General features: G+C 52.9%; 16 protein-coding genes and 1 pseudogene across 51 annotated transcripts in view; 8 read left to right on the top strand and 9 right to left on the bottom strand.

The window, feature by feature from the left end:
- The first annotated feature begins 11,558 nt into the window (after positions 1-11,558).
- Positions 11,559-36,950, top strand: Ptdss2 (phosphatidylserine synthase 2). 3 transcript variants are annotated; one of them, XM_020182312.2, is made up of 12 exons: positions 11,559-11,705; positions 15,420-15,521; positions 25,193-25,275; positions 28,503-28,570; positions 32,973-33,107; positions 33,572-33,622; positions 34,200-34,313; positions 34,408-34,526; positions 35,118-35,232; positions 35,366-35,511; positions 35,613-35,798; positions 36,194-36,950. In XM_020182312.2, exons 1-12 carry the CDS (start codon positions 11,590-11,592, stop codon positions 36,345-36,347), a joined length of 1,389 nt encoding a protein of 462 aa, XP_020037901.1. In that variant the 5' UTR covers positions 11,559-11,589; the 3' UTR covers positions 36,348-36,950. The 3 variants fall into 3 exon arrangements, 2 of the variants coding, with proteins under 2 accessions (XP_020037901.1, XP_073908180.1); XR_012440481.1 differs by lacking the exons at positions 32,973-33,107; positions 33,572-33,622; positions 34,200-34,313; ... (3 more) ...; positions 35,613-35,798; positions 36,194-36,950 and adding exons at positions 30,834-30,940; positions 31,505-32,966; XM_074052079.1 differs by lacking the exons at positions 32,973-33,107; positions 33,572-33,622; positions 34,200-34,313; ... (3 more) ...; positions 35,613-35,798; positions 36,194-36,950 and adding an exon at positions 30,834-32,966.
- Positions 36,951-39,740: 2,790 nt separating this feature from the next.
- On the bottom strand, positions 39,741-39,876 carry LOC141415775 (U1 spliceosomal RNA; annotated as a pseudogene).
- A 1,030-nt stretch (positions 39,877-40,906) lies between these two features.
- Rnh1 (ribonuclease/angiogenin inhibitor 1) lies at positions 40,907-55,548 on the bottom strand. Of its 7 annotated transcripts, none has more exons than XM_020182342.2 (10): positions 55,392-55,548; positions 48,002-48,105; positions 45,373-45,543; positions 44,848-45,018; positions 44,181-44,351; positions 43,925-44,095; positions 43,628-43,798; positions 43,159-43,329; positions 41,285-41,455; positions 40,907-41,171 (listed from the first exon to the last, which is right to left on the bottom strand). In XM_020182342.2, the coding sequence occupies exons 2-10, from the start codon at positions 48,085-48,087 to the stop codon at positions 41,084-41,086; spliced, it is 1,371 nt and encodes a 456-aa protein (XP_020037931.1). In that variant the 5' UTR covers positions 48,088-48,105; positions 55,392-55,548; the 3' UTR covers positions 40,907-41,083. The 7 variants fall into 7 exon arrangements, with proteins under 7 accessions (XP_020037931.1, XP_073908152.1, XP_073908134.1 ...); XM_074052051.1 differs by having other exon boundaries at positions 55,362-55,539; XM_074052033.1 differs by lacking the exon at positions 55,392-55,548 and adding an exon at positions 53,736-53,760.
- A 15,265-nt stretch (positions 55,549-70,813) lies between these two features.
- Positions 70,814-73,895, bottom strand: Hras (HRas proto-oncogene, GTPase). 4 transcript variants are annotated; one of them, XM_020181994.2, is made up of 7 exons: positions 73,784-73,895; positions 72,755-72,915; positions 72,334-72,512; positions 72,019-72,178; positions 71,843-71,924; positions 71,219-71,344; positions 70,814-71,085 (listed from the first exon to the last, which is right to left on the bottom strand). In XM_020181994.2, the coding sequence occupies exons 2-6, from the start codon at positions 72,863-72,865 to the stop codon at positions 71,295-71,297; spliced, it is 582 nt and encodes a 193-aa protein (XP_020037583.1). In that variant the 5' UTR covers positions 72,866-72,915; positions 73,784-73,895; the 3' UTR covers positions 70,814-71,085; positions 71,219-71,294. The 4 variants fall into 4 exon arrangements, with proteins under 4 accessions (XP_020037583.1, XP_073908111.1, XP_073908117.1 ...); XM_074052010.1 differs by having other exon boundaries at positions 73,749-73,845; XM_074052016.1 differs by lacking the exon at positions 73,784-73,895 and adding an exon at positions 73,040-73,058.
- A 1,211-nt stretch (positions 73,896-75,106) lies between these two features.
- On the top strand, positions 75,107-94,517 carry Lrrc56 (leucine rich repeat containing 56). Of its 5 annotated transcripts, XM_020181934.2 has the most exons (13): positions 75,107-75,218; positions 77,179-77,249; positions 77,722-77,909; positions 79,127-79,214; positions 80,680-80,740; positions 89,297-89,393; positions 89,471-89,671; positions 90,048-90,231; positions 90,667-90,828; positions 90,906-90,993; positions 91,792-91,905; positions 92,124-92,257; positions 93,539-94,517. In XM_020181934.2, the coding sequence occupies exons 3-13, from the start codon at positions 77,727-77,729 to the stop codon at positions 93,883-93,885; spliced, it is 1,659 nt and encodes a 552-aa protein (XP_020037523.1). In that variant the 5' UTR covers positions 75,107-75,218; positions 77,179-77,249; positions 77,722-77,726; the 3' UTR covers positions 93,886-94,517. The 5 variants fall into 5 exon arrangements, with proteins under 5 accessions (XP_020037523.1, XP_073908074.1, XP_073908060.1 ...); XM_074051973.1 differs by lacking the exon at positions 91,792-91,905; XM_074051960.1 differs by lacking the exon at positions 91,792-91,905 and having other exon boundaries at positions 75,155-75,218; positions 89,471-89,578.
- Positions 94,475-98,578, bottom strand: Lmntd2 (lamin tail domain containing 2). Its single transcript, XM_074051989.1, is given in 13 exon segments — positions 94,475-94,666; positions 94,749-94,801; positions 94,889-95,261; positions 95,263-95,454; positions 95,538-95,660; positions 95,741-95,921; positions 96,026-96,235; positions 96,238-96,594; positions 96,917-97,005; positions 97,104-97,175; positions 97,436-97,787; positions 98,147-98,322; positions 98,406-98,578. Coding segments are annotated over 13 exon segments (2,445 nt in total). The 5' UTR covers positions 98,541-98,578; the 3' UTR covers positions 94,475-94,534.
- A 1,808-nt stretch (positions 98,579-100,386) lies between these two features.
- Rassf7 (Ras association domain family member 7) lies at positions 100,387-103,154 on the top strand. Of its 6 annotated transcripts, none has more exons than XM_074051942.1 (6): positions 100,387-100,472; positions 101,274-101,404; positions 101,580-102,292; positions 102,444-102,572; positions 102,663-102,728; positions 102,805-103,154. In XM_074051942.1, exons 2-5 carry the CDS (start codon positions 101,281-101,283, stop codon positions 102,717-102,719), a joined length of 1,023 nt encoding a protein of 340 aa, XP_073908043.1. In that variant the 5' UTR covers positions 100,387-100,472; positions 101,274-101,280; the 3' UTR covers positions 102,720-102,728; positions 102,805-103,154. The 6 variants fall into 6 exon arrangements, with proteins under 6 accessions (XP_073908043.1, XP_020037615.1, XP_073908022.1 ...); XM_020182026.2 differs by having other exon boundaries at positions 102,647-102,728; XM_074051921.1 differs by having other exon boundaries at positions 102,647-103,154.
- Positions 103,155-111,326: 8,172 nt separating this feature from the next.
- Positions 111,327-144,911, top strand: Phrf1 (PHD and ring finger domains 1). Of its 10 annotated transcripts, none has more exons than XM_074051835.1 (19): positions 111,327-111,447; positions 115,118-115,230; positions 116,636-116,755; positions 117,242-117,346; positions 120,409-120,614; positions 121,807-121,890; positions 123,790-123,917; positions 129,957-130,054; positions 130,435-130,610; positions 131,652-131,781; positions 136,017-136,138; positions 137,979-138,160; positions 138,519-138,638; positions 139,026-139,180; positions 139,816-142,473; positions 142,715-142,869; positions 143,038-143,301; positions 143,537-143,665; positions 144,054-144,911. In XM_074051835.1, the coding sequence occupies exons 2-19, from the start codon at positions 115,140-115,142 to the stop codon at positions 144,192-144,194; spliced, it is 5,064 nt and encodes a 1,687-aa protein (XP_073907936.1). In that variant the 5' UTR covers positions 111,327-111,447; positions 115,118-115,139; the 3' UTR covers positions 144,195-144,911. The 10 variants fall into 10 exon arrangements, with proteins under 10 accessions (XP_073907936.1, XP_073907944.1, XP_073907926.1 ...); XM_074051843.1 differs by having other exon boundaries at positions 116,633-116,755; positions 138,522-138,638; XM_074051825.1 differs by having other exon boundaries at positions 116,633-116,755.
- Positions 144,912-144,941: 30 nt separating this feature from the next.
- Irf7 (interferon regulatory factor 7) lies at positions 144,942-148,178 on the bottom strand. 2 transcript variants are annotated; one of them, XM_020182033.2, is made up of 10 exons: positions 148,099-148,178; positions 147,400-147,766; positions 147,155-147,317; positions 146,825-147,044; positions 146,505-146,569; positions 146,247-146,427; positions 145,956-146,045; positions 145,410-145,799; positions 145,217-145,335; positions 144,942-145,139 (listed from the first exon to the last, which is right to left on the bottom strand). In XM_020182033.2, the coding sequence occupies exons 2-10, from the start codon at positions 147,417-147,419 to the stop codon at positions 144,984-144,986; spliced, it is 1,404 nt and encodes a 467-aa protein (XP_020037622.1). In that variant the 5' UTR covers positions 147,420-147,766; positions 148,099-148,178; the 3' UTR covers positions 144,942-144,983. The 2 variants fall into 2 exon arrangements, with proteins under 2 accessions (XP_020037622.1, XP_073908015.1); XM_074051914.1 differs by having other exon boundaries at positions 145,223-145,335.
- A 974-nt stretch (positions 148,179-149,152) lies between these two features.
- On the bottom strand, positions 149,153-156,553 carry Cdhr5 (cadherin related family member 5). Of its 3 annotated transcripts, none has more exons than XM_020181954.2 (15): positions 156,369-156,553; positions 156,111-156,286; positions 155,825-155,875; positions 154,255-154,347; positions 153,999-154,100; positions 153,778-153,888; positions 153,517-153,687; positions 152,845-152,935; positions 152,617-152,714; positions 152,301-152,501; positions 152,039-152,152; positions 151,869-151,953; positions 151,304-151,765; positions 149,932-150,110; positions 149,153-149,595 (listed from the first exon to the last, which is right to left on the bottom strand). In XM_020181954.2, exons 1-15 carry the CDS (start codon positions 156,460-156,462, stop codon positions 149,176-149,178), a joined length of 2,448 nt encoding a protein of 815 aa, XP_020037543.2. In that variant the 5' UTR covers positions 156,463-156,553; the 3' UTR covers positions 149,153-149,175. The 3 variants fall into 3 exon arrangements, with proteins under 3 accessions (XP_020037543.2, XP_073907906.1, XP_073907913.1); XM_074051805.1 differs by having other exon boundaries at positions 151,637-151,765; XM_074051812.1 differs by lacking the exon at positions 151,304-151,765.
- Positions 156,554-157,975: 1,422 nt separating this feature from the next.
- Sct (secretin) lies at positions 157,976-159,063 on the bottom strand. Its single transcript, XM_074069779.1, has 4 exons — positions 158,974-159,063; positions 158,485-158,586; positions 158,268-158,360; positions 157,976-158,154 (listed from the first exon to the last, which is right to left on the bottom strand). The coding sequence occupies exons 1-4, from the start codon at positions 159,045-159,047 to the stop codon at positions 158,055-158,057; spliced, it is 369 nt and encodes a 122-aa protein (XP_073925880.1). The 5' UTR covers positions 159,048-159,063; the 3' UTR covers positions 157,976-158,054.
- A 6,205-nt stretch (positions 159,064-165,268) lies between these two features.
- On the top strand, positions 165,269-170,843 carry Drd4 (dopamine receptor D4). The gene is made up of 5 exons (XM_074051756.1): positions 165,269-165,544; positions 166,956-167,068; positions 167,148-167,881; positions 168,015-168,265; positions 170,297-170,843. Exons 1-4 carry the CDS (start codon positions 165,269-165,271, stop codon positions 168,218-168,220), a joined length of 1,329 nt encoding a protein of 442 aa, XP_073907857.1. The 3' UTR covers positions 168,221-168,265; positions 170,297-170,843.
- A 78-nt stretch (positions 170,844-170,921) lies between these two features.
- Deaf1 (DEAF1 transcription factor) lies at positions 170,922-201,059 on the bottom strand. 3 transcript variants are annotated; one of them, XM_020182405.2, is made up of 13 exons: positions 200,626-201,059; positions 198,598-198,695; positions 196,943-197,072; positions 196,549-196,695; positions 195,933-196,072; positions 195,313-195,378; positions 191,597-191,723; positions 189,914-190,042; positions 189,276-189,404; positions 186,157-186,404; positions 175,798-175,887; positions 175,568-175,644; positions 170,922-171,385 (listed from the first exon to the last, which is right to left on the bottom strand). In XM_020182405.2, the coding sequence occupies exons 1-13, from the start codon at positions 200,912-200,914 to the stop codon at positions 171,301-171,303; spliced, it is 1,755 nt and encodes a 584-aa protein (XP_020037994.1). In that variant the 5' UTR covers positions 200,915-201,059; the 3' UTR covers positions 170,922-171,300. The 3 variants fall into 3 exon arrangements, with proteins under 3 accessions (XP_020037994.1, XP_073907832.1, XP_020038002.1); XM_074051731.1 differs by having other exon boundaries at positions 175,572-175,644; XM_020182413.2 differs by lacking the exon at positions 175,568-175,644.
- A 349-nt stretch (positions 201,060-201,408) lies between these two features.
- On the top strand, positions 201,409-209,341 carry Tmem80 (transmembrane protein 80). 2 transcript variants are annotated; one of them, XM_074051770.1, is made up of 5 exons: positions 201,409-201,616; positions 205,184-205,222; positions 205,955-206,048; positions 206,130-206,222; positions 207,812-209,341. In XM_074051770.1, exons 1-5 carry the CDS (start codon positions 201,542-201,544, stop codon positions 208,015-208,017), a joined length of 507 nt encoding a protein of 168 aa, XP_073907871.1. In that variant the 5' UTR covers positions 201,409-201,541; the 3' UTR covers positions 208,018-209,341. The 2 variants fall into 2 exon arrangements, with proteins under 2 accessions (XP_073907871.1, XP_020038016.1); XM_020182427.2 differs by having other exon boundaries at positions 201,478-201,616; positions 205,184-205,203.
- Positions 209,342-211,066: 1,725 nt separating this feature from the next.
- On the top strand, positions 211,067-231,381 carry Eps8l2 (EPS8 signaling adaptor L2). The gene is made up of 21 exons (XM_020182048.2): positions 211,067-211,203; positions 214,154-214,277; positions 214,373-214,437; positions 215,269-215,333; positions 224,242-224,403; positions 224,983-225,132; positions 225,219-225,298; positions 225,432-225,574; positions 225,666-225,736; positions 225,870-225,996; positions 226,226-226,314; positions 226,402-226,476; positions 226,677-226,825; positions 226,922-227,054; positions 227,296-227,390; positions 228,744-228,849; positions 229,469-229,588; positions 229,804-229,876; positions 229,981-230,161; positions 230,259-230,391; positions 230,502-231,381. Exons 2-21 carry the CDS (start codon positions 214,234-214,236, stop codon positions 230,580-230,582), a joined length of 2,142 nt encoding a protein of 713 aa, XP_020037637.1. The 5' UTR covers positions 211,067-211,203; positions 214,154-214,233; the 3' UTR covers positions 230,583-231,381.
- Positions 231,382-243,542: 12,161 nt separating this feature from the next.
- Positions 243,543-252,716, top strand: Taldo1 (transaldolase 1). Its single transcript, XM_020182440.2, has 8 exons — positions 243,543-243,702; positions 247,075-247,198; positions 249,450-249,557; positions 249,907-250,038; positions 251,361-251,536; positions 251,711-251,908; positions 252,113-252,258; positions 252,519-252,716. Exons 1-8 carry the CDS (start codon positions 243,606-243,608, stop codon positions 252,549-252,551), a joined length of 1,014 nt encoding a protein of 337 aa, XP_020038029.1. The 5' UTR covers positions 243,543-243,605; the 3' UTR covers positions 252,552-252,716.
- A 2,161-nt stretch (positions 252,717-254,877) lies between these two features.
- The window catches only part of Gatd1 (glutamine amidotransferase class 1 domain containing 1), a 7,139-nt gene continuing 5,147 nt past the window's right edge, over positions 254,878-256,869 (bottom strand). Inside the window, exons 6-8 of the mRNA XM_020182450.2 lie at positions 256,345-256,438; positions 256,053-256,164; positions 254,878-255,939 (exon numbers count right to left, since the gene is read on the bottom strand). Of these exons, the coding sequence (XP_020038039.1) occupies positions 255,933-255,939; positions 256,053-256,164; positions 256,345-256,438 (213 nt within the window). The 3' untranslated portion in view covers positions 254,878-255,932. The remainder of the gene's footprint in view (positions 255,940-256,052; positions 256,165-256,344; positions 256,439-256,869) is intronic.

Below are 256,869 nucleotides of genomic sequence, written 5' to 3'. Positions count from 1 at the left end.
CCTCTAGAGTCTAATCCTAAGCCCCCCAGCTCTAGTATTGATTCCCATACAGAGGAATTGGTCAAGGAGGAGCCGATGAGACAGACCCCAAAAAAGCTATCTTTTCCTACCCATGCCCAGTGTGGACTCCACTGGGAGCCATGTTGTCTTGGAGTGACTGAAGGGAGATGATGCTCTACATGCCAGGTCTTAAGCCCTGCTCTGAAGCCTGCAGATGGCTCTGAGTGGCCTGAGAGTGACCAACCTGTCCTGAGGACACTGAGGCCTGGGGAGAGTGGACATCCCCATCAGGGAGACAGTCCACCAAGCTGGTGAACTGTGACAAGTGGCCAGTCATCCACCCTGTGGTGAGGAGACCACATCTGAAAGCTGTTGTAAAGCCCAGGACACTGGGCCAGGCTTGGCAGGCAGGACACAAACACTGAATAACATCTTGGGCAGTTGGGGGGTGGAGCATCATTAGTGTCACGGGGTGTCATGGGGGGTGGGACCACCTGTGATGTCACAGGGTGTCCTAAGGAGTGAGGAGCATCTATGTTGTTATGGGGTGTCAGGGGAAGCACCTGAAGCTCACGGGATGTTGGGGGGACACCCCTCCTCCTGGGGGGCCAGAGGGAGCACCTGTAGCATCACAGGGGTTTTGGGAGGAAGGGAGCATCCTGCTGGAGGCCCAGCCATGCATTCCTTTGCTGCAGTCCAGGCTTTGGATCTGCTCGGGTCTTCTCAGAGGGATAACACAGCACTGCCTCTGCTTGGGGGACCTCATGGCAGCCTGTGACAGTACCAAGGGCCAGGACTGAACCACAAGGTGGCAAAGATAAAGGGAGGGACCAGGCAGTGCAGAATTGTGGGACTGTGAGGGAGCAAATCCAGAGGAAGGCAGAGCACCTGCATGATAGAAACCAATTGGTAGTAGCTTAAGCAGCCTGTGTCTTTCTCCTATAAAGGAAGTTTGGAGGCTGGGGATGTCACTCAGCAGTAGAACATGTTCTTAGCATGTGCAAGGTCCTGGGTTCCATCCCCAGATTCAGTGTGCAAGAAGAAAAACACATAAATTAAGGTAGTCTGGAGTTGGCAGTTCAGGATTTGTGTGGCTGATCTATTGGCCATCATGACACAGAATCCCTTCAGCTTGTTACTCTGCTACCTTAGACACCTGGTTCCTCTCCCCCACCACACACACACTGTCCAAGATGGCTGCTAAAACTCTCATCCACATTTCAGCTAGAAAGGAGAGGGTGGAGAGCACTACATCCCTCACATGTTTAGTCACATGACCACACCTTACTGCAAGGAAGCCTGGGAATGTAGTCTCTTTTCCTAAGGAGAAAGTGGGACCCTGGAGCACCCAGCAGCCCCAGCCCTGGGTCATGGGGTCTCATTGCCAGGTGAGACTTCAAAAACAATCAGCTAGGATTGTTGAGCACAGGAGGACCCCAGACTCTGATCCACATTACTAACCAGCACCTGGACTCTCAGTGTCAGGTGTCACCCATTAGTCCCCAGTGCAACCTGCTCATGATATTTTGTTTGAGGAGGGGAGAGGAGGGGAGAGGAGAGAGGGGAGGAGAGGGGAGGAGAGGGGAGGGGAGAGGAGAGAGGGGAGGAGAGGGGAGGAGAGGGGAGGGGAGAGGAGAGAGGGGAGGAGAGGGGAGGGTACACTCAAAGAGTGTATGAGAACATAGGAAAATGCTTTTACTGAAATGAAAAGAGGTAGCTTGTAGACGTGTAAAATTTTATTTCATTTAACTAAAATGCGCTGAAGTGCAGGAACAGCAGATCCATGCTTGATATTCATGTTAACTTGACAACTGAACTGTGGTGGTGGAATATGCTCTTCCTTAGGTTACTCTCCTTTCAAACTTCATACCACAAACACATACCACTCTCATAAACTTTATTATAATATTACGGCCTACTACTATAAACCTTATTTCCTTCAGATTCAGCCTTACTCTGGGACCTGTAGTTTGGAAGGAAGCTAGGGAAGAAGCAACAGTAGGGTGGATAAACCCCTGGTGGGCAGTGTTGGCCCTGCCCTTCTTGGCAGAGAACTTTGCTCCAGATCACATGGGGCTCCTTCTCTTACCAGTGGACTCTGGACCCTGCCACCCTTTCCTTCCTCCTTTGATTCTGGAAGACCTCACCATCCCACCTGTCGTCCTCTTCCAGGGTCAAACTGCATCTTTGCCCACCTGTTGTCTTCCCTGAGGGCCAGAGTGCAGCAAGAAGCTCCTCTCTATTCCCACTATCTCCTTTTAAGGGGGGGAGACACTCTGTGAGGTCAGGATGATAAAAGTCAACAAGGACTCAAGGGTGCCCCAGAGAAATCCTGCCAGCAGGAGTGAGCAATGGCCTGGATGTGACCAAAGATACTGATGCCTTACTCCGGACAGCTCCTCTGGGTTCCTGCCTTCTAAGAGGATCCCGGGCACCCCCTCTCCAGCAGAAGACCCTGCAGGGAACGCACCTCTCCTAGGCTGTCCTCAGGTCTGCCTGAAGTTGTCCTTGCCTCTCTCACACATGGGGTGGAGCCTGCCCTGCAGGGACACTTCTGTCTCCCTGCTCTGCTTCCTGTCCTAGGCGCTCATAGTACTGTATTCTAGGCTCCCTGAGAAAAGTGTCAGGTGGCAGGTGTGCTTGAGTGGAGTTTTTCTGTAATCCACTCACCATTACAGATTTATCACGCCAGTAGTAGTAAGTCATTGTTCCTTTACAAATTCACAGGCTTCCTCTCCTTTCCTTGCAAGGGTATTTTTAGAAAGCATTTCAGCCAGTGTTCTATTTCCCACCGCGAGTGAGACTCCAGGGCCTAAGAAAACCCTGGACTCTGAGGTCAGGCTACGCCCACCTGAGCTTTGGCAGGCTCTGTTCCTGGGTAAGGCCGGAATTAGCTATTCCCTTAAACATTGCCTCCTTCCAGCATCTCTGTTAAGGCTCCCCTTTCCCAGGAGGGATCCCCAAGACCTGCGGCCTCACCTGCCACTCAGAGCTGAGGCACAAACCATTGGTCTTCCGAGACGCGTACCCCAAGTCCTGCGATGGGTCCACAGGTCCACGCATGCCCGGGGGAAAAGGGTGAGCACTTGAGCATCTGGGAGAGGCCAAAGGTTGAGGGGACCAGGTGGAGGTAAGCCATTTTCCCAGGCCCCGGTACACAGCGGCAGGTGGAGGGCTCGTGCAGATTCAGGGGAGAGGCTCTGAGCTCCAGGAGGGGAAGGAGGTGGACTCGGGGGTCACCGACTTGGCTGTGGCTCAGTTGCAACATCTGTAAACGAGACACAAAGTAGAACCCAAGGAATGGTGAAGATGCGCCGGCTACTTGCAAAGCGTTGGGAATTGCCAGTAGCAAGTGACCAGCGCTCCCGTTGATGGTGAACTAGCTGGAGACCTGCTTATGGGAAGCAGTGTGGTAGAGAGGAAGACTGACAGACCACGCCCCTTTCCAGACCACGCCCCCAAACGTTATCCCCGCCCACCTCGCCCACAGGCCCCCCCGGTCACGCCCCAGTCGGTCAGCTTCCGGCCCCGCCCCTGTCCGCTTTGCCCATCCCACAGGTCCCCCCCCGGGTCCCGCCCCACGTCGGCCCCCGCGAGAGGCCCTGCGCTGAGTGGAGTCGGTGTCCTTCCCGGCCCGGCCTCTGTACTCCGGAGAGGCTCCGGCTCTGCCGGGGAGGGAGGACCCTGGGCGGATTTGGGACAGACACCCGGTCCAGGAAACGGACCTACCCCTCCGAGAGCGAGTTCGGAGCCAGCGCCGTCGGCTGGGACCGCAGAAGAGGGCGCTGACGGACGGCTCAGGGCACAGCAGGGGCATCTGTCCGTGCGGCCAGCGCGCGGATAGTGCAAGTCCAGGATCACCCGGAAATCAGGCAGGGTGCCGCCGACCACACGGAGCCCCTCGGCTGCTTCAGAGCTCTTGTAGAACGGAGACCAAGGCTCAGCCTGGCTCTCCGGTCCAGCCCCGTGTCCGCCCACACCTTCCAGAGTGGCCACCGTGCCGTAGGCTGCCCCAAAGGCATGGGGCCACGACCTGGGGAGGGGGTGGCGGAGAACAGCAGTCCTCTCAGGACGCCAGTTTAATTGAAATACGCAGTTCACTCATTCAGAGCAGGAGGGTTCAGTGGGTTTTGGAAATTTGCTAGTACCAACATGGGATCACTCTGTCAGACCCTAACCAAAATGCAGTGGGACAATAAAGGCCTCTCCTGCTACCCTGCATTCCTGCAATGCTTGCACCTCCTGTCCCCTCACTTGCACAGATACCTGAGAACCTCCTTTGAGGTGCAGCTTTTAGATACACCATCTCCACCAGTTCCTACAATTCATGCTTCCTTTCAAAGCTGTTTGCCAGATTATCTGTTTTAGAAAGTTCCCTTTTGTCTCAATTTTTTTTTGTCACTAAAGCAGGGTATCTTGAATTATAACTCCTTTGCCATCCCCATAATGAAACATTTTGTTTTATTATGTTCTAGAAGCTTGTCTGAATTTTCTTTTCATTTTTCACATTAACTGGGACTTTACTTAAAACCTAAACATTGTAGAGAAGAAATCAACTGATGTGTACATTGCTCTTGCTTTTAAATTCTAGAATGGGGAACACATTTTCAAGACTGCTTGAATACCTTTTCCCAGATTGCAATCCTAGTTAGCCCCAAATAAATATAATTTTGTTGAAAAAGCATTCTAGGATGGTTTGTGGGGTTTGTATTGTTGTAATCCTAAGATTTTTTCCCCAATTTTTATTTTATATATACTGGAAATACAGTGCTGATAATTGTAAGGAAATATAGGCCCCAAAAGTGACCACGTGGAGAGGAGTGATCTGGCCAAGAGATTCTTTATTGCCGGGTGGGAGAGGGAGGGAGCAGAGAGAGCCAAGAGAGAGAGGGAGAGAGGGGCAGGGGCTTAAATACCCTTCAGTGGGACTCAGCATGATCTGATTGGTTAGGATCTTAGGGTTCATGCTGATTGGAGGTTGGGGCAGGAGGAGGATTCAAGTTAGACTTAAGGCAGGACTGTGACCCTGGGAGGCAGGACCGCGTGACCCTGGAAAACAGGAGCTTAAGGGTGCAGTAAGAACTGAAACCTATCGGCGCCATTATTGCCAACAATAATTACCTCGGTTCTTGTGTCCAGCAGAATAATAATTTAACCAAGATGGAAAGAATATAGTAAAAGTAATAGTTTTAGTAGGAAAGGAATACACTTTCAACAGACTGAAATCGAGTTGCCTCAAGGGAGGTGGGTCAGGTTCTAAAATCGGAATATTTATTGAGAAGCTTACCTTTGGGTCCTTTTGGCCCCTGGGGTGATTTCCTGAGTTTGGGTCATTGTCTAGTTAAAGCGAATCATTGTATGATCTACTAGTTCCTGCTCTAATTGATAATTTGTTTGAAGTTCCTAACCTTTGCTCTATCTCACTCTTAGGTCTGGGTCTTTATTTTGTTAAATTTACTTTCAAAAAGTTCCCTGCACCAGACCCAGTTGATATTTAGGATGTGGGTTACACTTGGGTAAAGGGTGGATTAAACTCTAGGGTACTGGCTAAATTCAACGCATCCTGTGATAACCCCTGGGTTCTGCCTAGCTGATCTTAGAGATTAGTGGAGCTGGGACGTTGAATTACAATGATTTTTTTTTTCCTCTCTTCCTCTTCCTCTTGTGACCACCTTTTATGTCCACACGGAGAGTGAAATGAGTGGATTTTCTTTCTTAGGTAGCAGTTACCCATGTGATGGGTAAAGGCAGAGTAGATAGGAAACACGGAAATATTATTTTAATAAATATTAAAAGAGCCAGGCTCAGACATTAGAATAAGAAAGTTAAAAATTAAAATGCCAAAGCAGCTATCCTCCTCCCATCTCCTTTTAGATGATGAGGCATCTGCGTTCCTCTTCATTAAAATGCTAATAAGCTGCTGGGCTCCTTGGATGGGTGGAGGGATGGAAAGAATGAAAGGCATGTCTGGCGAGAGGGAGATCCTAAGGCACAACTCTCATCCCTGCAGGGAAGGCCTAGAGTCATCTCCCGTTTTAGCACCCATTTTACCAACTCAGATCCACTATCTTAATAATTAGAGGTTGCTAGACATGTCTACGTGTGTTCCCCCAGCTGAGAAAGACTAGAGATAAGGACCACCATCCTTTACTTCCCTTTCCTGCAGGGGAACAGGAAATTTTTTTTCCTCCATTTTAAAAAATTTATTTGGTGGTACTGGGGTTTGAACTCAGGGCCTCACTCTTGCTAGGCAAGGACTCTACCACTTGAGTCATTCCACCAGCACTTTTTGTGTAGAGTATTTTTTGAGATAGGGTGTTGGGAACTATTTGCCCAGGCTGGCTTTGAACCTTGATCCTCCTGATCTCTGACTCCTGAATAGCTAGGATTACAGACACAACCCACCTGCACACAAGAAAGTATGTTTTTTTGTTGTTTTTTTGGTGGAACTGGGGTTTGAACTCAGGACGTCATGCTTGCTAGGTAGGCACTCTGTTGCTTGAACCACTCTGCCAGCCTTTTCCCCCGTCTTTGATTAAAGGTTGTTAGACATAACTATGAGTACTCCCCCAGGTGGTAAAGTTTAAGACTATTGATAAGGACCACCATTTTGAGTCTTTATTCCATTTCCTATATGAAGAACAGACATTTGTCCTATTTTCCCCACTGCACTCTATTTTTATCCTGCTATACTGTTTCTTTCCTGATAAACATTTTTCCATGTCTTAACTGAATTATCTGCCAGACCAAAGAACAGTAGTAGATAGCTTCACTGACTTAACAGTAACATTTTCAGTTTTGGCAGTCCCTGTTTTTTTTCTTTAAGCTTCATAAAGACCTCACAGCAGGATAAAGCGACCATTGGCTCTGAGTCTGGAATAAGTGATGAACTGGAAAAAGAAAATATATACCCTTTCATCATATGAGCAGTCAATTTAGTGATTAACTTGGTGAGGCTTTCCATAGGGTGGCAAAGAGCAACAGACAAAAAGGTAACATCGTAAGGTTGTGTAGTGTGATCAGAAGTTTTCCAAATTATGTCCCACAGAATTCAGGCAGAACATGTAGATGTAGTAAGGAAGGTAATAAGAGTTTATTAAAGGTAAGGAGAAGGCATCACCAAAAGCATTGGTGTCCCCACCTAGCCAGATAAGCCAAGTGGGATGGAAGTCAGAAGGAGAGGGAGAGCAAGAGAGCCAGAGATTTGATTCAAGGTGTTTTAAATTGAAGATATGCTGGAATGTCAAGAAACAGTGAAACAATGCAAACACTGGAATGTCAAGAAAACAACACACATACCTGCTCACCCCCAATGACCTTTCCACTAATGTGCAGCAACTCCCCCCATCATCCTTCCTAACCATCTTACTTAATGCGCATCCCTCTCCAACCTCCCTTTTCCAGCCACAGGATGTTTAAAAAGTCCCCAGCCTGTAAGAAAGGCGTGCTTTCACCCCCTCAGAGTGCTACTCTGATGGCTCAGGGTCCCTCTCAGGTCTTCTCTGCCTAATAAAGACCTGCTGCTTAAGAAGGTCGCAGATTCTTTCTCAGTATGTCTTTGCAGCTTCTTCACTTTCCTTTCAAGATAACCTGTGGGCTCCAGGGTTAGGGTGTTTTTATCTGAGAGATAACGGACTGCGGAGTCACCCCAAGCCTTTTTGTCCGTCTTCCAATTTGCAACAGCAAAGGATAGCATTGGGCCGAGATAGGAAGTTTAGCTTGAAACGTAAGTTCCCGGAGTCCATGACATCTTTCCCTATTTTTAGTCTGCCTCAGTCACAAAGACTTAAATGTAAACATTTTCTTGAGAGGGAAAGAAGGAAGGGTCCTGGATTTGGGGAGCCTCAGGTTGGTAAAAGAATTTACCAGCGGGCTAAGGGCATGGTTCAAGTGAGAGCACCCGCCCAGCAAGTGTGAGACCCTGAGTTCAAATGCCAGTGCCACCAAAAAAAAAAGAAGAAATTACTGAGACAGAGGGCAGGACAAAGATCTATTAGGACACCATGGAAAGGGGTAGAAAGGCCCACGGCTGTGCAAAGGAGCACAGTGACATGAGACAGGGTTAGGCCACTTTTGATTGGCCAGTTCCATTTTTGTGGACCTTACTGATTAGTTATCTTTTCCTGAGATTATGGTTTGAATTTACTGCTTGGGAACATCTCTGCAAGCTTGGCTTTTACTTCCAAGTTCCAGCTTGGCCAGCCACTGGGCCCAATCTTCTCTCTGTATTTCCACCTGCTTCCTGGTATTCCTTTATACCCACATCTCCTTAAAATGGGGGCCTCCTCCACCAGAAGGAGCATGTTATTTTCAACAAATGGAAAACAGTTCTAAAGCCCACAAGTCTAGGCATACCTGTGAGAAATACGCTTATTCAAAGAATGGACTCAGACACATGGAGTACAGTGAAAGTGAGACTTTAATGGCAGACTTGCAAGATCAGGTGCCTGGCGAAGCAGAGACACTGGAAGCAGTTACCATAAGCATTATATCGTCTAGTTCATCCCCTGGTTCCTCCTTGTCTATGTACTATGGGATGTACATTCTTTTCCCTGCCATCACCTAGATTTCCTATTGGGTTATTTAAAATATGCCTCTGGGGATTGGTCAGATTTTAGAGGTTGAGTGGGCACTGGTGGCTCATGCCTGTAATCCTAACTAGTCAAGCAGAGATCAGGAGAATTGTCGTTCAAAGCCAGCCTGAGCAAATAGTTCGTGAGACCCTATCTTGAAAAAAAACATCACAAAAAAGGGCTGGTAGAGTGGCTCAAGGTGCAGGCCCCGAGTTCAAACATTGGTACCGAAAAAACAAAAAAACAAAAAACAAACTAGAGACCATCTTTAGGTGGTATCGGTCTCCTTTTTGGCAGGAAGGCCTCCCTGTGACGTGTACTTTCTGGAATGTACACAGTTTTTACTCTTTCCTGTAAGGTACTGCCGAATAAAGACCATGCCACGTGTGGAAAAGAAAGATTTATTAGGGACCAGACTTCAGGGCTCCTCGTGCCCCCCCCCCCAGCAGATCAGGGAAACAGCACCTTGGCTGAAATGAGTAGTGGGCTTTATAGGAGGGGCCCAAGCCATGGGGAGGAAGAGTTTCTGGCCTCTGATGATCCGGGATCACCAGATGGAACAGGTCGACATGCCTGACTAGTTGAGTAACTGGAAGTTCCCAAGTTGTTTTGCAAGCTGAGAAACAATCACAGAAACAAGCAGGGGAGTTGGGCAAGCAGTCAGGAATCAGGGGGTCTGGTTTCAGTGCTAGCCTTGGGATCTTCCGCCTGCCCCAAGAATGCCAGGGACCTAACAATTTCCTCACTCTCTTGTGATCTACCCCACCCAGTTTAAATTCCCTTATCAGTTGCCCCTACCTCAAGATCCCCAAGCTGATACACAAGCAAGTGACTAGGGTGAAATGCCTTGCCTTGAAAATGGACCACCACTGACTTCATTTCCAACATACCCAAACCATGTTCTATCTTAAGTAGGATCTTTTCTACCTCCTTTTCTTAAAATCCCTCCCCAGTGCCATCCTCACTTTTAATTCTCCCCACACTGGCAGATGGGGTTTCATCAGCTCTTAACGCCTAGATTTCTCAGGTGGGGCTCATAGACGTTTTTTCTGGAGGGCTCTCCTGTTCCCCATCTTCTTTGGCACAAGGAGCCTTTCCCTTTGATGTCTCTATGACCCTCTTCCCTTAGCCTTACACTAGACTTGGTATCATGGGACTCCTTAGCCTGACTGGATTTTGGGCATCTTGAGGGTTGGACCCCCTCCTCCTCCACGCCAATATACCACCACCACCATCACCACATACACATACCTGCCTGGAGATCAAACTCGGGACCTTGTGCATGGTAGACAAGTGCTTTACCACTGAGCTACATCCCCAGCACTTGGTCTTTTGAGACAGGGTCTTACTATGTAGCCCACGCTGGCCTAGAACCTGGCATCCTTGTGCCTCCACCTCCCAAGTGCGGAGATCACAGGTGTGTACCACCATGACTAGCAAGGTTTGGACTTCTTAGCCATTGTTTTGCGTTCCTTTTTTGGAACTGCCATTGTCACTGTACTAGTCCTTCCATCAAGAAGTTTTCTTCTGGATGGCTCCCATCCTCCTCTGCTCCTCCTCACTGCCCACATCTGGTTGGATGCTGCTTCAGATGCAGCCTGTGCTTGTTGGTGCAGTTAGTTATGTCCTGTTCTTTTTGGTCTTCATGGTCCTCTGCTGAGCAATGATCATCCTTTTGTTGCCACATGTTTTCCTGGGAGGCCTCCCTATCTCCAGAGAGCTCTTTCCAGATCTCTTGTGTTTAGCTTCTGGGGAAGAGGACTGAATTTTCTTAGAGGGTCCAGGTGTGGCAGAGCATGCCTGGCATGCCCAGCACCGGAGAAAAGTCAGCAAGAGGGTCAGAATCTCTTTCCCTAGTCTTCTTCTGCATCAGATGAATAATCAATGCTTTTTCTTTTTTTGCATTGTAAGTTAAATTTTTATTGACATATATTAAATTGCACATAAGGGGTTTCTTCATGATGTTTCCATGCATGCATAAAATTACTTCCCTATTTCTGACAGGCCAAGATGTGTTTGTTGTCCAGAAAGGACCCTCCCCTCCAGTGCTGCCCACCCCCAACCGATCCTGAGCTACCGGCTGGGGACTTTGGCTCAACCCCAACTCCTGGTTCTTTTCCAGGATGATACATGCAAACGCTATTTCAGTCCACTTAGAGCATTTTCATCACCCTAAAAGAAACCTGAGGTGGGGTGGGGTGGCTCACTCCTGTCATACTGGTTACTTGGGAGGTGAAAATTGGGAAGACAATGGTTGGAAGTCAGTCCAGGCAAAAAGTTAGTGAGATCCTACAGGAAAAATAACTAAAGCAAAAAAGGCTGGGGGTATGGCTCAAGTGCTAGGGAGCTTGGGCCTAGCAGGCTAGAGGCTCTGAGCTCTAACCCCAGTACCACCAAAAACCAACGACAAAAAAAGAGCAAGCTGGGCATGGGGGTAACTCCAGTCACTTGGGAGGCATAGGTAGGAGGATCAAGTCCCAGGGTGGACCCAGGCAAAACGTGTGAGACCACATCCAAAAAATAAGAAAAAAAAAAAAAGTCGTACCCCTCGAGCCGCTGAAGGACATGGCCATTTCCACCTGCAGGGTCTCCGCCGCGTGGGCTGTGCCCCCGTCTCCCGCGTGACAACTCCGGTTAACCTTTGAGGAGCTGCCAGGCTGCTTTTCAAATGGTTCAGCCTGAGTTCAAAAAAAAAAAAAAGCAATCAAATGGTTCAGAGTGGTTGGTTGGTTTACCGAGGGTCTGTGAGTGGGCGCCACTAAATCCAGCGCGCGCGCGCCGCGGTAACCCCGTCCCAAGAAGCGCGGGGCCCATCACCTAGCAACCGGCGTTGCCGTCCCGGCACGCCCCGCGCCCTTCGCTGGGGGCCGGCGCCCAGCATGCCCCGCGGCCCGGGCGCGCACTACGTGTCCCACAATGCCCCACAGCCCCGCCCCACTCCGCCGAGACCCCGCCAGGCGGCGCCGCGACCCCTGCCCGCCGCCCGCGGCCAGGCCGGCTGTGCGGGCCGGGCGCCATGCGGAGGGGCGAGCGCAGGGCCGCCGGGGGCTCGCGGCCCGGATCGCCGCTGCTCGAGGGCCGCCGCAGCACCGAGTCCGAGGTCTACGACGACGGCACCAATACTTTCTTCTGGTGAGGACCGGGGGCGGGCAGGAGATGCGCGCCCCCGGGTCGGGTCGGGATTGGGTGCCAGGTCTGGGGCGGGTGGAGCCGGGCGGGACGGAGACTGAGGCCGGGGGTCTGGGGCACAGCGGGGTCGGAGCCGGGGGCGAATGGGGGCTGGACGTCGGTCGGGGCAGGTCGGGCCCGGTGTCCAGCGGCGAGCAGGCCCGGCGGAGCCCCCCCAGGTCGGCTGCGTTTCTGATGGCCCGCGCGGCGCCTTGTTAGGGTTTGGCTGTGGAGCGAGCTCAGGGACGCTTTCCTTGGCCTCGCCGTCGGATGCGCGCGCTCTTCGCTTGCCCACGCTGCTGGGCAGCCGCCGGGGTCCGCTGCTTCTCCCCGTGGCAGTGCGGTGAACCGGCTTAACGGGCATGGCATCTCGCTTTGTGCCAGAGTTTGCTCCGCGCTGGAGCAAAGGCCCCACCACTCTTCAGTGAACCTGCCACGGCGCGGCCAAGCTGCACTGTCTTTTGTGGAGTAGGCGTCCAGGTGTAGCTGGAACTTCGGTGCTCTGTTGCAGGGCTTATGACACCAGCCTGGCTGAGAGATCCCGAGGCGGCTCCTTGACCTTGGGCTAACCCTTGCCCTCCTTTGTGAGAAAGGCAAAAATCCATCAACCACACAGCATAGTTCATGAGAAGGGTTTCGTTCTTCTTTACTGAGGAGGCTCAGTTCCCATGCAGCGGAACAACACTGGAGTCCTAGGATAGACCCTGTAGACAGGTGGAAAGTGCCCCAAGAGTCAGATGCATTACCCCTGTAGAGGGCATGTCGGGTGGAACAGCTGTAAGAGAATGGAGCCACGGCTTTGTTCGAAGCACATCTGATCACAGAGTGAGGGGAGTCTGGTGGGGAAATGATTGGACATTTTAGGGAAAGGTACCACCACGCAGATAGGGAACTTTTGAGTGACCCCATTGTATGGTGTACTGTCTTGCATCGAAGTTGAGGGAGGCTCCAGAGGGACACAAAGTGGCGGGAAAGTGGGTTGGGTGGAGGAGGTGGCCCTGAATCTGGATCTTTTGTCAGTGCCTTCCTGGGGTGCGGACAGCTTCAGCAGGGGGTAGCCAGCCAGTCCTGCTTTGGTAACTGTGTAGCCATTCAGAGGGAGAAAAATGTGGGGTGCCTCAAGTTGGTGGGGCACAACCCCAGAACTGGTGCCACATGGGCTTCTCTGACCTCTGGGCCCTTTGGACATCAGGCCTCTCCATCATGCCTGTAGGACTGGAGGGAGGCAGCAATCCTCTCACAACACAGCTAGTGACCACCTGGAGTGAGTGGCTGGCTCACTCTCCTTGCTTCATACTCACTTGTTTACCATACTGGGTGCCATTATCATCCTGGGAGATGAAGCAGGGAACTGAACAAGATCTTAGACTCAGAACAGTCCTGAAGTTTGAGAAGGCACAGAAAATGTGTCTGAGCAGGTGCTGAATGTGCAGACCCTTGAACTTAAGCATTGTCCTCCCCTGGAGCCATGGAGGCTGCAGCAGCAACAGCAAAGGCAGGTGCTGGTGTGTGGAAGTGAAGACCAGTGACTCTTGAGGCTCTGCCCACAGGAGTGTTTTAGGGGGCAGATACCTGGTCATAGCAGAGCTTACCTGTGAGGAGGCTGAGTCAAGGGGGGCTTTTTCTAGGAGACTGTGCAGGGCTGGCTGTTTTCAGGTGCCTCCTTCCTGGATCTCCTGGGTAGTAGTCTGGCTTTTCCCCAAAACCCTGTGCATACGCAGAAGCACATGGGACAGGTTCTTAATGCATCTGGGGGCAGAGAAGCATGCTTCACCTTTCCTTATGGAGGTGACAGATGCTTTCCTAGTGAGAGTTACTGATGCTACCTGCAGAACTTCGCCATTAAGCTTCTGACCCCACCCACTGACCTGCTGTGCTAAGATTTTAAAGACTTTTAGCTGGACAGGTATATAGCTGTAATCTCATAACTCTGGAAAGCTGAGCCAGGATAGTGAATTCAAGGCCAGACTGGACCACATAGCGAGACCTGATCTGTGATTAATAAAAACACCCTCATATTTTGGAGAATTTTAATAATGAAACGTAAAGTTGGCATAAATGGTCATCTAAAAAGTGTTTATTTGTAGATTCCAAGTTCACCAAAAGGGACTTGTGCATGAACCAAAACGTTTTTAGGCTTTCATTTCCAAAGACAGTTGGGCCTCGCTGGGGCCTGTCCAAAGGCCTTGGACTTAGGTGATAAGGACACCTGCCTCTACCATCTGCGGTGCTCTCCAGTAGGGAGCTTCTGGGAGGAGTGTTTCAGACCACAGACTCAGAAGCACTGCTCAAAGAGGGTCATCTTGTGTCTAAATAAATTGTCTGGAAGAATCTTGGCAGACTGCTACCTAGTAGAGGTACCTCCTGTCAGTGAAAGGTGGTGAAGCACTCATGGATTCCTAACTTAATAACTAACTGCCATCAGGGATGAAATCTGTGACATTTTGAGAATTTGTATTGTGTGCTTGTATCTTAGAACTCAGTTCCTTTAGGGAGCCTTCTCAGTGATTCCCTGCTTCTTAAGTAGCTCTTTAACCCTACAACCTCAGATTTCTGGAAGATGCCCTTCTCAGCTACTGCGGGTTAGGGCTTCCCCAGCTTTGTCCACATCTGGGAAGCATGACTCGCTAGTTGATGCCTTTTTGGCCATCAGTCGATAGGCCAAGAGGGCCAGTGTCACAGCCTGGCCTCTTGCAGACTTTGGGCAGGCCCTGGCCCTTTCTTGGCAATGCCTAGGCGTTTTCCTGGTTTGTCTTGGCAGGTCTGCCTTCCTGCCCTCTTGGCGTGATTAGCATGGTCGTCTCTAGAGAGAGGTGACAACTGGGTATTTTCCACTCCTGGCAGGGAGCAGTCCTCATCCACCCCCTTGCAGAAGACCAGAATTTACATAGGGCAGCTTTCATCCTGTGCCTGATTACGGGACCCAGAGTTTCCCTGTGTCTGCCCACCCAGGGAGGAGCAATGAAGTGCTTCTCTCTGTAAGCCATTGTACAGATCTGGTGTCCTGGGAGGGCAAAGCCACCCACCTCTGGAGCCTGTTCCTTCGATGTATGCTGTAAGGAGAAATAAGATGGGGTCTCCTTTCCAGCAGCAGTTCAGTTCAGCAGACTTCAGTTCTGAAGTCTGTCCTACAGCAAGTCTATTGTGCTTGTGCCCTTCCTCTCTGGGGCTAGGCCCTTTTTTCCTGCTTCAGCTTCCTTAGAGCTAAGGAGGGGTGGGGGGAAGGCTTGAATGACTGTTTGAACAACAGTGTGAACATCTACCTCGAGGGCAAAGGGATATTTTTCAGATGATCTTTGTGTTTTTAGGAAAATGGAAAGATAGTGTTCCCCATCAATGGTGACAAATGATCAGGGCTGCCCTCAACTGGCTGGTCACTTTAAAAACTACAGAGGTAATTGTGTTAGTGAGAAGTAATACTAAAGAAAACAAAGGGCTGAGGTCATTTTTCAGATATGGGGAAAAGGCTTCCAGGTTCTACTTTTAGCTTATGTTAGTAATATCACCATGTATGTGCCTGTGCTGTGGCACTGGGACAAGCATACATAGAGCAGAGATGCTCAGTCGGCTGAGGAGTAAAGGTCAAGCCTGTCCTGTACAGGACCAGTGGGTTACATGTCATGTGAATACCTAGTGATACCATCTGGCTCTGACACTCGTGTGTGATTTTGGATTCAGGCGAGCCCATACCTTAACTGTGCTGTTCATCCTCACCTGTGCACTGGGCTACGTGACTCTCCTGGAAGAAACACCTCAAGATACAGCCTACAACACTAAGAGGTAACTGGTGCCTGGTGTGGAGGGTATGGTGTCCTTCCTGTCCCCCTGACCTCCCCCTCATGTATGTCTGGGGTGCCCTGCTCCCTCAGCCCCCCTGCAAGCTGTGTTACTGGTCACCAGGACCAGTGACCCACAACTTGCACTGCAGAGGCTGGAATGTGCTGCAGCAGCATCTGGGGATGGACTCCCTAGCTGGCATGGTTCTATGGTGGTATTGATACTAATACTTCCCAAATATTTAAACCACTTTGAGAGACTAAGTAGATATTCTATGACCACTTGTGACCTTGCCTCAGGATTCTCCAGAGCAAGCTGGTCACAGGCTTGTCCTAGCCTCTGTTGCAGGACTCCTCTGCCAGTCTCAAGTGTGTAGGGCAAGCTGCTCCAGAGCAGCCTGAGGTTTCTGTGCTTGACAGACTCTCCCATTGCTCAGGCCTGATCCTCAGGCTTGGGTGTCTGCCCAGGGCTGCTTCCTGGCCAGGAAGGCCAGCTGCTGCTGTCAGGACCCAGGTCCCACTTGCTCTGGTGGGAAGGCTGCAGGAGACCAGGGAGAGGTCTGGTGGGGCAGAGGAAGATGGTAGAGGCCAGTCAGGCCTAAAGTCAGCTCTGTTTGGTGGCCTCAGGCTTGTGGAACCTCTGTAGTAATGACAGCTCTAGGCTAGCACTTCATTTTTGACAAATGAGGGTCTTATTGTTTTCTGTGAGAATTAGATGGAGTAAGGGTGGGTGTGATGTGAACATGGTGTGTTTATGCCCCACACATGCCAGCAGGCCCTGATAGGCTGACCAAATCACTTTAAGTGGCTCATCATCACTGTGGTAGGCTTCAGAATACAAGGGTACTCAGCCTGTCTGTCCAGGACATGTTAGAGCCACCCACAGTAACCCTAATAACGGTCTTGTGTCTTTGGGTGCAGCTGGGCACTTCTGATAAGATGTTACTAGTCAGGGCTGCTGGGCCTATGGAGCAGGCTGCTCCTTGGGGGCTTCTGTGTCATTACTGTGCATTGCAGTTGACCTCTCCCTGTCTGTCATTCCCACCTGTTCCTGGCCCTGAACTCTATGGGTTTTTCTTTCTTTTTATGAGCCTAGGGTGCCAGGCCCACCAGCCCTTCTATCCACTGTATCTGGCCCGGCCTGTGCTGAAACCTACCTCTGAATTCCATTTGCAAGCCTGCTTGACCCTTTCTCCTTTTTTTCAGGCAGTCTCCTGCTCCACCCTGAGTCGTAGGCAGGGCCTGCAGGCTTGGTGTGCGCTTTGGGAATAGGAGACCAGTATTAGATGAGAAATTTGTGCTGTCTCGGCCCTCTGCACAGTGCCCACTTCTGTCCTTGCTGACTTGGTACCTGTGTAGGGGCTACCTGGGAGATGCTGGCATTGAGGCTGTGGGCAGGTGCCCGCATCTACTCAGAGGGAAGTTCAGAGTAGAACTGAGTCTTTTTAATTCATCTGTGGGCACCTGGGCATGAAGGGTTTGTAGCATTTGCTGGGTACTGCAGGAAGTCAGTCCTGGAGATAGGACTTGGCTATATCTCAGGAGGTCTTTCCCAGGGGACTGGAGGTGTCACTCAGAGATGAGCAGTTGTGACATCACTAGGTAAGAATTGTTGCAAGGAAGAGTGTGCCACTCCTCCGAAGAGCATGTCCATGTAGAGGTGATTCCTCCTAGAAGTTGTCACACAGGTGAGTTGCAGAGCCACTTGCTGTCCTCCAAGACCTGGGCCCTGTTGTCAGTGCTGGGTGACCTAGAGGCAGTGTGGTCAAGAGCACAGACCCCTAAACTTAAAGTGGGCAATAGGTATAGACCTGTGTGGGCATGGCCCTCCTTCATCCAGCACTGACCTCCTGAGCTGCTTCTGCATAGTGGGGGACATCTAGTCTCACATTCCTGTCCCACTTCAAGAGCACAAGGCAGCTGGTGGGACCTGGAACCTGCTCTCAACTCTTCCCTAGGAAATTCCATTTTCACCCCAGGTCACCTTGTACTGTCCACAGCTCTGCTACCTTATCCAGTGAAGTTGTTCTTGGTGCATCTGTCCCGAGTCTATTCTCACCATCCCCTCTGAGCCACCACACTTCACACCAGGACTTCCGTGTCAGACAAGCTGGTTCAGCCTCCCTGTCTAGGCACCTTAGCACATTCAGGAGACTGCTAAGACTAGTATATTTTCATTTTGTGGGAGTTTTTTTTTTTGGGGGGTGTTTTTTGTTTTTGGAAGCACTGGGATTTCAATTCAGGGTCTTACACTTGCTAGGCAGGTGCTCTTACCCCTTGAACCACTCTGCCAACTCTTTTTGTAATGGGTTTTTTTCAAGATAGGTTCTCTTGAACTGTTTGCCCAGGCTGGCTTCGAACTGTGATCCTCCTGATCTGACTCCCGAGTAGCTAGGATTATACAGGCCTGAGTCCCTGGCACCTGGAGAAAGATTTATTTTATATTTTCTTGTGGTACTGGAGATTGAACACAGGGTCTCCAATATGCTAGGCAAGCACTCAAGTGTTCTACTACTGAGCTACAATCTCAGGCCCCCCTCCTCCTACCTCCAGCCTTCTGAGTAGCTGGGATCATAAGCATACACCAACACGTGGAGGTGCTTGCCACCATGTCTGTCCATCTACTGCCACTTACAGACATGGAATATTTCCTTTGCCCAGGTTGCCTCTGGCCTCAAGCAGCTGCAGGTCTGGTGCCACAAAGTCTGTTTTCATAGGAGTGGGGTTGCTACCATTGCTCCTTTGTCTCTGGCTTCTTCCCCAGAACAGTGGTCAAGTGTCATCACATGTGTGTGCTGGTGATGTTGGTGACCTATGCCTGGTTCATGATCCATCTGTGGTGACCTTGGGGGAGACTAGGTTCTCTTGCATTCACAGTTGATTAGCTGTCCATTCCATGTACAAACTTAGTAAATTAAAACTCTTCACACATTGTAATCATATAAAATACACTAGGTCAATAACATATAAAACGAATATGTTTTGAGACTTTAAATACCTATAGTCACAGTACTGTGGAACAAAATTGGAGAACTGACACTCCCAAGGCCTGCTATAAAGCCAGTTGGTAATCAAGACTAGCATGTGGGCAAAAATCAACATAGATGGTGGACAAAACCAAGAGCCCAGAAATAGATCCTCACACATGGAGTCAACTGCTCCATGACAGAGGAGAAAGGACAGTCTCCCACAGGTGGTTCTTGAAACAACTGGACATGCTCATGCAAAAAAGCCGAATGAATCTAGATGCAGACTGTACATTTTTCTCAAAAATCTTTTCCAAGAGGTTTAGAGACCAACCTAGATACAAAATGCAAAGGAAAACAGGCTGTCTAGTGGCCCTGGGCTTGGTGATGACTGCTTAGGCACAGCACCAGCAGCACCATCATGGAGGGTTCTCGACAAGCTTGACATCATTAAAGTTAGCAACTGTTAGAGGTGAATGGTAAGGCAAGCCACAGGCTGGTCACACATCTGATAAAGAACTTGTATTAAAAGTATGCAGAGAGCTCCAAAGCAGACTACTGAAAAAAAAAAAAAAAAAAAAAGCAACACAATTAAACCTGGGCAAGCTGGGCATGGTATGTGACCTATAGCTCCAGATACTCTGGAGGCTGGAATCGAAGGGTCACTTGAGCCCATGAGTTAGAGACCAGTCTGAGAAACAGCAAGACTCCATCTCAAAAAAAATTAAAAAGCAGGCAAAAGACCTGAACAGACACCTCACAAGCTGGACATAGAGGAGGCAAACACAGCACGTGAGAGGTGCTGTGTGTGACACATCACTAAGGAACTACAGACTTAAAACAGTGAGATGCCACTGCACACACAGGAAGAGCTGAAATTTAAGAAGTGACGCCACCAGACTGGTGAGAGATGCAGAGTGGTGTGGCCACTTTGGAAGACAGAACTCGTAGAACCAAAATTTTTGCCATGTGACTCATCCAATCAAATTAAAAATTTACAGCCACACAGAAACCTGCCTGTGAATGTTTGTAGCAGCTTTATTCACAATTGCCCAAAACTGAAAGCAATAAAGCTCCTTCAATAGTGAATAGATGAGCCTGCCTTATCCACAGATTTAGTACATGTGGTTTTGACCAAGTGCCAGAAAATAAACAGATGATCAAAAGATCTCAAAAACAGTTTTTAATTTCTGCATACATATTATGCAGCTAGTGGATGTGAAGAAGCTCGGTCACTTCCCCATTATCATCTGCTCTGTTTAAATCATTGTGTGATTTGCTAAGTGTTTCCTTGCTCTTAATTTTGTGAAACTATGCCTCCCTAAAAAGCATATGGTACTCAAATAGCAAGGTAAAGGTCATGGTAATCCTCCCAAGTCAGAAGGGCACATAAATGCTTAATTTAAGTGCTAAAGTGAAAATTTTAGCTGTGTTGGAAGGTGGCATGTCTTTAGCAGAAGTTGGGTACATTATGGGAAAAATGAACCCAGCATCTGCAGTACAGCACTGATCTCTATGTACCATGACCATTCACGGTTTTTCCTTAACAGTAGTCTCCATGGAACCATGTACTCGTGTGTACCAAGGGTCTACTGTATTCTATTCAGTAGTAGTAAGAAATGAACCATCAAGCCACAGACAGGAGTCTTAGACACAGGTGCCCAAATGGAAGAAGCCAGTTGAAAAGGCTGTATCTTTAGGGTATGTATTAGGTGGCATTCCAGAAGAGGTGACAGAAGAAGCATAGGTGGAGCTTAGGGCATCTTCATGGCAGTGAAGCTGCTCTATCTGGTGCTGTAATGGTGACCACATTACATGACATGTTTTTCAGACCCGTAGAACAACACAAATGAAAAAATTTACAGGCTAAGAGTGTAGCCTAGTGGAATAGTGCTTGCCTAGTGTGCACAAGACCCTAGGTTCCATCCCCAGCACTGAAAAAAAAAAAAAAGCCAGACAATACTAATTTAGGAGACTAAGACCCCAGAAAGGCAGGCAGACAGACTAAGGAGTGACTTGATTTACAAATGCACCAAGACTTCGCCAAAGCATCAGGAAGGTAGAGTCTGTAAGACTAGAGGTAAAGGAGTTGCATGGAGTATGTGTGCTGGCTGATGAAGCTGTAGTCACGGGCTCTGGGTATAATTGCCACTGCTGTGTGTATGATTGTGTGGGAGTGTGTGTTTAGGTTGGTCAGCAAACTCATGTTTGATTTAATACAGACAAATTTGTTGGGCTGGGTGTGGCTCAAATGGTAGAGCACTTGCCTAGCAAGCTCAAGACCCCGAGTTCAAACCCCAGTACTGGCAAAAAAAAAAAAAAAAAAGTACAAATAGAAATCTTGTACGTTTTGGCCTTCTGATTTTTTGTTTGTTTTGACAGTCTGGGGTTTGAACTCAGAGACTACACCTTGAGCCATTCCATCAGCCCTTTTTTGGTGGTGGATTTTTTTTGAGATAGAATCTCAGGAACTATTTGCCCAAGGCTGTCTTCGAACCCATCATCCTTCTGATCTTTGCCTCCTGAGAAGCTAGGATTACAAATGTAAGCCACTATCATCTGGCCGTTTTGCCCTTATGTGTCCACTGGTTCCACATCTGAGGATTCAACCAACCTTTGACTGAAAACATTTGAAAAAGTTGTACTGAACAGGTACAGACTTTTTCCTTGTCATTATTCCCTGAATAATGCAGTATCACAACTACTTACATAGTATCTACATTGTATTAGATATTAGAAGTAATCTAGGTGATTTAAAGTACGTGTGAGGCATATGTAGGTAAATATGCAAATACCGTTTTATAAGGGACTTGAGTGTCTAGGGATTTTGGTATCTCTGGGGGATCCTGAAAGCAGTGTCCTGCAGAGAGCCTGGGTGATTGTTTTGTTATACAGGATCTCTGTAGGCTAAACTGGCCCAGAACTTTGGGTCCTCTTCCCTTTATCTCCCCAGTGCTGGGATTACAAGCATACACCAGGCAGGATTATTGTGTATGCATGTATATGTGTGTATGCATGTATGTATGCATGCATGTGTGCAGATTTGTGCTCTTCTGTGAACCGAGAGCCTAGAGCCTGCCTCACCCCAGTGGCAACAAGCACATGCAGCACCCAGATCTCAGCATCTAATGTTCTCCAGTGAGGACCAGACTCCTAAAGAGAAGTGGATAATTCCAGGGCTAGGGCAGGAAATGCCCAAAATGAGCCTGGAGCTTCCTGTAGTGTTAATGGCACAGATTCTGTCTGATCAGACTTCCAAATTCTTTGTGTCCCAGGGGGAAGAATACATCATAGGACACGTGGGTTAAATGGAGTTTATTAAGTTAGGGAAGGGAAATACAAAAGGGAGCATGATGGCACCCAGGTGGAATCTGGAGGCAGAGAGATCATGCTTCTCTTTTTATTTTTAAAACTTAGACTAATCTATGGGAAGGGAGAAACCAGATGATTTTCATCCAATAATCAGTGAATGGGGAAGGGAGGGCATGGGTGGTTCCCATCCAGGTGAGGGCCATCCCTGAGCCAAAGCATGGTTAATCTGAGGTATAATATTTGTTCATGAGTCCCAAACTTTCCCTAATTTTAGCCTGCCTCAGTAGTGTCTGAAAGTCAGCAATTCAGAAAAATAAAACAAAGTCAACAATAATGGGTTATGTCAAAGCAATACAGGAGCCAAACAAAAGAGCCCCCTGTGGTCAAAGCTGTAATAGTATAAGCAGCAAAAGCATGATAGTGTTGGAGCATAACCCAAAGTATAAAATAAGTCTCCATAGGGCTGGTGGAGTGGCTCAAGCAGTAAGAGTGCCTTCCCAGAAAGCATGAGGTCCTGAGTTCAAACCTCAGCCCCCAAAACAAAACCAAAAACAACCTAAAGTAAAATGAATAATCATGAGTCCATGCTGATATAAGTAATTAAAACAATCAGTGGGGTAGGAGGGGTGCATCTCCCATGCAGAAGAATTCCAGATAAATTATGTAAGCTATCCACCCTAAGGAGGAAGCGCTAAGTCCCCTTCCCATAGCCATGGCAGTACAGATGGCTTCCCATTCTGTGCTCTCGGGAAAGAACTCCAAGAGTAACCTGACCATTATTACACAAGGGTAGCTTACTCAACACTACTGTGTACATAGTAGACAAACTTAAGTCATCATTTGAAACATCTGGTCTTTCTAGGCATTTAAGTAGCTTTTTTTTTATTTTGTGGTACTAGAGTGAACCCAGGGCCTAGCACTTGCTAAACAGGCATTCTACCACTTGAGCCATGCCCCCAGCTGTTTCTAAATGTTTAGAAGTGCACAAAAGTATGTTAAAAATAGAGGTAGTAAGCTAGGCACTGTGCCTCGTACCTATAATTCTAGATACTGGGGGGATTGGGAGGATCTTGGTTCAAGGCCAGCCCAGACAAAAAGTTAGTGAGACCCCATCTCAACCAATAAAAAGCTGTGTGTGGTGGTACATACCTATCATCCCAGCTATGGGGGAAACAAATAGGAGGATCGCAGTCCAGGCATAAATGCATGACCCTATTCAAAAAGTAATTAAAAGTAAAAAGCTTTCATTTTTGCTGGGGGGTGTTGCTCAAGTGGTAGAGCTCCAGCCTAGCAAACTTCAGGACCCAAGTTCAAACCACTGTACCACCAACCAAAAAAAAAGAAAGAAAAAGGAGAGGTAGTAAATAACACATTTTGTAGGTTCATAATGAAATAATTGTCTTTTGAAAATGGAGTGATAAAGCCACTTCTTAAGTAGTACACATTATGTTTGTGCTGGCTCAGAGAGGGAGGAGAGAAAAGTACAAAGGGTTTAATTACCAGTGTGTTTTGCACAATTGACCATCATCCCTTAAAACAGACAAAAAAAAGAATCAGTTTATGGTAGAGACCAGACAGATGCCCCTCAGCCAGGTGTTTGGGGCCAGCACAGCAGTCCTCACAGTCCAAACCATGTGCACAGTGGGACCCTGATCAGAGGTGGCTGGAGGACCTTTGCCCTGGGGTCTCCCTTCCCAGGCCAACAGCCCAGTCTAACTATGAGGAAAACAGCAGACAGATCTTGGCAGAGGGAAACCACCAACACACAACCAGTCTTGCTCACATCCATCCAGGTCATCAGAAGCAAGGAGGGCCCATGTCCCCATCACAGCCTGAGGACCCCATGGACACGTGATGACTGGATGTCATGTGGGGTCTGGGGTGGGCATCTGGGGCAGAGAAGGACGTTGGGGGAACTGAGTAAGTATGGATAAAGTGTGAGCTTGGGTTTAAAGTGTATTAGAAAAACACAAGATTTTTGTTTCCCTTTTAAGTTACTTCCTGTGCTCAACTGGCCTATTTCCCAAGTATTTAAGTAATTCTTATCATTAGCCTTGTGAAGTCATTATAATGTGGGCTATGTAGTTTTGATCAAGCTCCCATGCCACCTGGTCTAAGCCAGCCCCTGGGCTCTGTGTCTTGTGCCATGGGGTGGCTTCCTTGGCAGGCTGAAGCACCTGATAACATAGCCTTGCCTCAGGTGACCCAAGCAGTGGCCTCACTTGGTTGGGGTTCTCTATCCCTCCACCTAACATTCTAATAGCTCTCTTCCTGGCAGTGGAAGGGCAGCTGAGTTCCGCCTGTGTCTTGCTTGAGGTACCCCTTCAGGGCGCTTCTCCCATCTGCTACTCCTGCCTGGTGCCCATGTGGTAGAGATGGTTCCCACCTGCTGAGCAAATAACAGGGATTCTCATCCTGGCAGCAATGGTGTATGAGCTGGGACTTGGTGTAAACAATGGTCCAGAAACTTATGTGTACCCTTACCGGGGGGTGGGGCATAAATGTTCCACCAAGGTTGGGACCTTCAACTGGGCCAGGAGTTGTTCTCTGGCCCCAGATGATCAGGCTGTGGTCTTTTGAGTTTATGCTAGCCACCCTGACTGGGCTTAGTCTCAAGACCCTATGTCAAACAAGATGGAATGTGAGGGACACTTGACTAGGGCCAGGTATGGCTGGAACTGGTGTTCCTATGGACAGAGCTATCTCCATATCTGCTGGCCTAAGTAGTTTTCAGGCAGAGATAGTTGGTCTGTCAGCTGGGGCTGTCCTGGAAGCTTTGCCGAGGTGGGGCACCTGCCCCAAGCTCCTGCCAGCATAGCCACATGCTCCTTCCTGGGGCCAAGCTTCCACTCCATGCACTATGTTTTATGTGATTGGTGTAGTGGTAGGTAGGGCCCTGACCTTTCCATCTTATGCCCATAGAAGCCAATTGGTATAGAGAAGGTGACCCAACAGGACAGAAGCACTCCCTAGGAGTACCTGCAGGGCCTGTGTGTTGTAGTGTACAGCTATTAGATCTTAACCTCTTAGGGGACTTTAGTGAACTCTGATCATAATAGGTGGAGTTCAGGGTTCTTTAATGTAAAATATGTGTATTAGAGGTGACACTGGCACTGGAAATGACAAGTGGTGCAACACAAGGGCATCCCAAAAGTGGTGTCACATCTGTGGGCCATCAGAGCTGAAGAGGTGGCTGCAGTCAGGAGGTGGAGCGAGTCCAGAGAGGGCCAGCATTCCTGCCGCAGAGTCTCTGGCTCTGCTCAAGCCCCTTCCCGCTTCCTTGCCCTTGGGTGCCAGGGGCTGGCCCACAGTATGTATCCCTGGGTCCCTGCTGCCTACCACTTCTGCCTGAAAGAAGCTTGCACACACTGAGGGGCTGTTTGTTCTTTGTTTACAGAGGTATTGTGGCCAGTATTTTGGTTTTCTTATGTTTTGGAGTCACACAAGCCAAAGATGGGCCATTTTCCAGACCTCATCCAGGTAACTTGCCATTTCTCTCTCCATGTGTGCCACATGGCACTTACGTCCTGAGCGGCCACTCTGTATCTGTGCAGCTGGGTGTTAAGTGTCCTGTCCTCTCCTTGGCCAGCTCTCCCTGCATGGAGAGGCCTGGGGCTCAGCCACTCGTGTTCCTCCTCTTGTAGCTGCAGATGTTTCTCCCACCCTTCCTTTTTTTCTCCTCCTTGTCCTATGGCTCCTCCACTCTCTTCCTGCAGACCAAGGCCATTGGAGGGGATGTGGCTCAGGCTGGGAACCTTGGGGTGGTTGCTGGGTGCTCTCTGCTTTTGTCACCCCCATCCTGACTTCTCACAAATCCCTGGGACTTGAGTGCTCCCTGCTCCCCTGAACCTCAGCTGGAGGACACGGGCTACTCACTGCATGCCTTCCCAGCTGGCACCAGGACTGCAGTCCCTCACAAAGCCTGGCTTAGCGGCAGCAGGGTCGGTTGATCTCCCTCCAAGTCAGAGCACAGCAATTAGAAACATGTTTCTTCTCTCTCAGTAGGGATGTGAATTATGGGAAATACAGAAACTGTTTTTAAATGTTTAAAATGGCCACCATTAAATTTTGTTGTGTATGTGTATCTGTGATAGCATCTCACTGTGTTGCCCAGGCTGGTCTTGAACTCCCAGATTCAAGCAGTACTCTGCCTGAATAGCTGGGACTACAGGTGCATGCCACTGTGACAGGCTTCCCTATTTATTTGGCTGATGGATTTTTTTTTTCCTTGAGTCACTCACTGTGTAGCCCAGGCTATTCTCAAGTTCCTGGAATTAAGGATTCCTCCAGCCTCCGCTTCCTGGGTAGCTGGGATCACAGGCACATGCTACCATGCCCAGCTGGTTTTCAGTTTTTTGATAAATTAGGCAGTGGTGAATTTTTGCACCCATGTTCACATGTTTACCTGATTACTTGTTTGATAAAGCATCGTTCTAGGATTAAGGATGAGCATATTAGCCCTCTAGACGACTCCTGTCTGCCCAGGGCCGGTTACTGCCACAGTTGTGAGCAAGGCTCCCTGTGCACAAGAAACCCGAGCAGGGGACCAAGCAGGCTGCTCTCACAGGCCCTTCTTGCTATGGTTTGATGCCAGGTGGATGCCACTGCTGAATAGCTGGGGGTGGACACAGTGAAAGCTGGACCCCTCCATCTGCTCAGCCTCTGTATTGCCTCAAAAGTTTGGACTGATACCAGACCATGGTTTAAAAACTACCGAGTGACACAGTGAAAACCCAGGTCCATCTGCCTGCTCGTCAGGTTGTTTGGGAAAGAGCTAAAAGCCCAGCCAGTGCCTGCCCTTCCCTAGAGGTGCACCTTGTTCCTCCCAGATACTACATTTCAGTGAGCGGGGTCAGACAGGGGCGTGCCTTGGATCACACTCGTCAGTAGGCAGCAGTTTGCCTGTCCCTGTCCCCTGGGTACCAGGAGCTCCTCCAGCCCAGGAGCATGAGCTACGGTCCCTTGATGCACAGTTTGTGTTGTGCTGTCTGAAAAGAGCTCCCTCCCGGTCTCTGAGCTGTGTGAGCACTGCTCCAGCTCTTGTCCCTGGGGATGAAGCATATGCCCTGTCCTCCAGTTTAGTTTGCTCTGCATAAGCTCTGTGTTTCTTCACCAATCTTCACTTCATTCATGTAGGAAACCTGTTCTAGAGCCACCTTCCTCCTGTGTCTTGTTAACGTGGTGAGCAGGGAACCCTGAAACCCTCCAGTGAGAAGCATGTGAAGTAGATAAGTGAGGAGTGCCTTGTGTGGCACTCTGGGAGGAACAGCGGGAAGGGTTTTCCAGCTCCAGAGAGGTGCTTCCTGCTGAACTCTGCCCACCTTCCCCCACCCCAGGGTCTGGCCTCAGGAATGCCCATCAGGCTGCCCAGCTGTGGCCCTTAGCTACCTGGCCTTGTTAGAGAAGCAGGAATGAGGTTCCCACTGACCTGTCTGGGGAGTTGGTTTATTTGGAAACTTTAATTGACTTTAATACTAAATTAAGCCCCTTGAAGCAAGTCCTGGCCCATTAGAGATGGGCTTCTCCTTTCCTGGTTTGTTTTTGTCTTTGTTTTTTTGTGTATAGGCCAGCGCTGTACCACTGAGCTACTGCCCCAGCCTTCATCCTGGTACTCTGTGCTCTTCCCTCTCTGATTTGATTTGGAGTGATTGTTGGGGTGGGCACTGGAATCAGGACCACTAACACTAGGAACTGCTGGAGTTGTCTGGGGAGATGTGAGGGGAACATAAAAGACTGCTGGGTATTTAGGGTGGGCCTGGAGTGGTGAGGAGTCAGAGATGGCCCAGCTTCCGATTCAGGGCTCTCCCTGGGGAAGGGAATATGGGGCAGACAGGAGGCAATGATAGCAAAAGAGTGGAACTCCGCCTCAGATCGGATGACCCAAGAGGTACCTGCTGGGGATGTGTGATCTCAGGTTTTGGCCTCTCCTCTCAAGGGAGCCCCTAGTAGGACACAATACTTCCAACTCTCAGAAGACTCCTTAATTCCCCTTCTTAGTCTCCCTGCTCTGAGGGTGTGGGTCATCTTGTGACCCTTGTCAGTCAGCTGCCAACAGGTTCCTCCCACCCTCCAGGTGCAAAAAGTGTTTATAACCTTGGGTGTCTATCTTGTGCCCTAGAGCCATTCAGCCAACTTCCTAAGAGCCTCCCAGGGCATGTTTCCTGCCTGTGCAGGGTTGGCCTTCCTTCAGGCAGGTCAGGGCATGAGCCCCGCCCAGAGGGGCCTCTGCAGGTACCAAGCCAGCCCTGAGACCCTGTGCCCGCATGTGCCTTGAAGTAAACTGCGTATGCCATGGTGACATTAGGGATTGAGGGGTGTTTCAACATCAGAAGTCTGCTGATGTGATCCATCACATTAATGTAGATGTCTAGCATGATGAAAGGCCTCCACCAAAGCCTGCTGAACACTTAATGGCACAGATCAAAGCATCACTTGTTTTGATGCAGGGTGTTTGCCCCAACTTCTACCCAACATTACAGGTCTCCTGTGCCACTGTGGTAAGACAAGAAATAAGCCTTAAGGACTGCAGTGGAAGAAAATGAAGAGGAAGCCACTCACATTTCAGAGAGAAAATGCTTGATTCTGACTTAGACCTTGCTGTAAGGGCTCCACCAGGGGCACGTGAGGGCCCTGGACAGACACTGTCTGTGACCAGGAGCCGCATGGAACTTGGCCCCTAACAGTCCTGTGTTGTCTTGTCTTTGTAGCTTATTGGCGGTTTTGGCTCTGCGTTAGTGTGGTTTATGAGCTGTTTCTCATCTTTATCCTCTTCCAGGTAAGTGGCTTTTCCTGATTGATAACCTGTGGGAACAGATAATGGAGGAGGCTTTGCACACTTGCCCTCAGAGTACTGACAGGAAGCCAGGCTGGACCAGCAAAATGGGCATAGACTGCACTTTATCTCCAGAAGGACCTGTGTATGGGAAGTTGTTCTGAGCAACTGTCATGTCCAGATCCAAACAGGGCTAGATGTGGGAGGAGACAACTCATCCCATTTTGAGATAGGGTGTGTCCAAGGACTAGTGGTCTGTGTGGGGCATAGTTGCTGGATGTGTATCTCTGGCCTGAGGCCAACCAGCTCCAGCTTCAGGAGCTTTCTCCTGCCTAGCACCCATCCTGCAAAAGACTGGCAGGGGTAGAAGCCCAATCTTGGGCCAGGAGTGTTGCACAATGTCTGTTTCTCCAACCCTGCTTCACTAGCAAACACATGTTTTGGTGGTGATCTTCAGTTTACAGAGCATTTTCTACTTGTGAACTCAGACTCCATCAATCGTGGCCAGGTTATTTATTCCTTGTCTGGGGCAGATGTACAGTGGTATGGAGCTTTAGCACATGTACCGTGAGCCCACCACCACAGTAAGACACAGACCAGTTCCTCTTTCAGAAATGAAGGGGGCGCCATTTCTCATGCTCCCTCCCTTGCTGGAGCGAGCTTTCTCCCTCACTCCTTGGTTATTATTGAACTTACCTGGGCTTAACTGGGGGCAACTGGAGATTTTAGAAAAGACACAGGACAGACAGATTTGGGGTTAGGTGTGTTGTATGCTTGGCTGGAGACGCACATTGCTTTTTTTCTCTGTCTTGATTCTTCAAGGCTGTACTCCTTGCAGTTCTTTAAAACCTCTTTCCTTAGGCTTACACTGCCCCATGTTTGCTTATCTTTAGCTTAACTGCTCTTAAAGTCTTTTGCCCCCAGACTTGCACTGTCCTATCTCTCTTTAGCCCTCTCAAAGCTTCGGTGCTCAAACTTGCAAACCAGCAGTCTTGCCTACAATCTACATATACATAACTTAAGGTCTCAGTCCTTAGTCTTGGACTGTGCACGGTCCCGTGTTCTCTTTGGCTTTAGATTTCCTAAGGCCTGTGTATGAAGTTCTTTCTCCGCTTTGCTTTCTGAAGCCTATGTTAAAACTCTCAGTGTAGACTTTCTATCAACCCCTCTTTAGCATTTTCCCTTTTCCCTTCCAAAAGCTTCCCACACCAAAAGGCCCAAAGTAGAAGTATCTTCCCAATAGTCAAAGGCAAAAAAAGCCAAAAGTCAAGCAAGCAGAGTCCAAAAGCCCAAAGTAAAGCCCCAAAAGGCAAAAAGCAAATGCCCCCGCCCTGCTTCAGTGGGCCTTTTATAAACAGCAGCAAAACAGGGTGGATCAGAGGGAGGGGCGTGACATTGTAACAGGAAAAACCTGTGTTCCTGCTTCTCTGAACCTTAGGAGACACAGCTGTTCTGCTTTTTTCTGTTTCGTGCTGGGGCTGTGCCTATCTCAGCCTACAGGTAAAAGCAATTAACTGTGTCTCATCTTGCTTGTGTCCAGTTCTCATAGGCTTTAATCTGCTCCCCACACAGAGAGCTCTGAGTCTCCTTGATATTCTGCTACCCTGCCCTGCCCCCCAGTGACCTGCCCTCTGTTACTGCAGATTGTCTCAGAATGGCCTATGAATAGAGCAGCACAGTGGGCAGAGGGCATCCCTGAGAGCCTACACTAGGTTGTAGAGTGTTGTCAGCACTGCACGCCCCATGGCTGAGAAGTGGTCCACTGTATGGATGCACCACAGCCTGTCCACTCGGGCCTGGAAGGGCATTTGGGGCTTCTGTGAATGGACCTGCTCTGAACAGTCCTGTCCGGGTTTTGTGTGTACTTAAGTTTCCAACTCTTTAGTAGATAAGCAACAGCTGGTGAGCCTTCACTGTTGTGAGGCGAACGTGATAACCACTACACTACGGAAACGCCTTCATTGGTCAGAGGAGCTTCCAAGCTGCCTTCCAATACAGCTGTGCTGTCTTGCATCCTACCAGCACTGACTTAGAGTTCTTGCTGTTTCATACAATTGTTTTTAGTTCTTTTGTGTATGTGCTCAAGAGGTGGGATTGCTGGATCCTGTGAGAGTTACCATCCTAATAGGTGTGAGGTGGTGCCTCACTGTTGTTCTGATTTGATGTGATACAACTACAGCCCAAGGCTTGCTCTGATTTCCTTAGTTGATACTTAATGTCTCTTTCCTGCCCTGGATCCCTTTCACCTGTAATTATCACATCTCAGGCTCCTCTGGACTGTGCAGTCCTCAGACCTCTGTTTCTGGTGAACTGGCAGCTCTGAGGAAGGCTGGTTGGATATCTACTAAGTCAGGTGGCATTTGGAATTGGGAGGTATGAGTCCTTCACTTTGTTCTCTATTGGGATTGTCTTGAGTCACCTGGTCTCCCCCACTTTCAAATGGGTATGAGGATCACTTTTCTGGCTGTGTAAAAGAGTTGATGAGATTTTTTTTTTTTCTGCAGTGCTGGGGATAGAACCCAGGGCCTCCTGCATGCTAGGCAAGCACTCTACTATTGAGCAATATCCCCAACCCTAGCCTATCAAGGAAGATGTTAGATATTGGTAGGAATTGCATTGTGTCATCCTAACATTGTTAAGTCTTTGAACCCATGAATGTGGGATATCCTTCCATTTATTTAGGTCCTTAATTTTTTTCCTAGTATGTTTTGTAGCTTTCAGAATGTAAGTTTTGTACTTTCTTTGTTACATTTATTCCCAAGTATTTTATTTATTGTGATGCAATTGCAAGTGGAATTGTTTTCTCAGTTTCATTTTTGGATTGCCCATTACTAGTAAATACAAGTACAGCTAATTTCCATACCGATTCTGTGTCCTGCAGCCTGGCTGAACTTGCTTGTTAGCTCCAGTGGTTCTTTAGGATTTTCTGTTTTCCAGCTCCTGCCCCCTGCACGCAGAGGTGATTTCATACTTCCTTCCCAGCTTCTCTTGCCTGACTGCCCCAGCTGGACCCTCCATCAGGCATTGTCTTGTTCCTGATCCTAGGAGAGCACCCAGCTTTTCTGCACTGAGCGGAGTGCGTGCTTCTCCCAAAAGCCCCTCACCCGGTGGAGGGAGTTCATTTGTATCCCTGTCTGGTTGAGTACTTTTATCAGGGAATCTTGTCGGATATTGTCAGATGTATTTTATGCATCAGGAAGAAGATTATGTGAGTTTCCCTTCATTGATAAGGAGGTATTACGTTGACTGATAGCTTATTTGGAGCCAACTGTGCGGTCCTGGGATCAATCCCACTTGGTCATGGTACATATGATTTGCTTTTCCAAATCTAGGATTTTTGTATCCAAAACAGATGTTGGTCTATAATTTCCTAGAACTGCTTTTTCTGGTTTTGGTGCCAGGATTAATTAGGATTTGCCTGCTGTTTTTTTGTGCCATGTCTTATAGCCTGGCAACTTCCCTCCTGACCTGCCCTCCACAGGAGCACCATGGGGTTAAGAAGCTTCTGGCCTTTGCCAGGAGTTCATCTGGCCTGTCCAAGCAGGGGCCACGGTTGACTCACAGGTGCCCTGGGGGTAGGTGCCCATGCTGGACCTGGAACTCATCTGTTCAGGCCTTGCCTGAGGCTTTGGAGCCTGAGCTGGAAGGTGGCACTCAGGGCCTCAGCATGTCTGACCTTCAGGTCCTGCTGATTACCAGGGCACTTAGTCTTTGTCAGACCTCCAAAACAGCCCTGGAACAGGTAGCCCTGGTTTTGGGGTGGGGAAACCGTGCTGCAGGACTGGGCTGAGAGTGTCTGTGCCCAGCATCATTGCTTGGATCACAACAGGATGCTGTGACTCTAGTGTCAGCTGCATCTTGTCCACCCCTGCCCCAGGCTGAGCTCATCGGCTGGCCAGCCTCCTCCTATTTCCTTTCCTGTCCATGGCATGGCTGTGTCCTACAGCTGGTCACCTGTGTGTTCTCACTTCTGCCATCCCAGCTCCTGAACCTCTGCTGTGTCATTAGAGCCTGCTCAAGAGGGCTTCTTTCTTTGAAGTGGTCCCAAGAGCACACCTTGCACTAAAGCTGAAGGGAGCTTCTGCTAATATCAGCATCTACATGTCTGATGTCATGTGAAGATGGAGTGGTGCCCTCCAGGGTGGCCTCTGTGGGGCATGTGGCCCTGGACAACGTGGGGTGGGGCAGCAGCCACACCTGTGGGACCAGGGATCTGAAGGTGTGGCATGTGAGGCTACCGTCTGTATCTTGTCACCTCTCATGGCTCAGGACTCATCCAGCCCTTGCTGGGGTGGGAGAGCTACTGTCCTTGTGACCTGCTGACTGAGATGTAGGTCACATACCACAGATCCCCCATCCAGGCTGCCCGCCTAGTCCTGGCCCCACTAATGGCCCTGCCTTACAGACAGTCCAGGACGGCCGGCAATTTCTGAAGTATGTCGACCCCAAGCTGGGAGTCCCGCTGCCAGAGAGGGACTATGGGGGGAACTGCCTCGTCTACGATGCGGACAACAAGACCGACCCCTTCCACAACATCTGGGTAGGGCATCCTTTCCACCCTGGGCCTTCACCAGCTTGAGGGCTGACTTTGACTCGTGGGGTTGGGCATGGTGGCCCTTGGCAGGACCATCTACTCTCCTGCTTTGCTCCTTTGGGGCAGTGTGTGGAGAATGAGGGGCTGTCATCCACACATGGAGTTTCCTTCTCACCCAGGCCTGCAGCCCTACTCAGGGTAGAAGAGGGCTCATTGTAAGGGCACCTTGCTCTCTCCTCAGGATGACTGTCCACAGGCACTCACAGCAGCACGTGTGCAGACCTGGTCTTGTTCAGGTCTGGCAGGTGCTGCTCAGGTGGCAAGCATCTAGGCTGAAAAGGAGCTGACCCCAGCCTCTGTGCAGCATGAGGTCTTGTCCTGTTCTGTCCCAAGAGGCCCCTGTGATATAGCAGAGGACAGGGTCGCTGGGGTGGGGGCTGTGCCTGAGGATCACACCCTGTTGCCCACAGGACAAGCTGGACGGCTTTGTTCCTGCACACTTCATTGGCTGGTATCTGAAGGTATAGCAATCTCCTGGCTGACCCAACACCATGGTTCTCGAACCCACCCTGTGCTCTGAGCCATTTCTGGCCACAAGGTTGATCTGAGTGTGGTGGTGTGGTGGGTGGGTGAGCCCTGGTGACAGAAGAAACACTGTGCCATGCCAGAGGGTTCGCAGATCTGGGAGCTCCCAGGCTCCAGCAGGACTCGAGCAGGAGCTCTGACCCTGCTGCTCAGATCCAAGCTGTCTCCAGCATGGCAAATGACTGTTAGGAAAAGGGAGAGAGATGGATGGCAAGGCAGAAAGCTCCAGGCTCTCATTCTGCACCACTCACAGACTGACACCTGTGCCAGCCCGGTCTGGCACTCTGCAACACACAATCCTGGCCGGCCTGGTGGAGGGACCATTAGAGCTTAGTGCTGGATGTGTAGACACTGCCACGTAGGCTGAAAATGTCAAAATGAAGGTGGAGGAAAGGCTGCCCACATGCCATACTAACCTGGGCCCCACCAGGGAGGGGGAGGTTGCATCACTTGTGGGCAGAGCCCGTGGGGAGCGGGTGCGTGTGGGGTGAGGCCTGACGGGGCTTCCTTCAGACCCTCATGATCCGCGACTGGTGGATGTGCATGATCATCAGCGTCATGTTCGAGTTCCTGGAGTACAGCCTGGAGCACCAGCTGCCCAACTTCAGCGAGTGCTGGTGGGACCACGTAGGTGCTGGCGGTGGGGGCCCAGGCCTGGGTGGGCTTTGTGCCCTGGCCCCCAGAGCCCATTTCATCACCTCTCTTTTGGCTCCTGCCATAGTGGATCATGGATGTGCTCGTCTGCAATGGGCTGGGCATATACTGTGGCATGAAGACCCTCGAGTGGCTGTCCCTGAAGACATACAAGTGGCAGGGCCTGTGGAACATTCCGACCTACAAGTACGTCTTGGGAGATGAGGAGCAGGCTGGGGGCCAGGGCCCTGAGTACTATGCCCATCCTCACTGCTCAGGAGGGGTGGTGAGTGGTGGTCCTTGCCCCAGGACCCTCCACTGCTGCCCAGGCTGCACTGTACCTCATTGTGGCTGGAAAGCCTCCCCTGCTGCAGAGGCTCTGGAGTTTCCCCCAGCCCCCTAGCCCCCCTGCTGCTGTTGCCATGAGGCAATTGCTCATGCTATCATTTTTACTTTGGGGTTTAAGAAAAGAAAGAACGTGGTCTGGGGGTGTAGCTCAGTGGTAGAGCGCTTGCCTAGCATGCACAAGGCCCTGGGTTCCACCCCAGCACTGCCAAATAAAAAATAAAGAAGGGGACGGAGGGAGGAAGAAAGAAAGAATGCCAGGAACAGTAGTATTTGACCTGTGGTCCCAGCTACTGATCACTTAAGCCCAGGAATTCAAGGCCAACCCGGGCCTTGCAAAGACGTGGAGGTGGGTCCTCCGCTCCTGTCTGGGTGCCTCCGCCAGCCTGGCTGATGGCAGGTGGGATGGGATGGGATAGGCTGTTCTCCTCAGGCCAGTGACTTGTTTCCCAGGGGCAAAATGAAGAGGATTGCCTTCCAGTTCACGCCCTACAGCTGGGTCCGCTTTGAGTGGAAGCCTGCCTCCAGTCTGCACCGTTGGCTGGCAGTGTGTGGTATCATTCTGGTGGTAAGGCCAGCGGCCCCGCCATGGACAGCCCAGGGTGCTGCACCCTGCTGACCTCCTGCCCCCAGTTCTTGCTGGCTGCCTCGTGATGCATGCAGCCTGGGTCCTACACCACTGACCCTCTCCTGTCCCCTAGTTCTTGCTGGCAGAGCTGAACACATTCTACTTGAAGTTTGTGCTGTGGATGCCCCCTGAGCACTATCTGGTCCTGCTGCGCCTGGTCTTCTTTGTGAATGTGGGCGGAGTGGCCATGCGTGAGATCTACGACTTCATGGATGACCTGTGAGGGCTGCATGTCAGGCCTAGGGTGGCAGGCCAGAGCCTGGGACCCCCAAGGGCCTGGGGGATGCTGGGCGAGCTTGGCAGCTGCTGCCTCTCCACAGGAAGCCCCACAGGAAGCTGGGACAGCAGGCTTGGCTGGTGGCGGCCATCACGGTCACCGAGCTGCTTATTGTGGTGAAGTACGACCCGCACACACTTACCCTGTCCCTCCCCTTCTACATCTCCCAGTGCTGGACCCTCGGCTCTGTCCTGGTGCTCACCTGGACTGTTTGGCGCTTCTTTCTACGGTGAGTAGAGGCAGGCCTCCCGGGCTACTGACTCCCCAGCTTGGGCAGCTGTGGGGGTGGGTGGGCTTAATTGGTGTTTGGCTTCCCAGTGGTGTCTGTCCCCTCTCCTGCTGAGGGTTGGGCAAGACTCTGTTCCTGACTCTGCCATGTCCCTCCAGCCGCCTGTGTGGGGCAGCTGCCTCAGCCCTTCCATCCCCCAGAGTCTTCCTTCCTGAGGCCCATGATGGCTTGCCCTGCCCTGCCTGTGGCTGGCACCCCAGCTCAGCCCCGCCCCCACCACATCAACTCCTTGAATCTCATTTATCCCCATTTATCCCCCTGTGGGACAAAGGTGTCAGGTGTCCATGGGGGCTGGTGCAGGGGTGGGTGCTCATACAGTTTCTGCTGCCCCCTAGAGACATCACCTTGAGGTACAAGGAAACCCGGCGGCAGAAGCAGCAGAGTGACCAGGGCAGAGCTGTCAGCAATGGGGATGGGCTCCCAGGCCCAGATGATGACCTGCTGGGGTCCAGTGCTGTGGAAAAGGAGGGGGCCTTGACCTCCTCGTGAACCCTCTCCCCCAGTCAGGCCTTGCCTCTTCCCCCAGGGCTGTTCCCTTTTCTTCTGTGCTCAGTAGAGGGCAGCCCAAGAGGAGGGGAAGGAGGCCCCAACCCCGTCCATATCCATGTGTACGAGTGTGTGTGTGCTTGCAGGTGAGTGTTTGCACATGTGTGTCAGAGTGTGCTTGGCTCCTGAGGCATCTCCAGGACTGTGAGCTGGTCAGCATGGCTGTGGCTCTTTAGAGCAAGGGTATAGCCTGAGTGCAGCCCAGGAGAGGCATCTCGGTGCCTTTTTCCACTCCCTTTGGGATGGGCAGAGGCCCCAGAAGACCTGCTGCCCTCACTCACCTCTGAGCAGCACAAGTGAAGGACATCGTCTACCAACACCAAGGTGGTTGATGAGAAGCAGCAGCCTTTGTTTAACGCAGACTGTAACCTAGAGGATGTGTAGACAGGGTTGGAGGTCACCAGACTGGCCCCTTGAGGCACATTGAGTCAGAGACTCCAAAACCCAAGGTCCTGTACCCCGACTGCTGAAGTCTTATTTCTGTGACTCCTAAGTTTAGGGTCATCTCCTCGAGCAAACAGAACAAATAAAGTGACCATGAAGGTGCACAGCCTCCAGCCTTGCTTCCTGCCCCCATCTGCTGTCCCATGCTTCCAGGGATTTCATGGAAGAAAGGCGGCGGCTCGAGGTCCCTATCACATCCCATCAGAGCAGGGGGTTCCAGTGGGCACAGCTGCTCACAGGACACATGTTCTGGGTGCCAGTCACCTGGGCTTTCCACAACCACACACTGCCTGCCACATGGTCTCTTACTGGGACATAAAGCCAGTTTCCACTGGGGAGTGGGAGTAGAGATGGAGCAGGATTCCTGGGAAGGAGCGACTATCTTCTTAGGCTGGTATCTTTTAAAACTTTAATAAATGTTTCTGTTACCTGGGAGGCACAAGCCTGCAAGCCCAGCACTCGGGAGGCTGAGGCAGGAAGATTGCAAGTTCATGGCCATTCTGGGCTACGTAATGTGGGTTGCATAGTGGCACCCTGTCTCAGGTGGGGAAAAAGTTTGGGGGACTGTAATCCCAGCCACTTGGAAGGCTGATATTGGGAGAATTACGGTGTTAGGCCAATTCAGGCAAAAAGTTGGTGAGACTTCATCTCAACAAACAAGCTGAGCATGGGGCTTTGTCTATAATCCCAGTTACTCAGATGGCATAGGGTAAGAGTATCAAAGTTGGAGGCCTGGCTCCAGTCAAAAACGTGAAACCCTATCGAAAAATACCTAATGTGGAAAAGGGCTGGGAGGTGTGGCTCGTGCTAGAGCACCTGCTTAGCACGTATGAGGACCCTGAGGCTCCCAGAACCACCCAAAGTTTCTGGTTTTGTTTTTGCATTCCTGGGAATAGAATCAAGAGCCTCTCATGTCCTAGGCAAGCGCTCTGCCAATGAACGTGACTCAACACACCATGGACGTTTCTAGCACAATTGAGAGCTGTACAATGATCTGAGCCCCCGACCTGGACACAAGTGAAACCCTGCTCCTATGGAGGTAGGTTGGACACAGACCTACCTCGGGTAGGGCTGGGACCCCATGGGCCAGAGCTCAAAGACACAAAACTTTTGTTTCTTTACTTTTTAAAAATTGTTCTGGGGAAATTTTCACCCCTTCAGAAGTTGTGGGGCTGGAACATGGAGCACACATTAGACCTCTACCCTAGACGCCTACTCAGGGCAAACCCTTCTCAAGTGGCCCTGCTCCAGCAGCACATTCTTGGGTGATCAGCATGGTTCCTCAGTAAATGTTGCTGCCTATCCTCCTCCTGCAGGGACCCAGGAAGGCCGCCTGGGGAGTCCCACCCACATGTGCCTCCTTCCAATGCCCCCACCCTAGATTTGGTCAGTGGGTGCCCATCAGTGACTCCTCAGCTCTGGACACCCTGCTGCCCCCAGCTCTTTGTTGCTGATGCTCTGCTGGTGCATTGCCCCAGAACTTTACCCATTTCTCCAAGGCGTCCTGGTCCTCTAGGAGGGAAGACAGAATCATCCTGGGGCACTTTAAAGGGCCTGACAGTAACACCCAGAGTAGGTGACCCCTGGGTGGCCCACCAGGCCAATTGGACTTGAGGGTGTCTTCACACCCTCCTTTACTCCTTTCCAGAGGCAGCAGAGAGAACTGGCCTGGGGTACCCAGTTCTGGACAGGGCTTCTGGGGACAGTTTGGAGCCTTCAGTTCCAAGGCCTGAAGCTGCAGGAATGCCAGGCTTGGGGGCAGCTCCCTGTGGGAGCCTCCGAAGGGCAGGTGTGGGCCACAGTCCTGACGCTATAATCACAAATGTTGAAGTCCCAGTAATACAGGTTCCAGAAAAAAAATTGTATCAAAAGATTCTTCAAGGGCTGAAGGTGTGGCTGAAAAAGTAAGAAAGAGTGCCAGCCAGGCACCAGTGGTTCACGCTTGGAATCCTAGCTACTCAGAAGGCAGAGATCAGGAGGATCAGTTTGAAGCCATTTCTCCAGGCAAATAATTCCAGAGGTCCTATCTCAAAAATACCCAACACTACAAAGGACTGGCAGAGTGGCTTACTGCCTTCCTAGCAAGCCTAAGGCCCTGAGTTCAAACCAGTGCCACCAAAAAAAAAAAAAAAAAGTAGAGTGCCTGATTTACAAGTACAAAGCCCTAAGTTCAAGCCCCAGGGATTTATTTGAAAAACAGTAGCCAATGTAGCACCTCCAGCCAATAATGGTGAGCAGTTTTTGAAGGCATAAACACTCAAGTACACTAACAGTACCGTGGGTGTAACAGTTGTAAGCAAACTACTCACCAAAAAGTGCAGTGTGGCCGGCGCTGTGGCCCACACCTGTAATCTTAACAACTTGCCAGGCTGAGATTGGAAGGATCGAGGTTTGAGGCCAGTTTGGGCAAATGTTTACAAGACCCCATCATCTTCAAGATAACCAGAGTAAAATGGACTGGAGGTGTGGCTCAAGTGGTAGAGTTCCTGCTTTGCAAGGGCAAAGCCCTGAATTCAAACCCCACTTCCACCATAAAAAAAGAGGCAGTGAGCGAGCTGATGACACCACTGTGGTCGGTCATCGTGTGTGCTCCCAGTTTTGCAGCTGCAGTCATCTCAAATGAAACAATGACCACCCAAGTCTTCTGGTGAGCTCAGAAGATGTGGGCTTTCAGTTGACCCAAAAAGTGACATCTTGGGAAATTTCTCTTTCAAGTGCAGGTGGATACACTCAGGGTGCTTACAAAGTCAGCATTGTGATGATGCATTTTTGTGGAGTCAAGCTGGAGTGCACTAAAGGAATTAGAGCCCTGAAGTTACACACCTTCTACGGCCAGGGTTGGAATGATGAAATGCACAGCTCAGGGAGTTCTCTTTTTTTTAACGGGAGAGTGTGAACACAAATTATGCAGTCGAATTTCCTGCATTTGGGGAAATCGCAGGGGTCAGAACATCTGGAGTGCAATGGATAAGCTTGCCCTAGGAAAACCACCTTCTTGATCATGGTATCTCCCCTGCCAGGCAAGTATGCACAGGGAGTTTTGAACAATGCTGACAACATGGAGACGAAAGAAAGCCCAGCCTAGCCCAGGAGAGTGGTCGTGTGGACTTGTGAGCAGTTGAGGGAGGTCCAAAATTGGCTTTTTCTTTTTCTCCCAGTACTGGGGTTTGAACTCAGGGCCTTGTGCTGGTTAGGCAGGCACTCTACCACTTGAGCCATGCCCCCAGCCCCACACAACAATCTAAATACAACTCTTAACTCGGGACTGAGACCTCTGCATCAACTGAGAGAGCGTGGGAATTTTTGCTTGCAATTTATTTTCTTTGACCGAACTTGGTCAAAGCCACGTGTAACAAATCTGCAGCAGGCTTACTGTATACACCAATGTGCACTGCCTGTTAGAATTCCCCGTCCTCTGAGCTGTGCTCGTGTCTTTCCGGGTACATGTAAATCTGTCCCACAAACTCATCCACAGACCCCGGGTTAGGCAGAAACCATACTAGTGATGGAGCAGCCGCACCACTCACTGCTCAGATGCCCCTAATTAACCTCGCCAGCTTCTTCAGGCAAACGTGGCTTTCATTAGCTGGAAGGATTGCCACTGCAGACACTGTAGGTTTTAAAAATTCTGTTGACAAACTACGTATTTATGAGGTGCCTGTGATGTCCTGATGCATGTTCACAGAATGTCTAAGGGTGTCTCCTCACATTTTGTCATTTCTGTGTGGCAAAACAGTCACAAACCTTTACATTTTTTTTTTTTTTGAAATGTACATTTTCATTACCTATAGTCACCCTACTGTGCACACCAGAACTTACTTCTCTTGTCTTAACTGTATAACTTACCCGCAGCCTCCACCATTAAGACCCGTCTTGACAGAGCCTGGTCTCCTGGGATCACCTGTGGGGTGCGTGGCCGCCTGCAGCATGTGGATGATGAATGCCCCATTCTAAGCTTCAAAGCCGATACACTTCACTGAGCAAGAGGGCGGTCACACAGCACTGCAGGCCTATACCAGAGCCACTAGGGACCCACAAGGAAGGACAAGGACTCCTGCTGCCAACGATGTGCTTTAATGATTATAAAGTATCTAAAACTGTCTTGCAGGAGTAAGTTGATTACAGCATTTATCTCCAGGCAAAAGCCAGGACACTGGAGCCAGAGCCCAAGGGGGCGGGTTGCCCCAGTGTGGATGAGGGCTATGAACAGGAAGGAGCATGGGTGCAGGGGCCAATCAGGAGATGATTCTCAGGGATGGCTTGTCGTCCTCCAGGGCCTGCAGCTGGTCATCCATCTTCTGGGTCCAGTAAATGTCATACAGGCTGCACAAAAGCAGGAAGGAGTGAGCTGAAGTGTCCACACCCGCCCACTCCCACCATCCTCCCTGATCCACCTGAGGCCACACTTGTGGCCAGCTGCCCACAGGTCCACTTACACCAGCTGCTCAAGGAGGCAATCGGGCTGCCTGAGGCTTTCTATCAGCTGCTGGATTCCGGGGTCTCCCAGAGGGTTGTTGCTGAGGTCCAGTTCCCGCAGGCTGCGGCTGGCCAGCAGGGCTGCAGCAACGCTGCTACAGCCACTGTTTCTCAGTTCACAGTCCCCCAGGCTGGATAGGGAGTAAGCAGAGGTCAGGACAAGGGCGTGCCTGGTGCTGCCACTAACCAGCTGACACCTGGGCACTGTGAGATGGAGATGGAGGCTCACACCCATGACGCCCAGACCTTGAAATCCCCCTGGAGGTAGGGCCCCAGGTGAGGGCTGTTCCCCAAGTCCAGCCTTGGCAGCGTGTCTCACTATCCGTCCATGGCCACCGACAGCCCAACAAAGAAATGGAAGGTGCACACAGCTGGGCATGGGGGATACAAGACCCCAGCTTTCTCCTGGCAAAATCAGGACATCCCTCTGCAGGGTACACCAGGAGGGAGGTGCAACCCTGAGGCACTGTCCACCCAGAGGGCACTGCTTTCTCAGCATGGAGAGCCCAGCTGGACCAGAGAAGAAGCACAGGGGAGACAGGGGAGGATGTCAGGGTAAACAGAGGGTTCCAGACTCTAGAGGAAGATGGGTGCGGGCCAAAGGAAGGAGGATGAGGTAGGACTGGCCTAGCACCCACTCCCATAAGGGGAGGCCCAAGGAAGCCAGGGGTCTGGTGCAGGTCGAGCACAGCCTGACAGGCCAGATGATGCCAAATAGCTGCTCCAGGCTCACCTCTCCAAAGTGGGCTGGGAAAGCTGCAGGACCCTGCCTTGGAGTCTACTGGAGTCTTCATGACCCCAGCTTCTTTCCCACCAGGCTCTCTGGCTGCCAGGACAGGGTCCCCTGAGCAGGAGACTGGGCTACCAGGACCACCCAGGTCAACTGGTGTCCAGCTGAGGATGGCCAGCAGCCAAGGAAAGCCATCCACCCGAGGCAGAGATGGAAACAAATAGCAAAACCCTGAACATCTGAGATCAGACACAAAAGGCTCAGTAGACTTGTTAGAAAATGAGAAGTCTCATGGTGGCCAGGCCTGTAATTCCAGCTAGTTGGAGAGGAGGGAGGAGGGTAAGTTTGAAGTTAGCCAGGGCAAAGTTAGCTGAGACCCTATCTCAAAAACAGAAAGGGCTGGGGTGTGGTCGAGTGTTAGAGCACTTTCAAGTGCAAGGCCCTGTAAGCAGGAAGGAAGGGAGGGAGGAAGGAGACAAAGAAAGAAAAGAAAAACAAATCTCTAGAAGTAAGAACCAAACCTTCAAGATAAAGAAAATAAGGGTTACAGGAAATTGAAGATCCAGCCCTTGAGACCCAAAGGCCGACTGCTGGGCACCCAGAGAACAAGAAAAAGGAGAGAGGAAAGATCACAGGAGCACAGTACTTCTTAGGACCAAAAACCACACAAGGCAAAGCTCACGGAGGGAGCCCCAGGACACAGTGGACAGACCTTCAAAAGATGCTGAAGAGAAAAAGGCAGATCTGCATGACATCAGGGACACAGGGACAGCAGAGTCCTCCCTTGAAGCCAGGAGGAACGTGTGGCCCATAGTTCTACACCTGGCCAAGTGACAGGGGCCAAGCAGGACACACAGGCCTCCAGAAAACACCTTCTACAGAACCCATTCTTGAGAAGCACCGGAATGCGTTAACAAAATGAAAGAGACTGGCAAGACACCCACTAGGGTCTCCTGCACAGGAAGAAGGTGGACGGAGCTTCCAGGACACCAGGTAGCCATTGGGCCTCTGGGTAGTGAGGGCCTCTGATCAAACTGGTGTGAGAACTAGGCCAGTGTGGAGCTGCAGCTGCCTCCCCCAGCACGTGTGTGCAAGCGCACTCACCAGAGCACACGCAGCACACAGCCCGGGTGGCCCAGGCCCTGGCAGAGCTCCTGCACACCCGCATCACCCAGATTATTGTTGCTCATCTGCAACTCCAGGAGAGACTGGCTCTGGGTCAACACTGAGCGGAAGTGGGAGCAGCAGGCGGCCGTGAAGCTGCAGGTCTTCACCCTGTGGGACGGACAGGTTGTAGCCCACGACCGCAACTGTCCCTTCCCCTGAGGATCCCATGTGGACTGGGCAGAAACATCAAGTACCTTCTGTCTTCTGGACAGCTCACCTTCCCCCCTTCTCCCCCATCCCCTCATCTATGTACCTGCACCTTGGCCCCGTGCTGTCCCCATTAGACTACCCCCTCCCTAGGTCCACTGGCATCTCCCTAGTCCTCTCAGCCCCCTGGACCTTCTTTCTGCCTAGGCACCACTCTGTCCTAGGAAGGCCTTGGCCTCTAACCCAGCAGCCCCCTCACCACAGTGACTCCAGCTGGCAGCCAGGTTCCAGCAGGCTCTCACACAGCAGCTGGGCACCCTCATCCTCCAGCTCGTTGCCAGCCAGGCTGAGGGCCTTCAGACTCTGCTTGGCCCTGAGGACACGGCACAGCTCCCTGCAGCCCTCCGTGGTGATGTCACACTCCCAAAGCCTGTAGGACATTGACATATTCCCTGAGGACGTCCCTCACCCACCGCCACCTAGCCTCAGGACCAGGAGAGAATCACAGCTACCCATGGCACCCTCTGTGCTCTCAGGAAGCTGGGAGCCAACTCACCACAGGGTCCTGAGCCCACAGCTGGGGTGCAGCAGCCCTGGACACAGCACTGTGATACCCGCATTACCCAGCTTGTTGCCTCCCAGATCCAACTCCTGCAGCGAGGGCTTGGAAGTCACAAAGTCACACAAATCCTTGCAGTTGGCCGATGTGGCGCCGCAGTTCTCTAGCCTGGAAACACAGGACGTGCCTGGAGGGAGTGCTGGGGCCCTGCCCTGCCCAGTGGCTCCCATGGCCCCTGTGGCCCAGGACATACCTAAGAATCTCCAGCTGGCAGGCAGAGTCCTTTAGGCCCTGACATAGCACATGGACACCATCCTCATTCAGGTCATTGTTGCTCACCGCCAGCTCCTTGAAGTCTGATTTGGCCCTGAGCACTGAGGCCAGGGGCTCACAGCTGGCGGCTGTGAGGTTGCAGTACTCTAGCCTACAGGAACCAAAGTGTCTCATTTCCCATCACCTCCTGAGACTGTCCTCATGGCTACTGGTCAGGAACAGTGGGTGCCCAGAGCCTCCAGGCCATGCAGACACCAGCCTTTCTTCAGGAATCCCTCACTACCCAAGAGACACACCTCAAACTCCAGGGTTCTCCCAGACTCAGCAGAAAGAAACCCACAATGGGGCCATCTGTGGTCACACTCGGTACCTCCCACACTGGGATGCTGAATCACACCAGACACCTCAAGCATCTGTTCCCACTGTCGGGCTAGGTCAGCTGACAGGGAGTCTCCAGCATCCCAGAGGGCCACCATGAGGTCCATGGGACCCCCAGAATTCCCTCCTCATCCCTCCTCCCTGGAGCCATCTTCCTGGTAAGGTGGGGTTTGCTGAGGATGTGTAACCCAGAGATTGGGATGCGCCTATCTGAGCACAAGGACAGGGCAGCAGGGAGCTCAGGGTCCCCAAACAGAGCACACACTCACTGCAGCTTCTCAAGGTGGCACTGGGGATCCAGGAGCCCTTCACAGAGCAGCCGCAGCCCTGCATCCTTCAGGGAGTTGAAATTAAGGTCCAGCTCACGCAGGGTGAGCAGGGAGCTCAGCATGCCAGGCAGGACCTCACAGCCAGCCTCCGTCAGACAGCAGTTCTGGAGACTGAACACATACCGTCAGCAGCTCCCCAAGTAGATGCAGCCCCTGTGCCTGCCAGAGCCAAAGCAGCACCTCTGGGGGTGGGGTACCTGCTTCTTCCCCAGATGGCTCCCGTGTCTCCAGACCACCCAGGCAGCTCAGCCAGACCCTTACTCAGGCTGAGGCCAGGGATGAGGCCAGAGTTTGTCCTGTCCTTATGATGGTGGCCACCTGCCTGTGTGTCTCTGGCTGGAGTCAGGAGGGAAGATCTGCCAACCTGCAGCCTATGAACCCCTGGGCAGCTCTCTATACTCCCACTGCTCGGCTGCCTACCACAAATTCTGGCCCAAGAAGGCCAGGCCAGGGCCCTGGCCTTACCTCAGCTTCTGGATCTTACAGGTGGAGCTCTGCAGGCCCTGCAGCACGAGGTGCACACCAGCATCACCCAGCTCATTGGTACGCAGGCTAAGCTCTGTCAAGGCGGAATTGGTCTTCAGTGCAGAGCTGATGTCCTTGCACCGCACCATAGTAAGGCCACAGTCGTCCAGCCTGCAGATGAGACTCTTAGGTCACCATGGGGGTGGCACTAGGTTCAAGCCCACCAACCACCTCACACAGCAAGCTGTGACCCATCAATGGGCCAACAATTCAGAGTGGGTCATAACCAGGATGTTTAAAAATGAGACAGAACTGGGCACAGTGGCGCACTCCTGTCAAACTAGATCTTGGGATGCTAAAATCAAGATGACAGCGGTTTGAGACCAGCCAGGCAAAAGTTTAGCGAGACCCCATCTCAACCAATAGCTGAGTGTGGTGGCATGCACCTGTCATCCAAACTACATGGGAAGCATAAAATAGGAGGACACAGTTCAGGATGGCCTGAGCAAAAAGCGAGACCCTAGCTCCAAAATGACCAGAGCAAAAAGGACTGAAGATGTGGCTCAAGCAATAGAGTTCCTGCCTCAAAAGCACAAGGCCCTGAATTCAAACCCCCATACAGGGGGGATTAATGGAGGATTGGGAGGAAAAAAGGAGGCAGCTTAGTGGTAGAGCACTTGCTTAGAATGCACAAGGCCATGGGTTCCATCCCCAGCAGTGGAAGAAAAAAAAATATGAGCAGGCGCTCTTGATCTGTTTCTAGGGAAAAGTCAAATCTGTGTGAGGTAATGGCCATGAAGTGCTCAGGGAATGACAGGCAGGTGAAAGTTCACAGGAGCTGACTGAGGGGTTCCCAGTGGTCAGAGCTGCACCCTGCACACAAGATGAACAACACTAGTTGTAACTGAATAATATAAATGCCCTCACATCCATCTCAACTAAATGCCTATTGAGTACAAATAGGTGGGAGGAATGCCAGCTCTTTACAGAAAAATGACAACTGAGAGCCAGGCACTGGTGGATCACGCCTGTAATCCTCACCACTCAGGAGGCAGAAATCAGGAGGATTGAGGTTTGAAACCAGTCCAGGAAGTAGTTCGTGAGACCCTATCTCAAAAGGCCAAGTATAGAAGCTCAAGATGTAGGCCCTGAGTTCAAACGCCAATAACACACACAAAAAAAGAATGACAACTGATAAATGTGGAAGGAGGGAGGAAATGGTAAAATGCACCTGTATAACCAGGTAAGAGCCATCAGCAGAAGCTGAAACCAGGAGCAGAGATCTGAGCAGAGACAGGTTTGAGCAGTCTCAGCTTCACTATAGACCCTGGTCAACTGCAAAGGGGAAACAGCCAGGAGAAAAGCCCAGCAGACACATGGTACCACTGCGCATGTGGGGCACAATGCACCAGGCAGGACCCACAGCCCCTCCGTACTCGCCAAAACTGAGTGAGCACTGTGAGAAGACCTCAGACAAACCCAGAGAGACATGTGGAGGATGTCCACACTCAGAAATCAGGCCACCAGGACAAAGGAACAGAGCGACCCTACAGGTGAACTAAGGAAAGAACTAAATGCCACAGGGTATAACTGGGTGACTTGACTGGGAAAAGGATGCAAGGGCAAAGCTGGTGACTCGGATGTCTGTGGCTGGAAGTGGTGGATAGCATGAGATCTTCCTGTGATGTTGCCGGGGAAAGCTGGTGGGGACTGGGGACGCCTGTACAACCCTCAGAACTATAGAAAGTCTGGATCCATCTCAGACAATAGTTATAGAGGGAACAGTAAAGACCATGCAGGCACCTGTCTCAAGCTTGCAAATGTGAGGCACTGTGGCTTTGTGAGCCTAGAGAACAAAGCTAGTCCTGACTCCCTTTCACAGTCTAGAGCTGGGCAGGATAGGCAGCACCACTGAGGAAGTCATCAAGGAACCCAAGCCTTGTCCTGCTTTGTCTCCAGAGGAGGGACAGAAGCTGGAAGACCAGGGGCAAAGTGGCCTGTGCAGCAGTAAGAGGTGCCACTGCCTTCAGCCTCCACACCAAACTGCCCCCTGCCTGAGCCTGCAGCAGTACACACACACACAGAGGCACATGTTTTGTTTTGTTTTGTTTGGGTTACTGGGAGGGAACCCAGGGCCTTGAGCATGCTAGGCAAGCGCTCTACCACTCAGCTGAACAACATCCCCCAAAACTTTTTTATTTATTTTTATTACTGTTATTTTGGCTTTTGGTTGTGGTGGTGCTGGAGTTTGAACTCAGGGCCTTGTGCTTGCTAGGTAGGCACTCCATTACTTGACCCAGGCCTCCAGCCTTAATTTACTTTTTTTGAGAGTCTTGCTATACAGCCCACACTATCTTTGAACTCATGATCCTTCAGCACCAAGAAGCTGGGATTACAGCTATGTGTCACCATGCCTGGTTAGTTTTACTCTTAAATGGATGAAAAACCCACGAGAATAACATATCACGCCATGAGAAAATTATACAAAATACCATGTCCACGAATAATGTGCTTCCAGACTCCATCGAGCCCCTGTGCACTCAGTGCTAAGCAGGAACCATCCCTGCCACAACGGAAGCTTGGCCCTCCCAGCCTGCCCCACCCCTATGAGGCCCAAGGGCACCAGTACCTGACCACCTGGTACTGCTGGATCAGGGGGAGGAGCTCGGTCCACCTGGCATCACTCAGCTGCTCACACTGGATGCTGAGATTCATGGCACCACACAGTGTTGTCTGAGCAGAAGGCACAAAGAAGAGACCTTTTAGCAAATTCTCATGGTTTGGAAAGACAGAAAATCTGAATGAAAGTGACATCTCCCTGACAAGTGCCTCCATACACTCAGCCTCCAGGAACAGACCCAGAAGCAGGGAAAGGCTATGCCCACTGGCACCCCAGGCAAAGGCCACCACAGGCAGCAGTTTGGAGGTCATAGCTGTGGGACACAGATGCCAGCCTCACCTCCCATTAGGCAGGTGTCCATTAGAACACCTTCTGCCTGAGAGTACAGGAATAGCAAGTGTGGCCTGGGAAGCCCCTGCCTCGAATTTGCCTGAGCAGGGATGGGAGGGGAGGAGACTGTGGCCTGGAGACCCCAGCAGAAGAGCACGAGCCAGCTATGAAAACTTTTCCTGTCCACTCAGCCTGCGTCCTGCTCTGAGAACCGGTGAGGCTGGGAGGCACCACAGCCCACACTGGCAAGCCATCAACAAAGCTAGAGGCTACCCCAGGAAGCCAGGATCCTAGACCCAAGCAGCCCACAGGCAGCTCTAGCCAACCAGTCCTGAAAGATGAGGGACACAGTATCCTGGGCAGGGCGAGGCAGGGGTATGGGACAGCAGACAGTGGTGCATTCATGGACATTCACTCAGGTCACCAGCTTCCATGACCTCCTCTGGGGCTGGGGACTCTAGACCCAGAATACATCCTCTGCCCAGTCCTGGGCCACCTCAGACCCAGCCCACAGAGAAGTCAGGCTGTCCACCAGGCTGGGAAAAATGAGGCCTGCATCCAGCCAGGCGGGGGCAAGAGAAGGTCACGGCCCTGAACACCGCACAGGCACAGACACAGCCTGAATAAACAAGGTAGGCAATGACTGTGAATGAATGTCCCTAATGCCCTGAGACCTGGGCACAGCACCCATCTGCCTGGGAGTCAGCCACCCATGTCCCCACCCATTCCCTGAGCTCCACCAAGCCGGTCAGCTAGAACAGCATATGAGCAATCTGGAGAGTTCCCTGGAAGAAGTGACCCATGCTGTGCTGATAGCACTGAGGTGGGGGAAGCTAGGTTCTTCTGTCAGGAGCAACAGAAAGTCGCGGCAGGCTCACGCCAGAGCTGCTGTTTACAGAAGTCATGACAACAGATGGTACAACCCGGGGTTAGCTTCCTGAAAATGCCCTCACTGTGCTGTTTATACTCAAGCCTGGTGGCCTGGCCTTGTTGAAGGGGGGCCTTCCGGTACTGGCTGAGGGCCCAAGCAAAGAGGACCCAGCTGGGCAGGAGGGAGGAAGCCCCTGAAGCCAACATGGAGGGAAGATTCACTTTACACATCTTGGCACACAGCCCTGCAGCAGGGGAAGCTGAAGCAAGGACATGGATAACTTATGGTCACACAGTCATCACATGGAGGAACTTAGAACCAATTCCACCCCTGCCAGAGCACATGAGCAAAACCAGTCCTCCCCCGGACCCAGGGTGTGTCACCCAAAAGCCAGTCAAGGCCTGAGGCACTGGGAAGGGCTACCTCAGGACCTCTAGTTCCAGCCACAGGGTCTCCCCAACCTAGGCAGACAGTTCTGAACTCTTCTGTACCCCAAACTAGGAGACCCCATGATGTCTTCCTCCTGGGAAGGTACAGAGACGAGGCTCTGGGTCAGCCAGCTCTCCTGCTGGCCCAGAGAGATAGGGAAATGATGTGGTAGCTGAGCTCCACATGAGGGCTTAGTCAACTCCCCAGGCCCCAAGGCCCCCAGGCCCCTATCCCCTTGGCTGGGCCTTGGGACCAAGAGTTCACCCCTTATCCTCTGTGGGTACTGATCCTTTGAAAACCTGTAATGACCCCTGACATACAACCATGTGGCCAAACCAACCTTCTCTATGACTCCAGAAGGTCCACAAGCCCTCAGAGGGAACAATCCAGGCCCCCCAAGACTGGAAATCAGAACCCCAAAAGCCAGACTGCTCCCCAATACATCTGAGCTCAGTCAGTCCAGGCAGGGCCTAGCTGGACTTTGTTAAGTGTGAAAACAGGCTGCGGGCCACCTTAGGAGGGCGACCTGAGACCAGCCCTCCAGCAATGGCTTCCGGCCTTGTGGTCCCAGTCCTGCAGTATGGCCTCTCGGACACCGTCCTGCAGGGGCATGAGGAAGCCAGGGGCATCCCACGCCGCCACCCCGCCCTGCTCCCTCCTTGATTCCCTTGAACCTGCAGGTCTGGACGCTCCGCCACGCATTAAAGGAGCAGGCAGGGGACCCGAGAGAAACACGCAGGGCCAGCCGCTCCCCTGATGCAGCCGCCTGGGCTCAGCCACCGCTGCTCCTTCCGCTCAGGGCGGGGCTCGTCCCATGTCCCGCTTCCCACTTTCCTCTCCCCAGCCTCGCCCTCTGGAGGCTGCCAGCCTGCTCGCGCGGCTGCCCACTCTCCCCTCCCACCCGCGGCCTGCACTATGGGAATTCCCCAGGTCATCGGACTAAGACATACCGGAGTAAGACACCGCCTTTTGCTGCCAAACCGAGAAAGACGGAAAGGATCAAGTATTTATTCCGCTGCTGGGAAGTGGGCGTGACGATGATTAAGGCTTTTGGAGAGCAGTCTGTGAAACAGCACACACCCTCCACTCTTATGTGTCAACCAGAACACTCATGCATGAATTTGGAGAATGCTCAAAATGTCCATTTAAGGGCTAAGGGTGAGTCAGGCCTCGCGGCGCACATCTCTAATCCTAGCTACTGAGGAGGCAGAGATCAAGAGGGTTGAAGTTTGAAGCCAGCCCCATCAAATAGTTCTCCAGAATTTATCTTGAAAAATCATATCACAAATAAAGGGCTGGTGGCCAGGCACTGGTGGCTACCTCTAATCCTAGCTACTCAGGAGGCAGAGATCAGGATTGCGGGCAAACAGTTTGTTAGTTTGTGAGCCTCTATCTGGAAAACCCCATCACAAGGGGCTGGCGGGTGGCTCAAGTGGTGAAGAGCACCCGCCTACCAAGTGTGAGGCCCTGAGATCAAAAAAAAAAAAAAAAAAGACCTGGAGTGGCTCAAAGCAGTAGAAGCTCCTACGTAGCAAACATGCAAGCCCTGAGTTCAAACTCCAGTACCGCAAAAGAGGGGGTGGGAGCGCCTGAGGATGTAGCTCAGTGGTCGTCTGTCTGCCTAGCATGCACTAGACCCTGAGGTGGGGGGACATGGAGAGCAGGGAACCTTTTTAGAGCATTTTCATTTTGTAACTATTCAAACCCAAAACTGTTTATCAGCAGGAAAATTGGTTAATTTGTAACACACTCCCAAACTCTTGCCAGTTAAAAATGATTATGACTGACAGGCAGAGGCCTTTTTTTTTTTTTTTTTCTCCAGCACTGGAGTTTGAACTCAGGGCTTACACCTTGAGCCCTTTATTGTGGTGTTTTTTTCCAAGATAGAGTCTCATGAACTGTTTGCCCAGGCTCACTCCTGATCTCCGTCTCCTGGGTAGCTAGGACTACAGGCATGAACCACTGGCTCCCAGCTTCTTTTTTCTCTCCTTTCTTCCCTCCCTCCCTCCCTCCTTCCCTCCCTTTCTTCCTTTCTAACATGCACAACAAGGATGACATTTGAAAAAGCTGTGGTGGGCCTGGACCTTGCGGAGAGCTGTGTCTCTTCCTCAGGTGCCCAGCATACTAGTTAGAATGTAAGGCATTCATCCATCCAACCTCCCATGGAATGCCTACTGGGTGCCAGGCACTGTTCTAGGTCTCAGCTTTCATGGAGCCTAAATAACACAGGGTAAAGGTGTTGATAAACAGAAAATCCAGATTCTTTCTGTCCCACATGGAAGCGTCCAGGCAGAACATGTGGATGTTTATTAAAGGTTAGAGAAAGGAATTAGAAAAGGCCAGGAATGAGACTGGAAGCCAGGAGGCAGGTCTTGCTAGACAGGTTAGGGAAAGGGGACCCAGTGGACTGTACCTGTGGCCCAGAGGCTTGATAAACAGGGCTCTGAATCTTGAAACCACCTGAGGCACCTTGAAACTGCTGTAGCCTACAGACCACCTCGCGATGTCCCACCAACCAGAGATGGGACAGAAAAGCATACACGGCAGGTGATTCGAATGAGTGAACGGTATTGGGACACAGTGGGCATCCCTTCATCAGGGAAAGAAGAATCTTTATGAAGCCCCAACCAAAGGAGCCATGAGCAGCTCAGCTCTCTGAGACCCCATTGCTTAATTAACCTCTGCTTTTTCAATTTTTATTCATTTATTTTTGCACTACTGGGGTTTGAACTCAGGGTCTACACCTTTAGCCACTCCACCATCCCTTTTTTGTGAAGGACTTTTTTGAGATAGGGTCTCTTGAAATATTTGCTTAGAACCTCAATTCTTCTGATCTCCAACTCCTGAGTAGCTGGTATTATAGGTGTGAGCCACCAACGCCTGGCTAACCTCTGCTCTTTTGTTCACGTCGTCCGTGACTTTCATTTTCTGATTCAGGAGACAAAGTTCCTGATAACTACTACAGGCATATGTCAGACCACCACATCATTGTGAGGTGGAAGAGAGGGAGAGAAAGATGGAGTGTCAGGCAGGGAGGGGTGGGAAAGGCGGTGGATTCCAACTCATTTTCACGAACATTTCACACAGTGCTCACTGCAGGTCTGGCCTATTCTTCATGGCTGCAAGGGGCCAGGAAGACTCAGGAGGTGACCCGTGCACTAGAAAGTCAAGGTTTTTTGTTTTGTTTTGTTTTGTTTTGTTGCTGAGGTTTGAACTCGGGGCCTCATGCTTGCTAGGCAGGTGACTCCACCAGCCCTTTTTTTTTTTTTTTTTTTTTTGAGGTATTGGGGTTTGAACTCAGGGCCTTGTGCTTGCTAGACAGTGCTCTACCACTTGAGCACTCTGCCAGCCCTTTTTTGTATTGGGAATTTTTGAGATAGGGCCTGTCTCCTGAGTAGCTAGGATTCCAGGTGTGAGCCACAAGTACCCAGATGAAAGTCAGCTCTTTTGTGTAATAAGATGAAAGGTGAGGCTAGGCATGGTGGTACATAACTGTAATCCTAGCTACTAGGGAGGCCACAGATAGGAAAATCTTGGTCTGAGACAGGCCCCAAGCAAAAAAACTGGAGAGCCTACCTGAATAGTAACTAAAGCAAAAAAGGATGAGTGTGGTACGGTGTTTGCCCAAATACAAGGGCCTGAGCTCAAACCCTAGTATGGCCAAAAGCAAAAAAAAGGTGAAAAGTGAGCTGGGCATGGAGGCCCAGTGACTCAGCAAAGACCCCATCTCCAAAATACTAGAGCAAAATGGACTGGAGGCTTGACTCAAGTGGCAGACTGCCTGCTTTGCAAGCATGAAGCCCTGAGTTCAAACTCCAGATCCACCAAATAAATAAATAAAAAGGACTGGGGCATAGCTTGTGCAGTAGGGTGCCTGCTAACATGCTTGAGGCCCCTGGGTTCAATTTCCACAAGGGGAAAAAAAAGACTACTCAATTCAGGGGAAAATTTTGGCTAGGACAGCCCTTGCTAGGTACCCACTGACAAGGGGCAAGGGCACCAAATTGGGGCTCAGGGTTCCTGGCAAGCCAGGAGGCTGAGCAGAGGCAAAGGCAGAAGAGCAAGCATGGACAACCCTCCCAGTACCCCCTCCTTACCCCATAGAGCACATACTAGGTGTGTCCAGCCCTCTGCCAGATGCTCAGGATAAGTCATAAAGACACCAAGCAGCTGTCTTCTCACGGGATGAAGGAAAACCAGTTGCTGCCAGCTTTCTGACAGAGAGAACTACAGCTGAAGAAGGGTAAGAACTGAGGGAAAGGGGAAAGCAGGAGGTCTCTGAGTACACCAAGTTCCAATCAACTTTGACATGGATGTTTGAGATAGGAATGTCTCTGAGTAGGCCTAGCAGAATGCTGAGGATCCTAAAAATGAGGTAGCAGAGATAAGGACTTTAAAGATAGAAACTGCCTGTGGACACTGGAAAAGGCAAAGAAACTGATTCTCTTTTGAAGCCTCCACCTCTGTGGACACCTTGATTTGCACACCCAAAGACTCACTTTGAACTTTTTTTAGTCTGCACTGGGGTTTGAATTCAGGGCCTCATGCTTGCTAGGCAAGTAAGTGCTCTACCACCTTGAGCCCATTTTGGTCTTCTGACTTCCAGAACAGTAAAGTAACAGATCGTTGGCAATTTTGTTATACCAGCTAGAAAAGTAGTACTTCTTGCAACTGTTACAGTATCTTTAAGAACATAAAGTATACAGGGCTGGCAGAATGGCTCAAGCGATAAGAGCACCTGACTAACAAGCAGGAAGCACCGAGTTCAAACCATGCCACCAAACAAAAAAAAAAATGTGTGTGTATGTACAATGTAACTTTCAATGACCACAATAAATGCAGTTATCTGCTTACATTCAATTGAACCAACCAATCTCCATGAGGGGAACAGACATGTAGATTGTTTTCACATTTCCAGGATTTTCACTACCCTAGAAGGGGGCCTACCCTGTTCTAAGGTCCTTCCTAGACATCGCCAAACTGACCTCCTGAAATGCTGCAGAACCGCACTAGCCGCCCCCAGCACCCGGATACGCTGCCTGGTGCTACATTCCACGATGCAAAGTGCCTGCAGCCCCCCTACTTCACTTCAGGCCACTCTTGCGACACCCCTGCGACGCAGCCCCATGCCTTTCCCTACAGGAGCTGCCCTCCCAGGTCTCCACGACCCCCGCGGGCCAACGCCGGCCCGCAGCGCCATCCCGGGCCCCGCAGGAGGCAGGAAGGACAAGCAAGCGGTCCTCCCTCTCTGGTCTCGCACTTGTTCCCCCGTATCCTGGTGATGGACCCAGGCAAATCCTCTCTGCCAGGACTGGCCTTCTTGGGGAGGAGAAGGTCGGTTCTTTGAGGGAATAAGGCCAAGAGTTGCTTAATTTGGGGAAGAAAGTTTGGCTGAGCCAAGCCCTCCGTTTCGTAACCTGCCGGAAGCAAGACTACAAAATCCCGACGCGGTCCCGACGCGGGCGCAGGGGCGAGGGCGTGCACCACGCAGGCGCGGGCCAGCCACGTCCCCGACACCCCGCGCCGAGAGTCCCAGCTCGTCCGCCAGGCACGCGCAGAGCGATGACATCATCCCGATGCGCCAACGTGCGGCCGGCGACGTCACCGCCCCGTCCTGACTCCCCCCCCCCCCAGCCCCACTCCGACCCCTCCCGGGAGCGCGCATCTCGCGTGCACAGGAGGCCCGGCAGAGATCGGCGCCGGAAAGGGCTGCCCGGCCCAGTCGGGCATCTGACTAACCACGGGCTGACGCAGCACCGGAGCACTGACCTCGAGGAGACCGGGAGCGTGACTGGGGTGGGCGGGACAGCCGAAGGGGATCAGTGGCGGGGAGGAGCGAGGATGCGTGGACACGAGAGGGCGAGGCCTGGCCGCTAGGGACGGGACCACGAGGAGCAAAGCCTGCGATCGGGGCGGGTCCGGCGTCGAGTAGGGCGTGTCTAGTGGGCGTGGTCTGTTATGGGCGGGGCCTGCCGCGGGTTATGGGGCGGGGCGGGGCCCTCCTCCGTCGGGGATGGGCGGCGTCCCACCCAACCCAGAGCCGAGGGGAGGCGCTGCTAAAATGTTCTAGTCTCACGTCATTTTTTAGCATGCCACGGTGTCCTAGATCTGTTTATTGCAATTCCCACGAGGTGAAGAAAGATTTGCGCTTGTCTTTGAAGCTATCTGGCTCCCTGTGGGAACCCCCTTGGGTAGAGGAGGGTCAGGGGTCTTGCGCCTCCCCAAGACCTCAGCTAAGAGGCCACATGAGATTTCCTGGAAGCTGTCTTTCATTTTGGTCTGTGAGGTTCACCAGTGTAAGGTTTGGAGTAGAGAAGAAGCATCTCACTTCCCTGTTTGTTTTTGGGGAGAGGGGCTTGCTATTCAGGTGCTCTTCCACTTACGCCACCCCTCCAGCCCCGTTTTTTGTCTTCCCAGAGGTGACTACTCTTGCTCACTGTCCTGAGTGAGGTACGTCAGAAACCCAGATGGGCACACTTGTGTCTACAATGTCAGAATTTGAGTAATGATAAATACACAAAGTATGTCAATTTCATTGGCTTTAATTCACCAAATACTTCTGATTACCATGGTCATTGGTAATCACATGCATTTTTAGTCCAGTCTTTTTTTTTTTTTTTTTTCTTTTTAACTGTACTGGGGTCCGAACTCAGGGACTCACACTTGCTAAGCAGGTGCTCTACCACTTGAGTCACTTGGCCACCCCTTTTTTGTGTCAGGTATTTTCAAGATAGGGTCTTTCAAACTATTTGCCCGTGCTGGTTTCCAATTGTGATCCTCTTGATCTCTGCCTCCTGATTTACTAGGATTACAGCACTAGCACCTGGCTTATTCCATTCTTTGTTTTTTTTGTTTTTGCTTTTGTGTGTGTGTGTGTGTGTGGTACTGGGGTTTGAACTCAGGGCCTTCACCTTGAGTCACTCCACCAGCCCTATTTTTGTGATGGGTTTTTTCAAGATAGGGTCTTGCAAACTATTTGCCTGGGCCAGCTTTCAACCAAGATTCTCCTAATCTCTGCCTCCTGAGTAGCTAGGATTACAGGCATGAGCCATCAGTGCCCAACTTACTCCATTCTTAATTACTAATATTAGCTCTTAGATCACACACTTAGGTTACAGAATGACCCTAAGAAAGGGTTAAAGCAGTTGTACAAACTTCCATTTTACAAAATGGAGTCACTTAGAGCAGGGCACAGCCTGGTATCCACACCCATTTCTGATGGGTCCTGGCTGGCTGGAACATGCTCTTCTTACTAACCAATCCCATACAGAACTGAAAGATGTTAATCCTTGCTCCTCCCTCTTCCCACCTGCCCTCTCTCGTAGGTCTCCAAACCCTCAAGCTACATATTTCCTGATATAGAGAACTTTGAGGCTGTTTTTGCCTTGTCCATTTTTTTGGGAGGGGGGGAGTTACTGGGGTTTGAACTCAGGGCTTACACCTTGAGCTACTCCACCAGCCCTTTTTTGTGATGAGTTTTTTGTTTGTTTGTTTTGAGATACGGTCTTGCAAACTATTTTGCCAGAGCTGGCTTCAAACCTCCATCCTCCTGAGTAGTTAGGATTACAGGCATGAGCCACCGGTGCCCGGCTGCCTTGTCCATTCTTATAACCTGACATGGAGAGCTCTTAGTAACAGATAATAGAGAGAGATGCTGAGAATCCCCCAGTGTTTATGACATCTATCCCAAAAAGTCACCCAATTGCTGAAGTCTGACCAATTAGACACAGGAGAGGTGCCACTCCAGGGTGTCTTTGGGTGGGGAATCCGTTTCTATCCTACTTTCACAAATATATTGCTGTGGGGTTTTATTTGGTTTTAGTTTTGTTTTGTTTGACACAGGGTCTCACTATGTAGCCCAGCTGGCCTGGAACTCAAGATCATCCTGCCTCAGACTCCAGAGTGCTCAGATTACAAAGCCTTCACCAACATGCCTGGCTTAGATATATTCTTTTTAAAAATACATTTAAAATTGGAATGTAAGGTGCACATAGTGAGAGTATTGAGCAGGCTGGGTTTTCACAGGCAGCGGGTATGGACCAACAGCTTCAGCTGCCAGGGGATCTAAGATTGTGTTGGGTCTGGGAACCTAAAGGACAGATAAGTGAGTCATTATCCCACCCCCCCATGGAGAGCACTATGAGCCCTGCACCCTGAGAAGAAGATGCATGGTCTCATAAATTTGCCACAGGGCTGATAAACAGATGCTCTCAAGGTTGTTTCCCCCCATAAGGGGCAATCAGATCAGCTCATTGAAGAGAGCCTGTGCGTGCAAATCCATGGCCAATGCAAAGAACCCACCTAACCCTCACCCTAACCCAGAGTTAAAGCATCCATTAAAAAAAGCCCCTGAGCAGGGAGCCACCGGTTTCTGGGCTCTCTGCACCGCTCTAGCTGTAGCCTTTTCTTTCTCTAATAAATCTTACTTTGTATGCCAACCTTGTCTCAAGCATCAATCAGCTGCCTCACGAGCCAATTCTTTGGCCTGTGAAGGCAAGAACTCTTGACACTGGCCCGCAACAATCAGCAGGGCATAAGGAAATCCCAGATACCCCAACATGAGAGGTGAAAGAACTTGACAGGAAAGCATGAGGCCCTAAGTTCAAACCCCAGCACCACCAAAGAAAAGAACTTGACAGAAACTTGCCAGATTGACAAGGATCCTGAAGGCTCAATGCCCTTGCAGTAGCACTTTGAGAAGCTGGAAAAAAATTAATACATTCTCAACCATTTGTTTTTGAAACAGGATCTCACTGTGTAGAACAGTCTGACCTCAATTCGTGATCTTCCTGCCTCAGCTTCTAGAATTCTGGGATTACAATAGATGCTACCATGCCAGGCCTCTCAGGATTTTTTTTTTTTTTAATGCAATCAATCCAGGTTATGTGGTGGCATAGCTACTTGGGAGGCTGAGGTGGTAGGATCACTTGAACACAGGAGTTCTAGAACAATTGAAAATACAGATAAGCACGGACTGGAGGTGTGGCTCAAGTGGTAGAGCACCTACCTAGCAAGTTGAAAGCCCTGAGTTCAAATTCCAGTACTGCCCCCCCTCAAAAAGAAAAGATTTCTCATCCCAGAGTGTGTACCCTTGGGAAGCAAACCAGAGCTCTCTGCATGCTGGGCACTAGTAGCTCATGCCTATAATTCTAGCTACTCAAGAGGCAGAGGTCAGGAGGATTGAAGTTCAAATCCAGCCTGGGCAAATAGTTGGCAAGACCCTATTTCAAAAAAAGCCCCTATCAAAAAAAACCCATTACAAAAAGGGCTGGTGGAGTGACTCAAGGTATAGGCCCTGAATTCAAGCCCCAGCAAAAACAAAAAATTTTAAAAAAAGAAAATACAGATAAGCAAAACAATATTGACATCAATAGCCTGCAACCCTACAATCTGGAGGGAACCCTCATGGGCACTTTGCCATCATTATTATTTTTGAAGTACTAGGGCTTGAATTCAGGGCCTTGCACTTGCTAGGCAGGTGCTCTACCACTTGGGCCACTCCACCAGCTCCAAGTGCTTTATTTTATCTATCTATTTATTTTTTGCAGTACTGGGGTTGGAACCCTGGGCCTACACCTTGAGCCACTCCACCAGCCCTTTTTTGTGAAGGGTTTTTTTTTTTTTGGGGGGGGGGATAGGGTCTCCCCTATCAAACTGCAATCCTCCTGATCTCTGCCTCCAGAGTATCTAGGATTACCAGCATGAACCACTGTGCCCTGCTCCAGGTGCTTTTAAAATTTCTGCTAATCTATGGGAAGGGAAGAACCTAGTGATTCGTCCTAGCTGGGGGGGGGGGGGTGGTCACGGGGGGCTGCATTTGAAGGTTACACCTGGTCCCCAGTCCATTCTTTGCTTCCTGTCCACACCTCCCCTCCACCATACGGACCATGCTGGAACCTTCCCAAACCAGAACCAAAAGAATCTTTCCTCCTTTAAGTTGTTTCTGTCAGATGCTTGGTCACAGCAGTGAAATTCTGGCCAACAATATATATATTTATTTAAGCCAGTATGTCCAAAATTTCATTTCTGCACATAACCAGCGCTTAAAATTACGAGCGTGACACTTTGTGTTATTTTGGTACCAGGTCCTAGAAGTCTGGTGTGTACTTTGCACTCATGGCTCAGCTCAGTTCAGACAGGCCGGTTCTAAACCGGTGCTCAAGGCCAAGTGGCCAGTGGCTGTCTCATGAGACATCACAGCTGTGGACTTTCCCCTGGGGTGGGAGGTGTACACACATCTGCATACGTAGGAAACACTTTTCTTTTTTCTTTTTGCAGTACTGGGGTTTGAATTCAGGGCCTACACCTTGAGTAGCTCTTTTTTGTGATGGATTTTTTTCGAGAAAGGAGTCTCCAGAACTATTTGCTGGGGCTGGCTTTGAACCACCATCCTCTTGATCTCAGCCTCCTGAGTAGCCTGGATTACAGGAGTAAGCCACCAGTCCCCACAAGCACCTGTTTTTCTATTTAGGTAATCCATTACATTCTCACAACTCGGGGGGAGAGGGGAGAGATGTATGTGAGCAGATATCAACAGAATCAGAAATGAAATGAAACTGGCCACCATGACCAGGAGTCTGGTCCTGCGGTCTTCCCCATTCAGGTGAACTGGCCTGGCTCGCTGGCGCCCTCTGATGGACATGGGCTGGCAGCGCGCGAGGAAGACGTCCTCTGGACAGTGCCTCTAGAGCAGTCACTGTGGCGCCTGGGGTCCCCATCCACGCTGTCCAGGGAAGTAGGGATGGTTTATTGGCCATCAGAAAGCACAGTGACCACACATGGCCCAGCAGTGGGTGTACAGAAAACTCATTGACCACATAGCCTAGCAGGATGTGCAGAGGCAAAGGCCCATTGTGAGCAGGTCACTGCTTCACTGCAGGATCCTGACAGCCTGCCCTAGGCGCAGCCTCCCTCCCCCGCCATGTCTGCCTGTGATAAAGTGTCCCTCTATCAGAAGCTACTTCAGATAAGAATGCCACACATTCTACAAGAAATTCTTAGGAAACACAAGACAAGTAAGAAAAGTGAAGAAATCCAAACACCCCATTCCTAAGGTTTTCATGTATGCGCAGATATGCAGTGAGCTGTATTACTGGATGTTTCAAACATACAAAACAGTCTTAAAAACATGATCCATGCCTCTCCAACAGTCCTCTGCAGTCCATCTCCCCCAAAGGTAGGCACTGACCTGAGTCTCCTCTTCATTACTCCTGCATCTCCTTTAGACTTTTTTCTCTGTACTTGAGTTTGTTGGGGTTTTTGCAGGTGCTCCACCACTTGAGCCCCACCCCCAGCCCTCCTTTAGACTTTGTTATAAATGTGTGCATCCTGAAACAACAGCGACTCACTCAAATATTTTGAAGAATTTGTAAGCATATACTGTGTGTACCCTCCTGAGGCTAGTTGTTCTACTCAAAATTTGGAATGAAACCTGTCCATGCTACCATGGTGCTGTTTATTCATTTAAACTGCTCTACAGCATTTCATCCCACAAATATACCAACCTTTTTATTTATTTATGCCCCTGGTGTCTGGTTTATTTGCCACTACAAATATCACCCCTGCAAATACACTTGACATTTCTCTTGTGTCCCTGGGCACCATGGGAGATGCCTTGTTGGTAATGGCACAAGCAGTCTCACCCAGTCATCCCAAGCAGTGTAAGAATTCACCATCCTAATAGCACGTCCTAAGGTCTTCCATTGCTCAGATCTTCACTAACACTTGGCTTGACGGTCTATCTCAAGAATATGAAACAGCGTCTCATTGTGGCCCTAGCTGGTATTTCAACAAGTCCTAATGAGGCTGAGTCTATTTTCTTATGTGTTGGTCATTTCCTTGTGCCTGTTCATGGTCCTTGCTTAATTTTATTGACTCCTTCAGGAAATCTTCACCTACTGAGGGTCAAAAGATACATTGTTCTAATTGTTTTTAAAATCTGATTTGTACCATCAGGATTTTAACCCACCTCCATTTGAGTTTTGTAGGAACTGTCTGCAGTAGATAAGAGATTACAATTCCTAGGGCAACGACTAAAATATTTATACAAAGAGATATTATCGAAAACACAATTTAAATGGAACACCCAAAACATTTCACATAACTCAAGTGAAGACAAAACAGTATGGATCCAGCTTGTGGTAATTGCAGCCATCTTGAGCTGTAACTGCCATGATGCCCTGATTATCTCTGATTTGTTTTCCTAGTGAATTATAGACAAAACCATTAAGGTGATGTTTGGCCCCTGCTCCAGAGGTGCCTGTGACTTTGATATTAGCTTCAGATAAATACGGTACATTCCAGCTAGGAGGGAGTTGCTTTTGTTCCCCTCCTTGATCCAAATCACAGGGATTTAGTGATCTTGCTGCCACCCGGGGCCCATGCTTCTGTCAGGAAGTCCCTGACAATGTGCACCCTGTGCAATCCTGGCTCTGTCTGCCTCTCTGGTTTCATGGCCTCTTGGGGCCAGTCTTCATAACTAGGTGATTTCACAACAAAGGAGAAACAGAAACTAGAAACAGATGGCAGGAATGGAAAAGAATAAAATGATAGAACTAAATGCAAATGTGTCAATGATTACATTAAATGTAAATGGTCTAAGCACTTCAATCAAAGCACAGGTCAGCAGAATGCTTTCAAAACCTCTATTAGTCTGTAAAGCCCAGCCACTCAGGAGACTGAGGCAGGAGCGCCAGCTCAGTGGCATGGGTAGTGGTTAGTGGGGGGCCTCATGGCCCCTGGAAGCAAACCTATCCCCAAGACTGTTCCCAAGGGCTCTTGTATCAAATGTACCCATCCCAGATCTGAGCATGCAGCTCAGGAGTTGCTGCCCACCAGGACTCTACCTTGAGACTGGGTCCTGACTGGATCTTCATGGGCTATGGTCTGAGGAAGGTATGCCCTCTGATTATGAGGCCAGGCCCCCAGGGTGATCTCGGTTAGGGATCTTGGCCATGGTCTACACCTTTCCTGGGTCTTTCCAGCTCCGTCACATCAGAGCCTGCCCAAGCACAAAAATGATACTGTGTCCCAGGGCTGCTCTAGGAAGGCGGCAGCTCAGCCAACACCAGCATTTCTAATTTTCTAGTAAAATTGTTAGGAGTTCAAACACACAGGTAAATGGCTAAAAAATGGCCAAGAGCTTAAGTCAATACAGGAGCAGCTAGAAGGTGAAGTGCAGAGCTGAGGGTCCCTTGGACCACCTGCTACAGTCAGGGTGAACACGGCCCACTTCTGTAGCCTGGCACTGTCTGCCCCTCAGAGGAGGCAGCACCTGTCCTGACCCAGAGGACACAGGCCCTGGTCCCCAGGTTCCTGCTTTCCCTGAAAGGTCACCTCCCTGGGAGAGACCTGATGCCACCCAAGTCAGAGGTAGGGATGCCTTGAAAGGAGGAATCAAAGTTTACATCCCTGACCCCTTGTCCACTCTTTTTTTTTTTAATTTGGCAGTACTATAGTTTGAACTCAAGGCCTCACGCTTGTAGGCAGGCACTCTTACTGCTTCAGCCACTCTGCCAACACCTTGTCCACTCTTTAACTGTGGGAGATGAGGTTTGGTCATGGTTGGACCCACCTCTCCTAAGGATCCATGGAGCCAAAGGCTGGAATCTTCTGAACCCCACCCTCTGGTCACCCTGGGCCTGTCCTACAGAATAATTATTCTCCCCATGGCTGTCTCCACGAGTCTACAGAGGAAGTCCTAGAAGGTGTCAGGACAGGCCTGGTCCCTCCTGCTGGGTATCCAAAAGGCCAAGAATCAAGGAAAATACTGGATAGGACCTTTGTACCCTCGCTGGGAGCAGTGCCAACAGACCAGGCCCAGTCAGGAGCCCAGGTCTCCAGCAAGGGGGGAAGCTGGGCTAGGGCACAGCCATCACACACCCTGGGCACCATCCTGCCTTGTGGGAACAATGCCCACTACAGCCCTACCTGATGTCTCTCCGATGGTCACATTTCTCTCTTTGTGTGAAGTTTGTTCCCAAGACTCAGAAGAACAGGAATTGGACTATACCTTTTCAAGGAAATAGCAGTTAGGTGTATCTTAAGGATTAGAGTTAGGGAAGCCCAGGAACGGGAACTGCAGGATCCCAGGAGGCAACTGTGGGGGAAGAGGCCACCACAGTCCAGCTCCTCACACAGAACTGTGCAGAAAACAGGCCAGCTGTGGGTGCAGCCACTTCCTGGCATGGGTTGCACATGGTCACCCTCTGTGCACATCAGGTAGGAACAGGCCAGGGTAGCCTTGACCTCAGGGAACCCACCAAGCCTCACCTGGATTTTAGGAAGAAGTTTAGAAATGCAAGATGAAATAGAAAACCAAAAGACATAGAAAAGAGAAATGAAACCAAAACTGGTTCTTTGAAAAGGGCAGCATTAGAGCTAAGCTGCTCTCCAGCCTCCTTAAGGGGAGAGAGGATGTGACGTGGGTGATGGGAGAGAAGGGCACTGGCCTGGGCAGGAGAGAATGAAGGGAACAGCCAGGCAAAGCCACCAGCAAAGTGGTGACCAACAGTTGACAATGGGGGAAACCCAGGCTTTGCTGGTAGCCTCACCACAGGACACAAGCAGCAACTGGGCAGAAAGACCAGCCTCAGTGTGGGCTGGGCTGCTGATCACTGCTGCAGCCTGTGCCTAGGCCTTGTGGACTGCACGGAAAGCTCTCAAATAATTCGGTAAAGCCATCAATCAGCCTCAGGCCAAAACTGGTGAGGGAGTGCCAGAAAGGATCACGCAGGAATGCACTCCACTGGAGGCCGTAATGCAGGACTCTAGATATGAGCTTGAGGACTATAATGTACCACAGCACTGAGGAGGGAGCAACAACAGGCAGGATGCACACCAGAAGCCCGAGGAGGTTCATCAGCCTCAGCACCAAACATCAAACCAATGCATTCAAGCCGAACATGGTGGGTGCCATCAGCAGAGTCCAGACAGCTCATGAATGAGAGTCACACCCTTTTACAAATTGCTAAAACACTGTTAGATAGAAATAAACTAAATATTTTAAACTACTTCAGAAAAAAATCAACAGCAAATATCCTAGGGGACCATGAAATGCTGCCACTGTTTCTATTCAAATCAGGAAGAAAAAACTACAGGTATCTGCTGTCCTCACTGTTTTTAGAAATGTAGCCCAATCTCAGATGAGAAAGCAGAGTGAGATGTGATTACTACTTAGATAGAAGAAATGTAGTTTTTATTTTTATTTTTTATTTTTTGCAACAGGATCTCACTAGCTCAGTTTGACCTCAAACTCTCAATCCTCTGGCCTCATCCTCCCAAGTGCTGGGATTACAGGTGTGTACTACCACACCTGGTGAGAAATATAGTTTTTACTAATAGAATTAGATGAGAAAATAAAAGTAACTGTCACACATATGAAAAAGAAACAAAATGATCTTCATTTGCACTAGAGTGCATTTTAAGTACATCATCACATACTTAGAAAACACAACAGATATTACAAAATCTTTTCACCAGAATTCGTAAACTAATCCAGAAGTCTGACAACAAAACAAGGTGAAATCTTTTGCTTCTGTAAATAAAAAAAAAAGTTGCAGAAAATAGGAAACATGAATTTTCTGGAACCCTAAGGATACTCATAACTGGGGACCCAAAAATAGGAGTGTCAAGACATAGGGCTCCAAGCTCCCCTTGACAACTTTCAAGGTCAGGAAGAGGGTACGTCCCCAGGCTCTGCTCTGCCCTGGCTCAGCCCTCCTTCCCTCTGTGGGACTCAGCACCAGGTTGGCACAGGGGTCCACCAGTCTCTCTCTCACATCCTGGGCACCTTCAAGGACCAGAAGCCAGGCACTGGCAGTCCTTTCTACCAACCAAAAGGCCCTGAGATGCAGCTGAGCCACCCCTGGGAGCAGGTCCTGGGAGGAACAGTCCAGAGGGGAGCAAGCTCAGGGCCCAGGGGGTCACCAGCAGTGTTCCCTGAGGACAGGTAAGGGATGTGGCACTAGGCAAGGAGTGGTAGGCAGAGCTAGGAAGGCCTGGTCCCTGTCTATCTAACAAGGGCAGGGGCAGGTGAGAAGTGAGGGGCCTGGGGCCTGGAAGAACCCTGGGACCTGACCACCAGCAGCCGGCAGTCCTGTGCAGCTCCCTTGCCAGGACTGCTGGGCACAGGCCAGACTGTGGGCACCAGAGAGAGGCCAGACATTCTTGTAGGAAGTACAGTACAGGGAGCTGGATGCCCATAGTCCCTTCAGAAGTCACCCTGTGTTCTGGGAGCTAAGGCATCGTCGGGGAAGGAGAGGTTTGAGGGGTGTGTGTGGGTCCCAAGGGTATGGAGGAATCTGGAGAGAGGGAGTCTCAGAGGAAGGGGGGTATATGGGAGACTCAGGGATCCAGGAGGATCCACGGGCTCTCCATGCACAGAGAGCAGCCAGCACTTCTGTACCTACTGGGCACCTACTGGGTACCAAGCCCTGGGCTGGGGGCTGAGGAATGTGAGGCCAGAATCCAGGTGGCTCCAGACAAAAAAAAAAGATAGCAGCAAACAAAATACTACTACATGGTTAAAAGTGCTCTCCATGACAAATACTGACCTGGGATAGGGGCCTGTGGAGAGGGTAGCAAGACAAGAGACTCCTGGACTTCCACATGTAAGCCCAGCTTTACAGAGAACACCAGAGCTGGCCTGGAGGTGAGGGCACAGGATTAGGGAAGGGTGCAAGCTACTTTTTTTTTTTGATGGCACTGAGATTTGAACTCAGGACTTCACATTTGTAAAGGAGGAGCCATGCTTCCTGTTCCTTTATTTTGGCAATACGGTCTAGCAAATTAATTGCCCATGGCTGGCATCAATCTCAATCCTCCCAATCTCAGCTTCCCAAATAGCTAGGATCACAGGCGTAAGCGACTGGCACCAGGCTGTGCCACTTCTTGATGCAGGGGAAAGTGCCGAAATAAAACTGGACCCGGGAGGCGGGGCGTGGGAGGCAAACCAGTGCGGCCTCCTGACAAAACAACCTGCAGTTTTTTTCTTTCTTTCTTTTGGGTGGGGGTACTGGGGTTCAAACTCAGGACCTATACCTTGAGCCACTCCCCAGCCATTTTTTGTGATGGTTAGGATCCTGTGAACTATTTGCCCAAGGCTAGCTTCCAACCGCTATCCCCCTATCTCAAAAAACCACACACACAAACACACACACACACACACACACACACACACACACACACACACACACACACACACACACACACAGGCCAGTGGCTCAAGGTGTAGTTTCTGAGTTCAGCCTCAGTACTGAAATAAATAAATAAAAAAAACTCATCAATTGGTTGGGGATGTGGCTTAAGTGTAGAGCATCTGCCTAGCTACCAAAATTAAAAATGAAGAGTGCCAGCCTAGCAAGCACAAGCCAAGTTCAAACCCAGTGCTGTCAAAACACAAAAGCAAAAAACCTCATCAACTGGACACCTGTGATAGTTGCATTTTACCCCAAAGATAAAGAAATTGAGGTGCCCCGAGGGCATCGCTGCTTACGTGGAAGACAGGCTACCTAAGCACCCAACCAATGTGGCCGGTAGTCAGACAATCTGGGTCCTGAAGATACCACATTGCTACTCAGGAGCTTAGCAGGACAGAAGTTCCTATGAACCTGGACCCGATAGGACAGCAGGAGACTGAGAGGTGGTTCCCAAGATGATTGCTCCCTGTCCTACCCCACCCCACTTTCTAGGTCACTCCTTCTAGGGACTGCTCTCAGCAGGGTCTCAGCCCAGCCATCGTCCTGCAGGGCAGCTGGTCAACCATCCAGGACCCTGCTACTTAGTGTCAGGGATGGGGTGCAGAGGCTGCACTTCCAAGTCCCCCAGGGCCAATGGCAGACCTCCTAAGAGACATCTTTTCATGGTGACTCTAACCCTTGCAAACAGGGGTTACTGCCTGGGCCAGGTCACCACTGTTCTGCTGATGGTCCTCAGTGAGGACCACTGGCTTGGCTGCTGACCAATGAGAGGCACATCTGGCATGGTAAGTGGACAGCTTCCCATGGCCTTGCAAAGCTAGGGTGGGTGATGGCCACACCAGATGGTGACAGGAATTTACATTGCCTTCCCTCCTCAACTTGTTCTAGCCTCAGGACTGTCCCCTACAGAAGGTCCCACAGAATCTGGGGCTGGCCAAGGACCCCACATCCTGACTCAGATACCTGATGTCCCATCAGCAAAGAGCCCTCTGTGCACATCCTTGTCCAGGTGACACTCAGCTCCTCACGGATCCTTCTGACTCACATATGGTCCCTAGGCACCCTTGCTGCCCACAGCCAGAGCCCAGGTAACAGTTTCTTCTCATCTATGTCCCCTCATCTAACCCGGAGCCCAGGAGACAGCCACATATGCCACCTTGTCCCCATTCCCACCAGTCACTGGGTCCCTAAATTGGTTCCTCACACCCTCCTTTCACTATGGTTCTTCCTCTCAGCCTCAAAGACAGTCCTGCTCTTCTAAAACCTGGCCAAGTTGGGCAGTGAGTCCAACCAGAATCCTGCTGGGGCAGGCTCAGGTGGATGGATGTCCCTTTCTACTCCCCTGAGGCTGAGTGCATGGTAGGGTCTTGGTGTGGGAAGAGGGGGAGCCTCTGGTTCCTGGGGGCACCTGTCACCATCCTCAAGCTGCTCAGCTCCATCTCCTAGGAGCAGGCTGTTTCTTGGGGGGCTGGGGACTTCTCAGGGTTCCATAAAGAGGTTTCAACCCTCCTGCAGCTCAAGCCCATCATGAGCAGGGATAAGGAAAGCACTCTCAAAACACATGGAGAGTGCACAGGGGACACCCGAGCTCCTCTGGGCTGGTGAGGGACCACATCCCAGCCAGGGCCTTTCTTTTGCCCGCTGGGGAAGGGGTCTGCAGGAATAGAGAAGTTTGGGGGCCGGTGGAGGAGGCCCTAAGTATCTTTGTCCCTCCATCAAGACAGTGAGGAGACACTCACTATTCAGTGAGTCCTTTACGTGCTTCAGCAACTAGATAAGGATGAGCAGGGAGACCCCAGCCCAGATGTCTTGCACCTCTAGGAGACCAAGGAGGGTCCATGTTGGAAAGACAGCCCAAGTCCTACCTAGTAGCAAAAGCCAGGACTTGGGCCAGCACAAGGGGCAGACCCAGCCAGGACTTCTCCTGGGAGAGCCAGGACTTCTCCTGGGAGAGCTAGGGGAGCTCTGAGCCTTTAAGAGCCCCTTCTTTTGGGAGCTGCATCCCCACTGAGATGAGTTCATCCCAAGAGGAGCTGCAGGGCCTGTCTGACGCAGCCTCATGGAGTCTGCTCCCTATGGACTAAGACCCCAGGGACCATCTCAGATCACTGGTCCCCAGCTTGGACAGGCAGGGTTCTCCCATGTCTGCTGTCCCTGTAGTCCTTCAGGTAACTCTGAGGCTCTGGCATATCTACATCCTGGAGTGCCAGGACCTGGTCCTGACTGCAGGGCACATGGCTCTTAAGATGCAGAGAAGTCAGTCCACTAGTACCCATGGTGACAAAGGACAGACCCAGGCCAGTCCAAGGTAGCAAACTGACTGCATGGCCCATTGCTCTGGCCCCAAGAGAGGTGGTCATGGATGGTGGGCCAGGCCAAGCCTGAAAGGCAGGGGACTGGGCATTGTCCCCAACACTGACCCCCACACCCTACAGACAAAAGCCAGGAGTTGGGGACTCTTCCCTCTCAGGCCATGGTCTCCTGTACACAAGTGAACCCCAGGAGTAGACACAGGAGGATGCAGCAGCCATCCAGTGGAAGGGGCTGGGGCACAAATGGGGCATGGACATTGAACCTTCCCAAGACACCCACTTCCATACCCTGAAGCCACCCTGCACAGCCTGTGGGAGTCTCTGCAGGATATGCTAACCTGGGGTTAAACCCTGGAGGACCACATGCTGTAGAGGTATCTTTAGGCCTCCATGGTGGAGCCCCAGGTGGGCTCTAGCTAGAGGCCCCCTCCCTAGGTAGATGTGTCAGACCCACTAGCCCTGTCCCCACACTACTGCTTCCAGCAGGAACACTGGGCCTCTCCATCTGCCCTGTCCACCCTCAGGACCACAGCACGGGCCCAATGCACACCCCAGTGATGGGGCCAAAGACAGCCCTTTACAAGACAGCCCCTGCATCCAACCCCCTTGGGACACCATGACCAGCATGGCTCCAAAGAAGTCAGGGCAGCACTGGCAAACTGCCCCGCAGCCCCAGGCGGTGCCTCAGGAACCTCAGGTCCATGTGCACAGGGAAGCTGGACACTTGGCTGCTGCAGGGAAGGTTGAGTGTGGTGTCCCCCTGCCTGACTGCCCAGGAGCAGGCCCTGTGTCCTCATGCCTGTGGGACTGAGCCCCTTCATACCACACAAGTCCCAGACTAAGAGGGGTCAGCCAGCTTCAAACTAAACCCTTGAAGGGGAGGGGCACCAGGGATGCTGTAGGCCCCCAGCAGCCAAGATGAGGACAGAGTCTCCTGTGGCTATGACCAGAACTGGAATGTGGTCCAAGGCAGGGTAAGCCCTCTCAGAGCAGTGCACAGCTACCTGGGCCTGCATTAAGTCCCTCAAGCCCACACTGGTGACCTTATGTGGCTTGAGAACCATTCATCTCAGAGAGGGGCAGCTTCCACCCTCTCAAAGGGAGGCAGAGCATCCAGGTTCCAGGGCTGAGTGGTCATCTGGGTAGTGACAGGCACAGGCTGATGGCCACATGGACAGCACTGGAGCCCTACTTCCAGAGTATGAAAATCCCCATGCCAGGTCCCAGCACTGCAGGATGCTGAGCAGGCTGGGTTCCTTGCTCTGCTGACCTTAGGGCTGCATTTCAGAGACACCAAAATGCAAGAAATTGATCCCTAGTTAGAGCAAGAAGGCTCCCAGGTGAAGGCCAGAGCCTTACTCTGGACCCAGAATTCCCTAAAAAGGCCTCCCTCCTGGAGACAAAGGGTGCTCCCTTAGCCTCTAGGACTCCCAAGTTAGTGAAAGGACAATAAATTGCTTTTTGCTACAACCTGCCTGCTCTTGCAGTGCACAGACCTCTCTGCAGGAAGCTGGGCCAGACAGGAGGAAAGGGTGGCACAGCCCAGGCCACCCAGCAGGCCTCTTCAGCCTCCCCTCACAAAGACTACAGCAAAGCCAACAACCGGACACGGCTGAGGTTCCCAGGATCTCCTGTAAGGCCACAGGCACTGGGCCTCCCACCCCCAGTCAGAGGCCAGTCATGACCGTCAAATAATTTACTGTGACTCCACCTGCGCTTGACAGGGGCCCGGAGAGGGCTGGAAGGGGGTGGTCAAGGCTGGGGTGCCAGTGGCATTGGGGACAGTTCATGACAGTCTGTGCAAAGCATCCACATGAGGGTCCTGGTCACCTCTGTCCACCGTCCCTGGGCTGGCTGGGCTCCAGCAGCACTTCCTTCCTTCTTCCTTCCTTCCTTCTGCCTGCACCTCCTCCCCACATCCGGCATCTCCATGTCTTGAGCCTGAGCCTGAGCCTGGGTGGGCACAAAGGACACCACTGACTGTAGGGAGGGGAACTGGAAGGGTCGAGGGAGCCCAGGGACATCAGGGTAGACGTGGAGGCCCATCTGGCCACTGCCCCAGGAACTTGCCTGGCCCCCACCTTACCTGGTGTCAGGACAGCACACACTTGCAGCTCATGCAGCCTGGGCCACTCTCGTCAGGAGGGTTCAGCTTCCGGAGCTTATGCTGCCGAATTTCCCGCACCAGTGTGTAGAAGGCGTCCTCCACACCCTGGGAGTGAGGGACTGGTTCAGGAGGGGACCCCACCAGGGACCTGGCAGGGAAAGAGACCTGGGGACCTGGATGGGGGACTCCCTGCCTTGAACTCAGGCAATGTCCAGCCCTAAAGTCTCCCAGATGCAGCACCCCTTTATTAGCTCTCCCCCCCACACACACAAAAGGGGAGCTTGGCCCTGCTCACCTTGCCCTCAAGGCCACCCTCACCAGGCAAGCTCACCCTTAACGTGACCCTAAAGGTCAGAGTGGCCCAGAACCCTCTAAGACCCCTGATCTGGCTCGGGCTTGAGAGCTCAGGACTAAGAGATGCCCATGGGATGCTCTAAGGACAAATGGGGCTGGGCCCCAGGGTCACCGCTCCGGCCTGGCTCAGGGCAGCTCTCTCCATGGACCCCCACCTCCCCTGCAGCTGTGTCAGCCCAGGACTGCAGGGCATGAGCCCAGACCCTGACCCTCGCCTCCCTCAATGCCCTGCCGTCCAGGGAGACTTACAGCGTGGGGGCCGCTGGGTCACATGGGTCCCGGGAGGGTCCCAGAGGGTCCCGGAGCTGGAGCCAGAGCCAGAGCGGCTGCCCTGTGTTGAGGGAGAGGGGCGATGAGCGCAGATCCCTGGCTGGGGCGGGGCAAGGTGAGTCCCTGGCTAGCTGTGGGGTGGGGAACCGGCTCACCTGCCGGGTCTTGGCTGAAGTCTCGATATAAGGGATGCTGTAGCTTCGGGCAAGGTCCTGGGCCTGCCGAGACTCTACGGTGCGCGCAGCCAGGTCACACTTGTTCCCAACCAGCACCATTGGCACATCGTCCGAGTCCTTCACCCTCTTGATCTGCTCCCTAAGATGGGGGGAGGTGTGAGCCAGCTGGTGGGCTGCAGGCATGGCTGCATCCAGGACATGCAGAGAGGGTCCAGGAGGCCCCAGCCTATATACAGAGAACTTCCCTGCTCTACTTGTGCCATAGGTCTTGGATTGGCCATACAGGTGACTCACCTGTACTGATGGATGTCTTCGAAGGACTTGGTGTTGTTGATGGCAAACACACAGAGGAAGCCTTCCCCAGTGCGCATATACTGGTCCCGCATGGCACTGTACTCCTCCTGGCCTGCTGTGTCCAAGATGTCCAGCAGGCATGTCTCCCCATCAATGACCACCTGCTTCCGGTATGAGTCCTGCAAGAGGACATGGTTCAGGGGCCCCCACTTCTACTCACAAGGAGAGTTCACAGGGCCAGACCCCACCCTTGCACCTCCCATGCCCCTGGTGCCAAACCTCTACAGCAGGTAGGGCCAGGCCCAAGCCACCTGCACAGTAGGGGACCACAGCCAGCCCAGTGCTGTTTGTGTGGACACTCAGCTGCCCTGGGTCTGCAGGGGGCCGCTGCCGGGGCCCAGGCCAAGTGATCTGGGCTCACCTCTATGGTGGGGTCATACTCATCCACAAAGTGGTTCTGGATCAGCTGGATAGTTAGGGCACTTTTCCCCACGCCTCCAGCGCCCACCACCACAAGTTTATACTCCGTCATCGCTCCTCAAGGGGCTGCCACTTTGGGCACTTTGGGGGCTCCTGCCCCACCTGCCGAGGAAGACCATACTCAGTCAGGCCCTGCGCACATGAAGTTGCCTGGGGTAATCCGAGGACAGGCCCCTCCCCAGCATACAGTAGGCGGGCCAGGTAGGACACTGGCCCAGCCACTCACCTGTGGCACCTCCAGCCAGGGGATGGGAGCCCCTCCCTCCCTCAATCGCACTTAATGGCTTGTGAGGAAGCAGGGAGAGGCCCCCAAGGCAGGGCTGACAGCTGAGAGCTTCTCACAACCACGCACCCAAATTAGAAGTCGCTGGGTAGGCAGAAAGCCTCAACTGGAGGCGCCCAAGGGCTGAGGCCACCCCCCCACACACACCCCCAAAACAGGTCCTGCCACAGCGGCCTCAGCGTGCCCAGGCAGGCCGGTACCAGCCGACAGCCAGCCGGGCCCGCCGGCATGTTGGTGCATCCGACAACTATTTACTGAGCGCCTACTGCACGCCAGGCGCTGCCCCGGCGGCGGGGGAAGGGCAGAGAGAGACAGAGCCCCTGCCCTCCGCCAAGGCGGTCCTACCACAAGGGACCAGGGTCCTTCCGCCGGGAAGGTCCGCAGAAAAAGGACCCGGGGTTGGCGGGACGCAGGTGACTGCGGGGAGAGACCCACAGGAGGCGCAAGGGGTAGCTGGGGAGCAGAAGGCCCTGGCCGAGGCCCCAGCGCGAGTGTCCTTGCGGCCCCGAGGCCGGCCCGAGATGGCCGCGGGGCGCAGCGTCCCTGAAGGCCCGGGCGACGCCTCCCCCCAGCGCGCGGCCACAGGCGAGCGGACCCGGCCGCAGAGGAGGGCAACCGGGCACGAAGCACACCGCCGACCCGCCGCGCTCACCTGCGGCCCGCGCCCGCCCGCACGCTCTCACTCACCGCTCACTGGCGCGACTGCCCCCGGGGCCGGGGCCGGGGCGGGGCGGGCGCCGGCTGGGCCCGCGCATGGGCTCCGTCCGCGGCGGGTGCGGCTCAGGCTGCGGGCGCGGGGCGCGGGCCGCGGGGACTCGGCCGGGCCCGCGCTCGCCCCGCCCCACCCCGCCTCGCGCCCGTCCGTCAGCTCAGCGCGGCCGACCATTGGCCACGATATGCTGAGCACCGCCCCAGGGTCTCCTATTTGGCCCTAGGGCCACGCCCTATTGTGGTTGGCTGAGCTACCGGTCTGTCAGGAGCCGCAACCGGGCGGGACTTCCTGGAGCGGCGCGGAGGGGCGGTGTCCCGGCCTCATCCTGAGTTCTGCTTCGGACTCCAGCGTTGAGCGCAGTTCGAGGTTGCGGAAGAAAGCGAAGGAGCCGTTGCCGAAGAGCCTTCCGGGGAGAGGCCGGCACGCGCTCGGGCCAGTCGCCGGGGGCCGCTACGTAGTCCCCACCCCAGAGCCGCCCTCGGGCCCCCCTCAACCCTGGTCTTGAGGCTGGAGGAAAGTGGAGGGTCCGCCGGCACCCCCAAGCGACCCTGCGCCCCTCCCTGAGGACCTGGGCAGCTTCTGCGGGGACCCCGCGCGCCACGCAGCCCTGCCTGGCCTTGGAAAACGCCCCCCAACTTGGGCACATCTTCAGCTCCCCCAGACCCGAGATCCAGCCCTACAGCTTCTCGCATTGCGCCCCATTTGAAAAACTGCCCCTTAAGTCCAGCCCAAAAGTTGCAATGGGGGAAAGAAGTGAAGTCTCCAACCCAAGCACACACGGGCACTTCCTAGCTCTCGAGAGGCAAAAAGACATGTTTTTAACGTTTTTCAAAATTTCAAGGAAATGCATGACCGCCTCAAAAAACCGAGAGGGCCAAGCCTTGTATGCACATATGAATAATAAAACAATAAAAAATAAAATAAAATATAGATAGATAACTAACATTGTCATTCAAAAAAAACAAACCAAGAGGGCTTTATCGAGAGGTGGGTTCCAGCCTGCCCTCGTGCGATACGGGGTGAGGGCCAGGCTCGCGTAGACTCCACTATGAGGCAGATGACCAGGAGCGGATCCGCTCCAGGTCCCGGGGGCGCCTCGGCCCGCGAAGCACTCAGGAGCGGGGGGGGGGGGGGGGGGGACCCTCCCACCTGGACAGTACGTGCTGGTCGCCCGGCCCCTGCCGCGTGCCCGGCAACTGTTGCTAAGGGGCGGGGCTCAGCCTGCCCAGCCTGGGATGCCCGCGACTTAGGAATATTTGGGTTATTCAAATGAGGCCCCGCCCCCGTTGCCATGGCGCCCGGCTCGCAACCCCGCGGCCGGAAAGAGCCGGAAGTCAGAGAGAGCGCCCGCAGCGGCGGAGGGGCCCAGGGCTGCGCCCCAGGGCCGGGGCACCAGGGCCCACCTCTCAGGTGAGAGCTGAGCTCAGCCTCCCCGTGTCCCTCGTGCTAGAGGGAAGCTGGGCAGAGGAGTGGGCGACAAATAGGCAGCCAAGCCAGTGGGGGTGAGCAGAAGACCCAGCCATGGTCCCAGATGTCAAATGTGGCCCCTTCGCCACACTGCCACCGACCCCTGAACCTGCTTGGGGCGGGTCCCCCGTCACTGACATGAGCATCAAGCCTTGCCCATGGAGGAGAGACAGGCAGGGACCTATTCTTTCCTGGGGGGTTCCAAGCCCTGCCTTCAGAGCCCCTCATATAGTTGGGGGGCCAAGTTGTTAAGGAGACCCAGAAGATGAAGGAGCCAGAGACTGGAGGTAGCCTGGAATGTGGAGACAGGTCCCCCAGGTTCCCTACTTGGGTGCATTGGTTAGTTTTCAAAGTAGCAGGGCAGGGTGAGCTCAGGGTCATGACAGATGGGGCAGGTTTCAGACCCAGTGCATGAGTTTGGGAGACAGTGTCTGTGCTGGGAGTCTAATAGCGATTTGAAGTTCACAGCCTTGAATCCCAAGGCCTTTTGGCTCACACCTTGTGGCCTGGCCATGGACAGGACCCTGGGCAGCCGCGTCAGGCATAGAGACAGCAGGTCACCCTGGCTGGCTCACACTCTCCCCGGGCCTGGGGCTGGCAGACCTTGCTGGAGGTGGTAGCATCTTCACAGGGGGTACAGTGGGGGATCCTCCTGGGAGGCTGGGACCTTGCTAGGACTGGAGAAAGGCAGAGGGCAGGGGAGATTCTGGCTAGAAACTATGTGCCTCTTCTTTGGGCTTCAGTGTATGGGTCACTTGCAGTGAGAGCCACTGAGGCCCACAGAGCCTGTGGGCCTCAGCTTGTCCCAAGGATAAGCATACCCTCCCACTGCTTCTGTCAAAGCCCAAATGACCACTCACCTGGCCTGAGATCCACTCTGCAGACATGAGCACAGCATGAAGCTTGAATTTCACAGAAATTTAAGAGATAAAAACATGGCCTACCAGGTACTGGTGGCTCATGCCTGTATTCCTAGCTACTTGTGAGGCTGAGATAGGAAGGATTGTGATTTGAGGCCAGCCTGGCCATCTCGAAAATAACGAGGATGGAAATAGACTGGAGGCATGGTTTGAGCAGTAGAGTGCCTGCTCTGCAAGTGTGAAGCCCTGAAATTCCAACCCTCAGTCCCACCTAAAAAACAAAACAAAAACAAAAAAAACAAGCCATGGCTAAAACATTCTAAGTCTATCATTGTTCAGCAATTCCTTCTGCAGGCATTTTTAGTGTCCTCTCCTGTGCCCTGTGGACAGAGCCAGCAAGTGTCCTTCCCACATGGAACCCATATCTTGTAGGGCAACGAAATAACTGTGAAAGAGGTGTGGAAGGGCATCTGTCTATTCAGAGAAATAAATCTGGGAAGGGTGGGTAGGATGCAGGAATGAGGGGTCAGTCAAAGCCTGGATGGAGCTAGGTGCTGGTAGCTCACACCTGTAGTCCTAGCTACTCAGGAGGCACAGATCAGGAGGATCGAGGTTTGAAGCCAGCCAAGGAGGCTCAGCTGGTAAGCCTGATGCAGGTAGGGGCACTCAGGACAAGATTCTCCGGAGGCCTGCAGAGAGGCTCTGAGGAACAGGGTGCAGGAGAGGCCAGTCTGCAGGAGATGGCTCAGAGCCGCAGACCGGGACCCCCTTCAGGGATAGATGTGGGAATTTGGATGAGATGTAACTCCTCGTTTGCATTAGAGGACATGGAGAGACCTCTGGGCCACCACCTGGATCTGTCTTTCTTCTTGTCAGCTGGACCAGGTCAGAATGGTCAAAGGGAACTCAGGCCCAGGCCCCAGGCTGACCACCACCACCCCCATACCTGCTTGTTTCTAGATGCTCTGACTTTGGCCAACCCAGCCCAGGTGTCACTGGGCACAGTGACCTGGCCAAGAAGCTAAAACATCTCTCTCTTGCAGGTGTCACCTGTGGACATATGCTGCCCCCTTGCCCGAATGTTTGATCCACAGCAGGAGGCAGCTACCTGCAGGTGGGGGCTCAGCCAGTGCTGGAGAGGGTGGAAGGAATATCAGAGACCCTGGTCCTCGATCCAGGCTCAGAGTACATCGGGTGGGGAAGAACCCAAAGCCTAGGGCAGCCCAGGAAGCCTGTCAGCAGTAGCTTGCTGCTGGTCACTGCAGGTGTCTAGTCCAGCAACCCTAGGCACACATCCTTCACGGGGCCCCAGATGGCAAGGCCTGGAGCCAGCACTCAATGTGTAGACACTGAAGGAAACAAAGACAGAAACAAAGGAAGGGCATCAACCCAGGCAGGAGGCTTGAGCCAAGGTTAGGGAAGGGAACTCAGGCTGTCCAAGCAGGCCCACAAGGACCCTAAGGCCAAGCCAGGCTGAGAGTCCTGCTGTGTGCCAGGTCCTGTCAGGATTGTATAGGAGTTTCTGCTGGCTGCAGATGTGAGCTGGAGCAGAAGTAGGAGGCCCTACCTTCTTCCTCTCCTGGCAGGTTGGATGTGGATGGACCCAGCCTGGGGTGGATCCCAGAGGCCTCAGCCAGGCACAGCCAGTGTCCGGGTCCGGGAGCTGAGCTGGCAGGGTCAACACAATCCCTCCCCGAACAGCAAGGGCCTGGGCTGCTGTGGCAGCATCCGAAGGGAGCGGCTGGTGGAGGAACATCTGTCCCCTGCCCGGCTGGTAAGTGTTGGACTCAGGGGCTCTTTGTGGACTGATGTTCTGTGCCCCCTTATTGCTGACGTCCAGCCTGCCCTCAGCCCAGCTCCCACAGCTAGATGCCCTCTATCTTTCCACCCTTGTGGGCCCTATGACACCCCAAAGCACCAGCTACCCCAGGTGACACAGGCAGTGGGGGTCAAAGCTAGGACTGAGTCGGGCTGGGATTCCAAATGCACTTGCTAAGACCACTGTCCTCAGACAAAGAGAAAGCCACTTGCTCAAGCAGCTGATGTCCTGCTGGGGAGACAGGGCAGAACTCTGCAGCACATGCACTGCACAGAGATTCAAAGTGCCAGGGAACAGGAACGCCCCTCAAGACAAGAGCCCTGGTCCCGGGCTTGAGCCCCCCATGGGAATGCTTACCCTGGGAGTCTGGGGATGGCTTAAGGCCCTCCTCCCTGAGCCATGGCTCCTCTACCCCCTCTTAGCTCACTGGGCCCTCAGGCTGTGGTGGGGGCCATCTGTATCTGGGCAGCAGGTGAAGGATTTCCTCAAAATCTGGCTTGGGAGCTCACTGTTGTACCCCGACCCTGAGGCCCAGAAGATTCCACAGAGCCCACCTGCAGCTCCTAGTATCTGGGCCTTATCACCCACCCACCATTGGCTTCCCTAGGGGGAGAGGACCTGTTCAGAAGCAAGTCCAGGCCCTCCCTCAGAATGACCTACCCAGCCAATCCAAAACCCACACACACTCGCCACGGTTCCTGATAATCCCACAACAGGTGGCACTCAGGGTCCTGGGAGACAACACTTGCATTTCACACATGTCCAGGAGATCCAGGACAGCAGATGGACCAGCAAGGCTCCCACCCCGAGGCTTACAGCATGTGTGTGCTTGTTGTTGGTTTTTTTAATTTATTGAACTCAGGGCCTCCTGTTTGCTAGGCAGGCACTCTACCACTTGAGTGACTTTGTGTGCTTGTTGTCCAAGGGTCTCAGGTAGACTGTGGGAGACGCTACTCAGCAGGGTGGGCTCTGGTCTCCAGCTGTGTTGTTGGGTCTGTTTCAAAGGTCTCATCTTGAGACCAGCACCCTGAGGGCAGTGCCCCCAGCCAAGCCATTATGACCGAGGACAGCATGAATAAGCCGGAGACCCCTGTCACCTGCTCCAGTGGGTGTCTTGCATCCAGGAACAGGGAGGAAACTGGGAGGGAGTGACGCCCTGTTGATTTCTGCAGCAGGCCCTGGCCAAGGTCGAAGACCTCCGACTGGTGCGGGTGCTGGAGATGTGTGTGGACACCCGTGAGAACAGCCTGGGGAATTTCGGTGAGAGCTGACTGGCTACACCCAGCCCAGGCCCCTGATATTGTCAAGGCTAGACATTTCCATTAAACAACTGTGTCTTTCTAGTTGTAAAAGCCAAGCCAGCAAACCTTGGACAAGATGTCTCTTTTCTTAGTGTTGACCGCCAGAACTGAGATATGTACCTGGGTCAGGCAGAGGTTTTAGCCCATGGCTCATATTTCCAAACTGCCCACCTCCCCCACCACCACCAAATGACTATGTCTAAACACCCACACCAGTATTGCAAAGTAGCCAAGGGTTAAAATGGGGCCCTGTGTGACACTGCATCCCAGTATTGGGAGCTCCCAAAACTTATTTTGAAATAATTTGTAATTTATGGACACACTGCAGAAATGGTACAAAGACCCCTGATTCCCCATCCTGCATTGCCATCTCACAATTGCCCATCTGCAATTGCCACATGGTTCTCTCTCTCTTTCTCTCTCTCTCTCTCTCTCTCTCTCTCACACACACACACACACTCTGTGGATGTGACATCCTATGTCTATCAATACCTCAGTGTGTATTTCCTAAGGTGGATGTTCTCTTAAATACAGTGCAATGATCAAAATCAGGAAATTGCACTGATACAGGGTGTTGTCTGTGCCACAGACCTATTCAGATTTCACCAGCTGACCCAACAGGAAAGATTCTTGATGTCTATAATCCTTGTGGATTTTGTTTGCATTTCCCTGATTCCAAGGGAGGTTGAGCCTGACCCATCTTGGTTGGTCTTGGTTTTCTGTTTGGCAATCACCTGCTAAGTCCCTGACAGCTCAGTGTAGCCACTCTGTGCACCTATGGTGGCTATTGCCCCACAGGTCCACCCTGTGCTCCTCTTCCCATGATTCAGGGACTCTGTCTTACCCTATCCTAAGAAGCACTCAAAATGTGGGCCTTCCCCTGACTGGGCTGTGCTGGACCCTGGTGGGGCAGCCCTGAGATTTGGTGTTCAGTGCTGCATGCTGACACAGACTGCCATGGGGGCCTGGGGGCCCATGGGCCAATGAGGGCAGGCAGTCGGGGGTTTATCCCATGCTCCCCAGATCAAGTCATGGAGCTCAGTGGCCTCATGGTCCTCCAGGGACAGCCTGTGCAGCCCTACCCCAAGGCCACCTTCTCATCTGCATCATTTGGGGGAGACTGCACAGAGGGAAGGTCATGTACCCGTGATGTGGAGAAAAAGTGGGAGGTTCAGGTAGGCCACAGAGGGCATCTGACCAGAGGTGCCCATGGGCTGAGTGCAGCCCTTCATGGACTGCCTGTCCTTCTTGCTGTGGAAACAGCTGGTGGGCAGCACCATCCCCTTGGTGTGGAGGGACGCTTCTATCCACAGGCTGGCAGGAGCAGTGGACCACTGTTTCATTGTTGGGGGGGCAGGTGTGAGGGTGCAGAAAGGTATGCAGGGGCATAGGGTGAGCTAACCTCTCCCTCCTGTGGTCCATAGCTGTGCATCTCCCAAACCTGAACCAACTGAAGCTGAATGGCAGCCGCCTGGGCTCAATCAGGTGAGTACCTGGCCTTACCTAGGGAGGGCAGGGCTGGAGTTGTCTAAAGGGGCTGGGACTGGGACGAGGCTTGTAGACCTGGAGCTAAGCTCACTGCTGGCTGGCTGTCCCTGAAGTCTGGCCCCACCCTGCTGACAGCGGGAGGGACATTCATTCCAGTATGAGTTCCCTCCTGGATGGCAGTGGGGTCCCTTCTGGGGGATCCCTATGGAGAGGATGAGGCTATGCTCTGGGGCAGACTGGTTCCCAAGAGTCCTGTCCCTGGGGTGTCATAGGGCCTCTAGCTCCCAGCTCTAACACCTTCCTCCTGGGGTCTGACTGTGTACACTTAGCTCTTCAAACCCCTATGGGGAAGGGGTGAGGAACTGCTGCATGTAGGGGATATATGAACCGAGGGCTGTCACACCAGGTCCTGTGGCTTGTGAGCCCCAAAAGTCCTCATTGGTCTCTGGCCAAGTGAGGGGTTTCTGGTAGACACCCCCAAACCAACAAAGGCTCATGGGGTCTCTTGATGCACCCAGGGCATCCATGGTGCCATGAGAGCTGGGAGCTGGAGGGAGGTGGCTACTGACCCCTCGAGAAGGGCAGGTGGGTGTGACCTCCAGCCTGACCATCCCTGTAAGCCGGACCTCACACCAGAGCAACCTATGCATCTGAACCAGGGGCTCCCTGTTGAGAAAGCTCGGGGCTCTCTCCCAAAGCTTCTTCATAGTTAGCTTTCATGAGATTGGAAAGAACAAAACCTAGAGAACAGCAGACTTTTTCCGGGGAGGTTTGAGCCAAGGGGGTTTTGAGGAAACACTGCTGGTTTTATGTGGCCCAAGCCTGGCAGTGTAAGACACAGGAATTCCATTCAGAATTCTAGAAAGTTCTCCAGCTGTTTGAATTGGACTCCAAGTGTCATACCCAGTTATTTCCAGGTGAGGTGATAAAAGTATTTATTACGCAACTTCACATTAAAGAGTTTCTTGATTTTCCTTATTTGTACTGCTGTTTGTCAAGTAAAAATCAAGCAGAATTCAACAAAACACTAAAGACTAAGAAATGGAAATAAAACAGTTGGAAGCTGTTGTCCTATCAGTAGCATCCCCGTCCCACCTCCCCAGCAGAACAGAGGAGCAGGGAGCCATAACTAGGAGGGGCATGGGACAACCTCCTCGCGGTGCACCTCCACACAGGACCCTACAGGTTCTAGCAGAGAAGTCTGCACCGTCCAGACCAACAAGGGAGCTCAAACAGCAATAAAGTATGTGAAAAGCGTGTACATTTAAATAAAGGACAAAAAAACTATAAAAGAGAAGCAAAAGGTATTATAAAACCAAGAAATAAGAAGTATGATATATAATAAGAAAACAAAACCATTCCGAAGGAAAATGGTCAGATCACAAATTTTTGAAAACACTCAGTTGTTTGATAGCAGCAGTGCAAAGTACGGTGAACCTTTGATTTCGCTCCATTATCAAGTACTGAACCTTGGTCAAATGGTGCCTGCTGACCTCCAAAGGCTGAAAATGAACAAAAACTTGTAAAAGGAGCTATCTGGTTAAACGGGATGACCCATAAACTTCTATTGTAAGTTAGCTGGCCACAGAGACACCGAGTGTGTTAAAATCTCAGGCAGTACCGTAAGGGCTGGGAAATAATTTTAATGTGGAGACTGTGAGTTCATCAGAAGCAAGGATCTTCTGCCCTGGAAATGACCAGTGATGCGAAGACAAGTGTTCTCAACGCGTGGGCGGTTGCCAAAGATCAGTGTGCCTCCCTCAGTAGTACCATGTGCAAAGCCACTGGCAGGCTCTGAAGCTCCCCAGGGAATTTGGAAACGGTTAAAAACAGCTGAGTGGACAAGTTTCGTGACCTTAGCTACTTGCGATTCTCTCCTTGCTGGGGATGTCTGGCCTCACTTTGTGTATCCTGTGCTAATTCTCAGGGTGGATTCTATCCTTTTCTTGTTGATTTCTGGGCATTCTTTTTATATTTTGGGTGCATTTAGACTTTCAAGACTCCTGCCTCATGGTGCCCTCCTCCTAAGCAAATGGTTTGCGTGGATTTGTCCCATCTGCCAACTCCAGCCTGTGCTTTGCATGTTATTTGGGAAGTTTGTCTACACGGCAGGCCACTTTTCTTCTACCTGCTTCTTCTACCTGTCTCACTCTTAACTCTGCAGGCTTTCAACCCAGCTTTCCTGCAAAGGTCTCTGGTTGTGGCAGGAGGCTGGGACCCAGCTTTTTTTCTGCTGTACAACCAATCTGTTTTCCTGTTGTCTGCCAAGCAATTTCCTATGGACTGTAGTCCCATCTGTCATTCGTCAGGGCTACAGCGTCTGTGAACATGTCAGGAACTCTGTTTCATTGGCTGGTCTACTTGCACACTGACACCATGCATCTGTCTGTGTGTCTTCACAACACAGGTTAAACCCTGCAGAGTCTGCAGTCCTTTTTCCACACTGACTTCCCTAGTACTGAAAGCTTAGTCATTCTTGCACTTGAATTTTACAATTACATACACATGCACACTTTTCTGGAATTTTTATTGGCATTTAAAAGCATTTATATACTAATTTGGGTTTACTTGTCAGCTCACGTACATGCACTGATGCACTGATGTAATCTTTCCATTCATATGTGCGTGTGTGTATTTAGGGGCAGGACTGGGATTTGAACTCATGACCTTGTGCTTGCTAGGCAGGTGCTCTGTCACTTGAGCCACACCCCCAGCCGACAATCCTCCTCTCAGATTACTGGAGTTATAGATGCATACCACCACACCCAGTTTATTGGTTCTTTTGCTGAGACTGAGGTTTGAACTCAGGGCTTCACACTTGCAAAGCAGGCATTCTGCCACTTGAGCCACACCTCCAGTCCATTTTACTTTGGTTATTTTGGAAATGGGGTCTCCTGAACTGTTTGCTCAGGCTGGGCTCAAACCACAATCCTGTGGATCTCAGCCTCCCAAGTAGCTGGGATTACAGTGCCCAGCCTGACTTTTTTTTTTTTTTTTTTGGTGTGCCAGGATTTGAACTCAGGGCCCACATCTTGAGCCACTCCACCAGCCCTTTTTTTGTGATGGGTTTTTTTTGAGAAATAGCAGAACTATTTGCCCAGGCTGGCTTCGAATGGCTATCCTCCTGATCTCTACCTCTTGAGTAGCTAGGATTATAGGCATGAGCCATTAGTGCCTGGCTGTTTTTATATTTTTAGTAGTTTTTAAGCCTCCTCTATACAGTTTACCTGTTAGGGTGTTCTCAGCTTCAGGTGACATCAGACAATGTCAAATTGGCCTAAATTAGGAGAAGCTGCTCATTCCTCAGGGCCTATTCCAGACCCAGACCTGAGGACACTTCAGCAGATGGACACCAGCTCCTGTCTTCTCTGTGAGGAAGCTGGGATGGGGGGTCCTTCCGGGGTTTGTTCAGTCTCATAGCCAAAGGCCTGGGGCTCCCATATGAGAGAAATGACCTTTGTCACTGTGCTTGTCTCCTCACAGGGCAAGTGGCTTCTGCAGCCACCATGGTCTTAGCACTGGAGGACTAGGAGAGCATATCCACTTTCCAGATGCCGTAACAAAAGACCACAAACTGGGAGGCTTAAACAGCAGACGTTTATCTCTCACATTCCTGAGGCTGGAAGCCGGAGGCTTGGGGTGGGCAGGCTGTCCTTCCAAGGCTTTGAGGGGAATCTGTCCAGGCCTCTCCCCGCTTCTGTGTTGCTGGTGATCCTTAGTGATCCTGGTGTTACAGAAACATCACCCAGCCTCCGCCTCCATCTTCATGGTGTCTTCCCTATGTGTGTCTCTGCTAACTCCTTCCTTGTCCTTGCTGGGTCCCACCCTATTCCCATATGATCTCATCTCAAACAATCATAGCTGCAATGGCCTTGTCACAATCCTAGGTGCTGGGGATCAGGATTTCAACCTGTGACCTGGGGACACCTTCACTCACGAGAGGGGACGCACCCTCCTCAAGTCCCCTGGGAAGAGCAGGCAGTGTCCCCAGAGTCCTTCCTCACACCCTCTAGTAAGAGCTGGGCCACACCACTAGTGAGGGATGGGATTACAACCCGAGTGGACCCACCAGATCCCCTGCCCACCCCACTGCCATGGGACCAGGTGACACCAGCCTCCTCAGAAGCAGTGATTCCCTGAACCAGAACCACATAGGCCCCACCACTGCTCAGAGTGGTGGTCATGAGGAAGGTCTCAGTTCTGTTGTATTTTTTGGTCAATTATTGCAAACTTAGAGCAATGCTATATTAATTTAGAAAAACTTTCACAGACCAGTAAAAACACTACAGTTTTCCTGAGTGGGTCTACTGTCTTCTTGAGTGGGTCTGCCTTGTCTTTGCTGCATGTCTGATGGGCTGTTGAGCATCGTGTTCATGCACTGGGTTAGTTTAGCTGGGTTCTATGTCCACAGCCATGTTATCAGCAGATCGTGACTGTGTCGCCACCTCACCTCCAATCCTTATGCTTTTCTCATCACACTGACCAGCATCTGCCAGCAGGCACTGCTTCCTCGTGAGCTCCACGGGCATGAGTTCTGTTTGCCTGTCCTCAAGGATGATGCTTGTTAGCTAGCCTCACACCTGTAATCCTAGCTACTCTGGAGGCAGAGATCAGAAGGATCCCAGTTAGAAGCCAGCCCGGGCAATAGTTAATGAAACCCTATCTAGAAAATACCCAACAGACACACACACACACACACAAAAGGGGGCTGGTGAAGTAGCTCAAGGTGTAGGCCCAGAGTTCAAACCCCAGCACTGAAAAACAAAAAGGGTAATGCCTGCTGCAGGCCCACATCTGTTACTGAGATCCTAACAGCTTTTCTCCTTTAATGTACCAATGGAACAAACTCCCTCGACAGATTTTGAAGTGTAGGTCATCCTTGCATCCTGATGACAACACTACTGGATGGAAATGAGTCCTTTTAAAATCACTGTGATGTTAAAATAACACTGACTTAGCAGTTTCACATCTATTTCCACAAACACAGCCCTTTGATTTGCTAGTATTATACTTATCTGGTTCTGGAATCAAGAGTCGACTCATAAAGAAGCTCTTTTTCAATTGCCCTAGTCTTTGAAACTTCTGTATAAGAAATTATTGTAGGAGATCCAGCCCAGGGTAGTTAAAACATACTTTTTAAACTGGGTTCTGATCTGGGGAGTCCTAAAGGCCTTTCAGTCAAGCCAAGTTTTCTGTCTCTGTCAGTGCCAGCCATGCCAAGGTTCCCAAGCTTTGTTCAACATGATCTTTTGATAGTTTTCACTGCCACTATGCCATCTCCACGTTTGCATCATTGCACTCTTTATCCTTGATCAGTCTTAGGAGGAGACTCAGCTCTGAATTCTGTTAATCTTCTGATCCTTCTGGTTGTCACTGATTCACCCTAACCTTGAGCACACCCTTCCTTCTGGGGGGTGGAGGGGAGGTGCTTTTCTAGCTCCTTGAACAGAGTGCTCAGCTCCATTATTTTAATTCTTCTTGCCCAAGCTGACCTCAACTTCTGTGTTCAAGTGATCCTCCTGCTTCAGCCTCCTGAGTAGTTCTGGACTACAGGTGTATGCTACCACACCAGGCTATTCTAGCTTTTTTTTTTTTTTCTTTTTGCGGTACTGGGGCTTGAACTCAGGGCCTTCACCTTGAGCCACTCCACCAGCCCTATTTTTGTGAAGGGTTTTTCAAGATAGGGTCTCATGGAACTATTTGCCTGGGCTGGCTTCGAACCACGATCCTCCTGATATCTGCCTCCTGAGTAGTTAGGATTACAGGTGTGAACCACCAGTGCCTGGCCTATTCTAGCTTTTTGATAAATTCATTTATAGATCTACCCATGTCTTGTCTCACATCTCTTTTCTCCTCCTCCTCCTCCTCCTCCTCCTCCTTCTTCTTCTTCTTCTCCTCTCTCTCTCTCTCTCTCTCTCTCTTTTTGTTTCATTTGCTTCTTAAGACAGTGTCTCCCTGTATAGTCCAGGCTGGCCTTCAAACTCACAATCTTCAGCCATGCACCAGTGGCTCATGCCTGTAATCCTAGCTACTCAGGGGGCAGAGATCAGGAGGATCTCAATTGGAAGCCTGCTCAGGCAAATCATTCAAGAGACCCTATCTTGGAAAAAAAAATCACAAAAAAAGGGCTGGTGGAGTGTCTCAAGGTGTAAGCCCTGAGTTCAAGCCCCAGAATTGAAAAAAAACAAAAAAAAAAACAAAAACACCTCACAATCTTCCTACCTCTCAGCTTCCCAAATGCTGGGATTACAGGTGTGTCTAAAACCTAGATTTTCCTTCATGTACAGCTTTACACAGGATTCCACAAATGGTATATGCTTTTTTTGTCATTAGTTCTAGGAATTTCTTAATTTTCCTATTAATTTCCTATTTACTCCAAGCTATAGAAAAGTCTAATTATTCCTGAGAGTTACTCCTCTATAACAACTAGAATCCCTATTTTCAGCTGGGCATGTGGCACCCAAAAGTAACAGGTTTCCTGACTCCCTTGTAGCTAAACCCTGTCATGTGACTCTGCTCTGAGCCACAAGCTACAAGAGGAAAGATGTGGACAAGCTCTGAAAAGAGAGGGAGTAAAACAACACCAGAGGACAGAAGACATATGGCTCATGCATGTAATCATAGCTACCTGGGAAGGAGGTGGGGTCCAGAGGACTGCAGTTCAATGAGAGCCTGGGCCAAAAGTCAAGGCAAGTGGTACACACCTGTAATCACAATTACGTGGGAAGCATAACGAGAAGAATTGAGGTCTAGGCTCAAGTGGCAGAGCACCTGCCTAGCAAGCACAAGGCCCTGAGTTTAAAACCCTAGTACTACCAAAAAAAGAACAAAGTCAGTTGTCCACAAATAGAGTTTAAAAGAATCACAGAGATGGAGGGAGATAGAGGAGGACTAATTTGTGCATTGGAATTTGTAATTGGACTCTCCACAGAAGTAAACTGAAATAGTAGAACAGAAAGAAAAATGTAAAGATTGAAGGAAGCTGGGCGCTTGTGGCTCATGCCTGTAATCCTAGCTACTTGGTAGGCTGAGATCAGGAGGATCAAGTTTCGAGGCCAGCCTGGAAAAATAGTTTGGAAGACCCCATCTCCAAAATAACCAGAGCTGCCAGGCACTGTTACTTCACATCTTTAATCCCAGATACTCAGGAGACAGAAATCAGGAGGATCGTTGTTTGAAGCCAGCCCAGGCAAATAGTTCATGAGACCCTATATTGAAAAAAAAAAGCATCAAAAAAAATGGCTGGTGGAATGGCTCAAGGTGTAGAACCTAAGTTTAAACACCAGTACTGAAAAAAAAAAAATATATATATATATATACATATGTATATAATAACCAGAGCATAATGGACTGGAGGTGTGGCTCAATTTGTAGAGTGCCTGATTTGCAAGCATGAAGCTCAAAGTTCAAACTCCAGTCCCACCAAAAATAAATAAATAAATAAATAGAAATAAAATTAAAGGAAACATCAGAAATAAAAGAAGCCTTTCATGTACAGATGGAAAGGAAGAAGTGAAGGTGAACCTCAGTACTGAAACGCACCTGACTTCCAGGTGAAGGCAAAGATTTGGGTTGCCAAGAGATCATGTTGTGTTTGTAAGAAAGAAAAGTGCAGCGTTCCTCAAATTTCTCCACTGAAACACTTGAACCCTGAAGAGAGCAGGGCAGTGCCCTTGCCCCCGTGGGAAGACAGTATGACCAAGACCGTCACCTCCGGCCTAACAGCCACACAATCAGAGGCAGCAAACATCTGTGAGTGGGAACAGAGGAAGTCTCTGGAATCTCTGTGAGCCCTGCAGAAGTATCCACTAGACACAATTTCCAGCCAGGGAAAGGGAAAAGCCATTTAAGGCAATAGACTGGATAAGCACTGAATCTTTGAAACTGAAAGACAAAGACTAAAGCAAACACGGAGATTAGGGCAGTAGCAGAAAACTTAAAAACCCTCCAGATGGGCTGCAGGGAGCAGAAGACATAATTGAAGGGGAGTCATGAGCTGGAGGTACTGCTGAAGAAATCCCCTCTCTGTGAAGTCATGGTTACTCAGAATCTTAGATGAAGGAAGTTTGCATGAGGAGGAAGGGAACAGCCCAGTGCTACAGGATCTGCAGGAAGAGCCTCCTGGTAGGGAAAAGGGCAGAAGCAAGTTCTCAGGCATGGACATTTATGGTGGGCTGCAGGAATGCATGGAGACTCTCTGGCTGCAGCAGAGATGGATAGGGAGAGACAGCTCCGGAGAGCTGGGAGGGCTGGGCCAAGCCACCCAAGTTGAAGGTTGCTCCCCTGGGCCAGACCTGCAGGTTCTCCCAGGGCTGGAGAAAGTAGAGGACCACCATACCCAAGACCAGGAGACTGCAGTAAAGAGGGAAAGGGGTGTGTGGGGGAGGTCTCTGGAGCCCCCTCCTCAGCTGGAAGTTGCTATAAGCCAGTCACAACCATCTCAGAACCTGTAGCTAGGTATCATGGGTGATGGCTTGACACCAGGCCTCCCCTGGCCAAAGACAGGGCTCTCCACCCGAGGACAGCACTGACCACCCCAACCGCCTTTTGCAGAGACCTGGGCACCTCTCTGGGCCGCCTGCAGGTGCTGTGGCTGGCTCGCTGTGGCCTGACTGACCTGGATGGCATCAGCTCCTTCCCAGCGCTGAAGGTGGGTCTGTAGCACCAGGAATAGGGAAGGGGGACTAGATCAGACCCTGGCTGAAATACCCATGTGGTCCTCCCTAGGAACTCTATGTCTCCTACAACAATATCTCAGACCTGAGCTCTCTGTGCCTGCTAGAGCAACTGGAAGTACTGGACCTTGAGGGCAACTGTGTGGATGACCTGGGTCAGGTGCGGTACCTGCAGCTGTGCCCACGGCTGGTCACGCTAACGCTGGAGGGCAACCTGGTGTGTCTGCGGCCGGCCCCCGGCCCTTCCAACAAGGTGTGGGTGCTGTGGGTCTCAGCCAGCATGTGCTCAGGAGGGGTACCCATAGGCCAGGGACCTATCCACATATTCCCCATGGCTTGTTCTCTATTGCTGGAAGCCTGGAAGCATGCTCTGAGCCAGAGCCCTAAGTTCAGGGCAGCTCCATGGTCCAGAGGAAACCCAGGACTCTGGCTACAGGTCTAGAGAGTAAAGTCACACATCCTGAGTGAGGGAAAGCCCAGTCCCTGCAGTCCACCTGATGGAACAGCATTATGACCCCTGGCTCCTCTGCCCTGTCCCATGGCGGTCTGCAGGAGGGAGCCTCAGGACACAGCTGGCCTAAAAGGCCCACTGGACCCGGGTCTACTGTCCCTCTTCCTCTACCTTGCAGGCACTCCAGGGCTACAACTACAGGGCAGAAGTAAGAAAGCTCATCCCCCAGCTGCACACCCTAGATGAGGTGCCTGCCACACGCACTGACCTGCCCCACTCCCGGAAGCTAAGCCAGGACTGGCTCATGGTGAAGGAGGCCATCAAGGAGAGCAGCCTGCTGGACAGCCTCCTTCCCCGGTTGGGTAGGATGGACACTTCTTACAGACTTTGCCACTGTACCCCACCCCCCAACTTAGAAGAGACCTCCACTGCCCTCTAGGACAGGCCTGCACCAGTTCCTCAGAACAGGCTCCCACCAGCCCCCCTAGGACAGGCCTCTACTGCCCCTAAAACAGGTCTTCACCAGTCCCCAGGCCTCTTAGAGATGGGAGAATGTATGTCACACCCACACCCAGCATTATCTCCTGGTACTAGTGGGCAGTACTAGTGGGTTCCCCATTTGTGTGCAAAGGAAGGGGAGGATCTGAGGCTGAGGCTTTCCCTGAAAGGAAAAGGACCTCAGAGGCAAACTTCAGGTCATACAACTTCTTGAGTGATAGGGCTATGTTCTGTGGTCAGAGACTAGAGCTGGCCAACTGGCATGGGCTGTGGTGACCTCTGATTCTGACCCTGGGCAGATCATTCCCACGGAGCCACTATGCGAAAACTTGACCCAGTGCTATCCTTGCCTGAGACCCAGCCCGGGTCTCTTTCCCTACTGGTCCCTGGGGGACGCCTGCCTGAAGGCCTGCTTCCTGAGGATCCAGTCCCAGAAGACCATGCCAGCAACCTCACCCATGGTAACTGACCCCCTGGCTAGAGCTGACCCTGATGCACCTTAATACCAGACCGAGCCCAGACACATCCTCTTCTTCAGGTGCTGGGCAAGTCCTCTGTGGGAATCCCACAAAAGGCCTGTGGGAGCGTAGACACCAGTGCCAGGTACACCCTCCCTACACCCCAAGGTGAGCCAGGACTCCAGCCTCCCACAGTGGACCATGACCCAGAGCCCCTCCGCCGCAGTGGACCATCACCCAGAGCCCCTCCCCCACAGTGGTCTATCACCCAAAGTCCCTTCCCCCACAGTGGGCCATCACCCAGAGCCCCTCCCCCACAGTGGACCATCACCCAAAGTCCCTTCCCCCACAGTGGACCCATCACCCAGAGCCCCTCCCCCACAGTGGTCTATCACCCAAAGTCCCTTCCCCCACAGTGGGCCATCACCCAGAACCCCTCTCCTCCCCCACAGTGGACCATCACCCAGAGCCCCTCTCCTCCCCCACAGTGGACATTCACCCAGAGCCCCTCTCCTCCCCCACAGTGGACCATCACCCAGAGCCCCTCTCCTCCCCCACAGTGGACCATCACCCAGAGCCCCTCTCCTCCCCCACAGTGGACGTTCACCCAGAGCCCCTCTCCTCCCCCACAGTGGACGTTCACCCAGAGCCCCTCTCCTCCCCCACAGTGGACCATCACCCAGAGCCCCTCTCCTCCCCCACAGTGGACGTTCACCCAGAGCCCCTCTCCTCCCCCACAGTGGACCATCACCCAGAGCCCCTCTCCTCCCCCACAGTGGACGTTCACCCAGAGCCCCTCTCCTCCCCCACAGTGGACCATCACCCAGAGCCCCTCTCCTCCCCCACAGTGGACATTCACCCAGAGCCCCAAACTCCAAGTAGACTAAATCAATATTCTGCCCTGCAGCCACTCTGGGCCAGAGCTTGAGGAAAACAGCCCGTTTCCACCCCAGGCATGGGCACAAGCACGAAGCAGATGACCCCACACAGGCCAGATTTGGCCACCTGTCCCTCCACTCCAGTGTCTGACCCTCTAGACAGCTGTAACCTGGCCATGGCCTGGAGGGAGTTTGGCCTGTGGTTGGTGCCACTCCCTCTGCAAATCCTACTACCATGTGTCCTTTCTGTTTTGGGGGGATCTGGGCTGGAGGCTTCCTTGCCTAACTAGTCACTGGGCCCCATGATACCCAAAGAAGTTGATAAGGGAACCAGAAGCCAGTGGACCATCCCAGTCTCATATCCATTTGGGTTTGGGTCCAAGACCAGCATGGCTACAGCTCTCCCTCTCCCCACCTCAGCCCCCTTCCCCTTAGGCAGTGGGAGTCCCAACAGGAAGGGGCTGCAGCCCCCCTGGACACACGGAGGGTTTCTGAAGAACAAGAGGACCAGGCTGGGCTGAAGACATCCACGAGCCCCCCAGGCCTGGCCTCAGGTACTGTACCATGCCCAAGAATGACCTGACTCCCACCTGGCAAAGGAGCCCCCCCACCCACCCAAGACCAGCACACGGTAGCTCAGCCTCCTCCTCAGCCAGGCTCTGAGAGGCTGGGTAGTCCTCTCTTGGGGTGGGAGGCTTGCAATCTAGGAAGGGTCAATCCCAACCATCCCCCCTGCCCATGGGACCTGGAGGCCAGCTGGGATAGATGCAAGAGAGGCATTCTACAAAAGGAGTGTGTGGGCTGAATCCAGAGGGGTCTAGACCGAAAGAATGAGCCATCTGAGAGGTAGGTAGGGATCAGGGGTGTTCACAACAGCGTGTGCCCAGTTCTTGGGAGAGCAGGCAGGAGGCCAGGAGTGGGGAGGAAACCACCAGGTCTGCCAGGAGACCAAGGCAGGGAAGGATGCCACCGTAGCTTCACCCCAGACAGGACCTGTGCTGGGATGCAGAACTAAGGAGTTGGCATGGAGCTGGAGAGAGGGATTCACTCCAAGGAACACTGGCTTCAAAGTGGACTGCACTCTGAAGCTACAAGGTAGAGGTCCCTCACCCAGCAAGCCTAGAGAGGGATGCTGCAGGCATGGGAAACAGGAGCAAGGGCTCGAAGATCGGAAGATTGACCTTCTTGGTGGGAGGAAAGAGGGCAAAGAAGCCAAAGCTTTGCCTTTCTATGGGCTGGCTGGTTCCTGAGCAGGGGGCAAAGAGAGGGCCTGAGCTAGTCTACAGGGACACCCAGTGGACAAGGATTGCAGAGGTCAAGGAAGAGCAGGAGGGCGGCCAGTGGAAGCAGTGGTGACTGGAGTGGTCACAAGGCAGGGACACTCTAGGAAAAAGGTGCCTGCGCTTCCTGCTCCGGTTCCCAGACCCAGGTAAATACCAGGTGACCCTGGCCGTCTGCTTCACTGTATAGCAGGGACTTAGGAACTGGCCTGAGGCCACCAGCCTGTGACCAGGCCCTCAGGCATGGGACCCAGATGACCTAAAGCCAGAGCCCTGTGGCTTTTTGCCTGCCCCAGAGGAAGGCAGTCCAAGTAATAGAAGTCATGGGGCTGAGGGCCACAGCTTCCCTGGAGAGCAGAGGAAGAGGAGCAGGGTGTGTTAACTGGAAGACAGGGGTGCAGCCACATGTAGGGGCCATGATGGACACTGAAGCCCTCTCTGCCTATGGTGCAGACCTCCCCAGGCTGCTACTATGGGTGAGCAGTGACCTCCCCTGTTGTGATCCCCTGTCTGATGGGGCTTCTCTGACATGTTGTCTCTTTCTTTGCTTTCTAGGGCATTCCAGGACCTTGGGCAGTCACCTGATTCCTTCTCCCCCCAAGTACCCAATGACACCTGATTCAGGCAGCATCTCTCCCCGGGGATCTGTAGACCTGCCCTTCAGAGGGCGTAGGCTCAGAGGCCTGGGCAGCCTAGGGCCTAGCTTGGGTGAGGGACCTGGTCTGGGTGAAAGGTTGGCTGCAGTGACTTCCCTAAGAGCCCTAGAGGTATCCTCAGGCCCCAGCCCTCGAGCTCAGGGGTGTCCAGACACAAAGCCAGCACCGGCTCCAGCAGCCAGACCTCCAGGCCTCCACTGCCTGTGTCACCTGAACCCTATCCCCTCAGCCCATTCCCAGCCTTAGCATACCCCCACACATACACTGCTGTGCTTGCCTCAGTTGGGGCCAAGGGATGCCCTTGAGATCTTCGGTGCCCTTTACAAAATTCTGACCTCACAGACCCCAGAGCATCTGGGTGGGTATATGGGTGGGAGGTGGGCCTGGCACTGGAAAGGGTCCTTCTGGTGGAGGGAAGTCCAGGGTTTGGAGCAGCCAGGGGGCAGCAGAGGTAAGAGCCCAGGTCAGGTCTGAGACAGGGAGGGCCCACCTCCCCACCACTGCCACCTCTTCCATGGGGCCTGGCCTTCCCAGAAGGAATGAAGCCAGGCCAGGAAGTGGCCTTTCCAGAGAGGGTGGAGCCCAAGCCAAGGTGGCTGGAGCTAGGGCTGGGTTCTTCACATGCCCCAGGGCTCTGAGCCGTGGTCTCTGCTGCCCAAGGTCCGAGCTACTGACCCTAGGCCTCTGAGGGCACAGCCAGACCTCCTACCCCTGGTGGATCTGTGGGTTTCCCTGAGGTTGGGGTGGAGGGTAGTTCTCTCCTCTTGGGGCAGGATGCCCCAGAAATCAAACGAATCATTCTCAACTCTCGGGTGTACAGAAATGCGATCTACTTTGTAGGCAAAGTTGGTTCAATAAATTAGGCAACTGGCACTGCCTGCCAGGCTCCACAGCTTTACGCCCGCCGGGACACATCCACGGTGATGGGTGGGCAGCTGAGAAAGCGGAAGCCGAATCTGCTCTCCGCTGTGTTCTGCACTGACAGGGCCACCATGGGGCAGCTTCGGTCCACGGTTTTCCGGCACACCTGCGGAGCGACCCGGGCCTGAGAGTTGAGTTTAGCAGGCAGGCGAAGGCGGACCCCAAAGGAGTGGAGCCAGCGCACTTACCCGGACTTTGCACTCCCTCCTTGCGGGGCAGTCCTCAAGGCACAGCCCAGCCTCTGCGTGGGACCAGACCGAACGGGATGAAGCCAACCGTGTTCCCCCGCCTGTGCGTCCGCCCTCCCTCTGTGCCCCAGTTCGCTCACCCGGAATGGCAGGCAGGAGCTGCGGCTTCTCGGTCTTGGCGCCTTCCGGCTGCGCTGGAACCTCTCCGGGGTGGAAAGGCTTGCGGGTGCTTTGGCGCTGCAAGATGCCCCGCGTCCTGACGGGGTGAGGGGTCATGAGGGCCACAGCGCGCCTGCGAGAGGTGTTCCTGGCAGGGACGGCGCCTGGGAACGTGGAGGGGCTGAGGGGCATCTTGAACAATTCGGGGCGCGAGCCGGCCTGATGCTGAGGAGTACTGGGCAGGGCTGTGGTCCCGCTGGAGGTAGGGCTTAGGAAGGTGGGAGCGGTCCTGGCGAGGGTATGGGGGACGGGTTTTGCTGGGGCGAGATCCAGGAACTTGTAGTGCCCACCCCAACTTTCGGCGTCCAGCTCTGGCCTCCCGCGCTCGGCCCTTGCGTGGCGGTTGAGGCTGGCGCGGCTGCTCCTTGGCGTTCGCTCCAGGCCGGGTCTCTGAGAGCGGGAAACGGTCAATGGACCAGTCGGTGTTGTCAGCATATGTCTTGGAGGCAGGGGTCACACGATGTGGACTTTGGTACTCACTGAGTACCTGAAGAACCAGCAGGGGTGTGTCGGTCACCCCCACCCTGCAAGGCCCGTCCACCCCCTCCCTTGGCTGGGACTGGCACTGACTTGGCCCTCAGGGTTCAGGAGCAGCGTCACACAGCCCTGGCTGAAGTGGATGTGGAAGGGGTCCTGGCGCAAGGACACCGGCCGCCGCTGCTTTTTGGTGCTGCTGGTTCCCTCGCCCCACACCTGGGAAAGGTGGGGGGTGCTGAGTGAGAGGAGGCGCCGGCCGGGTGGGGCCCTTTGGACTCTTGAGCAATGGGGCGCACCGTGATGTGGTGCCCCGGCGGGAGCAGGGTGCTAGGCGGGAAGCGGTACATGCACACCGGGAAGCTGCGCACGACCTGCTGCAGCACGAAACCGCCCAGGTCGACCGTCTGCTCCGAAGACTGGTTGAGGATGCGGATGAACTTCTCCCGGCGGTTCACTGCCGCGATCTTCAGGCAGCAGCTGGGGCGGGGAGGGAGGACTGTGCAGGACCAGAGGGTCCCACCCATCCCAACAGCCGCCCACCGGGTTCTGATGGTGCACTCATGGCCGGGCGGCCCCCTCACCTCAACTGGTGCCCTGGATACCGTTGGCCAGGGTCTGTCTGGGGCTCCAGAGCCGTCTTGCTGGGAGGGTGTTTGTGGATTTTCTGGAGATCTAGAGAAAGGAGCTCTTTGGGGATGGAGGCCCCACATGGAGGGTCCAATGGGGATGTCCCCTGCAAGGCAGGCCAGCCCTGCAGCAAGTGGAGTGTACGTGGGAGGGGAGCAGTGCCAGGGTTCTGATGTTGGACTCGAGGGGACTAAAGGACCTGAAGATAGGGTTGCAGAAGGGTAACAGGGAATCCTGCCCCACTCGACCTTCTGTGTCTTTGCTGAAGCTCCTAGAGCATGTCTGGATCTGCTCGGCAGAAGTCAAGCCTGTCACCTGTGGCGGGTACTCTGTCACCTTTTGCACTTGAGAGTGTAGGACCAGCTGGCAGCTGCTGGAGTCAGAGCCAGCATACCCCGAACTGCTGGTGGCCACCCAGGGCAGGGACCTCCACTGCAGCCTCTTGCCAGGCTTCTTCCGATGCTTGCCAGGGGAATCCGAGTCCCATGTGTCCAATGGTGGGGAAGGATGAGACTGGAGCCCCCTGGGGCCGTGCTCTGATTACTGGCTGCTCTGGCACCCAGACCCCAGCCCTGTCCTCATCCAGCCTCCCCAAGAGAGTGAGTGGGTACCCTGGGTTGTCCTCGGGGTATTCAGGAGTCAGACCTGGCTCATGGTAAGACATTGATGGCCCAGGAGTCCCTTCCCTTCATCCCAAACCCACTCTGCAGACCAGAGTTGAAGCTTGGAGTGGTTAAATGACTTGTCTGGGGACACTTAAGGATAGAATGGGACCTGGTCCACTTCTGCCAAGCCAAGCCCTCCCTTCCCCTGGCCCCTGGGGATTCCCTGCTGAACGCAGTTACTTTTGCTGGGAGTTGAAATTGATGCTGGTGAAGAGACTGGGATACCAGTGGGCAATGCTGTTCCAATCCACATCCTCCAGCCGGAAACCCTGGCCAGGAAGCAACAGACAGGTGGCTGTCCCCTGTAGCAGGGATCTACAGGCCTTGTCAGGCCTGTGAAATGCCTCACGTGGGATGCCTTGCTCACCTCCCCAGCAGAGGGAGCCTGATCATTATCAGATAAGTCGCTGGGGTCCATTAGAGTCTCTGCAGTGACCACCTGCAAGAGACCACAGACCAGCATTGGGGAAAGATACCCCCTCCCCCACCGGACCTCTCCCCTGTGACCTCACCAGTGCTTTGTGTCAGGACTGCAGGTCACACGATTCCTCCTGTGGAGGCAGCCTGAAGAGGGCAGGCTTTCCAGGCAGGCCAGGAACCCCACCCAACAGAGGCACCAGCTAGAGCAGCCTGCTGGTTCCCAAAGAGGGCTGGGGAAGGGCACCCGGGAGACAGGAGGGCTGGGGGGCTCAAGCCCACCTCCACACTGCCAGTCTGTGACCGCACTATGTGGTCCACCCAAGAGGAGCAGGCCAGTTGCAGGAGGCATGACTTTTGGAAGGTCTGCAGCTCAGCCTCCAGCTGCTGCAGCGTGTGAAGGGTCTGTGTCAGCCGATTCTCCAACTGCTCCTTCTCCTGCTCAGAGGAACCAGCCAATGAAGAGCCTCCTTCAACTCCGCCCCCCAAAACCAGCCCCTGTGTACCTGCCAAGGCCCAGCCCAGCTCCCTGATCCCACCCCTCACCAGCTGGGCTTGTTCCTTCTGTGCTTTCAGCTCCAGGGTCAGCTTCTGGACCTGGTTCTGCAGGAACTTATCCTGACTGCAGGAGCTCCTGGGAGGAGGGGCAATCTCAGAAGCCCCCACCTCTGGGTCAGGCAGGGGTTCCTGATGGCAGGTCAACAGCAAAGGAGAGGCCCCACTGCCATCACACCCTGAGGGCACACAGGGTAGCAAGCCAGGGCAGGTTACTCTCTGGCAGGTCTGGGCAGGGGTCGACAGGCTTGGGATTAGGGTTAGGTTTACAGCACAGTAACTCTTATTCAGAGTTAGGGTGGAGAGTTGGGGGTCACATAAGGATTAGGGCTAAAAGCAAGAGTCAGGGTGAGGATTGTTTCATGGTTAGGGTTGGTGTCCAAAACCAGGAGTTAGGGCAGTACAAGAGCTGGGTTGGGCTGGGGTTTCATTGCTGACCTCTCTGGGGGAATCCCTGCCACCTCCTGCAGGATGTGGCACTGCCGGGCATTCTGACCATTCTGGATGGCCCACCGTAATGCCTGGATCTCCAGTTCTCTCTGTTCCCACAGCAGACGCAGGGTGCGGGGATCAAGGGACTCAGGGGCCAACCTGCAATTCCAATGCCCCTGCCACTTGATCAGGCCTGACCCTCTGACCCAGCCCAGGAGGGTTGGGCCACGCTTTCCTCTTGTCCTTACTTCAGGTTGAAAGAGACCACTGGTGTACACTGGGGCTTGGCGTCCTTAGGTGTGCCAACGGGAGACCCCAAGTCATGGCTGGTTGGCTCTCCACCTGCTGGGGCCAGGGGCACCTGCTCCTCTTCAGACTCCTGGAAAGACTTGGGGGCCATGCTCGATGTTGGTCAGGAGCTGGGAGGAGACATAGAGTCTGCCCTTGTGTCCCAGATGTGGGCATCCCGCGGGACTCTCTTTGTGTGTCAGAGAGGCCCGGACAATGCTGCCAATTCATAGGAGGTCACTCGGAGGAGGCTCATATATATGTGTCCAACCCACAGAATGTGGGACTACTGGTGACATGGATGTCCTCGTTTGTGTGTTTCAGGCCAGGGTAGCAGGTCACTCTCTAGGCAGCATGTCCCCAATGTGTCCACACATTCCCTGCTGTCTCCTCTCTGTCCCCCTTACCCTCAACCTACAGCAAAAGTCAGAGATGCTAGGACTTTGCCTGAGATCCTCACTCACGTCCTTCCAGCCCAGGGTCTCGTCTCACCCCCCCAACACTCACCTGTGGCCTAAGCCCTTATAGCAGGCCTGGGGAGGAAAGGGTTCTATACTGTTGCCATGGACACTGCCACCCAGAAGGGGAGGGGCTGTTTGTTACCGGGAGCCTCCAAGGAGACCCAGCCCAGAGCCACTGAGTTCTGGGTCAGCCCAGCCTGGAGGTATGAGGGGCTAGGCTACTGCCCAGCGAAGCTGAGCCAGGGAACCACTCAGGGTCCTGGAGCCCCTCCCTAGCCAGTGGTGATGGGTGGATTTTGGGGTCACTGATGTCCTGTGGTTGAGCCCACCCCTGTGAGTGAGTCTTTTTTGTTTTTTTTTTTAATTTATATGTGCATACTGTGAGTGAGTCTTGAGACCACACACTGACCTAACCTGAAGGGAAGCTGAGGATGGTTGTAAGTTCAGGGAGGGGCAGTGTTGAATACTAACCAGCAGTGGTACACCCACCAGCCTCAAACCTCAGTGCCTAGCACTCACCTACCTAACCCATGTGCTGGAAGCCTCACCTTCCCCATCCCATCTCCACACACCCTGGGCTACCGCCAGTGGTGGTCCAAACCAGGAAGCCCTGGGGACATTGCTTCCACCCTAGGACCAAACTGAGGCCTAGCATGCACCATCCATACCTTCTATCTCATACCTTCAACCTCCTTTTGTGGGTAAGGGAGACAAAGAGGTGCGTCCCCCCACAGCCACCCCAAGTGCAGACAGCCATGAGGCTGAGGGCCTGGCCACCCAGCTGGCTTGGGTTAGCTCACTAGGGCAGCAGGGGAGGGGGTGGAGGAGGGGCTCCAAGCCCGCCTAAGTGTGCAAAGACCTGGGCCTCTGCAGCTCTGGAGGGCTCTGGGCCCCACTGGGGGCGGGATGGAGCCTCAGACAAAGAGCCCGGGCCTTTGTCCCAGGCAGCCTCAGGGCGGGTCCCCTCCCCCATCAAGGCTGCAGGGCTCATCAGCTCTGCCGGGTCCTAAGGGCTCTACCTCTTTTCTATAGGAGGGGGCGGAAATCACCACTTCCCAACCCGTGTCCCTGGCCCTGAAGGGCCAACACCGTGGGGCCGGTCGGGGAAGGAAGGGGCGGCTTTGGGCGCATGCCAGGATGGCATGACTTCAATCCGGCGCCCCCTCCCTGGGCGGGGACCCGTCACAGAGAAAGGCTACGGAGGAAGTGAACCGGGAAGCGTGGCGACACACCTGCGCTGACAGGCACCGCAGCTGCAGGCACGCCGCGTAGTTCGCAGGCAATGAGAAGTCGAGCCTGGGCCCCGCCCCTCTCCCTGCCCCCGCCCCAGGCCCCGCCCACACCTGGGGCCAGGGGCGGGGAGGAACTGCGAGCCAATGGGGCGGGGCGGGATGAGGCAGCCAATGGCGTGGGCGTAGGGCGGGAGGCACGCGCCACGGAGCTAATGGGGGTGCGGTGGGGCGGGGCGTACGGGCCGCCAGCCAATGAGGCGATAGAGTTGGGGCGCGCCGCGGCGCTGGGGCAGCAGGTTGCGGCCGCGACGGAGTCTGAGAACCCAAGTCCGGAGGCCGGTGAGCGCCCAGGTGAGCTGTGCCGGGCCTCCGAGCCTTCCGAGCTCGGGGCGAATCACTAGGGTAGCGGCTCCGAACGATCAGAGTTTCCGTGGGGCTGGACCGAGGGGCACGTGGGAGCCGCGCCGAACCTGCACCCTCCCGCAGAGAAGCGGGGACGTTGGGGTGCCGCGCGGCTGGAAGTCATTGGTGCGCTCTGCCGTGTCCTCGGTGGGCGGGCGGGGTGGGGGGAGGACCTGCCGGACTAGCGCACTGGCTGGAAGGGAAGGACAGCGGGGACGGACAGGGGACTGCCCGTGTTGGCGGGAGTTGATCGGACTTGATGTCGGTCGCGAGATCGGGGGTCTGTCTGAGTTGAGACTCTGTTTCTCCGGGGCCCAAGACACTTCCTTCCCTTGGTTTGGGTGGGGGGAGGGGGGCGTTCCCATGGCAGCGGACGGCGTCGTGTTTACGTGCTGGCGCCCTTGGGTGCCTGGGGACTGCCGCGAGAGGGGCTGTACCCTTTGAGCCAGGTGACTGGGGACAGGAAATCCTGTACCTGGTTAATGATTCGCCTCGTTCCGGGAGTGGGGGCGGGGCAAGAGCAGGCTGGTGAGATGGAGGAAACCTCAAAGTGCTCACCAGGGCCAAACTAGTGCCCGCGCCACTCCAGGAATGCAAGTCCCGAGGGTGGGGCTGGGCACAGGAGGGCAGGGCCCAATGCTGAGGGGCCACAGCCCCTGATGCAGTTGTGGCAAAAGCCAGGAGGAGAAGAGGGCCAGGCTGTGTTGGGGCCAGGCAGGGTCTGACCCCATGATCCTGTCCTCCCCACAGGACAGGTATGGTCTTGGAGCTGGTGGCCATGGAACTGAAAGTATGGGTGGATGGCATCCAGCGGGTGGTCTGTGGGGTCTCAGAGCAGACCACCTGTCAGGAAGTGGTCATAGCACTAGCCCAAGCAATAGGTAAGTAATCTGGGGGCCCAGCAAGAGGGGCTGGGGTGGAGCCTGGTTGTCTAGCCCTATTTTTCACCCAAGTTCGGTAGGGCTGGGTCTTGATCCCTCTTGTCCTTCCTTAACTACTCAAGTCAGGTGGACAAAAAGTCCCGGAACACAGGCTGAACTCTTCTCTCCCCCACAGGCCAGACAGGCCGCTTTGTGCTTGTCCAGCGTCTTAGGGAGAAGGAACGGCAACTGCTGCCACAGGAGTGTCCAGTGGGTGCCCAGGCTACCTGTGGACAGTTTGCCAGCGATGTTCAGTTTGTCCTGAGGCGGACAGGGCCCAGCCTATCTGGAAGGCCCTCCTCAGACAACTGTCCACCCCCGGAGCGATGCCCAGTTCGTGCCAGCCTCCCCCCAAAGCCACGGGCAACACCAGGCCATGAGCCTCGAAAAGCACTGACCTTCAGCCTGGGATGCCCCAGGCTGGCCCCCAGCCCCTTGCCCCCTGAGCCTGAAACCCCCATAGTACCAACACCAGGCTGCTTTGCAGACCTGCAGGGCCTGGAGCTCAGGGTGCAGAGGAATGCCGAGGAGCTGGGCCACGAGGCCTTCTGGGAGCAGGAGCTTCGGAGGGAACAAGCCCGGGAGCGAGAGGGACAGGCACGCCTGCAGGCTTTGAGTGAGGCTACTGCCGAGCATGCTGCCCGGCTGCAGGCCCTGGACGCTCAGGCCTGTGCCCTGGAAGCTGAGCTGCGGTTGGCCACTGAGGCCCCAGGGCCTCCTTCGGCCACAGCGTCTGCTACGGAGCGCCTGCGCCAGGACCTGGCCATCCAGGAACGGCAGAGTGTGGAGGTGCAGGGCAGCCTGGCTCTGGTGAGCCGGGCTCTGGAGGCTGCTGAGCATGCCCTGCAGGTGAGCCCAGGAGACCCAGGCCCCTACCACCTCCTCACCCACTACACAGGCAGATTTTGGGGTCTGACACAGGATCACACTAAGGACCATGTAGGTTACAAGGGCTAGGGAACTCTATGGCCATGCTCCTGAAGGTCCTATGTGCCCCCAGGCCCAGGCTCAGGAGCTTGAGGAATTGAACCGGGAGCTCCGCCAGTGCAATCTGCAGCAATTCATCCAGCAGACGGGGGCTGCACTACCACCACCCCCACGGCTAGACAGAGTGCCCCCTGGCACACAGGTCAGATTGGTTCTTGGGAGAAACAAGATGGTGGGGGCCCAGCCCAGCCCCCAGTTGACACACACTCTTCACAGGACTTTCTGCCTCCAGCCAGAGAAGAGACCCTCCAGGGAGCCCCCCAGAACCGTGTCACAGTGCCCAGCCTGAGTCCTGAGGGTATGTCTGCCCCTTCCCACCTGTGGGATGGACCCTCCTTTGGCCTCAACCTTCTCAGCCCATGTCTTCCCTACAGTTTCCCCCATGTGGCAGAGCTCCTGGAGGTAGCAGCTTCTGCCCCACTGGGGCTTGCTGAGGACAGATGAGCCAGGACAGACGAGATAAGTTGCCTGGATAGTAGGCATCTGTGACCAGAGAGGATTCCTCCCCATGCAGTGGGATTCGTTGGTGTCCTGGTGTTTTTGCCAAGTCCCCTGAAGAAACACAGGACATAGCTCAGAATGCTCCAGGCCCCAAAGGCCACTACACCTTGTTGGGGAGAGGAGAAGTGTGAGCAGCACCTTCAACCTGCCAGTGTGTGCCTGCCTGTGGATACGCAGCCTCCCCGTCCCAACACTTGAACCTCAATAAACTACCCAAAGTGGCTTGAGTGTGTCCTGAGGCTGTGCTGCGCAAGGTCTGTGGGGTCCAGAACTTAAGGTCCATACGGAGACCACTGGCGGGTACTCTCAGCTACCTAGGATGGCCACAGCCCAACTTACAAGAAAGGGATGCTTCAGGGACCAGTGCTCAGTAAGATCCAAGACTGGGGGCTCCCTATATTCCAGCTGCTTTGCCCTGCCTGCCCCTGGGGGCTTTGTGATTTCCCAGCCTGGGGAGGTCTTACCAGCTCATGCATGGCCTGGGTTTTTGTCTGGACCCCTCCCCACCTGGCTTCCTTGTCTGGCCTGCACCTCACCAGCAGCACAAACTGAGAATGCCAGGACTACAAGCTAGACTCGCTGTTCAGGTTTGCTGAGAACTTGTGGGGACGGGTTCCTAGTTCCTGGGTCAGGTCCTGGGCTCCTGGGTCAGCCAGGCCTAGGAAGCTTTCCACAGAGGAGCTTCACCAGCCCCAGGGAGGGTGTGGGCATGGAGTGGGCAGTGGCTATGCCCCTCCTCTCTGGGTGGGTGTGAAGCTCGTTGCGAGCTTCAAGCTTTGAAATTGGGACAGGACTGTTTCCACAGTCCAGTCTAACTGCTACCTGGGTCTTAAGCTGGCTATGGCTTTGCCCAGTCCTAGACCTCAGGTAGGCTACCGGAGGAGTTGAACTGGGAGAACTGGGAGTTGAACCTAGGAGCCATAGCTCCTAGGGCTATGGCTGGGTTGGAGATCTTTGTGATGAGCAGAACCTCATCACAAAGATGCCCTGGGCATCACCAGGTCCTGGTGCAGCCATGGACAATTTTGGTGACAGAATGGGGACACCCTGGATCAACAGAGTCTGTGCTGGATTCAAAGGGAGGGCACATTTGGGATGGCCTTGGCTTCCTCAAGGTGTTTCCTGAGCTGAGTCTGCTGCTCCCCTTTCCTCTGGGGCTGACTTTAGGGGGCACGGAAGTCCTGAGCTGAAGGAGCAAGGAGTGGGAGAAAAGGAGGGCTCCTCAGAGGCCAGGGCCACTAGGAGCCCACCGCTGTGGGGAGCAAATAGGACTCTGTATTTCCTGCTTGGGGCAGGGCACAGGGAATGGGGAGAGGCCAGGCAGCAGAGGGAGGCTCCACATCTGGTATCAGCAGGCTAGAACCCCTATCTGACTACTCCCATCAGACAGGCAGGACCAAGCACAAGGTGACACTGAGTGCAGCCTAGAGTGTAAAGGCCATTAGGGCTGTGCTCCAGGTGGGTCCCAGGACACCACAGCCTGACTCAGGAGTTAGAAGCACCTCTGGGGACCAGCCCTAAGTCCCATCATGGTTCATTTCCCAAGCTAAGGACACAGGCCAGAGGGCTCAGTGCCAGGTGCCCATCCAAAGGCCACCCCACACACAGGGCCAAGCAGAAGTAGGTCACGTCTTTCCTCCATATTCCTTAGCCCAGACAAGAAGCAGGCAGAGCCTGCACACACCACATGCTCCCTGTGTCCAAAGGAGCACCTGTTTCTTCTGAAGCCTCTTCCCAGGCTCAGTCCTGTCTTGTGCTGTTGCTGGCCCTGAAGAAGGTCCCAAAGCTTCATCAGGCAGGTTGCTGTGCCATGGGTGAAGAAGGCTGGGGTGGAGCAGAGCCCTCCTCACCAGCTGTTCAGGGTGGACAGAATCCTACCCGAATCAACCCCTGAAAAGTTGCAAGAGTACTTTGGATCACTAAGCAAAACTTCTGAGTTACTGAAAAGTTCTGAATTTTAAACTTTACTTTGGAGACAATAGTGTGAGCTGTGCTAAAGTGAGGAAGTGCCAAGCACTGCACAAACATCAGATCTCTAGCAAGGCAGAACCTCACCAAGCAGGCCACCTCTCTAAGCAATCTGAGGCAGGACACCACTGGCTATTGGTGTGGGTTAGATAGTCACTGCTACTCTCCTTGCCTGAGCAGTCCATCTGGGAGGCAGAGCCAGGCTGCTCTGGTGAGTGGTGCTTGGGCCCTTCCTAGCCTCAGTGTGCCTGTCATCTCCAGCACAGAAATGAGAAAGATTTCCAGGTCACCTGCTGTCTAGCAATGTCAGCTCTGCAGGTTCTGCACACAGCCTCCCTGCCTGCAGAGACTGCTGAGTAGGAACCTACATTGGTGACGGGACAACATCTCTCCAGAGGCCGGTCTCAGTCCAGAGAAGCCTGGACTAAACCTATCCCTCCTCCAGTGACTTAGCTCTAGCCATCAACTGAGAGGGGACAGGGCCTGCTGTAAGTGCCCTAGCCCTATAGCACCGGGGCAACTCTGGACATGCTCCTTCTCCAGACTTTCAGCAGAAAGGGCCTCTAGGAAGGACTTGTGGCCCCACAAAGAGGTCCATGGTCCTGACTTCCTCACTGAAGTGGCAGGAGCAGGCAGAAGAACCCAAGCTGTTGCTGTCTTCCAGGAAGTCCCAGAGGTGGCCCTCAGGAGGCAGCTCCTGTTGGCGGGAGATCCTAACACCCTCGCCTGCCCAGGGCGGTCCTGGGCTTGGTGATCTGGAGAAGGCTGTCCAGGGGACTCTGCACAACTTGGCACCCTGGGACACACAAGGAGAAGAAAGTTCCCTCCAAGAGGGAATCTGGCCCAACCTCAGCCTCCACCTGTGGCGGGCAGAGAATCTGCCAGTGTCTCCCCATCCCCCAACCCCCAAATCACTACTGGGCTCCGATAGGAGAAGCCCCTCCCAATGTTCATCATCGCCTCTTCGGACCCTGGCTGCGCCCTCCAAACCTGTGCGGCTGCCCGCCTGCCCGCCAGATCCGGGTCACCAAGGAGCCAGGAGTTCGTGCTGCCCAGGGACAGATCAGCCGCTGTCACACGCACAGTGGGTCAGGAGCAACGCAGTGTGCGGTGGGCAGTGGCTGCCCTGCGCCTGGAGGGACGGCCCAGCAGGCGAGCGGGTGGAGGGGTTGCCCCCCCACCCGCGTCCCAGTCCCCTCCAACTTGGGCGTCGGAGCCACACCACCCCAGCTCCACACGACCCCCGCAACCTCCGGGGAAGGGAGGCCTTGGGGGTTCGCTCGCGCCCGCAAGCCTGCTACCCCTCTTGCGTCACCTGCGACCCCGGCGCAGGACCGTCGCCCGCAAGCAGACCAACTTCGGTGGCGGCCGCAGCCACCCTCGCGCCCCCGGCGGGCCCGGGCCGGGTCCCGCTGCCCCGCCCAGTATGCAAATGAGGGGCGAGCCGCCAATGGCTTGGCGAGCCGGGCCCGCCCTGCCGCACCGCAGCCAGTGGGCGCAAGGGGGGAGCGGCGCGCCCCGCCCACCGCCGCGCGGCCCTTCGCGGGCGAGGCCGGCGCGTTCCTTTCTGCACGTCGGCCTGGGGAGGGGCCGCCACCTGCCGGGCGGGGCCTGCCGGGCGCCACGGGGTGGCTTCTCGCGGGCTGCGTCCCCCGCTTTCGGGCGGTGGTACGGCCCTTGGTGGTCCCCTTCCCGAGCGCGGTGGTACGGCTCGGGCTAGCCCGGCGCAGGGGCCCCCGGCCGGGGGCGCGTCCTGGGCCGCCGTCTTCCCGCCTGCCCAGTGCGGTGGGACAGCTGGACGAGGCGGGCCCTTTGCCAGGCAAGCGAGAAGTTGTCCCCGACCCCCAGCTTGGTGGTTCTGCCCGGCCGACTCAGACCCCCCCCCCAACCCCATGGGAGGGCCGCCCCTCCCCAGGAACCCGCTGCACGCCTGGCTCACGTAGCCTGAACTGGCTGGGGCACGGCGCCCCCGGGACGCACGTACGCCCGCGCCACCCCTCGCCAGCTCCCAGGCGCGCGAGGGTCCCCAAGGGCGTGCGGGTCACTCTGGCTTCGAGCAGGGGGTTCCGGCTCTGTCTGATTTGCTGGGCCGGAACTCCAGGGGGCCGGCCCTGGAGACTCTGAGTCCCCTCTGTGTGATCTGCTTCCGCGGAAGCCTGGCGGGGGAGCCGCGCGGGCACTGGACTCTCAATGGGCATGCCCCCCTCCCTCCTGCGGCAAGGCGAGAGCACCCACTGGGCACTCAAAAAGTCTAAGTCGAGGGACCGGAAGTCACTTTCCTTAGGAGGTACCGGGCCAGCTTCATACTTGGAGTTTCAGACTCTTAGGCGGAGCCCCAAGGCGACACTAGGGGAGGCTTTGCCTCAGCTCCCCTGTCTGTACACTCCCTTCTCCCCTCCATGGACAAGGTGGACCCTGAGGCCGTGAAGCGGAATCTTGGAGCATCCTGGTCCCTAATTGGACAGGAAGGTGCCTGCTTCTCCTTTTTGCTTTTGAGGCAGGAGTGCTTGCAAGTGCTTTGTTCTTCCTCCCTTTCCCACCTTCCTCAAATCAACCAGCCTCCCACACCTGCCTCAGAATCTGGTCCTCCCTGGGGAACCCCTGGAGCTCTCCTTGCTCCAGGCAACTCCAACCTTGATTCCCCACGGTCATCCTGGTCCTTGACCCACCAACCAGCTCTCTCAGCCTCAGCCACTTTTGTCTATGGTTGCCTTCCTCCTGCCCTTCAACCCACTGCTCTGCTCTTATTCTCCATGCATCCATGGCCTCCCTGTACAGGCTGGGCTGGAGCCTGGCAGCTGCCACAAATTCAGCCTGGGTAGCTAAGTACTGGGGCCCCAGGGAGGTGTGCTCTGACCCAGCCCAGACTCCAGGAACTTGTAGCCCAGGGACAGAAATTCAAGTGCAGAACATTCTGGGGTGTGGGCATGTATGGATGGGACACAGGAAGGCAGCAGCTGGCTCAGTTCCCTTCAGTCTGAAATTGAAGGGTCAGCAAGGCCTGGATCATATGGGTCTTGAAGGAACCCCTAAGAACTGTTGGAGGCCCACATCTTCAGGACAAGGTATAGGTTCAGAGGAAAGAGTCAGACACTAGGGGACAGGGAGAAGCTGAGCTCCTGCCTTGCCCTGCTGGCATGACCCCCACCTGTGCCCCAGTCCTGCCAATGCCAAATGCACCCCTTTTTACCCTGGGTAGTGTGTTGAATAGTGCCCCCCTCAAAGACATGTCCATGTCCTAATATCCAGGGCCTGTAGATGTAAACATGAACTTATTTGGAAGGTTCTTTGCAGATGATTAAGTGTAGCATCTTGAAATGGAATCTTCTCAAATTGCCAGGCTGGGCCCTAAATCCAAGGACAGTGTTAGGAGAGGACACGGACACAGAGCAGATGGCCACAAGAAGATGAGAAGATAGAGGCAGATATTGGAGTGATGAAGCCACAAGCTAAGAAACACTTGGAACCCTGAATTCGGAAAGACAGGAAGGATCCTCCTCAGAGCTCTGCAGGGAGCATCCCCTGCCAGCCTTGATCTCAGACTTTTGGCTTCCAGGACTATGAGAAAATAAATTTCTGTTGGTTTAAGCCACGGAGTTTCTGGTCAAAGGACACTCATATACCTGCCTTCCCTGGTCTGAGAAAGCAGTCCTGCCTGTTCCCTCCACTAGCTCTGGGAGTTTCTTCTCCCTAGTTCTCACCCTCTCCATTACCTGTGTTTTACCCCCCAACACACACCAGGCTTCCACCTGACTCTGGGGCTTCTATGCTGCTGGGGCTGAGGTAGGGTGGGGTAGAAAGCAACACTTGGGCTCAGAGTTCACCCAGCTCTGTGTGTTGTGTGGCAGGGGAAAAGGATAGGCCTGAACAGAACTAAGGAAACTCCCAGCCTAGTTCTGCCCTCCTGTGTATGACAGGAGTCTGCATGCCATATTTGTGCTCGTCTGTTGCCTGCGTGAGGCAGGAGCAGCATGTACCAGCATAAATGAGGAATCCAGCAGGGCTTCTGGGTAGGTCTGTGTGAGTACACACTGGCAGTAGCATAACAGTTGACAGGTAGTATGTATGGGATGTGACAGTGTTGATGTGGGAGGGTTTATTTATGGGAGGTGCCTCCCACTCACACATGTGAGAACAAGTAAGGAGTCACTTTATATCATCAGGTTGGAGGGGGATCAGTAAATGGGAGGTGTAGATATGTGTCTATACTCTGAAGAAATACTACCTATGTTCAGTTTGGGCCCAAACTGGCCCTGAGCAGCTTCCTGTGGACACCTCTTACACTGTAGCATGAGTTGGCATGGCTGGTATGGCTAGGCAGGTGGTGCCCTGCCCAAAGATGTTCACTGAGGAGGTGTTCTGTTTCATTGTGGGTACATGACAGTTTTCCAGTAGCCCCTGAGAGGCAGCTATATATGGAGCTAGGAGGAGCTGACCTCTGTTCAAGGAGCTCCAGGTTAACCATAGGCTGCTTATCCTTCTTCCTGGAAGGAAGTGTATGTCTGCAGTGTGTATCTACAGGTGCTTCTAAATCTAACAGCCTTCAGTAGATAGACTTGTTTGCACATGCAAAGTTTCAAGCTGAAAGGGAGGAAGAGGTGTTTGATGGATGGTAGGGTGACATCCAGGTGCTTTTTACCAGGTTAAACCCCTGCCTGAAGCTCTCTCCTTGTACTCACCCATCCAGTCCTCAACAATGACCTCAGAGCAGGTATTATGATCAATATCCCCGTTTCACAGCAAAGCACACTAAGGCACGGAGAGGGTGAGAAACTCTCCTGGCACTACATAACTGATATTCAGCACTCCTGGGTTCAGGTTCCTAGCCCCGGTGACATTAAAGTCATGTACCCCATCCAGATCCAACTCCCCGGCCCGTGGAAAAGAGAGGACTTGTTCCGGGGGTCCTCCTCTCTGGCATCATCCTTTCTTCCCTCCTCCTTGACTTGCCACTTCTCAGTCACCTCAACTTTTCCCTCCCTTCATAGCAAACTGACTGCAAAGAGTTGCTGCTAGCTGTGCCTACTCAGTCTTCCCATTATCACTTCCTCCAGTCAGTTCTTGCTCCCAGGATCCCTCCAGCACACGACCCAGGCCCCCTCTTCTTGATGCATGTGCTTGCTTCCTCTCTTCTGTTCTCTTCCAGTCCCTACTCCTGAGTTACTTCTGGTTTCCTTTGCAGATTCTGGACCTCTTAACATTGGCGGCCTGGAGTTCAGGTGCTGGTTCCCCACCACTACTATATTTTACCTCCAGTGCAGCCTCTGGCTCCCTCGGTCTTCCCCTCCTGAGTAGTCTCCCATCTTCCCCTCCTTCCCTCACACTCACATGCAACCCCTCGGCAAATCCACCCTCTCTATCTTCCACACCTATCAGAGGCCATCCTTTCCAAGCCCCGGCCGCTGCACCCTGCTCTCACGAAGCAGCTTGCAGGGTGCAGAGATCCAGCGTTGTCACCTGCACAGGATCCCAGTGCTCTGTGCTGCATCTCACGTCTCCTTTCTGCCATGGGGGTGGACTGTGTGCGGGGGACGCTTCTACGCTGCCTTCCCGGGGATCCGAGGCTCAGCACCTCACTGAGGCTGGTCAGTCCTCCCGGGCTCCTGACCGTGGTCTACCCTGCTCCTCCTCCCCACAGAACAGTACTGGGTACGGAATGGAACCCGGAGCCTGGCAAGCGCTCTACTACTGGGCTACACGCCCAGCCCCATCCCATTCTTTTTTTTTTTCTTTTTTTTGGCGGTACTGGGGTTTGAACTCAGTGCCTACACCTTGAGCCACTCCACCAGCCCTTTTTTTGAGATAGGGTCTCGCGAACTATTTGCCCGGGCTGGCTTTGAACCTCAATCCTCCCCATCTCTGCTTCCTTCTCGCATACCGCGTTGCTGAGTTCTATTTATGGTTTACTGTGTCGTCCTGCGCTAGGCTGGAGGGGACCGAGGAGCCACACAAAGGTGCATCCTGAGCCCTATGCATGCTCCAAGTAGGAAAGGCTGGAGCAAATATGCCCGCTACTGGGGACAGCCAGACGCCCTCCTTCCGGCTTGCTGCTCCCTCACAGCCCGCGGACGCTCAACGCCTCTGCCCCTAGGCCTAACTCAGAAGACCGGTCCCGCTTGGGGGCGGAGCCTTGGGCAGGAGGCCGCTCCCATTCGCTGCGGGTAGTGGGCGGAGAGTCGGACTGTACCACTTGCACCGGGGAGGCGGGCTGGATCAGCACATCGGGGGGAGCCTCAAATAACACGAATTCTTCCAGAACATAGGCTTTATCTGAAGAATACAAGTATTAACCTGTATTTACGAGGAGGGAAGGCCATTTAAACGCCAACATGCAGCAACAGAGGGTTCTTCCCGGCCCTGGTTCCAGTGGTTTCTACCAACGGGCGGGGCAGAAGACCCCGGAAGGTCGCACTGTGCGCTTCCGGGTCGGGGAGCGCGCGGCAGCGGCGGCGGCGGCGGCAGCGGCGGCGGCGGTCGGGCCTAGCTGCGGTCTGTCCCAGGCGGCGGCAGGAACGTCCGGGAGCGCCCGGGAGGCGCAAAGTTCCCGGGTACGTGCGATGGCCGCGCCGACCCTGGATCCGTGCTGTGCCCCGCAGGGCAGGCCTCTCTTGGGCGCCGCGTGCTTTGTCTGAGGCCTGCGGGGCGGGTGAGGCCTGCGCCGCTCTGGCCGCGGGCCGGGAGGGCGGGCGGGCGGGCGGCCGGCCGAGCTGGCCGTCCTCGGGCCTGGGATTGCGGGGACGTGGCGGGGCGGCCCGCGTTGTCTGTGAGAAAGGTGTGACTCTTAGCTGCCTTGGTCTCAGCTCCCGGTCGTCGTCGCCTACATCAGCTTCGTCTGCATTTGCCCGGGCGTGTGGTTGACGGCATGGCCTTCATGTTCGTTAACTTGAGCAGTCCTCGCAGCAAGTTCTCAAGAGTAGGCGATCAGAGCCCAGAGAGGTTAAGTCCCTTGCCAGGGTCACCCAGCTACCGAATGACAGAGCCATCGCTGCCCCCTCGAGTCCTCCCAGCTGTCTTCTGCCCCGCTTTCTCTCGTGTGGCTGCATCCTCGTCTCCTCCGTGGTTCATCTTCTCTTGTTTTTCTGCAACAAAGAATAGCTCCGTGCGGGGCGAACCACATTTTGCCTAGGGGTCACCTGGACAGGCTTTGAGGCTAAGGCGGGGCTTGACATTTCTTTTCAGGCTCTACCACTGAGTTACACCTACAGTCTCATTCCGTCTTTTAGAGCGTGGATCACCTCCCATACCACGTAGCTAGCTGAGCTCTCTGCAGTATTCGTGGACTACTGTATTTTCTTTCTTTGTGGGAAGAATGTTGAGTCAAAACCTTCTGAAAGGTGACATGGCACCTTTCAGCACGGCACTCTTAGTGGCGAGGCACTGGTGCCACCAGCAGAGCTGTAGCATGATGTCCAGCCCAGCAGAGACTTATAGGCTCCTAGCTTCTTGACTTCCACAGTAAGGTTTCGTATGTGTGCCATGTGGCAGACAATGAATGAAGAATGACAAAGTCTGCCTGAATGGAGAAGTTGGACTTGGCTGTAGGCTTGCTCAGCGCTCAGGATGAGCCTCAGGCTCTGGTCCTGGCATAGTTGCACCTACCCACACCAGAGGCCTTTTTGGTTCCTTAGTAACAATTGGAACTGCAATTGCATTGGTTCCGCTGAGGCTGAAGAGAGAAATAACCTCTCTGGTTTTCTTTTCCCCCCTCAATCTCATCAAACTTGGAGGCTGAATAAAGGATCCCCAGCAGCCCTCCACCTCAGAGTTGAAGCAGGGGCAGTGAGTAAACTTTTCCTGAGGGATGGCTTCCTGGCCAGGGGTCTGCCATATGTGACAGAGGTGGGAATGGTGAAACAGGGCAGGCATGCCCAATAGGGGACTGCTAGTGGTCCTTAGCTAGAGGTCCCCAGTAGCTGTATCTGGCTGGGATTCCTGGTAGTCCCATACTGTGTGGTCCCTGCTGCTTGCTCTGTAAGTGCCTCCAAAAGCTTTCTGGATTCTTTAGGTGAGCTGGGCCCAGGTGCTGCCAGCAGTTGTGTGATGGCCTAGGGAGGCTGTTGCTCAGCCCCACAACCTGAACTTTCCACTCCCGTTTTGGAGGGACATCAGGGCCCTCAGAAGGTTCCTCATTGGTGGGTGGAGGCTGCTGAGGCTTCAGGACTTAATGCATAATGCAGGGACTTGTGGAGCTCAGCCTTATTTCTAAACTGTGTTTTTGGCTAGTCCCATGGTTGCCTTCCCTTTCTTTCCTACCAGCCCTCTGAAGCAGGCTGCATCCTTTACCATGGCCCTCAGTCAGTGTATGAAAGAAGAAGCTAGGAGCTGTGTGTTCATATTTTTACTTTGGGTGTGAAATATGTTATCAAATGAGGATTTGCTCTTGAACATCAGACCCTACAATATTCCTCCCCACCCCCCACCCCACCCAGCTCTGTCCTGTTGTCTCCAAGGTAGTCTCAGGGTTCATTTCCTGGTGTCTTTGAAGTATTTTTCTGGTAGGGTCATTAGTGTTTCCCTTCCCCACACTATGTTTCTTCAGAGCAGGGACTATATTCCTCTGGTGTGCACAGTCAGAGCATTGGAGCAGGGGCCACACAGTGGTGTAGGGTTCAATTGGGGGAAGGGTCACAGCTGTGGCCAGAGAGTTACAGGTCTCCTACCTGAGAGTTGTGTTTACTCTAGGTCTCATCCTAGTGTACTCCACAGGAAAGGTGTCATGGGTCATGGCACCATTTTGTCTGTATACTCCCATAATCAGCGTTTCTAGCAGGTGGCCAGGACTTCTTGCTAAATTGCTGAGTTCACCAAGCAGCAGGGTGCAGACTTTTCTTGGAGTGGGGACCATGGCCAGTTATCAACCTTACAGCAGCAGTAGATAAAGGGGAAGTTAATAATTTGTCAGAACCACTTCTCAGTTAACAACTGGCCATTGACAGCTTTCTCAAATTAACATGCCTTCACTGTTCAGAAACATCAGCTAGAACCTGGGACTGGTGGTGCCTTGTTGTCACATGGGAAGAAGGGCAGTCCTGGTCTTTGCCCCATTGGAAAAGGGTTGTTCTCAGGAGGTAGTAGCTCTCCCCAACTGTTGCACTGGGTGTGCAATCTCTGTGGTTGAGGGAGATAAGCAAACCTGTGCCTACGTGATCCAGGAATGAATGAGACCCTGACCTCAAGCACAAACACCCCCCCCCCTCTTGTGGTGCTCTTTCCTCTGACTGAACAATGGGCTTGGTGGGAAGCACACAGTGGCCAGGATGTGCTGCACTTGCTGTACCTTGTTGAGTTCCTGAATGAATTCCCCCAGGAGAAGTGTTCCCAGGAATCACCTGGGCACTGAGGAAAGGACCATGTGTATGGACTGATTCTTTATTTGAAGACCAAAGTTTGAGGCCCTGGTTGAGTAAGAGGATCATGTCCAGCAACATTTCTAAGGTTGTTTATACAGGCATTCCATGTTGTCTTTACAATGGTCTACAGAGTGGGCCTGGCAGGTGTCCCCACTGACAGGTCAGGAGAGGCACAGCCTAGCATCTGTTCCTTCTGCCTCTCAGCTTGGATACCACAGGTACTCCACAGGCCCCAGGAATCTTAGCTGAGCCTTATGGCCAGTGGGCCAGCCTTGGTCAAGACTACATGCCTAGGGAATGACAGGCAGGTGGACTGACTGTTTATCCCTAAGACTATCTGGTGTTCACCTCTCAGTTGAGCAGTGCCTTGCTACTTCAGCTTAGAAGTCCATTCAGGGCCAGGGGCCAGTGATTCACTCCTATAATCCTAGCTACTCAGGAGGCAGAGATGAGGAGGATTGCAGTTTCGAAGTCAGCCTGGGCAAATAGTTTGAGAGACTTTATCTTGAAAAAAACCCATCACAAAACGGGCTTGAGGTGTGGGCCCTGAGTTCAAACCCCAGTACTGGAGGAAAAAAAAGAACTCTATTTGGTTCATTTCTGGCATTGGGACTTCTTAGTACTTGTACAAAAGCATCACTGGTCCGTACAAATTGAGATCCAGTTTGCACAAGGTTCTATAAATAGGAGCCAGTGTCTTTTTGTGAGCAGCTGGGTTTGCTGTGTGTGTATTGGGTCTCATAGCTTGACCTTTTCATGTATGGTAATGTTCATGACACCAGGTGACAGGAAGAGAGTGACTGTCATTCTTTCAGAGGGGCTTTATAACCAGGGTAGTTTGGAATTACCTGACTCTGGTCTCTTTCAGAGCTGAACTCCAATGTGCAGCAATGGATGACGACAGTCTGGATGAGCTTGTAGCCCACAGCCCAGCACCAGATGGACATCGAGTAGGTCCCTCAGAACCGGGCAGTGATGCTGGTAAGCTGCCTGCTGTTGGGAGGGTGACCCTGAAGGAGCAGTGGTACGTGGTGTTTTATTCAGGTTGCTTGTCAGTTTTCAACTTTCAGCCTTTAAAAAAACACATTCTTTCTGGGCACTGGTGGCTCATGCCTATAAGTCTAGCTACTCAGGAGGCAGAGATCAGGAGGATTGGGGTTGGAAAGGGAAGTCAGACCAAATAGTATATGAGACGCTATCTCGAAAATACCCAGCACAAAAAAGGACTGGTTGAGTGGCTCAGATGGTGGAGTGCCTGCCTAAGGCCCTGAGTTGAAATCCCAGTACAGCCAAAAGGGGGTGGGAAGGGAGGATAAAGGAGAATAATGGGGAGTGGTGAATCTAGAAAAATATATTGTAAGCACCTTTATAAATGTTACAGTGTATGCCCAATACAACAGTAAATGCTAATAAAAATAAAATTTAAAAAATATTGTTTGTTTTAAGCTATAGAAGTTTAGTTAATTCTTTTATTTGGTTTTTTGGTTTTTTTGAGACAAGGTCTTACTATATTGCCTAGGCTGGCCCTTGAACTCCTGGGTGCAAGGAATCCTCTGATGTCAGTCTCCTTAGTAGATGGAACCATAGGCATATGTCACTGTGCTTGGCCCTCCTGTTTTTGTTTTGTTTCTTTCTTTTGTGGGGGGGGGGGTTAGGGTTTTTGTTTTGTTTTGTTTTTCAGTACTGAGGTTTGAACTCAGGGCCTATACCTTGAACCATTCCACCAGTCCTTTTTGTGGTAGGTTTTCTCATGATAGGTTCTCATGAACTATTTGCCCAGGCTGGCTTCAAACCGTGATCCTCCTGATCTCTGCCTCCTGAGTAGCTAGGATTATAGATGTGAGTCACCAGTGCCTGGCTTTGGTTTTGAGTTTCTGATAGAAGGTCTTGCCATGTAGCCCAGGCTGGCCTTGAACTCTCAGTCTTCTGCCTCAGATTCTGGAGTAATGGCTTATAGGCTTGTGCCACCACATCCAGCAGTTTTTTCTCTTGTTTTGTTTTGTTTCTATACTTGTAACAAGGGTTCCTATCAAGCTCCATTCACTGGGCCAGAATGGAGTGTTAGCAAAACACTTGCCCCTCCTGTAATGTAGCTTACTACCTACACTTGTTCATCATCCAGGTAGTGACCTCAAATCCAAACTCTAACAATGTATACTTTTGTCTTGTTTTAATGCAAGTAACATAACTGCAGAGTCAGACATCTCCCATTTTCCTTTCATTTGCCTCTATCAGCCCCACCTCCCCAAGTCCAGGGACTCTGGCAGACCTTTGGCAGGTGTCCTTTGAACTCCTCTGTACATTTATAGAGTAGCTCTGGCTCCCTGTTGCCTTGGTTATGACTCTGCCCTCTGGGTTTATGTTTCTACCCCTGGTGGTCTAGAAGAAAGCAGTGATGGTCACAGTGGGGACTCTGAGGGCGACACAGGCAGTGAGCATGAAGATGGCTCAGACATAGAGGACGTGGAGGAGGTGTCTGAAGAGGAAGACCTAGAAGACAGATCAGGTAAGATTGTTGGCATTCAAACCAGCTGCCTTTGTCTCTTGCTGTTGTGGGAACAGCCTTTGGTAAAACATTCACAACTGGCTACATTGCACTCTGGCAGTCGCTCATTGTTGGACTGATGGCTCACTTCTGCGGTTGTTGACTTTGAAATTCGGGGTTGTTGACTTCAAAATTCGGTTTGACACGGTTCCATAGATCTCTCTTCTGGTGGGTGCAGAAAATGAAATGTCCAAGAACATCAAGTAGCACAAGCTGTGGGAAAATGTGACCAGATTGAAATTTCTGATGTGACAAGCAAACAGGGATGTCTTGGCAGCTCCATGTCCTGTCCCCCAAGTGCTAGCTTCCAGGACTGTTTAGCACACTTTGAGGGTTCCTTCTCTGCCTGTTGTATCTAGAACTGAGTGTTGGCAAGGTCCTTGTGTGGTTTTATTAAAGTCCCAGCTCATGTATACTGACAGAGGTTTGTGCTTTGAATTCCTACAGGAGCAGTGCTTCAAAGGGCAGGACTGCTCTGGGCACCCTGGTGTTGTGCCTCCTTCCCCATGCTTCTTGGCCACCCAGGCTGTGGGCAGCCTGGGAGAGCCCCAGGTGGGTTGCCCTTGCCTGGCTCCTGACATGATTCTCAGACCAGGACAGCATGCTCCTAAAGCACCTACCAGGACCTGTATTTCAGTCTTTCAGTGTGACCCTGTGACTGTCCATGTTAGAATGTTCTGAAAAGGTCACCCTTGTGATTGAGACCGTGTTCATGAACGACTAGGATCGACACAGTGTGAGTCGGCAACTTTGCATGTTTACTGCCTATTCTTCCAGGTCTAGTTTCTAAATTCTGAGCTGAATTGGAGAGTCTTTCCCAAATTTAAAGTCACAGAAAAGGCTCTTGTGTATGTTTCCCATCTCATCTTCAGTAGGTCTGCATGGGTGCCAGTGCTGCTAGAGTTGAGGGCAGAGGGAGTCATGTACTGTCAGGTGACTCTGTCATCCCTTCCTGAGATTTTTTTTTTTTCAGTACTGAGGTTTGAACTTTTTTGTGATGGGGTTTTTTTCAAGATAGGGTCTCTCGAACTATTTGCCCGCCCTGACTTTGAACTGCAATCCTCCTGATCCCTGCCTCTTGAGTAGCTAAGATTACAGGTGTGAGCCACTGGCACCGGCTACTTCCTGAGATTTTGAGGGCCTGTTGGATGTTGGAGACTGACTGAGAGCTGGAGTGAAGGTGGCATGGGGCAAGTAGAGGGCAGCCAGAATAAGATGTCTGACATTACAGAGCTCACTGTCCAGCAGAGACCTACTGTGGAGCAGCAGTCAAGGCACGTAGTGCTAGGTGTTTGGAGCAGGCAAGCATCTGGAGGGGAAGGCTCTAGGTCCCTGGAGGTGAGGCGACACTTCCAGAGAGAGACATACCTAAGCTGCAGTCTGAAGGCCTAGAGCTGAAGGCATTGGTGGGCATGGGGCCAGGGGTGGAGTGTTAGCGACAGGTGGTGCAGAGACCCAGAACCTTGACTGTGTGCTGAGAAAGCACTGGGGGACGATGATGACTCCCCCACTTTGTTCCTTCAGTGCCAATGTCTCATCAGCCATTAGGAAATGCAGTAGAAGATAAGGAACCCCTCAAAAGGCTTCCATGTCCTTAGGGGCTGTGAACATGGCAGAGCCCCTTCCTATGGGTACCCTCTGCCTCATGCTTTTCACACCCTGGTGTGTACTACCAAAGACCACTTTACTGTTTGTTGTGTCCCTACTTTATGTAGTATCTCTCCTGTCATGAGAGATGAGAGCTGAGTGCTCTGACTGCTGCTTCATGCCCAGCAAATACTTTTCACAGCTCTCCAAAAAGTGTGGATTATTATTCCATATGTGCATGTTTTTTTTTGTTGTTGTTGTTTTGTATTTGGGTGGTTCTGGGGTTTGAACTCATGGCCTTGTTCTTGCTAGGCAAGTGCTCTACTACTTGAGCCATTGCACCAGCCTTTTTTTGTGTGGGATATTTTCGAGGTAGGGTTTCATAAACTGTCTTGGCTGGTTTTGAATTGCGATCTTCCTGATCTCTGCCTCCTGAGTAGCTGGGATTACAGGCGTGAGCCACTGGTGCCCAGCATGTGCGATGTTTTGAATGCACTATATTATTTATAGCTGCTCCACAACAAAGCTTGCTTGGTTCTCCAAGCCCATCTCCTTTCAAAGGCCTGCCCTTCTTGGGCTTGGGTTCCCAGGTTGGCTGCCCACTGTCCTGCTAGGGCTGACATTCATCTGCTCCTTGCCAGGTGTGGCCCATGGATTGTCAAGAACATTATCCAGTGACCTGAGTGAGGGTAGGATGAGGAAGACTGTGCAGGGCCTTGCTCACCTGTACCTGTCTCTGTCCACTTCATGTTGCTGAGAGTCATTGTCCTTCCAAGCCCTCAAAGGCATTGCTCTGTGGGCTGAGACATTGCGTGGTGCTCAGGCAACCGAGATGGCTAGTTCTCTGCTTACTGTGTTCCATAGAAAGAATCAGACGTCCTGGTATCTGTCTGCTTCTGCTGCCACAGGCCCTTAGCTAAGCAGGAAAACTGAAGTCTTGTCATTCCGCTGCCTACTTAATGACTTGCAGTTTCCAAGGGTTAGAGCCGAGTACAGGTCAGCTGGGTCCTTGGTGTTGGACAGGCCATGGTCCCTTTCTGAACTTGGGGTCCTCTTACAACTCTCGATCTGTTGGTAGAGTCCTCATAGCTGAAGAACTGAAGGCCCATTTTCCAGCTGGGTGTTGGTGTGACTGTTCTCGGCAGTGTTGTGTTTAGCTATTTGTTCCTTCTAGCCCAGCAGGAACAGCCTCTCTGACTTCTCTCTGCAGTAGCTGGAGAACCTCTATGCTTTGGTGGGTTTGAACAGCTAGGGCTAATTCTCTTTTGCCAGGTAGCAACAGCCCCAGGAAGGGCATCCTAGCACCTCTACTGGCTCCACACACAGAAGTGAAGTCCTGAGGCCCAGTGAGAACAGGAGGATGTTGTGTACTGCTAAGTGCGTTGACTGCTATGTTCAATGGAAAGAACTTCTTTGCTGTTCTGTAGTCATGTTCCAGCCCCAAAACTGCTCAGAAATGGACCACATCTGGTGTAGGCGATGGCTACCCAGTTGGGAATCTGCTTTACAGTCTACAAGGAAGAGGAAGGAGAGGCCTGAGAAGGAGGTCTTACCTGAAGGCAGATGGTTCATTGTGCTTAAGAGATGTGCAGCCAGGCAGAGGCTGCTATTCTGAAGAGGCACACTTGGAGGCTCAGCAGTTAGCTCTGTCCTCTCTGAGTCCACAGCTGACCCTAGGGCTCATGGCCTCGTGGGGGCCTGCCTATGCTCTGAGACTTTGAGGAGCTGGTGTGACTGCTCAGCCAGTATCCCTGTCTGCTTGGCTAAGAAGCAGCTGTGGTCAAAGAAGCTTCAGGTGTGGAACCATGGCTGCCACAGCTGACAGGGCTGTAGCGCAGGGCTTCTCAGAGTCATGGCATATTGAGCATGGCTTTTCAGGTGGATGACAGGGTGTGTCCAGTGAGAAGCTAAAGCTGTCACTCGAGGACGGCTTCCTGAGTACAACTTGGACCTGCTCTGGGCCAGTGCTTCTCTCATGCAGCTATTCCTGTATTTCACTAAAGTTGTAATGTTTCCACTTACTTAAGGTTCTGAAGACTCTGAAGATGAAGTAGAAACATTTGTGGCAGCAGCAGATACTCAGGGGAAGCTGGAAGCCAGCAGTGCACTCAATTCTGATGATGACACAGAGAGCTGCCCCATTTGCCTCAATGTGTTCAGAGACCAGGCTGTGGGCACACCAGAGACCTGCACCCACTACTTCTGCCTGGACTGCATCGTTGAGTGGTCCAGGGTAAGTCAGCTCTTGCTGGGCCCCCTCAGATTGACCCCCACCTGCAGTTACTAGGCCTAGTTCTCTGGCAGAAACTGAGCACGGGACTGAGGCATGTTGCCTTCCTCACAGCCTTCAAAAGCATCCCCTCTAAAACTTCTTGTTGTGAAACTTTTCAAAGTAGAATAGGGCAAAGATTGACCAGGGAACATAAGCCAGACTTGGACTGAGGAGACCTGCTCAGACTGGCACCAGGCAGCTTCTGGTGTTGGGAGAAGAGACTTTCCTATCAGTGTGTGTTGGCCAGCTCACACCACATGTACTGACACATGGATCCAGAAGACTTCCAAAAGAAAATACATGTGTCTATTTCACAAGGACAGACAGAACAGAGGTTTAGGACTGACGCGAGTATGAAGAGGTGAAGTAACACAGTCTTGGCCCAGAAGCACTGGCCTGATGAGGATGGCTAGATTCACAGACTTGTAAGGGATGTCACATGTATGACCCTAAAGCTAGTGTACCGCATGTCCACGGGACTCAAATGCAGATGGGCAGGGTGTGATACCATCTGCCCTGTGATAAGGAGGGCAGAGCCCTGTGCTAGCAGTTCACACTATGAGTTGGTCTATAAGAAACCCCAGGGAGATACAGCTCCCACACAACCTACAGGGTGGAATGCAGGGTGGGGTGGGGTGGTAGACCATGTAGACATCAGGACTTAGACTTGTTGAACCCACTGAAATACACAGCTAAAGGGAGTATGTATTATTCTGTACGTATAGTTTACACTGTTGGCAAAAGCAAGGAGAAAATACTTGTAGCATGTGGATGGTTAGAATCCACACAATGAAAACAAATGTAAAAATGTATCGGAGGTGTCCAGGGTCTGTGGGAAGTTGGCAGAGGAGCTGAGCAGAGGTTAACCAGGGGCTTGAAAAATCAATAAATGCAGGCCGATAGGCCGCCCCTCACTCTCCTCCCTTCTCTCTTCTATTTTTCCTCATTAGTAATATGCCACAAATAGAGCGGAGGGGTGGTAGCTCCACAAGGCCGGCATCCATTTTCTTCACTCCAAGTCCCAGCATCTTCACGTGGGGCCCTGTACAGACAGACATTCAGTGAATAATGATGTCAGTGTAAAAAGAACTTTTGACTTCTTGATAGTAAAAGTGAATCTACAGGGTTCTAATGCAGTTTTTATTTCTCACAGAATGCGAATTCCTGTCCAGTTGACCGAACAATATTTAAATGTATTTGTGTTCGTGCTGAGTTTGGTGGTAAAATCTTAAAGAAGGTAAGTGAAGATGCTGCCTGCCCCTGCTTGTGGCTTGTGCTCTTGTCTTATGGGAAAGAGCATGCTTTTTTTGTGTGTGTGTTCATGGTATTGATGTTTAAACTCAGGCTTTCACACTTGGTAGGCGCTCTGCCACTTGAACTACTTTGCTAGTCCAAGAGCATGCTTTAAAAGGTGCTTTGCCCTATGAAATGAGTGGGTATTAGTTAAATGTATTTTAGAAATGCACTAAAGTGCCTTTGTGCCCTGTGCATGAAGCACAGAGCTGTTGCTGCTCGACTGGGTTGTGGTGCCAGGTGGGGGCTGTGGCAGAGATGTTGAAGTTCCTGGGCCTCCACTCCTCACCCTTTCTCACCACAGGGTGTCTTTCTGGATCCTCGACATTGCAGGTAGAGAAGAGGGCAAGCTGGGTATAAGCTGAGGCCCACTCTGGGGCCAGTACTGGGTTATTTACTGTTAGGACTAGAAGGAGGAAGGTGTTTGCTGTCTCACTTGCCTTTGTTTACCTTCTGTCGTGTTTTGTTTTGATTTTTTGCTGTGCTGGGGATGGAACTCAGGGCCTTGCACAAGCACTCTGCCACTGAACTACATCTCCAGCCCTTAATTTTTTGACATAGGGTCTCACTGTGTAGCTCAGGCTGGATTTGAACTTCCTATCCTCCCAAGTACTGGGATTACTGGTATGTACCACTATACTTGGCTTTTTTTTTTTTTTTTAAGTGCTGGGGATGTGTGTACCAGCCAAGCCCCCACCACTGAGCCACTCCTGTTGTTGATGACCAGCACTGAAAGGCCCATAGGGATTTGTCCATCTATCTGAGATCCCGAAATACTAGAAAAGGCTTGGTGTGTTTCCATAATACACACTTAGTTTTTGTTTACAAAGCACAAAAAGCCACAGTTACAGGGAAACTTGGGCTCGCATGTGTAGATTTCTCAAGGCAGGTGGCAACCTCCTCACATTGACGTCTTGGGTCTGTGTTGCTAGTGATCCATTTTGTTGCTCGTTCAGATGTCTCTGTCCCTGGCTACCGCCTGTACCTGGGCAGCTTCAGTTCTGTTACTTAGGTTATTTTCTTTACTTGAAGTAGCTGCTAGTGATGTGTAGGTCTCAAGCTCTCAAGGTAGTCCTGTTGGTGAAAGATTTGGAGTGACTGGATCCAGCAACTAAAGGTATAGGGCTGGCAGGAGACCCTTGCCATAGAGTAAAGGCTGTCACATGTCACTCATAAGGGCTGATATTCTAGAGAGAGAAAAGGGGCTGGTTGTTGGTATAAGGGGCAAGTATCCTATTTGGAGCAAGCGTGTCTACAGACCAGCCTATTTCACACTCAAGTGTCTGGAAACCAGTAGTGCTCCAGAGGGTGAAGTATGGATGTGTGCTCTCAACTCATGGCTGTCATCACCTCAGTTGAGCCGCGTGTGAAGCGTCACGTTTGGCAGGTGTGTTTCTGAGTCTTTGCTATGGAGGCTGTGCTTTAGAGTGGTCCTTTGATTTTACACTTACACCTGTCTCCTGCAGCATTGACCCACCAAGCCTGATATCCCCAGCACCTTGCAGTAACTCTGGGTGGCAAGCCTCTGGCTCCTCTTCACGTGTCTTGCTTGCCTTTTGTTTCTTTCTTCCTGAGACAGAGTCCCATCATGTAGTCCAAGGTCATGATCCTCCTGCTTCCGCTTCCTAGTGCTTGCTTTCTGTTGAGTCAGTTCCTCTGTTACCTACCCTGAAGTAGAGACAACATGAAGGTTCCCATATGCATGTTAATTCAGGACTTCTGGGCCTGTGGAGTCTGAACAGATCTTAGACCAATAGATGTGCTCTAGATAGCCACACATCTTATTATGAATTGACCATGGGGATTCTGGGCTGTGTCTGGTAACCAACAGTTCCGTCTTCAGATTCCAGTGGAGAACACTAGAGCCCGTGAGGAGGAGGAAGTGGAGGAGGAGGACCCGACCTTTTGTGAGGTGTGTGGCAGGAGTGACCGTGAGGACCGGCTCCTGCTCTGTGATGGCTGCGACGCTGGGTAAGGGTGGTATGGCCTTCCTTGTGCCTGAGCAGGCTGTGCGGTTGGGTGCCAAGGCTCCCTATTTTGTCATTGGGTTCCATGGGTGAGGAACGAGCCCCACAAACAGCGGCATGGGGGTCTCCTGGCTCCTGCCACCTGCACTTCCACCAAAAAGCATTCTGGGGCTGCTCAAGAGGTCTTACAATACATCAAGACAAAAGAAAGGCTAGGGAACCCCAAAAGGTTGAGGGCAGCCTCAGGAGGGGTTGATGCAGGCCCAGGCTTTGAGTGAGGCATTCCTGGGACTGCATGGTCCTAGTTGCAGGCTCTTTCACCCCGAGGCCAGTGGGGCCAAGTGTCTGGAATTACCAACGTACGTTATTTGTTGAGATTGGGACTGGGGGAAGTCTTGCTAATTTTTTGCCCAGGGTGGCCTCTAACCTCCATCCTTCTGATCTCTGCCTCTTGAGTAGCTGGGATTATAGGTGTGTACCACCATACCTGGCTCCCTTCCCTTTTCTTAGCTCTGCTTGTCCCCTGTGTTGTCACTCAACTGCAAGAGAGTTGGGGTCTCCTGCTTTGTGTTCCAATGACCCTGGCCTCTGGGAGCTCAGCCTGCTGGTTTCCCTTCCTTTGTTTGGTATCTTTGGTATCCCCCCCACCTAACCTCTTGCCAGGGGCTTTGGCTGTTGTTTGTGAAAAGTTTTTTTTGTTTTTTTCATTTTTTTCTTTCTTTTATCATTTTTACATTTACTCACATGTGTGTACATTGTTTGGGCCATCTCCCCCTCCTACTCCCCCACCCCCTCCAGCTTCTGGGCAGAACCTGTTCACCCTTCTCTTCTCCGATTTTGTTGAAGAGAAAACATAAGAGGTAATAAGAAAGACATACCATTTTTGCTAGTTTGAGATAAAGATAGCTATATAGAGAGATTCCTGGTGTTGCTTCCATGCACTGTGTATTGCAACCCACATTGGTTCATCTCTACCAGAACTCTTCACTACTTCCTAGTCCCCTTCCCATAGTGGCTTCTGCCAGTTTAAGATTACTATATTCGCTCCTCTGTAGTGAGCACATCAACCACATTCAAGTTTTAGGTTTCTTTCCCTTTCCCTATTCCTTCCGTGCATGTTCTCCGCTTAGTGTGTGACCCATGTCCAGTGATGTTACTGCATTTGTTTTAGGTATATAATCCACACATACAGGAGAACATGTGGTTTGTGGCCTTCTGAGCCTGGCTAACTTCACTTAAGATGATGTTTTCTAGTTCCATCCATTTACTTGCAAATGAGAAAATTTCATTGTTCTTTGTGACTGAGTAAAATTCCGTTGTGTATAAGTACCACATTTTCTTCTTTTTTTTTTTTTTCATTTTTCTTTTATTATTCATATGTGCATACAAGGCTTGGTTCATTTCTCCCCCCTGCCCCCACCCCCTCCCTTACCACCCACTCCGCCCCTTCCCTTTCCCCTCACTCAATACCCAGCAGAAACTATTTTGCCCTTATTTCTAATTTTGTTGTAGAGAGAGTATAAGCAATAATAGGAAGGAACAAGGGTTTTTGCTGGTTGAGATAAGGATAGCTATACAGGGCATTGACTCACATTGATTTCCTGTGCGTGTGTGTTACCTTCTAGGTTAATTCTTTTTGATCTCACCTTTTCTCTAGTTCCTGGTCCCCTTTTCCTATTGGCCTCAGTTGCTTTTAAGGTATCTGCTTTAGTTTCTCTGCATTGAGGGAACAAATGCTAGCTAGTTTTTTAGGTGTCTTACCTATCCTCACCCCTCCCTTGTGTGCTCTCGCTTTTATCATGTGCTCATAGTCCAATCCCCTTGTTGTGTTTGCCCTTGATCTAATGTCCACGTATGAGGGAGAACATACGATTTTTGGTTTTTTGAGCCAGGCTAACCTCACTCAGAATGATGTTCTCCAATTCCATCCATTTACCAGTGAATGATAACATTTCGTTCTTCTTCATGGCTGCATAAAATTCCATTGTGTATAGATACCACCTTTTCTTAATCCATTCGTCAGTGGTGGGGCATCTTGGCTGTTTCCATAACTTGGCTATTGTGAATAGTGCCGCAATAAACATGGATGTGCAGGTGCCTCTGGAGTAACAGTCTTTTGGGTATATCCCCAAGAGTAGTACCACATTTTCTTAATCCATTTTTTGAAGAGTTTTTCTGCCATAAAAATGTGGAGGGTTATGGAAACTTCTGCCTTGGGCATGTACCCTAAAAGATATGAAAAGAACCAATGAGGCTGGTAGATATGGAAGGTTCCCTAAGACAGGAGGTAGCAGTTTCAAGGTTTGGGCAAGAAGCCTTGTGCTGTTGTGGCTGAAGACTTGGGGCCAGTCCTGTTCTTGCAGCCCCTGCACTGAGTAGTCCAACACAGTCTACTCACCCTTCTTGTTGCTTGAGCTTTTGTACTTGCTTACCTCCTTCCTTCACTTGTGCTCTTCTGTCCCTGACCTCTGTCATCCATGCTGTTCTGTGCCTGCTCCTCACCCTCCCGTCAAGTACACTCTTGTGTGCCTCACTGTCCCGCTCCTGCTCTTCTGTGCTTGCCCTCGTTTTCTTGTTAGCACCCTTTTGCACTTGCCCTTGCTCATGTTCTGCTCATACCTGCTGTTTGTGCATGAGCCACTGACTGTGCGTTTGTGGGTGGTATGTGTCACACAAGCCCTGCTCATCTTCCCAAGGCGGGCCTGAGCCTCTGGGGGCTCGGTGCCCATGTATGAGCTCCTGTCTGCCTCCCCAGGCTTCTCTAGCCATTGCTTGTTGCTGTCTTCCTTCCAGTAGCGATTATGGCTGCACCTTGGCTCTCACAGGCTTTCAAACTCAGATAGTCTGGTCTGCCTTTCTTTCTTGAGTTTTATCTTGAATCCATATTTTGTTACAATTTATTGAATGCCTCAACCCTGTTGATCTTCACCTCTTCAGGATTCTGTCAGATGTCTTCTGTCTCTTGTCCTGTACTATGTGTTGATTTTTGGTTTTTGTTTTGTTTTGTTTTGTTTTTTTAATGTGGTCTGGCTGTGTTGCCCTAGCTGATCTTGAACTGCTGGGCTCAACTGATATTCTTGCCTCAGCGTCCTGATTAACTGAGACTATTGGTGTGTGCCACTGCACCTGGCTCTAGCATGTGCTGATTTTGTTGGTGAGAGCCAAGAGGATTGGGATACACGTCGGGTGTCCCCAAGATCACTGAACACACTGTTGATGACTTCATTACTAACTTGTCCATTCTGACCATAAGCAGTATCCTCAAAAAAAAAAAAAAAAAAAAGTGTTCTTTGTTGCTTTTCCTTGTTTGTTTTGTTTTTGGCAGCACTGGGGTATGAACTCAGGGTTTTATGCTTCATGCTTGCTAGCAGACACTCTACCACTTGAGCCCACTCTCCCAGCCTTTTTTTATATTGGATATTTTAAAGATTGATTCTCATAAACCATTTGTCTGGGTTGGCTTTGAACCTCTGTCCTCCTGTTCTCTGCCTCCCAAGTAGCTGGGATTACAGTTGTGAGTCACTGGAGCCTAGTAAGAAATAGTATTTCATATGAACTCTGGTAGCTTAGTGCTAGTACATAAAAGTACTGATGGATCTAAAACATTAAAACTAACAAACGTACTGATTCTTGTACTTGTAAGCATCTGTGTACCGTTTTCAGTACTGGGGAATGACATCAGGGCCTCATGCATGCTAGCCAAGTGGCCTACCATTTGAGCCATGCCCCCAGCTGCGTCCATGTACTATTAACATTTTGCAGTTTGCTGAGTTTTCTTACAATTACCTCACACGTCTAAAAATTTCTCATTCATTTTGAAATGAAAGTACAAGGTTATCTACGGGTGAACCAAAGTTATGTGAAATGAAGTATAAATTATTTCTGAATTAAAAAAAATTACAACCCAATTTAAAGGTACCTGATGACAGGGAGAAAGTTCTGAGCCACCCCCCCACCCCCCCGCCTCTGGGTTGTAGGTCAGTTCTTGGCAGCCACCAATGCGTCATACTCATGGGGTTTGGAGCTCCTGGTATAGGCTGAGCTGTGGGTCCCTGCACCATAGTTGCATGGGACTTGGCAACTCACCTTGTCTGTGTGGCTGGATTTGAATCTGCAGCCCATTTCTTCTTCCTTGGAGTGAGTTATGTTAGGTACAGACCTGTCTGTCATGGCGATCAGTAGATGACTTTTCCCTGGCCTCCACTTGGGCTGCTGGGGTACAGTAGCATCTCACTTTGATAGCTGCTAGAGGTCAGCACAGAGAACCCAGTTAAATCTGTTGGATCCTTGGAGTCTTTGCAAGGAGTCACTGGTGATTCTTGATTTCTCTTTCCCCAGGGAATAGTCAGGGGTGATCTTAGGATAGAATTTACTACCTATTTTTCACAACTCCCCAGTCCTTGAGTGCTGTTAGGAGGCGTTGGCCTCCCTTCCTGCTTGTCTGCCTCCCCCTATCTTTGGTAAGGCCCAGTGAGAGCCATATAGCTGGCAGCTTTCCGTGGAGTAGGGTGTGTGTATCGTGGGTTCTCTTGTTCATTCCCGTTATGAGCACAGAGAAGTTAAGTCCTATTGAACCCAGGCTTTGATTTTCCAGGAAAGATCAACTTAGCTTCCTTCCTTTGTATGTTTGTGCCCAGCTCAGGACCACTTGGTCTTTTGCTGCATGGAAGGGCACAAGATTACCCATGCCAGCTAGCACCGCTTTTTGTGAACTTTGTTCTGGGAAGGCTGGATGGAAGCAATTGAAAAATAGAGCCATGGTTAGGCGGTATTCAGTTTAGCTTGGATAAAAAGACCTTCTCTTCATTATTTTAGCATGAGGCACTGACATTTGAAACTCTTGTGACCACTGTGACTGATGGGAGGTGTGGAAGGATGGGCTGACATCTCCTGTCATGGGGGGACAATCTTCTAGAAGGTAGGCATCACGGGCACCTGCCTTGTGAGTTCAGAGCCAAGATGGGAGATTCGCTGATGGCTCTGCTACATTCTGGTCAGCCTGGGGGTGTCAGCTGAGCCTCTGTGGTGTTACCTGCTCAGTCTGGCCACAGGAGCAGAATGCCACAGACTGGACAGTGTAAATGGTAGGCCTTTGTTTCACTAATTTGGAGACTAGAAGGTCAAACTGCCAATGAGGTTGGTTCCCGGTGAGGGCTTTCCTCCTGTGTGCTTGTGGGGCCTTTTATCTATGCAGCTTCTGGTGTCTCTTCTTCCTCTTACAAGGTCGCCAGTCCTGTAGGATCAGGACTTATGACCTCTTAACTTTTGCTACCTCCTTAAAGCCCCATCTCCAAAAACCTGTCACTGGGGTTAGGGTTTTAACTGATGGATTTCAGGATCTGTTGGAAAAACAAAACTCAGACTTTCTCTCACTGAATCACAAGTTTGAGGCCAGTTTGGGCTACATAGCAGGACCCTCTTTTAAAAACATTAAAATAAAAACTGTGCTCAAGCAGCTCACAGAGCTCAGGAAATACCTTGACTGTTTTTATTATAGAGGGTATCACAAAGGGTACAGATGACAGGAAGCACAGGGGGTGAGGTATGGGGACGACACACATCTTCCACACCCTTTCTGGGTGTACTTTCCAGAAACCTTGTATGCCCAGCTGCCCCAACTCTGTGAGCCCTGTCCTTGTGGGTCTTTAAGGAGCCTGCATTGCGTAGGTGTGGCTGAAGCATGGACATCTATGTGGAAATGTGATTGGCCAGGGGAAAGACCAGCACTGATAAACAGCAAGGTTTTGGCTCAGGTTCCACAGCCTGTCCTGTAAGCACAGAGTAGAGCTCCTTCTGAAGTAGGGGTTCCATCATCTGCCATCAGACAGTCAAGCAGGGAATATCAGTTCCTGTGACTTATTTTGGAGAGGGGGTTACAAGGCAGGAGCCATGGGAGACTGTGGCCAGGCCCAGAACATGTGTCCCACCATATAACGTATGCACATTCAGTCTGTAACAAGGTGCACTGAAGGCCAGGGCATATCTGGATGCTGACTCTGCAACTTGCTTCTGCAATCAGTGACTGTACCTCTTGTTCCTATAGGTACCACATGGAGTGTTTAGACCCCCCCCTCCAGGAAGTGCCTGTGGATGAGTGGTTCTGTCCAGAGTGTGCTGTCCCTGGTGCTGCCTCTGCCAGTGGTAATGTACTTACCCCCCTCTCCTGTTAGTGCTTATGTGCTGCCCATCCTGCAGAGGGCTTGAGTCTTATTTTGTCTGCAGTCCCAGAGAGGCAGAGAAGGACCTTGGGTCAGGGTCTAGTGTAGTGGGTAGGGGGAAGACCTTGACTTCTGGTGGGGAAGGGTTTTCTGTCCTGCTCTTGGCTGGGAGCTAGAGGAGCTCACTTTGAGCCTATGGTAGGTCATTGAGTTGGGACTTCTGGTCCTCAAAGTCTAGAGGACCCGGCTCTGGGGAGAAGCTGCTGTCCTGTCACTGGGCCCACCTGGGTAGGCAGCCCACTGGGGTGAGCCTGTGACTTGTAGGGTGTGTGCCCCAGCAGCCCAGGGCTCTCTTCTTCCAAGATACGGCTCCTGTGAGTGAGGAGGAAGTCTCCCTGCTGTTAGCCGATGTAGTACCCACCACCAGCAGGCTGAGGCCTCGCACAGGCAGGACCCGGGCCATTGCCAGGACACGGCAGAGTGAGAGAGTGAGAGCCACTGTGAACCGGAACCGGATCTCCACTGCCAGTAGGGTGCAGGTAAGTGGCCAACACTGGGCCTGTCCTGCCCAGAGCTGGGGGTGCTGGACTCAAGGGGTATCATTGGTAGTGCACAGTCTGTATCACCCCCATGCACCAGGCCGCATACTGTTAGCCTAGTGAGAGGGCACATGAGTACACAGAGGGTACCACACCTCACCTGTTTGCCGTCCAGCCCAGCAGGGACCTCTCTCAGAGTAGGGGAGCCAGGTGCTCAGAACCTGATCCACAATGGATGGGTTAATGGTCTTGTGAAATTCCCTTCTGTGTTCTGGAGGCCCCATGCTGGCTTCTCATCCCATGAGAGCACCTTCCTTGCATATAGCTCCTGGCACTCAGTGTTTGATAGTTGCTTCCTCTGCCCTAGGGTCTGAGGCAGTTGGCAGTTCCTTCTCTGAGGTCAACTGCTCCTGTGGGCAGCACAGTGACCACTTGACCTAAGTTCCAAATGGTTTGGGGAGACTGGGGAGCTGTCCCCCATCCAGTGCTCTGTCCACCTCAGTTTGCTTCCACCTGAGTCTCAGTGGATACTCCAATCTATGGCTTCTCACGCCTTCCCATGTCCACCACCTCCTTGAGGTACTATTTCTCACTCATTTCATAAATCAACCTCTTTTCTCTTCCAACCATCTAGTCCCTGCCAGGGTCCCTTTTACCTGCACACCTGCTTTACTGGGACCTGTGTGAGGGCTCTGCTCTCTGCTCCCACCTGTCCCCTTCCTTCCTCCTCTTGGAATTCTGTTTGCTCATTGATACCTGCCTAACCCTCCCGGACCATTTTCACCCCAAGCTTGCTTCCTGGAAATCCTGTTAGGAACTCTGCTCCTTGTGGCTGTGCTGGCCTCACTCTTCATGAGTGGAGGGAGGTAGAGCTAGCCTGAGAGTGTTCTGGCTTCTCTGGTTGACTTCCCCATTCTAAGGGTTCTGAGCAGGAGTTTGTAATGGCACTGTCCCCTCATATGGTCCTGCTTGGCATGCCTCCTTGGAGAGGGTAGTCTTAAATGTGCTCATTCACTGACCAGCGCTGTCTCTTGTGTGCAGCATGTGCCAAGGTACCTCATGTCTTCTCTGCTGGATGAGACTATCGAAGCTGTTGCAACTGGTCTGAGCACTACTGTGTATCAGCGCCCCCTGACACCTCATGCCCCTGTTAAACGGAAAAGGAAGACAGGTAAGCCTGATACAATGGATGTGCTTCCTACCAGCAACTCTGCCCTCGAGTCCAGGGATACGGTTATGTCTGTTTCCTCATTCTACATGTTTATTTTCTCTGCCAGAAATACTGTCAGCCCTCCATATCATTGTGTTCCACATCAGGGGACTCATCCAACCATGGATTGAAAATACTTGGAGGAAAAAATATCACAGCTATACTTTTAAACCTCAGAACCACCAAAAAAAAAAAAAAAAAAATCATAGCCATACTGGACATGTATAGACTTTTCTTGTCATTATTTCAACAGTGTACTATGCCAGCTGTTTACACAGCATGTATGTTATTATTGCAAATAACCTACAGCTGTTTTAAAGTATAGCAAATACTATCAACTTCTGTGTCATTTTATACAAGAGACTTGAGCATCTGTGGAATTTCACTGTCCTCAGGGGCTCCTGGAATGAATTCTCTTCAGATACAAGGGCAACTGCCCTTCCCTGCTTCCTGCTCTCACCAGCCTCCCCTGCTGCTGACCCCTGATGCGCTTCCTGGGCACACTAGTCAGTGTGGATTTGTGGATTCCTATCTCACTCAGTTAGTTATAATCTGTGGCTTTTTTTTTTTTTTTTGGTGGGAATTGGGTTTGAACTCTGGGCTTCACCCTTGCCAGGTAGGCTCTCTACTGCTTGAGCCACACTTCAAGTCTTTGGGGTTTTTTTGTTTTTGTTTTTAAGTTACTGGGAGTTTGAACTTAAGGCCCCATACTTGCTAGGCAGGCATTCTACCACTTGAACCACTCCGCCAGCCCTCTGTGGTCTCTTAAAAAAACAATGAAATGCATGTGCCCACTTTAAGTATATAGTTTCGGTTTTGACCAATGAAATTTCTACAGATCATCTATCAGAAGTCCCTCCCACCACAGCAGGCAGCCCTGGTGTCATTTTCATCACTATCCATCAGATCCAATTTGGGTCAGCACACAACTTTTGGAACCTGCGTAGTTGGGTATCTGAGTTCGTGTTTTTTCTTTGTTAAGGAAGATTCTGTCCTATGAATGCCCCACAGTTTGTTTATCATTTACCTGTTGATGGGGACTTGAGTTGATTGCAGTTGGAACCCCTTAAGAATAGAGCTGCCACAAATGAGTGTAGCAGATACTTTTGCAAAACAGGCGCTCTGTTGCTTGAGCCAGTTCATTTTGCACTGGTTATTTTGGAGATGGGGACTTGATCAAACTTTGATCCTCTGATCTCAGCCTCCCCGGGAGCTAGGGTTATAGGTGTGAGCCACTGGCGTCAAGCTGGTTAGAAGTCTTAATGTGCTGTACTGGGGTATTGAAATCCAGGGGCTGAGTCCTTGTTGCATGCTGGTGAGGTGGCAGGTTGCTGGTGTTTGTAGGCACCTTTGGTGGCCTTTTCAGTGATAAGCAGAGTTCAGCGGCTGAGCTCTATGTTCTGGGTATGCAGTTGGTCATTGTTTGGGCTTTCTAGTGAACAGGGGACAGCACTCTTAAGATCATACTGGCACTGGCACCTGAGGTTCAAGATTAGAGGGCTTTCACTTCCCATATTTCACCTGTGTGTCTGAACACTAACCATAGTTTTGTTTGTTTATTTTGGTGATACTGGGATTTAATCTCAGGGCTTCACGCTTGCTAAGCAGGAGCTTTACCACTTGAGCCACTCCACCAACCCTTTTTTGTGGTGGATATTTTCAAGATAGGGTCTTGCAAACTATTTGCCCAGGCTGGCCTCAAACTACGATCCTCCTGATCTCTACTACCTCCTGAGTATCTAGGATTTTAGGTGTGAACCCCTGGCACCCAGCTACTAACATTCGTTCATTTATTGATTGATTGATTGATTGATTGGTATGGTGTCTGAGTTTGAACCCCAGCCCTTGCATTATTAGGCAGTTGCTCTACCACTTGAGCCACACCATAGCCCTTTTTGTTTTGTATATTTGTTTCTGAGATAAGGTCTCTCTAACTTAACCTGAGCTAGTCTCCAACTGGCAGTCTATCTTAGCCTCTGGAATTCTAGGATTATAGATGTCCATCACCATACCTGGCAACCAAAACTTTAATGCTATGAAATGTCAGTGTTGAAAGTTCTAGTTGTGTCATAAATGTGAAAAAAGTTTTTAAATAGTTTATTTGGAGCATGGTTGTATGTGCCTGCAGTTCCAGCTACTTGGGAAGACTAAGACAGGAGGATCTCTTGAACTTAGAGGAATTTGAGGCCAGTTTGGGCAACATAGCAAGACAGTCTCTCAGAAAAGTGTTAATTTTATTTATCTGGGTGTCATGCTCATGCATGTAATCCTAGCTACTCAGGAGGCAGACTCTATCTTGACAAAAATCCATCACAAAAATGGGCTGGTAGAGTAGCTTAAGGTATAGACCCTTAGTTCAAGCCCCAGTACGGCAAAAAAAAAGAGAGAGAGAGAGAGAGTGAGAGATCAGAAGGATTTCTGTTCCAGGCCAACCTGGGCAAAAAGGTAGCAAGACACACCCCCACTCCATCTCAGCCAATAAGCTGTGTGGAGTGGGTATGTGTCTGTCATCCCAGCTACACTCAAAGTATAAATAGGAGGATCGTGGTCCAACCAGGACACAAATGCAAGACCTTATTTGAAAAATACCTAAAGCAGGCTGAGGACCAGTGGCTCATACCTGTAATCCTAGCTTCTTAGGAGGTAGAGATCAGGAGAACCTCTGTTCGAAGCCAGCCCTGGGCAAAAAGTTTGTGGGACCCTATCTCAAAAAAAAAAAAATCACAAAAAAGGGCTGACAAAGTGGCTTAATTGGTAAGATCACCTACCTAGCAAGCATGAGGCCCTGAGTTCCAACCCCAGTGCTGCCAATAAATAAATAAATAAATAAATAAATAAATAAAGCAAAATGGGCTGAGGGCATGGCTCAAGTTGTAGAGCACCTGCCTAGCAAGGCAAGGCCCTGAGTTCAACCTTCAGTACCACCAAAAGAAAAATAAATGCTTACTTGAATCAAGATCCAGATCACTTCCATGATGGGCTGACTGCTGTGTGTTAGTCTCCTTCCTCCACTCTTTGCCATGGTGGAGACTGGGTTCTTGGTCCCATAGGTATGTACTCATTGATGTCAGTGGCTCTCTGCCCTTTGCTTCTGTTTACAGACTGTCAGCTGGAGCTTAGAGTCCCGCTGGGGCCCAGGTGTGAGCTCAGTATGTTGGGTGTTTTGTTGCAGGGTGTACTCTGTCAGAAACAGCTTTCATAACAGCAGCAGCCAGTACTCAGATGCATCAGCTTCACACTGCTGTATGGGCATGCCATTACATGCCTTTCTGTCCTTGCAGTCACTTTCCATTATTGAGTGAACCCATTCCAAGATCCCCAGTGGATGGCACCACATACTGCATACACTGTATTTTCCATAAGTGCATGCTTGTGATAACATTTACTTTGTAAACTCAGCGCAGTAGAGATTAGCCGCAATAACTAATAATAACAGAACAGTTACAACAGTACACTGATAAAAGTTAGGTGAATGTGGTCTCTGTCTTTAAAACTATCTTGCTATACTGGGCACCCCTTCTTGTGATGCTGTGAGGTGGTGCAGTGCCTATGAGATGAGGCAGCAAGATGCATGGCTCAGGCACTGATGTAGAACTGGGCTGCTTCATAATGGTCCCTTGAGCACAAGCATTACCAGCTCCCTGGAATTGTTTGATGAATAGAACGGCTACTTAGTAGTAACAAGGGACTTACATTACACACGTGAATGAGTTTCCAGGATTGCCAGGTCCTAGAATGAGGATCCATAGCAGTGCTTTTGCAGGGTGCATTTCTTAAGCAATTGTCTGCCTCAGAGTTCTGGGAGAGCTCCTGTGATTGGACCATCAGTGGTCATATTAGGGTCATGGTTGCCTCTGACTTCTGGTTGTGTGTGTATTTTTTCAATTTATTTTTGTTTAAGAATCACTCAGGGAAGTCAAATCCCATCCTTGCTCGCCAACTGACATGTTATTTTACTTTTTCTTTTTGATGAAAGTAGAGTTTTAACTCAGTGCCTCACTTTTGCTAAGCTGGTGCTCTTACTTTGAGCTGTATCCACATCTGGACACATTATTTCAAAATGTTTATGGTTTATTTCTCCATTTAAAAAGTTCAAGTCCTATTGTGACATGGTTCCTCCCCTGCTTCTTGGGCTCTGTGCTCTTGGGAGGGCTTCACACATGGTACAGCACAGAAATCCAACGTTTTCTTTTTAGGCAGACGGAAGAAAATACAGGGAAGAAAGAAAACCCAGTCCAGGTCATCAGTGAAAAGTAAGAGTCGGAGTGCAAAAGCCAAGAAACGCCGTGTGAAGAAAAGAAAAGGGAAAAAGATAAAGGTAAGAACATGATGGTGGTGTCCAGACATTTGCCAGCATTAACTCCTGTGTGGCTCATTAACAGGGGCCACTAGAATGACTGCTTTTCTGCAGTTACTTGGCAGTTCCCTGAGAGCAGCCAGCACCTAGGGGCCTAGGTCAAAGGTGGGGTGGAGGTGTTTTCACCCTTCTAGAATGGGATGTGCTGAAGGTTGTATCCAGTGACCCCTGGAACTTGTGGGAGTAGAGAGGCAGGGCTCGCTGGGGCCAGAGGATCAAGCCATCTTCTTTGGTCTCTGGCCGGTCAGGGCAGCAGGTTCACAGTGCTCTAGGATGGGAGCAGGCTTGAATCCAAGTCCTCTGGACAGAGGGCTCAGTATCTGAGAACAGCCTGGGGTCCTGCCCACAATGGTACATACCACACTGGTTGTTGACTTGACAGTATGGTGCTCTCTGTCCTGGGGATCCCAGCTCTATGAGCAGCCTACTCCAGTGGGCCCTTGCTTGGGCTGCCATGAAATACATTTCATTTATAAAACACAGGAAGCTGAATCATAACCATTACCCAAGTGTTTGTCATGTCTTTATGTGAATTTATACTCGATTGTTATCTATTTCTTAGTAAATATAAATTTCTGTCATACATACACATTACATACAGATGTGTTTTCATTTTTTATTGATACTATTACTTTTTTGTTTGTTTATTTGTTTTTGGTGGTATTGGGGTTTGAACTCTGGGGCCTTGCACTTGCTAGGTAGGCACTCTACCTCTTGAGCCACACTTCCAGTTCATTTTTCTCTGGTTATTTTGTAAATTGGGGCTTGTAGACTATTTGCCCCGGGCTGCCCTCGAACTGTGATCCTCCTTGCCTGGTGCCTGGCAAGTGTTTTTTTTTTTTTTTGAGACAGGGTCTCTCAGAGCCCAGACTGGCGTCCAACTCAAGGACCTCTTGCTCATCCTCCTGAGTACTGGGATTGTAGGCATGTGCCACCACATCTGACCTTTTTTCTGGGTTTGTTTGGTTTTTTTTTCTGGTGGTACTAGGGCCTCACACTTGCTGGGCAGGTACTCTACCACATGAGCCAAGTTTTCAGTCCCCATTTTAGTTTTAAATAGAGCTTGAACATCTGGTTTGGATATTCCATCATCAAATACCTATAGCTGTGACCAAGTGTGAATGAGTCAGGTGGAGCTCCTGTTTCCAGTTCTACAGTCACCAGGGCTCTTATTGTGTACTAAACCCTTAGGCCTGGTGGTATTGGTGTCTCCTTTCCTCCTGTGCCTAGAATATTCCATCCTGAACTATTTCTTCATCTGCCTATTTCTAACATTCCTTTCCTCAGTGAACAGAGCCATCTGGCATCACTGCTCACAAGTGTGCAGAAGGTGTGGGTAAAGGGTGTGTTCCTTTGGGAGAGATCCCAACTGGGAGAGTTACCCCTTTCCAGCTGTGTCTAGAATCTGGAGGAGGTAGTGTGTAATCCTTCTAATTTTAGTAATTTAGGAATAACTATAATTGAGATGATATTTAAAGCCATATTGGTTCCTCACATGGTGGCTAACTTACAATTGTCAGTCATTGGTTGAATTTTTGCTTGCCTCTTTGTGAGTTTCCATACAAACAAAGTGCTACACGATGACAGTGACACTGCCAACCAGCCATCTGCTTAGTTTATCTTGCAGTGTGCATGTGTCGGTGCACTTGTTAGCGCTGGTTCGGTGAAACTGCCGAGACTTGGTGGTATTCACTTAACCTAGTGCTGGGTGTTACTAATTGTTATGTCTCATGGTGTGTCTGGAGCCTTTAAATTTCATTTTTATATATCCTTACTCTTTTTCCTTGTTACTTTGGTTCAGAATGAAGTCACAGCTCGCTCTCGCATTGCTCGGACGCTGGGCCTCTGCAGGCCTGTCCGAGGCACCTGCATGCCATCAGTGTACAAGCCCGTGGACACCTCTCTGGGGCTGATGCGGGCAGATATTGGAGCAGCTTCTCTGTCACTATTTGGAGACCCCTATGAGCTGGATCCCTTTGACAGGTGACTGCAGGGATGACTGTCTGATGTGGGCACCAGCTCCATCACCCTGGGTTTTGGAGGACTGTGGGCACATGTACACCTCAGGTTTCACGTTTGTAAATGCCTCACATCTGTAATCCTGTGTATTCGGGAGGCAGTGATCAGGAAGATCACGATTCAAAGCCAGCCCAGGCAAATAGTTTGTGAGACCCTATGTCATAAAAACCCTTCACAAAAAAGAGCTGGTGGAGTGGCTCAAGGTGTAGCCCCTGAGTTTAAACCCCAGTACCCCCCGCAAAAAAAGAAAAGAACTTTAGGCCTGTGGGGCCTGGATCCGGTCCCCAGGTCACCTGTTTCCATGGCCTGTGTCCCCCTCTAGTAGTGAAGAACCATCTGCAAACCCCCCTTCCCCTCTGAGTGCCAAGAGGAGGGTGTTGTCCCGCTCAGCTCTACAGTCTCACCAGCCTGTGGCAAGGCCTGTCTCCATGGGGCTCTCCAGGTACGTGGCAGCAGGGGCTTCTGGGAGGGGCAGGGCAGAGGCCCTACTGGGTCATATTGGCCGGCTCTTTGTGGCTCTTGGCAATGTGGCTGAGCATCTCCCCTTGGTTCTGGGATGTTTGAGGTTAGTTTTGAATGTTGCATCAGGGCTGGGGGAACTTGAGGGTTAAGGATCATGGCTGCTGGCCCATGCTCACCCTTGCAGAGCGGAGGGGCCTCCTGGGACAGGGCAATAGCCCTGGTCCATGGTTACCAACAGTGGAGACACTTTCCTGCCATCTCCTGCCTAATAGTGGGCACAGGTGTCATCCACACAACTGGTTTGCCTGTTGTCAGGGCTGTGAGGAAGGGTGGTGATGGCAGGCCCACCTTGGGTCTGTGCCCACAGGAGGCAGCTCCCTGCCGTGGCCCCAGAACCAGGTGTGGAGGAGGCCCCTGTCCCTGACCTTCTGGGAAGCATCTTGTCCAGCCAGAGCTTCCTGATGATGAGCAGCGCTGATGTCATCATCCACCGGGACGGCTCTCTCAGTGCCAAGAGGGCAGGTGAGCACCCGTGGGTCACTGCCGCTTCCTCACGACTTTGGAAATGGAAACCTACTTTCCCCAGAACTTGGCATGTCAGCTGGCTCAGGCTTTACTGTTAGTGTGGATGAGTGTTCAAGGCATGATTGTCCCGACAGTGTCTCACCACTCTCTGAGTAGAGTTAGGCGAGAGTGGCATCTCCAGGCCAGCTCACAGAACCTCCTCACCCACAGGTAAAGTGCCCCCACCTGCCACCCCCATCAGGTATCAACTGGGTGGGGTAAATCTGCCCCACAACCACATCTTTGTATAGCAGAACAGCAAGAACACACACAGGGGTGTTTGCCACCCTACAGAGCAGGGAGCAAATGGCACAGCTGCGTTGGCAGCACTCCTGAGTGTGGAGGTGTGGAGTGGCAGAAAGTGTCTACTCAGTAAGTAGACAGGACAGTTTCATTGCATGGCTCAAAGTGAAGTTTGATAACACTTAAATCCACTGAAAAAAAATCTTTTTTTTGTCACTGGGGTTTGAACTTGGGGCCTCATGCTTGCTAGCAGGTACTCTACCACTTGAGCCACTCCGCCAGCCAAGAAATCATCGAAATTTTTAAAGAAGAGGTTGGAATGATTGCTGTCTGACCTTTTTATTTTTCAGCTCCTGTTTCTCTTCAGCGGAACTCCGTGACTCCGTCCAGAGAAGGGCCTAGGTCCAGAGATGGTCTGCAGCCTGTGGCACCATCCTCAGGGAGCCTGTCTGATGGACCCACAGGAGGCAGAACACAGAGCTCAGGGCTAAGCTGTGGGAATAGGTCAGCCCTGCGCTGTGGCCCTGCCCGTACTGTGGGGGCATCTGTGAGGCTGGACTCCTCAGTCACCCCTGGGTCAGGTCAGGTTCAGAGCCTGTCAAACGGGAGTGGGCTTGGCTTGAGACAGTGTGACAAATCCCGATTTAATGGTGTCAGTGTGCAGGCCTTGCCTCTTGGTTCTGCCTCATCTAACATATCTAGCAGCCATTCTAACTCTCCATCTAGAGGTGTAGCCCTTGGACATGCCCCAAAACCAGCTCCCAGGAGAGCTGACATCTCAGAACTGCCCAGGATACCTAAGATCCAAAGGGATAGCAGTGGCAATAGACGGGACCCGGCACCAGCCCAAGAGCAGAGTGTTGAGCTCCCCAGCACCTGCATCAGCCGCCTGACAGGCAGGGAGGGCCCTGGGCAGCCAGGACGAGGCCGGGCAGAGAACGAACCCAGCAGCAGGGGCCCCCAGGAGCCAGGCTCACACACAGGTGGCTCTCGGCCCCCAGCCCCCAGCTCCCATGGGACCCTGGCCCCACTGGGGCCCTCAAGAGGGAAGGGTGTAGGATCAACCTTTGAGAGCTTCAGAATCAACATCCCAGGAAACACAGCACACTGTAGCCGACTGTCTGGCCCTGGCTTCTGTAACACGTTCCGGCCTGTGGATAGCAAAGTGCAAAGGAAAGAGAACCCTTCACCCCTCTTCTCCATCAAGAAGACAAAGCAGCTAAAAAGTGAGATCTACGACCCATTCGATCCCACTGGCTCCGACTCAAGCCCCCCTAGCAGCAGCCCCGAGAGTCTTGGGCCTGGCCTCCTTCCATCTGAGATCACAAGAACCATCTCCATCAGTAGCCCAAAGGCTCCTGTGTTCCAGGCCGTGCGCTGTGTCACCTCCTACAGGGTGGAAAGTGTCTTTGGAACCGAGCCCGAGCCAGATCCCCCTGGTGAGCCCACATCTGGCATGCTCAAGTTCCGGAATGAGGGCCCTACAGAGGGGGCCTCTGACATGGAACGAGAAGGGTTAGGCAGGGAGGACCCCACAGAGAGCCAGAGTCTCACTGCCCGGACACGGAGGCCATCCCCACCAGACCCCTGGGATGATGAGGATGAAGTGTCCCGTGGCCCCTTCTTTGGCTCGGAGGAACGGACAGTGACTTGTGTGACTGTTGTGGAACCAGATGCCCCACCTAGCCCAGATGTGTCACAGGTGACCACCCACAGGATTGTAGAGCTTCACGCTCCATCCCGCTCCCGCTCCACCTCTAGCTCCCGAGGTAGGAAGAAAGCCAAGAGGAAGAAGACAGCCAGGGAGCACCGAAGGACACGCTCCAGTACTCGCTCTGGCTCCAGGGACAGGACCTCACGCTCAGCATCACCTGTGGTTGAGGAGCACGCCAGGAGGCACCAGGCCAAGGCCAAGGGCCGGAGGTCTTCCAGTGACCACGCCAGTAGCCAGGAAAGAGCAAAGAAGAGAAAGGCCAAGGACAGGGATAAGGAGTGGAGGCGGGGTTCCTGGGGCCGAGGCCGGAGGAAATCCCGGTCACGCTCTGTGAGCCCTGGCAGCTCCTCCTGTGAGCGCTATGAGAGCAGGAGAAGGAAGCGGCGACGCTCAGGGTCCAGGACTCGGGGGAGGGACTGTTCCCCCCACAGCAGCCTGGAGAGGGCCCGGAGACATAGGCACCAGCGGGAGCGGAGCCGGGAATGGCCCGACAAGAAGGACAGGTCCACCCGGTCCCGAGAGAGGAGGAGGAGGAGGTCTCGGTCACCCAGCTCAGAGCACAGGGCAAGGTGGCCACGGTCCCGCGAGAAACGGCCTCGTTCCCCAGAGAGAAAGGGCACTGTGAGGGAGGCTTCCCCAGCCCCTACTCCACGGCAGGATGGAGACCACCCAGAAAGGCTACCAGCTTCTGCAGAAGTGGGTGTCTCACCAGAGGTGGTGATGGATAACTCGAACCCTTCTCGGGCGCCCCCTGTCCTGGAAGTACCAGCTGAGTGCACTCTGGAGGACCTGGACTATGGTGACTCGGTGGAGGCAGGCCACATCTTCGAGGATTTTTCAGACGAAGCTATCTTCATCCAGCTTGATGACATGAGCTCACCTCCCTCTCCTGAAAGTACTGACTCTTCCCCAGAGCGGGACTTCCCGCCAAATCCCATCTTGCCCCTGGCCAGCCTACCACATGACACCACCTTAGCGGCCATCCAAAGGGAGGTGTCATTAATCCATGATGAAGACATCTCACAACCCACACCCCAGGCAAGGGATCCTCCAGAGCAGCACCTGCTCAGGCAGGACATGGCAGAGACCATGGCTACAGATCCCAGTACTCTGGGCGTTGTTCCTGTGGTGAAGGAGAACAGCCCCTCCGGAAGTGAGAGGGTGTGTGAGGCTGCCAGGCCTGAGGAGGCTGTGGCACAGGCCCCCCTGCTGCGGTCTAGAACCCTGGTGAAGAGAGTCACCTGGAACCTGCAGGAGGCCGAGAGCAGCACCCCAACCCTGGACCGAGCCCCAAGTGAGTATGCACGTCTAGAGGCTGTGGGGTTGGGATTGTCCCTGTAGGAGGAGGGGCAGAGCAGATGTCAGGGAAGCAGCCAATCCCAGAGTCTAGTTCCTTAAAAGTGGTCAGATCTGTGGCTTGGTCTGTGGTCCCCACTGATGGGAAGGGTTTTTGGGATTTTTTTCCATCAAGAAGCAGTGTTTTGGCCTCAGTTAGCCACAGGGCACTCACCTCCCCCTATCTGTCCGTCCCTCAGGGACACCACTTCACAGGCCTCAGAGGTCCCAGGAAGGAGCTTGGGATGCAGAAGATGGGCCTCCTGTGGATGTCCAGCAGGCCCTGTTCTCTGAGCTGCCCCCTCCCAGCCATATGCTACTGGAACCTGGATTCCCCGACACAGACCCCTCTCAGGTGGGTGCTGGGCTAGAGGGATGTGAGCTGGGCCTTGTGCTGGACCTGTGGACTACTATGGATGGGACTGAGGCCTTACAGTATCACTTTCTTGTGCTTTGGGAATGGGATTCGGGGTTTAGTGCCGACTTTTGGAACTCTGTGCTCAGCGGGGTTGTTTTTGCCCAGGTTTACAGCCCCAACATGCCTCCCACCCCAGCTCAGCCCTCAAGTATCCTGCTGTACCCACTGGTCAGCAGCCAGCCCTCGGCACAGTACATCCTGCAGGGCAGCCTTCCCCTGGCAGGCTGTGGTGCAGTACAGAGCCTGGCCCCAGTGCCCACTGTGCTAGCCACAGTCTCAGAGCTGGCTGGTCAAGCCACCACTACCACCAGCTCAGAGGAGAGGACTGCCACTCCTAGGCCAGCTGCAGAGAAGACCAAGAAGGAGGAAGTAAGTGCTGCCTATTCCATGGGCTCCCATCTCATTTTGAAGCCAAAGTTCTTGGGCTAAATTCAAAAATAGAAGCCAGCCTTGGGGGTCTTGGTCAGGGTGGTGGAGAGCAGCTGGCATTGCCTTTAGTGCTGCAGGGCTGAAGGGATGTCCTAGAACTATGGCCTCCCCACACAAGGGCCCATAGGCCAATCCTGACATCCTGCGGCAAGGTCATACATGTCCTCATTCCTAGTACATGAAGAAGCTGCACATGCAGGAGCGGGCTGTGGAGGAGGTGAAGCTGGCCATCAAACCCTTCTACCAGAAAAGGGAGGTGACCAAGGAGGAATACAAGGACATCCTGCGCAAAGCTGTGCAGAAGGTGGGCTGCGCAGGCAAGCAGAGCTGTATACACCTCTGCATGTTGGGAATCCTTAGGCTATGGGTGACATGTCACTACCCAGATTGGCCAGACCTGATGTGGCAGATTGCTACCATTTCTCATCTGCAAGGATTCTTGCTCTGAGAAATGGGCAGATCTGCCTATGGTGATAAGTCTCTGGCTTCATTTTGACCTGTGGCACCTGTGATGACCCTCAGCAGCCCTGTAAGGTGGCAGAGCAAGGGGATGCGGGTGCATCATGGAAACAGCACCTAGGGCTGGGTGAGCGGTCTGCACTAAGCTTCGGACCTATCTGGGCTGGGCATGGGCTCTGTCACTGTCAGTACCTGTCTTGAAGGACATCAGGGTAATTGTACTCTTTCTGCAGATCTGCCACAGCAAGAGCGGTCAGATCAACCCTGTGAAGGTGGCTAACCTGGTGAAGGCCTATGTGGACAAGTATAGGCACATGCGCAGGCATAAGAAGACTGAGGCTGGGGAGGAGGCACCTGCCCAGGCTGAGGCCTGAGGACAGGCAGCTGTGGGCAAGACCCCTGGGGACATTTCTGTGTCCTGTGTCCCCAGTTGCAAAGAACTGGGGCCACCAGCACTCCTGCCTTCAAGGCTCCCATGATGATAACAGCACCTGTCTTGCTCACAGTTGAAAACTGGACTTTTTTTTTTATATGTATATTATAGATACACTGTTTTCATTGTGTTCTAATTTATCAAAAATGACTTATCTTTAGAAAGTTTTCTGTTGACTTGGTACTTGGAAAGTGAAGCCTGACTGGACCAGGGCAGGCGAAGCGGACTCCTGGGTCCTGGGTCTTCCAGGGGTGGGGGCAGGTGGGAGAGCTGCCAGCAGCCATTCAAGTACCTGTATCTTTGGTACAGCAGTTTCCTTCCTCTCTTTCTAATTGCTTTGTGTTGCTATCAGTAATTGACAGGTTTGTACTCAGCCAGCTGCTTCCCTGGAGGCAGGGCACAACACTGCAGAACTCAGTGCTGGTACAGGTGTGGGTACAACATGGTACCTCCTCTACACTCCTGGCAGGAGCAGCTTTGTCTTCCAAGGGCTTTGGTGGCTCCAAAGCATGTGGCTTGAGCTCAGTGACGATAAGTGTGTGTTGTGGGGGAGGTGAAAGTCACCTCCCAGTAGCAAGGTGAGGTGCCAACCATGTCCAGCCCCATCAGTCAGTGCTGGCAGCAAGGCTGACCTTTCAGAGAGGAGTGATCCTGACTGTCCCAAGCCCATCCTATGTCAGGACAGCACTGGTACTTGACTCTTTATTGGGGTAAGGGGGAGTGCACTGGTTTAGCCCCACTGCTCCAGCTCCATGAGGAAGTGGTCGATGTCATCATAGAGGCTGTTGGTACTGGACAGGCACAGGCCAAGGCTGCTGCTGTCCAGAGAAGACACACCCTCACGTTGCACACCCTCTAGCTGTGCTCTACACAGCCATGGCTCCAGCTGTCGGGGAGAGTATCTGTCAGGGCACTGATGTCTGTCACCAGGCTGCCCACCTCCACCCGTGACCTGGGCCCCACCTTCACCAGGACGAGGCTCTTCTCTTTGGGTCTCCCGGCTGACAGGTCCTGCCCAAAGCCCAAGTAGATGGTGTAGTGTGGGGAGCCTTTGCGCTGCCGTGCCCGGAACTCTCCCAGCTCTGCAGGAATTGAGCAAGATGGTAGTGCTCCCGGGGGACTGCATGGGACAGCCCCATACAGACGCCTCACTGACCTCGGAAGAAGGTGCCAAAGTCGAAGATAGGGGTGTGGCAGTTACGCTCCAGCAGCTGGGCTGGGGTGGAGGGGCGGGCAGAGCCCAGTGGGCTGCCCACCTCCCAGTACACCTTGCACTTGCCCATGCGCAGGGCCCACAGCACAAGTCCCCGAAGCTCCAGCTGCAGGCCCGGGGCCACATGCCGCAGTAGCTCCTCTGTGTAGCGCAGCTGCTTCTGGTCAGGGAGCTCAGCGGGACTGGGGAAGACTACTGGCTGGGGTTCTGTGGCCAGGGCAGCTGGGCCTGTGGGGCTGTACAGGAACACACAGCTGGGGTGCCCCATCACCGCCTGCAGTACTGTTCTGCCCTTATACATGATGGTCACATCCAGGGCCCCTGGGCCCGGCCCTGTGGACAGACCAAGCTGTGAGCAATGTGAGAATACAATGAGGGGCTCTGCCTTTCAGGTGTTTGGGGACTGCACCCTGGCCTGCACTAGGGAAGGAAGGCTAGAGCTGGCACCTGTTACTGAGGCCATCCCACCCATCTCCCAGCCCCTCTCACCTGTCATCAGTGCTGGGTGCTGAGGCCTGGGGCTGGGGGCAGCCGCCACTGCCCATGCTGCACAAGACTCCTCCAGGGGGTGCTCTGAGCCTGAAGAGCAGTGGGAAAAGCAAAGCTGCCTGGTGGTGGCAAGCACTGACTGTTCCTACTGGTCCTCCTCATGGTGCCCCAGCTACCCACGCCTAGTGCACTCCACATCTTTCCCAAGGGCCAGTCCCAGGCACACTGCCTCCCCCAGGACCTTTGCTGTCTTCCCTGCTCTGCCCTACAGAGCAGAGGCTGGGACCTCACCAGGAGCCAGTGGAGGGACTGGGTCTGCCCCACTTGCAGCATCCAGCAGATGGTCCTCCAGGAGACTCTGCTGCAAAACCTCGGCCAGGAGGTCTCCAGTGTCACCAGCCGGGGTGGGCAGATGGATTGGCACTTGGGTCTCAGTATCTCCTCTTACCAGGAATGGCCCCAGGGGTCCACCCTGCAAGGGGGAGAACAGTCAGGTTAAGCAGCTGCCTAGGCCCCACACCTAGGAAGACAGAGAGGCAGAAACTATACCTGTGTGGGTGGGGCTTCTCTGAGGGCCTCTTCTTCCCCCTGGTGGACAGCTGGGCCTTCTGAGGCTGGCATGAGATCTGGCTGTAAAAGCCTGAGTAGCCAGGCTGGATTTTCCAGTCCCGATACCCCTCCCCTAGAAACAACCTGGGTATCCCAGGGCTCAGACTGGCAGAGAGATGGGGTGGACCTCCAGTAGCTCTGGCCTGCGCCTTGTTCAACCAGGCCGGTTTCTAAAACCGTTAAATCTCACCCCGGAGGCCACAGATGGCAGTGTCCTCTGCCTGCCACCTTGGCCCAGCCCTCCTTGCAGCGTCTCTCACCTCTCCACCCCAGCTCAGCCCCAGAGCTGAGCTTATACACTTTGTGCGGGTCCACATTGTCCCCTGAGTTGTCTTGCAGCATCATGAAACGCCGCGTGCTGTGCAGCGCGCAGCGGAAGTTGGTCTTCCAGCCGGCCCGCTCCGCAGCCTCAGCCTCTGGGGAAGGCTGGTCACCTCCGCTGTGGCTGGGCGGCCACCTGCCTCGGGCCACCGCCCAAGCCTGGTGAGGACAGAGAAGGTGGGTCTGGGGCGGGACCCGCAGGGCCCTGTGGGCAGGTCCTCCGCAGGGCCCTGTGGGCAGGTCCTCCACAGGGCGGGGCTGGGTCCCACCTTGAAGATGCGGGCGTCGGCCTCGCCCAGGTCCTTGCGCGAGAAGTGCTTCCAGGGCACGCGGAAGACGGTGCGGGTGTCGTCCAGCCACCGCAGCCCCTCATACCGGCCACTGCTGACCTCGCCCAGAAGCCACTCTCCGAACAGCACACGCTGGGGTCCCCTGCAGGCAGGGCAGTCACGCTGGGGTTAGGGCCGAGGGCAAGGCACACAGACCAGTATTGGCAGGGCGGACGGGTTCTCACCTCTCAAGAGCCCCTGCCATCTCTCCTTCTGCAGGGACAGTGTGTTCCTTTGTCCTGAGAGAGTTGTGGTCAAGGGAGGTGGTCAGGTTGTCACCACAGGTGATAAGGGTTCCTTGTACGTTACTTTGCTACGGGTGTCAGGTTGTGGCCACAGGTAGCGTGGCCAGGTATCACAGGTGTGACCAGGTGTTATGCTTGTTGGAGATCACAGATGCGGATGGTGGGCTTGTAGCCACCTACGTTGCCTGAGTGTGGATTTCTCGGCCGAGGTGGCTATCAATGTGACTGCAGATGCGGCGAGAGCGCACACGTGAAGTCACAGGTATTGACCCAGCGTCCGGGCCTGCACGGGCTCGCAGGCTGGACCCTGCGGAGACACGATGGCGTGGAGGGGGCGGTCCCGAGGCCAGGAAAGCGAAACCGCGCGTCCCAGGAAAACGAAACCTAAACTGCGGGGCGCGCGCCTCCCACAGTGCGGAACCCTCTCCCGCCGTGTCCTCCATCCCCGACCCCAGTCGGTGTCCAGTCCCCAACCCCACCTCCAGATCCTCAGTTCGGGACCCTCTCCCCCGACCCTCTGCCCGCTGGCTCTCCGACCCTTTACACTACCCCTCCCGAGTTGCTGCTCTGTATGGGGGACAAGGACCTGGCATGGGCCCTAGCTCCCCTCCTGCTCGCATGGGTCAGGACCCCATTTACCTGGTGCCGGAGCCGCCGGGACGGGGAAGCTTTGCTTCCCAAGAGGCAGCCGGCGTTTTTATAGTTCCGGGACAAGGGGCGGGGCGGGTCCGGAGAGCCCGGGTGCCACTCAGGCGTCACGTGCACCGGGGGCGGTTTCTGCAGGCGCTGCGCTGTCTCGGTGGGGAGGGGTGGGGGGTCGGGGGGGTTCCCGACGGCACCTGGGAGTCGCGGATGGGGGGCGGGTCGGCGTGGAGGATCAGCACCTGCAGGGTCCCTCTTCTCAGGGAAGCACGCTCTCTATGCACCGGGAGCAGGAGGCACGGCGGGAAAAGCCGGGAATCCCCCAACGTAGAGGCAAAATCGTACCCCAAGCAAAACCATGTCTTCTTTTTTTTTCCCCCCCATAATCGTGAGTGATGGGAGGTGGTGTGAAAGAGCGGCCGCGATGCGGTTCGCATTTACACTGAGAATTCAGACAGGAATATTCAAACTCTCGAAATGAAAACTTTTGAGGGTATTCGTGGTGCTTTTTCATTAGCAGAAGTGCTGACAGTTTGCTGTGCAGGAGGAAGGCCAACCCGGGGTGCTTCCCCAGGACGCAAGCCGAGGGCGCTCGGAGCCCAGCCATGGCCCGGGGTGCCCCGCATCCCAGCGGCCCCTGGCACCCTGGACGCCGCCTTCTGCCAGCGCCGCGGTGTCGTGCGGGTGTCCGGCAGGGGTCCCTCTGCGCGTTCACCCCCGGGGTGACGGCCCGGAGGCCACTCTCTCTCCAACCAGCCCCGGAGGGGGTCGCGCTGGCTCCACGCCGGGTGGGGAGCGGGAGGTCTGCAGTGAGGGCGCCCGTGCTCCGTGGTTAGCCAGGAGAGGCGCCGCCCGCGGGCGCAGCAGGTGTCGTACGGGAAGCGGCGCTCGGTGGTCCGGGTGGGGGACCAGCGGCCGGACCTCCGCAGGGGGAGATGGGAGAACGGCGTGTGCGGGACCCTCCCCCGCGCCGCCTCGCGCACGCCCGCCTGACGCCTCGGGCTCGGGATTCGAAAGGGTCACTTTATTCTGCCAAGGGAAGGGGAGCGGCTGGGGGAGGGCGGGGGGGCTGCGTTAGATGTCGGTGGAATCGCCGCCCCGCGCCTGGCCGGAGTCCTCGTCGCCGCTGCCCTCGCTGCCCGAGTCGCGGGCGCCGTCAGCGTCCGCGTTGGGCGTGTTGAGGACCACCACGTCGGCCTCGGCCCCGATGTCCTCGCCGAACCACACGGCCTTGTAGCCGCCCTCGGGCCGCCGCTCCTTGGTCAGGATGGACCTCACGGCCGAGGGGCTGTCCCCAGCGCGGGCGGCCGCGGGGGCCTCGGAGGCGCGGCGCAGAGGCTCGGGGCCGGGCCGCGCGGGGTCGGGGGGCGCGGGCGGCGCCTCCGTCGGGGCGGGGTCCGGCCTGGGGCTGGGCGTGGGCGTGGGGGTGGGCTTCCACTTGACCTCGTCGTCTGCGAGGAAGGCCTGGTTGTCAAAGCCGCCGGGCTGGGGTTTCTGGGGGCGCAATGAGGGAGTCAGCCAGCAGGGCGGCGCCGGGGCTCTGACTCCCGCCCGACCGACGGACCGACCGACCGACCGACCGTCCTCTGCGCTCCTCTGCCCCTACCCCACCCTTCCCCCCCTGGTGTCCTCACCTCGGGTCCCCTGCCCCAGCAAGTCCTGCTTTCCATGCCCACCAGTCCCCCATCCTTATCTCCAAGTGTCCATCTCTCCATTTCGCCCCATCCCCCATCTCACCATCCTTTTGTCTCCTCTCCATCTCCATCCTCTCTACTGTCCCCCTTTCTACCCTGCCCGGCCCTCCACTCCTGCTGAAAAGGATGACCTCACCCCAGCTTTGCCAGAGCAGCAATTGAGCCGGTGACCATAGTGCTTGTAGATGAGAACAGCCAGGGCGATGAGGGTCAGCAGCAGCAGCGCTCCCAGCACCCCACCCAGCACTGCCATGTCCACGATGGAGAAGTGCTGACCACCACTTGGCTCCACGCCAGGGCTGTCTTCTGGCATCCCTGCCAAAGACACCGTGGTCACTTACTGTTACAATACCCCAGACCCTTCTCTCAACAACCTGTGCCAGGCCAGGGCAGCCCCTCAACCACACACACACACACACACACACACACACACACACACAGAGCTGAGGGTCCAAAGAGTAGGTGCTACTAACTTCACCAGGGAGACAGTGAGTGTGAGGACACCAAGGCCTGGGGCTCCTGGGAGGCCAGGCTACTTCAGAGAGGGACGGCATGGGGTCAGTGCCATGAACTGCTCTGTAGTGACCTTAACATCCATTTTGAATAGAGCTAGACTTAGTCCAGAAGTGTGGCTCAATCCTTGCATTTCCTGTTCACACCCTCCAGGTGTCTACCTAGTACAACTGACCACCTCCCTGTGGGACAGCTGGTGTCAGTGTGAGACCTCCTGGACCCTGAGCTGGCCATAAATCCTCCAAGACTCCCAGTGGCAAGCCAGTTTGGATAACTCCCAATAGAGGTACTAACTAGCCCACGAGTGCCTCCTCCAGGCACTCCCACGAGCCTCCAGGAGAATGGTACCCCCAGGACCTGTAAGTAATACAGTGGACAGGGTCTGCTATGTTTTCAGGCTGCCCTTGAACTTCTGGACTCCATCAGCCTCCCTAGTAGCTGGGACTATAGGTGCTTGCTGCAGGAACAGGCCTTACGATCTTTTGTCAGTACTGGAGCCTACATCTTGAGCCACTTCACCAGGTTTTTTTTTTTTTTTTTTTTTGTGATGGGTTTTTTCAAGAGAGGGTCTCGCAAACTTTCTGCAGACTGGCTTCAAACCTCAATCCTCCTGACCTCTGCTTCCTGAGTACCTAGGATTACAGGTGTGAGCCATTGGTGCCCAGCTCAGACCTTACAATCTTAATTGCTATTCTGTATTTCCTAATCATCATTGAAGGGCACTCCCCATCTTAAAACCCTAAATTATTAAGAGCTCTGAGAATTGTGGGGCTTCCTGAATCCTAAATCTGGCCTCTGTCCCCATAACTTCCTCAGTTCACCCTCTTGGGGCCCTTGGACCCACCTGTCTCAGACCAGAAAAGGTCTCTTGGGGTTTCATGGTCGGTGAGGTCAGGCCAGGCCAGCCTGGGTGGACCCAGTGGGTACCCCTGGGCTGCCAGGTCCTGAGTTAGGAAGGGTGAAAGCAACTCTAGGGTAAGTGGGGTGGGGACTACCTGAGGGTGAAGGGCTCCTGCTGGGCCCAGGGGTGTTTGCTGGCTTCGGTGTCTGTGTTGAGCCCCCTCCAGGAGTAGCTGGCTGGGGGGAGGTGCTAGTTCCCACAGTGGGGGTCGTAGGCTGAGAGGTTGCTGGTTTGGGGGTCAGTGTTGAGCCCCCTCCAGGAGTAGCTGGCTGGGGGGAGGTGCTAGTTCCCACAGTGGGGGTCGTAGGCTGAGAGGTTCCTGGTTTGGGGGTCGGTGTTGAGCCCCCTCCAGGCTGGGGGGAGGTGCTAGTTCCCACAGTGGGGTCCCCCCCAGATGTGGGTGAAGCAGGTGGCGTCAGAGTCGTGCCTGAGGGTGGGTGAGGGTCAGAGCTGGTTGTGGAATGTCCTTCAGAGGTTCCAGGCGGCCTGGGTGTATCGGAGGTGGTGCTGCTTGAAGATGTAGCTGTCCCTCCAGTCTCTGGGGAGATGGGGGGCTCTGGGGAAATGAGGGACCAGGGACAGCATTGGGCTTGCCTCTGCCCCCAAGCATACATGCCCCAGGGGAAGAGCCACTGTGCATGGGGGACCCCAAGGCTCACCTGTAGAGGGGGGGTCCAGCTCTGACACCCGGATCTCAGCCACGGTGGTCGCTGTGCCAGAGGTCACAGTGTTTTGGGCCTCTACCTGGGGTGGGAAGGGGGCTTGTTCCTCCTGGGCCCCTTTTCACTTCACCCCAGAACACACTGCACCCCCCCCCCAACACACACACCTCAGCATAGAAGACTCCTTCTTGCTCCAGGGCCACCGCTGTCAGCACAAACTCCCCATTCATCTGGAACTCTGAGCAGTTGGTGATTCGATATGTGATGGCTGAGTTGAAGACCTGAGCATGACTGTAGTGAGTCCTGGGCCTGGGCTGACCCCACTGTCCATCCCAGGCCACCCACACAGAGAAGAGACTATGCAGACCGAGGGACCAAGCAGGCAAGGTCATGGGGTTCCTCAATGGGTAGGAGGAGGGGGCTTCATACCGGGAACTCAGAGTCCTGAGCCCAGATCCTCAGAGGCTGAGAGGGAGCAGTTGCATCCTTGACTGCCACACCAACCCCAGAGCCAATCACCACAGTGCCACGGTACAGGCTCTGGGAGAATCTGGGTGGCTCCCCCGTGGCAGCCCGGGCCTCCACAGTCACCTGGGTCACTGAGTAACGGGCCAGATCTGCCTGTTCACCCTGGAATGTTGGGGAGGGTGGCAGCAGTGACCAGCAGGGCCTTGGAGGTGGAGCTGCCACTGCAGCCAGGGCCCAGGTAACCTGTCCCTCCACCCCGTTCTGTGCCAGTACCCACCCTGATCAGCAAGAGGAAGGTCATAGCACTAGGGACAATCTTGGCCATAGTGAGGTTGCCAGAGTCAGCATCGATGACGAATGTGTTATCCTGGTTTCCTGGGGGAAAGCATGGTGGAGTTTGGCTATTGGTCCCCTCCACTGAGGTCCAGGGCCCCTGCTGGCTCTGCTTCAGCCCAAGGCGGGGATGGGGCTGGGGTCCACAGTGTGGGGACTGGTCCTCACTCACCTCCTATGATGCTGTAGATGATACGCTGGTTGATACCCTCATCTCCATCCACAGCATAGATGGGCCCGGGACGCAGGATAAGAGGGGACGGCTATGGAGAAGGGCACATGCTGAAGCTGGTGCCAGTGGCCCCAGCTTTGTCACTCCCGCTGATCCTCAGGGTCATTGAGGAGAGGGGAGGAGTTGGGCAGTGCCTGCCTAGGACAGAACTGCAGGATCCGTCACAATGCAGTGGTTCCCTTGGGACCCCTTACCAGGGAGTCCATCTGGACCCTAAGTCCTGGTGGGAAGGAAAGGTCCTGCCTCTCAACACAGTGGAGGCTCCGGTAGCACCTGGTGGCCTGGCCACACCTGCTCACTGGTGCCTCTGTCACCAGCAGTGACCAGCAATTGGCAGAGAAGCAGTTGTCCCTCAGGATCCCTCCAGTCCCATGTCCTGACTGACCTCCCAAGGTCCACACCCCTCTCCAATTTCTGTCTCATCGCCCCCTGACCATGGCTAGGACGGCTGACTTAGGAAGGAATTTGTTTCAAAATCATAACCAAAATTGCCTGTAAACCCATTAGGGAACCCAAGTCCACCCTCTGGTCCATACTCTGAGCCTCCCTGACCACTGTGCGGGACTCGAACCTGATTCTGAACTGCTCCGCCCCCTGGCGACCCCCCATTACCAGAGTATATCCCGTGGGGATGGCCCCATAGTACTGGGCCTGGAGGCAGACATAGCCATCTGAGTAGGTGCAAGGCAGGAACCAGGGGGGCCGAAGATCGGCTGGCAGCACCTTCAGGACCAGGGTGGCGTTGGTCGTGTGGCTGGGTACTTTGTTCTCATCCCAAGTGTCCTGTAACAGCCACCCCTACCTTGTCAGACCAGGAGTGGCTTGGACAGGACCTTGAGCATCCAGGACTCAGGGTGGGCATGACCTGCTCACCCGCACCAACAGCTGGAAGGTCATGGTCTGCATCTTGTAGAAATCCAGGGATTGGTCCAGCCTCAGAGCGGGGCGGTTTGCTCCCTCCAGGGAGAAGAAGCTGCTGGCACCCTGGGTGGGGGTGGGGAAGGCCCAGCCTGAGACCCTGGGAGATCCACGAACCAAGGCATCAGAGTTGAGGGGTCAGTTCAGTGTTGGGCAGGGGCAGGGTTGGCACTGACTGGGGTCACTTCCTGGAGGGTGTAGATCAAGATGTCATCCTTGTCTCGGTCTGTAGCCTTCAAATCTTCTTCAGGAATGACCACAGAGTTCACTTTGGTGTCCTGAGGATAAAGAGACACCCAAGTGTCTCTTCATTTTGGAGGCCAAGCTGATGGCCTCCATGGATGGGTTCCCATGGTGTGCCCCCCGCCCCCAGCCTAATACCTGTGCCCATCCTGTGCCCAGACAGCACCAGACTGGGCTCCACTGACTCACCTCTGGCACCTCCTGCTCCTTAATGGTAAAACTGAACTCTGGAGCATTGTCATTGACATCCAACACCGACACCAACACCCTCAGCTGTGTCACCTGCAGGGGAGGCATCAGCCTATCCACCTTTGCCCCACAAGCCCCCTCCTGGCTGGCAGCTGTGCTCTGATGCCCATCACACCTACCTCCCTCCCTTCCTCCCTCCCTCCCTTTCCTTCCTCCACTCCTTTGCTCATTCATTCAAACAACATTGGTGACATCAACAGAGTAGTGGCCTGGGGGCTCCTATGCTAGCAGGGACCCAGAAACATAAACAAAGCAGGACGTGTGGCAGATGCTCTGGAGAGAAACAGAAGATTCTGGGATCAGGCACCAGTGGCTCACGCCTGTAACCCTAGCTACTTGGGAGGTTGAGAACAGGATCGCTGTTTAAGGCCAGTCTGGGGAAATAGTTTGTGAGAGCCCATCGCCAAACTAACCACAGCGAGATGGAGTGGAGGTGTGGCTCAAGCTGTAGAATGCCTGCTTTGCAAACCTCAAGCCCTGAGTTTAAACCCCAGTCCCACCAAAAACAAAAACAAAAACAAACCTAGGTACACAACCAACAGAATCTCAAATGAGGAGAACTAAAACAATCTCATGTCTTTAAAAACAGATCTCCGAGAGAAAGGAGGGTGTCTAAAAAGAAAAGGAGGAGCTGTTCAGGGAGCCCTACAGCAGCTAGCTACATCATATGGATTTTGCTTGTGTTCACTTCAAACGAAAAACTGAGAAAGACGCTCCTAGGACCCAGGGAGAGGTGGACACAGGGCACTAGATGACAGGGAAGAGCAACTGCTCTCAGGTGTATAGCAGGTGTCAAGGCCTTGGTTTCTAGTGAGTGTATGTGTGTGGTACTGGGGAGGAAACCCAGGACCTTGCCCGTACTAGGCAAGCTCTCTACCACTGAGTTAAACCCCCAGCCCCCAAGACTATGTTTAAAAAAGAAGGGTCCTTGTCTACTGGACACGCTAGCTGAGATAGCTGTGGGAGACATGCCGTAGTGCAAGGGCAGAGCGTTGGGCGCAGGACTGCTCCTGATGGAGCTAGGGAGTGGGGGGGGGGGCTGCTATTTCTTCAAGTTTTCCTTAGTAAAAGGCAGGCTGGGGACTGAGATGTGTGGACAGGGTCGGGGGGGTGGTCCCCCTGAGGACCCATGTGCTCTTTCCCATGTAGGTGAGTGGGTGAGAGGAATGTGCCCACCAGGCTGGAGTCTCCATGTCTGGTGGGACGTGGAGATGGGAAGGGTGGGTCTGGGGCCTTGAGGAGGGAGGAAGGGTAAGAACAGAGATGGCAAGTGGCCAGCAGGTGAAGGTGCCTCCCATGTGCTGGGGTAAGTGGGTCAGGATTGTCTTAGGGCATCTGTTGGATAAATACCTGGGATGATGAGTCCATATCTCAGGGCAGAGTCTGAGCTGGAGGAAATGTGGGTGTAGTCAATAGGCTGACATTTAGAAACACCCTGGTGAGGTCACCGAGGAGGGGTACTGGGGTACTCTGTCAAGGAGAGCAGGGGTGGGCAGCAGGGAGGACTTACCACCGTGGTCCCTCTCTTGCACTCCAGGTATGCCTGCAGGATCTGGGTTTCCTGGGAAGCAGACAGGCGTTGTGAATCACCCACACAGTGACAGACCACACTGGCAAGGAGAGGGGGACAAAGATGGCAGGGGCTCCCCAGGGTCCCCATCATTGGTGGTATATCCTGAGGGCAGTGGGCACCCAGCAACTTCATCCTGTAGTGGCTGCACCCCACAGAGCCCTCACTCTTCCAGGAATCTTCTAGGGAAGGGGAGTGGGTGTCCACCCAAGCCTGCCACCTGCACCTCATAATCCAGAGTCGCGATGAGAAACAGCTGATCATTTTGGATCTGAAATGCCGAGGGGGTGGATGAGGATCCCAGGATCACCTCCTGGCCCTCCGGGACAGAGATGACTGCCAGAGGCCCGGTAATAATTGTGTTCTCCTCGAACTGGAAGATGGTCTGGTTCACAGAGCAGACTGGAAAGTTGGAGAGGAGAAGTTAGTGCCTCCCAGCCCCCAACCCTGCCGCCCATCCCACCCTCCTCTGTCCAGCATGTACCCTGGCTCTGGGCCAAGACCCCTAAGGGTTGGCCAAGCAGTACTGTGAGCAACGGCAGCAGGAGAGGAAGCCCCAACAGGGCCAGAGCCCCCATTTCGACGGCTGTTGCCAGGCAGGAGGGTCCAGCCTCTCTGGCGTCCAAGGCCAGTGTAGTTCCTGCCTTGGCGAACTTTGCCCCTGCCAGGCGCCGCCCCACTTTATGGTCCTTTACAACTGGCCTCTACCAAGGGGGCTCCCGCTGGCCGGCACAAAGCGGGGAACACGGGGGTCATCATTCAGCCCGAGCTAGAGATTCAGGGGTCAACTAGAGGCTCAACTCACAGACAGAACTGGGAAGGGCTGTGGGTCCAAGCTAGGCAGAGGTGGGTGGTCAGAGCTGGGCAGGGCTGAGGTTCAGAACTAAGCAGGGCTGTGAGGTCAGAGCTGGACAGGGCTGGGGGTAAGGGCTGAGAGTCAGGCAGGGGTTGGGGGGGTCAGAGCTAAACAGGGCTTGGAATCACAGCTGGGCAGAGCTGGGGGGTAGAGCTGGGCAGGCTGAGAGGAGCTGGAAGGGCTGTTGGGGGAGCTTGGCAGGGCCGAGGGGCAGAGCTGAGGCTGGGCTTAACCCTTGGTCTTGGGTTTGCTGTAACCCCTCCCCCTCAGGCTGGACTCTGCTTGGCTCTCCTCTAGAAGGTCCTTTGGGCAAAATCCCTGAAACAACCTCTTGAGGTTTCTTTGTAGACTGACCTCCCATTCACTGTCCTAAAGGGAAAGGCCCTCTGCCTCCTAGGAGCTCTTGCCAGTCCAAGGCAGGGGGCAATGATGAGGTGCAAATGGTGGCTTTCAGGGGCATCTGGGAGCTGGGGCACTAGTGCCTGACAGAAGGTTGGGGATCCTGGTGCCCCTTCAGACTCCTACCTGCCCTCAGGCCCTCCACAACAGGGGAGAGGGCACTGGTGGGCTCAGGAGGGAGGTAGGGCTGCTGTGACAAGAGGGGGCCCAAGCCTTCCCCACTCCAGGCTTTAACGTGAGCTTTTCTGTGTGCCTAAAACACCTTCATGAGTCTCTGGCCTCTCTTTGAGGACCGAGAAATTCAGGCTTCCACCTCCCAGCCATGCAGTGCACCCAAATGCTCCTGTGTGCTCACTTGTGTCCACATCTCTGTCTCCACCACACAGGTTGGGTGAGGGGTGAGACCACATGGACTGTCATCCTGGACACATGCAACCAAGAGGTCCTCTCAGGTCCTCTCGCTCCAGGGGACTCCTGCCTCCTGGATGAGCTCCTTTAACACCCCTCCTGAGCCTCCTCTCCCTCTTGCTGCACACTGACCATGTAACCCCCTTGCACAGAAGTGAAAGGAGGACACCCTGAGTCCCTGAATGTCTGCTAAGTGGATGACAAAGGGTGGGTGGGGCACTGGGGAGTTCAGCTGGAGGGACAGGAGATGACCCTGATGCCAGATAAAGAATGAGTGCCTGGCTGGCCTCTTAGGTTTAAAGGGCAGCTGGGTGTAGTTGCAGTCCTTGCTGGGGCGGACAGGGCCCTCCTTCCACCTGTCAGCCCCACTGAGCAGGGGCTGCCTCGGTTGTATGAGAGGGCGCACACCTTGGGCTCTGAGACCAGGGTCTGAATTCCTTTTATTGGTGCCAAGTACAACCCCTTCCCGCGGGTCTCCCCTTTCCCACTCAGGGTTCTCCTTCCTTCTCATCTGGGCTGCCTCCTTGCTTCAGCCCACTCTGAAGTCATGACCCCAGGAGGCAGCCAGGGAGACCAGGTACGATCCAGGGGGCTCCTCAAGGGCATCCTGCAGAGACAAGCAGGTTAGGGGTTGGGACTTAGAGGCAGAGCTAACCAGAAGCCCCAGGGGAGAAGGAAGGGTGTGGTGGGAGTCTCAGCTAGAGGGCAGCGGGTGCTCACCAGGCCTGCAGAGCAGGTACTTCAGACCACCGCAGGCAGAGCTGACCCTCCGCGGGTTTGGACCAGGTGGTGCCATTCTCCGTGTCCTGCTCACTGCCCCCCCCCATCCCAAGTCAGAATGAGTCCTGGAGTTGAGGAATCCCGCGTGGCTGATGGGGACAACAGGCCAGGCCTGTCCCACCGCGGCACCCTCCCTGTCCCCACCTGCCCTGCCCACCTGCGCTTCCCCACCAGGCCCTGCAGCAGTCGCTGCAACCGCGCGCTGTCCCGCAGGCGGCTGAGCTCGCTCGTGAACGTCCCGTCCGAGTGTCTCGCGGCCCTGGAAAGGGGCGAGGGCGGGGAAGCGGCGTCCTGGTCAAGAGCGCGGGGAGCGCGGGGAGCGCGGGGAGCGCGGGGTGGGCGGGACGGACGCGGCTCACCTGCAGAGTGAGGGAGCGCGGGGAACGACGGGCAAGGTGGGCGGGGACGCGGGGCACGGGGGACGCGGGGGACGCGGCTCACCTGGGGTGCGCGGGGCGGGGGGGACGCGGGGGACGGGGCTCACCTGGGGTGCGTAGGGCGGGGGTGGGCGGGGCCGACGCGGCTCACCTGGGGGGCGCGGGGCACTGGGGACGCGGGACGCGGGGTACGCGGGGAACGCGGCTCACCTGGGGGGTGCGGGGCGCGGGGGACGCGGGACGCGGGGGACGCGGGGGACGCGGCTCACCTGGGGGGCGCGGGCAGCGCGGCGGAGCCCGCGAGCAGCAGCAGCAGCAGCAGCAGCGGGAGCGGCGGGGCCATGTCGGGCGCGGGCCGTGCAGAGTCTGCAGCCGCGCCCAGCCCCGCGCTCCCCTTTATAGCGGCTCGGGGGTGGGGGGCTCCCAGCACCGCCCCGGCTCCGCGCGGCCGGGCCGCACCCCATCGATTGCGGGAAGGTCAGGGCCGCCCCCCCAGCTGTCGTCCGGCCGCCTCCCGTCCCCACCGCCGCGATGGCGCCCCTCGGCCGGCTGGCTAGGGTGAGGGGGGGGACAGCCGGGAGTGTCCGCGCCTGCTGCGGGGGCCGCGGGGCAGCGCCACCAGCTGGGGCGCTGGGGACAGGACGGAGGGAACAGCACTGTGAACCCCTGGCCTGTGTGCCTTGGAGCAGAGCCCAGAGAGTGACCCTCCCGCGAGCGACAGGCGTGGCCCGCAGCGGGGAGGTGGGCTGCGGAGGGGACAGGGGGACGGCTGGAGGAGTGGAGGCTACTCGAAGGTAGTCCTGGGAAGTGGGGGGACCCTGTCCCGAAAGCCCCTGTAAAGGCCAGGGCAGGAGGCCCAGTGCGGAGAAGGGCCCCAGTGACCTCAGGTGGAGCACCATGAGGCAAAGGTCAGAACCTGGTGGTCCCCGGGTTGTGCTTTTGGAGGGAAGAAACCCAGCCTGGTGGCAGGAAGCAGGCAAGCAAGGGAGCAAGAAGAAGGGGGCTACGGATGGAGGTTGACTACAATTAGACTTTTAGAACTTGATCATGGCTGGGGACACAGCTCAGTAGAGTGCTTGCCTAGATGTACCAGGCCCTGGGTTGAACTACTTGCGCCCCAAACAAAACCAAAACAACTCACGGAGATACTGGGGTTTGACCTACACACATAGCAAGCAAATGCTTTACCACTTGAGCCACTGCACCAGCCCTGTTTTGTGATGGGTATTTTCTAGATAGGGTCTTGCAAACTATTTGGTCAGGGCTGGCCTCTAACTGCAATCCTCCTGACCTCTGCCTCCTGAGTAGTTTGGATTACAGGCATGAGCCACTGGAGCCCACTCACAAAATTCTGAAATGCAAATGATAAATTTAACAAAACTGTCATAAACACTTCTTGTGTAAAACTTTGCATGCGTTTTTCTGGATGCGGGTGGTGGCTCATGCCTATAGTCCTACCTACTCGGGAGGCAGAGCTCAGGAGGATTGGACTGGCAGAGTGGTTCAAGAAGAGTGCATGCCTAGCAAGCATAGGCCTTGAGGATCGGGGTTGGAAGCCAGACCCAGGGAAATAGTTCTCCAAACCCTAGCTCAAAAATATCCAAAACAAAAAGTGCTAGTGGAGGTGCTCAAGTGGTAAAGTGCCTGCCTAGCAAGCATGAGGCCCTGAGTTCAAGCCTCAGTACAACAACAACAAAAGTTTGCACGCACTTTAAAACTAAGTACTAACCTTCATGTTTTAGAGTTTTCAGTTTGTGGAAAAATTGAGTTGAAATTACGGTTTTCCCTTTACTGCTCCCTCCAGTCACTTTCCCCTGTACTAAAAAATTCTGGCTCACGATTGTAATCCCAGGGATTCCAGGAACTAGAGGTCAGGAGGCTTGAGGTTGGAGGACAACACAAGCAGAAAGTCAGCAAGAGCCATCATCTCAACCAACGAAAGGCTGGGCATGGCGGCTTCTGCCTGCATCCACTGAGCCATTTCCTGACTTTGAGGGTCTTTTGCTCCTTTTTCTTGCCTATTGCTCTGACTAGAAGGTCCAGGACAAGGCTGAGTAGAAGCAGTAAAATAAGCACACTTGTCTTGTTCCTGCTGTTTGGGGAAAAGCTTTCAGTTTTCACCCCTGTATCTGAGCATGATGTGTGATGCGTTTTTCATTGGGGACCTTTCCTTCTATTCTTAGTTTCTGGGGTTTTTTTTGTCCTTCCTTTCCAGTGCTGGGGACTGAATCCAGAGCACTGCACACGCCAGGCCAAGCACTGCACACGCCAGGCCAAGCACTGCTCTACACTGAGCTACACGTCCACTTCGGTTTTTTTTTTAAATCGTAAAAGGGCATTGGGTTTCTATTAAATGCTTTTTTTGCATCAATTGAGATGACCTTGTGGGATTTTTCTTCACTGTATTAATGTAGTGTGTTACATTTGATTGGGTTTCATCCGTTGAATTACCCTTGCATTCCTGGGATAAATCCCACCGGGTCATGGTGTATAATCCTTTAAAAATGGTACTGGATTTACTGGCATTTTGCTGAGAATTTTTTTAGATTAAAAGGGGATATTATGTTGGAGTCTTCTTTCTTGTGATGTCATTTGTATTGAGTTTTGAGAGTTTTTTCTGTATTTTATAAAGACCTACTATTTATATATATATATATATTTATATATATAAAATATATATATATCACTTGCTGGATACATCACTGGCTAATATTTCCTTGCATTATGTGGCTGGAAGTTTGTTTTTTCTCCTCAAAGTGCTTTGGTTCCTTTTATTGGAGAATGGTAGTAGAAATGAAGACCTAGCTGTTCAGTACAGGCTTGTTGTTGGTTCTTTATCCTTTCAGGTGACACAGCAGGAAACGAGTATGGCTACACATACAGTGCGTGCACACATCTGTATGGTGTGTCTGTGTGTTAACAGGCATTAATGTACTGACCCACTAACTCTGGTAAGTCACTGTGTGACTCTGCCTAACCTCTTCAGCTTGCTGATTTGTCAACCTCCCACCTCATGAGAAGTCTCAATCCCATTGTCTTACTAACTCAAAAGAACCCAGGACACATGAGGTGGGAAGTAGGTTCCCAAAGTTCACAATATATGGGTGGGGCTTTGTTGTCATAGCCAGGAAATCATTCTGAAACTCAGTGCCATGAAGACTTTCCAGTGTTTTCTTCGAGGAGTTTTACAGTTTCCGGTCTTATGTTTAAAACTTTACTCCACTTTCAGTTGATTTTGTGTCGGGTGTGAGATAAAAGTTCAGTTTCTCACCAGGCACCAGTGGCTTATGCCTGTAATCCTAGCTACTTGGGAGGGTGAGGATCAGGATTTGAACCCAGCCCAGGCAACATAAACCAGAGCAAAATGGATGGAGGTGTGACTTAAGCCCTAGAGCGCCTGCTTTGCAAGTGTGAAGCCCTGAGTTCAAATTCCAGTCTTAACAAACAACAACAAAAGAGTTCAGTTTCTTTCCTTTGGGTGTGTACATCCAGCTTTCTGAATATCATTTTGTGGAAGAGACTATTCTTTCATCACGTGTGTTCCTGACACCCTTGTTGAAGATCCGCTGACTCTGAGTGTGGTTTTATTTCTCAGCTGCTGCTGCTGGTAGCTCCAGCAGCTCCTGTTCTTGTTAAGCAGAGATCTCAGCGATGACTGTATTTTTCTCTCTCCAGCTTTTGGGGTGACATTTTTTCTGAAACCTCAGTTCTCTGATGGGTCAAAAAAAGTCACTGGTTTTTCGTTTCCCTCAGATTTTTCTTGTGAAAAGGGAACTGACCAACAGACTCTAGTTTTCTTTTAAATTTGTATGACCAGATGTTTACCCATAGCTATTTAGACAGTTCAGCAAAACACAATCGTTTCGTTTTTGCATTTAGAGCAAATGACCATCTGTGACAGCTAGAATCAATTAAATTATATATGGTCACTATCGGTGGCAGCTTCTAAGTTCATGTAGAAGGTATGTTTTGTTCCTAAGTCTCTGAGAGTGTATATGGTTTAACAGCTATCATAAACATCCAAGTTAAATTGGATATGGCTGTAGTAGGCAGAACCCTGAAATACCCTCCTAACCTGGAAGTTATAAATTTTGACAAAGTCTGTCTTATCTATTTTCACTTGTAGATCATGTCTCAAAACTGAACTGTTTGCCTAATCCCAGGTTACAAAGGTGGGATGTTTTCTTCCATGTTCACTGTTTTTAGTTTTATATTTAAATGGTTCATTTGGAGTTAGGGTTTTTTATTTATTATTTTTTGGCGGTTCTGGGGTTTGAACTCAGGGCCTCACACTTGCTCAGCAGGTGCTCTACCACTTGAGCCACTCCGCCAGCTCCCACTTCCCTGCTGTTAGTTTTTATATAAAGTATGAGGTTTGACAATATAGGCACCATACAACAAGTCCTCACATAACCTGAGGCAAAAAAAATACCCCTGATAAACTGAAAGGAGAAATAGAAAACCCATAGTTGTGCTTGGAGAACTCACTACTCCTCTCAGAAATGAACAGATCAGCAAGGACATAGATGGTCCAAACAGCACCCTCCTGGCCTTATTGGCATTTGTAGACCACCCAGTAACATCCCTTCCCAGCCTGGCTTGACTGGCAGATCTGCCGGCAAGAGGAGGCTCAAAGCAGACCAGGGCACAGTTACCACTTAGTCCCCACCCAGGATCCCAGGGCCATGCCTGCTCTGGAGTTCCAGGCACGTGTATTGAAAGCTCTTGCTCAAGGCTACAGTGGGAAGGAAAGGCTGCCTTCCACTTAGCAGCTGCCCCAAGCCCCAAAGGATTACAGGGGTTTAGATGTCTAATGCAGGGAGGGGGCACCTAAAAGCCCCACACCTACCTCTCCACACAGATTTCCTTTAAGGACCTCCAGTGACTACAGACATAAGCATCACCGTGCACCTGCATTTTCTGAGCCCTTCTTGTCTCTAATACATTCAGGCTCAGTTGTCAGGCTGGCCAGATTCCTCTGAAATCTTTGAAATCAGGATCTACTTCTGGTGACACCCCTGTGTGTGCGCCAGGAGCCCCTTGGAACCTCCTGCCCAATCAGGGAGGCGTTTGCCAGAAAGGAAGGCCAGGGGCGGGCATCTGCACGGGAGTCAGGGAGTGTGCCAGGTGTCAATGGCTCACATCTGTAGTCCTAGCTATTCTGGAGGCAGAGATCAGGAGGATCATAGTTCAAAGTCAGCCCAGGCAAATAGTTCACAATATCCTATCTCAAAAATACTCAACACAAAAAGGGCCGGCAGAGTGGCTCAAGGTGTAGAGTGCTTGCCTAGCAAACATGAGGCTCTAAGTTCAAACCCTAGTATTGTGGGGGGGGAAAAAAAAGGGAGTGACACAATGTGCACCCACTTGGAGGACAGCCCTTTTAGGGACAGGGCTCCAGAAAATATCACTGTCTTATTAAGCACATAAAGAAAATTATCCCCCTAATACAGTTTCCACCTACTTTCTCTCTATGCTCCTTTATGAGGACTGTCCTCACTGCCTTCTGTGGCCATCTCTTCATGTGAATCTGGGATCCCCACCCCGAGCGAGGCTCTTGCAGTCCCATGTTGGTAGCAGAGTGAAAAGCGTGGTCCCAGACTCAGTAAGGAGAGAGAGCCACTGGAGGTGACACTCCTGGACGATTTCATTAACAGCTGCTGAAGTCCTCACCATCTCAAAAGCAAGGAATTCCAGGGTCAAAAGGGTACATATCGTGCTGGGGGTCACAGGCTCAATTAATGGAATTAGGGTTGACTGAGCCACTAAGGGGTGTCCCCTCAGGAGGGTAGAGGGTTTAGGAGGATGGACTGGCCAAGCCTGGAAGGAAACATTGGCCAACCATCACCTGATCCATGGTCTGACAGTGGCTGAGCCTGATTTCAGGACCAAAGGCCAGAGGCTGCTGCGGGGGGAGGGCAGGAGGTCTGAAGCCTGAACGCGGCCAGGGTGTTGGAAAAAGAATTTACAGCAAACTGGGTTGCACCACCCAGCTTCAGCGGGCCCTAGGGCAGGTGGACAGCCCTGGAGCCTTCAGAAGGCTGGGGTGCGGGGGGATGCAGGGGGTGGATGGCAATGCCTGAGGGCTGCTGAGGAGCCTGAGCTTGGGTTTCCCCGTGTCTAGTCCAAACCTCCTGGGAAGAACATCCTCCTCAACGCCCCCGCGGACAGGGTCCACGTCTCCCCTGCTGGCTGGCAGGGGACCCGGAGGCCTGCAGGGGCCTGAGGGCCTCACCAGACCAGCGGGCTGGCGCTGGCGTCGGGGGTCCGGCCAACCCGCCCTCCCCGTCGGCTTCTCGCTGTGCTGGCCAGCGTCTCCTCCAACCCAGAGCGGCACTGGCCGACGCTGGGCCTGCCTGTGCCGGTCCCTCATTCAATGCCCATCTCTTCTGCCAGTGTCCCAGGGCGCGTAAGTTCTAGATGAGCAGACAGGGCGCACGGTGGAACGGCGCACCCCGCATTAGCCGGGGCGAGGCGGGGCGCGCGGGGGGCGGGACTCCGGGGAGTGCGCGCGGCGGGTTAGCGGTGCCCCGCGCCTGCCCGGCCGCGTGGGGCTGGCGCGCCATGGGGAACCGCAGCGCTGCAGACGCGGGTGGGCTGCTGGCCGGGCGTGGGCCGGACGCAGGGGCCCCGGGCGCGGGACTTGGGGTGGCGGGCTCGGCGGTGCTGGCGGGGGGCGTGCTGCTGATAGGTGCGGTGCTGGCGGGGAACTCGCTCGTGTGCGTGAGCGTGGCCTCGGAGCGCGCTCTGCAGACGCCCACCAACTACTTCATCGTGAGCCTGGCGGCCGCGGACCTCCTCCTCGCCCTGCTGGTGCTGCCGCTCTTTGTCTACTCCGAGGTGAGCCTGAGTGCGCCCTGTCCTAGTCCCCTCCGAGGCCCCTGCGCGACCTGCGGTTTGCACTCTCTGGAGTCTTAGGCCCCTGCGTTTGCCAGGCGCCTGGGCCCATCACACCCTGGCCCCCACTAGACCCTGCCCCTCGCAGCCCTGCGCCTTTTCTGCTGTTAGTTCGTTCTCCTACCCTCTCCTTGGTCCCTCTCCTTTTCCCTTCTCTCTTGGCATCTGTCACCCAAGAGAGAGGCCCTTGTCCATCCAGCCTGGGGATCCCAGAAACTGGCGACTTCCTCAGTCATGCTCTGCCCTCCTCCCCAGCTCTGCCTCCCCCTTTCCCTGGGAGCCAGCTGGACAGACAGGCAGGTGTGGCTCAGCCCCTGCACTGCCCACCGCCATGCCTGGCCACCCGCATGCCTGCATTGGTCAGTCCCCACCAGCACAGCCAGTGGAGGAAGCCCACTGCCTGCGGCCACGCAGCTGCCGGGAGCTGAGGGCAGTGAGCAGAACGCAGGGAAGGAGGCCTGCGCAGTCAGAGAACCTGAGTTGTGTGGGTCAGAGCTCCTGCAACAAGTCTGGGCTTGGGGTGGGTCCCCTGTGGTGCCAACCCCTCTGCTCTGAGGTTTGACCAGAGAAAAGCCGATTAGGTCTCTGCTGGGAACACTGTGTCCTGAGCTGTGGGGGATGGGAGACCTGGGTTTTTTAAGGTGGATGTGGTGAGTCCTGGCACTGGGGCAGAGGCTAGCAACACAAGGCCACGCTTGACCTCAGCTCCTCCCTAGCCGCAGACAGACGTCACCATTAAGCTCCTAATCGTCCCAAATCAGTGGGAAGGGATTTAGGGGGTGAGGAGCTGTAGCTTCTTTGCCCTTGAGGAGGGCTACCCCCTTGTGAAATCCTGGACAGGGCACTGTGAGGTTGTTTATGTCCTCAGGACAGTTGTTATGTGGATATTGTCACTACTCTCATCTCACAATGAGATAACAAGTGAAGGAACTCGGCCAAAGTCCCACTGTGACAGTTGAACCAGACAGGATGACTCTTAGCTGCGCCCTGGGGGAAAGGAGACTTTCGGTTTGAGTTTGGGGTGCGCTTGGGAATCCCTTCCAGCAGATGGCATCACCCTCCACTCTTAGGTCTTCCCCAGACTTCTCACCTCCTAACAGGAGACAGCAGGTCTACCACCCGGCCCAGCCCTATGTGCTGAGGGACAGTCCAGGCCAGTGGACGTCCCCAGCTGCTTCAGGCTCACATCGCGCTCGCATTGCACTCTCATCGGGTTCCCTTCATTGCACTCTCATCGGGTTCCCTTCCAGTCTGATCCTTAGCCCTTGCTCGCCCCGAATTGTGGGGGTCAGAGAGTCCTCGGCTAGGAAAGTTCAGGTCTTGCGTCTCATTGCTTCATCTTCTGCATGGCCAGGTGCAGGACGGCACGTGGCTGTTCAGCCCCCGCCTCTGCGACGCGCTCATGGCCATGGACGTTATGCTGTGCACCGCCTCCATCTTCAACCTGTGCGCCATCAGCGTGGACAGGTGAGCCCCGGCCAGCCGCGCGCCCCGCCCACCCCGCGTGGCCTGCTCCGCGGGCCTCACCGCGCTCTGCGCCGCGCAGGTTCGTGGCGGTGGCGGTGCCGCTGCGCTACAACCGGCAGGGTCGGCGCCAGCTGCTGCTCATCGGCGCCACGTGGCTGCTGTCGGCCGCGGTGGCGGCGCCCGTGCTCTGCGGCCTCAACGATGTGCGCGGCCGTGATCCGGCCGTGTGCCGCCTGGAGGACCGCGACTACGTGGTCTACTCGTCCGTGTGCTCCTTCTTCCTGCCCTGTCCGCTTATGCTGCTGCTCTACTGGGCCACGTTCCGCGGCCTGCGGCGCTGGGGGGCCACGCGGCGTGCCAAGCTGCATGGTCGTGCGCCCCGCCGGCCCAGCGGTCCGGGCCCGCCCGCGCCGGACCTCCCCCAGAGCCCCGGCTGCCCCGACTGTCCACTCCCCTCGCCGCACCTCCCCCAGAGCCCCGGCTGCCCGGATTGTCCACTCCCCTCGCCGCACCTCCCCCAGAGCCCCGGCTGCCCCGACTGTCCACTCCCCTCGCCGCACCTCCCCCAGAGCCCCGGCTGCCCGGATTGTCCACTTCCCCCACAGGGTCCCCCCCAGAGCCCCTGTGGCCTGGACTGTCCATTCCCCACGCGGGGCCTCCCCCAGAGCTCCTGCTGCCCCCACTGCTCGTCCCCCGACGATGCTATCCCCGAGGCCCTCCCGCACCGGCCCCCGACACCTGCCCGCAGGAGGACGCGCGCCAAGATCACAGGCAGGGAGCGCAAGGCCATGAGAGTCCTGCCGGTGGTAGTCGGTGGGTTCCTGCCCTTGGGCGAGGCGGGACCGATGGATGGTGGGAATGGGAGAGGAGAGGGGGTCCCTGGGGAGGTGGAGGCCCGGGAGGGGTCCGGGGGTGCTGGCTCAAGGCTCACGGAGGCCGCCCCCAGGGGCCTTCCTGGTGTGCTGGACGCCCTTCTTCGTGGTGCACATCACCCGGGCGCTGTGTCCCGCCTGCTTCATGCCCCCGCGCCTGGTCAGCGCCGTCACCTGGCTGGGCTATGTCAACAGCGCTCTCAATCCTGTCATCTACACCGTGTTCAACACGGAGTTCCGCAACGTCTTCCGAAAGGCCCGGCGCCTCTGCTGCTGCTGAGCAGGCCACCCTTGCCCTGAAAAGAGGGCAAGGACACCCCAGCAGGTGGGGCCATGCCTCTGATCAAACAGATTCCTCCCTACCCACCTGTGAAGGCTCCTGGGGTGGGGAGAGAGCAGGGAAGGGAGGGGGGCCTCACTGGCCCCATACCCACCCTACAGTTGGTTAAACCCCTCTGTCCTCCCAGGAGGTGCTCAGGGAGGGGAAGGCTCTCAAGGGTCCTTGTTCTGCTCAAGAAGGAGTGTCCACAGCACCTGACTCAGTTTCCCCCTCACTATGAGAGAGCGGGGCAGGGAGAGGAACTGTGCCCTCAGAGTGTGGTTATGGGAGTCTCCTGGGACTGCCCGGTCCCTAGAGGGAAGGCATCCAAGGACCCAGCCAGGCCAGCTCCTGCTTCTTAAGAGTCCCAGCAAGACGGAGCTCTGGGTTGGGCTGTCACTGCACAGTGCAGCTGGACTGGCCTCCTTGAGGTCAGAGTACAGCTGCCTGCCAGCTTCTGGCCAGAAGATGCTCGAAACTCAGCGGAGAGGGGCTTAGGACACTGACCAAGCCCTGCCTGCACGCCTCCCTGGTGGGAAGACCACATGCAGGGCCACCAGGTGCTCAAGCAGCCTCTGCTCCATGGCTAGGCCCTGGGGCAGAATGGCCCAAGGCTGGGCAGAGACCCAAGCTGTCTCTGAGCTGTCTTCTCAACCACAGTGCAGCTCCCTGTCCCTGAGAACAAAGGGGGCAACTACTGGCAGGGACAGCCCATTCTGGATGGCACCGTGGCTGTCCGGGTCCCCCCACTCCCACCCCATCCTGTCCTTGGTCATGGGAGAGAGAGATGTGGGTCAGGCCTGCGGGTGGGAGCGTTCCTGTGTCGAAGCTGCAACGACAGCTAGCACAAGGTGCCACATTCTCTTAACACTGGGAGATTATGGACTGTGAGTTCTGTGGCTACAGGCATAGCCTCAGTGTGCTAAAATACTCCATGCAGAGTACTCCAGTACCAGTAAGTACTGCAGCTCCCCCCACTGGATGTGTGTGTCCCCTGCCACCTTCTCCAAGAAGCTTCCCTTACACTGGTATCACCCTGAATGTGCCTGGCCCTTGGTGATCCCTGCTGAAAACCTCTGCAGACAGAAGAGTGAGGCCATGACTCATGTGGGTGGGACAGAAACCACCAGAGGCCTGATACAGCTAGGGGGACTCAGCCTCAAGTGCTAGCACCTGAAACTCTGTGAGCCTTACCAGGCTTAGAGACACCCAACACCCATGAAGTCCCCAGGTTTCTATTCTCTGAAATGGAAACTGCCCCCAACACACCCGTCTTGGTGCTCTGAGGCCCTCACATGGCTCCACCCAGGGGGTAGGCACTCTGGGCAGCCCTGCAGGCTGCCCCCTGGTCAGCAGAGATCTGGTTATTTTCAGGTTTGGGGGATTTGGGTGCAGGTGCCTTGCTGGATCTCCTTTGGTCCTCAGTCTCCTGCCACTGTTAGGCTGCGCGCCCCCTGGGGAAAGCCAAAACCACACTGAAGAGCCTCAGTAGACTCTCCTGGGCCTGAACATGGCCAAGGGCAAAGCCCCTGCTGAACAGTGGGGACTGAGGCCGCCACCAGAGAGAGCTTCCAGGAAACAGGGCCAGTGTAAAAGGATACTAGGCTCACTCAGGGCAGAAATAAACTGCACGGTTGTGAGGACCCCAGACTCAGCAGGGAGAGGCCTCAGGCTGGGTGCTTGGAGCCCCAGTGCCTGGGCTCACTGTAAAGCCCAGGGAGAAGGAAATGGGATCCAGGGCCTCCTGGGCTCACCTGCCCTTCCTCTCAGGGATGTCTGGCTACCCCAGGAATCTCTGGATTCTGTTGGGTACAGAAAATCCTTCCAGCAGGATTCAGAACAATTCCCAGCTTGGTGCAGGGCTGGGAATTTACTTTCACACACCATGGTGTGAAGCTGGCGGACACTCATACCCCGCAGAAACACTGCTTTAGAGGAGTGAGAATCACTGTGTGTGTAGGGTCACCCTAAGCTTGCCAGGCGATGTTCAAGACTGCACCTCCAGGCCCTCAAAGAGCCTGCACCTCCATTCCACAGCACAGAGGAGCCTCTGGACCTAAGTCCAGAAGAGATGAGACCACAAGAGGATTTCTGAAAACATGCAGAAGCCTCTGGAACATGGACGACTGCCCTTTGGCAGCTCTCTTGGTCAGTAGAGGAGCTAGATCCATTCCAGGTCAAATATGCTGGATGAGCCTCCCCCAGTGGCACCCAGCCCCCTTGGTCTTGCTTCTGGGGACAATGGCCACCACAGGGCTAGGTAATGAGAAGAGACAGAGTGGACAGAAAGAAAACATGACCAGGGCTTTGCACGCAGACGCCCTGGGCACAAGCCACCCATCTCATTTCACGTGTATTAAATGGGGCTGCCCTGGGACCTCTTGAGAGGCGCAGCCTGGACACCAGGGGAGTCCAGGGAGAGGATCAGGAGCCCAGCCTATGTCTAGGTGGCCACACCGTTTTCATGGAACATCTCAAGGAAAGATAGGCTGGAAACTTCTCAGAGGCTACAGATTGGCCTGCATCATGTGCCAGCCCTTGCTTGGGTCTGTCTCAGCACCATGGATGCACCATACCTGACGCATGGAGGTCCCACCCACAATCAGGACACACAGTGGGGACCTTCAGGCCTCTGAGCCCCAAGCGGCACTGGGATCTCCTGTCTGGGTGGCTGTGGGAACTTTATTTACAACTTTATTGACAGACACAACACATATGTACACACATTGTGGCACAGGGCACTCCTGTGAGTAAAACTGACGCTCATGATCCAGGGACGAAAGAGCACCGTGACAGGGCAGGGACCCTGGGCTGCCGAAGCACCCTGCCCTGCAATGCCACCACCATTCCTCAGGGCTCCAGCAGGAGGAGTTCATCTCCGAGGACACAGTCACTCAGACTGCTAACAACTTGTCCAGCAAGTTCCTTCACTTCCCACAGCCCCTCTTCTCAATGTCCCCCACATCTTTGAGAGGCCTTTGAGCTTCGATAGCCTCACAGTGGTGTGGGGAGGGGCCTGGCTCACACAGTGACTTTCTCAATCACGCTCTCTTCCACATGGACTTCATCTGCCTGGACAGTGACAGCTGCTGACTGGCCACACATGTGCTGATGGTCTTTCCAGTCCTGAAAGGAAGGTCATGCATATTAACAGAAGGCCAATGAAGGAGCTGCCCCCTGGGCAGAGCAAGATGTCTGTACACAAAGGCCTTGGTGGGAACCCTGGGCCCTCACTCATCTAAGCACCTGTGTACCTGGGCCTGTTCTGAATGTCCCTGCCTAGTGTCCAGCATTCCCCACACTTGGGGGGTTGCGGGGATCTGACAAGCAGGTTGACCCTATAAACAAGATTCCTCAATTTGCTCAGACACTTCCATCCCTTTTGGTTTTGTTTTTCTTTCTTGTGGTGCTGATGAACCCAGGGCCTGCTGCATGCTAGGCAAGCGCTCCACCACTGAGCTACACCCCTGCCTTTCCATGTTTTATTTTGTTTCAATTTGTTTTTTGCTATCAGGAATTTAAACAAAAAAACAGAGCCACGCACAGCGTAGCGTGCCTGTAATCCCAGTACGTGGGAGATAGGAGGCAGGAGGATGATGCCTGTAAGGCCAGCCTGGACTATACGGCCAGGCCAAAAATTAAAATTAAAACAAAGTAAAGGGCTGGTGGAGCAGCTCAAGTAGTAGAGCGCCTGCCTAGGAAGTGTGAGGCCAAGTTCAAACCCCAGTACTGCAAAAAAAAAAAAAAAAAAAAACATGCCTCATTTCCTCATTTTCATAATAAAAATTGCATGAAAAGAAACTAAATCCACACTGTGGAAGCACACACTGGCACACTGCGTGCACTGGACACAGTGCCTGCCACTCCTCCAGCAGTGGCCTCAGGATGGCTTCTGGCCTCCACGCTCGGAACTGCCTGCGCCACTGGACTCGGTCTCCCCGCAGGCACGGGAGCCTCAGGTCCCACGGAGTTCTAGATGCTTCCTCACGTATGCAGACGAGAATGCATTCTGCCCAGGGTGTGTACAGACAAGGGACCAGAGGCACATGTTAGTGCCAGGCCAGCAAGAAAAGTGGTTTCCATTCTGGTTTTTGAGCAAAAGGGCAAAAATGCCCAAGGTTGAATAGTGAACTCTCAACTTCTGAAATAATATAATAAACAATAAAAAAGCTTTACCATCTTAAACATCATCATTTGAAAAGTGAGAGTTGGAAATTAGTCTTAGTTTTAGAAAAAAATGAAGGTTAGGCACGGTGGTTTACACCTGCAATCCTAAACTACTGAGGCAGCAGAGATTGGGAGGATTGGGGTTCAAGGCCAGACAGGCAGAAAGTTAGCCAAGACCCCATCTCAACTAATAAAAAACTGGGCATGGTATCATGCACCTGTCATCCCAGCTACATGGGAAGCATAAGTCCAGGCTGGCCTGGGCTTAAACTCAGAGCCTATCTCAAAAATAACCAAAGCAAGAAGGGCTAGCAGGTGGCTCAAGTGATACAGCACCTGCCCAGCAAGCATGAGGCCCCTGAGTTCAACCTAAACAGTACTGTTTTTGGGCCCCTGCCAAAAGGAAAGTGGCTAAATTTACACACACACACACAAAGAATGAAAAATGCCTGAAACAACGAAAAGACAAAATACAACATTATATACTTTTTTGTCATCATACACTTTTAAAACAATGACAAAAAAATCCCATTATGACACTGGAGCTGTGGCTCAAGTGGTAGGCAGAGCACCTTGTCAGTTCAAACTGTAGTCCCACCAAAAAAAAAAAAAAAAAAAAATCCCATTAAAAAATAATCCATATTTGACTATAAATGATCCAGGACTGGTGGATGAAAAGCATGATGTCTGGGGCTTGTTTTAAAATGCTGGATCCCTAGGCAGGCACAGTGGTAGAGTGACTGCCTAGCAAGTGCGAGGTCCTGAGTTCAAACCCCAGTACCACCAAATACATAAATAATAAAATAAAATGTTGGGCCCCCAAAGGAGGGAAGGATGAACCAGGAAGGCGGGCCTGACTGGGGGTGGGCCTGGCAGGCTTCCCTAGATGACCACACCATGGACATTCAAATTCTCCGTGGTTAATGGTCTGTGGTTGGGAACTGAACACACTCACTAGTCCTGGAAGCCCCTGGCAGAGGACAGAGATGCTCAGGGCACCTCCAAACCCCTCTGTGGACAGGCCCTGCTGTCTGGAGAACGTGAAGACACCCTATCTACAGGCACAACTGTGGTGAGGGTGCAAGACGCCCAAGGGCTTCAAATCCCTCCCTGCTGACAGCCTCAGACACACACAGCAGGTCCTTCAGGGGCCTGCGTGGCAATGTGTGCAGGCTCACAAGCATTTTGTAGTCTACGCACCAACCCCAGTGTAATTAAGACTGTAAGATTATTATTATTTTTAAAAGTAAGACGTTAAGGTATGCATGGGATACATGCCTGTAATCCCAGCACTCAGGAGGCCAAGGCAGGCGGGTGGTGAGATCAAGGCCAGCCTGGGCTACCTCAATACTGCCACACAAACAAACAAGCAAAGGAAAGCAACCCAGGGCCATCACCCTCCCCAGCTACTTATTTACTCATGCATTGTGGTAGGGTTTGAACTCAGGACTGCACGCTTGCAAGGCAGGCCTCCAGACCCTCTCTGGGTATTTTAAGTAGCACAGGTAAGGATGTATCCTTATCACTTACTAAAAGTAGCTTGGCTCTTCTGTCTCTAGATCCCATCTAGTGCTCATTTGAGATCCCATATGAGAATCATGGATTGTGGAATCCACGCAGTCAGTCTACAAATCAATAAACTGGAGTGTGTGTCAGAGGACAGACTTGATGCCATCAGCCTGTAAAATGCAGGCTTTGTCAACAGCATTGTTGCTGGTGACGAGTTGAGGGGAGACTGCAGCTTGCGTTTAGAGGGAACATCATCCAGCCAAATGTCTTCATCAAGGCCCAAGCCCACTGTCCCCGACCTGGGACACCTACTTTCAGTTCGCCTTCCCCACAACCTTGGGCTTGTGGCGAAGAGGCCCTGTGAGTGGCAGCATAGCCTGGATGCCCTTTTCTTAGTGTGAAATCTTTTTAGCAAAGCTGGGGGTGTGGGGACAGACTTTTGGCTCTGTTTTCTGAATCTCAGTACCCTGGGGACAGAGGGGCTGCCGGGGAACTGGACACTGTGTGGAGGACGGGACCGGAGCCTTGTACCCTGGGGGCAATGGCTCTCTTGAACCCTCGAGGGCACTCAAAAGGACTGTGCGAGGTCCTGTGGGGGCAAGGACACTGTCCCTTCCTTGCACTGTGCACCCGTCAGGCCCTCTGAGTGGTCTGCAGACCCAGGGGCATGCGCCCAGCTCACTGACTACCCTTCATGGCCACCTTCCCATGTCCTGCCCCTCTTGTACACCTGTTAGGATGTAGTGGGGCTTCAGCAAATGCCAGGCAGAGGCAGACAGGTTACATGAGACAGCCAGGTCAGCTTCCCTGTCTATTCACCCAGGCAGTTTCTTTTCACCCAGAAGCTCCCAATGGCACCGAGTAGAGAATATAATGGGGAGTGGGTTCCCTGAGGCCACTGCTTGGCAACCACCATCACAAGCAAGTTCCAGCCCGTCCCTGGGAACAAGATGGCCCTTCCTGTTTACTTCTCAGGTTAGAAAGCAGAGGGCACTGAGGCCCGACTTCCACCACTCAGCCATGGGCCAGGTTAGTCAGTGGTCATCTGAGGAATCCCTGCCCAGCTCTGATGCTAGCACCTCACCCTCCCTCCATCAGTCTCACAAGGCAAGGCTGAAGCTGGACCAAAAGAACAAACTAGTCATCTAGAGCATCCTTAGGGAGACACTCTGTGAAGAGCAGGGCACTGCTAAGACCCTATGAGAGGAACGGGACAACAAGGCCTACCGAAGTGTGCACAGTATCAGCTGGGCCAAACGCAGAGGGAAGAGAACACCCTGCTTTCCAGCCGCACCGCCCCCCATCTCTGCACCCAGCAGGGTGCAGCAGCCAGTCAGCAGGGGACAAGGGACAGAGAACACCACAGGGAAAGCATTCTAGGGGTGGGAAGCCTCAGAATGCGTTCTAGGAAATCAGGGTTGACAATCTCAGAATGAGATTTGTTTATTAAATAAAAATAATAAGTCTATTAACTGTCCCAAAGCACTCTGAGTAAGGGGAAAGGTGTTAAGAAGGTAATATACATTTGCTGGCTTGGAAAAACCAGCTTTTAATTTCCTTCGAACCAGTGGCTAAATAAAGGAAGCACAGAAATTATGGCCTGCTGGGCTGGGGTTTAACAAGGACGCATACTTGCCACAGCACACACGTGACTTCAGAGCCAGTTGAGAGTCTGTGGACGTGGGGTGGAGGAAGGGTGGGGCAGGGCACTGCGGACCAGGAAGGAAAAGATGCCTGTGAGTCATGAGAGGCCTCAGCCTTCTGCAGAGAACCTGGCAGAGCACCCCAGTCCTGGGCAGCCCTGGACAAGCTCTAAGCTGACTACGACCCTAAGCCCACATGCACTGGGTAGGAGACACTACCTTGCGCTGGCAGAATGTGGAGCAGTAGTTGACCTTGTGGCAGCCGGTGCACTCGCTCATGGCCTCCCGGCCACAGTTGACACAGGACTGCTGCAAATGGACAACAAAGCATCAGAGACATGGAAAGTGCTAGGTACCCACAGAGCCACCCAATCTGAAGAGACACAGCACCAGATGCAGCTTGGACTCTGCAATGTGACAGATACACACACTCAACCCCTCAGAACCAGCCCTTCCCTTCCCGAGTCTGCCAGGACTGCTCAACTGGAAGACCAAGGTCCAAACTCCCAGGGATCTGCTCCAGCCCAGCAGCACGGACAGCACAGCTCAGAACACCTGACTGCTCACAAGTCCAGACCTGCAGACATGCAGTGGGACCTGTTGAGCCACCTGGACTGCACTGCACCAGCTCAGATGTGGGGTGACACCCCATGTTCCCAGTGCCTACCAAGGCTCCACCTGTGTGCATCCTGAACCGGTTGGTGGGGTTTACCGAAAGGTATGTTGTGCCAGACATTTTGTGTCTTTTCCTTTAAGGTTCACCACTGGAGTTTTTCTTTTTCATTAGCTGACATGCTGCACAAAGGCAACTTATTTAAAACAGGACCAATTTGTGTGGCACGGCTGACTGGCATTTGACAACTGTGAATATTCTCCAATGTGGAGGAAACCACCAAGCAACATCCAGTGTGGGTGTGGGGCTGGTGAGGCAGCAGACAGCAGCCTGCTGTAGCCAGCACACAGACAAACCAAAAACTCCCATGTTCACGATGCTTCTTTATTCATCTGCCACTACTTCTCATCCAGGCTCCTGCTCTGAACTTCTGCTCCTTCTTCACCGTTTCCCACTTATGAAACACTAGCCACCCCCTGCCTTCACTGGCTTTAGAAAGTGTGAGCCCCAGGTGGGGCCCGGGGCTGACTGAGCTGCCCTGCCTCCACCTCAGCTGGGTTTTCTTTTCCTCCCTCCCTTTCTTTTCTTTCTTTTTTTTTTGGTGGGACTGAGGTCTGAACTCAGGGATTTTTGCTTGCAAAGCAGGTGCTCCACTGCTTAAGCCACACCTCTAGTCCATTTGGCGCTGGTTATTTTGGAGATGGGGGTCTCATGAACTATTTGCCCAGACTGGCCCCAACTCAGATCCTCCCAACTAGCTAGGATAATAGGTGTGAGTCACCAGTACATGGTCCTCCCCCCCACCGCTTTTTTTTTGGGTGCCAGAGATGAACACTGGGCCTGCCCTGTGGTAGGCCAAGTGCTCTACCACTGAGTCACACCTACCCCCCAGTCCTTGCCTCTATTTTAAAGTATTTTCTTCAAAGTACTATTAAAAAAGAAGTCTGCTCTCACAGGCAAGGAGTCCCCAGCCTCTGCGCTTTGTGAGAGGTGGGTTCAGACCCTACCACCAAGGGCACCACAGGGACTGTCCATCTGCACAACACCCAGTGTGGCTTGAGCATCAACTCACAAGGCAGCAGCGACACGGAGAACAAGTGGCTGCATCCTACGTGCTGCACTGCTGGTTTGAAATCACACAAATTCTGTCATGGTAACTGAGCAACTTCTCAAAAGGAGCCAACCAAGAATCGGATGAAGAGCCAGGTGCTGGTGGCTCACCTGTCATCCTCACTACTCAGGAGGCAGAGAGCAGGAGGACTGAGGTTCAAAGCCTGCCCAAGCAAATAATTTGTAAGAAAAAAAAATAATTTGTAAGACCCTGTGTCCAAAAAAACCATCACAAAAAAGGGCTGCTGACTGGCTCAAGGTGTAGGCCCTGAGTTCAAACCCCAGCACTGCAAAAATACAAAATAGGAAGAGATCACTTATAAAATGCTCAGTAATTATTATGGAGGAGTACGTTCAATAATGTATTTGTTATTCATTCCGCAAATAACCTAAAAAGTTGAACTTGAACTTGGGAGCTGCACACTGATGGAACAACACTCCATCTCCAAGACAACCAGTCGTCACCTCAGTCTTTACTCGACCTCTGGGCTGATGGATGAGCAACTTACTGTGGACAAACCAGTGCCTTCCCAGGGGGAGTGCAGCAGGTTCCCTCCAACGCCCAGTCTTAGAGAGCTGCCCACATGCCCGCGACTCTGCTGCTGGCCTCGCTTCTGCTCAGAACCACTTAAACACTATGGTCAGTGCACATCCACGTCCACATCTGCAGGCTCTGGGCCTCACCTGTCGCTGAGTGAACCACAGATGGAAAGGAAAGCAGAGGCCCCAGGAGGGCAGGGGACCCACTTTGCCTTCAACCTGAAAGCTGCCTCTCCCATTAGCAGAGCATGTAGAAAGTATACCAAGTCTCCTCTGTTTGGCATGTCAGATATTTGCTTTCCTCCTGTGCAGCCTTGCTGGGCATAGCTGCAGGCTCAGTGGGTGGAGGAAAGACCTGCACAGGAGTCATAGTCTCAGCCTGCAGTTGGGGTGGCTCAGACCACACCAGCTCCAAGTTGCCCAGCTGTGAGGCCAAGGGTAAGATCCCTTGATTCTAGTGTGCAGCGTGTCTCCTGGTCTGTTAAAAGTGCACAGGGAAGCAGTGTGGTGACAATATCTGTAATTCCAGCACTCAAGAGGCTGAGAGCCAGGCACTGGTGGTCACCCCTGTAATCCTAGCTACTCAGGAGGCAGAGATCAAGAGGATTGTGGTGTGAAGCCAGCCCAGGCAAATAGTTTGTGAGCCCCTATCTCAAAAAAACTCATCACAAAAAAGGGTTGGTGGAGTGGCTCAAGGTGTAGGCCCTGAGTTCAAACCCCAGTACCACATTAAAAAAAAAAAAAAGAGGCTGAGGCAGGAGGGCTTCAAGGTCAAAACTAGCATAGACTACACAGTGAGACTTTGTCTCAAAAAAAGAGAAAGAAAAGCCCAATGGGTGTGTGTGCACACCTGTGTGTGCAAGCATGACTGTGACACCCCATCACTGAGGGAAACAGAGACAAAAATGACATGGAGACAAAGAGCTCACGTGGTGTTCAAAGGCCACTGGGCCCAGAGCAGCCTTGTCCATGTTCAGTCTGCTGGGCACATCTTCAGTGCTGGACACATGGTCTGTGCCCCATGATGAGACAAGGGTGGAGGTCAAGTGTTCAATACCCCTGAATCCCCCAGGGCTCTCAGGGAGGTTTCTAGTCCACCACCCACGTCTGGGAAAAGCAGGTCAAAAATACGACAGCAGACACAGCACATGCTCCACAAGGGATGCCTTGGGCTGTGGATGTGCAGTGCAGCTCTGGGAGGACACAGATGGGCTCCATTTCTTTTCTAACGCTGTAGCCTGTGCCTTTAAGGCAGCAACCCTGCTTCCTGCAGGGTGGTCTCCATGGCCCACAGAGGGCCAAGGAAACTGGGGCGCCACCAGGTTTTCAGGAGAACTTTATAGAACCCAACCCTCCCTCTACCTTTGCCTGCCTGGAGCCTTGAGCTCCAGCCAGGAAACTGACCCAACTCACACCACACTGGCCAGGCTGGAGCCCCAATGGACAGATGGCAGATGGACAGAAGCCTTGGGGTTGCCCCTACAATGAACGGCTGGTCACCACAGGCACCTGCTCTAGCAGAGGAAGCCTTGGGGTTCTGGTTCAATTTAATAACAGAAGCGCAAACCAGACATGACTGTTTCTGAGAGGAAGCACCTGAAGAAGAGGAAACCCTAAACCCATATCTTTATCTGAAGGCGGAACCATATACAGGCACAGGCCAGGGGATCAGTCTTTCTGTGAAACCGCCAGATTTCTCCCCTTGGTCACACTACTTGACATCAAACCCACAACCACCTGGAAAAGGAAGGCTCACCCTGTGGTCAGGCCGATATGGGGGGAAGCCAGGCACCTGTAACAATAGCAGCCCGTGTCTGGGCCTTCCCAGCGTCTGGGCTGGTGTTTGCTGCGCTGCCTGCCTAGCCTTCCTCTGGTCCCGTGTCCCCTTGTGTGCCCCACCAGCTCCCTCCTGAGGCTCCTGAGACAGTGTTTGCAGGTGTTCTGCTGCTGCCCAGGTGCTGAGGAGCTTCCTAGGGACTCAGTGATGGGCAGTGACATCCCTTGCCATGGCCGTCTGGGCTCAGGCAAATGTTAGGTTCACGCTGGGGAAGCAGGCAGGTGAACTCGCTGTCAGAAGCCCTGCCTAAGTTTCAAGGACTGACCCTCTCACAGGCTGCTCTTAGCACCTGTGCCTTCACACTGCTCAGAGCGTGTTTCCAGGGCAGGACAGTCTACCCAAGACCCTGAGGCCACTCAACTGGCTTCTGCTGGACACTGCACCCGAACATCCAAGAGCATCTGCTCTTCTGCCCTGTTTATCTCTGTAGAGCTAATTATGTGCACATGAATGCAAATTTTCCATGGTTAAAATTGGCAAAAATCCTTTTAATAGCTTTAGTTGGGCTAAAACTGGTTTATTGCATTGCATTTACTTATTATGTGCAATATAGAGAACAGTTGGGTTGGTACAATTACCCCATTAAATTTGATTTTTCATTTTCCTTTTTGGGAGGAAGCGGTACTGGGTTTGAACTTAAGACTTTGAGCTTGCTGGATAGATGCTCTACTGCTTAAGCCACACCTCCAGAGATTTTTTTATTTTGGGGGGGCAAGGGGAGACAGGGGTTTCAACTCAGGACCTCATGCTTGCTAGCCAGGTTCTCTACCACTTGAGCCAAAATAGGGTCTTGCAAACTATTTTGCCTGGGCTGGCCTCAAACAGCATTCCTCCTGATCTCTGCCTCCCCAGTAGCTAGGATTACAGGGCCTGCCTGCACCAGAGATTTCTTGTTCAGTTCCAAATGAATTGTCAGGCTGGCAGTCTCCCTTCCCTCCCACTGTGAGCACCTGCCCTGCTTGCAGAGAGGTCACCTGACTCTTCTAGTGTTTCAGGCCCACATGGGAAGGGTCCCCAGAGGGTCTTTCCACTCACACTGTGCATTCCGGATCCCCACACTGGAATAAGGAAAACGCCTACTTGCAAGTAACTTTTCTTTTTTCTTTTTTTGCAATACTGGGGTTTGAACTCAACGACTCACACATGCTAGGCAGGTGCTCTACCGCTTGAGTCACCCCACCAGCCTGAAAATAAAGAGTTTAGTGTGTGAAAACATCTTCCCGCTCTCCAACGGCACGGGCTTAGGGAAAGCAAACACACTGTTAACACCAGTCCATGTTTAGGCATGTCGACAAACCCTCCACAGAAAACCATCAGTGTGGATGATGCAGGAAAAAAGGACGCCACTGGGCCATCTTCTACTCCACACCCTCTACTTCCTTCCTGCCTACTCCTCACTCCCAGTGACCATCTTCCCCATGGGAGTTGAGGGATCTGGGCTTACAGCCTTCCTTTCAGGACCTGAGACTCATTCCATAAGATCCCTATAGGGCTGCAGCTTAAAGGACTCAAGATCTAACTCAGAGTCCACTGTTTCACAGGACCGTGCTCCTGTCCAGTACATGGCCCTGCCATCAAAGCCATCATCTTGTTTAAAACACTGAATGCAAGACTGATGGGAGGCAGGGGGCAAAGACTGAGTTTTGAGGATAGCCCCGGCAAATAGTTTCAGAGAGCAAAATGGACTGGAGGTGTGGCTCCAGTGGCAGGACACCTGCCTTGCAAGTGCAAAGCCCTGACTACAAATCCCAGAACCACCATAAAGAACAATAACAAAAAAAGAGTAACTCAAGTTAACAGGAAAAACAGAACCAAGTACGGTGTGTCCTGTAGTCCTAGCACTCAAGAGACAGAGGCAGGAGGATTGTGAGTTTGCGGCCAGCCTGGGCTACAGAGGAGATCCTGTCTGCACCCCTCTCCCCGAAAAAAAAAAAAAAGGCAAAAGGGAAATTGCTGGCACTGCCTGAGAGCCCCAAATATTCAACAAATACCATACAGCATATTCTTCCCTAGTTCTGCCTTATAAGAAATCAATTTCCCATTCCAATTAAATTTACATTTGATTCTTCCCCTAAGTCACAAAAGTTTGCAAGAGGAAATGTGTGGGGTCATACTACATGGGTACACACATCGACCCCTCTACCTGTGACACTGGGGTGGGGCAGCATGTCACCTGGCCTCCTCTAGGTCAGACGCTCAACTCAATAAAAGTACTTAGGAACAGCAAGTCAGATGTGAGAGAGAGAGAGAGAGAGAGGGAGGGAGAGAAAGGAGAAAGGGGCATGAGTACAACACAGCTAACAGCCAGCCTGGCCCCAGTGCTCAGGGCAAGTGCTGGAGCCTGGCAGGGTTGACAGGGGAGGCACAGCTCTCTAACCAAGGGCTGAGTGGTCTTCTGCCAGACAGTGTGGTGATTCCACAACACATTTTACTCTTAGAAATACGGAAAATTACGAACAAAGTTCAAAGCCCAGCCTTTCAGGAGTGATGTGAAGCAAACTGGCTTACCCAGTGGACATAGGTCAGTGCCCAGGAAACCCAGGTGGAAGTGACCTGTGACTAAACAGCAAATGAGGACAGGATAGCCACAGCACACAGGGGCTGTTGTCATCCCAGTAGAGGCCCAGGGCTGGGGCTGCCAAGGAGGCTGGAGACTGAGGGGGAGCTCCCACAGCACACCCTCCCCTCAAGCCCTGCTCAGGATACATGGGAACGAAAAGGCTGGAAGACAGTATAGAGGAGCATGGATCCCAGTGCCCCAGACCCCAGTGTCTAGAGGTCACCAGCGGTGTCCACACCTAACAGTAGGGTGTGTCAGGCACAAGAGCCACGTGCCTTCCTTGTCAGGGGCCTGCCTTGACTGCCTGCTGCCACAATGCCCAAGACTTTTCAGAGAAGGGAACCAGATCCAACAGAAACCAGATATTGTAGATCAACCGCAACGTCTAACGCACAGCCAGACATTACCAGACACATACAGAAAGCAAAGAGGATCCCACCATGGAGTCACAGCAGCCAACACAAATGGATCCTGAGATGGCGGAACACTGCAGTCTGTAGAGATGTTTAAGATGCTGTCATGAGGGAAGGTGTCAAGGTGAGTGAGACATGGGATAGGATCCCATGCATCCCTGGCAATAGACTGGGATCACAGGACACCTTCCAACCCTTCCCTTCAGGACAGCACTGCACAGAAGAACTGGGTGACACGATGCAGCTTTGAGCACAGTGGTGGCCCCAGCAGAGCCTACATACTTTCATGGCCACCTCTGTAGACACCCAACTCCCTCTGTGCCTCGTCACCAATTCTGCCTGCCTGCTCCAGCTGCACCTGCACAAGGCACTTCCTGCTCGCCAGAAGTACCAGACCAGCTGTGACCTGACCAAAGCAGCAAATTCCTCCAGTGTCCTGTAGGCTGCTGACCTCCACAACAGATCCGAACCCCGTCTGAGTCTGTTCTTCCCTGTGTGCCTTCTTTTACCACAGCTGATAACTCTTCATATCCTCCTCCCTGCTGGGCCGGAGGCAGGATGGGTCAGGAAGAACAAGACATGGGAAACAGCAGCAAGGAATTCAGAGAGAAGCACTATATTAATGAACGGATTGATTAAAAGCACACAGGTGCTACCTTCTCTGCTTTAAGCCTCCCATTTAGTAAATAAGCTCAAACATTTAGTAAAAAGCCTTGCCCGCTTGCCCAGTCATTAGTGCACTCTGGGAACTGAGCAAGGATATGCTGAAGAATGACACTTCAACAGGGATAAAACTCTTGGGGAAATGATTCCTCTGGGTACAAAAAGTGTTTGCAAAGGAAAATACTTATCACAAAGATAGACACCTGTCTTGAGGGGAGCATCTGAAATGACCCATCCTTTGTAAACAGCTGTTTACACATCTATGACAGAATGACCCAAATATAACAAGGTGGCCAACCTTGAAATCTCTGGGCCCATGTGATAAATCTGTGTAACGGCAAGAGTGATTACCAGGTGTCAGAACAAGGGGTCACTTATCTTAAGGTGAACTTGAGCCAAACCCCAGCATGCTTTTCCACCACAAATACCCCTGATGTTAAGACGTTCATTGCAGCTGTTAGCAGATGTGCCAACACCCGTGTCTGGGTGGTGCACTGTCCCTCCTTTTCTTTCTTTTTTTTCAATACTGAAGACTGAACCCAGGGCCTTGAGCATCCTAGGTACATGCTCTATCACTGAGCTATACCCCCATGCCTCTTTCTTTCTTTTATTTTGAAATAGGGTCTGCTAAGTTGCCCAAGCTGGCCTCAGACTTGCCATCCTTTGCCCCAGCTTCCTGAGTAGCTAAGATTACAGGCATGTATATCACAGCACTTTGGTTTTGTTTGTTTGTTTTGTGTCTGTGCTGGGGATCTAACCCAGGGCTTTGTGTATGCTACACTGTGCCACTGAGCTACATTCCAGCCCTGGAGAATTTCTTGAAAGCAGTGAAGGAGAGACAAACACAAACAGTGCTGGGTCCTCAGAAGTCTTGGCCAGGAGAGAAAGTAAAGACATCATCAGTGTGGCAGGTGGAGAAAAGTGACAGCTCAGGACAGTCACCCAAAACGTCCCTCAGAAAACACAGGAAAGAGAGACATGTACAGATAGCATAGAGCTGCTTCCTGTCGGCTTCAGTTCTCTGAATGCAACTGAATGGTCTGTGGAGCTGAATGGTCTGTGCATTCAGACATTGACCTCAGGCTCAATGTTTCTGTCTCACTGTTTCCAGGATGCCATTTAGCCATCTAGTGATTTTTATCTCTGCTGTTGTGTTTCTAGATTCAGAGCTTGGAGTTTTTGTCTGCTTCTTACACAGTGTGAGTGCACCAAGGAACAGGAACAGTTGGCTCTACAGAAAGTTTAAGTGCCAAGGTTCAACTCTTCAGACTGAAGGCAAGTTTGAGGAGTTCAAATGCACTATGAACCATTGGGCCTAACGGCACTGTCAAACCTAAAACCAACACCAAATCAGACTTTTTGTCAAATGTACAAGCAATGTGCACCAAGAATGAGCACACTGTGGCATAAACCGAGTCCAGACTCCCTAATAAATTTGAAAGCACAGCTGTGTGTGACGGTGCCTGTCATCCCAGCACTGGGGAGGCTGAGGCTTGCCTGGGCTACAATAGTGAGACCAGTCTCAGAAACAGTACATGAAAGCACTGAAATCACCCCCAGAACCACAGTGAAACTAAGAAGTCACTGTGAGAGGAAGTCCAGAAAAGCATCATCTATCTGAGAATTAAACACATTTTCGAATAACCCAGGTCAAGGACAAGCAGATCAGCAGGAGGCCATCGACTCATTCCCAGGAAATCTCCCGAGGCAGCTCAGGGAGGGAAACCATTTCTACAGATGTTGCTGCACAGTGGAGGAAGGTGAGCCTTGAGCCTCAAAGGCGTGTCCAGCAAAAGGAACAGGACACTGTGTGACATTCCACAAGGTCAGAGCTGACCTCTGCTGACAGAATCCAGGACAGCGGCATAGTCTGAGGGTGGGGTCGCTGGGAGGGGACGCGTGGAGCCGCCTGGGGCAGTGTCCTCAGTGTGACTCGTGACACATGCACCCAAGCTCACTGACCGTGACTGGCACACACGCATTCACGGTACACAAACTCTGCTTCAACGTCCTGGAGTCCAGAAGGGCATGGGAGTGTTAATGACCTCTGGGTACAGGAGTGACAGTGCCTCCCTCCCACCCCTTAAGTGCTTCTGTTTTCCACGAACTTCAGCATGGAGTATGTATCAGTCCAGAACTACTCTTTTAATAATTTATTCATTTTCTGTGTGGTGCTGGGAATGGAACCCAGGACCTCACATGTGTTAGGCAAGCCCTGTACCACTGAGCCATATCCCCAGTCCCCTAGAATTGCACTTTTTAAAAAAAGTATTTTAGCCAGGTAAGGTGGGTCCACAGCAGAGTTCAGTGGCTCACATCTGTAATCCTAGCTGCACAGGAGGTGATCAGGAGGCTCTCGTGACCCTACCTGAAAAATAACTGAAGGACCCAGGCGAGGTGGCTCAGGCCTATAATCATAGCTACTTGGGAGATGAACATCAGGTGGATTGTGGTTCAAAGTCAACCAAGGCAAAAAAGTTCTGGAGACCCCATCTCAACCAACAAGCTGGGCATACAGTGGTATACTCTGTACCACTTGAGACACACCTCCAGTCCATTTTGCTCTGGTTATTTTGGAGATGAGGTTTCATGAACTATTTGTCCTGGCTGTCCTTGAACCATGATCCTCTTGATCTCAGCCTCCCAAGTAGTTAGGATTATAGGAGCAGAAGGCCTTCTCAGGCACAGCTGCCCCTCTGTGGGGAAAGCCTCCCTGAGGTGGTTTTCCAGGGTTCCCTTCTCTACCAGGGTGGGGCAGCAAGCCTGAGGGCCATCGTGGGAAGCACATGCTGGGTCAGGACCACAGAGGACAGTGGACACAGAAGGTCTGAACTCACATTACCTCTTTTCGCTCGGCATCGGCCTGCATTCGAGCCTGGGTTGTGGCAGCCTCTCGGCAGGAGCTGGCCTGCTTGGCCTGTTCAAATAGCGTCTTCAGCTGCTGTGCGGTGCTGAGCAGAGAATTGACCATCTCTTCCAGGTACAGCCAGCTCCGCTGCTCCGACATCTCCAGCCCATTGACTACTGCGGGGGAGACGGCTTTGGTGGGGGTGGAGGGCGGTACTGCCAGGGCAGGCAGGGATGTCAGGACTGGAATGTGTGAAAAACGGGATAAACCAAGAAGTTACAGATTTCCAAGTTTCAAAATGGAAACGGCCTATCCACCTGGGGGAACAGATGGTGAAAGGACCAAAAGGCACAGATGGCTGCCCGAGACTGCCCCAACACGCTCAGAGATAGAAAGGCATCCCGTCCCTTCCCCTCATGTGCACTCCACACTACACCTTCCTAATGCACATCCTACCCAAGGCCAAGAGCCCATGTTCATAGATGAGAGATACACTCAGGGCAGGGTGGCCATGACACATGTATAGAGTTGACCAAGGGACCAGCATGGTGAGGGCAGGGGCACTGGCAAAACATAGCCTGCACCATAGACAGGAGAACCAGAGCTCCAGCTCCATGTCTGTTCACCTGGAAACGCTTCCTGGGTCTGGACTCTCACACAGGCTTTTACTAAGAGCAACAGGAGTTGGGATCCTCACAGCTAAAGAAAGCCACCAGGGTGGGTAGTGGGAACCAGCACAAACCATGGTTTACACTGAACTGGACACTGCAAACTCCCACCTGCAGACAGGTCTAGAACTGAGGGGTGTGTGAGTGTGTGCAAGGACACATAGTATCTGTCTCTATCCCATGTCAGGCAGACACACTCCACGAGCAACCAGTGGTCCCCGTCCCCACTGTGAGGTCCCCTGGACATGAGCTGGATAAGATGCAGTCCTCACAAGAGCCAGGGACCAAGCGCTCCAGCTCGCTGTGATCAGGGCCAGAAACACCATTCACCACCGAAAGGATGAGCCTCAAGGGTCCAGTTGAGGCAGGAAGTAAGGAAGAGCTGGGAGCAAGGGACAGGCCAGCACAGCAGCTGGTTGGCTCTACTGGCCAAGTCTGTAAGCGTAAATGACAGTGACAGTAAAGTTATCATCTTTCTTTGTGTGACAAGGTCTCACTGTGCAGCCCAAATTGGCCTCAAACTTATGATCCTCCTGCCTCAGCCTCTTGAGGGTTGGGATTACGGGTGTGCTCCACTGTGCCATGCCAACAGAAGCAGTTGTGACCCATGGAAAAATAGGAGGTCTTGGTTTGAAACTGGTGGGAAGTGTGGTGAGGCAATGTAGGCCTCTGTGGCCTCAGGGGCAGGGGTGGGGCAGACACACTTTACCACCCTTACCCGGGGGTCAGGGTCACCCTGAGCAGCAGGAGCCATGGGAGATGACACTGACACCCTGAAGCCCCAAGGTAAGGAGTGAGCCACCAAATGGTCATGGTAACCCAACAGCATGGAGGCAGGAGGGGGAGTGTGAGGGGCCGAGCTCAGGACAACAGCACTCACTGGCCCTGCAGCTGGGGACCTCTAGTCGCTGGCTCAGAATCAATGGCAACCAGAGTCCATGCTCACTTCCTGACTTCCACGCTGTCCTTGTTTCCAGGAAAAACACACTGAAGTACACCAGGTGATTCTGTAACTTACTCTCAAATAGTTTAGGGAGAAAAAGTTCCTTGTACTGTAATTGGGCCTTTATTGTATATTTGAGATGATTTCCAAAAAATTCTTGGGGGTCTCCTGCCAGCTGAGCGCAGTGATGAGCGATGAAGGACACAAGCCATGAGGAAGAGCCACACCAGGATAGGACATTGCTCCACCTCCACAGAGGTGGGAAGCAAGATAAAGGTGGGGTCTGGATGAAAGTAGACCCTGAGGGACCTTGAAGGGTGGAAGAGTTAGACAAAGAGAGGCTGATGAAACAGCAAGTGAGAATTAGAGGTGAGTTTTTTTCCTTTTAACTTATAGACAAGTTTCTCAATGCATTGTCTGTAATGCTAAAAAATGTAAAAAAAAAAAAAAGAAAGAAACCCTGAAGTCTATCAGCAGAGGGCAGCTCAAGCAATAGTTATTGATTATGTGCACCTTTTTTTCGATGGGACTGGGGTTTGAACTCAGGGCTTATGCATGCAAAGCAGGCACTCCACTGCTTGAGCCACACATGCACTTTCTTAGAAAGTGCAAAATGTGGCTGAAGGTGGGGTAGAGGGCCTGCTTAGCAAGCATGAGGCTCCCAGTACCACCAAAAAAACTCAAAAAGCTGTGCAATATGTAGGGTTTGGGTGTGACAGTGCACTCCTGAAATACCAGCTACAAGGAAGGCATAGGTAGGAGGATCAGGGTCCATGGCTGGCCAAGGCAAAAGCACAAGACACTATCTGAGGGCTGGTGAAGTGGCTCAAGTGGTAGAGTGCCTGCCTAGCAAGCATGAAGCCCTGAGTTCAAACACCAGTACCATTGAAGACCAAAAAAAAAAAAACCAAAACCCTATCTGAAAAAGCAAACTAAAGCAAAAAGGACTGGAGGCATGGTCAAGTGGCAGAGCCCTTGAATTCAAAACTTAGGACTGCTGAATAAATACATAAAATAAAATAAAATAAAAAGTGCAAAACATTTAGCTAAGTGAAAAACCAAATTCAAAGCACACCAAGAGCAGTGTCATCTCTGCAAAGTCTCTCCAGACAGGATGCCAGCATGGAGACAACAGGGATGTCCGTCTTGGCAGGGAAGACATTCTGTGAACACGCTCCTCCTCATAACAGAGGGCCTGACAATACCTATTCTAGGCCTCATGGGTAGAGCCTTATACATAAGTGATGGGCACAGTGGTGATCCATAAAACTTTATCTCACCAGTCCTGACCTCAGGCTTCCAAAAAAAACTACCATGGCTGGCCATTTCACTTGGAAATTCTCTCAGGAGAAGCAATTCTGGGGCTGGGGCCATACCCCAGGGGCAGAGCACTTGCCTAGCACTTGTGAGCTCCTGACTTCTACCCCGGCACCACATTAAAAAAAAAAAGCAGCAATTCTGAGGACAATGACCTGCACATGAGTGGATCCTTTCAAACTCACCTATTTTGGGATGTGACGTTGGCAGTGCAGCTTCTGGGAACGGGGCGATGTGGCAGCTATCCTGATAGCCAGGGTAGTGGGGCTCAGGGTGGCCAACCCTGCACGGGGGCTGCACATTGGCCTCTTGCACTGTGGGTGAGAAGAGGGACAGGTAGTTTGGCACACAGATGGTTTAAATCCAAGTCCCTACAACTGCATACTCAATTCATAGCTCCCGGCACAGGTGGCAGCCACCTAGTGTCTGGAATGTGATTGGGTCTTCATTGACCCCGTGAAGGAATTTGGATAGAGTTGGTGACGTTTATAACAAAAGTAATCTCACTTGTTTCAAGCACTTTCCTAGTGTGACTCCTAAATAGTGACAACTACACACATGGCGGGAATTCTCTTTGTTGGATGGCCCTAGCCTAAAGCAGGCATTGTTGAACGCTCTGCTGATCCTGTGGGCGCTATCAAAAATAATCAACTCCCACACTACCTGCCTAGCCACATGCACACCTGCACACTATCTGATGCCCACACTGTTCCCAACCAGGCTCTGTTCAAGGCCCCTCCTGAGGCACCAACCACAAAACAGACCCAACTTGTAAAGACTTGCCTTAGGGGTTGGGAATGTCAGATAGGTGCCTACCACTTACCTGTGGCTCCTGCAAAGACATCGCCCTGGGCTGGGCTCTCGGATATGACAGCAGTAGCCTCCACAGTGGACGCCCGGTCAAAGGTCAGCGCCCCAGAGGTAGTGATCTGTCCTGAGGGTGTCACGGTGACTGGAAAGGCAGAAGCACACTTGATATACAGCCAGGCTGGGTTCTGGGCTCTGGGCCCTGTGCGTGTGCTGCCCAAGAGGAAGCAGGTCTCATAAAGACCCCAGGAGCCAGGCCAAAGCAGGCACAGTGACGTCCCCAACATCTGCCAGGACACTGAGAAGTCAGTGACCTGGGTAGTGGGGGAAGAGCAACAGCAGGGCAGGACACAGGCTCTCCTGTGGGACTATGGACCCAGCAATGTGCTGTCAGTCAGCAAACAAAATAAATTTAAATAATTTAAAAAATACTTTGTAGTTTAAATTAAGAAAAAGCATCAAAGCTGAAGACAGAAAACAGTTATATCCCTTCAGCTCTTCTCTACTCTCTTTCTGTGATTAGCCTGTGAGATGTTCCCTTACCCTCTGGATAGGAGACAGTCAGCACCCACATGTGCGGAAGAGAGACTCACAGATGGAGAACCATTCTGAGGTTGTCTGACAAAGGCCTCCCATGGCCACTTCCACCCTTGGCCTCTCCTACCCATTTTGTGCATTTTTTATTTTTATTTTTTTTTTGGTGGTGGTACCACCACCAGTTTGGACTCAGAGCCTTGCTCTCACATTTATGCCTGAGTCGGCCTGGACCACAATCCTCCTATCTCAGCTGTCTGCATAGCTGGAATGATAGGCACATACCACCATGCTCAGGTTTTTATTGGTTGACATGGGGTTTCAAGAATTTTTTGCCCTGGCTGGCCTCAAACTTTGATCCTCCTGATCTCCACCTTCAGAGAAGCTACGATTATAGGCATAAGTCACCACACTCTGCTCTCATAATGTGTTGTTTTTTGTTTTTAAAGTCAGATTTCACAGGGTGCAGGTGGCTTACACCTATAATCCTAGCAACTTGGGAGGCTGAGATTGGGAGGATTGTGGTTCAAGGCCAGCTGAGCAAATAGTTTGAGCAAACCCATCTCCAAAATAACCAGAGCAAAAATGGACTGGAGGTATGGATCAAGTGTTAGAACACAGGCTTTGCTAGTGTAAAGTTTTAAGTTCAAACCCCAGTTCCACCCCCCAAAAAAAGTCAGATTTCCCCTCAACCCTCCTAACTCCCCTTCCCCTGGGCAGTTCAGATAACAGGAGAGCTGCTGAAAGTACACATGAAAGGCAGCTTTGCTCAGAAGGCATTCACATGGATGGCCACCTGAAGCACCTGGGGGCCAGGGTTGACAAGTCTCCTGGTTATAGGGGTCTCGCAGCCCTCGTCCACTGCATTGAGGTGTTTTCCATGGGTGTGCTGTGGGGACCCAGGGCTCGGTCAGGGGAAGATGAGTGAGCATGTGTCACACAACTGGAGCCACTCTCAGGGCTGGGAACAGCCCAGGATGAGCCAGGTAACACCAGGCAGGCTGAGGAATAAGCCTCAGGGAGGAAGGCAAGGGCCATCCAAGGTGGCCCACCCAGAGTCACAGGTACAGAGACAGGAGTGGGAGTGCTGACCACCTGTCCAGCCCTGCAGCAGGTGCCTCAGGCATGACTACCCTGTAGTCGGGCTAAGACAGAGAGTACTCACAGGTAGTGGCCGCAGTGGCAGGGAGCAGCGTGATGTTCTTGGGGGAGTCTTTCTTCACTGGAGTTGTGGGTAACTCGTTCTCCTTCTTGCGCCTTTTGTAAGGAACGAAGAGTCTGACTGGACCACTCTGTGGAGAAAGGCAAAGCTGGCCCATGGCAACACTTGGGGTGGGGCAGGGTGCATGCCTCCTGCTCCTTATCACACTGTGTGAGTGATGAAGACCAAGCCACAAGAGGAAGCTCACTGCTCCTTGAACAGAAGATGCTTTCCAGAGGAATTGCTGCCAAGCAAGAAAGCATCAATGACACGAGGGACCTTGGGAGTTTCTAGAAGGCGGTGGAAGGAAGGGAGACCAAGGGAAAGCGGAACAAGAAAAACCACAGCCCAGAACAAGGGAGCAGCCAGTGAAGACAAGAGCTGCACATGGCTCAGTCAGCAGATGGTTCAGGAAGAGCTGCTGGGGACAAGAAACTAGAGAAAAGGCCAGAATATGCAGCAGGAAGAAACACGGATTCACAGACATCCCTTAGAAGGGCCCAGGCCCCAGATGGTCCTCAGGGATGGTACCACCAAATCCTTTCTCCACACGTGTCCAGCTGCGGGAACACGGTCCCTTCCCACCACTTCCAATGGCTTCATCATTTGTCCTAAGTGCTGTTTTCTTCCCCTTTTCTTTTCTTTTTTGTATGTGTGTGTGAGTGGGGGAGAGAGTGGCACTGGGAATTGAACCAAGAGTCAGTTACCAACTAGGTACGTGCTCTTCAATTGAGCTACACCCCCAGCCCTTTATTTTATTTTGAGACAGGGTCTGGCTAAGTTGCCCAGGCTGGCCTGGAACTTGAAAATCTCTTGCCTCTGCCTCCTCAGTAGCTGGGATTACAGGCGTGAGTCACCATACCTGGCTCTCCCAATTCCTTAAGTGGCTCCTTCAACTCCTTGAAGCCTTGTCTGCTTAACTCAGCAGCTGGGCCCCTCCTGCTGTCCCTGATTCATACTTCCTGCTTCTCTGCATGGCTTACATTTTTTGTTGAACACCAGACATTGTTGTAGCCGCAGTGGGTACTAACTCCTCTGGGCTTCTTGCTGTTGTTTGTGGGGCCTAGCTGTCTGGCTAAAGGGTCCTCCCCTTCAGAGTGCAATGGCTCCTGAGGACTCTGGCTGGACGGCTGTGTGCTTGGGCCACTGGCAGAGCTGCTGTCAGGCTTCATGGTTCCCAGTGTCCTGGGGTGAAATCAGCACTGTTTGAGCCAGTTAAACGGGGCTCTCTACAGCACAAGGGGTAGTCACGAAGCCTGCTGTCATCTGCAGCAGGCTCATCAGCCACTGCTCTCCTTGGTGCTTGCCTCAGTTTGCGAGCTGGCTGACCCAGGCAGCATCATGCTCTGCTGAGCTGCCAGCCTCCCTGCAGTTTCACTTGCCTCCTCGGCCTGGATGTCCCCAGCTTCTCAAAGGAAGCTAGTTTCTTCAGCAAGAGCTTAGGTGTTCTCTGCTCCTATAGTCTACCTCTCCCTCATCAGCACAGCAGTCCTTCCATGTGACCAAGGACCTGAGCAGGGGCAGTGGCCATCACAGCCTGGAACCTCACCCTATGAGCAAGTTGTGCTGAGGGCACCAGGCAGCTGGTGTAGCCAGCCATGCTGGCGGAGCAGGACTGAGGGAAGGAGTGAGTCCCACTTGCTGGAAATTTCCTGCAACCTGGAGCTGGAGGATTGAGCAAAGCAGGTGGCCTGCCCCTGCCATGAGGTACCAGTTCCTTGACTAGAAGTTTTCTTAGCCACAGAGACCCAGAATGGAGCCTCCTGCAGTGTGACCTGGGGGAAGGTGGGGAGTGAGGTAGTGGTCGTGGATCAGATGCCTCCACTGCACTGCCTGCTGTTTTTTCAGATTTGGCATTCTCCTTGGGCCAAGAAGACAATCTCTAGAGACCTCAAGTGGCTGTTTTCTGTAATTTTTACCAGCTACAGTTACCTCTCTGGGAAGCAAGTTTAGGGAGTGCCTCACAGTTCCAAGTGGGAGCTAAGAGTTTAAAAATTTGATGAGGCCCAACTTACTGGTTTTGTGTCTAAGGGCTATGCCTTTGACTGGACCTGAAAGAAACCCTGGGTCTAACCCCAGGTGTTTCCCTCTAAAAATGCCACAACTTTCCTCTTACAATCAGATGTTTGATTCAACTTGATGTATGAATTTGGGTCAAAGCTCATTCCCCACCTATGAACTGCAATGTTTCCAACACCACTGGCTGGGCTCCCTAGTTTACTACCAAGACCCCTCAGGTTTCCTCTTCTGATACCATGCTGTCCTGGTTACTGTACTGACACCTGAGTGTGGTTTTGCTAATTTCAGATGTCTTTTTCAAAACCGTTTGGCTATTTAATTTTTTTGTTTTAGAATTGGTTTGCACCTACAAAGAATCCTTAATTGTGCTAAACCTTCAGGTCAGTTTGGGGAAACTGACATCTTCACCATCCTAAGTCATCCAATCTGTGTATATGCAGTGCCTCCAGAAGAATCCAAATCTCTTCTCGTTGCTTTTATTGGCTCTTTTTAGTTTCAGTATACAAATTCCTTCACCCTGTATTAGATTTACACATACATTTTCATGTTTTGGAGCACCTATAAAGGACCCTGCAGGACCAAGTTCTTCTCACTGCTTTTACTCTCAATATCTGACAGTCTCAACTACTGGGTTTTTCCTAATGGACTTTAAAATCATCTTATTTTCACAAAACTGGTTGTTCTAGTAGAATTACATTAAATCTAAATGATTTAAAAATATGTAGGTTTAAATCAAGAACATGGTATGTCTCTCTAATTAAGTCTCCTTTTTTATCGTCTGGTAATTAACCAGTTCAGTAAAAACACTAAAGCAAGAAGTTAACATTAAGTAGCTTTTAAATTAATTTTAAGGCATTCTGTAATAATTTTAACACTAAGGAAAAGCAAAATGAAAGTAGTACTTCAGATGCTACAAATCAGTACCACACTATTGAAAGCCACACAATATTAACCAAAATCAATGAGAAAGGTCTTGTTTCTTCCTGAAGCAGTCAAGAATGGAAGATAAAGAGGCACTTTCTCAGCCAGCCTGTAATCCTAGCTATTCAAGAGGCACAGATCAGGAGGATTGCAGTTCGAAGCCAGCCCCAGGCAAATAAGTCATGAGACCCTATATTGAAAAAAATCCCTCACAACTGGCAGAGTGGCTCAAGTGACAGAGAAGATGTGAGGCCCTGAGTTCAAACTCCAGTGCCACAAAACAGAACAAAACAAAACAACAACAAAAAAAGGGCTGGCGGAATGACTTAGGCAGGTAAGAGTGCTTGCCTTATAAGCATGAGGCCTTAAGTTCAACCCCAGTGCTGCTATTTAAAAAAAAAGGAAAAAGAAAAACTTTTTTTCCCCCACATTAAGCCTAGTGGGGTGCTTTTAGACAATGTTGAAGCTGCAGAATGTGAAGCAGCACAGATACATGTGTTTCAACCACGTTAAAAGGGTGTGGTGGATTTGGGGCTGACCTGGTTGATCCATGGGGCTGCCTCATTTCAGAGTCCTGGACCTTTCCCAACCCAGTGGAGGCAGCAGCAATCAGAGTGATACCAGACCACAAGGGACAAAAGTACCCAACAGAAGGAGGGACTGAGGCTCTGCAGGAAGAGAATGAGAGAAGCAGGGCAAGAAGCAAGGCAGGCTCTGTCTGGACCTGCCCAGCGACTTACCAGGGTCATGTCGTCACAGCAGGCAGCACAGGTGCAAGAGGCGGCGTGAGGGTTTAAAATTCCATCCTAGAATGCAGAAGGTGCATCCATATGTTAGAGTCTGCCCCTGGGAGGAGTCGTTCAAGATTTCGATTAGCTTCACTGAGCACGCACTGTTCACACAGACAAAAATCTAAGACATGAAATGATCATTTCCAGAACCACCTTCAGGAGTGAAAGACTCCACAGGCATTATTTCACCAGACACTCCGGAAGCTGGCCTAGAACCAGGATAGGAAGTCCTCTCTCCTCAGGAGGAAATGGGAGAGAAGCAGGGGAAGATAGCCTCTTATAGGGTCACAGGCAGGCAGCCAGAGCTTCACCTGACTACGCTACCTTTACTCCCCAGGATTGAACACTCCCCTTTCCCGAGCCTATTCTGTCACCTCATGTGCTCCCCATGGCCACCCTCCAGGTCAACATCAGCAACTTCCCACTGGGAAGATGAGGGGACAAGTACAAACCCAAGGTAACATAGCAAGTGTAGGTGTCAGACCCTGTCTGACCCCACAGTCTTCATTCTTCCCACTGTCTGGACCTTGCCCCCCCACACACACACTTGGTCATGGTGCAGACTGCACCTGGATGAGGCATTGCAGGGGTCTGCCTGCATAGCGGATGCTTCTCTTCCAATCTTTGCTGCTGGCTCTTCCTGCCATGGCCTCGAACTCTGTTGGACTGTACCAGTTCTCCCCCTGCTTGATACATCGGCCCCGACCACCTGGAAAGAAAGTGGACTGGTCACTAGGACATATCCCAGCTCATTGGTGGCTGACACCAGGTCCTTCCATCTTCTCCTTCTCCACCTCCTACCTGCTTGCCCCTTACCCTGCCTGGCCTCTGCTCTCACCCCATAGGCAAGTCATCCCAAACCCGTTTGCAGGTTGTGCCTCTGCCCTCCTGTTTGATCTCGCAAGCAACATCATGTCCCAACTGGGCATCTCCCCACCCTACGTCTGGAAAGAGTGCCGCACCGCCTCTCCCACTTTCTCTCCTGACATAGGGTCACTATGACTCTGACCTCATCTGCAGACCCATGCCCGCCACAGCCCAGACTCTAGTCACTGGGGGTGGTGTCATCTGTATCTCCATCTCCTTTAAGAGGTTAAGTGCCGTGACAGGCCTCCTGGGCCCAGGATTACTAGTGGGTCACAAAAGAAATGAAGTGGGAAGGGGCCGTGTGAGGTGCAGCCTCACCTGAGCCGAGTCTACTCTTGTAGAGCGTGCCACTGATGTTCCGACAGCGCACAGGTAGCTCGCTGTCATACACCGAGGGGTCCCAGTTGTACTTGGTGCCACTCTTCTCCTGGCCAGGTGCCAGCGGGGTTGGAGGAGACTGAGGACCTGGGCAAAGAGAGGCTATGAGGATGAGAGACCCATGTAACCAGGGTGCTCTGCTCACATTACCCTAGCTTCTCTCAGGTGCACATGGATGGCCCAGCATGTTGGTGCCACCTCTTTGCCATAGGCAGTTCTCTCTATGCCTGGAAAATTCCTCCTTTGCTACTTAAGTCTACTATTTGTTTCCCAAATTTACCAAAAAAAAAAAAAAAAAGCTTCAGAAGGCCTGGGGAGCTGGTGCTTCTGGTACCTGGGGTGAGAGGAGCCGCTGGACCCTTCAGCCCGGTCGTCTCCACAATGCTCCCATCTGTATGGACAACAATCAGCGTGGCTTTCTCGGTGTTCAGGCTGTCCCCGATCTGAAGGGCTGTCCTACCAGACTAGAAGGAAGAAGAAGAACACCTCTGTTGGGTCAGCTCCAGACTGGCCAGAGGCACATCACTTAGCCCTAAAGCAAACCTCTGGCCATTCATCACCAGAAGAGGGCCATTTATCACCCAGGTCCACAACATCCTCTCCAGAGATGTCCCCAAGAAACTTACACAGCCAAGCACTGGTGGCTTGCACCTGCAATCCTAGCTACTTAGGAGACAGAAATCAGGAAGATTGCAATTTGAAGCCAACCTGGGAAAATAGTTTGCAAGACCCTATCTTGAAAAAACCCATCACCAAAAAGAGCTGGAAAAGTGGCTGAAGGTATAGACCTTGAGTTCAAACCTCAGTTCTTGGGAAAAAAGAATCTCAGGAAGGGATTACAGAGTCACCTGACAATACGTGACTCCCTCTGCCTTCAATCCTAGCAGCACTGGCACCCATGCAGACCTACTGGATAGGATAAGCGCCAACTCAATACTGGGAAACAGGCACAAGAGCCATTTCTGTGACCTTAAATTCAGGGCGGGGAAGAAAGAACAAGAAAAAACCCATCACAGAAAAAGGGCTGGTTAGAGTGGCTCAAGGTGTAGGCCCTGAATTCAAACCCCAATACTGAAAAAAAAAAAAAGAAAGAAAGAAAGAAACTTAAAAGACAGAATCAAAAAGAAAAAAAAAAAAAAGACAGAACCAAGAAGGAGAAACAACCCTACATGTCTGTGAGTCTGAGCAGTGTCTCCAAACTTGTCAAAATAAACAATAAAAGTGCTCCCTAAACAGCCCCTTTCTAGAGACCGTTCTCACCTCCACCTGCCTTGGGAAACCAGGCCTGTCTGACAAGACTGTGCCCAGTCTCTGAAGGCCTCACACAGACAGCAGACCAATGCAATGGGACCAAGAAAGACCTCTGAATTTGGGCACAGATCCCATTGAAATGTGACAGATAGAACGCCTACAGCCATAAGCTTGGGAGGATGGGCTGATGGAGCATAAGCCCAACAGAATGGGGGAGGCCAGATATACAGCTCTTTTTGAGTGTCTACGGAGCTCCACGAACAAGCCAAGTGGGCAGGGCCAGCTGCTGGGTATAAGCTGGACCTCAGGCGGAGAGCAGTCTGAGCCAGACCAAATGCAGGTTACAAGGTCATCTGGTAAGGACGTCAGCCCACCTGCCACCCAGACAGCTCCCACATCTCCCCACCTTTCTGTGACTTCTCAGAAACCAGGTTTACTCTGCACTGTCCTCATTGGTGAAGCAAAGTGAGGACAAGGCCCTCGGCCCAAAACAGGACTCCTTGCCCAGCCAGCTGTGGGGCAGGATCCACACTGACCTCGCCTTCCCAGCCCAGCCCCAGGTGCTCCTGAGAGCAGAGGGAGGCACGAACGCCCTCCACAACACACGAACAGAACAGATGCGAATGCTCACGCATGCTGGACCCAGGGAGGGTCGTGAGGAGAGGTGTGGAGAAACCTCCTCCACCCCAGGACAGAGTCAGTCATCCTGGACTGTCCCCCTCCCCCCAAGCAGCTTACCAGCACATGTCCTGAGATGGACGCCGCATTTGCCACTGATGTCGTGAAGACATTGTCTGCAGAGGCCCCCACATTGGCCACTGTCACTGTAGTCACTTCTGCAAGAGAAGAAACCTGACATCACACATGACGAAGCCAGGTGTTACATGGGAGCCTCAAAGTGTTCCCACATGGGTAAATATACTCCACTATGGTGCTTTCAGAAAAATGCTATTGACATTTCTAGTCCACTCTAAGACATCTGGTTCTCCCAGAAAAAGGAGAAACCCACCTTTCCCCAATAAAGTCTTTTACCTGCAGTAAAAACATCCACCCCACGGGGCAGTCTCTTTCCCTCTGCAAAGAAGCTGCAAGTCCCAGAGATCCGGGGATTCCTCCCCCACACCCACGCACCCATCAACCAAGAGCAGGCTCAAGTCTGGCCTCCTCCCACATGGACCCCCACTGCCACAGCTCAGGCCACTGCAACAGGTTACCACAGCCTCATGCCCACATCTATCCAAGGTGTCCAGGCCTCCCCAACAACTCTTCCCCTGAAAAGTGTGATGACGAGCCACACCCATCCTTACACCCTGGATCTAGGCTCCTCAGAGGTCTGCACGGACAGGCCACACAGCTCCCACTTCCGAATCCTGCCTTCTGCTGGCCAGCATCATCCACAAGGCTCTCCTTGCCTCTGCATCGGCAGTGGCCCCAGCTATTCCCCAGCATTCCAGAATGTTCAATGCCCAAGACAGTCTCTAGCAAGCAGTGGGGGTGCTCGAAATTGCTGACTGCTCCATTGACCCAGCAACCACCAAATTGTACCACAGCACCTGTCAGTCTTCTGCCTCCACTACCAGACCACACTTGGCACACCTTCTGCCTTGACAACCAGACCAGACCACACCTGGCACGGCCCATTCATCCTTGCCTCTCAGTCAGCACTCAGGCATGACGGATAGCATCACATTTCCTTTCTGCATTCAGAAACACGTGTGCAAAAAGGACAAAAACTTCAGGGCTCTAAATCCTCTCGGCAAACTAGAGTCCATGGATGAAAGCAGAGCACTGAGAGCTCCCGGAGGCCTCCTGCAAATTGCTCAACAGACCACAGACAGATGATGGCACCAGCAGGCGGACCTTGGCCATACTGCACAGTGGCCCTCTCCCCAAGCCTACAGAGTCCTAAGTGGGAAGAACACAATAAGCAGCAATAAGAACAGCAAGCGATGCTGCTGCAAGGGTTTGAATGCTCAACTGAGTACTCCTGGGAACCCCAACTGGGAAAAGGACAGAACACTAAGGAAGGTGGGAGGATGGGCAGGGATGTGGTGACTGCAAGTGGCAGCTTCAAGTGGCATCACCTCTACAGGGTGAGGGGGCACACCCTAAAGAGGTGATGCATGGAGGCTCCAAATGCTACCTGAAACCTCACAATAAGAGTGTTCTGCGTGTCAAGAAATAGAAGCAGTGAAAACAAGAATTAGGGAATCCAGACGGCGGGAAGCTCTATCTAGGAAAAGGCAGACCTGGAAGGGGACCTACCCAGGGAACTCCTGGGCCACTGCAAAGCAGGGCTGACTCCTGGTGTCACTGTCTGCAGAAGCTCACCAGCCTTGCCAAGAGCTCAGGTCACAGATGAACTGGCCTTTGGCACTCGGGGCATTCAAGCTAGCCACACACCCCCGCCCTCCAATGCCACCCCCTCCCAGGATGGAGGAGGAGAAGACAGGCAGGACAGGAGGCAGGTGTCGAGAAGGTTCCAGAAGAGTCCGGGGAAGGCCAGTAGGGTCGCACGACCACGACCACGACGGGGCAGGTATGCATACAGAGCTAGGCCAGGCTGGTGGAGCGGGGCGGGTGTGCAGGAAAGGTGTGCAGGCAGGTGCTGAGCGCGTGAGCTTGGCATGGCCGGGGCAGGTGCGGGGCAGGTGCGGGGCAGGTGCACAAGGGGGTGGGTGCCGGCCTGTCGCGTGGGGCAGGTGTTCAGGGCAGGTGCGCGGGAATCGGGTGAGGCGCGAGGCCGGCGGGCGCGGGCGCACTTGCCTGCGAAGGCGGCGGCAGCGGCGGCCTCGTCGGGGCCAGGCAGGGCCTCGGCGCTCATGTCCATGTGCCCGGGATCGGCCGCCATCACCGCCACAGCCGTGACACGCCGCGTCTCGCGCTCTGCCTCCGAGTCCGCGTCCTCCTCCGAGTCCTCGTCCCTGCTCAGCACCGGCTCCTCCGCCTCGCCTCCCGCTGCGGCCGCGGCCGCCGCCGCCACAGCGGCCGCGGCCGCCACCGCTGCCGCCTCGGCCAGGCCCAGCTGCTTTGCCGCCGAGTCCGAGTCCTCCATCCGGACTCCGCCGAGCCCGCCCGAAGGCACCGTCCGGGGCCGCCCGAAGCGGGGCCCGAAGAGGCTACCCGAGCCGGGCCGAGGCCGCCCGAAGCCACCGCCCGAGCTGGGACGGAAGAGGCAGTCAGTCACACGCCGAGCCGAGCCGAGGCCGTCCGCCGAGCTAGCCGAGTGGAGCCGAGGTTGCCAGCCGAGACGAGCCGACGTCAAGAGTCTGGAACCGAGGAAGGCCGAAACTGCCCGAAGTGAGGAGCCGAGTCTGTCCGAATGGTTCCGAGGCTGCACGAGAATTCCGAGCGTTTCCTCCTCACTGTGTAGGAGGCTGAGCAGATTGTAGTTGCCGGTCGATAGACCTGGCCGGCTCTGAGCAGATACTCGCCGGTTTCGGACGCAGTTTGGCTTCACAGACACAGCCTTGCGCCACCGACTTTGTCCGCCTCCGCCGGCGGCGGAAGCCGAGCCGGCCCGAGGCCGAGCCGAACTCCGCCGAATATCCCCGAGCCGAATCCTTCCGAGCCTTAACTCCCGCCTCCTCCTGTCCGAAAGCTCCCGAGTGCTGCCGGACGGGCGAATCGGGCCTCGGCCGCAGTCGGACGCCCACTCCGGGGTACGGCAGGAGGAGCAAAGATGGCGGGAGGGCGCGTCCGAGAGGCTGCCGGGATCGCGGAGGACTCGGCGGCAAGATGGCGTCCGCACGCCCAGGTGAGACGGGTGGGGTTGAGCTAGCGTCACGTCGGTGTCGTCGCGCTATGGCGACGCGGGGCCCTGCCAGGTGGCCGGGTATCCCCGCGGGTCGCCATCCCGCCGTCCCGGCCCTGGAGGTCGCGGCCCCGGTCCGGATTTCTGCTGCGGGGGGCCCGGTCTTGGTGGGGGAGGGGCGCGATCGTCGTCCCGCTGGTGGCGGGGCATGCGGTGACACACCCCGTGCACCCATGGCACAGTGTAGCTCACCCTGAGCACATCTGGGCACACTCGGGCACGCCCATCGCACACCCGTGACTTACCCACCCCTGGCACACCTGCTGCTCACTGGGGCACACCCCAAGCACATCCGTGCATATCTGTGAGCACACCCTCAATCACACCTTCAGCTCATCCCAGGCACACCCATGGCGGCGTACCCCCGACACGCAGCACCCTCACAGGCATCCCATGGGCACATCTGTGTCACACTGGCGTTCCCAGCAGCCAGAGACCTCAGTGGCCTCCTCCCCTCTGTAGCAGGATCCCAGGCCTGGGAGCCTGTGTACTGCTGGCTCCAGGGGCCCTGGGCCTGTGTTGCCATCAGCCTGGATGAGAAGCTGGTCACAGCCAGTGCAGACCTGTGTGCATCCATCCATGGCTCCATTCTTCCAACTCTTCCTTAACGGAACAAATTTCAAGAATGTGTTTACAACACACGTGGCCTGGTGTGGCACCATGCTGTTTTTTTTTTTTTTTTTATTTATTGTTTTATTATTCATATGTGCATACAAGGCTTGGGTCTTTTCTCCCTCCTGCCCCCACCCCCTCTGGGCACCATGCTGTTTGAAAGTACCCATCACACAATTGGGATTAGCTTCTTTTTTCTGTGTGCACTTTTGTGATAAAAAGAAAACCCTGGGTGGGAAGGTGGTCTTGGAATTACCGTTTGTTGCAGTATGTATCATTCACATAAAAACCCAGTTTCCAGGCTGGAGGTGTGCCTGCTTAGCAAGTGTGAAGCCCTGAGTTCGAACCCCAGTCCCACCAAAAAAAAAAAAAAAAAAAACAAACCCTAAGGCAGAAAGGGCTGACGGCATGGCTTAACTGGTAGAGCACCTGCCTAGGTGCAAGGGCACCTAGGTGCAAATGCAAGAGCCTGAGTTCAAACCCTACTACCACCCTCTCCCCTGAAAGAAAAAAGTTTCCAACAGTTTCCAAATCCCTTGCAGGGACACACTGCAGTCATGAGTAGACCACCCTACAAAGAAGCAGCTCCCTGTGGTCTATTTCCTTGGAGCTCTCTTGATATGTAGGTTCCAATCAGTCAAACCTTGTCTATAGAAGTCCTCTGCCAATTAGGTTTATTAGTATATTTTCATTTGCTAAAAAATTAAATTCAGGGGCTGGCACAGTGGCTCAAGTTATGGAGTGCCTGCTGAGCAAGTGTGAGGCCCTGAGTTCAAACTCCAGGACCACCATAAATAAAGAAATAAATAGATAGATAAATAAACAAACAAACAAACTTAGAACTGAAGATGGAGCTCAGTGGAGAGCACTTGCCTAACATGCTCAAGGCCCTGGAGTCCATCCCCAGCACCACATCCACACACAGATTATCATAAGCTTATACCACAACAGGACCTCTTCACAAGCCTCTTCTCACATCAGGAAAAACATTGGTTCTCTTTTACTTCCACTTTGAACTTCTACCTCACACTAGTCGGTAGCCACATTGTGGTTACAGTCAGTAATTGGTGAAGTGTTAAGTCCCATAAGCCACGGTTGTGTTCAGTCAAAATGAACCCATGTAGTTCTGAAAGAGAGCAGCAGATCTTATAGCAATTATTTAAATGCTGTATCATTTGGGGTTTTTATAGTATTGTTTCCCTGAGCTCCAGAGTTTCAATCTGTGACCATGGGCAATTAGTAGATATATTTGAAATGTTTCTGACAGTTTTTTTCCTCAGTGATGCTGTTGGAACCAGGGTCTCACAGGTGCTAGGCAAGCACTTTATCTCTGAGCTACACCCCAACCCTGACGCTAACCTTTAAGAAAAGGATCCAAAGCGAGGAAAACCCCAATTAATGTGAAATCGACTGAAGTAATGACAGGTTTCTGGATAGCCTAGTTTAGCTGGAAAAGAACAGATCATGACTCAGTGACCCTCACTTGGCTTCCTGTTCCCTCATTCATGTCCACTGGGAGCCACAGAGATGGTTACTTATGTCCTGGCTTTATTGGTTATGACTTACCCATACGAGAGTCTCCATCTCTGGACAGAAGGTCTGAGGTCTACCACGAAGTCAGATCACCCACAAAAGCTCACCAAGAGCCGGGAACTGGTGGCTTATGTCTGTAATCCTGGCTACTCAGGAGGCAGAGATCAGGAGGATCCCGGTTCAAAGCCAGCCGGGCAAATAGTTCCACATGACACTATCTCGAAAAATCCTTTACAAAAAAAGGGCTGGTGGAGTGGCTCAAGGTGTAGGCCCTGAGTTCAAGCACCAGTACTGCTAAAAAAAAAAAAAAAAAAAAAAAAAGCTCACCAAGGCAGGTGTTTCTTTCCTGCCCTCCCTGGGATGAAAGAGGAAATACAACAGGAGACAGGTGCAAGCCGAGTTCAGTCATTGCCCTACCTGCTGCCCAGAAGTACAACCTCTTTTTTTTTTTTTTTTTATTTTATTTTATTTATTTTTTTCTTTTATTATTCATATGTGCATACAAGGCTTGGTTCATTTCTCCCCCCTGCCCCCACCCCGACCTCTTTTTTTTTTTTTAATTTTATTTTATAGTTTTCACATTTACTTATGTGTGTATACATTATTTGGATCACCACCACCACCACCACCAAAGTATAATCTCTGTATGGGAGATTTTGACCACATTCTGAATTTTTTTGGTTGTGCGTACACATGTAGAAACATGGTGTGAGCCTCTACATAACAGCAGTCTGACCCAGGTCACATTCCATCAGGGGGTGCCTCACAGGCAAAATCTCAGCATCAGAGACGAGGAAGGAGGCCCCATTGCTCCTCAGGAGCTGACTGTCCCCCAAGATGAGGGCATGGGGCAGAGAAGGTCTAAGAAGCCCACAAGACTTGGTGGTGATCTAGGAAATTCTTTTTTTTCCAGAGGGATATTTTGGGGAAATGAATAAAATTCCAAAGAAAAGCAAAATATCTATGACCAATTATGAAAAATGATTTCTTATAACCCAAATCAGCAAAGGTTTACATCTGATTATGTACACGTGGCAAATACACAGAAACCACACAAGAAGGGAAAGCTACTGTTTGGTTTCGTTTGAGCGTTTCTTTACCTGAGGCCTAAATCACACCTGTCCTGTTGAGTCTGGTCTCCAGTGTGCACCCCACTTCTATGCTCCAGGTATAGGCTGTCCTCAGCCTTGGGTGCAGGAAGTCAGAGATTATGATATCCTCCTTGAAGGGATGGATGTAGAGGTGAGACAAGGACTAGCTGCAGGCCCAATATCACATTTGCTTCCTCCTGTAAGTGTGAGGTCAGAGGGGAACTGACCGGGACGGTATGTGGCTGTTGATGGTCACACTGACTTTCTTTTCTAGGGAGAGGCTCCTGCAAGTTGGTATCCTGCTGCTGTTACTGCATCCTGCTCTCTGAGCCAGGTGGCCAGGTCCCCACGACTGGATTGCTGCCCTTTTGTTCTTTTCATGCCCCTACTGCAATTCTTAAACTCTGAGTAGGAACTTTGAAGAGGGAGGGATGTCCCCTAGCATGCTGGCTCTGTCACCCACCAGCTTAGCTGTATCCCCTCAAAGACCTGGCGTCCCAGGGGACAGCCACTCACCTCCCACCAGCCAGGCCACTGTGGCAGAAAGATGAAAATTCCTCACTTTGGGTGGCCTTTTTACTTACCTTTGCATAAACAAGTATAAAGTGTACAGAACTCAGGAAATTGCTAGTGGATATTTAAATATCCTGTCCCCAGAAAGAAAATGTATTTTCTCATGAGAAAATTGAAAAAGGTCCTCTCTTTCTAACTTGGGACTAGAGCCAGGGTGACAACACCCAGTAGTGCTGGTGTGAGTTGCTCCCATCATCCTGCCGATAGCTAGTGAGGAGTTTGGTGCTCAGACCTCGCTCTGCTAGGGTGGGAGGGGGTCTAGCATTGCCCTCAGGTGACCACACCAGGATCCCATAGAGCAATAGAAGCCCCATATAGACAGGGAGTCAATTACTGGGTCTCTGGCCACCTGTGGGTACCTAAACCAGACCTGCTCATTTGTGGGACATGCGGCAGAGCCGGTCCCCTGGCTTGGCCACCTGGGCAGGTGTACCTGGTCTACTGGACTTGAGGATCCTTGACCACTTACCAGCTCTCATCGGTCCCTCTTCAAATGCTGCTCCATCTCAGCGGGCTATACTACGCCCTGTATTTCCTAGTCACACTTCTGATGATCCTGTACAAGAGTAAGTCATGATTGTAAAGTAGGCTGAAGGAGCCAGTGCCACCGCGCAAAGTGACCTGAGTTCCCACTGTGCTGTTCCCAGGTCAGGTTTTCAGCTATCCTCAGAACTGCCTGGTTCTCGATCTGTCTCTGTTACTTTTCATGGGGATTCTGGAAGCAGCTCGGCTATACCTGGGTGAGTTGGCTTGTGGTCACAGAGGTTCTATTTTAAATGTGAGTGTGAGCCTTTAAATATTGATCACTTTATAGTATGGTTCTTGGAGATGTTTCATTCAGACTGCTCCACCAGGTGTTTTGCAGCATCACCTTACTGTGTCATTAAGTATTAACCATCATTCAGAAGCTTTGTCCCAGGGTCTGGTGACACTGGTGGCATCCTTGCATCTGGAAGCATAGTCCCCAACAGCACTGGGATCAACAACCCCACCTGACTGTCAGAGCTAAAGCTGACCCACCTTTCTCCCTGGGGCCTCAGCTGTCTCCAGGGAGTAGGTCAGGAGCATCTTGTCAGGTCCCTGCAGGGCAGTGGGTGGGCCTAGCCTCCCCGTCTAACCTGAGCCAAGTCTGCCACCACCTATCTAGTGGTGTCTCTCCACCAACTCCCTTTTTCTTGAGTCAGACGGTTCATTTGAGGGCATGTTCTCTTCTAAGACTCAGCCACAGAAGTAAAACATGGAAATCCCCTCCCCAGAGCGGACTGTTGTGACGACCTCAGGCCCACGCTCCAGATGCCGCCTCTGCCCCACCTCCACTATTGGTCATGAGTATGTGTCTATTTTTCAGACAGAATCATATTGTGCACACTGCCCTGCCTCTAGGAATAGGAGCTGACACAACCAGGCACACTGCACCTGCCAGGTTCTGACCTCATCACCATGATACATGGTGTACAGTGAGGAAATTGAGGTGTACAGGGGAGCTGACCTCCACCCTTCCTCATGTGTCAGACCCAGGACCCCATGGAGGGTGAACCAAGTTTCCTCACCATCCATGCTAGATGGGGCTAGAGCCTGGGGGCCTGCTGCCTGGGCAGTGCTGGAACTTCCAGTTTGTCCATGAGGTGGTGCTGCCCAGAGAGTGCAGAGGTTCCAACTGCAAGACTCAAGCCTGGCCAGCCTCATGGGCCTGTGAACCTCGCCTTGCAGGTGAGGGGGCTGTCACCATAGACGGACTCCCCCCACCCCCGCCCCAAACACTTGGCACTCTGTGGCCCTCAGGGCACCCCAGGTAGCTGGAGTTAGCTGGAAGCAGCTTCAAATCCATTTTCCACAACCGACCCATTTGTTTATAAAATGTACAGTTTTTCGTTTTGTTTTGTGATACTGGGGCTTGAACTCAGGGCCTTCACCTTGAGCCACTCCCTATTTTTGTGATAGATTTTTTTTGAGATAGGGTCTCGTGAACTATTTTCCCAGGCTGGCTTTGAACCAAGATCCTCCTCATCTCTGCCTCCTGCGTAGCTGGGATCACAGCTTTGCTTTTCATAAGTATCCATGGAATTTTCCAGAACCAGCCTGCTTAGCCCAGAGCAAAACATTTTTGGGAGTTTTAAACAAAATCCCTTTGATCCCACTTGGAGTTAGGAGAAGGTGGCAGATGCCCGGAAATTAGGACCCAAACTTTCTCACATAGCTGGCTGGATACTGAGGTTAGCTGTAGGCACTCTTGGTCCTGGGGTGGCCATGGCTGATACAGCGTCCAAGCTGGGCAGGGGTCCTGAATATCCTGCACCTCCCTTACTCTCCTGTTTGCTCTGCTCTGCAGGCACAAAGGGCAACCTGACAGAGGCCGAGGTGCTGCTGGCCACCAGCTTGGCCCTCACAGCAGGCAGCAGCCTCCTCTCTGTCCACTTCATGCTCTGGCAGACCCTGGTGCTGTGGGTGGACTCAGTGCTTAGTGCTACTCTCCTGGCACTCCACGGTCTGGAGGCTGCCCTGCAGGTAGTAGTGATTGCTGCGTTGGTCGGGTAGACATGCCAGTTCAGCCTGAGCCCCTTCATCGGCAGCCTGTCTGGCCCACAGGGACAGCACCCTTCCTACTGATCGGCTGGGGGTGATTTTGGATGTTTACAAATCTTTTTTGTCGGGGTAGAGGCAGGAACCAGAGCAGGACAAACTGTTGGGGGCCTGGGTATTGAGAATGGCCACTGGGAGAATCTGGTGAATCCCAGGGATGTCCCCTGGGGGCCTTGTGGCTGGGAGCCTGACTTCAGCAACAGGGCCACAACTGACCACCGGGCCCAGCAGGAGGCAAAGACCTTCAGAAAGAAGGCTGCCAGCAGAGCCGTCCAGTGACTTCACCCTGTCACCACCACAGAGAAGCAGCATCCTGGCGGTTTCCAGAGTCATCCCCCCAGGGGGAGCTTGCTTGCCCATCAGTCACCATGTGTGTTCTCACACAGCAGTTCTTGGCATCTCGTGGTTCCCGGACTGGTCCCGGATTCATGTTCTGAGCCTGCTGTATGTACTCCGCTACCAGGCCCCATGTCAGGCCTCCAGTCTAGCTTCTGGACATAACGGCACACACTAGCTTCAAAAACAAATGAACCAGTCATCCATGTGTGGGGTGTTTTTCACCCTTTCCCCTTGGGAGTTTCTAGGAGGCCCAGGGGAAGAAGTCCAAGAATGGGAGAAAAGCTTCCAGTCTGAAGTCTGAACCTTACTCTACTAAACTTCAGCAACATTTGCACTCAACGCTGAATGAAATCCAACAAATCTCTGACTTTTTTTTCTATTCACAGACTAAATGTCAGTGCTCCTTAAAAAGTAAGCAGGTTTGCCAGGGGTTGATGACTTAGGCCTGTGATCCTAGCTACTTGGGAGGCTGAGATTGGGAGGATCTCAGTCTGAGGCCAGAGCAGGCAAATAGTTTATGAGACCCTGTCTCTGAAATAACCAGAGCAAAATGAACTGGAGGTATGACTCAAGCAATTTAAACCCCAATCCCACCAAAAAGAAAAAAAAGTAAGCAGGTTTTTGTTGTAGTTTTGTTTTATTATTTGTAGTACTGGAGATTGTAGTACCAGAGCACTTGACTTGAGCTGTGCCCCTAGCTCTTTTTTGTTTCTGTTTTGTTTTTGAGACAGGGTCTTTCAAACTTTTCCAGGCTAGCCTTGAACTTTCAATCTTCCTCCTGCCTCTACCTCCCAAGTAGCTGAGATTATAGGCATGTACCATCATGCCTGGCTGTAGCTAAGCAGATTTTAACTATAGCTTTCCTTCGTTACGTGTTTTCTGTATTTGGAATAACGTGTTCAAATACCTGTTTTTTTTTAAATAAATATTTATACTAGCATGAGTTTCCCTTAATTGCAGTCACCAACTTCCCCCAGAGTTTGGAACAAAAGAGCCCACCCTACTTGCTGCTGTCATGACCCAATCCTGGCACTCACCCTATGGCCCAGCTGCCCTCCAGCCCAACTCCAGGCCAGAACCTCCCTAGGTTGTGGAGGCTGGCAAGGGTGCAACTTGGGCTCCTGAGCCAGCTTCCTTTGACCTCCAGCCCCCACAGGCCATGGAGAAAGTCAGGGCTGCCTGGAGAGCTCCTCAGGCAGGCATAGGAAGGGCCAGAGCCTCAAAGAACCTGGGGCCACCTCCCTTACCTCCCTGTAGCCTGGGTGCACCCAATGGGCTGGGAACGCCTGCTGTCACAGGCTCTCCCTACAGACCACACTAGGGCCTCTGTTGACCAAAAAGCCTGTTAATAGTTCTGGGCTTCAAGCCCTTGACACCCCTACTCTGGTCACACAGATGCAGTCAGTGGTCACCTGTTCCACAGGGGACACCATGGGTGCAGGTGGCCCAGAGCAGACATGAGCCACATAGGACCAGCCTGTGCTATGATGAGCACTGGCTTTGGGAGTGGAGAGACCCATCTCAGCTGTTCTCTGCAGTGCACATTTCCTGCTTTCTGCTATCTCTAGCTCTGCCCAAAGGGCGCCTGCCCCTCCCTGTGCACAGCTGAGTGCTTGACCCCTGTGTGCTGGGCCAGGGCAAAGTCACGCGTGGAGCAGGATGGGGCAGGTTCTTCGAGATCAGCTACAAAGGCTGTGAACCAGGAAACTAGGCCTTTCCTGGGCTCAAGCAGGAACTGGACCTGCAGGACCAAGGCCAATTCCTGTCATCCCTATGCCCAGCTCACCTTGTGGTGTCAGTGCAGGCCAGAGGACACTGAGGCTGGCCCTCCAGGGCAAAGCACCCGCCTCCCCAGGAAGGGCCATGTGCCCGCCCAAGGCAAACACACCAGGGCCCTGCCTTCCTGGCAGCACCCATTTCCGCTTCCCCACCCCAGGAACAATAGTCAGGGTCTTTGGGTCCCTGTATTTGCCAGACACAGGCTGGCCTGCCCTCTCCCCCTTTACTTCCTCCTCCATGACCAGTGACTATTAGCTGCTCTAAGTGTGCTCTGGCCCTGCCCTGAGGAGCTGGAGCAGCTGAGTGGGCAAGGTGGCCTGGGAGTCAACAGGAGGACTGGCAGAAGTACGTAGGACCTCTGTCACAAGTGTCCCCACCCTCTCCAGACACCCCATCCCTCAGATGGCACTCAGGCTGGGCTTTAGGAGTTCCTGGAATGTGAAGGGGAGAGCCCTGACTCCCACCTATCCACTTCAGGGTGTGACTGTGAGTCTCTAGCTGGGTCCTGCTTCTGACTCCCACTCACAGACTGAACTCCAGTGTCGGGAGCACTAGACTGGCCCAAACCTGAGGCAGGGGGACACCTGGTAGGAGACAGACACTGACCTTCGCAGGGCTTCAGCCCTCTGAGGCCCTATCTAGGGTTTCCCCAGCAGGCCGGCCTGGGCCCCTGCTGCACGCTGCTTGGCCTGCCCTGCCGCACACCTGGTGCCGCGCCCTGCGCTCCAGGGGCGACTGTGCAGGGGCCCCAGGTGGGATGGGGACCGTAGGGAGGACGGACGGCGGCGGGCGGAGGCGGAGCTGGCGAAGGAGGGGCGTCCAGGGCCTGCCCCGCTGCTCGGTGACTCGGTAACCTGTCGCTCAGGTTCCTCCTCTCCGGGCCCCGCCCCGGCCCGCCCGGCTCCGCCGAGCTCCCTCCCGCCCGCGGAGACCAAGCGCCGCGGCCGAGGCGCGGACAGACGGGCGGACGACGCACCGATCAGTAGACGAACCGCAGCGCGGGCACAGGCGGCGGGGCAGCAGGTGAGCACTTCCACCGAGGAGCTGGCCACCCGGGCCTCAGTTTCCCCGGGTGACCATGGGGCGCCAGGCTTTGGTGCCGGGCGCGGGGTTTGGGAGCCTGGGGACAGCAGGGCGCAGGGGCAGCTGAGCTCCGGGTTCAGGAGCAGCGGGGACGGACGGCGGGACGCAGAAGGTTGGGGAGCGGTTCTTTTGGGCTTTTGGCCCAAGAACCGGCCCGTTGAGGCCCGACCTGCCCCGTCGTCCCGGGCGGCGGCCGGTGTGCGGGGATATTTTTAAGCCCGCAGTGTGTGACTCACCTGCCCCCATCCCGGCCCCCTCCCAGCCCTGGGGCTTGGTAAGGGGGGAGTCCCTGATTCAGACAAGGGAGGTGACAAGAGAGAGGCTTCCCTCCTGTGAGCAGGTTGAGTCTGCTCCAGGACCTGACCCTGGGGTGGACACATGACCCTGGACGTTGACCCTTCCGGGGTTTCTGAGTCCAGAGAAAATCCTGGCCCAGGAAGGCATCATGCTAAGTCAGGCTCCAGGTCAGAGTTGGGGTGTGGAGTTTCAGGGAGAGGGAAGGCTGGGGGTGGGGCCCAATGTAGGAGGGTGGGCTGGCAGGGGACTGTGGGTATCCAGCCTTGGCCATCTCTTGGTTCCTGGTCAGGCTGGCCTGAGCTGTCTGTCTGTATGGGGGTGTCCCTGGTGGCAGGAAGGGGCAGGCACTCCCACAGACCAGGTCTGAGTGCAGTCCTTCTCTGCTCTGCAGGGAGGCAGGGCCCAGCCCCAATGTGGTCCCACCCAGCTCCTGTACCTGCCTATTACCCAGACCCTGTTGACCCAGTGCTCCCCGTCATCTTGGCCCTCCCACCCATCCCCCCCTCCCCACCCAAAACTTCCCAGGCTCCTACCTGTCTCCTCCCTCCCACCTGACAGGGCTCTCCCCAAACTACTATTCCCAGAGCAGGTCACAGCCAGAGCCTGAGGGACTCCCCTGATACAGGGCCCCACCCAGCTTCCACAGGGCAGGCAGTAACCCCGGTGACTAAGCTGACCCCTCTCCAAGGTCACTTAGTGTGTGGAGCTGGAATTTGAACTTGGAGCAGTTCTTCTGCCCTTTATGCCCTGCTGGGGCCTCCTCCTCCTCCACTTCCCACCCACCCTGTACAGGGCCTGCTACACCCTCCCTTTACACCCAGAAGATGGCTATAGTAAGACCAAAGTGCAGCCTGAGCCCCCCAGGGTCCCCAGGGCTAGGCAGCCACATCACTATCTACCCTTATTGGGTTACACAGCTTCCCTGCTCCCCCCTCAACTAATAAAGGCCCCTGGGGGTGAGTGTCCTGCAGACCTGGAGATGGCCCCAAAGCCCTCCAACCTGGGCTTAAGGTCTCAGGCTAGACTTTAAGGGGAGCATTGCGTGTCCCAGCCTGTGTGAGTCTGTGTGCCTGCAGGCCTGGGTCTGTGGCAGTTTGTTTTGCCCAGGTGTGTACCTGGACCCACGTGCCCCAAGCCCTTGGTTGAGTCTGCCAGGAATCTTATTAAGCAAACACTCAGACTCACCCACTGAGGTCATGAGCATTCCGGACATTCTCCATGGACAGGTGGACAGAGGAATCTGGCCAGGCCCCCTCTGGCAAGCCAGGATCTAGGTGACATGCAGGAAGGTGCACCAGGAGTCAGGCCAAAGTGGTGGCCAAAGGCTCCCAGACCCCCCACCTTCTGAAGCAACCACCTCTGCAAACCCCCACACCTCCTGGAAGCCTCCTTCAGGGGGGTCAAACCAGAAAGTGCTGGGGTGTTCCAGGACCGCCCCACCAGAACCAGCCTTCCATATCAGCACCCCTTGTTGGTGGCCCCACCTTGGCGAAAAAAAAAAAATACTGACACACTGGTGATATCTGCCAGAAGGTAGATGGTATGTGGATCCAGAACCCAGGGAACTGGCTGCAGAGCCTCAGAAGGACAGCCAGAGGCGCCGTCCACCTTCCCCTCCAGGGACATGAGGACAGCCTGACACTGGAGGACACTGGAGGGCACTGAATGCCCTCATGTGATGTCAAGCTGGCCTAGACCACTGTACTCTAGTAATCCCCCCGGGTTCAGCCCAGATCAGACACCTGGTTGTTTCAGCAACTAGGCCTCAGTTTCCCCAAAATGCAGTTGGGGGGAGTTCAGGATGGGTATTCTGCTCCTGGCAAGGCCTTGCCCAGGACAGTGGCCAACTGGATGACCACACCACCCCCCCAACACCACCACAAACACCCTTTCCAGAACTTCCCTTGGGACAGCAGCCCCTGTTACTAAGGGTTCTTCCTTGGGCCACCCCAGAGTGAAGGGACCCCATACCCCTCAGATTACCTTCTGGGTACCCAGGACCCCAGGATTACCTGCTGTACGGCTCTTCCCTAACTAGGTCTCCCAGGACCAAGAGGGAGCCAAGGGATGTGCTAGGGACTGGAGGGACCTGGCCAGTGTGGGCTGCATATCCACACATATATGCAGGGGTCCCTTGGCGTATAGGCCTCCTGTGAGGTAGGAGTGGTGGGCTGAGGGATTGCACTTTTTGCCCCTGCCTGGACTCCTCTTCTCCCTTTCCTGCCATTCTCCCCTGCCAGCTCCCACTTGCCTCAAGGCCTTTGAATGAGCTGTCCTCTCTGCTTAAAAAGTGCTCCCCTCCCAGGCTCCTCTTCAGCCTCCTAGGCAACCTCTGAGGGGATCCCTGTGGATCTCACTAAAGGTCTGGGCTGAGATGGGGCCTCAGTAGCTACCAGCTGGGGCAAGGGTCAGGGGGCCTGTGCTCCCTGAGGATCCCCTGGGGAACCTGGGCAGGCCACTGAGAGCTGCAGCCCTGGACTTGGGGTAGGGGAGGAAAAGACCCAGGCTCAACCCCGGGAGTAACAAGAACACTGGCCCATCCCTGGGAGTAGCTGGCCAGGAGGAAGTGCCAGCTCGTCATCTCTGTCCTTAGGTGTGGGCCAGGCACTGGGCCCCAGGCTCCAGCCACATTGAGGTCTGCCTTCCCTGACACTGGTCACCACTCAGGACACCATGAGCCAGTCAGGGGCCGTGAGCTGCTGCCCAGGTGCTGCCAAGTAAGTCCCCAGCCCCACTCACCCCTCAGTGCCCTGGTGCAGTCCCCAGGGAAAGGTTTGGCATGAGCCCTGCTCTCACTGTCCCTCCCCTACAGCGGCAGCCTGAGCCGGTCTGACAGTGTGGCTGGTGTGGTCAAGATGAGCGCCAAAGACCTGTTTGGTGAGTGAGGCTTGAGGACCCGGTAGATCTAGGGGGACGCAGGGGGATTGTGACCCTGCCAGATTTGCCCCTGCCTGCTCCAAAGCTGAGCCCTGGCCACAGACCCAGAAGAACTCTAACCTGGCCAACCCTGGGTGACTGGAGGAGGCCTCTGGACCCTAACCCACAGAGAGGTTCCACGACCTGTTCCCAAAGCTCTGGCCACTAAGCGCTCTCCCCCTCCCCATGCCGTAAGGGGAGAGGCCTTTACAAATAATTTAAAGAGCATCAATATTGATTCCACTGTGCGGCTCTGCAACCTGATCAAGGGGGTCAGGCAGGACCCAGCTGCCAAGTGTCTGCTGGGCGGGGGAGGGAGGCTGGCCACTCCTCCCTCAACCATGGCCCTCCCTGGCTCCATCACACCCTTCTTGGTGCCTCCCTGTGCAGGGGGGACATTCTGGTGATGCCTTTTAGGGTGGTGGAAGCTCTGGTCCAGACCCCTCCCCTGGGAAGGTGGGAACAGGTGTGAGAAACCTCCATGGGGTGAGGCTGAGCCTCCTGCCCATCCCAGGACAGATCTGAGTCACAGACTTCCTCTAAGCAGGGCTTGGGTGCTGCCCTGGGGCCAAAGCAGAGGGCTCCCTGTGGATTCTCATTGACCAAGGAAGGTCCCACTCTGTCTTCAAACCCCTGAGTTCTTCTGGTGGCTGAGGAGCTCATAGAACAACACCCCTAACCTTGACTCCACTTTCCCTTGTGAGCCCCTCGGGGGTTCTGTCCCACTTGGACTGGGGGGGGGGACTATGGGTCTCACCCCCTGGGGTGAGTGACAGCCATCTGTCCTTCCAGAACAGAGGAAGAAGTACTCCAACTCCAATGTAATCATGCACGAGACCTCACAGTACCACGTCCAGGTGAGACCTCTCTCCTAGGTAGCACTCATGTCCTAAGTGCTCCAGGGATAGGTGGGGAAACTGAGGCCCAGGGAGAAGTGGGGAGGCCAGAGCCAGGGTCCGCCCCATGCTGGTCCTGGGTTCAGCCACAGTGGTAAGGCAGTCCATTCCAGTCAGAGGAAGCTCACAGTAGGGCCCATGGGGAAGTTGGTACCCCTGGCTAGCACCATCCAGGGTGCTGGAAGCAATGCCCCTCGCGCTGTGCAGCCCTGCATGGGAAGAGGCCAGAAGTCGTGGGAAGGAAGGTGTCATCCTGGCCTCAAAACAAGGAACTGGATTGGGAGGAAGAAGCTGGAACAAAGACACCCTTTATTGAATGCTGCGGGGAACTTGATGGCTAACGCTGAGTCCAGACTAGTAACTGGCACCCTTTGACCAGCTGCCAGCTGGGGAGGGCTGCCTGTTTTAATTCACACTTAGAACTCAGGAAATATGTTTCTAAAGGCCCTTCCGGTGCCTGGGAGCTGGCTGATGATGGGTGAGGAATGACAGGGAGGCAGGGGGTCAGGAGGGGCCCCTGCGCCACCAACCCTGGCTGTGGGCCCACCACGCCACTGGCCCTCTCTTGCTGTGTCTGCACCTCTTGCAGGCTGAGGTAAGACAAGATGCTGTCCTCCAAACAGCGTTCCCTCATCTGTAGAATGAGTCCACAGATCCATCAGAAAGCCCCAGCCGTGCGGGAGTGACTAGGGCCCTCCGCACCTACCTGAGCTGGTTGGTCCGTTACGTGGTGACTACTGCCAGCTCAGCGTCCAGGGCATGGAGTGACAGATGGCTCAACCTTGGCCCCTTCGTTCCCGGACCACCTTCTCAGAACTGGGACTTTACCCTCCTTGGTGAACAACCACCTGAGGCCTAGCAGCCTGGCTCCTGGACTTTGCTCCACAGTGGCCTGGCTCAGCCTAGCTGTTGTGGGGACCTTTCCTGCCTGGGCACAGGCCAGCAAGGGTGGGGGGAGTAGATTTTTTCTGCCTTTTGCAAATGAAGAAACAGGCTCAGAGAGAGGGTGAGTGACCATGGGGGGTGGGGCACCAAAGCTTTTTTTTTTTTTTTTTTTAATGTCGGTTACTGGAGTTTGAACTAGCCTCACACTTGCTAGGCAGGCACCCTACCACTTGAGGCATTCCACCAGCCCTTTTCTGTGTTGGGTATTTTTGAGATAGGGTCTGTTTTCCCCAGGTTGGCTTTAAACCTGGGATCCTCCTGACTTCTGCCTCCTGGATAGCTGAGGATTCCAGGTGTGAGTCACCGGCTCCCTGCTCCAAAACTGTTTTTGTTTTGACTTTTTCTAGCTTTTCATACAATGAAATCAATGGGGAGGTACAGCTCTGTTTCCATCACAACTAGGACACAGAGCAACTCCATCACCACCTTCAACACCTCAGGCTGCTTCAGGGCCCCTCTGTGGTCACAGCTATCCCAATCCAATCTCTCACAGTGCTGATCAGTCTTTTCCCTTCCTTCCCTCCTTCCTCCCCTTCCCTTCCCTTCTTTCCTCCCTTTTTTTCCTTCCTTTCCTTCCTTCCTTCCTTTTCTTCCCTCCCTCTCTTTCTTCTTCTCTCTCTCTCCCTCTCTCTTTCCCTTCCTCCCTCCCTCTCTCCCTTCCTCCCTTCCTACCATCATTCCTTTTTTCCCCGTTTCTTTCATGAGGTCTCTATTGCCCCAAGCTGGTCTTAGACTCCTACACTCCAGCTGTCCTCCTGCCTCAGCCTCTCCAGGTGTAGCCATGCCTAGTGAGGATTTTCTTAGCTATTCTAAGTTCTTTGGACTTACATGTAAATTTTAGTTGAGTGGCTCAAGTGATAGAGTATCTGCCTAGCAAGCTCAAGGCCCTGAGTTCAAATCCCAGTATTGCCAAACAAAATAAAACAGAATTTTAGAATCAACTTGTCCATTTCTATGTCCCCAAAATGCTACTCGAATTCAGTTGGCATTGGTCAGATCAATGAGTCAGTTCAGGGAGAACTGACGTTGTAACAGCGTTGTATCCTCACTCTGTGAACATGGCATCTTTCCACTCGTTGTTCTTCAATTACAACACTCTGTGGTTTTTATTGTAGACATCTTACATATATTTTCTTAAATTACTCCCTAAGTGTTTGATTTTTATATGATGTTACAAATGATTATTTTTTTTTACATTGCATCTTCAAATTGTCTGCTGCCAGCATGGAGAAAAACACTAGACTTTTTTAAGGTGACCCGGTGTCATGAGACCAGTCATCTGTTGTAGTGATTTGCATAGACACTGGGTTTTTTTCTGGCAGCACTGGGGTTTGAACCAAGGACCTCACGTTTGCTGGGCAGGCACTCAGCCCATTTTGCTTTAGTTATTTTTCTTCTTTTTCTAAGTTTTTGAAAAAAACTATTTTTGAAGTATCATGCAGCAGTGATGCAAGGGGACTCCCCGGGATAACTCCACACATGCATGCAGTGCGCCTTGCGTAAGTTCACCCTCCTCCCCACTCTTCCAGACGGCGCTGGGTGGGTTTCATTGCTCGGTCTTCACATGTACATTCATGACCATATCGTCACCACCTTCATCTTAGGTGTCGGCTCCCCAGTGAGCGAGAACATGTGACACTTGGCCTTCTGAGCTTGGCTTCTCTCACTCAGTAGCGTGACCTCCAGTTCCATCCGTTTTCTGCAAACAACATAATTTTATTCTTCTTCATGGCCGAGTAGTATTCTGTGATACACACACATGTATATGTATGTACGTGTGTATATTTATATGACATTTCCTGTTTCCATTCATCAGTTGTCAGTCATAGCCACTGTCTCCACAGTCTGGCTGTTGCGAGGACAGCTGCAATACACACGGGCATGCAGGTATCTCTCTGGTATGTTGATTGACCCTCCTTTGGTCTATGCCCAAGTATGGCCCAGCGGGGTCATAAGGCTGGTCTCTTTTTAGTGCCCTGAGGAATCTCCGTGCTGCTGTCCATGGCGGTTGCACCAGTTACACTCACCCTCCGTGTGTGGGGCTCCTTTTCCCTGCATCCTCGCCAGCATTTCCTATTGCTTGTTTTCTGGAGATGGCCACTCTGACTGGGGCGAGATGGAGTCTCAGTGTAGTTTTACTTGCATTTCCTTTGTGGTTAAGGAGGTTGAACACTGTGTCACGTGCTTGTTAGCCATTTGTGTTTCTTCTGAGAACTGTCTGTCAGGTCATTTGCCTCTTTAGTAATTGGGGTACTGGTTCTGCTGTTTAGTAATTGGGGTACTGGTTCTGCTGTTTAGTAATTGGGGTACTGGTTCTGCTGTTTAGTAATTGGGGTACTGGTTCTGGTGTTTAGTAATTGGGGTACTGGTTCTGGTGTTTAGTAATTGGGGTACTGGTTCTGGTGTTTAGTAATTGGGGTACTGGTTCTGCTGTTTAGATTTTTTTTTTCCAGTACTGGGGTTTGAACTCAGGGCCTACACCTTGAGCCACTCCACCAGCCCTTTTTTGAGATGGGATCTCAAGAACTATTTTCCTGGGCTAACTTCAAACCACAATCCTCCTGATCTCTGCTTCCTGAGTAGCTGGCTACTCAGTATTCAGTCTAGCCTGGCTAGACTGAATTTTCTACAAAAACAACCATATTGTTTGAAAATAATGACCATTCTTCTTTTATATCATTTACTTATTTTCTTGCCTTGTTGCCCTGGTTACAATGACTAGTATAAAGCTGAATAAAGAGAATGGATGTCCATGCCTTAGGTCCAAACTAACTTAGAAGAAAGCATTCAGAATTTTGACCAGTGCATGTTTGGTCTTTGGGGTTTTTTTTATTGTTTTGTTTTGTTTGGTAGGACTGAGGTTTGAACTCAGGGCTTCACACCTGCAAAACAGATGCTGTACCACTTGAGCCACACCTCCAGACCATTTTGCTCTGGTTATTTTGGAGATGAGGGTCTTGTAAACTATTTGCCTAGGTTAGCCTCGAATTGTGATCCTCTGGATCTCAGCCTCCCAAGTAGCTAGGATTACAGGCTTGAGCCACCAGCACCCGGCTTCTGTTTTTGTCTCTAACTTTGTTAAGCCTGGCAGTCCTCGTGCCTCCACCTTCTGAGTAGCTGGGATTACAGATATGTACCACCATGCCCAACTCTGACTGAGTTTTGAATATTGAACCATTCTTGCATTTCTGGTGTAAACATTTATTCATTTGTTCAGGGGCTAAGTTGCTGGATTTTTGCTGACTTTTTGCATTGATGGCTAGGGGAGTTATTGATCTGTAATTTCTCATATAACCTCCTTGGCATGGTTGTGTGTCAGGGTTGTGTTGAACTTACAAACTTTTAGGGAGCTGTTTCTTCCTCCTTCGTTTGCAGGAAGAGTTTGTGAGACTTTCTGTTTCTTTCTTAACTGTTTCTCAGGACTGACCACCGAGGCCTTTGAGTACAGGGGCTCCCGCGTGGGATGGTTTTTGGCTATGAAGTCACTTTCGTGCCCGTCTGCTCTTTCCACTCCTCTTTGAGCACTCGTGCTTTCACTAGCATTTTTCTTAATCACCCTGCTAGAGAGTTATCCATTTTATTCGTCTTTTCAGAACCGTCGTTGGGTTTTTGTTGTGCATTTTTGCACTTAATTTCCTTCCCTTTTCTTCAGGTTTTACTTGACTGTGGTGTTTGTTTTTGTTGTTGTTTTTTTTTTCAATGCCAAGGATCAAACCCAGGATCTAGCGCTTGCCTAGCAGGCAAATGCTCTGCCACTGAGCTACACCATCAGCGTGTGTTCCTTTCCTTTTTTTTTTTTTTTCCTTTTTGTTTTGGCGGCTCTGGGATTTGAACTCAGGGCCTCACGCCTGCTAGGCAGGTGCTCTACTACTTGAGCCACTCTGCCAGCCCTTTTAAGCTTCTTAGGGTGAAAACTTAGGTAACTGATTTTAAGTCTTTCTTTTCAAGGAAAATATTCAATGAGGGGCTAGAGGCACGGCTCAAGCTGTACAAAGCATGCAGGGCAAGCATGAAGCCCTGAGTTCAAACCCCAGTGCTGTCAAGTACATATACATCGAAGATATATCTCTTTATAGTCATTGAAAACTATAAACTTCCCTCAAATCACTGCTTCAGTTGGATCCCACAAATTGTAATATGGATGTTTTTATTATCCTTCAGTTAAAAAATTTTTTTTGATGGTACTAGAGTTTGAACTCAGGTCCTTGTGCTTACTAGACAGGTGCTCTACCACTTGAGCCACTCTGCCAGCCTTTTTTGCATTGTTTTTTTGGGCTGAGGTCTTGCTTTGTGCCCAGGCTGGGGCAACAGGTACATGCCACCGTGCTCAGCCATTTGTTGTAATGGGGTCTTGTGAACTTTTTGCCCAGGCTGGTCTCAAACCACAATCCTCCCAGTCTTCTCCTCCAAAGTAGCTGGGATTATAGGCGTGATCCACTATACCCAGCTCAAGATATTTTTAAATTTTCCTTGTGACTTCATTTTTGACCCATGGGGTTTTATAAATATGTAGCTTCACTTCCTTGTGTGTGTGTGTGTGATTTGGAGGTGGAACCCAGCGCTTTGTACATCTAAGAAAGTGTTATGCCTCTGAGTGACATTGCTCACTGCTTCATTTTAAGAATTTGGGATTTTTTTTTTTCTAGCTAAGTTTGTATTATTGATCTCTACTCTAATTCACTGTGGTCAAAGAACATGTACTGTGGGATTTCAATCTTTTGGAACTTACTAAGACTTGTTTTGCTGGCCTGGCATCATGATTTTGTGTGGTTAGTTGTGTTGTGTTTTGCTAACCGTGTATGTTTCTGGTTTGACCCGGCCTCACTCAGAACTGCCTCCTACCTACTGTGCATTTATCATTGTTGTTATTTTTGTGGGACTGGGCTTTGAACTCAGGGCTTCATGCTTGCAAAGTGGGTGCTCTACCACTTGAGCCACACCCCATTCCATTTTGCTCTGGTTACTTTGGAGATGGGGGGCGGTGTTCTCATGAACTGTTTGCCCAGTCTGGCTTTGAACCGAGATCCTTCCAATCTCAGCTTCCCAAGTAGGTTGGATTAAAGCGTGAGTCACAGGCACCAGGATGACCACTCATTATCCAACCTGTTGGTGGACATGGTGGTTGGACCCAGTCTTTAGTATTCCAAGTCGTTCTGGAGCAAATGATCTTCTACCTGGACCCCGTGTTACACCTGTGCAGGTGACCTGCAGTAGACCTGGGAGGGGACTGGGCCCCGGTGGCTAACACCCTGTAATCCTAGCAATTCAGGGGATCGAAGTTCGAAGCCAGCCTGGGCAAATAGTTCTCGAGACCCTATCTCGGAAAAACCCTATCTCGGAAAAACCCTATCTCGGAAAAACCCTATCACAAAAAATTGGGCTGGTGGAGTGGCTCAAGGTGAAGGCCCTGAGTTCAAGCCCCAGTATTGCAAAAATAAACAAATAAATAAAAAGAATTTGGAAGGGAAGACGTGCTCCTTTGTGAGCTGTCTCTGACTCCCCAGAGGGGCTGGGCAGGGGCTGGCTGAGAGTGTGCCCCTTTCTCCACATCTTAACCCACGAGTATACCCGCAGAACTGGTGGTATTTTGGTCACTGCAATAGGTGAAAAATTCATTCCTAAAATAATAGAGTTGTAGAGTGTCAGTTTACAGTTCTTTATCCAGGGAGATTGCATACAATTTACTATATTAAAAGTAACATAATCAGGCTGGCGCCAGTGGCTCACGACTGAAATCCTAGCTACTTGGGGGGCTGAGATTGGGAGGATCAGGGTCCAAGGCCAGCTTGGGCAAATAGTTTGAAAGCTCCCATCTCCAAAATAACCAGAGCACAATGGACTGGAGGTGTGGCTCAAGTGCTAGAGCACCTGCCTAGCAAGCATGAAGCCCTGAGTTCAAACCCCAGAGCCACCAAAAAAGAATAAATAAAGAATAAATAAATAAAGTAACATAACCAGGTATGTTTGCACACACCTGTAATCCTAGCACTGGGAGGCTGAGGCAGGAAGGTCACATGTTTGAGGCCAGCCTGACACAGGGAGACCCTGTCTCAAAATAAAACAAAAAGCTACTTGTATTTATTTTTCTTTTTACTCTGTGCTCATATTCCTTGCCACCTTTCCTGTTGGGGTGTTATCTTTTATCTATTTGTTTACTTACTAATTTATATAAGATAATAATATAAGGTTATATGTTTATATATCCTTAATATATTTAATAAAATAAAACTTTTAACACAATCAGTACTGTCAGTACAATGCATATTGGTCTTTGTGTTAAGAAAATTAGCACCTGGCTCCGTGGCTCAGGCCTGTAACCCAGCTGCTTGGGAGCTGGACATTGGGAGGATTTCGAGTTTGAGACCAACCTGGGTATAATATAGAGAGGCCCTATTTCAATGAATAAACGGGGTGTGGTGGCTCATGTCTGTAATTCCAGCTACACAGGCAGCCAAAACCATAGGTAGGAGGATCGTGGTCTAAGTCTGATTTTAGGCAAAAATGTGAGACCTTATCTAAAATATAACTGAAGCAAAAACAGGTTAAGGTCGGGGCTCAAGTGTAGAGTACCTGCCTAGCAAGCATGAGGCCCTGAGTTCAAACTCCAGTACTGCAAAAGGGGGGAAAAAAAAAGAAAGAAAAGAAAATTAACTCTTCATCACATCTATTGCCTGTTTTTCTGTTTTGTTTTGTTTTGTTTTGATTTTCCTTTTTGGTTTTTGGAGACAGGGTCTTGCTATATAGCTTGGACTAACCTCAAACTTGAAGTCCTCCTGCCTCCAGTACTGAGATTACAGAGGTATACCCATGTCTAGCTAGAAATTTTTATTTTTATTTATTTATTTATTATTTATTTATTTTTGTGGTGCTGGGTTTGGTCCCCAGCAATGCTAGGCTAACTCTCTACTACTGAGCTACACCCTAGCAAGACTTTTTTTTTTTTTTTTTTTTTGGTGGGACTGGGGTTTGATCTCAGGGTTTTACACTTGCAAAGCAGGAGCTCTACCACTTGAACCACACCTCCAGTCCATTTTGCTCTGGTTATTTTAGAGATGGGGTCTCCTGTGTAATTTACCTGGGCTAGCCTAGAATCCTGCCAATCTCAGCCTGCCAAGTAACTGGGATTACAGGCCTGAGCTGCCAGCATCTGGTTTTTATTTGTTTATTTTTGCAGTACGGGGGCTTAAACTCAGGGTCTACACCTTGAGCCACTCCACCAGCCCTTTTTTGTAATAGGTTTTTTTTTGAGATAGGGTCTCATGAACTTCAAACCATGATCCTCCTGATCTCTGCCTTCTGAGTAGCTAGGATTACCGGCATGAGCCACCGGTGCCTGGCGATTCTTTGCAGTCTTGAAGCTTGGGCCTGTAATCAGCCTAGCTTTACTAGGTGAGGGAGCCTAAGCCAGGCTCCTGCAAAGACACACGGGGCAGGAAGGACTGGGCTGGCCACAGGTTCCCCACCGAAGCTTTCATTCTGTCTTGTGTAGCACTGTCCTGGGCAAGGGGACAAAGCAGCAAGCCCTACAGCCAGGTCAGGTTCTGCCTCAGGCAGCAGCGTGTGGGGCCTGAGAAATAAAAGCGAAGGTGGCCAAGGAGGGTGAGGTCTGCAAACGGAGAAGCCAAGGCAGCAAGGGCAAAGGCTGGAGCCAGGGAGCTGCTGACCCTAGAGCCCAGTGGCAGGAGGTGTGAGAGATTATGGCAGTGGTGAGAGGCTGCAGAGGAGTCTAGAATTTATCTGACAACCATGACCCCCCAAAAGATGTCCATCAGGGTAGAATGGAGACCCCCCATCTGAGGAGGGGCTGTGGCCCCTGGGACCTCCAGTTGGCTGAGACCCCTTAGTCTACAGGCTGTCTCCCTTAATGCTTGGGCTTGGGCACAAGGAGTGCTCTGCCCAGCAGTGATCACTGGCCATCCCCCAGCACCTGGCCACGTTCATCATGGACAAGAGCGAGGCCATCACATCCGTGGACGATGCCATCCGAAAGCTGGTGCAGCTAAGCTCCAAGGAGAAGGTGTGGGCCCAGGAGGTGCTGCTCCAAGTGAATGACAAGTCACTGAGGCTGCTGGACGTCGAGTCTCAGGTACTGGCCAGTCACAGTGGACACAGGGAGGAGGTAGAGAGGTTGGACCTAATGTCTGCTTTCCCCAGATGTGTGGCTGGTGTTTTCCACCATTTTGGCTTGTGGAAGGGAGCAGAGCCAAGGGCAGGCAGGGAGGACCTGACCAAGCTGAGTCTGGGCTGCTTTGGGCAGCCTGGACTGGCTTCCCTTACCCTCAGCAAATGCCGGGTGACAGAGCAGTCATCTAAGGTGCATCCAGAGGCAGATCCATGGTGAGAGAGCCTTGCCAGCTGTAGTGAGCCAGGCCCAGCTGTGTCCTAGGGTTTGTACCAAGGGTGCCCATAGCTGTAGCCAGTCCCTGTTGGCATCCATATCCCCGTCTATGGGCCACGTGGCCACGTCTGCCCTTGTCCCTCTGCGCACCTGCAAGTTACATGTGTGTCTGTGGAGCAAACTCCACATGCTGTGGTCACAAGTTGCATCCATGGTTGGGGCCATCGGTCCCTTTGTCAGCTGTAGTCATGGTCCACTCTGCCTGTGGCCGTAGCCGACATCTGTGTTGGGGTCCATGCCTGTACCTGACCCTCTGCCTGCCCCCAGGAAGAGCTGGAGGACTTCCCACTGCCCACTGTGCAGCACAGCCAGACGGTGTTGAACCAGCTGCGGTACCCCTCGGTGCTGCTGCTGGTGTGCCAGGACTCAGAGCAGAGCAAACCCGACATCCACTTCTTCTACTGCGATGAGGTGGAGGTGAGGCAGGTGACCGGTGGGGCAGGGGGTGGGGGGGTTGCATGCACGGTGCCTGCTGGGCCAGCCTGACACACTTGTACCCCCAGGCCGAGCTGGTGCAGGAGGACATTGAGAGCGCGCTGGCCGACTGCCGGCTCGGGAAGAAGATGCGTCCACAGACCCTGAAGTAGGGCCGCGGGGGGCATGAAGAGCTGGGGGTCTCGCCCTGGGTGCTAGGCTGGGTAAGAAGGGCAGTAGGACAGCAGCAGCCCAGCAGGGGGCCGTGGTCAGGCTGAGCTGGGCCTTGCTTACCCTTCCAGGGGGCACCAGGAAAAGATCCGGCAGCGGCAGTCTATCCTGCCCCCTCCCCGGAGCCCGGCCCCCATCCCCTTCCAGCGCCAGGCTGGGGACTCCCCTCAGGCCAGGAACCGCGTGGGCTTACCAGTGCCACTCAGTGAGCCAGGTAGGTAGAGGGGCTGGGCGGAGGCTCTCCTCTGGGTCTGGGCCGCCTCCCCACGCTGTCCCCCACCTCAGCAGCTGCTCTGTCCTGTTAGGCTATCACCAGCGAGAATCACAAGATGAGGAGCCACGGGCCATCCTGGCTCAGAGGATTGAGAAGGAGACGGTGAGTGCCAGCTCGGCAGGGCCCTCTCCTGCTCTTGGCTCCCATCAGGCCCTGGGCCAGCCTTGCCACCCCTCTCTGCGGGGGGAGGGGGGGGCGGTGGCTGTGCCTGACCCCTGACCTCTTCCCACCCCAGCAAATCCTCAACTGTGCCCTGGACGATATTGAATGGTTCGTGGCCCGGCTGCAGAAGGCGGCAGAGGCTTTCAAGCAGCTAAACCAGCGGAAGAAGGGGAAGAAGAAGGGCAAGAAGGGGCCAGCAGGTGGAGGCCACAGGGCAGGGCAGAGGGGCAGGGCTGCAGGGCGGGGCTGGTAGGAGCCAGAGCAGTGGTGGGTAACACACACAACGGGACACGCACCTACCCTGTTAGAGAAAGGTCCAGTCTGTATGGGGACAGCAGGCAGGGCTCATTGAGCACAGGGCAGGGGGGCCAGGGCCAGCAGGCTCATGTTCCCTCTTGTAACCCTCCCCCCACCACATACACACACCAGAGGGCGTCCTCACCTTGCGGGCCCGGCCCCCCTCCGAAGGCGAGTTTGTTGATTGTTTCCAGAAAACCAAGCTGGCCATTAACCTGCTGGTGAGTCAGCCATGCCTTGTGTGGGTGTTGAGGGTGGAGGGTCAGCCCCCACACACACCTGTCACCAGCTCTCTTGTCTCCTTGTAGGCAAAGCTACAGAAGCACATTCAGAACCCGAGTGCGGCAGAGCTGGTGCACTTTCTCTTTGGACCTCTGGACCTGGTGCCTGGGCCGGTCGGGTGGGGTTACAGGGTGGTCAGTCCTGGGGAGGGGTGGGACAAGCAAGTGCCCGCCTTGGGTTGTGTCTAGGCTGTCACGGGACCAAAGCCTCTTCCCAAGGGCCAGTCTGTGGACCTGCCAGTGGGTAGGCAGCAGGGTGGGTCTGGTGGGTCACAGCCCCTCTAACCCATGCTGTGCCCCAGATCGTCAACACCTGTGGAGGCCCAGACATCGCACGTTCCGTCTCCAGCCCCCTGCTCTCCAGAGATGCTGTGGGCTTCCTGCGTGGCCACCTGGTACCCAAAGAGATGTTGCTGTGGGAGTCGCTGGGGGAGACCTGGACGAGGCCCCGGTACGGGGTGGGGGGAGCAGGATGTGGACCAGGGTGGAGGGCTGGAGGGCATCTCTGGCGAGGGACATGACTGACCCCCTGGACCGCCCACCTCAGCTCTGAGTGGCCTCGGGAGCTGCAAGTGCCCCTCTATGTGCCCAAGTTCCATAGCGGCTGGGAGCCACCCCTGGATGTGCTGCAGGAGGCTCCCTGGGAAGTGGAGGGACTGGTGTCTGCCCCTGATGACCAGGTCAGTGCCACAGCCTGACCCCATCACTTTCCAGAGCCTACCTCCTAGCCCACTTCCCTCACTGCTCTCATCCCTCTGCAGCCACAGCTCAGGCTGCACCTGTGCATCTGTCCTGTGGCCGACCAGTCTGGGCGCCTGGCCCTGTCCTCAGTGGTTTTCACTGTCCTGGGACTCCATCTGTCACCCCCCTCTTGCCCAGCCCCCCCCCCACATCAAGCCCAGGTTCCCCCTTTCCCCACAGCCATCCCTAATGAGCCGACTGTCGATGCGCCACTCCAGAAAGCCCACAGTGCCGGGGGACACCGTCCCACCAGTCAGCTCCCCACAGACTCACAGGTGAGCCCCCTCAAAGTGAGAGTGGCACCCTCCCGAGATCCAACCCGTGTGGTGGCAAATGCCTTGTCCAAGTGCTTCAAAGTACCCTCTTTAGAACCCAGCTTTCATTTTACCTATGTAACATGACCGGAGGGAAATTTTCCAGTCACCACCCTAACACGTCAGCTCTTCTCATGCCTCCATGTTCATGGGTTTTAAAAAAAAATTTCTTTTTTGGGTGGTTTGGGGTTTGAACTCAGGGCCTCATGCTTGCTAGGCAGGAGCTCTTACTGCTTGAGGCACACCACCACGCCATGTTTATGTTTTAAAATAAAGGTTCGAATGGGCTGGAGATGTGGCTCTGTGTTAGAGTGCTTGCCTAGCATGCATAAGGCCTTGGGTTCAATCCCCAGCACTGTCAAAAAAAAAAAAAAAAAGAAGGGGAAAAAACAGGTTAGAAACTTTCTAAACCACTGAACTTAAACATCTCCACTGAGCACTGTCCCCTGTGGGGCTGCTGGGACCGACTTAGGTCCAGCCTTGTGCAGCCAGGAGACTGAGGGTCTGAGCTACCTTTGCATATACTGTGGACAGCGCTCACACCTGGAAACAAGGAGTACCCCACCCTTCCTGGCCCCACCCCCCGACCCAGGATCTGAAACTGAGATGCAGTTTCAGAAAGGAGGGGTAGTAAATATTTCAAATGAGTGAGCCCCACTCCACCCTTGTCAGCCTGGTGCCCATGGTTCCTAGCTACTGGACTGGAGGTGTGGCTCAAGTGGTGAAACACTTATCTAGCAAGTGCAAAGCCCTGAGTTCAAACCCCAGTACTGTCAAAAAAAAAAAAAAAAAAAAGTTACCTAGCTAGGACCTCACCTAAGGAACATCTTCAACCTATCTATCTACTCCACCAAGCCAGAGCTCACCCTGTGCCCCTAGGTGAGTGCTCCAGAGAGAGGATGTTTGTTAGTTCCAAGGGGCTATGGCTCTGAGAACAGCAGCATCCTGGCTGCATGGTCAGCTGGAGAAAGCCAGACCTGGTTACTCCCCAGGAGCACCTGTGGTTCCATTCCCCCCTCGGGGGCAGGGCGGAAGACCCCTGAGGCAGGCTGAGCTGGGCCAGCCTCACGGAGTGCGGAGTGCGGAGTGCGGAGTGTGTCCTGCCCACTCCTGCCTGCCCTACCTCCCCCACCTCCGGGTGTCACAGTTTCCATTCCTGGCTGGGGCTGGCAAGCGCAGCCCTCTTTCTACTGAGACCTGGGCAGCACAACAGGAAGCAGCCACGCACCTGGGAAGCTGCTGCCCCCAACCTCTCCTAGCCTAGAAGGAGACCCCAGCCCAGCCCTGGGCCTCAGCCCCTCCTGGTCCTCACAGGAGCTACCAGCCAACACCAGCCATGACCACGTATGTGAAGATCCTGTACGACTTCACAGCACGCAACGCCAACGAGCTATCTGTGCTCAGGGATGAAGTCCTAGAGGTAAGGGGTTGGGCTGCCCGGGACGTGGGGAACTTCCAGGGTGTGGACAGCTGCTGGACCCATCTCCCCAGGGTCCCTGGCCCTCGGCTTCTACTGGGTGCACAGTATGGGTCTCCCAGGCCCCCAGCACAGCTTGGTGGAACAGCTTTCTTACCTGGGGGACTCCCAAGGACAGGCAGGACCCCTGTGGTAGACAGCCCTCCCTCCAGTGGGACCCAGCAGGGGCTTGTCATGCATGCCCACCCAGAAGTGCTTCTCTGCACCAGCTGCCTTTGTGCCAATCCTGAATCCAGGCCACCCACTGAGGGACAGAAAGTGGAGCAGGCTGTGGGGGTGGGGGGTCTATAACCACAGTCAGGCTAAGAGGCACCCTCCCTCCAGGACCCCGCAGAGGTCAGGCCGAATGAAGACAGCCTCTTGGTCTAGGATGGTGCCCAGGGGAGAAAGGGCTGGGCTCAGGGGAGACCCCTGGAGCCCTCTGCCTCTGCAAATGGAGTTTGCGTGGGTGGTTGCAGCACCCCACGGTAGTGCTTGGTGGCCTGGGTAGGGCAGAGGTCTGAGCAGAGGATGGTGGCGGGCCTCAAAAGCAACTTGACGTCCTGCCCCCCTTTTGCTGCAGGTGTTGGAGGATGGCCGGCAGTGGTGGAAGCTGAGAAATCGCAGTGGCCAGTCTGGCTACGTGCCCTGCAACATCTTGGTTGAGGCTCGGCCAGAGGATGTGGGCACCCCCCTGGAGCAGGTGACCTCCTGACCCCCCTCCAACTCTGTTCTGTCCCCACAACATAGTCAGGACCCCTGGGGGTGAGGGTACAGCTGAGTCTCAGCTCTACACCCGGCTCTGGGCCCTGGAATTCCACTGTCTTCCGACTCCTCTTAGCCAAGAATGGCAGCCTGGGCAGGTCCTGATAACCACCCCCCACCCTTATCTCCTCTCCTGTTCCCCATCCCTTGCAGGCCAGCCAGAAATACTGGAGTCCCTCCAGTCCAACCCACAAACTGCCCCCAACTTTTGCAGGGAACAAAGACGGTGAGTGGCCACTTCTGCAGGGGATGGGGTGAGGGTTGCATGGTGTGGGGAATGAGGTAGGGATCAGGGCAGTCCACGGGCAGCTGAGCAAGTGCGCCCCACAGAGCTCATCCACCACATGGACGAGGTCAATGATGAGCTCATGAAGAAGATCAGTCATATCAAGGCTCAGCCGCAGCGCCACTTCCGCGTGGAGCGCAGCCAGCCTGTGCACCTGCCGCTTACCTTTGAGTCGGGCCCTGATGAGGTCCGGGCCTGGCTGGAAGCCAAGGCCTTCAGTGGCCGGTGAGTTGGAGCTGGACAGGTGGGTGGGTGGCAGGGTGCATGCATGCTGCCAGGGCAGGGCCCCATTCTCACACCCACCCACCTTGTCTGCCCGCAGGATTGTGGATAACCTGGGCATCCTGACTGGGCCCCAGCTCTTCTCACTCAACAAGGACGAGCTGAAGAAGGTGTGTGGAGAGGAGGGCATCCGTGTGTACAGCCAGCTCACAGTGCAGAAGGCCTTCCTGGAGGTGGGTGCCTCCCCCTGTACACGTACCTACTCCTGAGTTCTCTGGGAAAGGGGGAAGCTGTGTGGCCTTGCCCGTGGCCCCCAGACTGATGCACCATCTCTTCTCCCTAGAAGCAGCAAAGTGGGTCAGAGCTGGAGGAACTCATGAACAAGTTTCATTCCAAGAACCAGAGAAGGGCTGAGGACAGTTAGACCAGCCTGCCCAGTGTCACTTCAGCTGCTGCAGAGGAGAGGCCACACCTGTGGTGAACTCATCCCCAATGCATGGAGTATTATTTTTATATGTGTATTATTTTATATCAAGGACACAGATGGGCTGGATGGGGCTGGCTCACCTGCCTCCAGGCCCAGAAACACCTGTGGGCAGCCCCTCTGCCACCCCAGCCCCAGCCCACATGCACCCGCCCAAACCAAGGCTGGCCTCAGCCAAACCTGCGCCTGGCAATGCAAGCCCCGCCTCCACCTGCCCCAGTTCATGGGACTCCTTGGGTGAGCAGAGTCTCTTTCTCTGGCCTCTCCTGGGCAGAGGAGGGCTCCTTGCCCTTGTGACACTGACCCAGTCTCCATGCCTTCTCCCTGGCTGCTTGCTTCTACACCACGACTGGCCCCCCACACTGCAGGATGGACCCAAACTCCAAACTAGCTAGGCTGGTAACCTTGCCTCCAGATCTGCCCCCTGCTCCCTCGGGATGCTACTTCCCGAGGATGCCTGGGCAGGGGCTCCAGGACTGTAGGCCTTGGGTGCCCACTGGGGTGGGGCATCCTGTGCCCTTCACCCTTTTGGAGATGGCCTGGACATGAGTACTGGCTTCAGACACCCACCCTCACCCACAGAGCCCAGGACAGCAGCTGTCTCTGACCATTCCCAGGCCAGTGGAGCCTGCTTGTGTGCTGGTGGCTGTTGTGTCTTGGGGTCCTGGACTGAGCATCACATCCAGAGATGAGAGGTGGGGGAACTCCTAAGCTATATCATTAAATCAGTTGTCTCCTAGCAGCTGTGTGTCTGTCTCCTGGGCTGGGGTGTCTTGGGGCACCCTGAGTCTACCTCTTGTAAGAGCTGTCCAGCAGAGGGCAGGCCATGGCTCTGGTCAGACGGGACTGTGAACACACCAAGGGACACTCTTCACCCCTACAGCTATCTGAACCTTTCTGTGAGATGAGGACTGAGAGAAGGCCCAAGCCTGTCACCCAGACCGCATTTCCAGGGGCACATACTAAGGGCCGGTGAAGTCAGGTCTGCCAGGGGCATGAGTCAGAGGCAAAGCCGAAGCCAGATTTGGAGAGCTTTGCTTCAAGCTGAGAGAGATGCCGAAAAAAGAGCTTGTGGGCCTGTGGTACCCAACCACAGTTGGGGCATCAGCTCCAACTCCTCTCCAAGGAGCTCCTGCCCAGGGTCAATCTGAGCTCATCTGAGCCCCAGCCTTGGAGGAGGTCTTTGGCTCCCTCTGCTGGCAGCTCTGCAGGCTGCATTGAGTGGCTGCCAGAGGGTGCTGGATCATCAGACTCAGCAGAGGGAATTAGCCATGTGACCCCCCAAAGCTGCTGGTAGAACCCAACCCTGGGGTGGATCCTCCTGGGACCCAGTCCTGGGGTTCTGATGTGGTGGGCAGGGGTAACTGCAGGGAGCAGTTTGTACCCCGTGGAGCCAGACTGTGGAGTCTGTCTGTATCTTTCTGCTGATCTACCACCCAGCCAGGCCTGGCTTCGGCCCTTGGAGGCACCAGCTTCCTGGCTCAGATAGGCCCACCTGGGCCAAGTCTGCCCAGCAGGATCTGGGCAAGGGAACCTGGGGGTGTCTTGTGTCCTCCAAGCCATGACCTGGACTTGGTGACCATCACCCTCCTCAGAGCAGGAGAAGAGGGTTAAACTTCTGTCTTGACTGGGATTTTCCCCTCAGACAGGGAACTTGAACCAAGAGAAAATGGAGGACTAGTGAGGGGCAGTTTTCCTGCCTGGGTAAGCCTCTTCCTCAGGGTGGGGAGTGCTATGGGCTCCACCTGCTCAGAAGGGGGCCTCTGCTGCCCAGAGACACCTGACCTTGGGAGTTGGATAGAGACCATCCCCAGTCCTAGCCATTCCCAGGTGTTACCTGCCTACCCCCATCACCAGGGCTGGACCTTCAGGATAGTCTGGAGCTCCAGGTGCCCCCTCTGGTTTGGGTGGTCTGGGCTTGGGGCCTCCAGCACCTTCACCTGTTTCCCCAGCCAGCCCTCCCTGTCTCCTCCCCTATCACCATCCCAGGCCACCACCCACTCTGTCCCTGTGCTGCCTCCAGGATAGCTAAACAGGCCCCAGACCCCTAGACCCAAGCAGGCTCCCACTCTTAGGAGCGGCAGGCTCCTAGGCACCCTGGCCCTGCCTGTCTGCTCAGGACTCTGGGCTCCCAGAATTTGTCCCTGATTCTTCAGAGGGAATTCCTGCCACCTCCAGGATCCTCTCAAGGGCAGGACAGGTCACTGACCCCATCTGCTGCATGGTGTGGTGGAACCAAGGTCACACAGCATCAGGGCAGTTCAGCCCTCTGTGCCCCACTTGGTCGCCTACCCCAGGTGTGATTATCCCATTTTCTGTTCTGAGGGTGTCACTATCTATGGCCTGCAAATGAAAGCTGACAAATTATTAACCATGCACTAAGCACAGTCCTCAGCATGCAGTGGCCTCAGCTGCAGTCCCTAGGGACAGGTGTGACCCAAGAGACATAGGAACCAAATCACAATTTCCCTAATTGCAACATGCTTGTTCTTAACTACTCACCCCATCCTGACCCTTGCCTACAAGTCAGCAGGAGAGAGGAGGGCCCAGCACTGTGGCGGGGCCTGGGCTGCAGAAGGCCTGTCTGCAGATAGGGAGTGCCCACACTGGATGGAGGAAGAGCCCAGAGTTTAGACTTCAGGGAGGGTGGCCAAGCGAGTGCCTGTCCTGCAAGCCCCTCTGGCAGATGGGACTGCTGGTGGCCACCACTCTGCGCCTCGCTGTACCACCAGCAAAAATCTCCATGAACAAGGGCCGTCTCTGTCTGGGGACAAGCATGTCTTTGTGGCTGTGGCTGCCCGCCCCTCTGCCCCAACGGGCCTTGACTGCCTGTGCCCACTCAGGCCAACCAGAATGCCAGGGGGCTTCCCACACCATTCAGGAAGGGCTTTTTCTTCCTTTGGTAGAAAGTGCATTACAAAACAGTTGCTTCACCAAGAAGTTGGGGGAATGGCACAGGTGGTAAGAAACTCCTCACACCTGGATGCTCCAGCACAGGACACACCTGTTACCTGGGGAGGGTGGTGCTTGACTGAGGTGGTTCCTTGGGTGAGGGGTGGTGCTGAGAAAGTGTGGAAAAGCAGAAAGGATCCCTGTGACTTCCTAAAGGTGAATGAACCTCAGAAGAGTTAGATGCAATTTAAGAGACAAAACTGTCAAGGGCGTGGGAGAAAGCGTGGAGAATACCTGAGAAAGTAGAGGAAGGGTGTTCACAAGAGAATAGATGAGTTTGATTTAATCAAAACTAAGGACTTGCTGTCAACAGAGGCCACACAGACCCCTAGTTGACAGGCCTGGACCAGCTGCAGAAGAGCTTTTTGTGCCTTAGAACCAGAGGGCTGGGGGTGGGGCTCAGCCAAAGAGCATTTGCTTAGAATTGAACAGATGTCTTTTTAAGTGTTAAACGCCAACTTCCCAAAGTGCCATCAAGCAACAGGTTGACACCCGGTGAGTGCTCAGTGGGCTTCAGTGAGCATCTCACCTACCTGGGCAGTCTGGAGGGAAGGGAGAGGCTCAGGTTCAAGGTGGGTCTTTGGAGGCTCCGTTAGGATTGGGCGAGTAGGAGCCATTATTTGTTCGTGACTGATGGACACGTAAACTGTTGGAAGTGAGTTTGGAAACTCGGCGAGCCCTGCCCAGCTGTCTACCCGCAGATCCTGAATGAAGACTTTCAGTAAGTTCCCAAAACAAGCAAGGCATCAGCAGCCTCTTCTTCCTGCTGTGAGTTTCCTGCTGTTATGGGCTGGGGAGCCTGCAACACAGGCTTCTGTGCTATCTACTGCTGTTGGTTTTCATCTTATTTATTTCTTTTATGTTGAGACAGGGTCTCACTATAATGAAGCTGACCTCAAACACAAGATTCTTCTGCCTCTGCCCCCTGAGTACTGGGATTATACCTGAAAGAGCTTGTTATTTTAAAAGGAATGAAAATACATTTGTCTCGGTCCATTTTCTGTTGCTATCACAGAATCCCTGAGCCTGGGTAATTTAAAAGAAAAGAGGTTTATTTGGCTCACAGTTCTAGAAGTTCAAGATCAGGTGGCCACATTTGTGCTGCTTCAACTCAGGACAGAAGGGCAAGAGAGAAAAAGCCAAACGTAGTAACCCATTCCTGAGGGTCAAGCATTAATCCATTCACAACCCAAATACCTGGCAACAGGCCCCTCCTTCCAACACTGAAGAGCTAAGTTTGCAGGTGAATTTCGGGGAGCGCGCTCCAACCACGGCACCGGAGTATTTCCAAAGTCGCACAGGGTTATTTTCTAACAGGAAATATGGACAGATGCACCACATAAACACTCTGGGGACCTTTGACAAGCTTCAGTGTGTAAAGGTATCCTGAGGCCCAAATGTCTGAGAATTGCTGTACAAAAATCTATGGCCTCACACACACCTGTAGTCCCAGCGCTAGAAGGCTGAGGCAGGATTGAGAGTTTGAGGACACTAGGAGGGCTACAGAGCGAGCAAGACCTTGTCTCCAAAAAGGGGGTGGGGGAGGAGAAGTCAGGTACAGTACAGTACTGTGAACCACTAAACACACACCCTTCAACCCATGAAATCAAATCCCCAGGGACCCTCCCTACCTTATCCTACCTCCTCCCCAAACAATGGCTGCTCTGAATTTGGAGGTTATTAATTCGAATGAATGCTCTGTGTGTGTGTCTCCCCTGCAATGCTACAAATAGTTGCTGCGGGTGTTTTTAAACAGGAAGTTGGAAACTGTGTAACAGGAAGTTGAAGCGAGTCTTACCTGCCCCCACCCCAACGTTTCAAATGATGTAGACCTCAGACCACCTGTGTGGACAGGTCACAGGTAAAGAGGCCCATGGTGGGGGGAGGGAGGTGACCAGGGGACCCATGCTGTCCGGGTGGGCCAGTGTAGGTGGATCCTGTAGCCCTATCCAGCCCCGGTTGAAAGCCTGACCACAGCGTTGGGAAACCCAGGACCAGCGCCACTGGGGTAAGCCCGTCTCCACTCTTTTGTGGTAAAACACACAGCGACATTCCCATCTCAGCCGTCCGCATGTAAGTGTGGAGACACATTAAGTACACTCACACTCTGTGCAGCCATCCCCACTGTCATCTCCAGATCTTTCTCCTCTTCCCAAGGGGAAACTGTCCCCATTACTGACTCATCTCCTTCCCAGCCCCATCCTGCTCTGCTCTGGGGACTCATGTGCGGAATCTGTGATTGACTTATTTCACTCAGCACAGTGTCCTAAAGGTACATTCGATGTGGGACCTGCATCAGAAGCTTCCTTTTTCTTTTTTCATTTCTTTCTTTCTTTTTTTTTTTTTTTAATTGCAGCACTTGGGATGGAACCCAGGGCCTGACACGTGCTAGGCAAGCCCTGCACCGCTGAGCTACACCTCAGCTGCTGGTCCTTTCTTCCACTGTATGGACGACCCACATCTGTTTATCCACCATGCACACGTGGATTGCTTCCACATTTTGTCTATTGCAAGTGATGCCGCTATGAACATCAGAATACAAATATTTCTTTTTGAGACCTTGCTTTTAATTACTTTGGGGACAGAGAAAGACAGATTTTTTTTTTTTTTTTTGGTGGTATTGGGGTTTGAACTTAGGGCCTCCCACTTGCTAGTTGGTGCTCTACCACTTGAGCCGCACCCCCAACCATTTTTGCTTTAGTTATTTTTCCAATAGGATCTCTTAGATTTTTGCCCAGGCCAACCTGGACCTTGATCCTCCTATTTATGCCTCCTGCATATCTGGGATGATAGGCACACACCCACACCACCAGACGTTATTGGCTGAGGTAGGGTCTTGCTAACTTTTTGCCCTGGCTGGCCTGGAAACACCATCTTCCTGATCATGACCCATGGTACCCAGCTTAACTCCTATCTTTTAAGAGTGTAATTCCAAAAGAATTGCTGAATCACATAGTAATTCAATAGGGTGTTTTGGGGGAGGCATTGCTTTTGTTTTTGAGAAAGGGTCTTGCTACGTATCCCAAGCTAGCCTCAGACTCACTATCCTCCTGCCTCAGCCTCCCAAACGCAGGTACACTCTGCCTGGCTACTTCTCGATTTTTTTTTTTTTAAGTGCTGGGGATTGAACTCAGGGCTTTGCACTTGATAGGCAAGTACTCCACTACTTGAGCCACAACACCAGCCCTTTTTTTGTTTTCTTTAGGCTATACCTCTACTCCCAAGAAGCTAAGACCACGCATATGTGCCACCATACAAAGCTAGCCCAAAACTGGGGAAGAAGGGGTCTCTGAAATGAAAGGTTTATTGAGCCGTTACCGTCTAGCAGAAGGAAAGCAGGGCCCCCAGCCACCAATATAGGACCAGGTAGAAGCTGGAAGACATCCACAAGACCAGAGCCAAGTGTTCAAACAAACAGGAAAAGAAGGGTGGCAGCCTACAGGGAGCCATAGATAAGAGGTGTGGGCAATATGGAGCTTGGAAGCTCTAGGACAGAGGGACTTGTGGCTTCTGGGTGGGGTGGAGTTAAGAGTTTCAGGTTTCAACATACCCATTCTTCTTGTCAGGCTATGGGCTGTGCAACTTCCCTTACCGCCTCTGCCCTCCTGCATTTGTCTCAAATTGAGGAGTGTGTATGTATTTTTATATTTATATATGTATATTTTTACATCTGTATGTATACATTTATATAGTGAAGGTGTAACATTTATTAGGAAAGGAATACACTTTTTTGTGGGGGATGGGATTGGGATTTGAGCTCAGGGTGTCGTATATGCAAAGCAGGTGCTCTGCTGCTTGAGTCACACCTCCATGGACTGGTCCAGCCATCATAGGTGTTAGGGACTTCCCTCACTCCCATGGTGGTGGACAGTGTCCTGGACCTCCTGGAAGGTGGACCTCCCCAGGGTGGCCCTTCTACCTATTGACGCTACACAATCCTGCTCACTGGAGTGGGGGCTCTCAGCCTGGCCCATGGGAGGGAGGTGGGCCCTGCTACCCACCACCTGTGTTTGGTCTGGGCTGCCCAGCCCAGGGTTTAAGGCACCTGGAAGGAGGCAGCTTACAAGTTGCTTTTGCACCCACCTGGGCCTGCAGATGTCCAAAGGGTGCAAACAACAGGATAAAAGCTTGGTATCCCTGCCTCTAATTTGTTTCTATCGGCTTTGAGCCATTCTCTCTGCAGTCATCTTGCAGCCACCTTGGAATCCAGGAAGGACAGCACTGATTGATTACATCTTGTGACAAGAGTCACAACTGCCCCCACCCCCAGACAACAATGGCTTTCTTTTTTTTTCTTTTTTTTGCAGTACTGGGGCTTGAACTCAGGGCCTTCCCTTTGAGCCACTCCTCCAGCCCTTTTTGTGATGGGTCTTTCCTACTGATATCTGCTTCCTGAGTAGCTAGGGTTATAGGCGTGAGCCACCGGTGCCCGGCTTAACCATGGCTCTCTTATCATAACCAGACACCATCATCAACAAGACCACACCTATGACTGGGACTGTTTGGTAATTAAACAGACCTCTCACCCCAATTCTTCCTCTGTTTAAGCCTAAAGCTCATGTCTGTACCAGGAAGATGGGCTGAAGTGCTTACTTCCCTGTGGTTTGTCCGGGCTGCAGTAGTAAATATCCTTTCTCTGCCCTTTATTTAGCCTATTGGGGCAAGTGTCCAGACCTGACATGTTGGAATCCCCAGAGTTAGGCCTCTGGGCTAGAACTCCTGATTACAGGGTGGGCCAAGCCACAAGCGCTGAGCAGGGCACCCAGGAGCCCCCAGCAGGGCTATTTCCACAGCCTCCAAGTTCCCTCCCTGTGTGTCTCCCTCCCTCCCTCCTCTGCCCAGCTTCCTGCACCCTGGGGCTCTGGCTCCACCTCTTCTTCCTGCTGAGTTACTAAGAGGCCACTGTTTGGGACAAACTCCTGTACTGGAGCCCCAAGACACAGGCTAAACACCAAATGAGGACACCCTCTTCTGGCTTACCAAATGAAGTGCTGCCTGATCCAGCATTGACAATAGTCAATTAAGATATTTAAACTGAGTTGTTGTAAATTTGCCTTCTGACAGCCACTTGGAAGTGCAAGTAACAATTTGATCCCTGGGTCCAGAGTCCTTCCTTTCCTTGTCCCCACAAACCATTGCAGCAGCTCTGTGTGCCCTCGGGCTGGGTGGTAGACAGTTTTGTCAGTGGCAATGTGATGATTTCAGGTTGAATCAGGGGACACCCAAACCAACCCTGCAGCTCCACCTGCTCATATTTCCATGTCAGTAGGCATGTGCTGAGCACTCTGCTCCCATTAGCTTTGCCACAGACAGCACCCCTGAGGAGTGGGTCAGGATGGTCATAATGGTAAAGCTGCCCAGGTTTGTTTTTCAGGAAGTTGGAGGCTGCTTTTGTCTAGTTCAGGGGCCCCTGTGATCTTTTGGCATCGAAGGTCAAACTCCACCCTGGGAGCACACTAACCACCTTCTTAGGAGCCATGAAGACTTGACTATCCACACTCAGACTACCTCCTGTCTGTCCCTTCTCTCTCCCCTCCCAGCTGTCCCCATGCCTCAGACCCCCTTTTCTTTAGCTTGGCCCTATCATGGACAGGTGGATTTGAGACCTGCTTTCGGCTCCACGTGGGGCTGCCTCATGAATAAACTTTTTCTTCTGAGAAACTCATCCTTTCTGTGATTGGCATCGTGTGGCAGGCAGAATCAGCCTGTTTGAGTGACAGGGTTTACAAAGGCTGGAAGAAGCTCACCTTCCTGATGCCAGCTGGATGCATCATTTCTATCCTTCAGTGTGTCACATGCACCAGCAGCCAAAAGGTGGCTACCTCAGCCTAGGGCACATCATGGCCCCTTCATGCAAGGCTGGAAGAGGGAGCAACAATTCCGGTGGTTCCCCGAGTCAGCAAGAAGGTCAGGTGCAAAGTCTATGGACAACTCCCTCTTCTTCCCCATGCAGGTCAGACAAGTTTCTGAATGTCAGAGAACAGGCTCAGCCAGCAAGACCCCTCCTCCCTTTCTGGCCCAGTGCCTCAGTCTCCTTCTGCAAAATGAAACAAAGCTGAACACACCCACCTGTCAGCTCTGCTCACCCACACAGATGGAAAGTGTGTTGGAACCCTGCTGGATGGGAGGTGAATGGTGGACTGCTGCCAGTGTTTGCAGCAAGAAGGGGAGTGTCCAGCGCACTTCCCAACAAGCTGATGCATCCCCTGGACTCAAGTCTCCCCAGCCCTTGCCTGTGGCTTCTGTATTCTGCGCTCAGGGCACAACTTGGGATACATGTGGAGCCAGGGCAAACGGGATCTGAGCAGCAGCCCCACCTGTCCCTTGGTCTTGGTGTGGTAGTCCTGCTGTTGCAAACTCATCCCCAAACCCGAGGTATTTCTGTCATCTACCTTGGTGTCAGGACCAACAACAGTGGACTTGTTTCTTTCTTTCTTTTTTTGCAGTACTGGTTTTGAACTCAGTGCCTTCACCTTGAGCCACTCCACCAGCACTTTTTTTTGTGATGGGTTTTTTTGACATAGGGTCTTGAAAACTATTTGCCTGAGGTTGGCTTTGAACCACAATCCTCCTGAGTAGCTTAGATTACAGGCGTAAGCCACCAGCCCAGCCAGCAGGTGTTGTTCTTGAGTTGAAACTCATCCTGACCAGGGTTGGGCAGAAGAGGGAGTTGTCCATGGACTTTGCACCTCACCTTCTTGCTGACTCAGGGAACCACCCAAATTGTTGCTCCCTCTTCCAGCCTTGCATGAAGGGGCCGTGATGTCCCCTAGGCTGAAGCACCTACCTCTTGGCTGCTGGTGCATGTGACACACTGAAGGATAGAAATGATGCATCCAGCTGGTAGCAGGAAAGTGAGCTTCTTCCAGCCTTTGTAAACCCTGTCACTCAAAAGGCTGATTCTGCTAGCCACACAGTGCCAATCACAGAAAAGACGAGTTTTTACAATTTTTTTTTTTTTAGGTAAAATGTTCATACTTGGAAATGCACAGAGGTGTGATCCTTACCCCAGGAAAACAGCACTGAATCACCTGGGCTCAACTGGACCTGCTGACTGCAGCAATTGGGGCTGGGGAAGGGACACTTAACATACTGTCAGGGGTGATGCTACTGGCTGGGACCACACTGTGAAGCCATTATCACTAGCATTCCATCACCCCAGAAAGCTCCCTCAGGTCCCGTTTGAGGCCCTCCAGCTAAATTGAGGCTCCAGAGCCAGGGCAGCTGAAAACCCATTTCCCTAAGGGAAACGAAGGGGATTTGGACAGGAGTGTTCAGTGTGCCCTACAAAGATGCATCTTTCACAAGGCAGATGTCCCAGTACCTAGTTGTCCCACCTGTGACCAGGGTCTCTCACACGGGAAACTTCCACACTGCAGGCACCCTTGTGGCTTTTGTCTGACCTATGAGCAATTTGTGCTGCTTGACTGCTGCTCTGGCCTGGGAGCCTGGCCTGAGGAGCGCCTGGTTCTTCCACGGAAAGTGAGATATTCATAGGGAGTAAGGTACAGGTTTCTCTAAATCTGCAGGTCAAGGCCTGACTAATGGAAGCAGGGGGAAAGCACACGCCCAGCCTGAGGGGCAAGAGATGCTTCCAAGCCCTTCTCTGATCAACCACCTGCTGGAGTCTTCCTTGTGTCCTCACACCTTGTGGATCAATCCCCAAAAATGGCCCGGGCAGCCCTTGGAGTCACCATGCAGAAACTCTGTCTGGTCCTGAACTTGATACAAATGGAGTAATTCATATGCGTTCTTCTGAAGTAGCCTCCTGTTACTTTCTTTCCACAGGGCTTATGAAGCCCAGCTTGGCAGTACCTGCATCTATAGTCCAATCCCTGTACTGGGGAGTGCAGGATGAGGCACTTGGTCTACTCGGCAGTTCTACTGCTGGGGGCACTGAGCTGTCTTCAGTTTTGAGCTTTTATCAAACAAAGCTGCTAGGAGTATCTTTGGATGGACGGTTCTGATCTGAGGAGCCAAATTGCTAGTTCTTGTGATGATCACCTGCTGGACTTCACAAGGAACCTGATCACTTCCCACGTGCATCTGATTCCCGCCTGGTTCCTCTGTATGCTGGCCAGCACTCAGTTTTCTCACTGCTGCCTTCTGAGCAGGATAGGGCTTTCACAGGATGGGGTGTCCAAGGACAGAGTGGTCCAAGGATGGAGCTGTCTCACTGTGGACTTTAGCTACACTTCCCCACAGTCTGAATCTTCTGTGAACTATAGTTCCTGTTTTGGCATCTCAGTGGACCAAGGACTGACCAGGTCCCATGCCTGTGGAGAGCAAAGGCTCTTCCTCTCTGCCACCTAAGAGTCAACCCAAGGACCTCCCTCTAAGACTCCAGCATAAAAGCTAAACCAGGGCTGGGAGGTGGCTCTGTGGTAGAGCACATGCTTAGCATGCAGGAGCTCTGAGTTCCATTCCCAGCACTATAAAAAAAACAGCTGGGCACCTGTGGCTCACACCTATAATCCTAGCTGCTTGGGAGGCTGAGATCAGGAGGACTGAAGTTTGAGGCCAGCCTGAGCAAACAGTTCTGGGTTCCCCCATCTCCAAAGTAAACAGAGCAAAATGGATTAGAGGTGTGGCTCAAGTGGTAGAGCACCTGCTTTGCAAGTGCCAAGCCCTGAGTTCAAACCCCAGTACTACAAAAAAAAGAAAAAAAAAGATACAGTGTTGACAGTTGAGTGATGGGACACACCTGTAATTCCAGCACTTGGGAGGCTGAGGCAGGAGGAGCCACAGTTTAAGGTTGGCCTGGGGATAAGTAGCCAGGTCTTGTCTCAAATTTAAAAAAAAAAAAGTACTGAGAAAAATGGGAGGCAATGTAAGCCAAAGATCAGAAGAAACACGTACACATCTGAGAAGGCTTGGTCCAGAATATATAAAAAAAACTCCTACAAATAAAAAATAATGATAGTAAAAAGACAGATCCCAAAGCTGGGTATGGTGGTCTGCACCTATAATCCCAGCGACTCATGAGTCAGAAGTAGGAGGATCTCATGTTCAAAGCCGGCCCCAGCAAAGCTCCAACTCAACAAAAAGAAACAAAAAAGGTCTGTGGCTCTAGCTGAAGGGGTTGAGGCTAGCAAGCGCAAGAGGTTCAATCTCCAGTACCAAGCAAACAAGGAAAACCCAAACATAAAGCCCTCCGTGGTTACTGGCTTTTTTTTTTTTCTTTTTTTTTGGTGGGACTGAAGTTTGAACTCAGGATCTCATACTTGCTTAAGCAGGTGCCGTTATCTATCGCTTAGGCCGTTCATTCCACCAGCACATTTTTCTTTTTTCTGATGGTCTTCCGGCCACTGTTTCTTACCATTGACTTTCCACAGACGACCCTCCTACTCATGCCTCTTACTGGGACACGTTCCCTGGAGGGTTCTTCAATCAAGACCTCTCAAGACCCCACGGCTGTAGGGTCGCACAGCTGGGTCTGCTTAGTTCCCAGGCGTGGCCTGGTCGTCGTTCCGCAGAACTGGTGTCCTGGCGTCTGGGCGGCGGCCCAGCGGCTGCCTCAAGGGGGTAGGCCGACCGTTCGCCCTGTCCCCATCGCGTTGGTGCCTTAACTGGGCTCCCCGGACCTGGGCCCACCCGTAATCGATGCTTTGTGCTCGGGGAGTCCTGGCCTCCCACACTGCGCACGAAGACCCCAGAGCCGGGATCCGCGGCCGAGTCTCCTGAGCCGGACCTCATGTCCATAGCCTGGGCCTCGCCTCAGGGGGGCGGAGCGTCGTCTCCGGGGCGGGGCCTCGTCTCTAGGGCGGAGCGTCGTCTCCGGGGGGCGGGGCCTCGCCTCTAGGGCGGAGCGTCGTCTCCGGGGCGGGGCCTCGTCTCTAGGGCGGAGCGTCGTCTCTGCGGGGCGGGGCCTCGCCTCTAGGGCGGAGCGTCGTCTCTGCGGGGCGGGGCCTCGCCTCCCACCGCTCCGATTGGTCGGGGAGCGCGGGGCATTGTGGGCAGCTGCGCTCCCACCGCTGCCGCTGCCGCCCCCGCTGTCGTCTGTGCCTCGCCATGTCGGGCTCCCCAGTGAAGCGCCAGAGGATGGAGTCCACGCTGGACCAGCTCAAGCAGTTCACCACCGTGGTGGCCGACACGGGCGATTTCCATGGTGAGGGGGCGTGGGGCGGGCCATGAGGCGGCCCCTAATTCTGGGACCCAGACTAAGGTGGCTGTGCCCAGGGCGGGGCCTCGTGGGCGCCGAGGCCGGGGGTCAGCGGTGCTTTGGGCGCGCGGGCCGGACCGGACCGGACCGACGGGTCCTGCGAAGGCTCTCTGGGCTCCACACCCGCCTGGAGCCTTCGGCGACCCCGTGACCTTTGTGAAGCGTGCGTGGAGGTTTTGCAGCTTCCGCGCGGTGCGGTGCCGCCGGCTGGGCTTTACGAGGGCCGCGCTCGCTCGCTGGACACCACCTGCTAACACAGCCTGTTGCACTGGCCTTCCTGCGGGGCCAGCTGGTGACCGTCCGCGGCAGGTGCCTGCCCTGGCTGGGCGTCCTCCCCACCTGCTGAGCACAGACTCGCGCCCAGGCTGTGCGGGCTCGGAGGGAGCTGGGAGACACGCAGACAGGAGGGTTGCACGGCTCGCCCTTAGCTCCCGGCCTTGCAGTGAGCCTTGCTTCATGTTTGCTGTGAACATCTCAAAGTGCCTTCCGCTCTTTTCTGCTTTCTCATGGTGACTTGAGAAACAGGCTTTAATTCCTCTTGGTAACTGAGTACGTGCATTGTTTGTCTAACAGAGCCTCGGCGAGTGACTAGACATATTTGGCTGCTTGAATGTAAAGAATGGACTCAGAGACCGGCTCCGGGTCTAACAGGGTGACCCAAACCTGTCTAACAAATAGAAGCTCTGGACTTTTGTCAGAAGGCTTCAGGAGATCCAGTCACAAGCAATGACGGCCTCTGCCCCTGTAGTCTGGATCTCTCCGGGTGACCATGTATAAGACAGTGCCACAAAGGTGGCTGTCCCTGTGCCTACTCCTCAGCTTTCTCCCTTAGCACCAAGAATAATTTGTAGTGTTTGCAGAGTGCATGGAGCCCTTGTCTGCATCACTCCTTGCTGATTGTCCCCAGGTAGAACAGAACTAGTTGTTATACCTTCTAGTAGTACAGGGCCAATGTCTGGATTTTCCAAGGCCATAGGAGGAGGGATCTGGGAGTGTTATTTTTTAGCAGTCTCTAAACCAAGTGCTGACTTTTTAAAATGTATCTTAACTTTATTTAAAAATAAATTTATTGATAATGTAGATTAATACAAGTTACGTAATTGTAAACAGTGCATAGGGGTTTTTAAATGAGATCTGTATTTTGTGAGTGAAACTTCTTGACTCCCTGGGTGTCAGAGGCCTCTGAAAATAGAATCAAAGCTCTGGAGCTCTTCCCAGAACAACTTACCCCCTTGTTTTGTACTCAGTGGAAGGTTTCCTGAACCATGAAGCCCATCTGTGGACCCCATGGGTCTGCGGGCGGGGGGGGGGGGGATTGGTGCTGGGCATCCAGCTCAGGGCATCACACATGCTAAGCATGTGCTGTACTACTGAACTATATCCCCAGCCCCTTGGTTTTGTTTTCAGTTGTAGTAAAAGCAGTTTGCTAAAAGCTAACTTTTATCAAGGGGTAATTTTATACAATGAAATGCTAAAGTTTTGGTGTATCACTCAGTAGACTGGTATACCTGAGCCAGCACCATGCTAGAGCACACTTTTTCCTAACTTGTTATTTTGAAATAATTGTAGACTCACAGAAGTTGCAAAATTAGCTCATGGAGCCCATGAAACCCTTCACCCAGTTCCTCCAGTGATATCCAAACCGGGAAGCAAGCACTAGTGTGAGCAGTTTGCTTACAGACCTCCACTGGGGGTTTCCACAAGGTTTTATAACATGTAGATTTGTACTAGCACCATGATAGGACATAGAGCTGTCCTGTTTACAGAGATCCTCTGTGTTCTAGAGGGCCAACCCTTCTGTTCTCTGTCTCTAGTTTTGTTTCAAAGGACACTTTGAAAGTACTAATTTGTCAAACAAACATTCTGGACCAGCGAGTCCCCTGCTATGATGGGCATCTGGGCCTCCATGACTGTGTCCCTGCTACAATGGGCAGTTGGACCTCAGTGGTTGTGTCCCTGTTCTTCACAGCACATTCCATTGGGACAGGCCAGCTGGCAGGGCCCAAGATCAAGCTCCATTGGCTTTTCTTAATATATATTTTTTGGGTAGGTGAAAGCAAAGATTTTTTAGGACCCCATTAGAAGGGAAGAGAATGGTGAGCAGCTAGGCAAAGGAGTACAGTGCTGGCTTTTCTTAATTGAGAGAGAACTAATTGTGCTAGAAAAGACAGTATTTGTTGAAGCCAACTGTGAATACTGTCCTGTTGGACCAGTGTGCCTCCTAGCGTCTGCTGGGCAGTAGGACACACTCCTGGTGCATGTTTTCCCAGGGGCCTTGCACATTGGTCCCAGGTGATGGTGAAAGTCAGCTCTTACAGAAGTTTGTTTGCTCCCATCACTTAGCCTTTTTTTTTTTTTTTTGAGACAGGGTCTTGCTATAAAGTCCAGGATGGCCTTGAACTCTGGATTCTCCTGCTTCAGCCTCCTGAGTGCTGGTATTACAGCCATGTGCCACCATGACAGGGTCAGGCACCTTATGTTGGTTGCTGTCTTATCACTATGCAGACAGCTGCTTCTTGGCCAGCCTCTGAGGAAAGGAGCTGTGAGAGCAGTGTTCCCATGCCCTATTCAACTGCTGAAGGGGACCTCGCTTAGTCAGGTGGATACAGGTGCTCTGCTTATTTTCCTATTGGATTAAGTCAGTTTTTTGCTGCTGTGGCAAAATAGCTGAGAAAGTGAACTTAACGGAGGAAAGGTCATTTTGACTTACAATATCAGAGATTTCAGTCCATTATGGTAGGCAGGGTGTGGTGGAACAGTAGCTCACCTCATGGTGAGCAGGGAGCAGAGAATGCCTGCGCTTTTGGCTTTTTCCTTCTTTATCCTACATGGGTCCCACAGGCGGTGCTGCCCGCATTCAGGGCGGGTCTTCCCTCCCTTAGTTACCCTCTCTGGAAACGCCCTCACAGACACACTCAGAGGTGTGCTTTACTAATCTAGGCACTCTCAGCCCAGTCATATTGACAATCAAGATTAACCGTCAAGCCAGGCACCGGTGGTTTATGCTTGTAATCCTAGCTCCTCAGGAGGCAGAGGTCATGAGGATTGCAGTTCAAAGCCAAGCCCAGAAAAATTGTTCACAAGCCCCTATCTCAAAAATACCCAACAGAAAACAGGGCTTGTGGAGTGGCTCAAGTGGTAGAGTGCCTGCCTAGCAAGTGTGAGGCCCTGAATTGAAACCCCATTACCACAAAAAACAACCCCCCAAAACAAAGATTAACTGTCAGGGTTTGGGTGTAGCTCAATGGTAGAATGCTTGCCCAGCATATGCAAAGTCCTGGGTTGAATCACGCCTGCTTTTGAAAATTGCTTCCCTAGCCATTGATGAGTACAAGCCCCAGGATGCCACCACCAACCCATCCCTGATCCTGGCTGCAGCACAGATGCCCACCTACCAAGAGCTGGTGGAGGAGGCCATCGCCTATGGCAAGAAGCTGGGCGGGTGAGTGCCAGGGCTCCCCCCTTCCCCGAGGCTTTGCTAGTTAGCGGCTTGTTTCCTTCTTCACTGAATGCTGGCTTTGTGTTTACTGAGGTGTGGTTTGCATGGAGTAAGCTGCACGTGTCAGTGCCAGTGTAAGCACCCCACATGGGAGACACAGGCCATCTGCAGCACCCTAGGCCCTTCCTCTGCGGGCAAATCCTGCAGCCCTCTCAACCACTGTAGTGTCTTCTGGTTGTCACTTTATTTCACAGCACAAGCTGATGACTTTTAGTAAATCTGTGCAGTGATACAGCCATCACCACATATGATATTAGAACATGTCACTTTCCAGGATGTTCCCTGGTGCCTGTTTGCAGTGGGTCCTCACTCCCAGACCTAAGCTACCATAGACCTTGTAAGGTCCATACTTGTGCGTTTTCTAGACATCATTTTTTATTCGTTTATTTATACGGGCATACACTGTTTGGACCGTTCCTCCCCCCTTCCCCTCCAACCCCCTTCAGTTCTCTAGACATCATTTAAAAATTTCCATGGTGACAGTGCCCAGCTGAGGGCTGCACCAGGCAGGCAGTGTGGCCTGGGCAGGAGTGGCCCAGTGGCTGCAGCTGTCTCTCCCTGGCCATGTGTGGCAGCTACTCTGCACACTGAACCTGGCCCTGCCTTCCCCATCATAGCCAGCTTCCCTTTCCTCCTCTCTCAGCACTCCTGAAATTGGGTGATGGTAAGCCTTTGCTTTGGGTGGTCACTGGACAGGTTCTGCTCCTGCACACGGCTGACCCATGAGTTCAACCTGTGAGACTGGCTGAGACATTTTCATGTGTAGTGAACTGACGAACACCCTCAGCTTGTGGTTCATTTTGGAACAGCACCTGCACTTTATCTGCTGTCTGCTCAGGCAACTTGGGAGAGATTGAAAAGCTCTTTTTGCCAAGTCAGTTTTTATTATAGTACATTTACACCTTGGTTACATGTTAGAGCTTGACAAAATTCAGCAAACCACTATAGATAAGGTGCAGCATATTCTACCCTTGCGTCTGCTCCCTTCCCATGTCCCCAGCTCCACTGCTCTCTAAACGGTATTTCTACCTTTTCCAGATTATCATATAAACAGATCATACTTTGTAGTTTTTTTTTTTTTTGACATACAGTAATTGTACACATTTATGGGGTACTATGTCGTAATTCGATACATGTATACAATGTTTATAATCAGATCAAGGTACTTAGCATTTCCATCCCCTTAAACATGTATCACTTCTTTGACTTAGGTGAAAAGGTAACTTTTTGCAAGTGCCAAAACATAGAGGGATTCAGTTTAGGAAGATGAGGATGTTCTGGAGGGAGTGGGGTGGTACCCAAGGGTGGGAATGTGCTCAGGGCCACTGAACTTTAAAATGTTCAAGATAGTAGATTTTTTGGTAGAGGTATTTTACCACAATAAAACAGTGGTTTTGGGTTTTTTGTTGTTGTTCTTAGTTTTTATCTAGTTGTTTGTTTTATACTACTAAGGTCTGAACTTTGGAAATTCCACTTGCTAGGCAGGCTCCCTACCACTTGAGCTACTCCAGCACTTTTGGCATTGGTTGTTTTTTTTGGTGGTGGGGGGCGATACTGGCCCTTGAATTCAGGGCCTCACGCTTGCTAGGCTTTGCTAGGCAGGCACTCTTATCACTTGAGCCACTCCACCAGCCCTGTTTTGTATTGGGTTTTTTTGAGATAGGATCTCATGTACTGTTTGCCTTAGGTGGGCTTCGAATCTTGATCCTCCCTATCTCTGCCTTTTGAGTATCTAGGTGTGAGCCACCGGCGCCTGGCAGCATTGTTTTTAAGATCGGGTCTCATTTTATGTCTGGGTTGGCCTGGACCACATCCTTTTATTTGTGCTTCCCCACATATAGCTGGGGTGACAGGCATGTTCCACACCCAGCTTTTTGTTGCTCTGGGGTCTCACAAATTTCTTGCCCTGGCTGGACTGGAACTGCAGTCCTCCCAATCTCTGCCTCTTGAGTAGCTGGTTTGGGTTTTTTTCTGTGTTTGAGGCCAGGCCAGGCTAGCTCTGAGTCTTCCTGCCTCAGCCTCCTGATGCTGGGATTACAGATGTGTACCACCATACCCAGCTGGAACAGTGTTTTAGGGGAAAAAAAAAAAAAAAGATGGAGAGACAGTAATATGGCAAAGAAATACAGCGTTTGTTTTGTAGGCTTCTGTGAAACCTCACAAGCTTCCAACCCAGTTTTCCTCTAAATTTCAGGCCACAAGAGGACCAGATTAAAAATGCTATTGATAAACTTTTCGTGTTGTTTGGAGCAGAAATACTAAAGAAGATTCCGGGCCGCGTATCCACGGAAGTAGATGCCAGGTAGATGGGTGGGATAGGGAGGCAGCAGGTCCCCCTGGTGGCACTGATGGCTCAGGAGGAGGTTTGCTTCTCTAAGATCTCTCACAGTCATACCAATGGGGCTCCCTGTTTACCTGCTTGACTGATTGCCAGTCTGTCTTTCATGAAAATATCAGCCTGTGGATCCCACTAAGGAATGCTGGTCCTGAGGTGGGGTCTCAGATTGCTTCCTGAGTCATGCTATGCTCTCTGAACAGAAGGGGTTTGCTTACACAGTGGCTCAGCTAACAGGACATCCTGCTGACAACACACTGTCCCTTGGTGGGTGTCCTTTGTGATCTGAGGGGGACCTCATCCTTTGTTCTCACAGGCTCTCCTTTGACAAGGACGCAATGGTGGCCCGAGCCAGGCGCCTCATCGAGCTTTACAAGGAAGCAGGAATCAGCAAGGACAGAATTCTCATCAAGCTATCTTCAACCTGGGAGGGAATTCAGGCTGGAAAGTAAGTGCCCCCCACAAGGAAGGAGTTGTCGGCTCTGGGGGCTAGAGTGGGGAATTTTGAGCCAGGTGCCCTCTGCTCAGGGTTGGACCAGGGAATGCCATTTCACAGCAGCCAGGAGGAAAGGAAGGCTTCCCATTAACCAGCTGCAGGTTTTGCCTCTCAGTAGTCAATGAATCCTAAGTTTACATGGTTTTTTAAAAGAAAACAGTTGTTACCCAAATTACATGCTCAGTGTGGGAGAGACAGAAAATGTAAAATCCAAGCAGCACTCCTCTGTATCTCTCACCCAGATACAGGAGCCTCAGTAAGATGCGTTCGTCTCCTATCTGCCTTTGCTTGTTCCCCTACCAGGCCCCACCCAGAGCCAGTGGTCTCCCTTCTGTCTGGATTTGCATGTCCTGGATGTTTCACATAAGAAGTAGAGAACATGTGAACTTTTGTGTCTGGCTTCTCTCACTTGGCATGATCTAAGGTTTATCCACATGTAGCATGTGCCAGTGCTTCATTCTGTTTTCTGGCTGAATAATGTTCCATTGTATGGATAAACCACAAGTCCACCCATTCATCTCTTGCTGGTCACATGGTCTGTTTGCACTTTTGGACCACTGGAATGCTTTGAACATAGCCATGCACACTTTGGTGTGGACCTGAGTTTTCCTTTCTTGTGGGAAAATTCTGAGAAGTGGGTTGCTGAGTCACACGGTCAGTGGAAGACACTCTCCACTTTGGCTGTCCCAGCATGGTGTGAGCTACACCCATTCTTGGACATCCGAGTGGCAAAGACACCTCTGAAGCTGGCCCTGGGGAGGGAACCTGTAGCTGGAGCAGCCCTCATCCAGGCATATGGCAGAGTGGGCTCTGCTCTGTCCTTGGAGATCCACCCAAGACATCCACAGTGCATGGGAGTGGGCATTGGATGAGGGCTTAACATGCCACAGGGCTTCTCGAGAGGCTGGGGCCATGAGCTTGCTGGGTGGCCCTAGAAAGAGTGAGGTACTAGCTACTGTCAGCAATGACATAGTGACATGAGCTTTGTGATAATGTGAGGGACCTGGGATCCTGGTGCTGGAGCAGGCATGTAGATCTTCTTGCCTTTGCCTGTTTTGTAATGTGGATGTGGTGAAGAAAGCTGGGTTACCCATAACCCACTATCCAGGCACAATCCTGGAGCTCCAGGCTTCTTCCTAACAAAGGACAGTCCTGTTCCTGCCCCTTCAGTTAGGAAACTGCAGTGTCCTCCCACATGGAAACGGCAGGTGCCCAAGAGCAGCCTGAGGCTGCGTTTGGTCTGCACCACTACTCATCCTGTCCCATCTTCATAGGGAGCTGGAGGAGCAGCACGGCATCCACTGCAACATGACGCTGCTCTTCTCCTTCGCCCAGGCCGTGGCCTGTGCCGAGGCAGGTGTGACGCTCATTTCCCCCTTTGTGGGGCGCATCCTTGACTGGCATGTGGCAAACACAGACAAGAAATCCTACGAGCCCCTGGAGGACCCTGGTGAGCTGCCCTTGGAGGTCATGGGGTGAGGGGGGCTGCGGTGTCATTGAGCAGGGCGAGGTGCCGTGTGTGTGTGTGTGTGTGTGTGTGTGTGTGTGTGTGACCGGTGTGGGGTCCAGCAGGACCGGGGGTTGAGGGCAGCTGCCAGGCTGTAACTTGGTAGCTATCCTCCAGGGGTAAAGAGTGTCACCAAAATCTACAATTACTACAAGAAGTTTGGCTATAAGACCATTGTCATGGGCGCCTCCTTCCGGAACACGGGCGAGATCAAAGCACTGGCAGGCTGCGACTTCCTCACCATTTCTCCCAAGCTCCTAGGGGAGCTGCTCAAGGACAGTACCAAGCTGGCTCCTGTGCTCTCGGCCAAGGCGGGTAAGGCCCAGGATCCAGCCCTGTCCCTCTGTCCTGGTGAGGCTGTGGACCCCGTCTGCGGTCCACACGTGTATTCACACAAGTCACTGGCTCAGTGTGAGGAGGGGAGGGCTGCCCTGATGGGAGGTGCCATGCCTGGACCTTAGGGACACTTCTGAGCCCGAGGGGTCAGGGTAGGCCATGGAGAGCTGTAGTGTCCCCCAGCCCAGGCCAGTGACTTGGAGAAGATACACCTGGATGAGAAGGCCTTCCGCTGGCTGCACAATGAGGACCAGATGGCTGTGGAGAAGCTCTCTGATGGGATCCGAAAGTTTGCTGCTGACGCTGTGAAGTTGGAGCAGATGCTGACGGTGAGTTCTGACTGGGCAGCCTTGGGCAATGTGACCTGCAGTAAAGTCAGGCCACAGCTGAAACTGTGGGGACCCTTTGAGGTCCCACTCACCTGCTACCCAGTGAGGGGCCTGCCAGAGCCATCCTAGGGCATGGGAACATTCCTGGGACTCATGGGTCCTACCCCAGCCCTGGTAGTCAGTCACTGCAGCCCTGGCAGGGATGGTGGGGGGCAGCTACATGACTCATGCCATGTGATTCACATTGTGTTCATTTCTAGGAACGAATGTTCAGCGCAGAGAATGGGAAATAACAGCACCTGAGGTTGGACCCACATCTGCACTGCCTTTGACTTGGGTCTAACTGCACACAGCTTGTAATGAATCTTGCATTTTTCAGCAATCAGCAGAGATGGATCATAGGTTTCTGATTTTATGTAAATTTTTGCCTAATGCATTAAAGCAGTCACTTTTCCTGTGCCGTGTTTCATTTCACCTTCTCTGTACATCAGCAGCACCTGCCCCAGCACCGGTCAGGAACTGAGAGTTGGGTTGGGGTCAGGAGCCCTGAGGGTCACCCTCGTAGCCCTTATCTCAGCACCCCCAGCCAGGGCACAACTGGAAACCTTTAGTTTTAAAGAGAGAACCCTGCACAGGGGCCTCTGTGCTTGGCATCCTTGTCTCCTGGGCTTGTAGGGTGCATTAGCAGGGAGACACATGGTGGCTCTGCCCTGGAGGAGCAGCAGGGCTCCATGCTGTGCAGAGGTGATGCCTGCCTGAATGAAGAGCAGCCCCACCCAGCATGGCATCCATGTGGGGATGGCATGGTACACCAAACCCCTGGCTTTAAAACCTAGCATGGGAAACCCAAGGCAGTGGAGCACTCCCATTGCTGGGAGGAGCTCAGGACAGCCATGGGTGGCTCACCATCCCTAGAACCATTAGGGTGAGGGCATGCAGGCTCAGTGCCAGACTGCTGGGGGAGCAGGGCACAGAAGCTATACGTGTAGGCATGGAGGACCACAGAGCACCCTCTTCCCCTGCCAAGCGTATACCCAGAGACATCAAGGCTCTGGTGAGGGTCCTGCAAGCCCCCATTTGTTTGGATCGGGGGCATTTGGAGAGGTGCATGGAGCTGCTCCTGAGCTCCTCCTCAGAAAACCCACCAAGAGCTTACTCCACCTGGGATTCTGGCATCTCCCTATTCCAGAAATGGCCGGTCTGGGCAGGTGGAGTCCTGAATACTGAAAGAGCCTTAGGGGAGAGAGCGAGGCTGTCACTGCCCTGGGTCAAGACCTGCAGGGCTCCTGGGGAGGCTCTTGCCACCTATTCCTAGTCAGGCCAAAGGGCCTGCAGGGTATCACTACAGGGGGCCGGGGTGTCCAAGAGCTAAATGAGCAAAGCCTCATCCCTCCCCTTCTCAGTACATGGGCAGCTTGGGCCAAAGTTTCCTACAGCGCAACAGACCTCCTGGGCTGACCAGTGGGCTGTCCTCGGAAGACACCAACAGTATTGTGCCGCCAGTGTCCTGGGGAACCTAGGGTCAGAGGCCAGGCTGTGTGCAAGCTTTGTGGACACAGGTCACAGTTCATAGTCACGTGATCTCAGTAGAGCTGTGCATACTCAGGCCCAACTTCTCAACATTCCCCTTTCCCACCCAGATGGCAGGCAACCCAGTCTCTGGATAGGATGCTGACAAGGTCAGCTGTTAGGTATTACTAGCTTTTTTTTTTACCAAATAGCTAATTTCATGGATATCAGCACTGCCTGATTGGACACAATATTACATTCATGATATGCCATTGCAGGAAAGCCACATTTCATTCCTCCTCATGGTGACTAGCTCAGCCATGAACATCAGGGTTCCTCGTTCATGGGATGGTCTCTATTTCTCTTGGGTAGACTAGGGGTAGGTTTGAGAACATACCCAGGCACATGGGGAAAGCTGTCAGTTGTCTGGGTTTTTCTCTTCACTCTCCGCTTCCTCAGCCTGCTGCTCCCAAACCCTCTGAAACCAGGCACAGTGGTGGCAGAGGCCCAGCTCAGTCACAACTCCCTCCACCCCCACATGCCTGGACCTGGACATGGAGGCCTAGCACAGCGGGCAGACCCACTCTTGAATGGTATCTTCGCTGTATCATTTCCCACTGTGGCCTGAATACCGCTGCAAGTCATGTTGACACCTCACCCCTGATGGTTTGGGGGTGGTTAGGACGAGGGTAAAACCCCAAGAATGGGATTTAGCGCCTTCATAGAGATCCCAGAGAACTTCTGCCCCTTCCACCATGTGAGGCACAGCAAAGCGCCCTCTGAGCCAGAAAGCCCTCAGCAGACTCATCTTGAACTTCCAGCCTCCAGCACTGGGGGAAATACCTTTTGGTGGGACTGGGGTTTGAACTCAGTGCTTCACACTTGAACCACACCTCCAACCCATTTTGCTCTGGGTATTTTGGAAATGAGTCTCACAAAACGTTTGCCAGGGCTGGCCTTGAACCATGATCCTCCCCAGCTTCCCAAGTAGCTAGGATTACAGGTGTAGGTCACTGGGGCCCAAAGAGAAGTAACTTTTGTGGTGCACACACCACCCACTCTGTGTGTGGTTTTGTTCGTTTTTCATTACAGCAGTCTAAACAGACCAAGACAAGGCATGATTCAGATTTTTCAACAGTTTTGTCCAAGGATGTCCATTACCACATGGTGACAAGAGCAGATGAGGGAGGACGGTGCAAGGCCAGCAGCAGTGCCTTGCCTTGCTTCAGTCTTCTATTTGTTTTGAATTTTCTTCATCAAAGCCTTATGACCACCAAGGTGCCTCCTGCCAAGTCCCTGACACTGGGTACCACCCTGGAGCCTGGGGATAGCTGTGATAGCCAGTCAGGTAGAGATCGGAGAGGACCTGAGCTACTCCAGGGCCAGCAGGCTGCTCACTGGAGGGCCACATGCCAGACACCCCAGGAAGAGACAGCAAACAAATTGCACTCAAGAGAGAGACAGTCACAAAGCTGCCTTGGGCCCCAGCAAAGGCCTGTCCAGGGCCTGAGAGGTGATGACTCATGGCCAGTCCTGCTTCCACATAGACCTTGAACCTATGGCCACTCCACAGGTACTACAAGACAAACACCACTGGGCAAACTGGGGGGTTGGGTGACAGCAGTTTCTTAAGAATGTCATAGTGTGATATTCACAAACATATTTATCAATACTATACAGGGCGGGGTGACACCTGTGTCTATCCTGATGGCTGCAGCACCATTCTGGGCTTGGTGGGGGCCTCCACACAGCAAGGGCTAAATGAGGGCAGATTTCTTCAGCAGGAGTGCTGCCAGTTTGGGGGCAGGGAATGTGAACAGGAATTTCCCTGTTCACCTTTGGCCAGGATGAGTTCTGAGTAAGCACAGGTCTGTTGGGCCCTCCCTAACCCTTACCCCCCAGTAGCTAAGGAGATGGGGTCAGCAGAGAGGCCACAGTAGGGCAAGACCCCACCCCAAGAACCTTGAAACTGACTTCCTTGCATTGATGGTGAAAACACTCTGCACTCCAACCATTTCTCTCTGAGGCCTTCAACAGTCCCACAAGGTCCAGGGCAGGGCCTCAGAGGCTCCTCAACAGGTGGGGACAAATGTGGTCTTCAGAGCCCCAGAGGCTCCCTCTGGGGACACCTGGTCCATCTCAAGGGTGCAGCATCCACCACAGGCTTATTTCCTATGGGATGGACATGTGGTCCAGGCTCAGCATGCAGTGTACTGTGGCCAACACAGCCCAGCAAAGGGCTGGTCACAAGGCAGGAGTCCCCCTAGCCCTTCCCCAAAGCCTACCGGCCACCACAGAGAAAGAGCAGGTTCTGCACAGCAGGGACAGTGGAGTTGGTATTCTGTCCAGTGACCAGGTGGCGGTCCAGAACAACGTGCACAGCATCAGGCTCACTAGCTAGAAGGACAGGGCACAGGACTTAACCCCACAATGCCCCCAGATCCATTCCCACCCACTGAGGTCCTGTGAGCACCAGGCAGGGTCCAGGGGTCATAGCCTGCCCGGGCTGCTTCCCCAGGATGCAGCAGGCAGCCCTATCCATCTGCTGTACATGTGGGGGCATCAGCTGGGACTCACCACTGAAGCCAGCTCCTGAGTCCTTCACAAAGTCCTCCACGACCAGTGGCAGGTGGGCAAAGCCAGGTGCTCTGACAAGCTCGTACACAGAGGGCTGTGGGGGCAAGGGTCTGAGCCAGACTAACCAGTCCCTGGCAGTGTTGCCTTCTGCCTTGCCCAGTGCCCTCCCCTGGTCCCAAAGATTAAGTCAGAGTAGAGCAGGGACCCATTCTTCACATGAGGAGAGAAGGGGACAGGAAGCCAGAGATAAGGGCACTGTGGCGGCAGTCCAACTGACCAGCTCCCCCAGCACCAGGCACACAGGGCCAAGATGAGATGGGCTGGCAGTCCCAGGGGAAGCCCTTTGTGGACTCCACAATGCCTGTTTGGATGAAGACTGGCCCTCGCTCAAGGGGCCAAAGCCTGCCCTGGAGGGTCCCAGGCTGCCCGACTTCATCCACATGTGCCTGGCACCTGTCACATGGGACATGATGTCCTCAATTCAGGAAAGAGAAGCTCTGGTGACATGGGAAGGTAGGGTGACAG

This window comes from Castor canadensis, chromosome 1 (assembly GCF_047511655.1).
Source record: "Castor canadensis chromosome 1, mCasCan1.hap1v2, whole genome shotgun sequence".
NCBI classification, from domain to species: domain Eukaryota; kingdom Metazoa; phylum Chordata; class Mammalia; order Rodentia; family Castoridae; genus Castor; species Castor canadensis.
Note: the sequence above shows the minus strand (reverse complement) of the source record. Positions and strands in the feature narration are given on the sequence as shown.

Excerpts from the sequence above, each read along its gene's own strand:
- Sct (XM_074069779.1), bottom strand. The coding sequence starts at position 159,047 with ATGGCCCCGCCGCTCCCGCTGCTGCTGCTGCTGCTGCTGCTCGCGGGC. Across the intron at positions 158,587-158,973 it reads GCGCTGCCCGCGCCCCCCAG|GGCCGCGAGACACTCGGACG; the intron begins GTGAGCCGCGTC and ends GCCCCTTTCCAG. Across the intron at positions 158,361-158,484 it reads GGCCTGGTGGGGAAGCGCAG|TGAGCAGGACACGGAGAATG; the intron begins GTGGGCAGGGCA and ends GGGGGGGGGCAG.
- Drd4 (XM_074051756.1), top strand. The coding sequence starts at position 165,269 with ATGGGGAACCGCAGCGCTGCAGACGCGGGTGGGCTGCTGGCCGGGCGT. Across the intron at positions 165,545-166,955 it reads CGCTCTTTGTCTACTCCGAG|GTGCAGGACGGCACGTGGCT; the intron begins GTGAGCCTGAGT and ends CTGCATGGCCAG. Across the intron at positions 167,069-167,147 it reads TGCGCCATCAGCGTGGACAG|GTTCGTGGCGGTGGCGGTGC; the intron begins GTGAGCCCCGGC and ends TGCGCCGCGCAG.
- Irf7 (XM_020182033.2), bottom strand. The coding sequence starts at position 147,419 with ATGGCAGGGGCTCTTGAGAG. Across the intron at positions 147,318-147,399 it reads ATGGCAGGGGCTCTTGAGAG|GGGACCCCAGCGTGTGCTGT; the intron begins GTGAGAACCCGT and ends CCCTGCCTGCAG. Across the intron at positions 145,140-145,216 it reads AGAGCCTCGTCCTGGTGAAG|CTGGAGCCATGGCTGTGTAG; the intron begins GTGGGGCCCAGG and ends TCTCCCCGACAG.
- Cdhr5 (XM_020181954.2), bottom strand. The coding sequence starts at position 156,462 with ATGGGGGCTCTGGCCCTGTTGGGGCTTCCTCTCCTGCTGCCGTTGCTC. Across the intron at positions 151,766-151,868 it reads GCTGGACCCCCCCTCTACAG|AGCCCCCCATCTCCCCAGAG; the intron begins GTGAGCCTTGGG and ends TCATTTCCCCAG. Across the intron at positions 150,111-151,303 it reads CAGGAGCCCTTCACCCTCAG|GGATGCCAGAAGACAGCCCT; the intron begins GTAGTCCCCACC and ends TGTCTTTGGCAG.
- Phrf1 (XM_074051825.1), top strand. The coding sequence starts at position 115,140 with ATGGATGACGACAGTCTGGATGAGCTTGTAGCCCACAGCCCAGCACCA. Across the intron at positions 123,918-129,956 it reads TGTGATGGCTGCGACGCTGG|GTACCACATGGAGTGTTTAG; the intron begins GTAAGGGTGGTA and ends TTGTTCCTATAG. Across the intron at positions 143,666-144,053 it reads TGCGCAAAGCTGTGCAGAAG|ATCTGCCACAGCAAGAGCGG; the intron begins GTGGGCTGCGCA and ends CTCTTTCTGCAG.
- Rnh1 (XM_020182342.2), bottom strand. The coding sequence starts at position 48,087 with ATGAATCTCAGCATCCAGTGTGAGCAGCTGAGTGATGCCAGGTGGACC. Across the intron at positions 45,019-45,372 it reads TGTAAGATCCAGAAGCTGAG|TCTCCAGAACTGCTGTCTGA; the intron begins GTAAGGCCAGGG and ends GTATGTGTTCAG. Across the intron at positions 41,456-43,158 it reads TGTGTGCTGCGTGTGCTCTG|CCTGGGGGACTGTGAACTGA; the intron begins GTGAGTGCGCTT and ends CTCCCTATCCAG.
- Rassf7 (XM_074051921.1), top strand. The coding sequence starts at position 101,281 with ATGGTCTTGGAGCTGGTGGCCATGGAACTGAAAGTATGGGTGGATGGC. Across the intron at positions 101,405-101,579 it reads AGCACTAGCCCAAGCAATAG|GCCAGACAGGCCGCTTTGTG; the intron begins GTAAGTAATCTG and ends TCTCCCCCACAG. Across the intron at positions 102,573-102,646 it reads GAGTGCCCCCTGGCACACAG|GACTTTCTGCCTCCAGCCAG; the intron begins GTCAGATTGGTT and ends CACTCTTCACAG.
- Tmem80 (XM_074051770.1), top strand. The coding sequence starts at position 201,542 with ATGGCGGGAGGGCGCGTCCGAGAGGCTGCCGGGATCGCGGAGGACTCG. Across the intron at positions 205,223-205,954 it reads GGTATCCTGCTGCTGTTACT|CTCTCATCGGTCCCTCTTCA; the intron begins GCATCCTGCTCT and ends ACCACTTACCAG. Across the intron at positions 206,049-206,129 it reads TCTGATGATCCTGTACAAGA|GTCAGGTTTTCAGCTATCCT; the intron begins GTAAGTCATGAT and ends TGCTGTTCCCAG.
- Taldo1 (XM_020182440.2), top strand. The coding sequence starts at position 243,606 with ATGTCGGGCTCCCCAGTGAAGCGCCAGAGGATGGAGTCCACGCTGGAC. Across the intron at positions 243,703-247,074 it reads CGACACGGGCGATTTCCATG|CCATTGATGAGTACAAGCCC; the intron begins GTGAGGGGGCGT and ends TTGCTTCCCTAG. Across the intron at positions 250,039-251,360 it reads GAGGGAATTCAGGCTGGAAA|GGAGCTGGAGGAGCAGCACG; the intron begins GTAAGTGCCCCC and ends CCATCTTCATAG.
- Ptdss2 (XM_020182312.2), top strand. The coding sequence starts at position 11,590 with ATGCGGAGGGGCGAGCGCAGGGCCGCCGGGGGCTCGCGGCCCGGATCG. Across the intron at positions 35,233-35,365 it reads TGTGTGGTATCATTCTGGTG|TTCTTGCTGGCAGAGCTGAA; the intron begins GTAAGGCCAGCG and ends CCTGTCCCCTAG. Across the intron at positions 35,799-36,193 it reads GTTTGGCGCTTCTTTCTACG|AGACATCACCTTGAGGTACA; the intron begins GTGAGTAGAGGC and ends GCTGCCCCCTAG.
- Eps8l2 (XM_020182048.2), top strand. The coding sequence starts at position 214,234 with ATGAGCCAGTCAGGGGCCGTGAGCTGCTGCCCAGGTGCTGCCAA. Across the intron at positions 226,477-226,676 it reads TCTTTGGACCTCTGGACCTG|ATCGTCAACACCTGTGGAGG; the intron begins GTGCCTGGGCCG and ends GCTGTGCCCCAG. Across the intron at positions 226,826-226,921 it reads GAGACCTGGACGAGGCCCCG|CTCTGAGTGGCCTCGGGAGC; the intron begins GTACGGGGTGGG and ends CGCCCACCTCAG.
- Lrrc56 (XM_020181934.2), top strand. The coding sequence starts at position 77,727 with ATGTGGATGGACCCAGCCTGGGGTGGATCCCAGAGGCCTCAGCCAGGC. Across the intron at positions 89,672-90,047 it reads CCCCCGGCCCTTCCAACAAG|GCACTCCAGGGCTACAACTA; the intron begins GTGTGGGTGCTG and ends TCTACCTTGCAG. Across the intron at positions 90,232-90,666 it reads CAGCCTCCTTCCCCGGTTGG|ATCATTCCCACGGAGCCACT; the intron begins GTAGGATGGACA and ends GACCCTGGGCAG.
- Hras (XM_020181994.2), bottom strand. The coding sequence starts at position 72,865 with ATGACGGAGTATAAACTTGTGGTGGTGGGCGCTGGAGGCGTGGGGAAA. Across the intron at positions 72,179-72,333 it reads GAAGACATCCATCAGTACAG|GGAGCAGATCAAGAGGGTGA; the intron begins GTGAGTCACCTG and ends CCCCCATCTTAG. Across the intron at positions 71,925-72,018 it reads CTTCAGCCAAGACCCGGCAG|GGCAGCCGCTCTGGCTCTGG; the intron begins GTGAGCCGGTTC and ends CCCTCAACACAG.
- Deaf1 (XM_020182405.2), bottom strand. The coding sequence starts at position 200,914 with ATGGAGGACTCGGACTCGGCGGCAAAGCAGCTGGGCCTGGCCGAGGCG. Across the intron at positions 195,379-195,932 it reads CCCTGCAATGCCTCATCCAG|GATGGAATTTTAAACCCTCA; the intron begins GTGCAGTCTGCA and ends TCTGCATTCTAG. Across the intron at positions 175,645-175,797 it reads CCACATTCTGCCAGCGCAAG|TGCCCTGCCCCACCCTTCCT; the intron begins GTAGTGTCTCCT and ends CCTGGTCCGCAG.